Source organism: Leuciscus leuciscus (assembly GCF_965113295.1).
Source record: "Leuciscus leuciscus genome assembly, chromosome: 3".
NCBI lineage: Eukaryota > Metazoa > Chordata > Actinopteri > Cypriniformes > Leuciscidae > Leuciscus > Leuciscus leuciscus.
Genome location: NC_138727.1, coordinates 34,270,631 through 34,554,026, shown reverse-complemented (window position 1 = coordinate 34,554,026; position 283,396 = coordinate 34,270,631). Strand labels below are relative to the sequence as shown.

Here is a 283,396-nt window from a genome sequence, read left to right as displayed (position 1 = left end):
CCTTCAGGGGTTAAGGGGTTAACTAATGAACCTTATTGTAAAGCGTTACCATCTGTAGTTAATTTTCCACAGTTAGTTCATTAATACAAGTACATTTGTTACTCGGGTTAGGTACAGTTGAAACACTAATCTGTAATGCTTTAAAGTAGCCTTTTCAGCTAATTTCAAATGATACAATGTCATTAAAAATATAATTCTACAAAAAACAGCTCTTTATTTGATTCATGCTCTTTATTAAGTACAAATGATAATTTGCTAGAACATCTACAGTAAAAGGTATAGTTCACAGGTCATCGGAACAATTAATATTAAGAGTTAAAATTAAGAATAGTTCATCTTTAAAAACAAAAATGTTATATATAGTGAAAATATATACATAAATATAAATAATATTAAATAATAAATATAAACTTATATAAATAAACTTCATCTGTACAACTGTAAAAACATTTACTGTGTCAGTGAGTAACTTCACATACTCATTAATCAATATTAAGTTAATATGTGTTGGCAGTTATGGCCTCTATCAGTGCAGGTGTGATGCGTTGTGTTATGTGTCTACCCTATAATGTGCACAATTTCTGTAATTGTAATTGTACAATCAAAAACAATTATGTTCCATAAATGCAACATTGTGTAACGGTTGTTGTTCTCAATGTGACCTTTACACATCCCACACAACCATCACCAAATCGAAATGGACGACGCACACAGGACTCTGATTCTCTGTTATCTTTATTCTTTGCAGCAATGATGATCGTATCTGGTGAAAACACTGAAGAATACATCGAAATGTATCAATTTACTGGGTGAAAACACTGCAGACATAAATTACCGCAGCAGTGTCAGCCATTTCTGCTGAACTACGGATAACTTGTAACAATTCCACATTAACAGAACAATTAATACATTTGAAAATCACATACCTGAAGAATACATCGAAATGTATCAATTTACTGGGTGAAAACACTGCAGACATAAATTACAGAAATAAAGAAGAACATAAAAATCAACAACTCATTCTCATTGAGAGTAAATTAACTATTTAGCCATCCGGCGCTACATTAGCAGAAGCACATGTTAATTTCCTATATGAGACACGAGGCACAAAAATAACCACTCAACAAAGTTTCATTGAACATATAAACCCATCCAACGCAATGTATGTTTGTTGACAATCACTACAAACATTTACATCTCAAAGAACTCATATTAAATACACTTGTATCACATTTTTAAACCCAATAAACAGGAGAGAAGAGAAGCACGCTCACCCGCAGCAGTGTCAGCAATTTCTGCTGAACTACGGTGCGCAATTGCGGACAAAATAACAAACGTCTGCAGTATAATAACCACTAGGGGGCACTAAAACACCATTTAATTTAGCTTCACTTCTAATTTCATGTAATTAGACAATATGAATTACATTAGAATTAATGTTCTTTTTTTTAACTCTGTTACATTCACCCCCACAGAATTACATGAAACTTAGGCAACACCAACGGTAAAACAAAACAAAATCACATAATAAGCATATCACATCAAAGAAGAACCTCCCATAAAAGGACAGTCAATATGAAAATTATCCCATAAGGATGAATCGATAAGAGAGTAGCGCTAAGCTCCCATATCAACAATCGACAGTAGAATGTCCACATACATTCTACAATATTCTTCCAAATTCTCGTATTCACTGAATACACCAAGAAATGGAAATGAAAAAAACAAAAAAACATTTGGGTGAATAAAGAGCCCCCCAACGGTCAACCAAAGGTACCCCTCATCCTCAGGTATATTCGAACATGAACCAAGGACCTTAAAACAGTCCAAACAAGATAAGAAAGAGAGAGAATAAAACACTTTTTTGAATGTTCCATAAAAGGAGAGTAACCTTCTTAATTTGCTAAAGCACGAAACATAGACCTGCAAACAGCCTCAACATTACGCTTTGCATCCTGAACCACAGCCTGTTTTGACATTGTCTGAATCAACCGGTCAACTGGCTTTATGACACGGCCAAAACGTGATCTGACCTGTCTGACGGAGCCAGAGTCAAATGGCACAGGAGTATTCGGAGTCACACCAGAAGGTGAAGTGGACTGTAAGTGAGCTCGTCCAGGTATAACAGTGCATTCAGATTCTATGCTTCCTGCATCAGAACGGCATTCATCAGTGACAGTCACATCAGCCGTTACATCATCTGACTCAGCAGATACACAGCCAAAAGACATTGCAGGAGCAGACTCTGGCGTCGGGTTAACTATGACATCACCAGAGACTACAGTCGAAGTAGGTTCTTGACTCACAACAGGTAAATGAGAAACCCAGCTCAATGTTCTATCAGAATTGTCATTCACTTGACTGGTCAGAGGAACATTCTCACAAGCAATGTCATCAACCATGTGTGTAGGTGAGGCACTCAACATGGCGGAGCAGTCTGTCAGACCAGACGATGAACTTGAAGGCATGTCACTGCAAGAGTCACTCACAAGGGGAACCGGACAATCTACAGAGATCACTTCAGGCACAGGTAGGAAGTCAACCAACAACAGGAGATTGCGATGAACCACTTTCTCTTGACCTGTGGCAGGGTTCAAAATCCTGTAAGTGTGAGTTTGAGGCTTGCAGTCCACCACAGTGTAAACCGTGGACTCCCACCGGTCCGCAACTTTTCTTTTTCCCCTCTCAGCCTTGTTCGCTAACAACACTTGGTCACCCACATTGATGGCGAGCCCCTTCACTCGACGGTTATACAAAGCTGCATGTCTCTTTTGTTCTTTGGTGGCATGCTGTTGTGCAATCACCATAGCCTCTTTCAGATCTTGAACAAGCATTTCAACAAACTTGCCGTAGCCAATCACATTCTGATCATTCAAGACAGAACGGAAAAGAACATCAACTGGAAGGCGTGGTACTCTTCCAAACATCAAATAAAAAGGTGCATAGCCTGTTGACTCATGTGTCGTGCAATTGTACAGGAACGTCAACGTTTGCAAACGTCTCGGCCAATCCCTCTTGACATCTGGAGATAAAGCACGGATCATGTTGCCCAGCGTCCTGTTAAAACGTTCCACAGTACCATTGCCCATAGGGTGGTAAGGTGTGGTGTGTGATTTCTCCACCCCTGATACCCTGAGAAGTTCTCTTATCAGCCGACTCTCAAAACTTGCACCTTGGTCACTGTGGATACGTTCCGGTAGGCCATATATACAAAAATATCTGTCCCACAGAACTCTGGCAACCTGCTTGGCAGATTGGTCTCGACACACAAATGCCTGAGCTAGCCTCGTGAAATGGTCGGTCACAACCAAGACGTCGATGGATTTATTCCTAGCATCTTCTGCAGACCAAAAATCAATACAGACCAGCTCCAGTGGTCTTGTAGACGTTATGTTCTCCAGAGGAGCTCTGCTGTTAGGGTCAGGACTTTTACTTATGATGCAGCGTTGACAGTGGCGTACATAATCACATACTTTATGTTCCATGTTTAGCCAGAAGAAACGCTGCTTCGCCAAACTAACACTCCTGAATTGACCTTGATGGCCACTATCATCATGAACACTTCTCAGAATTACATCCACCAACGAGTCTGGGACAACATACTGGAAACGCTTCGTCCTTGACGACCGGTTACGAGACACCCTGTAGAGAACACCATTCCTACAATCAACTTCCCCCAGTGTTTGAGGTAACGAAGCACCGCCGCTGGCTCTCCTGCTCTTTCCCGTCTTGTGGGTCTCTGACAACTCTCAACGTAAGACATGACTCTTGACAACACTCTGTCATTCATCTGCCTCTCACGCAGGTCCTCCGCAGAAAACGCTGGCAATGTATCCTGGCCCATAGGAACCAACTGAGGCAAGTGATCCACAATCGCCATAGCCCGTGTAACAGCACCGAGTTCCCAGTCCACATGTGAAGTCAAGACAGCAGAGACATCAGAGCTTGCAACAGTAAGATGATCCATGCTAAAATCATTATTGACTGAACATGACTGTCGTTGTTGGACAACACTCTCTTCCTGATTCTTGCCACAGGACCATCTGAAGGCATCCTGCACAGAGTTAGTTGACATCCCTCTCATATCAGTCAACATGGTGTCATAAGGCACTTGAAGTAGCCTTTGTGTCACCCCACTCTTAACAAAAGGAACTCTGCTGAGGGAATCAGCAATGACATTCTGCGGACCAGGCACGTACCTTATATCAAAGTCGTAGCTGGCTAGTTTTGCCACCCAGCGCTGTTCGCAACAGTCAAGCTTAGGCTTTGTGAGTATATGGGCAAGCGGATTGTTATCGGTCAAAACGGTGAAATTGTGCCCCTTCAGCCAATGGCTAAACTTTTCACAAATGGACCATTTCAGGGCCAGAAATTCCAATCGGTGCGCTGGATAGTTCCGCTGTGAACGTGATAGGGACTTGCTGGCGAAAGCAACTGGTCTCGCTCTGGCCTCTCCCTCTTGGACTTGTGACAAGACAGCTCCGATACCATCCAAGGAAGCATCTGTCGCCAAAATGAAGTGACGTGAGAAATCCGGGTGAGCTAAAACAACACTCTCAACCAGAGACAATTTCAGCTGTTCGACCGCATCATGCTGTGCTTGAGTCCAATCCTTAGGTCTCAACTTCCTGTTTTGGCACACATTCCCCGTCTTCTTCTTTCGTCCCCTGACCTTCTGGCCTTGGAGAAGATCGAAGAGCGGTTTTGCTTTGACAGAATAATTCGGAATGAAATGTTGATAATAGTTCACCATGCCTAAAAATGATCTGATTTTCTTCTGAGATGGTGTTTTCCCGTCCATGTCCATCAGGTCAGAACTGTTGAGCTTGGAAATGCACTCCACCTTATCAGGGTCAGTAGACACTCCGTCCTTATTTATTACATGCCCCAGAAACTTCACTGATGCTCTCAGGAGGTGACATTTCTTAGGAGCGAGTTTCAGGCCATGAGCTCGTAGCCTTCCGAACACCATCTCTAAGCGATCAAGTGCCACTTGCTCATTCGGTCCAAAGACGATCAGATCGTCAATATAACACAGAATGCTGAGGAAGTTTTGATCACCAAAAATACTGTTCATCATTCGCATAAAGCTGCCAGGGCTATTGCAAAGACCTTGTGGTAGCCTATTATACTCAAACAGGCCCATAGGCGTGGTAAAAGCAGTGAATTTACGATCGTCCTCATGCAGCGGCATATTGTAAAAACCTGACGTGAGGTCCATCGTACTGAATAGAGCGTTACCGCCAAGTGCCGCAAGGCAATCTGCCTGATGTGGAAGAGGGTGGGCATCCTTAAATGTTCTTCTGTTTAACCAACGGAAGTCAGTACAAACTCGAAGATCCCCATTCTTCTTCCACACCAAAACAAGTGGAGATGCATACTCACTGGTAGAACGACGGATGATATCTTTTTCCTCCATCTCCGTCAGGACCTGGCGCAGCTTGTGGTATTGACTAGGGCAGGGGTCGGCAACCCAAAATGTTTAAAGAGCCATATTGGACCCGAAAAAAAAAAAAAAATCTGTCTGGAGCCGCAAAAAATTAAAAGCCTTATATAAGCCTTATAATGAAGGCAACGCATGCTGTAAGTGTCTATATTAGCTTTATTAGCCCCCTAGTATCAAAATGATAAGTAGCCTACAAATACATAATGAGCATTCATGATTAAATGTTTATTTTCCCTGCAGCGCATCCTGGAGAGAATGACGCACCACGTGACTACTCTGCTGTACGATGGTGCTTTAAGTTTAACTTATAATTTTAATGTATTACGTTTTATTTATTTGTGTATTATTTTTACAACGTGGAAAAACTTTAAACCTTTCACACGTAAGTTTAAAATATTTTTAAAAGTTTTTCAAGGCGACCGTTATTTAGAATGTGTCACTTTATGGTTTCCAAGGTGACGCGTCATTTCGTGTCACGTGACACACCGCAGCAACAACAGAGCTGAATGAATGATGATCTGCTTTTATGTCATTTTTCCTTTTTTATTCAAAGTTTTCACAAATTTGTTAGATATGGCATGAAATATCTGATATTCCGATTGTCAAATATATGCAAGTGGAAGTGTTTTGTTGTTTAAACACCATAACGATCGCGTTAGTTGAGCTGTATGCGCGATGGCCGCAGACGCAGTTCAGAGAATCGGATCTGTTGGATTTACAACACGTGAATTCATCCACTTCTCCCGAAATACATCAAAGTAAGTGGCTGGTGAACTGGGAGAAGAATAGAGTAAACTTTAAAGTTACTTACACAATGTGTATCTGATATGAATAAAACGTGTCTAATTATAATGGAAAGGATTATTGCCTCTTCCTTTAACATCAGTGTGTATTTTACAAACTCTAAATGTATTGTTTTTTTAGTACTTAACGTTATATGTCTGAAACCTAAAACAAACATTATGTGGTTGAAAACACTGAAAAGTTGTGATATATGACAGCTCTGAGCGCGCCTGTCTCTGGCTCAGCGCCAGCCAACGTGCGAGAGCACATTTGAATTTAGCAGTTGATCACGTCATGCACTGACTGTTCTGATCACACCGATGCGATCGTACGTGCGAAAGGGTTAAGAATGTTTGTCATGTTTTTCCTCCTTCAGAAATTATATTAAAACAAATTTTTTTTTTTCCATTTTCATATTTTTGAAAAAGCTCCAGGGAGCCACTAGGGCGGCGCTTAAGAGCCGCATGCGGCTCTAGAGCCGCGGGTTGCCGACCCCTGGACTAGGGGCTACCCGCCTGAATGGAAGTCGAAACGGTCTGGGATCCGAAAGGTGGATTCTATGTACGAAGCCCGTAGCTTCTCCACAGTCAAGGTGATTTCTTGAAAAGATGTCTTCATAAGTCAAGATCAAACTGACTAATCGCTGCCTGTACTGGTCAGAGACATCACATGACTCTACATCAAGGTCCGACAGTCCCATGGATTTCAACCTTTCACTTGCAGATGTTGACTGGGCCCCGCAGTCGGACAAACCCATAGGGCAACTGACAAGAGGAGGTTTGACTGTATCCACACTATCGACGTCCTCAAGTGCGATGCAAGGATATAGATCAGCCAGTTTTGCATAACGTCTCAGCAGCACAAGCCTCCCTGACGTGTTGATCACCTTCAAAGGGACCCATCCGTCACTATGCAATGATGTGACAAGCCTGGCCACCATGACACCTCTGGGAATCGAATGAGAAGTGGTGGGCTCTGTCATGACAGCACTGCCTGGTGATAGAACAGCTGATTTGGATAGTCTCCCCCACACCAAATATTCACAACCAGGCTCGATAGAAACAGCCGAATTGCATCTCACTGTCCCAAGTTTCTCAGGCATGTCTTTTCCTCTCCAGCGATTTAGTCCGGCGAGCATGGACAAAAAGCTCTCACATTCAGGATCTTTTGATGGAGGGCCTGACATAGCTCTCCAAAAATCCTCACTCTGCTTAAAATGTCGTACAATATGTTTGATTACATTAGTTCCAATTATGAGTTCGTCATGTTGGCCGGGAACCACTAAGGTAGGTACAATCATTTTCAAGCCATAAACCTCCATGGTCAGATTTAAAACGGATTTAGGCTTGACACGAATTCCACCACAGCCCACAAGGACTACATCAGTGCTCAGCTCACTGCTTCCATCAACTACTCCTGCTTTTCTCAGCTTCATTTCAGCAGTGTCATTTAAGGTGCATGCCATTGATCCGCTGTCCAACATGGCTCCCATAGTCACTTTTCCTCCGATTTTCACAGGTGTATAAAAGAGGCTATCATGTCCCCCGACAACATGCGTGTTCTGATACACAATATTTAGTTCATCAACACTATTTTCAATCAATTGGCATACATCTTCACACTCTGTAATATCTTGGGAGATGCAAGAATGACCCGTACTGCCTCCCTCCAAATACGGGTCTACAAGTTTCCCTCCATATTGTCCTGGGCAGAAGAATGTTTGGGACAATCACGTTTCGCATGTCCAGGTGAGAAGCATTCAAAACACAACTTATCTGTCATGCAGTGCGTCACGGTGCTGTGCTTGCCGTCACCGCATACACGACAGTTATTTCTGCCAAAGCGCCGCTGGAACCTCGAGCTGCCTCTGTGAGCCGGAACTTCACGTGTCTGAACTCTATTCATCAGCTGCTCCAACATCTCCATCATACGTGAGAGTACTTGACTTTCAGGCTGCTGTGTATTCTGTGTCACAGTTTGGACTGCAGGCAGGTTTGGATCAGGACATGAACGACGTTGAACAGTACTGGGCTCCACTGAGATTTCTGGCTGCTCACCTTTATTTGCCATCAATGAAGAACTCAGTGCATCCTGAACAGCAGACTGTGGAAAGCTTACAAGGTGATCATGCACAGAACATTCCTTATTAAGCACTACTGAAGTATGGCTCTTTACATACGCACCAGCACGACCCATGTATTCTCTCTGATAGTCATCAATTCTGCTCTGTATGTCTTTAGCTCTCCACTCATGAATAGGTTTACATCTGAATACACTAGCCAAACCTGGCTCGGGACAGTGCTTGATGAACATCCGTGTCACCTCCTCACTCATATCAGCCAGTTGCTTTCCTTGTCTATGAAGGCCATCATTCGCCAGATCAGCAGCCTTGTTGATCCGAATCCAATAGTCTACAGGATTTTCTCCAGCTCTGGGAAGAGTAGCATAGAAATCTGCAAGGGGCAGGCATGATGAAGTCTCACTGAAATACTGTAGCAAAATATTGTAAATCAGCTCAGGGTTCTGCTGTACATCAAGCGTGCAATCACTACGCAGACTGATCTTAACAACATCTTTTGCTTTTCCAGCAAGCCTGCTCATGATTTCCTCAGCTTGCTCCGATATGGGACATTTCTGCTTTTTTATACAAGCTTTGGTTCTATCAACCCACTCGTTAATACAATACTTGTCAGATCTGTCACCACGGAACATGTCATGTTCTGACCCCATGTGTAACGACACTTGTGGTACTATCATTGGCATAGACTGTTCTGATCTCATCTGCAATCGAGTGTGGTCTATCGAATCGCTCTGGCGGTTGTTGCTTGTATTCACTAAACCTGCAGAAAGTAACCTTGAGACGATTGATTCTCCAATCTGTGAACCTAACTGGCCCACCATATCTGTGAGATGGCTTAGAGCATCTTTCTCAGCATTAGGTGTCGAAGTACAAGGGAACTCAGCTGTGGAACGCCCAACAGGGGAATAATTTGTTGTTAGATTTAAACCACGACCCCCACTGTGGTCAGTGTGAGACCTTGACTGACCCACCCCTCTACTGCTACTTTCATTGAAAACACCATTCCCAGAAGCACCAATGAGCCAACCACCCCTCCCTCTGGGAAAACCGGTGGCTTCCATGAATGACCTATCCATATCGGTATCACAATCAATTTTTTCAGTCATAACTCAGTCACTGTTACTTACAAGCAATAAAGAAAATGAGTATATATGTATTATAGACTTAAACAGTGAAAATGATGGGACACTGAAACACAAAGTTCAAGATGGTAATATCAGTATAAGTGTGCTCAAAAGTCCATATTCAAACTGTGTAAAGTGATTGTCAGTCACTCAGCTGTGTAGCAAGTGTATGCATTTACAGTCTTTATCCACGAAAAAGATCCAATCTGGGTACAACCAGAGCCGATGAGCAGCAACCACGGTCGATCTGCGTCAGGCTGATCAGGGCGATCCAAAGGGTCATGGCACCAGTGTAACGGTTGTTGTTCTCAATGTGACCTTTACACATCCCACACAACCATCACCAAATCGAAATGGACGACGCACACAGGACTCTGATTCTCTGTTATCTTTATTCTTTGCAGCATTGATGATCGTATCTGGTGAAAACACTGAAGAATACATCGAAATGTATCAATTTACTGGGTGAAAACACTGCAGACATAAATTACCGCAGCAGTGTCAGCCATTTCTGCTGAACTACGGATAACTTGTAACAATTCCAGATTAACAGAACAATTAATACATTTGAAAATCACATACCTGAAGAATACATCAAAATGTATCAATTTACTGGGTGAAACCACTGCAGACATAAATTACTGAAATAAAGAAGAACATAAAAATCAACAACTCATTCTCATTGAGAGTAAATGAACTATTTAGCCATCCGGCGCTACATTAGCAGAAGCACATGTTAATTTCCTATATGAGACACGAGGCACAAAAATAACCACTCAACAAAGTTTCATTGAACATATAACACCGGGGTGGTGGTGGCGCAATGGATAAGACACATGCCTTTGGTGTGAGAGACCCGGGTTCGAATCCACTGTGAGACACCAATGTATCCCTGAGCAAGACATTTAACCCCTAGTTGCTCCAGAGGCGTGCGACCTCTGACATATATAGCAATTGTAAGTCGCTTTGGATAAAAGCGTCAGCTAAATGAATAAATGTAAATATAAACCCATCCAACGCAATGTATGTTTGTTGACAATCACTACAAACATTTACATCTCAAAGAACTCATATTAAATACACTTGTATCACATTTTTAAACCCAATAAACAGGAGAGAAGAGAAGCACGCTCACCCGCAGCAGTGTCAGCCATTTCTGCTGAACTATGGTGCGCAATTGCGGACAAAATAACAAACGTCTGCAGTATAATAACCACTAGGGGGCACTAAAAAAACATTTAATGTAGCTTCACTTCTAATTTCATGTAATTAGACAATATGAATTACATTAGAATTAATGTTCTTTTTTTAACTCTGTTACAATTGCTCTTGGATTTATTTATTTGTCGGTTTTATTGTTTGTTTATTTATTTTGTGTGTGTGTGTGTGGGGGTGTGGGTGTGTGTGTGGGTGGGTGGGTGTAATAAAATGGCATGCAAATCATTATGCAGAAATAATGTAAAAATATCTTGTGCAAGAGTGACTTATAATAACACTGATGCGCACTCTTCAAAACAAAGGAATGCTGGATCTGTATACTGTGCCAATTTCAAGAAGTAACATAAGTCTGTGGTTTTGTCACTCAAAACACATACTAAACCCACTGCAGTGTTCCTACCACAGCAAGGTGCAAATATATGTGATTTTGCAATCCTCCCATTGAGCCAAATTAACACAGTAAAGGTTGGATGCTGGATGTTGAATAATGGTTTATCAAGTGAATGTCAGCCCTGTTTCCTGGTATTTATTTGCATCTTTTTTAAATCATGTTACACTTGAATTAAACCTGTACAAACTTAAGGTGTGTTGTGACTTAAGATTTACATTCATAGTCCTTGTATATATTTATTTTTTCAAATCAATTTGCAAATATCACACTCAATGTAAATCTGCAATGTAATGTAAATCTTTAGTTTCCCCATACTTTATAGACTTATATATTATATATAGATATATATAGACTTATATAGACTTAATATTACATAGACTTATATAGACTTAAGAAATATATAGACTTAATATTACATGTCTTATTATACACTGCAACCAGTTAGCTATGTTGTGCCATGAATGTTCATCAAATTGCTGTGAAGGCAGCTGTTTTTAGTCAAGGGCTTAAACAGAAATGCATGTTTGGGGGCACCTAAATATAAAAACAAATATATAAAAATATTAGCCATAAATATAAAAAAAATGGAATGCAAAGCTTATTCAGCTGTCAGATGATGTTTAAATCTCAATTTCTGACACATGTGACTGGTTTTGTGGTCCAGTCACAATTATTATTATGGTCACAATTCTCTCCTTTAAGGACATGGAGACGGTTATTCATGCATTTGTATCATCACGCATTGATTATTGTAATTCTTTATTTTTTCGTATCTCACAGGGTTAATTATCTCGTCTACAAATAGTGCAAAATGCTGCAGCCAGACTTTTGACTCGTACAAAGAAGAGAGAGAGAATAACTCCTGTTTTTATTTCTTTACACTACTGGCTGGTGGTAAAATTCAGAAAGTTGAGTTTAATGTTTTGTTGATGGTTTTTAAAGCGTTGCATGGTATTGCCCAAAAATATATTGTTGACCCTTTGATACCTTATCAAAACACCAGAAATATGAGATCTTCTAGTCAGATGATTCTACATGTTCCTAAAATTAAAATCAAAGGGTGATATGGCTTTCTCTGTGGCAGCCCCACACTTATGGAACCCTCTTCCAATGCATATTAAATCTTCCTCATCTGTGGATGCTTTTAAGTCTAGTTTGAAGTCTTATCTTTTTAGTATGGCAATTAGAACTGATTTAGTGAACAGGTTTTAATTTTGTGTGTTTGACTGTATGTAATTGCTTTTGTTTTATTGCTGGCAGTTGGCCAATGGCAGTTGGCCAATTGCAGTTGTTTTAAATGTGCTATAGAAATAAAATTTGTATTGTATTATTGTATAATCAGCTGAAAAAGACCCCAAACCCCTTTAAAACAAGCCAAAAGACTAGCCTGAGCAGGCTGGGACGTTAACTACCCAGCTAAGAGGGAACGTTCTCAGTAATTTGGCTAATGTTCTGGCAAAGTTCTCTCAAAGTTATGAACAAACATTCTTCCAGTAACCTTAATAGATGTTTGATAAAAGAAGTCATCTGTCTTTAATAACATTATCTGACATTTAATAACATATTAACATCTTTAATAACATACAAAATTTTCAGAAACATTTAGGATGCTATTTAATGTCTTCTAAACGTTACAATTGTTGTTGTTTTTTTGTTTTGTTTTTATGGTTCAGAGAACATTCAAAAGTAACTTTCCCATAATACTTGCAAAATGATAAAATATAGAACATCCTCTTAATGTTTTCTCTAAAACTCACACCAAGATTTTTTTTTTAAAACATAAAAAAACCGGGGCATTTTAAATGTTCTAAAAACATGCAGACGTAACATTTTCATAACTTAACGGGAACTCTAGCAAAACATTCTTAGGACATATTTTTGATAGCAGGGTAAGACCAGAAAACAGCATGAACTGGTTAAAGATGTAACTGGGGGAAAAAAACAAGTATTTCCAACACATGATGCTGCAGTTGTGCTCATTTGAATGTGTTTTGAATGAATTCACATTTTAACTATAGGTACTGGAGGATCAGTGGATATTAGCAAAGGAAACTCTGAAAGGTTTGTGCACTCCATGCAAGAACCACTAGAAATTATTCAGAGACATTCCTCTCCAAGCAATTCATCAAAGAAGAAATGGAAAACCTTTTTCTGTTTTTTCTTCTGATTATCCATGGTGGATCCTCAATAATCCCAAGAGTGCATATCCATGTGAACAAATGGAAAACCTGGAATGAAGCACAGTCTTATTGCAGGCAGAATTACATAGACCTTTCCACCGTTTCTAGCAATGAAGAAAACTTGTGTCTTCGAGGAATGTTGGAAACTAAAGAAAACCATGCTTGGATTGGGATGTACAGGAACCATACAAACATGGACCAGTTTATATGGTCTGATGGGGACTTACAAACAAACTTCATTAATTGGAAGTCAAATCAACCTGATGATAGAAACGCTGGTCAAAACTGTGTAGAAGTTGATGGAACAGGATGGGCTGATTTTGGTTGTGGTGAAACGTTGCCATTCTTTTGCTGTTCAATGACTTTGGAGAGAGATCAAAAGACATGGGAGGAAGCTATGGAGCACTGCAGAGATCACTACACCGAATTGGCCAGTCTGACCTCTAATCCGCAACTGCAACAGGCTGAAAGAAATCTAAAGGGAGAAACAAGTGTCTGGGTGGGTCTGCGCTTTGTCGCTGGACAATGGTACTGGTTGAACACAGAGCCTGCTGGGAACGATGTGTCACTGCCACGGTGCCCAGCTGTACCTTATGGTTGTGGAGCCCGCAATATAGAAACTAAGAAGTGGGAGAACAGAGACTGCAACGATAAGCTCAGCTTCCTATGTTCCTAGATTTGAGAATGAGTGACAGAGGTACACATACCAATTTTTTTAAAATTAATGTATTAATGATAATTAATAATGATCAATTAGTAATTATTAATGATTATTTTTAATAATGTACATTTATATTAAATTAATTCAATTATAAGTGCAATAAATTTAATATTATTCTGTTTTTGATAAATAATAAAATGTAATATTATTCTGTCAATTATGTGCAAAGTAAACTTGACCCAAAATAGGATTTTAATTTCTTTCCAAATGTTTTGAAACAATGAATGTTGTTTCTTAAAGAAACAGTGTGAATTTACATTAGTCTCCTGAGTAAATATGAATCTTATACTCTCTATCCTCTTTGTACAGTAGTGGCCAAAAGTTATTTCCAGCTTAGGAAAACTGACATCTTTACCCTTTATTCAAATATAAAAAATTTAAAAAAAAGTGTTAAAGATTTTGTAAGCATATTGCATTGTGCTTGGAGTCAGTTTTATTTGTGATAATGCAATGAAACATGCCAAATTGTGCAGACATAATTTTTGGCCAGGCTGCCAGACAGAAATCATGAACACATGCAAAATAATGAAATATTAATAACTGATTATGTTATATGCTTTTCCCTGTGAGCTTTTCATTTTTCTAAGCACTTTTTTCTTTTTTTTCTTTTTTTGCTAAATAAAGTATTTTGTTCTTCCCTCATATTTAAAATATTTGAAAAATAAAAAAAATATTTTCCTCATATTTTGATGGTTTAATCAAACTTGTATTATCATTAAAAACAAAATTCACCTCCGGACATCACTTTTAGCCAATACTGTATTTTAGTGTAAAATGAGTTATGAATGAGTTCAGCTATTATTATTCTTTTTCTTTTACAGATTCCTAGGACTCTCCAGCATCCAGAAGATTTCTATCACATTTCTATCTTCTTACTGTAGAATTGATGTAATAACCTTTTGTTTGCCAAGACTGGTTAGAGAGATCTTTAAAATCTTTTTTCCAAGTCTCCATATGTACCATAACTGTACTCTGAAAAAAAAAAATAATAATTCAAATAAACAGTAGTGAAATACATAAATTAACACTTTTTTTTTTTTTTTTACGTTTCACAATTGTAGTAATTTTGATTACTTTTTCAAGAAAATACTATTTCAGTCTTTATACTTCAACATTTCATGTTTTATTCAATGTGTTATTTGCCATTTATTTGTAATTAACTGTGAAATTTACAAACAATTTCTGATATATTTTTTTCTTTTCTTCAATGCACCGTAGAACTGCAGGTGGGGAGTTTGTAGTTTCCTAATTAGTTTGACAATGTTCTTTTTTTAAAGATCTGGGCCCGTATTCATAAAGATTCTAAGAATCCTCTCAGAAAACTCTTAATTTAGCTTAAAAACTTTTACGTAGGAGTCTTAGCTTAAGAGCAATTCGGGACCGATCTGAGAGCAACTCTGAGTAAGGAAAAGACAAAAACTTTCATCTTAGTGAGGAGGCGGGGTTGACCCCGTTGCTATGTATGACACAATCTTTTGAAGACTGTGATTGGTTGGTTGTCCAAAAAAAAAAAAAAAAAAAAAGTGATTTTAAGTATAGGGTCTATTCTAAGCCTTCACTTTGAAATTACATGTGTAATTTTTCCTATTTGACCGTTCTCACACACACACACACACACACACACACACACACACACACACACACACACACACACACACACACACACACACACACACACACACACACACACACACACACACTCACACACACATTATATATGTGTATATAAATCCTTTTTAGTTTTATTTACCATGGTATGGTAATAATGTATCATGCATGCTGTTAATTTCCTATAAGGTATTTGCTTGGCTTAGAATGATAAAAATTGTTCCACTCTTTCCAATTATTTTCCACTGATTGCTGGCATGTCTATTTAAGTGGTGGTTTGAATGTTGGTTTTAATGTATCAAACATGGAATTTTCCCAGCTGCCAAATATCGTAATGTAGTGATTACTTTCATTTCTGGCGCTATGGCATTTCTGTGCAGTGTTGGAGATATTAGCGTGTCTCTAATAAGATCAGTCACAAACATGATCCCTGCACGATCTAGCGTCTTATTAACTCACTATCATTCATTGTCTGCAACACATTTCTTCTCCCTCTTCGTCTTTCTGCCATTTTCTCCTCTGCTAAAGAAACTCTTAAGCCTCTTAAAAGTCCTCGTCCGTGCTCCTAACAATTTTGACCTTAAGACCTCTTTTAAGGGTTAAGATGCTTTCTGAATTACTTTTTTCTTTACTAGGATTTTTTCTTTAATTTTAAGAGTAAACGCCCACATTTCTAAGAATTTTCTTAGAATTGTGTCACTAGGAGCTACTTTTTGCATTAAGATTCTTTATGAATACGGGCCCTGCAGTATAGCTTTAACATTTTAATATTTGATTTGAAAATTACATATACTTTACATGTTTCAATAAAGATATTTGAATGATTTTACTGCTTTACTGCATTTTGTTTTAACTAAACATATACAGATAAAACCTTACTTTTAGTAAGGTCACAAACTGTCCCTCATCCTCAGTGCTTTATTTGACCAATTGCACAATTTTGTAAACCAAATACATTCATTTAGAATTCAGTATAAAGTTTTATTTTATTTTTTTTATTTTTTTGTACATATGCAAGGAATTTTGCCTTGATATAACTGCCCGTAAAACCATTTGTAGCAATGCCACTTGAAGGCCTACAACCATAGCTGTAAAAAGCGTGATGCCTGCTAACGCTGTGGTACGCAGGGAAGAGGACAAGAGGCTGTTTTTTTTTGTTTTTTTTAAATGGATGTCAATTGAGGAGAGGCTTCACTACACTGAATAAACTTATTTTGTGAAGAAATAGCTTATGAATCGACAGCCCATCGGCTAATATTCAATATGTTTGCCCTTAAACATTAGTTTTGGAATGATCTATTTTTAGAATGTACACAGAAAAAAAAAATGCTGTTTTCTAAGAGAAATCACAAACAATTGCGCAACAGGTATATGTTTCAGTTTACGGCACTTCTCATTCATTTCAATGAAATCCGCAAGCACACAACTCTGAATGAAATTCAGTGATGTCAAGGCTGTGATGTAATTGGTTATCAAGGCACACCTGATCCAAGTTAGCCGTTCATTTTTTTTCCAATGGTAGCACAATATTATATTCCTGCGATACCCGGAGGCTGCAGTTTCAGGACCACAGTTGTAGAACCCAAGTTTTTTTTTTTTTTTACTAGTGTGTGAGGCTTTCGGTGTCAGCAGTCCCCTGCTCCTTTTTAATTACAAAAAATACAGCAAGGTATATTTAACTCTACTTCTACAAGTACATGTGCCCTCGACTCGTGAATCGGATCTTTCCGAGTCTGATGTGTCCCACAAAATATGGCTAACTAATTGTACACACTATATGCACTCAATCAAACACCCTCCCTTTCTTGAACAATAAGCCTCACCTACAGATTACCATTGAATGTTAGAGTATAAGTAGATAAGGCATTTTTAGAAACAAGTTTTGATTAATTACAGAATCTATTTAATAGGCCTATATATAAACATAATCAGCAATACATTATTTTTGATGGTTCCCTTTAGACATTTTTTTTTTGACTAAGTAACATTGCACTTACATGTCAACCAACTCATTTTAGTAGAGTACTTAATATCAGTTAACACCTTATTGTGCTGGTTCCCAAAGAGACATTCTACTGACTATAAGTAAATTTGCAAGTACATGTCAACTTATTCTATTAACCTGAACCCCTTATTATACTAACCCTATAACCCTACTCCTAAGAGTGTACTAATAATCAACTAATACTCTAATGAGTTAATTGACAGGTGCAATACTAGGCAATAGTTCTTAGAACAACATCTTTGGAATGCTTTATGATGTTATTAATATTTTCTGACTGTTTTTGGAATGTTTGCATAAAGCATTGTGAGAACAATTTTAATCCTTGAAGTGTTTGTCAGTCAAATTATTTTTATTTTTTTTGTATAGTGCTTTTCACGACACACATTGTTTCAAAGAAGCTTTACAGAAAATCATGATGTTATAATCTTTATAATATCTTAATATATTCATGCCTTATAGTCACATTTAGCAGATTTCTGCTATTGTTCAGAACTTTGGCTAATGTTCTGGCATGGTCTCAAACTTATGAACAATACATTTTCTTCCAGTAAAGTTAATAGAGCTGGACTTTAAAAACGTACTTAAAAGTTAGCATAACAACGTTACTTATACATTGTTCATGGAACGTATTTGTTTTGAATTGTTTAGTTGGATGTAAATCTAACTCTTTTAAAAAAAAACTTTACTACTTGTTTGATCATTAAAGAAAATTGAAGATAAGAGAACAAGAACTCACAGGACACATGCATGAGGAACAAACAAGCAGGTATAATACACCGACTTCATAGAACAATTGCATTATTCGCAATCAGGGGCCGTATGTAAAGCCACTCAGAGTACATTTTTTTTGTCTCAAGTCAAGTGTGTCAAAATACTAAGATTAACGTAATTTTACTCTTATTCATAGACTTAAAGGAGAACTCTGTAACTCTAGCGAACTCTAGTCACTTCTTCGCTGATTTTCCCTTTTGTTGTCGCATGTTTTCCCCACGAGCTCCCCCTACAGCTGTGGGGGGGCGTATATTTCACAACACAGTCGTAAAAAACTCACTTGCGGCGGCCTCCTCCCCCTCTCTACCGCTGCTCATGTGCGTTTGTTTTGATCGGAGCAAGCCAACTGTATCGTGTGGAGCTATGTCTACCGAGGTGAGTAATCTGGTAATACATCATACATGCGTGTGTGTTTATGTCGAATTGCCGTAAAGCAATTTGTGTTTCGCGCTCGTTCTCGTTCTAGTTCTCGCTTCTCACGAGACTTCCAATTTCTATTTTGCCGGGACGGCAGTGCGCAAGTTGCAAGGTTGGTTTTCCGCCTGGGAACGCTGGGGGGAGCGGGGAAAGTCACCAATATCACCAGAACAGGTTGTTTAACCATCCAAATGATTTCTAGACAGTTTTATTAAGTTAAAAAAGTTACCAAGTTCTCCTTTCAGTGTGATTCATAAAGGTTCCCAAGTGTCAAGACTAGGTCTTAGCTCCTAAATTATTTAAGAGAGCTGGAGAGGTCTCCTAACCTAGTTAGGAGTAACAAGATGGCAGCAGAGAGGACACGGTCACACACTTTTCAACGGATATTATGTATTGGAGTTAAAAGATGACGGAGTTGATCAAACGATAAAAAGATTAATCATCAAGGTATTCTTTTTGTAACTTACCTTTAAGACATTTTACAGTAATGCAATTAAATGAAAGTAATAATTATATTTTTGGCGACCCAGGCCCTTCAGGCCACAGTAAGCAGGCTCTTATTGTGGAACTAACCACACCACATATACAGTAGTGGCCAAAAGTGATGTGTGGAGTTTTTTTTAACGTTTTTTTTTAATGACCCTACAAGTTTACTTAAACCATCAAATTATGAGGAAAATATTTGTATATTTATATTTTTCAAATATTTTAAAATATGAGGGAAGAACAAAACCCTAAACTTAGTGAAGGTATTTATCTGACAAAATTATTTCAAGTCATCTTTATTTCTACAGTGCTTTTTACAATATAGATTGTTTCAAAACAGCATTAACAGGAAAATAAAGCAACAAAGTTAGTCTTGGCTGTACAGCAGCTCTAGAAGAAAATAGTGTCATTGTCCAGCTTAAGTAAGTTCAGTGTTGATTCATTTCTACCAGAAAGACCCGGGAGGCAAAATACCGAAACAAGTATACAATTATTAACAGCCCAGCAAGCAAGTTTTGTGTTATAAAGTTCTTTGGCGTAGCAGTCCGTAGCTCGCAATCCGAGAGTAACGGAATCTGCATGTCCTGCCTTAAGACGAAGGCAGGGGCGCAGCCGACCCCCACGAGGTATGGGTTAGGGCTAGAGTTAGAGTGAGAGACCCCCGGGAGGTATGGACAGGGACCATCCTGGTGGTGGGGAGTATGGAGGGGACAGGGACCATCCTGGTGGTGGTGGGGAGGATGGAGGGGACAGGGACCATCCTGGTGGTGGTGGGGAGGATGGAGGGGACAGGGACCATCCTGGTGGTGGTGGTGGTGGTGGTGGTGGGGAGGATGGAGGGGAATGTAGGCGTCAGCATATGCAAACTCAGACATGTGTAAGTACCAATCTTTTATACTACAAGTTTTAGAACACGATTGGATAGAGAAGGTAATAAGTTACGTAACAATTGAGTCTTCCTGGCAGAACTATACGCTAAAGCTTTCATTTTCATTGTAAAAAATCATTAGTTATCTATTTAGTTCACTGATTTCTCCAGAGCAGCTGTATAAATAAATGATGTCATCGTCCAGCTCAGTTCAGTTCTCATATAATGGTGTCAATGCAGGCAGATCAGTAATATTGTTGAATATTAAGTGACAAAAAAGGGCAAATTACAGCTACAGGTTTTAGAAAAACTAAATAGCTCACAGGAGAAAAAAAAAATCATACATTGTCATTGTGTTATCACAAATAAACAACTGACTCCAGGCACAACTACACAATACGCTTACAAAACCTTTTTTAATACTATTTGAATAAAGGGTGAATCTGATAATTTTCCTTTGCATCACTTTTCCACAGGGGATTCCACAGCATCAATACTAATTTGTGATAATTTTGAAAATAAATAAATTTAAATAATAAAGTTTCAGTGTCTTAATTAAATTATTTTATTAATTACATTAAATAATTGGTGTCATGCTGCTGTGAGGCTCACTATCCGATTGTTAAGTCTGACGTCACACGTGACGTTTAGCCTTTTCCGGGTCCAAGCGCTCCTCTCGTCCAGAAATAACAACCTGGGCCCGTATTCATAAAGAATCTTAATGCAAAGAGTAGCCCCTAGTGACAAAATTCTAAGAAAATTCTTAGAAATGTGGGCGTTTACTCTTAAAATTAAAGAAAAATTCCTAGTAAAGAAAAAAGTAATTCAGAAAGCATCTTAACCCTTAAAAGAGGTCTTAAGGTCAAAATTGTTAGGAGCACGGACGAGGACTTTTAAGAGGCTTAAGAGTTTCTTTAGCAGAGGAGAAAATGGCAGAAAGACGAAGAGGGAGAAGAAATGTGTTGAAGACAATGAATAACAGTGAGTTAATAAGACGCTATAGATTAGATCGTGCAGGGATCATGTTTGTGACTGATCTTATTAGAGACACGCTAACATCTCCGAAACAGCACAGAAATGCCATAGCACCAGAAATGAAAGTAATCACTACATTACGATATTTGGCAACTGGGAAAATTCCATGTTTGATACATTAAAACCAACATTCAAACCAACATTAAAACCACCACTTAAATAGACATGCCAGCAGTGTAATTGGCTTAGAATGATAAAAATTGTTCCACTCTTTCCAATCAAATACCTTATAGGAAATTAACTGCATGGTAAATAAAAAAAAAAGGATTTATATACACATATATAATGTGTGTGTGTGTGTGTGTGTGTGTGTGTGTGTGTGTGTGTGTGTGTGTGTGTGTGTGTGTGTGTGTGTGTGTGTGTGTGTGTGTGTGTGAACGGTCAAATAAGAAAAAATTACACATGTAATTTCAAAGTGAAGGCTTAGAATAGACCCTATACTTAAAATCACTTTTTTTTTTTTTCTTCTTGGACAACCAACCAATCACAGTCTTCAAAAGATTGTGTCATACATAGCAACGGGGTCAACCCCGCCTCCTTACTAAGATGAAAGTTTTTGTCTTTTCCTTACTCAGAGTTGCTCTCAGATCGGTCCCGAATCGCTTTTAAGCTAAGACTCCTACGTAAAAGTTTTTAAGCTAAATTAAGAGTTTTCTTAGAGGATTCTTAGAATCTTTATGAATACGGGCCCAGGACTTTGGACCCGGAAAGAGTATTATCGGAGAGTGGTTACGTCACGACTTAACAACCGAATTGCCTGATTCAGAGGCTGAGGGCGGCCATTTTGGGTTGACATCATTGTAGTCCTTAGTTTACAACACTTAAAGTCCCACTTCAGTCAGCACTTAAGAATCAGTCTTATACTTTACTGAAAGTTGCTTTTAGCTTCTTTATAAAAGTCTCCTACTCTTAGACAAGTCCTACTTTTTATTAATAATTTTTTGACACTTAAGTCAATGCTTAAGACTATTCTTAAGAGCAATTCTTAAGAATAAGAGCAGTTTTAAACATACGGGCCCAGGACTTTCATATGGCGCCAGATTGGTCTCATTAATAATTCATGCAAAAAACATGATTGACATGTTGCGTGAAAAGTGCAAAAAAAAAAAAAAAAAATTATTCACATGAGCAAAATAAAACTATAGCCTATTCATAAAATACATTTCATTTCAAAAGTGTGTATACACACACACACACACACACACACACACACACACACACACACACACACACACACACACACACACACACACACACACACACACACACACACACACACACACACACACATACACAGACATGTATATGTATTTATATAAATGTATATACAGTATGTGTGTCTGTGTGTGTGTATGTAGGCCTATGTATGTAACAGAGGCAATAGTAAGTGCTGTATTTGTTCATTTTAATTTTAATTTTAATTTGTAAATAGCCTCCTTGTTAGCACGTCTGTCTTCCATGCTGAAGACCGTGGTTCGAATCCTGCTCGGAGTGGGTAGAGTAGGAAACTTTTATTTACTGCAGTCTTTTCTGCTGTCATTGTTTTCCTTGGATTTGCTTCTTGGTTCCATGCTATTTTAAGCTTTCCTTGATCCATTCCATTTTTTATAGGGAACAGATCATACAGAACACAATTTTGTGGTGTTTTATTTTTCTATTGTGGTGTTTTCCACATGTCTTGTAAGATTTTACTTGTGTGCTGTCTAGTTGTATGTTTGAGTTTTGTTTACTTTCCTGTTGTGTTTTTGGTTTAGAAAATCTTTGCTCTTTATAATTCCATGTTTTGGATGGTGTACTTCCCAGAGACTCTTACACAGTTTGGTGTACTATACTACAGTAAAATGTGAATCTTAAAGTAAAGTCTTATCTGTTATTTTTGTAATTCAAATATTGAATGCACTTAGAATTTTGTATACTCTGGAAAAATGTAAACACTCTAGAAACAGTTCTACTTAACACTCTACTTACAACAGTTTTTTGTACTTAAAAACTTTAATTTGTGTTTATTCCACACATGTAGCTGTAACAAATTAAATGCATAAATAAACATACATGTAAGCAGGCTATAGCTCAGTGGGTAGCACTGTCACCTCACAGCAAGAAGGTCCCTGGTTCGAGTCCCGGCTGAGCCAGGAGTTTGCAGGTTCTCTTTGTGTCAATGTGGGTTAGCTCCAGTTTCCCCCAAAAAATCTAAAACATGCAGCATAGGTAAATGAACTGGCCAATCCATGCTGTTTCCCCTGTGGCAACTTTGCGACCCTAGAAGGGATGAGCTTTGTAAAGAATGGATGGATGAAAAGAAGCATGGGGAATGTTTGGAGGATTTTTGTATAGAAAGTTAAAAAAAAATTATGAAATAAAAAAATCTTAAAACATTTTAAAAAATAGATGTTTTGAACATTCGACATTTAGAAATAAGGGTTTCATAACATTTTCAAAATTATAGAATGGGGAATGTTCCTCTAACGTTCAAATAAACCACGAAAAAAAACATTCAGAAATAACGTTTTCGTAGCTTAATGGTAATGTTAGCAAAACATTCTAAGAACATATTTTTGTTAGCTGGGACCATCAAAACAAAGGGTAATTAAATAATCTTTATGCCTTCAAGCTTTTTGTATCTGCTTTATGGTATTTTATATTTATACATTTTATTGACAGATATAGTCAGATATATAGTATTTTTTTTATGTAAAAACATGTATGTTCGCAATAAGTGCATTGTATCAAATTATTAATTTAAATGTTACATAGTAAGACACTTAATATTAAGCAGGACCAATACAGCTGATAAAGACGCTGTGGCTCTGAAACCTCAGATAGTGGTTCTGAGTGAATGAGGAATCAAAGATAAAAGAGCAACCTCTGGTGGAGCTCAAAATACAAAACACCTGAGAGAAGCTTAACTTCCTCTACAGAAAATAAAGTTAGTACTGAAGATACATATTTGCATGTCTTTTAAATAAGCTTAAATTGATGTGTCACTGAGCACTGGGAAGTGCACTTTGAAGGCATGGAAGATTTGCATGCTTCATGCAAGCACAAACTTGACAGACACATGACTCATCATCATCCTGACACAGTGTTGCGAAGACTAAGACAGCCTTTGGTCTCATGATTATCCTTCGTAAAATAGCTCTTCTTTGCCAATGCTAAAATCCAGGTCAATCAAGGAAAACAATAATCTATGGAAGTTGCTTGAGACCCAGGTCCAGATTAACCAATTGGTGCAAAAAGATTAAATGGGCTCTGGGTATTTATTTGCATGTATTTAAAATTATTTTTCAGTTTACATTGTACACAGAAAATACTGTCCCTGAGAAAAGTTTACATATTTTCCGATCTCCTTAATAGCCATACTTTATATCAAACAATAATGTGGTTTATTTTATATTGGGAGAAGAAGAAAGAAGAGTTAAGAGGGGATACAAGTTTGGAAATATCTCATTTAATGTTTAAAAGCACTGAACAGTGAACGGAACCGCGCTGAACTGAACCATTCTCTTTTTGACATGGCAACAATAACAACAACACAGGAAAACACTGCATCTGAAACACCTTTTAAACACAAAGACAGTGCCATTCGCATCTCCGATAAATTATTCGGATGAATTATGATAAAGCAACCTGCATAGAGATCTTATACGAACAAGGGTCAGTCAGGAGAAATTTAGCGGACATTTATGATATTAGTTTTTTCAGGTAAAATAAAAATGACTTTTTTTACTGCTTATACTACAAACATTACACATATTTCATTCACAAGAAAAGCACTTGTATCATCATCTCTCACAATGTGATAAAGACATTAATAAATTCTCATCAGATTTATTTAACAATAGGCTATCCAATTGTTTCACTGGATTATACTTGAAATAATTTCTCTCATTTATATATCAAACTTTTCTCTTCTTCACTTCCAATCCCTATTAACATTCTTTACTGATAGTACTGAAAACCAAACTGAATCTGTCAGTGTTTTTAAAGGTTTTAAGTACATCTGAGTGAAATCAAGTGTAGTGTTAGTTCTGGCAGGTCACGTCAAGCTCGCATCAGCTGACAGCTGATCCACGTCGTCTACTTATAGGAATACGACACCTATAACTGTAGTACAGGAGGAGGAGGAGGAGGAGGAGGAGGAGGAGGAAGGGCAAGAAGACAAGCAGTCTCAGATGAAATTCAAGTCACTAGTTGCCCATGTCTTTGTCAATGGTATGACTATGAGGGAGGCTGGGCTACGAGTAAGGCCAAATTTGAGTCGCTTTACATCGCCTCGAGAACCTTCAGGGAGGTGTGGTGGCAAACAAAATTCTATCACTGAATAAAAGACAAACATTTCCAATAGTCTTTGATGAGGTGTATTTTTTTGCAAGAAAAGGCCAGCAGTCGTACAGTCACACAGAGTGACACAGAGTGGCTGCAGAGTGTGACAGTGAAGGGACGGCATCCTTTCTCCTTTATAGTCTTGACTCCCAGAATGTAATCTTTATAGGCCAATGATGGTATTTCAATATGTGGAACATTCTTAGACGTGTTCATCATATTGTCTCCTTGAGTGGAGGCCCTCCTGTCAGCCTAGGCTCTGAGATATGCACACAAAAACAATTGGTTTCACCAACCACTCAAAACCCAAACAAATAGTGTTCCAACCAATCACCGACAGGGGGAGGGTGTTGTGAGGTTTTGAGCCAGCTTCTTCTTCAGCTCCGACTTCGCGTGCAGCCGTGCATGAGCACAAAACCTCACAACACCCTCCCCCTGTCGGTGATTGGTTGGAACACTATTTGTTTTGGTTTTGAGTGGTTGGTGAAACCAATTGTTTTTGTGTGCAGATCTCAGAGCCTAGGCTGCCTACAGAGACGCGTTTTTTGACGGCATGCTTATGGGGCGGGCAGCTAGCGGATCGTAAGGAAAGATTAGATGAATGTGATATTTTTTTTTGGGCCTGAAATCACTGATACAACCTTTAAGACAATTTTTTTACTCTGAGTGGCTTTATACATACGGCCCCTGATCTCTGGATGTCACTGTAGATACGTTGGAGGGATGTAAATGCAATCCTGCAAATAACTTCTATATTCTATTTGGACTCAAAACACAGTTAAGGCTAGGTGTAAATAGTGATCTTATATCTTCAAGGTGACCTGGAAAAATGTTTAATAACAAAGCTGGACTGCTGAAAGCAAGCACTCATTTGAACTTGTATAATTTGTGTTCCAAAAAAAACCTAAGCATGTCTAATACTTCATACTTAATATGCTAATATGACCGTATGACCAGTTTTCTTTTGTTTTACTGAGGACACTACAAAAACTTCCTACTTTAAGACTAGGTCAATGTTTTGCTATTAACATAACCCTCCAAAGAGCCTCTTTCTCCATTGATGGCCATTCAAAAGTAACCATGTATTCAGACATTTATTTTGCTTGTTTGTTTGCAAGCAACATTTAAATCAGAAATATTTCATTATATAATTAGGGCTATTAATAAACTGAAAAATAGCCTTCTTCTTCCCCACCTGCCTGGTGTCTTTCATATCATAGCTCTTTATAGTCACTAGGGTTGAGACTGTGAGTACACAGTATGGTGTCATCAGCCAATATGTGTTGTCATTACATAATTTCCCTGTACAGTACCTTCAAAGTAATTAAGCACATGGTATTTATAGCTCATGTGACTGGCTCAAAACAACCTGCCTGCTAAATTTCCAAGCACCCATGAGCAAAGAGAGCAGATTTCTAACTGTATACTTCCGAGGAGTCCTGCTTCAGTCAAGCAACTGATATTGAAATAAATGGCAATGCTAACAAATAGCTTTACTGTATGCATGTATTTAGACCTCCATGGAAAGAACATATAATAAGCAAGTAGATCTAGTTGGTGCTGATGTTCAGTCATAATCCACAAGGAGGTGTCATTGAGCTCATTTGAAATCAATGTCTTTCTGTTCACTTTTTCTCTTCAACATTTGCATGAAGGTTCAACCAACATGGACAAGGTTCACACAACCTGAAACCACTACAAACACACTAGATGAGGTTTGAAACTCTCAATGACGAAAGAAGGAAAACCAAGAACAAACAAGAGATACAGAGGCAGACACAAAGTCAACTAACAAATACAAAGAAATGCTAAGAAACAAGGTGAAAAGCACGTATAATCCAAGGAGGAGAAGATACAAGTAAAGAAGTACAAGAGAGGAGAAACAGAGATGGTGAGAGACGTCATAGAGGAACTTACATCTTAAAGCACACTTCCACTTCACTCTTAGTCTTTCCAATACACACAGTCACACATGCACTCATGACAAACAATGTGCACAGCTCTCATTTTGGACATTAGTTTTTAAACACGTTGTCAAAAACCTTCAATAATGGGCTACTGTGTCTTCCAGATCATCTGTAACCTTGCCGTTTCTCTCCTACTGCTATCGCTTAGTGTCAGCGGCACCACAAACCGTAAGTATTAAGATCTGCTCTATGATGCCCTATTAATGAATGATGTCAGTATACATATTGTTCACACAGTACAGTATACAGATTTCTAGGGAACATTGTGGTATGTGTATGGTTTTGTGAGTAAAGAACAGCTGCTATTTAACCTTTCACCTGACAGTTATTTGACCTACTAGCTGTTTTTCTTTTCAGTAATACCAAACACATTTAATGTCATGCTTGGTATGTCTTGGTTCGGCTTATATGAGACAAACAATCATTGTGTCATTTAATAGAATTTGATTTAAAAATATATATAATAATTTGATAGTCAATTGAATTCTGTTTTAATTCACACTGCACCAACGCGACGGGCGCTGACCAACAGCAACAGACTTGTTTGTTGGGTTTTGTCGGATCAGTGTGTTACCCTGTCAGCGTCTGTTGCAGTTGATCAGAACTTCTTTTTGCCGATTGAACATGTTCAATCACCTTTGTCCGGTCATGGGATGTCTGAGAAGTAACGTACCGTAATATGGTGATTGCTTGTATTGGTCAGCGTCTTATTTGTCATAGTAGTAAAGAATCAGCAATGTTTTATCGTAATTATAATGCAATATCATGTAGTAATATTAAAATATATAATATAGTATAATATACAATATAATATGCTAATATTATATAGTAGCTGGCAAATATTAGGACTTGAATTTTAGAATTTTTGATTTTTATACTTATATCTTACCTATCTTAGACAATATCATTTGTTTTTCCAATTTCATCAAAATCCTTTGACTTAGTCTTTATACCAATATCAACAGGTAGAAGTAATGAATGAAACACCTTCTTCTTATTTTTATTTTTTTAGAGTTTATGCTCTGCATTAATCTTAGGGATCGGGGTCGGGTGCCTGGTTAAAGAATAGTTCATCTTATTCTAACTGATATGAAAAAAAAAATAGATGAACTAATTATTCAGAATTATTATGTATATATTTATATTATCTTTTATATTTATAAGCACACAAGGTTGAAAATTTGTCCTGCAAAATGTCCTAGTAGTTTACACCAGTAAACATTTGGTAACCCTTTAGAATACTGTTCCGTCATTAATGAATTTCAACAGAGGAACAAATGAGTAATGCAATAATAACATTGTAGTAACTACCATTAACTAACAAGAAACTCTGATTAACGAATCAGTAAGTAATAGCACTCAGCTGAATGCGGTAGTTCACTACTAGCTAATCAGTAACTAGCAGCCTACTATTTTTTCATACCTCTTGGAGGAATAATATCTATATACAGGTTCATAATTATTGTGAGTAATGCATAATGTATAATTAATTCTAGAGTGAAGATCACTGTATTTCACTAGTAGTGACTCAAGTATTACCAAGTCTTTCAAGAAAAGACTATTATTTGGAACAGTTTTCTAAAGTGAAATGTATGATAACTCCATAGTAATGACTGAAGTCATTGTAAAATTTTGAGGTTTTGGTTAGTAATTACTACATCCTTCTAATGGAATCACTAATTATTTGGAACAGTATTCTAAAGAGAAGATAATGGTCACTCACTAGTGATGACTCAAGTGTTACCAAATCTGTCAGAAGTAATTACTGACCAAAACCTTACAAAAACCTCAGATGCTTGCAATGACTTCAGTCAATATTAGGGTTATTATGCTTTTCGCTTTAAAATACTGTTCCGAATAATTAGTATTTCCTTCTGAAGGACTTGAGTCATAACTAGTGGATTACCATTACTTCCATTTTAGAATTCATTATACATTATGCATTATTCACATTAAGTATGAACCCATATATAGTAGTCCTCTGCGAAGTATGAAAAAAAAAAATAGTAGTTGCCGATTAGCTAATAGTGAATTACCACATTCAACTGAGCACTATTCCTTGCTAACTCATTAATCAGAGTTTCTTGTTAGTAGTTTACTCATTTGTTTCTGTGCAGTTATTCATTAATGACGGGACAGTATTCGAAAGTCTTACCAAAAACTCGTATTACTTTGGGTTAGAAAACAGTTTTAATTAATCTAAAACTCTGTATTGAACTCCCCGCCCTTTTCCCCCTTTACTCTTGTAGAGTCCGAGGAGCTGCAATGTGTCCAAAGTATCAAAGTGCCACGAAACACAATGTTTAGAGCTCGTGTTATGACAGAGTTGAAGATAAACTGTACTTTTACTCAACATGGATGTCACAGGAGCCCACGAGTCTTATGGTGCAAAATCTATGGAAATCACTGTAAAGCTTTTAATCACTCAGTTTACATCAAAACTGAGTGGAAGAATATGACAGAGCATGAAGGGATGGCTTTCCTGATTTTCCTGAACATCTCAATGGACGATGCAGGTTTATACAGATGTAAAGAAGGTGACAGCTCTATTAGCCATGCTATTAATGTCACTGTAACAGGTAAGTTATGTTATTAGTAGAATGTAAACATTCAGTGGTAACACTTTATTTTGATGGCCCCTTTTAACATTCCGTTGACTATAAGTAACTTTATAACTACGTCAACTAACTCTCATTACAGTATTAGTAGACTGTCTGCTTAATATCTGCTAACTCTTTATTGTGATGGTCCTCCAACAGACATTCTAATGACTATAAGTAACTTTACAAGTGCATGTCAACTTATTCGAACCCTGACCCTACCAGTCTACTAATAGTCTACTAACACTCTAATGAGAACTAGTAGACATGTTGGTGCAATGTTACTTAGTCAACAGAATGTGTTAAAGGGACCATCAAAATAAAGTGAAACCCATTTGGTTGAATATACTGTAAATATAATAAAAGTGTATTTTAAATATTTTCAGTAAATAAGGAGGATGAGGTTTCACCCAATCAAAACAACACAAGTAAGGGCATGACCATTACCACACATGATATTAGTCAACTTTATGTTTGGCAATTAGTTTCTATTCTAATGGTTTTCTAAAGTCAAAGTGCATTAAAGTGCATGCCTGATAATACAGCAGGTATTAAATATTCTAATGCCTACAATAATAGGTGATATGAATACAACTCCGAATGATGATCTGCAGTGGCTCTGGCCATATGTGTACATCTGCACTGGAATAGCGGGGCTGGTATTCATAGTTATGGCTGTTACATTACTTTTCATCAGATGCCAAGGTGAGTAGTTTGGGAATTTGCAATACGATCTGAAAATTTACAATAACCTGTTCCATTAGTTTTTGTGTCCTTTGGCTGATTCTGTGAAATTTTCCATAGGGACAAAATCAAGAAGAAAAGATATGGCATATACAAATCAGGTATCTTTTGTTTTCATTTCAGTCTGTAGAACTGTTTATTGTATCCACTGAAAATAAATTTATTAAATGCTCTGTTTTCACTTACATTTCACTTATACAGTACATGGAAACACAAAGAAGTGACCTGCCTCCTCCTCCTCCTCATTCCCATCACAAAACCCGTCCCCCCTCAGACCAGCCGACCTCTGCTTTATATCGTGTCTGTGAAACTCTACCTGTCAGAGGAGCATCTCCAGCTGGAAGAGTTTCAGGTAGACACAACACCGTTGGTACAGCAAGAGGAGAAGAAGAGAATGCTCTTGTGTATGCTTCTTTGAATCACCAGGCTATGCCCAGAGTGCCAAAAAGAACAGCACGACAAGAACCAGAACCTTCAGAATATGCTGCAATCCGGTTCCGGTGATTCAGTGAATCCTTTACTGAGACACTTTAAAAAAGAATACTGAGAAATGACCCATGAAAAAGTATCACTCATTTGCTATTATGTATTAAGAAATTATTTTAAAAAATCTCTCTATGAGGAGCGAGAATCTGAGCTTGACATGTAGGATGGCAACTGCAACTGCCTGCTGTTATCTCAAAGGTCTGGCATGCAGAGTTAAGGCCTATTTATACTCCTGCATCGGACCTACACCGGAGCCTCTACGCTGTAGGCTACGCGTTGGTTTTAATTTATACTTCTGCGCTGTTGTCCGCGTTGACGCACAATCACACATGCAGAGGGAGCATGTGAAACCCGAGGGAGGGGTTCTAGCAGACCAATCACAGCGCTTGCGTCCGCGTAGAATTGACGCGTTGTTACATTTTTGGAGAAGTGCGCGTCAGGGTACGCCGAAGGGTACACGCGCTAAACACAGCCTACGCCGTAGCTACAGCGTAAGTTCGACGCAGAAGAATAAATAGGCCTTTAGACGCACTCCTGGGTCAACAAATTTTGTTGATCCTGGAACAACATTCCTGTCCGAAAATTTAATCCTAACTATATACCCTTAAATCTAGCACCTAGCATCTAGCATCAAATCTAAATCTGCTCTTGGTGAAATCAGGTTCGGTGGGATGTTGCACCTTGTGGCAGGAAATTAACCACACAGTAAAATACAATGGTTTCTACACTGAACGATCCTGTTAATGTGCTATTTCATTAAATGTAAGAAGAGGTTTTGCCAAATGACTAAATGCCTGTTCACACCAAGACAATAAATATTTTAATTTGAATGCAGCTGTTAATGTGTCTCTTTAGACCGACAGTCACACTAGCAAGTGTTTTTTGCTAGTTTCAGCCTGACGCAGTTATCGTTTTCACGTCCTGAACCATGTTGTTTAAATAGCAAATGCATTTGCGTCCATTTGTGCACCCATGAGCATGCTGGGCTGAAAACGAGGTGTGTTAGAGCCCTAACATTTGCACGCCATCAATGGCCATCTGTCTGTTTTTCGAGCACCCATGGAAATGACTGAGCACTCACAGAAAAACACAATATATTCTCATTTTAACCAGTCAAATTGAGATTCAGGAACCCTCTCTGATTGGTGGATCTCACATCAGGTTATATTTAGCGTTATAACAACCTGATACAAAAGCTTGTGCTTCTGTTTTTGCACAATTATAAATTGCATTTTAAGTAGGCTAAATAATTCCAAAATCATAAGGTATATCAACGAGATAGTGACTCATGGAAAAATATGTGTTTTAGTTTGGTTGGTAATGTATTAGCAGTCCGCGGGCCTCTACTAGCGAGACATGAATAACCTTTGTGTAATTAATTCATCAAGGTCACCATCGCACGGAGAAAAAGACAGGACTCTTGAAAAACGAACACCATTAATTAATAAGTAATGAGCATGTTAAAATGATTTAAGGGGAATTTGTTACATATGTGTATGTGCTTAGCCTAGTTATCATTTGATTCATGGAAACAGGCGCCTATGGCTTTAAGGCCTGTTCACATCAAGAATAATAACTATAAAGTTAACTTTAACAATAACTATATTAGCACACACACTAACGGACAATAATGTTCTGTTTATTATAAGCTCGACTAATTCATAGAATTAGAAGGATTATTAAAACAAATATATTTTTCTGCATCAAAGTTGTCTGATTTGTCGAGTTTGTACGCAGAGTACAAAACTGAGAAGCCCACAAGAGCAAAAGCATGCAAACACATTTCCTGTATGAGCAGGGGGGAGACTGCAACTTACCAGATATGATGGTGGGATTCTTTACCTCCCACAATGAAGAATAGTACATACAGCCTACTTTTTTATTCACTAAAGGTCAAAGAGTTACATTCTGCCTTCTAATTATACTGTCCACCCACAATGAAGAAAAGTATGAATTAAAGGTCAATGAGTAACATACTCCTATCTATTTATACTGTACATACTGTGTGTGTGTGTGTGTGTGTGTGTGTGTGTTTGTGTGTGTGTGTGTGTGTGTGTGTGTGTGTTTGTATGAATGAGTAAATTAATCCAATAGTAAATTAAACTCATCAAGTTCAAAGCTTATTTGCAATTGTATAAATCAGTTTGCTGCTGTACTCGTTGTGTTGGTGTGTCTAGACCGGTTTCACCTAAGACTGTGACTCATTCCTTTAAAGGGGACTTCCATAAAAAAGTTCCTTATTTAATCTCAACATTGTATTTACCTTGACATGATTCAGTTAGAGAGGTGTTTTTCTTGGAATAAGTACTAGATGTACAGTTTCAGAATGTATGAGCAAGACTCTCCTCTTATAAGTAAAAAAGTCTCTTTTACTCTCAGGAGTAAAAAAAAGTATGGAATAAATGTGAATATGTTTGTTGTATTGTTGCCTGTGAATCACTTTTTATTAAATAGACTGGTATAATCATTAAAAGTAATTCAAGGAACCATTTTTAATTAATTTTAATTGCTTACTTTTCATCATGAATTCAACATAAAACCTCAAGAAAAGACATTTAATTCGCACTTTAAAAGTGTAATGGCATTGTATCTGATACAAATATCAAAATGGTATCTGCAAACATATGAGGTTTTCTTCACTTTTCTGCACTGCCTTTTAACTGTCAAAGTGATGTTTCGCGGATGTATGGAGATGAGTTCAGAGTAACCACAGGTGTAGTTCACCATATTAAAATATACAAACACTTTGTACTGGTTTTTCAACCAAAAAAAACTATAAATCTGTTATTTTATAATTTAATAGAAATGTAACATTGTAACATGTCTGGCCTTTCCTGTGTTTTCATTGTGTTTTTAGTTCTGCCCTCTGTGACCTAGTTTTCCCTGTTGCTGATTAGTTCATTTGTCTCCACCTGTGTTCATTAATTATCTAGTTTGTCTCACCCAGTCGCTGTCTATCCTCGTTTGTGAATGTGTTTGGTTGTGTTTATTCTTTGTTGTTCTTCAAGTTTGCTATTAAATATTACTCCAGTTCATTCTCCTTCGTTGTGTGCTTTGTTACATCAATCGAACCGTTACAAACATATGTATACAATGAGCAGTCATAACATTAAAACCACCTGCCTAATATCATGTGTTGAGGAATGGACTCCACAAGACCTCTGAATGTGTCCTGTGGTATCTGGAACCAAAGACAAGAGATGTCAAAAAGTGAAATAAAATCAAATGCTTTTACTGAAAAAAAGTGGCAAACGTTTCGGTCACATGTAACCTTTCTCAATGTAAGCTTGGCATTGTTGCTCTGACCCAAATAGTTCTGACCCATCTAGCCATCACTATTTGGATAACACTATAAAAATAAGGTTTCATTAGTTAACATTAGTAAATTACTTTAAAGGAACACGCCAACTTTTTGGGACTTCAGCTTATTCACCGTATCCCCCAGAGTTAGATAAGTCCATACATACCCTTTTCATCTCCGTGTGTGCTGTAACTCTGTCTGACGCACCCACTGCTAGCCTAGCTTAGCACAAAGACTGGAGGTAAACGGCTCCAGCTGGCATACTGCTCCCAATAAGTGACAAAATAACGCAAACATTTTCCTATTTACATGTTGTGATTTGTATAGTCACAGTGTGTACAAATAACAAGGCCACATGAGACACAGCCATCTTCTAACCGTATACATACTGGGAACTATATTCTCAGAAGGCGAAGCACTGCTACTTGGGCGGAGTGATTTACTCCAACTCTGAGCGAACTCTCTGCTCCTCACCACGGGGCTTCTCAGGCGCTGTGAGCAAATCACTCCACCCAAGTAGCAGTGCTTCCCTTGTCAAAGTCACTCAGATCTTTTCGCTTTCCCATTTTTCTGGCTTCCAACACATGAAATTAACTTACTGACTGTTCACTTGCTGCCTTATATACCCGACGCGTTCGCATGTGTTATTGTAATGATATAATCAATGTTATTCACCTGTCAGTGGTTTTAATGTTGTAGCTGATCACTGTAAACACAGTGTGTGCGTTTGTAGGGCCTATATAAAAGAAGTAGCTCTTGCATTGTAAAATACATCCATAATACATCAATATACTACTTTCTGGGGCCACTGTTTGCCTTTTCCAGTTCTGTTAACGATGGTCCATGAGAAAGCAGAAATCTTTTCTCAGTTCCCTGTAACAGGTTTTATTTCACATGGCTTGGATTGTCCTGAGGATCTTTCACTAGCAAAAATGTATGTTTGCTTCTCTCTCTTCTGCTTTTCCAAATAACACTGCAACAGGTTATAGAGAATTGAGAATACAGCATGCATGACACCACTTTTAAAACTAGTCTAAAGGTTATGATTCACGGGGCAACTTTTTGAACAATGTTGCTGGGCAATGTTGCCGTCAACGAGCAACCAGGTGAGACCCAGGGCCCATGACCGATCTAAATTATCCAGATAGAAATTTGTTGCCCATTCTCAATGGGAAAGTGCCGAAGCAACATCACTCGGCAACATTGCCCAGCAACATTACTCAAAAAGTACTTACCTTAACTAATGACACATTGCTACTGCAGTACCATCATTTTGATTATGTTTTTGGGGTAAGGGGGAGGCTTTTAAATATTTATATTGACAGTGAATTTTATCAGGGTAGGGTGATAGGTTGACAGACAAATTTGAGAAAACTACCCCCATGGCGTAAGGATATAACCTGAAGAAAAGTTCAGTGATTTTTTTTTTTTTGTGAACTCAAAATTCTCACTTCTTGCACGCAACACCAACACAGACTATTTGCCTTACACAAAAATGGAAGCGAGCATTCAAAAGTGTGTTCTTCATTTAGTGTTGGCACACTTCTGATTTAAGCCTTTTAAATCAAACCAGTCTGATTTTTGCAGATCTAGATAATTCGATTGTAAAAGAGATAAGAGTAAAGATTTATAACAATATTTTAAAGGAAATAATGACATGTGCAACTACCTTTTGCATGATAAAAACAAAAGGCCTATATATATATAAAAAAACATTGAATGTCACTGAAGACCAGGTGAAGTAACTGCGGTTTTTTTCAAATTATTATTTCCTTTATGAGTGGGTGGAGGAAAACAGTGCATACCACTCACTCAAAATCAATTAATGTTTGTTTTTCAGAAAACAATGCAAACAGAACTCATATCATGTGACTAACAATGTCACACAGTTTGATTAAAGTGCATGTTTGCTTTATTATTCTAGATAACTTTATTCCAAACACATCAAAGAACATGGAGGTGTGAAAGTGAAGGGGGTGACTCATTTTAGAATGACACAGGTGGGCTAAATGTTTAGGTGCACTTCTTCAGTTAAGAAGTTACAAACAGCACAAAGAGGAAATTGATGTTACGTACAAAATTACACTGTATCAAAAGTGGCTAGCAGCAAAGAAAGAGATCACAGAAATCACAACAATCTGTCACATTGCATTTCCGCCATCTAACACACAGTTACGACAAAAGTCTCAAGAGGAATTATGGGTGCGTTTGTAGCCTGGGTCTCTTCTCTGGTCCAACCACCACCAACAGCCATGCATGAAGAAAAGGAAACAGCAGCAACAACCGAAACAAAAAAATTTAATAAAACAACATTGCATCATGGGCGGAACATTATTGACTTTTTAAAAAGTTCCAGAATCCAGATAATACAAGTCTGCTTACATTTAGGGCTCTTTAAGGTCTATGACAGATTAGTTTGGCTATAAGCAAAAATCTTTACTAAAATATTATTGTCATCCTTTTGTCTCAAAAGACAATGGAATCTGCATCTCTAGACGTTTTTTGAGTTGCAGTGCCTACTGTAGTGCCCGATTCTTCAAAGATATTGCAACTTTTATATATTAAACATTCCATTTGCAAGATTTTTTACATATGTTTTCATAGCAAACAAATGGCTGATTCATTTATTCTGGTTAAATGTAAAGATAATTATTGATATATAATAATACAAGAGTAAAATAAATGATTCCTATTTAAATTATTCACCCCCATGACTAAAGAATTTGCTAACGTGGTGATTTAGACGTGAAATGAGTGACAGAACGAAATTACAAAAATAATGTTTTCCAAAACACTCTTACTGCCTGGGTCATTCATACACAGTATCATTTCATGTCTTAATATAATGGATAAAACAATAAACTCAGTTTTAATGATGGACGTCATATTAGTGCCTATTATTACCAATAGCTATTTAGGTATTGTTTAGCATTGTTTTATCTTGCATTTGGTCTTGCTTCCTTCTATGTAATGTCCACTTTCATGATCCAGTCAGTTCTTGATAAATAAAATGTCCTGTCCTACATCTTATCTTGTTGTTGGCATCACTCAAATGGGTAACATCATGAAAGTATAATGGGTGGTAAATGACAGTTCACAATTGGCTTTAAGTGATTTGTCACACCAAGTGAATGTACTTATTTGTAGATGCACTATATTGAAGTGATTTATGATATGGTGTCTTTAAATAATGATTTCCTGTTTCCAATAGCAACTAAAAAGACATCAGTCATGGTATAAGGTGAGTTTAGAAGGGCTTCTTGCAAGATACAGGAAGTGGTAACTCCTTAGACTTCCTGTGGTTCTGTACTTAAACAGGGCTATGTAAAACATACCTCACAATTGGCTTTGGTTGCACAAGATATTTTGCTATACTTTAAGCATACATATTATAATCTCATTACTGCTCATAGATTTTCATACACAAAGTTTACACATTAATTTTTGTTTGTGCGCATATATGCTCAAATTTACAATATGGATGTTCTGGCATCATAAACAATGTAAACATATTTACATAAACAGCCACAGAAAATAAAAATCCTCACAAATCCTATTTTATTTTATTTTTTTGTACTTTGTATTTTATTAAATATTGTTTTATTGCCTTTATCTTGTGTGTTTAAGCAATACAATCCGTGACAGAAGACCCGACCTAAAAACTCGTCTAGCGGCGAATGTTTTGTTTTTTCCTTTTTATGTGTTTTTTTGGACTTTTTGATTTTTTTTCTCTCACCATGGATCTCCCTGCAGTTCACCTCCTGTGCCTTGAGCAGGGAGAACGCTCCCTCGAGGAACACTTAGAGGAGTTTCTCGAAATGGCCCATCAGACAACCTTCCCGGACAATTGCCTGTGCTCGTTCCTAAACGCCGGCCTGCACACCCTCAGCCACTCCAGCCGCCAAGTCATCACCATCCCCCATCAGTCACTCAGTTCCTCCAGCCTCTGAGTGCTCCGCTCTATCTGGACCTGTCGCCCTGGCTCCTGTGTCTGTGCTCCTTCCTCCCTCAAATCCAGCATCGGACATTCAGCCTCGCCAGGCTCTATCGGACCATTGGCTCCACCTTGCTCCACCTCAGCCCTCTGGACCCCCACTTCCATCTCGTGGGGTCGTCACTGCAGCTCAATCGCGGCCGCCTGGGTCTTCGCTGTCACTTCACTTCCTCAGCTCTCTGCCTGCGCGTTGGGCTCCAACTCCATCATCATCATCGCCTCCGATCATCCCCATGCTGGCATCTAGCATCGTCGCCCCATGGCTCTTCCCTCTAGCGACATTGTAATGGTTCGCAGTCCTGGCTGTGGCCTGGGTCTCTTCCATCTTGCTCGCCTCTGCTCAAGGCCATTCCCTGGATCACATCACCCTGGACTTTCTGTTCAATCCCTCTCCCAGACTCTTGTCCTCCACCTGAGCCTCCTTCTCCATTCTCCTGCCGGCGTGAGGTCGCGCCTTTCCAGGAGGGGGCGTAATGTCACTGTTTCACTCAGTTTGGACTTTGTTTTCATTAGCCGGTTTCTCCCAGTCTAGTTTATTGTCAGTTCAGGTGTGTCTGATTAATTTTAGTTTGCATGTATAATAAGTTTCTATCTTTCTGTTCATCACTGTCGGGTCTTGTCTATGTTTGGATGTATTGTATGCTACTCTCATTGTGTGGATTTGCCTGTGGATTTATTAAAGACTGCATTATTGCCTTCATCTTTGTGTTTGTGTGTGTTCTAGCAACACAATCTGTGTGTACATTATCAATATGTTTGTGTAGTTACAGTTTAATATTATATAGATATTGCTGTGTCCCTTACACCGTCCCTACCCTAAACTTTTTTTTTAATGCAGCTGTATAACAGAAACAGCAGGAATAGAGTTTCTACAGAGTGCAAATACCATCAATAACAATGACCATCTTACACTTGCCTACTTGTTACACATCTAGTTATGAACATAATCTGAACAGTATTTTCTATCATAGACAGAATGTGCTACTTGAAAGGTAATTTTAGAAACAAGTCACAGCATTTATGATTGAGGTCTTGATAAGATTGATAGGTTTGATAGATTTGTTTGACCTACTTGACAGAAGAATGATTTCCATTTGGATCATAATGATTTATGATACAAAAAAGGTTTTGTAGTCTAAATAATGTACTAATTTTTTTTAATTACATTTTTTGTCAATCAGTCATTTTTGCTCAGTGAGTTGTAAAGTATATCATTGCACTCTGTGTGATCTATCTGATGAAGAACTTAGGCCTTCATTAAACTTTAAAAGTCATTAACTCAAGTCTTAGTCAAATCATAGTAATTGCAACAATCAGTCAACGCTGAATCTCAAGAATTTGCATTAATAGTATTCAAAATAGTGACTTGATGTGCTCATAACTTTTTCAAGGCAGAAAATGGTTTGAATCAACACGTCTTGAAAAGAACAGACAGTAAGCAAGTACACTAAGTTTACTGACTGTGCTGGTGTTCGTTCATTATCCACAAGGAGGTGTCACTGAGTTAAAGTCACCCTCTTTCTTTTTCTTCATCTTTTTTCTCTTCAACATTTGTATGAAGGTTCAACCAACCTGGACACGGTTCACACAACCTGAAACCGCTACAAACACACTAGATGAGGATTGAAATTTTTCAACTTTTAATAATGAAATTACTAACTTTGTTAATGACCAACGTCATACCAATGCAACGATCACAGATACAGTGTTTCAGAGATACCTGAGAAAAGATACAGGGTAAAGAAAATATTTAATTTCAGTAATGTGCACATATAGTAAGAAATAACATTAATCTATCCAGTTGTCCAGTGTTGCTTTTACAGTAGGCTATTAGATGTTTGTTTTTAAACAACTTGAAACAATCATGACAATACCCAATTGTCCCCTTCTGGCCAGGTGTGTAATGTGGGTGTGATCTTTGATGCTCAGCTGACTTTTAATTCTCATTTTAATAACATAAGGAAGGTTGCTTTTTTTTCAGCTGAGGAACATTGCTCGTATTAGACCCTTTTACTCTAGGCCTGATGTAGAGAGGATCCATGCCTTCATCATGTCAAAGCTTGATTATTGTAATTCTCGCTTTGCGGGTTTACCAGCAAATTTTAATAAGAGGTTGCAATATGTACACAGAGGTGTAAAGTCCAGGTTCAGAAAGTAAGTCCTCCTCAGTATTTTGTTCCATTCACCTGGATTTTGCTAATTTGCACAGTTTTTTTCAGCCAGGAGATAGAACTAATAACTATAATAATTAGTGAAATCAGTTGACTGAGCTCATGGGTGGAATAAACATGGCAGGACTTTTACTTTCTTACCCCTGGACTTTACACCTCTGCCGCACATGTTTTGACTTATACATCTTCATGCCATCACATTACCTCCGTACTCCAGCAACTGCATTGGCTTCCAGTTCAGCCACGTATTGATTTTAAAATTCAGATTTGAACCTATAAAGCAGTGCACGGGTTGGCTCCAGATTACATCTGTGACTTGGTTACTCCATCCATTCCCGCCCACTTTCTCCACTCTGCTGGCTCTCTCTCTCTCTCTCTCTCTCTCTGTGTCAGCCTCGTTGTAAATTAAAAACCATGGGCCTTTTCCTATAACACGCCTAAGTTATGGAACACATTACCTGCATCTATTATGGATGCTGCTTCTGTGGATTGTTTTAAGAAAATTCTTAAGACACATCTTTTTAATCAAGCTTTTAATTTATAATTTATAGCTGTGTATTTTTTTTTTCATGTTTGATTATTTTGTTCTGTACATGCTTAAGCGCTTTGAGTCTGAGAAAGGCGCATTACAAATAAAATGTATTATTATTATTGTTATTATGACTATGCAAACATTGCAATGAGTCCGCTATCAGAGAACAGATGTAGGTTACAAAATAACATGTAAAATAAATGCTTTAGTTTTCCTTATATAAAGTAAGCATGTATGATAATATAATATTACAGATAAATTAATTTTCCTAAATTGATTTGTGTTAGGCCAATCTGTAAGATTATACAGCAGATTTGTTTGTTTTGTTATCAATTTGTTTTGTGTTATGTGTCAAGTACACAGATGCAGAAAAGTGCCATGTGTTCTTCACTGCTCATTATCACACAATACAAGATCACTGAAATGAACTTGAAATTACTTTATTTCACGTGTAGAGATTGCAGAGTGATACATGACCCAGTAAAAATGACTTCCAATAATCCTGAAAATAGTTTAAAGTGTTAGTTCACCCTCATGTTGCTCCAAATTTAGGGTTTCTTTCTTCTGTTGAACACAAAAGATGATATTTTGGTTTCGGTGCCCATTAACTTGAAAAAACCTGAGAAATTTCTCAGAATATCTTTTTTTATGTTCAAAAGAAGAAAGTCATATTTGTAACGACATGAGGGTGAGTAAATGATGACAGAACTATACCTTTAAGATAAATGTTAAAGTGTACCCCCTAAAAGCAGAAGTGGCCCCTGCCTGGCCCTCCCAGTTACAGTGGTCTAGAACCGCCAATGACAGAGACAGACACAAAGCCGACTAACAAGTATAAAAAGAAATGCAGAGAAACAACAGGTGAAAAGCACTTATGATCCAAGGAGGAGAAGACATAATAATCAAGAAATACAAGAAAATAGACGATGGTGAGAGACGTACAGCACATACTTTTGTATATTAACTTTTAAATACACGTTTTGTGATAAGAGATGTTCAACAATGCATGGGATACTGTGTCTTCCAGATCATCTGCAACCTTCTTGCTTCTCTTCTACTGCTATCGCTTAGTGTCAGCAGCACCACAAACCGTAAGTATTAAGATCTGCTCTGACTGATGCTGTTAAATGTGATGTTTGGGAGGCATTATATGTGTTAATTATAATGTTATGAGTGCAATGCTGTTTGTTGCAGTGGGAAAAAATAACAGACAATCAGACAATGGCATGTAATATTATCATATATATAATTATTATATAAAATTATCGTTTTATTTATAATGTATACATGCTGGTAAATATTTGGTTATAAGACTTGAGTAGTAGCATTTTTGTTTATATTTTAGATATCTCTGTATGCACACAAATAAATAACTAACCCCTCTTAGATAAAACATTTATATGAAGAACCTATGACTTAGAATGAATAATACCCAACATAACCAATAAGCCAAAATAAAGCCTCTTTTAGATATTAATGCACTGCATTACGCTAATGGACGTGGTGGGTGAGGGTCTGTGATAAATACCAGTTTTAAATCCACCTGTATGAAAAAAGATCACACTTAAGGTCCAATTCTGACTAATAATAACGAACTTTGACTTTAGCCTCAATAAACTCTTAATTACTGTTTATTAATAAGGTAGTTGTTAAGTTTAGATATTGAGTATGAATTGGGTAGGATTAAGGGATGTAGAATGCAGAATAAGGTATTAATATGTGCTTTATAAGTACTAATAAACAGCCAATATCATAGTAATATGCATGCTAATAGCAACTAGTTAAAAGTGAGAATTGGACCCTAAACGAAAGTGCTATACCAAAAAAATCTAAACAATTCACTATCGGTAGAACCATCACTGAACTTACTTAAACTGGACTATGACGTTATTTTCTTCTAGACCTGAAACAGACTTTGTTGCATTATTTTCCTGTTATCATTGTAAAGCTGCTTTGAAACAATCTGTATTGTAAAAAGCGCTATATAAATAAATGTGACTTGACTTGACTAGAGCGTTTCACCATTTGTAGAAACACGCAAGGTTGAAAATGTGTCCAGTAAAGTTTTCCTGCTAACACCAGTAAACATTCTTAATAGTTGAAATGTTTTAATTGTACAGAAATTTTGTAAGGATTGTGTAAAAATTCCTCTTATCTTACACAGTTTTCTTTAGTGAAGGATGTCAATTCAGATAGTAACACTTTATAATAACTTTCATTAATAAATTATTAAACATATAATGCTTAACAGATCGTTAAATTCACATAGCTAGAAATATGATATGCTTGTTAATGTTTACTAGAACTTATTAAACAGTTCATTAATTAACATCATTATTTAATGTAAATTATAATGTTTACAAATTACGTTAAACTTTAAATTTATATGACCATGCAATTCTTGAAAATCTACAAAATGTCATTAAATTTCAGTTCATATAGCATATTACCTAATGCACTTTTTTACATTTACAAATGTACAAATACAAAAAAGTGTTATCTTTATATATATATATATATATATATATACTGTATATATATAGGTATAGCTATAGGGATCCGGATGTTCAAGAGAAAATTTAACAATAATGACTGGTCCCAGTTTATATTAGGGATCATTACTATGTACTTACGTCAGAAAAATGTATGACCAAATGTATGACCTTTACAGACTGTGTTTATGACTTAATGAATAATATGTTAACATGAATAGTGTGTGAAGTGCTTAAAATTACTAATTAAACTATTTTTATATGAATTGAAGTTTAATGAGCATTTATTTACATTAAATAATTATCTGTTAATCATTATGTAATATCTAATAAGTTTATTTAAACATTAACAAGTTATTTCAGCTATTTGAATATATATTAATGATCCGTTAAGCATTATATAATGTCTGTAAATGATTTATTAATTAAAGCTTTTAATCATTGTAAGCCATCTGTCAAAATCATTATCCTATGAATTGAAATTTTATGACATTTATAAGCATTTCGATTTACATTAAATAATGATCTGTTAATCATTATGTAATGTCTAATAAGTTCATTAGTAAACATTAAGAAGCACAATCATTATCTTAAATTGCTATCTATGTGGATATTATAACTAATGTCTTCCTCTGTTTGATCTTCATCTCCAGTATGCTTTTTTTTTTCCTGTTTTCCTTTACTCTTGTAGAGTCCGAGGAGCTGCAATGTGTCCAAAGTGTCAAAGTGCCACGAAACACAGTGTTTAGAGCTCGTGTTATGAAAGAGTTGAAGATAAACTGTACCCTTACTCAACATGGATGTCACAGGAGCCCAAGAGTCTCATGGTGCAAAATTGGTGGAAATCACTGTAAAGCTTTTAATCACTCAGTTTACATAAAAACTGAGTGGAAGAATATGGCAGAGCATGAAGGGATGGCTTTCCTGATTTTCCTGAACATCTCAATGGAAGATGCAGGTTTATACAGATGTAAAGAAGGTGACAACTCTGTTAGCCATGCTATTAATGTCACTGTAACAGGTAAGCGATGTTATCTTTTATTGGGTAAATGTAAACATACAGACATTTTGTTGTTTGTAAATTTTAAAGTATTATTTAGTGTCTTTACATTTTTATAATTTTTAGCAGATAATAATCTACTAATATTTTTAGCAGATACAAATGATGAGTTTTCAACCACTCCCAGCAACATAAGTATGGCCATTACAACACATGATATTATCTTAATAATATTAATATCATAATATTATCATTATATTAACTTCAATGCATACAGTAATAGGTGATATGAATACAACTCCAAAGAATGATCTGCAGTGGCTCTGGCCATATGTGTACTTCTGCATTGGAATATCAGGGCTGGTGTTAGTTATGGCTATAACATTACTTTATGTTATTAGACGCCAAGGTGAGTGGTTTGAGTGTTTTAACTAATATTTACAGTTGCTTTAAAACCATACATTTTCTTTTGATCATATGATTTAAAAAAAAACTACACTTTTTTTTTTAGGGAGAAAATCGACAGGAAAAGACATGGCAAGTAAAAATCAGGTATCAAATGTTTTAATTTTATTCAGTGGAAATCTTTATATCTGTTGAATAATACATGAATAAATGCCCTGTTTCCAATTCCACAGTGCATAAAAACACAAAAAAGTGACCTGCTTCTTCCTCCTCATCTCTGTCTGAACTCAGACCTGCTGACCTCTGTCATATATCGTGTCTAGGAAACTATACCTGCAGCATCAGAAGAAGAGAATGCTTTTTTGAATTCTTCTGAATCTTCAGGCAATGTAATATGGCCTTTGAAACAACTTTTATTTGTGATCTGACCATAAATACTTCAGAAATTCAGTTCATGCAGAAATGCAGTTCCGATTGCTTGTAGTAGTAATAATGGCATACCGTGGAAGATATTACTCCACAATTGCTTCAGATATGTTGTATTGTTGTTATTTGCGAATCACTGATTGTTATAAACTTGTTCTTTAATAAATTCCATATAAAACCATGAAGAAAAGATTGTTTAACCTATACACAAACACAAACATGCATCCCTGGGAGCACTATGACCATTATTTACTAAGAGCAAGTGGACTACAGCTACGCCTTGGCTCTGATGCTACAGTACAATGTTTGCTTTTAGATGATTAAGATATAAATCTCCCATCCACAAAAAGATAAAACGTATATCATGGGTATATCAAGACCAGTGTGTTCAGAAAGAGATAAGAGTTAAGATACATAATATAATTTTTAAGAAAAATATAACTTGTGCAAATACACTACATTTTGCAAAACTTTATTATGAACTTTGCTGTAGACCAGGTAAGGTTTTATTTATTATTATTTCCTTTATGTTAAGAGGGTGAATGAAAACTCTACATCTGAATCACCTATTTTTTGTCTTTACCAAAGCAAACTTAAATACAGTTTATTCTGACCGACAGTGACACACAGTTTGATTAACAAAGTGCATGTTTACTTTATTATTTCAAAGATTTCAGAGAACTTTATACAAAACACATGGAGGTCTAAATAGAAATGGGAATGGGAATGGAAATATTCAGAATCATTTCAGAATGACACGGGTTGTAAACTATGAGAGTACTTCCCTAGTGGGAAAATATTTGTAATACTATTAATCTCTATAATCCAAACATCAAGACAATAACTTCGCATCTTAAGCCAAAAGGGTGCTCATGTCTAAAAGAGTGTTTCCCCTGATAAAAATGTGTTATTTTTATTACACACATCAAAACATCTGTAAATCTAACAATAACATTGTGTCTGTTTATTGAATTTATGGTTACAGAATATCAGCTTTCAGAAAGTCATCTTAGATTTAGTTAAGTTGTAAGAGTATGATTTAGTACAGCTTGGCTAAGAAAAAACATGCTTTACTAAAATATACAGTCTATAATAAATAAGGCATTTAGTGTTGAAGGAGTTGTGATTAAATGTTTATTTGTATACTGTTAGACTGAATATCAGTTATATCAGAAGACGTTGACTCAGAATCGTCTGTGATTCAGAAAGAGGCCACACAGTTGTTTGGTCAGGACGAACATCTGAACATAGCAGCATTTCTTTTCATTTCAGTCAGGCTAAAGAAAAAAAAGAAGAAACAATTTGACAAGTGTTAATATCCTAGAATTACACAGCCAAAAGCCCTTGCTGTGTTCAACCTAACCCCACAAATAAAGCTACAGCTAAACTCCTACAGCTAATGTTTCACTCACTGCTCTCCATCTCAAGTTGATACAGGGTTGGGTTTACTGATCTAATCACAAAATTATTTTATTGTTCCAGTTGAGCCTTTTCCCGGTCTCCCATGAGATTACATCAATACTGAAAAAGAATGAAAAATAAACTACTTTTGAGGTGGATAACATGGTAGTTTGTCATAATGATTTTATGAGCATGAAGAATCATTTTTTTAAAAATCACTCATTTGGTTTAAGCAAATGAGTTTCCCCAGGTGCTACTTCTAAAATGAAAATTAGCTTCTTTTTTTTAATATTACTGGTGTAAAATATTTTCTTATCTAATCAAAATAATAAAAAATAAATTAAAAAAATGGTGTTGAATTTCACTTTCCATCTCTTTGTACAAACTAGTAAAATCTCTACTATTACAAATAGTCCAGCTCAAACTGATGCTACTGATAGAGCCAGAGGTTTACCGCTCAAACAAGCAGAGCAGCATTTTGAACACACCACAGAGCCACAGTGTTTCCACTGTTCAGAGAAGTCAATGGATGAACAGCTCTGCAAAATACACTGCTATAGGAGGTTTTACACACAATACATTTACAAGACTGATCAAATTAAACAAAATTTAGTTTCAAAGAAACATTTATTGCCTAATGCCCAACAAGTCGAAGGTGGCAAGGAAAAAGCTCAAAGATGTTTACATGATGAGAGAGGAAACTTTTGGGAGGAACCAGGCTCAACTGGGGGAGCCCATTCTCCTCTGGAAACTTCAGGCAAATTATATGACACTAATGTTTCAGGAGCAGCAACACATAGTTTTGGGCCATATGGATTGTAGCTTTTAGATCAGAGTGCAAATGCTTTAAAAGTCAACATTAAATCACATTACAAGTCTTATTGTGAATGATTCATCAGAGCATGTTATTCCAAAGGGGGGAAAAGTTTTATTCATGATCTTTAATCAAAATATAATAGCCAAATAGCTACTCAGACATCCACTCTCACCCACCTTTAACACCAACTTTTCATGATTCAATCAAATCCCATTGGATAAAATGATCTCCAGTCACTCTCTTCCCCTCTCTTGTTTGTCACAAATCATTTTCAATTTCTTTGACTCTGTAGAAGCACTTTAAGTAACTAAAGAGGGAGATGATATGATGCTTTTAAACAATTATTTCCTGTTTCTGATGGCAACTCAAAAGACATCAATCATAGAATGAGGTGAGGCTGAGAGGGCTTCTTGCAAAAAGACAGGAAGTGGTAACTCATAAGACTTCCTGTGGTTCTGTAGATAAACGTGGCTCTGTAAAACATACTTTGCCCTTGGCTTTGGTTTCACTATTAATCTTTGTTGCTTTGCTTGTACATGTTATCTGAAAACAAAATATATTTTAGTGCAACTTTCATGAATTCACTGTCTCTCTTTCTGCCCGTATGTCAGTGTGTGTGTGTGTGTGTGTGAGGGTGATTGCCAATCACCTTATTTATCAGCACCAGCAGTTGTCTATCAGCTGCGCCTATATATGTTCATTGCTTGGTGTCTTGTGTTGTCAGTATTCCTGGTGTCCTGTCCTGCTTCCTGTGTTCCTTGCTACCTTGCCTGTATTGTTTTTTCGTTCCTGTTGTTCTGCATTCTGCCCTTGGATTACTGCTCATCTGGAGTTATTAACTGTTGTTACTTGCATCTTGTGTCCTCAATCTATTACCATGACAGATGTAGACTTTACGTATGTCTGCTCTTGAGTTTCTGTTCTCCCTAGAGCCAGTGTGAATGTAGAAATATAAAACAAATATGATATTTTTTCTTTCTACCTTCTCGGGTGACCTGCAGATTCTAAGAGAGGAAAGTGGAAGAGAATGAAGCAGGAAGGAAAACTTGGGACAGATTGTGTGGAGTGAGAGGTTAGTGAGTCACTCTGGTGTCTGTCTCTCTCTCTCTCTATTTCCGACAATACATTTCTCCATTAGCTTCTGTTTTCATTGTCTCCTTTGTAAAAGGTTTCTGAGGGATTTTGTTTACAATAGTGCAGCCTTTAACACTAGAAGTGCCATGGCGGTCATTTTGACCGTTTTGAATTTTATATCTGCAATAACTTTGTTGAAAAAATAAATAAAATCCTGCTGGTACCTGACTTTTCCTAAAAGTGTCTGTATTTTCATTTAAAATGTTTTTCATATAAATTGCACATAATGCAAAAAAAACAAATGAACATATTTACCTATTTCGGCCATAGACGGTCATATTGACCGCACTGAATTTCGCGGTATTATTATAGGCTATACCATTATACACAACAATAAAATGTGGTAAAAATACACAAAACATATTCAACAACAAATAATTTAAATGTAATGATATTCAGAACAGAACAAGAATGAAAAAATAACTATAAACAAGCCAAAATGAAATACTTTATAAGCGAAAGTGAAAGTAAGCGGCGTTAGGCTCACGTAATTCTCTAATTAGAATCAAAATGTTTCAACATTTGCGATGTATTTGGATGGTAAACTATTTTAAACTAAACTACTTTATTATAGGCTTTGTACTTCACTCACGTTCAGAGGTGGGTAGTAACGAAGTACATTTACTTCGTTACATTTACTTGAGTATTTTTTGGGAAAAATTGTACTTTTAAGAGTAGATTTGAATGTGGGTACTTATTACTTTTACTCGAGTACATTTCTAATGAAAAAACTGTACTTTTACTTCGTTACGTTGGGCGACTTCCTTCTCGTTACTTTATTTTAATGCAATGTGTTGTTAAATGCGTAGTTTATTCCAAGCGCGATGTATCTTTTTTTCTGGGCTTGAGCGATGCTCAATTCACAAATGAATCACTCTTTTGAGTCGATTCTGTTCAAAGACTTCATCAAACAAGTTGGCAGATCTGTCTAAATCGGTTCGCGAATCAGTTTGAATGATTCAGTTCCTGATTCTGTTCAGTTCCTGCACGCACTGAATCGTCTGAAGCGATTGCAATTCACACTGGACTCGGAGTCGTAACAGGAAGATTTAAGGACATCAAGAGCGTTGGATGAAGTGGCCGTGGACCTACAGTACAGTAAAGTGAGAGCAAATCTTCAAATGCATCATATATTTGCCAGCGATGAAGATCTTTATTAGTTGAACATCTTCGTTTGCTGTCTGTGAATGAATGATTCCACAGGACGATACATTCGATTTCATTTAACTCAGGTAATACATTTTACAACCAAACAGATTATTATGCCATGATAGCACTACTAGAAAGGATGACATTACCCGTTTTTTGGACATAATACATTCATTTCTACATTAAATAAGCTACCATTGTTCACAGTTTATGAACACCCGCCATCCTGCGGTAGTTTGTGTGTATTGTTGCGCAGTGGCGTACGAACTCGACTTGAAAACGAATGCCTTTGCCTGCCGTACACACAGTTAACCAGTTTAAACATGCTTGCAGAAATATACATTTGATTATATTTTGGAGAACAGACAGAAAAAGATCCGTCGATGTACTTGTGTTTGTTTTTGTGTGTTCAGATGTTCAGTAGTCATGAGCGCGAGCACATGTGAAGAGTTTTAACTCTTTCTTCTCTGTGTCAATTACATGCCTTTGAATGCAACACTCTGCAGATTCACTTTATTTCGACATTTTCTAATAATCCAAATGTAGTTGTATAAGTTACTATTATACAAACCAAAGGACAGGCAATGATTTTCGGGCTACAGATGGCAGAAATAATGTTTTTTGTTGCAAAGAGAGCCAATCTACTTATGAAAATAATAGTCATTTAAATAAAAAAAATCTAAATAATATTATTTTATATATATATGACGACTTCAGATGCAAAAGCCTCTAAGTACCATCTGAAATTTTCTTCTTAAAGAGCATTTTTATCAAGTTTGTATGTTTATGTTCAGTTATTTCACTTAAATGGCAATGAAAAGTACCTATTAATTGTCATTAAAGTGAAATTACTGAACTTAAATATACAAGCTTGATAAAAATGCTTGTTTTAGAAGAAAGTTTCAGATGGCACTCAGAGGCTTTTGCATCTGAAGTCTTCATATATATATACTGTATATATATATATATATATATATATATATATGAAATATAAATGAATATATATATATATATATATATGTATGTATGTATGTATGTATGTATGTATGTATGTATATATATATATATATATATATATATATATATATATATATATATATATATATATAAAAATAGAGGCCTATATGATCCGAAGTAAGTTACTCGCTACTTGAGTAGTTTTTTCATTGGATACTTTTTTACTCTTACTCAAGTAACTATTAAGATTATTACTTTTACTTTTACTTTGAGTAAATATTTCTATAAGTACTTGTACTTTTACTTGAGTACAGTTTTTGGGTACTCTACCCACCTCTGCTCACGTTCCAATATCGACGGAAAAAATCATCCTCTTCACACGTGCAAAATGGTACGAATTGTACGAGGCTATACTGACTATATAAACAGAGCAGTGGAATTTTTATATAGGTTGACTATTTTATTATGGCTATAATGAACAGGCTGCAATGTCAAGACTGCAATGCTGTAATATGGTGTGTGTGTGTGTGTGTGTGTGTGTGTGTGTGTGTGTGTGTGTGTGTGTGTGTGTCGGCGGGCGCGATCGAACAGTGGAAACATGAAAACATAGGCTACTCCGTTATTTTGTTCAGGACATCTACAGATATTATTTATAAATGTATAATTAAACTCGTTTAAATGTACAGTTTGGTGTTGTTTTGTTTTTTAAATATATCCTAATACAATAAATGCATTAATCTCTCAATTGGGTATGTATCATTAAAGATATAGAGTTTGGAATCTAGCGGTCAAAATGACCGCTCGCGGCAGTTCTAGTAGTTATGGAATTCTGCCACTTCTAGTGTTAACTGGATAGGATGGACTGACAATATATATTTGTAAAAAAAATAAAAAGTATTTACATATTATATTATGAATATATTTGTATACACATTTTACTATTATATAGATATTTTGAACATGCATTAAATGGTCGCCTAAATTACTTTCCTTAAAAGTGACTCTTAACAATAAATATAAATCTTGATTTTACTTGTACCAGTCACCAGCTTTTGGTAATGTTCCTGTGATCATAACATTTCAAAGCTACATTTATTCTGAAGTTGTTGCTTAACCCCATGTCAAAAAACGTTAGTGTCAAAAGCCAAGTAAAAAAAAAAACAAAAAAAAAAAACATTGATCCAAGATACCAGATTGATCCAAAGTAAACACAGGATATCTTCTTCCTGTGCTTATTCTTGCATGTGACCTACTACATTCTTATGTGTTCACCCTTACATTCTTTATTTTATATATATATATATATATATATATATATAGGCCTATATATTATATATTCTGGGATTAAAAACATTAAAGTTGGCATGAAACAAGTTGTGAAAGTCATGTCTTTCCTTATATTGTGAGATATATCCATGTCAAATGGTAAGATGGGACTTGATTTTGTCCATCAAGAATTGATTGGATTTGATTGCTTTTGCTGTGATTTCATGTGAGTGGCAGGTATGCCCGCCCTCATGTCAGTAAACAAGTCATCAGAGAAGAGAAGATGGAGAGGAAGTTATTTTGATTAATATGATGGAATATAAATGTTTTTTTTTTTAAATAATGATGTGCACGGATAAATCATTTATAATAAATACTGCATTATTCCATTAAAAAAATTACTTTCAATTTTGGTGTGAAACACGATTTTAAAGTGGACAGACATTTTTGTGTTGCTGTACTGACCATATCAGCAGGTGAAGTTAGCACCTCTTCAGGCAGATGCACAGACATATGAGCAGCACAAGGGCCACACAGCTGGCTGAAATGAGAATGACATGGGCGTTCCTAGCTGTGAAAAAAAACAAAAAAAAACATTAACCAAATAAATCTAATATTCCCAACCGTCTAGAACAGGGGTCACCAAACACGGTCCTGGAGGGACGCTGTCCTGCAGAGTTTAGCTCCAACCAACTCCAACACACCTGCTTGAAAGTTTCTAGTATGCCTAGTGAGATTTTGATTAGCTGGTTCATTGTGTTTAACTGGGGTTGAAGCTAAACTCTGCAGGACAGCGGCCCTCCAGGACTGAGTTTGGTGACCCCTGGTCTATAAAAAAAAACAGACAAAAATAAGAAGAATGTAATATAGTATAGCCCTAAACAGTCGAGTAAGTTTCACTCACGTTTATTCAGAGACACATAGATGGCAGACCCAAGGCCCAGATGATGAACTTCACACTTCACAGGTTCATCGTCCAGTAGTTCAGTCTGCAGTTGAATGGAACTGACCACCATTGTGGTTCCGTCCCCTAGCTGGTAAAATGATGTCACGGCAGGGCCCAGGGTTTGATTATGTCCCTCCACGTTCCAAGAGATCTCTGCAGCAGGACGTGACACGGCTGAGCAGTTCGCCTCAACAATGCCCTGCGATACGGTGACGTAACTGGCCTCAGGTTTGGGTAGGACTAGGAAAATGACATGAAGTTCATTACATATTTAAGTAAGACACTAACATTATAATCTTTTAAACAGTGTTAAGAAAAAGCCCCCAAATTAATTCAAAGACATTACATAGCTGTGGTAAATGAAAACATTGAGCATTATGTGGCTATATATCTATCTTTAACTTGTTTTTTCTCCATTTTCAAAATTAGTATTTTGCAGAGACATTTTTTAAATGTCTGTTGATTCCACTTGCATCAATAATTCTTGTTAAATTTACAGTCCTAATTTAATTATTATTATTATCTTTTTTTTTTATATTCAGACTTAAAATCTGTAGAGATATTTTATGAACTTTTGGTTGGATCTATCCTTTTTAGCTGGGAACCCTTACAACAGTCCAAAGTGTGCCAAATATGTCCAGTACAAATACTGTATTGGTCTTGTTGACTTTTTTGTTGTTGTATTGTAAGTGGTAGCTTCATTCAGAAGACAAAAGAAAGCACTTGTGTTGTTATGCTGATTACAAGCCGTCAGACGTTGGTCATGTCTGCGGCAGACTCCATCAAAGAGGGACTCTGTGACATAAGTCAGATAAAAGAGAAAGAGACAAACCATGACAAGATGAGGGGAAAGTGAGGCTCTGTCCATTTTATTTTTGTGGCTGTGAGAGCTTTTTGGTGACAACAGCCAGACTGTTTGGGGAATATCAACAGAGAGAAAGCAAACACAGTGGAGCTCTGTTCTAGAGGAACAGAGACACAGTAATCGCACTGGCCCTCATCCCAAACTATTCCCTAAACTACAGTCACAGCCCAGCATTAAACTAGTGTCAGCTCCTGATTGTGAGCTTTCTTCCGAAGCAGAATTTACTTTGCAATGAAAAGAATGTTGTCAACAGAGAAACATCCCTTTCCGCAAACATCGCCATAGTAAAAAAGTTGCATGAGATAAAGAATGTTTAATCTGTTATTTATTGTGATACTGCATTGAAACAGGAAACGCTACTGAGCAAAAGTTATCTCTGTAGAAATCTAGTATTATTGGAGTAAACAAGGAACTAATCCATCAAATTAAAGAAACAGCTGACCCAACATTTTGGGTCATTGGTCATTTACCCAAAGTGTCATACAAAGCATCACAAATGTGGTCCATATGAATTCTCACAACCTCTGCCCTGACTCTCTTTGACGTGCTCACCAAGAGAGAGGTAGGCTGCGACCCAATTCGCCAACTTATACTAAAAGTATGTACTCTTTTTGTGAAGAAAAAAGTACATACTTTTGAGTGTGTAGCAAAAGAGTAGACAAGCTTTGGGATATACTACTCCGTCATCTTTAACGGACCGCTCTTTCGCTTAGTTATGTGCATCCTGTAACCGTAAACTGCTCTGTCAATCATCTTGTCACAGTTAAAATCCTCCATTCATTATAACTTAATTTCCTACCGTTTCGGAGAGAAATGTTCACAAAAGTTCACAATGCTGCTGCAGATGAACTATAATGTGGACAACATTGAATAAATACATTTACGTCAGGTTAGATAATGAATCACTCAAACCCCTTTATTTAAACCTCTCTACATAACCGCCGGACTCACTTTTTACTCGTGTTTGTATTTCTAATCGAATCCTCGTCCAACGCGCAATGGGTTGTGGGCAATATTAGCCGTTAGAGTGTGCATCGATCTGCACTTTGGATTCTGACCGGAAATAGTAGACCATCTGGGTATCTTTGGAATACTCATTTCAACATACTATGATTTGGAACGTACTAATTCTTTTGTCCAATACTATTTAGTAGTATTATATAGTCTATAGTATGCGAATTTGGGATTCACCAGTTGTGTCCAAATTGTATCTTTTTGATTTATCATTTAATTATGTTCATAAAAGAGGTTGGTCACACTTTTAGGGTCCAGTTCTCACTATTTTCTAACTATTAAAGGTGCAGTATGTTACAAAATAATGCTTCACGGAAATTGAAGTGAAGATAATGAACAAACGACAAGGAAGCACAAAAAAATTACATAAATACACAACAGTAAATACAAACAAGAGTTTGTTGTTAGTTGCCAACAGCACAGCAGCTCCATACAAACAATGACACTCAAAAATTCAAAGCAACCTCAGTTTTCAGGCCTTTCCACTTAGCACTCTCCAGTGCTGAAAAGCTTCTATAATAACGCGGGTCCTTAAGCTCTTTCCTGATCATAACCCTTCATATTCCAGTGATATTTTTATGAGCTTTTCTCTTTTGTAATGTCTCTCAGCCATCTATCTTTCTACAGTCTTTCTTCAAATCACCCTCTTGCTCGTCTCTCTCCTCCACCGTCATACGCCCCCTAATGCTGATTGGCAACACGTTTGTTGTTGTGTCTGGTTGTGTCGGCCCGACCGACTTTCAAACAGCGTTTTTCAAATACCGCTTACCCCACCTTTAAATATGACTTTTGCATCAGTAGACTCCTAACAGCGAGTTAAGGTAGTTGTTAAGTTTAGATATTGAGTAGGAATTGGGTAGGATTAAGGGATGTATAATATGGTCATGCAGAATAAGGTATTAATATGTGCTTTATTTGTACTAATAAACAGCCAATATCCTAGTAATATGCATGCAATAAGCAACTTGTCTGGGTTATGTTTCGTTTTGTCTTTGTTTTCATTGTGTTCAGTTTCTGTTTGCCTGTTTTCATTTGACCCAGTTTTCCCATGTGTTTCATTGATTAATCCTATTCACCTGTCCCTCGTTAATTAACTAGTCAGCCTTGTTGTTTGCCCTGTGTATTTAAACCCTCGGTTTCAGTTAGTTATTTGTCCTGTATTGTTTAACTTCAATGTGTGCGTGGTTGTGTTTTAACCGAGTAATTCTCCTGTTTATTGTTTTTATTGGTAGATTAAAATTCTATTTGAGTATCTTCATCGTCATGTGCTTACATTACAGCTACCAACCATGACAGAATACAGGACCAAAGACAAGGACTCAAATATGGATTTGCCAGCAGTACAATTGCTCTGCTTAAAACAGCAAGGCAGAACCCTCGAGGACCACACAAGGGATTTTTTACAACTGAAGTTTCTGAGTCCGTTCCAGTGAGAGAAGTTCCCGAGTCTGTTCCAGTGAGAGAAATTTCAGAGTCCATTCAGGTGAGAGAAATTTCCGAGTTCGTTACAGTGAGTAAAGTTGCCGAGCCTGCTCTTGAGAGGGAAATTCCAGCGCACAGCCAAGAGAGCATTGTACTCTCCATAATGGCTCCAGCCCCTAAGTAGTCCAGTGCCAGCTACAGCCACTGAGTCCGCTCCAGTGTTGGCTCCAGCCACTGAGTCCGCTCCAGTGTCGGCTCCAGTCCCTGAGTCTGCTCCAGTTTCGGCTCCAGCCCCTGAGTCTGCTTCAGTGTCAACTCTGGTCCCTGAGCCCACACCAGAGTCCGCTCCAGCGCATGAGCTGGCTCAGGAGTATGATCCAGCCCATAAAGGCGGGCATACACTGTGCGATTTTCGTCCGATTTTGAGCCGAATTCTGACTCGTGCGACTCTTTTTCGGGTCGGGTTTTCAGCTTTGTTGTGTGTCGTTTGTCGTGCAGTGTTCGTGCAGTGTACAGGGAGAAACGAGAGGCTATTAACCTCTCCTGACCAGCAATCGGATGGTCGGATGAATTTCTGGCATGTTAGAAATTTTGGTCGCTCCTCGTGACTATATCGCACAGTTGAAGCAAAGCTACGAACCGATTGCCCTAAACTCAGTGTTTTTTCCCTCAGTGCGCCTGCGCGAAAACAGAAGTTTAACCATTTCATCTGCAGCAAAAAAACTAAACGAAAATGAAAAGAGGGAGATCTTTAAGTATTGTAGTTCAAACTAGCTACAAATTACTGTTGCTTACCTCCAGTTCGTGTTGCAAAATGGATTAACCATTACCCACGTCTTCCAAACCACCTGTGATGTATCTACACCGTGCCTCTTTTATTAATTTGTTAAACAATGTTTTTGAAATAAAGCTGTTTTTAATTTTCATTGATGACTAATTATTGCAGTGTTCGGACATATTATAGACTGTTAATAATGAATTGTATGCCTATAATTCATTGTAATCGACCTAAATGTTTTAGACAATTTTCAATGAGGAGTAGCTAAGCTTCTATGTAATATTTTATTATCCTCACAGCGCGTTGGTTATGCGGTGATGAGCTATGAAATTATTGCGTGGCAAATGAATTATAATAGCCTATCAATTTAATAATAAAAGTAGCCAAGGCCTTCCCTAATAATAATAATACAATAATACTAATAATATTTTAATACATAAATTGGAAATGCTAAATCATCTTGATATTGATAGCTGATGCTTGTTTTGACAATATCTCTGGATACATGATATCGTCTATAGGCGCAACCCGGCACGGGGGTTTATCGCGCTGATTCGCGCATATTTCACACGTATAGTGTGAGCAGTTAAGTCGCAGCTCGGCGTTCGGACCGTATAGTGTAAGCACATAAATCCTGAGCTTTGGCTTTACATCGCATGCAATCTACTCGTTCAGTGTGAGTAGGTATCTTGCTGAAATCGCACAGACATTGCACAGTGTATGCCCGCAAGCCAGCTCAAGAGTCTGCTCCAGCCCATTGGCCTGCCCCGGAGAGTCCCCAGCCATAGTGGCCAAGCCAAGCTCCCGGGTCTTAGTGCCATTGCCTCCAGTGTTCCCTGAACTACCGGTACCTCCCTGGTCTACTATACTACCAGTACCATCCTGGAGGCTACCTAGCTTGCCCTCATTCCTCTGGTTACCTGCCACGATTCCAGGACGCCCCCCTCCCTCCCTGGTTGTACACTTTTTTGGCGCGAGGTCGTGCTTTCCAGGAGGGGTGAGTAATGTCAGTGTCATGTTCTGTTTTGTCTTTGTCTTCATTGTGTTCAGTGTCTGTTTGCCTGTTTTCCTTTAATGTATTTTTCCCATGAGTTTCATTGATTCATCCTTTTCACCTCTCCCTCATTAATTAACTCGTCAGCTCCTTTGTTTATCCTGTGTATTTAAGCCCTCCTGTTTATTGTTTTGATTCTTGGATTAAACTTCTATTTGAGTATCTTCATCATCGTGCACTTACATTGCAGCCACCAACCGTGATACAACTAGTTAATAGTGAGAACTGGACTAAAGTAAAACTAAAGTGTTACCAAGAGGTTTGAATGATTTATTCACAAATTGGACGGATCTGATAACTTGATTCAGTCACAGTGGTTATAAAGTAAAAAAAACAAAAACATTTTGGTATGTTTGACACACAAAGCTATCCCATGGCTTCTGACCTTGCAATATAGACCTTGAGAAGCATGAACTACATTTATAATACTTTTATGGCTCTTTTGCATCCTTTTTGAAGCTTGAAGTCTTCAGTCCTTATACATCGTGATGGCATGGAAAAGAGCGACCAAGACAGTCTTCAAAATTTCACAGGTTGGTATGTTGGTATGTGGTATTAACACTTCTTACTTAAAAAATTGTTTCTAGGCTTGTCACTGACTTGTATTGTTCATTTTTAATTTGTCTTTTATATTTAGTATGCTTCTTTATTAGTTGATTTCAGGTTTTACCTTTGTAGGAACATTTGGTCACAACAATGTAGGCAAAATGTGAACGACACGCACACAAACACATTATCTTCCTTCCTCACTTGCACTTTGTCTCTCCACTTCTTACACATACACCCACTCAGAGATACACTTAAAAACCTGTGTATGACCCTGAAGACAGACAAAAGGGGCTGTGAAATACCCAAACAACCCTTGCGGAAAAAAGCACATTGATTTTCCATTTGCACACGTGTTCACATATTGTGCATACGTGTGAAAATGTTCCAAACCCACACGTGTGATTTAGTGAAATGTGAAATGTATGTGCCTTTAATAGCTGTAACGGCTTAATTCTGTGGCACTGTTATTTAGAAACATCCTTGTGGATAACATATCAAAATGTATACTGATTCAGAATTTTAAAACATTTATCATAGAAGAGGTATATTCAATCTATTTTATGAATTGCATTTTTAGTGTGCTTTTTATTTGAACTAATTAATAGATCATGACAAAAAATGCCATTGACTCTTATACAGAAATACATGAATTTGTTTCAGGGGTGCTCAATCCGGTTCCTGGAGATCTAACCGCATTCAGCCCAAATAAATCACACCTGAACCTTATAATCAAGGATTTGGGTTAATTAAAAAATTACGGACAGGTGTGTTTGAGCATTCCTGATTTATTCCAAACATATTAGAGACTACCCAAATACATTTCCTTTATTTTAAAGCAAATAAAGGTCACACATTATATTGAGTGTCTTTAACTAGTATGTGTTTACATTATTTTTATTTATTTTTTTTAAGTTTCTTATTTATTTATTTTATTGTGTTTGTGTTGTTTTGCAAAACACGTTTGCTGATATTGAGGTGGGACAGGTTTTGTGGTATGGGTGAGTTAAGGTGTAAGGGAAGGGTCAACAGTCTAATTATAGATGTAATTTCAGAAAATAATTACAGATGTAATTATATGAAGATATTTGTTAAATATAAGTACAATGTAAAAGCATGTATGTACACAATGAGTGCATTTTATGAAATTATTACACAGTAGTTAAGGACACTTAACATAAAGTGGTACCCAAACAAATGTGTCTATAAGCTATGTTATTATACTGCCATTTGCACTTACCATAAACAGACAAGCAAGCTGTTGCACTCTTGATGCCATCTGGATACGAGTGGAACTCGCAGGTGTAACAGCCCTCATCTTCTGTCTGAGCCTGGTGTATGGAGAGCTTGGACTGCCCAAGTGAGGGATTTAGAGTTACCCGACCATTGAAAGGGGTCTCAACGATGGGTCTGTCATTCTTGACATAAGAAGCAACAGTGGCGGTGTCCCCTTGCTCAGCTGTTTTTTTCCATAAAACCTGCTGGACTCGCTTACTGAGAATGTACTTGCACAAAAGAGAAACCGGCTTTCCACTCACAACTGTTTTATTGTCCATCAGTTCCACAGTTGCTGGAAGGAATAAAAAAAAATAAAAAAAAATCATAAAGTGAAGAGACTTTACATGCTCAAATCTGTCATAATTTACTCAATGTCATTTCAAAGCTGTATGACACAAAAGAAGTGTTGATATTTTATTATTTATTATTTGAGATTATTTTTTCAAAACATTTTGATGACAAAATTTTCATTTTTGGGTGAACTATTTCTATAAGACCATGTTGCAGTGAATACTTGTACTATGCATGACATTAGTGTCAGGATTATGCACCTGTCTAGTTAACTTATGAGTTTTGGTTAAGTCCTCATTGTTTTCTGTTTCTCCTTGCCTTGTATGTTTCTATAGTCATTAATTGAGTTACTCAGGTCTTGTGTGTTACGTTAAAGATCTCTGTGAGTATTTAACCCCTCAGTTTTCTCAGTGATGTGTTCCGTGGTGTCTTCCGTGGTGTCTATGTAATGTGGTTGTGTTTTCCCCTGAGCTTCTCCTGTGTTCATCTGTGGATTATATTAAAGACTGTTTCCTTTTGAGCTACTCGTCTTAGTGTGCTATTTTTACTATAGCCATGTGTGACAGTTAGCATACACCCATTGCTTTCATTTTAAACCACACTCAGGCTGATAAAATGTAACAAATATCAAACCCTATGGCAGCTTTTATCTGATCAAGACTCTTGTGGTTTTCATGATAGTTTTTTGTCAGTAAAGAAGGCCAGGCAGAAAAGTGGTTCTCACCACTTCCTGCTTGGGCATTATTTACAACAATTCTTCAATGTCTTGCGAGCGCAATGTGACAAAAACCAATAACAGTTATTCATTATGAAACCATCTTAGTGCAGGTCTAGAAAATAGCATTTCCTCTGTTTGATGACACTTTGATGAGTGATATTTCCTTTTAAATTCATATTTTTTTATTATATACTGCATATAATATATATCGTTGATATTTAAAAAAAAAAAAAGTTTGAAAGAGATTACCAAACCTCACCCATTAGTGAAAGACATGTCCTTCCTCTCTGCTGCCCGGTTGGGTACACATCAAAAAGACACTGGTAGCAGCCCTCGTTGGCTGGCCCGGCTCTTCCAATGGTGATGACACTGGCGTGAGCTTGACCTACTGTATGCTGTGAAAGCTTGACTCCATCTTTGAGGATGTTGTCATACTTATCAGGCTCGTAGTGAACTATAGTTTTATTTGTCATGTCCATCCACAGAACTTGTTTTAAAGCCTCCCCTGTCTCCATTGTAATATTGCAGGCCAGCATGAAGGGAAGTCCAGTCATCGCCTGCAGATGAGATGGTGCAAGCACCTTACCTAGGACATATCGACAAAACTGATATCATTTAAAATGTTTAAATAATTAAGTAATAATATGCTATCTAATAAATGCATCTACCTCTTCTTTAATGAGCAATTTTTAACATTTTGAATTCAACTTTATTTTGTTATTTTAAGGGGGTATAATGTATAAAATGTCAGGGTGATATAACTGTCCTAATATCACAATGAAGAAAAATACCTATTAAAATAATTACATTAGAAAAATAAAATAAAACTAAGTATTTTGGCATAATCTTTTACTTTATTTATATATTTATATATAAAAAACTATATGAAGAGTTCAGATGCAAAAGCCTCTAAATGCCATCTGAAATTTTCTTATAGAATGATCATTTTTATCAAGCTTGTATATTTAAGTTCAGTAATTTCACTTAAAAGACAATTAATAGGTTTATTATTAAGCCATTTAAGTGAAATTATTGAATTTAAATATACGAGCTTGATAAAAATGATCATTATATAAGAAAATTTCAGATGGCATTTAGAGGCTTTTGCATCTGAACTCTTCATATATATATATATATATATATATATATATATATATATATATATATATATATATATATAATTTATATAAATTGTCTGCCAAGTGGTGCAATCAACATGCAGAAAAAAAAAAAAAAACATTAAAAAGTACATTTATGTCATAAAGGACTCCTGCAGACCATCTCATCATGACTTTGTTTCAAGGTTGTAAAATGTCAAGTGGCGAAGCTCTCCAAAATTGTAAAAATAATGATTAGGATGTGTACACTCACATGTAAAGAAGGCGTAAGGTAAACATGTTATAAATTTTTATTTAATGTTTACACAACATGATATAAAGTCACTAAATAGATTTTTTTTCTTAAAGCTGCAGTCCGCAGTTTTTCCTCTTTGTCGCCATCTCTGTTCGAAATCTGCAATTGCAGCTATTCGCAGAATTATCAACTTTATGTGGGTTGTGCATCGGCACGGCACAGCGCGGATGAATCCAATGTTTTGAGGAGAATGTGCGACTGTCAGTCACCGCGCTGGTGGTGTTGATAGTGCCATTCGCAATCACAGATCCTACTTTTTGGAAATATGAACAACATAAGAATTTTCACCGGAAAATGTCGTCTAAACAAGTAAGTAACATCCACTTTTGTTCTGACCAACTAAGGGGAAAAAAGCATTGCAGTAAATCACGCCGATTAAATCTAACGATCACTTATCATATCACGTCAAACCGTGCAAATTATACTTTGTGTAATTGTTAATGTTAACAACATCAGCATTGCGTGACTACATTTAATGCCCTTCCGATATTTGTCCTTGTTTTCGCATGGGCCGGTTGCAGTTTCTTTATTTCTGTAGCTACTCCGAAGTGTGAAGTATTTTGCGTTTTACAACGGGTGAATCTCCAGTTGTCACTGGTGATTGTCGTTTGAACCTTTCTGGATCCGCCATCAAATTGATGTCTAATTATATCAAGTGCTGTGAGAAAAGGCTATAAATCTCCACCTCCAACACCCTCACACGCAATATAGCCTACAAGCTGAGACACCTTCTTTATGTGGACAGATGTGACGTAATGATGCAAAGACATGCTCGAATTTCCCGCGGAAATCCACCAGTACGACTGGAATTAAAAACATTATTACAAGCTTACCATTTTGAATCAAGCTACGGCAAGCAGATAGTTTTGAACACTGGTTGGTTATGTACTTGCTCAAAAAAATTATTTTGGATAATTTTTAACCCAAAAAAAAGCTACGGACTGCAGCTTTTAAAAATGGCATAATTTGATCTAACCTATACAAAACCAGCATTCTTAAGAACCCACGTTTTAAACTACAGCAGGCAACATTTGAAGTGGATCAAAACCTTTCATCAAAGTTATACATGAATTTTGAACAATACCAGTTCTTGTTTTAGGACAACTTTGATGAACTTTTTTTGATCCACTTCAAATGTTGACTACTGTAGATGTTAAAAGATTTTCCTGTTCTTTATCATGGACAGAGCTCATATATTCTAATGCTCAGAAAGGAGACTGGACAGGCACCTTGTAGCCGAGAGAGCAACATCAGTGTCACCCAGACTTGCAGGGATATTGCAGACATAGATCCACTCATCTTGACCTGCAGGAAGATCGTTTTTACTGTGGTCAATGAAGTAATGGGCCAAACAAATATTTAAGTAAGACAAAGAGTGTTTAACCAAACAGATTTCCAGAATACTGTCTGTATTAGCCATGTGCATTAAAGCAGACTCTACATAAACAAATTTCACAACGGCATAGTTAATTACAACAAATAATCAAGCCAGTACCGCATTAATGAGTATTGCTACATTCTGAAAAATGTCTTAGCAAATCTAAAAAAATAAATGGCATACTTACAGCCACAGGTTTGTAAAGAGCAGACAATCCACACATCAGCAGTTCAGCTCCTCAACAGCCATTGCTTTATAGAGAAATGAAAGATAAAAAAAAATAAAAAAAGATAACTTCTGATGTCAAACAAATAAGAAGTTCTGGTTCTGTTGAACAGATATATTTCTATTTGGTAAGGGAAGTCATCTAGCATATAGCTCAAGTCTAAATCAGACTTTAAGGAAAATATTTGTCCTAGAAGTCTGGTCTGTTTTGGAATTTGAGGATTCAGTGCACTATTTATGGCACTCTCAGGGGCCGCGGTGCAATTCAGCATTTTTGGATTATTTTGAAATTTGATTACTGTTTGCCAGGTTTATTTATGGCATGAAAAGGAAAATCTCTAACCATCTGCATCCTGTCAAGGTTTATTACCTTTATAGCGCTTTAACAACAGTTTGGGTAACAAACTCACACTTTGTTGTCTAGACTAACATTAACTTGAGAAAATAGCGTCTCTTGCTTTTTACACAAACTATATGATTAAAATCACTTGTGGCTAAACACTGCCAGTAAACAGACATAAAGAGTGGTGCTGGCAGATGATTTCTGGGCCACAGGCAAATACTTCCAGGCAGCCACACGCCCCTACTGACCTCAAATGAAAGATCGGTTGAGCCATTTTTTTATATACTGTATATATATATATATATATATATATATATATATATATATATATATATATATATTGCAGTCTTTTGTTTTGTTTTTTGTTTTGTTAGAAACCCATTTGAAAAAAAGAAACTAGCTTAGCTTTATTTTATTTTTGCTTTAAATGGTAAACAACTGACTTTACACTGTTTGTTTTACAACTGATAAATTATATATAACATTTTATAATATCATCCATTAACCATCTTTTAACAAACATTATATAGATAAATTAAATAGATCTGTAGTTGGATCGATCTATAGTTTATATCAGGCAAAATGATTTGAATGAAAGTCTGTGATATACAAAATATTACTCAAGACTATAATGCTTTCTGGCTCTTTCACTATAATAGAAAATATCATTAAAAGTTCCTTAACTAGAGTAATTTAGAGGAAGAACGAGCAGACTGCATAAGTAGACCTGAAACAACCTAGAATTTATGCATGGGTCTACAAGTAGGCTAGTCACATTTTGATTATTATTCCTGTAATTTAAAAAAGAAAATTAAATGATTGCAAACAGTTGTATTAAATAAAACTAATAAACTATATAAATCTATTTTTAATACAGTAGGCTACAATGTTTAAAATATGCGACTCACCTTGCAAAGCATGGCCGCGTTCTTTCGTGTTGGTAAATCCTTTGCCTCGGAGTTATTCTGGCATGTGTGTTATTCGGGATACGAATGGAAGTGGAAGTGAGGAAGTTTGGCCATCCAATCGTGGGATGCATAGCAATCAGTGTTTAGAAAGGCCCAGTGACGTTCAGTGGATGGAAGCATGCAATTACTAATTACCGAGTTAACAGCGACATCTAGTGGTGTGAGCCATCTGTACAAAAACATCTTTATAATTATTTTCAATAAACATGACAATAATCACTTACATATCAAAATACAGTAACACTTTATTAAAGAATATACAACAAATAGAAAAAAAATGGTAACACTTTACAATAAGGTTCCATTTGTCAACATTATACAAGATGTAATTATGAAAAAACAACAACTTCTAAGGCATTTATTAATCTTAGCTAATGTTAATCTCAACGTTTATTAATACATTATTCAAATCAAAAGTTGTATCTGTTAATATTATTTAATGGACCTGAGCAGACATGAACTTACAAAGATTAATAAATATTGCAACACGTATTGCTCATAGTTGATGTTGGTTAATGCATTAGCCAATGTTAACTAATGGGCCTTATTATTAAAGTGTTACAGAGGACAGTGATCAGAGGACTCAAAAGCAGAAAGTTAGTGAGAACAGAGTTTATTTGCACACTTCGGCATAAAAACCTTGTGAAGTGACACACGTGAACACATAACGAAGAGTGTGGGAACTCCAGGGGCCTGTTGCACAAAACTAGGATAAGGGATTAAGCCAGGATATCTTGGTGATCCTGGCTCAATTGATCCATAATCCGGTTGCACTAAAGCTGGATAGGGGGCAGGAGGATATGTTATGGTATAAATTACCATGGAGATTTATTCTGTGGAGCTAGCCTGCTCCAGACCAGGCTAAATTCCAGGATCTATTTAATCTCATCCCTAATGTCAGTCAGCAGTCACCACAAATGGAAACCAATAGTTATTTCACTGCTCACTATACATTGTTATCACATATAACTAGACCCACTGTCATTATTTAAACGTTTGTGATCATTAATTTCAATCATTTTGGATAAATAATGATTTTTAGATGATGTTGCTATCATTAGATAATTTACAGTTTCCCATAGACTATAAGGCTATATATAAAATGATAGAATATTAGGGCCACAGAGGGAAAAAAAAGACAAGTCATAATATTGTAACCAGTTGTTTTAAAGGAGGACAGTTGTTAAAATGACAGATGTGGGGCATTTCGTGAAATTGTACTTCAGTATGGTTTCATAAACAAAGACATGCCGATGTGCCAGAATATTAAGTATCACATTGTCATAAGTATCAAAACTGTAAAAAGAATATAGCTTTTCTGCAGAAAGAACCAGCCTCATAAATGTATGACTTTATCCTTTTTCCTCAGTGTGGCCCTAGTACTCTGTCATATAAACAAATACACAAATACACATTCCATATGAATATAAAAACACAATGTGTAACATTATGTTCCTTTATTGAATAAGGACAAAACAAAGCAGGTAAACCATCAGCTCCTTTCGAAACTGAAGTCACAGTGACTCTACAAGATGGAAAGCACAGAATCAAAGCATATTATACAAAATGATACATACACATTCAAAGGTCTGTATATAACACACCCTGCATGTCTGCACACTAAAATAAATGCAGGACAAATCCATACACATCAACTGAACAGACAAATGAATGGATGCAGTAGCCTCCCTGCAGCCTTGTATTACACACATACCGCACAAACATCATAAGAGGCCAAATTCGTAAAAAAACAAACCCCAAAAAAAACCAAATTCCTCTGCCACCGCAGGACATATTTAACCAAAATTGAAAGCACACATACTAACTAAAATACAACACATATTGGTCCCTCAGCAGCCGACCACTGTCGTCATCAGGGAAGATTGCCGGATTGTCCCAGTCCATGGCTGGTGGCACTCTGGGGGCCCTCTCCTTCCTCAGGCAGGCCACATTGTGGAGGACAGCACAAGCCACAGTAATATCACATGCCCTAACAGGGCTGACCCTTTGTATTTTCTTGATTTGCTAAATGACCTAGCAAAATAAGTATAGTTTAGACAAAAAATATAAACTTTAAGTAAATGTGTGCTTAAAACAAGCAAAAAAATTAAAAATCTGTCAATATAATAAGAAAAATTCTCTTGAAATAAGTTTACTTTTTCCATAAACACTTAATTTTAGAAAAGTTCTCGTTTCACTGGCAGATTTTTTTGCTTATTTTCCTAGGTAATTTTGCTCAAGAAAATATTTAAGTTTTTTTTTAGATATTTTTTTTTTCTGAAAACAAGACAAAAATACTAAGTAAGAAAGACATTTTTGCAGTGCAGTGAGCAACCGACCTTGGGTCCTTTGAAAGGCGCTATATAAATTAAAGTGATTATTATTATAGCTCATCTATTTATTCAATTAAATTTTATTTATATAGCCCTTTTCACAATTGTTTCATTCTGTCAAAGCAGCTTTACATTAATAAAAGCAGGAGAAACACACAAAAAAAAAAAAAACGGTGGACAACATAAGAAGCAGAGTACAACGGCTAAAGGCCAATTTATACTTCTGCGTCGAGTGTACGCCGTAGTGTACGTCGTAGGCTACGCACGTAGGCGACGCCGTCGTGAGCATTTATACTTCTGCGAATGTCTGTGTTGCTCTGCAGTTACACCGCCGAAACGCTAGTTGGCGCGGGTGGGTTTTAATGTTCCAGTTCCACTGTGTTTACATTCCTCGCGGCTATTTTGAGTTTAGGTTTCTACGAGCAATGGCGACTGAAGGAGTCATACAGATGGCTGTATTTCCGCACTTCTTCAAGCAATCTCTCGGTCAGTTGGTCTATTGGCTCTTCACTGATCTTCGGAATTTAAAAATGGCGGGCGGGCGGTGCAGAGTGCAGAAGATCATTCCGGAAATGCGTAGGAGGAAACGCGATGCTATCCAGCCGACCAATCACAGATCTTGCGGTCCGCGTCGCCGCGACGCGTAGTTACATTTTTGAGGAGGTGCGCGTCAGGGTACGGCGAAGGGTACGACGTATGGTACACGTCAATGCGTATGCTACGCCGTACCTTCTACGCGAACCCGACGCAGAAGTATAATTTGGCCTTAAGATTAAACCGTACTGAGCGTAGTAACGTTAAATAATAATGTAAGGCTTTAATAATAATTTATCATAGCTTTATACAGTGTGATGGAGTTACTTTACACAATTTCACTCATATCTGCAGTGCATTTCAATTAAAAATTTAACAGTTTCATAATTACAGTACAACTGCGTTTTTGGAGATATGAATTAAATATTTGAATTGTAATTGTGATGTTTCAGCGGAGCGGTGAGTGTGTAATTGTGCACTACTTACGCATTCAGGCGGTCTGCAATACTTTGCCACGCTTTTTCTCTTTGCTTTATCACTGTGGCGGTGTTGCCTTTCTTCTTAATTATATCTTTTACCTCCTCGTATGCCTCCATGAGGATTTGTGCTTCCGACGGGGAAAAGTACGCGGCTCTAGTTGCCATGGTAAATCAGTTAATCTGTGATCTGTGGCGGGGTCTATTTGAGTGAGCCGTGAGCGCGCACCTATCCAGGATTGGTTTCACCTGGCTTAATGAATCCGTGTCTGCTCATCCTGGCTTGGTCTTTGTGCAACCAATTAAGCCTGGACGCACATGTTTTGGCTTCATTGAGCTCAGCTGAGTCATTTATCCCGGATGTCTTAATTCTACTTTTGTGCAACAGGCCTCAGAGCTTACCATACAGCCAACAACAGACACACTGGCTGAGGAGACTGAGATGAGACAGAGGAACAGTGAGAGAGCGAGAACAACGTTTACGTGAGGGAAGTTTGAGAGGGATGTCCTGGGAGATAACCAGACCTTCTGACAACACAACGCTACGTATGGCAACGTACACAGTGACGTAATGACGTCGTTCGCTGGGCTCTCTAGTCAGTGGAAAAACAAACAGGTTCTGAGAAGGTTCGCAAGTTGAACCAACTTTGAACCAGCACCAGTTCCGAACCAGTTATTTTTTGGTGGAAAAGGGGTAACACAGAGGCGTCTCTGAATAAATGCATGTGCGAATGGAACAACGACGTCAGATTCTTGGGAGAGGAATAACGTTGGCTGGTAGACTAAACAGCACTGGAAGGGAGACAAACCCATAGACGAGACCAGGAGGGAGTTATGCAAGTACTCGAACCTGGTTAATTTGGAACTAAAAAGATGACGGTTCCGCAGATGCCACACAGTGCAAGACCCTCTCAAGATCTTGGTTAGCATGTTCGGCCTGACCGTTCGCAGTCGCCCAGAGCTGTCGACAGAACTCTGTCCAAAACTTAGGCTACGTCTACATTAATCCGGATACATTTGAAAACGGCGTTTTCGTTTATAAACGCTCTCCGTCCACACTAGCGGTTTCAGGCGTTTTCGGACGTTTCAGTGTGGATGAGAAACTTTTGAAAAACGCCTGAAAACGCTAAATTCACCTTTACTGCGCATGCGTAAAACCCCACAAAAGATCACTGATATGATTCAGATGGAAAAATAAATAATGAAGTTATCGCGCAATTCTTCTGACAGGATCATTTTATTTAGTAAAATATCTCACCATTCACTGATGTGGTCCAGGTCGTACGCAGTCACCAGATGTTTGGTCTAAAACGCAACTGCTCTCATGTATTGCTGCAGGACAGCAAATGTGAGTAAATTCTGTCATCTTTTCAGGACTGTGATATGAAGAGTGTGCAATGTAGAATATTTTTAGCAGCAGTGTGAAAGTGAATAGCACATAACAGGCACAATGAATCTATTGGTACAATATGCGTCACATGAATAAATTTACGTCATCGCTTTTAAATACCACCGGTTTCACAGTCCACACTACAACGCGAAAACGGCGTTTTCAAATGTATCCACTTTGGAGAGCGTTTTCAAAAAAGCTTCGTTTTCATTAATAAAAACGCTGTCTCAGTGTGGACGGAAGGTGGAGAAAAATATACGTTTTCAAACGAGAACGTATTAGTGTGGACATGGCCTTAGACACAAACTGGGGACCCCTGTCAGAGACCATATTCATGAATGCGGAAAACATGATCTTAGACAACAGTCGCTGTCTCCCTCGCTGAAGGCAATTTGGGGAGGGGAATAAAATGGGCCGCCTTCGAGAACCTGTCCACCTCTCCTGAAGAAGTCCACAGCTATGTTTGACTAGGGCCTCGAAGGGACAGGCATCGGTTGGAGTATCCCTGCCCTAGTCGATAGGAGCCTTTGCACGCAGCAGAAACCGGACAGGCCAACGCCAACTGAAGAGTGTCTTGCACATGGACGGCCACCAAAACCGCAAACTTGATTAAACTGCAAGTACCAGTCGCTCCGGGGTGGCAAGCTAGTTCGGATGACACTGTAGTCACTGTAGGACGCTAGTTCGGACCGATTCAGGCACAAACAACAGGCTCTCAGGGGCACTCTGCAGGAACCGTGACGTTGCGCAGAGCAGTGCGGACTCTGGACTCCACCCCCAAGATGACCACCGCTAACACCTGATCGGGAGGCAGAATGGTCACAGGAAGGGTGGGTCTAGCCTCAGCGAGCCTGTCATGAAATTAGTCATTTAACGGTGTGGATGTATTCTTAGGGTACTGAAGGGGATGGATTTTGGAATCCATTGCTGCTAAAAATATATATCTAATGAGTGATTATAATCAAGGTATTAATCAATATTTTTCCTTCTAAGTATCACATGAGTTGAATGACTTCTCTAGGCTTATGAGATTTTACTTTGTTATAGAAGTTACCAGTGTGATTACTGAAATGCTCTTTTCATGTATTCTCTAATGTCTGTATTTGATACCTGAATTCAGTAACAGTGCTTGCTTATTTAGCCCGGCTTCCAGAAATGAATTATGGATTTCTTTAACATGTCAATACATTTATCTGCTTTTCTAGGGTACCCTGACAACTATGGTCATTGAAGTCTATAGTTTAAGGGACCATTTCTCAGTTAAAGCCTTACTTTCCAGTTATATTAAAGTGTCCTCTCCTTGAGAGAAAGAACGCATTATCTTGATGTTTTGAGACGACTCTCCTGTTTATAGTTAGAGCCTGGCCAGAACCAACCTTGAAGAAGCTGTGTGTCGGTGTGTGTGTTAGTCTTCATGGTTACAAGTTAAGGAACAACTGACATTATTGGAGATTGACTCCATTGTAATGACGTAGCTTAGACCTTGGTGAAGGGTATAATTGCTGTGATCTTTGTAACTGTAAGTGGAGCGGCCTACAAACTCCTTGGGAGTCTTGAAGCTGACTTCTGCTGATGAAACGGCAAACTATCTTAAGTAAAACTTTTCTTTATTTTATTATAATTCTGACTCTTGTCATTTCTGGTTCTGGGTATTTGACTGTAAATCCCTGAAAAAAAAAAAAAAAAGTGCTAAAAACGGAAAAGTTTTTTCTTTGTACAGATGACAACGTTATCAAATCCCCATTCACAAGGATCCGCGAAAACGACAAAAAATGCTATTCACAAGTTCACACTTAGAAATAAGTCAGATAGAATAAATGCGTATTTGGCGTGCTGTCTGAGGAGAGGGCTCCGGGCTCGGTATTCGGCCCGAACCCAGAGTACTCCCCCCGTATTCCTGGCTGTGAAGAAAGAGCCAAGCGTGAGGAGTCGGGGTGGTGGAGGGATGCTGGAAAACTGTCAAGGAATGTTAGGTGAGTTGACAGAGTGGATATATATATATATATATACTTCTTGTCATGCTGATTAGGGTAGACGTAATTGTTTGATGACAAGTAGACTTGGATTGATTATCTGAACGTGCTCCTCCCGAACTTTGTTTATAAAACATCATTTATTCATGCCAGACAAGTAGTTGGCGATGTCACTTTGTAAAGAAAGATGCGCATGTGTACATACGCATTCTTTTACTACAGTGCACTTTACAAGCTGAACGCACATGCCTCTCTTTTTTTTGGTCCGATTTTCAGTCTAAGGATGTTAATCTTGATAATTAGGGCCCGAGCCCCGATGGTGTGAGGACCCTCTTGGAATTGCTCTGTTTATTTTACTGTATTATTACTTTGTCTTCTGGGTAAATTTCATCTTCACAAAGCCAGAAACATTCACTGTTATCCCAATTTTAGAATGTTATCCTCTAATATAAAATCCCCTTTTTACTTCCTTTAAGAAAATGTCAAAACCTTTGAACACACTTTGAAAACATTATCCTTGAGTCTGTTGTAAGTAACCTTTAATTTTTCATGATGACAAAATGTTATATTGTGTTAATTTGTGTAATTCTTATAACCACTTGTGATGATGTCCGTATGGGTCTGAGCCTGTGGCGACCCACATAAATGTTTTCGAGTGGAGGAGAGATCAGTCAGAGGAAGGGCTACCTGGCTAGAATTCCCAATTAACACCCTGTAAAAAATTGGCGAACCCCAGAAATCGCTGGGCCGCTCTACGACTATCTGGGGTGGGACAATCAGCAACTGTTTTTACCTTAGCGAGATCCATTCAGATACTCTCTGGTGAAAGAATGAATCCCATGAACGGAACCGACCGTGCATGAAAGTCGCACTTCTCCACCTTGGCGAATAAGTGATTCTCAAGTAGCCGCTGGAGCACAGACATCGCTTGATGTGCAGGACATGGTCGCGCTCGTTCTGCCAGACGATCATGATGTCGTCGAGGTAAACAAATACAAAGTGGTTGACCATGTCTCTGAGCATGTCATTGATGAGTGCCTGGAAAAGGCATGACCAAATATTCAAGGTACCCTGTGGGGGTGTTAAAGGCAGTCTTCCATTCGTCCCCGAACTAGGTGATAAGAATTGCTGGGGTCCAACTTGTCCAAAAATGTCCAAAGGTCCAAAAATGGTCTCCCCCTGCAAGAGTTCGAAGGGCGATGACATCAACGGCAAAGAATTGCGATTCTTCACCAAGATGTCATTCAACCCCCAATAATCTATACAGGGGTGCAGCGATCCAGCTTTCCTCTCCATGAAGAACCCTGCCCCAGCTGGAGAGGAAGAGGTTCAAATGATGCCAGCTACCTGAGAATCATGAATATACTTCTCCATGGCCTTCCTCTCAGGCCTGGAATGAGAGTAAAGGCACACCCTAGGAGGAGAAGTGCCAGACAACAGATCTATCGCACAGTCGTATGGGCGGTGCGGAGGAAGAGATGAAGCTCGGAACTTACTGAAAAACTCTCTTAAATCATGGTAAGCCTCCAGTACATTCGTCAGGCTCCTCCTGGAACACAGAACAAGACAGTACAGGGGAAAACGCAGAAACCAAACATTTTGATAAGCAGAAGGGCTCCATGCCAACACAGAATTAAGAGCAAGGTCAATGTGAGGGTTATGTAAAGAAGGACTACACGCCTGCACACATATATATTCAAATGCGCATACCTTTGGACTGAACACGTAATGCGCATGTGCGCGATGTCTGCGATTTCGCGGGTTTGCGTTTTTGAGGTTTGCGCAGATATAACGGATAATCGTTTGCACCTTCGAACCTATTTCAGGGAGTGCGTTCTCGAGACAGCAGGTACAGTTTTGTGTGGCTGGGCGGCCGGAACACGTTAAGGGTTTTCATGTTAGAAAGGTGTTGTGTTAGCAGCCCCTAAGTTAATAACTAATGATCTTCGCAACGGAAGTGAATCAATCAATCAAAACTAACTTTAGCTGGACAATAACTTTATCCTAGAGCTTTTGTAAAGCCTAAAGAATCTGTTACGGTTATTTCCTATTATTTCTGTAAAGCTGCTTTGAAACAATCCATATTGTTAAAAGCATTATATAAATGAAGGTGATTTGACTTGACTTGACTTATGCTTGACCAGTCAGGTGTGTCCAAAAACCACTGGAGTGGAGGGAGAGTGAATGAGGAGAAGGAAAATCTCCTCAGCATGATTGCCTGAGAGGATGAGAGTATAATAAGCTTGGTGGAATGAGTAATCCTAGTGAGATGGGTGCCGCAGAGGATCCTGGCAGAAATAGGCTCGGCCAGAGGAATAGGCGAAACACCAATGCATGCATCCAGCCCGGTGTCCATGAAGTGAGTAACCCCATTAAACTGGAACGACCACCAGAGGGCAGCCGAGTATCAGTGACGCTTACCGTGCTCCATCCCTTGAACGGTAAGCTCCGCTCATTCACTGGACACGAGGCTGTAAAGACATAGGTTGTTGGCAAGACTATAACCCCGTTCCATGACAGTCAACCGGGCTCTCCTGACCTGAATTTACTTGTGTCACCCCCTGCTCCTGAGGCAGCGTGAGTGAAAAAATTGGAGACACGCCCCTTTGAGGCAGGGAACGGAGAGCTATTCGGTTGTCAACACAGATAGTGAGATTGATTAATCCGTCAAGACTGGGGGCAACTTCAGTGAATAAATCTCATCCTTGATGTACTCGGCTCTGTGAAGGAAATTATCCCATTGGGCCTTGGCATTCCATTCACAAGCGTGCGGAATTCAATAAAGAAATCTGAAACAGACCGACCTCCCTTTTGCAGTAGTGACAATGCCCGCGCTGCATCGGTTCCCAGAGTGGATCGGACGAAAACCTTGCGAAATTCCTCAGAAAAATCATTGAATGAGGTACATGTCCATTGTCCCACATGGCCGTTCCCCATTCTCTCGCTTGGCCGACCAGGAGCATGATGGTGAATGCCACTTTAGATTGCTCCATGGGAAAACAGGAGGGCTGGAGTGAAAAAGTCAGAGAGCATTGTGACAAAAAGGACCGACATGAATTAGGCTCACCGTAGTAAGGAGCAGGTGAATTCAGGTGAGGTTCGGCACGATGCAGAATGGCCACATCGGGGTCGGGAGGAGGCGGAACAATAGGAGCCACAGGAGGGTTGGTCTGCAACTGCTCAAGCCGTTCCGTGAGCAGGTTTAGCTAGAGAGATGTTTCAGAGAGGGCACGGCGAGATTCTATCCAAATATGCGGTGAACAGAGGACTCAAAAGCAGAGAGTTAGTGAGAACAGAGTTTATTTGCACACTTCGGGCAATACAACCTCCAAAGTGAAGTGACACATGTGAACACATAACAAAGAGTGTGGGGACTCCAGAGCTGTCCGTGCAGCCAACAAAGGACACACATGCTGAGGAGAGCCACTCATGTTGCGTCTAACGGGTTGAGACAGGGGAACGAGATAAGACAGAGGAACAGCAAGAGAACAACCAGATGTCACTCCTCATCAAAGTGTCCTGGGCACAGCAGCAAACACAGGAAATGCACAGATGAAACATAGAACAGTACCAAGAACACAAGCCAAAGCATGAATTATCAACTGACAACAAGTGGCAAGCTACAGGTGAGGGAAATCAGCTTGTGATCTGTGTGCACCAGCGCTTCAACAAGTGCTGATTGCCCAGGTCACGAGCTGCTGACAGGACAAACACAGACAAGGGGGGAAGCCGATGATGTACCCTGAACCGTGACAAAAAATTAAAATAAATAAAATAAAACCATCTAGTTTGGCTCAACGCGCTGCAACTGAAGAAAACACATGCAAATAGAAAAATACCCGCAAATTAAGAAAACATCTTCATCAGTTTTACAACACATGTGTGCTCCAAATACTCACAACACAACCAAATACAGAAACGCGCTGCAAACATTCACAACACAACCAAATACAGAAAAACGCTGCAAAAGTTCACAACACGTAACCAAATACAGAAACGCGTTTTTAAAAAAAAGTTACAAAAATTAAATTAAATAAAAAGTAGACTGAGCTATAAGCGTGTCCCAGCCGGGTTCGTCACTTATTGGGGTCCCCTGAAAACATTTCCTTTGTGGTCTGCAGTGCGTTTCTGTATTTGGTTGTGTTGTGAACTTTTGCAGCACATTTCCTTATTTGGTTGTGTTGTAAGTATTTGGAGCACACATGTGTTGTAAAACTGATTTACTGGTGTTTTTTTCTATTTGCATGTGTTTTCTTCAGTTGCAGCTTGTTGAGCTCTCTCGGCCACCGTACATATGATCATCATACAAATAACTCAAAAGCTTCACATGAGTTTCTGCTTTATGCTGTTGTTTTCTCTCCACTATGCCATTAAAACATACACACACACACACACAAAAATAAAATACAATTATTGCCAGTTATATACAGTTACAATTACAATCAGTGTTGCGTAAGTTACTCTAAAAATGTAATTAATTTCTAGCAGCTAATTACATCTTCAACATTGTAATTAGATTACTGTACTAATTACTCTCTCTGAAAAGTAATGTATTGCCCTATACTTCATCCCATATCAACCTCGACCAGTTGAACAATACAAGGATATATATGAATATAAATCAAATAAATAAAAATTGCATAAATTATTCTTGAACTGACCAAAGTATTTAAAGTGAGAAGGTTAGAATAAAACATACTGTCACAAATCCATCCAATCCCTCAGCGCTAGTCTAGACTCCTCAGCTCCTCTCGCTCGTGTTCCAGGAATATCCCCACTTTGTGATCATCTTCCTAGATGACATCTAATCTGATCTATTCCCAGAATGAGGCCGACCATTGTCTCCACACTGCGCAGATCCTCCAAAGGCTGAGAGAGAACCACCTCAATTTAAAACTATATGTGAGATTCATCAATCATCTATCCAGTTTTTGGGCTACATCATTGATGCGTCTGGAGTCAAGATGGACCAGGGGAAGGTAAAAGCAGTCCAGAATTTGCCACTTCCATCTTCTGTGAAAATCTGCAGAGATTCTTGGGATTCGCAAACTTTTACTGTGTTGATTCATTGCAGTTTTCAGCAAGATCTCCTCACCACCATGCTTTGCCCAAGTCAATAAGCCCAAGTCTCTGTCCTGGACACCCGCTGCTACATCTGCATTCCATCAACTCAAGGAAGCCCCCACACTGATACATCCAGATGCCCTTCATGGTTGAGGTTGACGCCTCCACATCTGGTGTGAGGGCAGTGTTGTCTCAGTCGCTGACTCGCTGGGGAATCCACTAAAGCTTCATCCATGTGCCTTCTTTTCAAGGAATTTATCCCCGGTGGAGCAGAACTATGACATCGGCAACAGAGTTGCTAGCCATCAAACTGGCCCTCAAGGAGTGGCGACATTGGCTAGAGGGAGCCAAAACATCCCTTTGAGGTCATCACGGACCACCACAACCTAGAATACCTCCGGGAAGCCCATCGCCTTATCCCCTGATCGCCAAGGCCACTCACTCTGAGCCTGCTCCACCGGGAGGTCCTGAGGGTACGGTTTATGTTCCATCAGCTACGCCTTCCCCTCATAGACTCTGTACATTCATCCTTAGGCCCAGGACACCCAGGCAGTCAGCAAACCCTCTCACTCCTCTGCAACCAGTACTCGTCCCATTTGACCCAGGAAGTTTAGCGCTATGTGCAAAGATGCCCCACCTGTGCCGTCTCCAAATCTCCTCATCACTTACCCGAAGGTAAATTGCATCCACTTCCCATACCTCGACGACCCTGGTCACACCTAGGAGTAGTTTTCATCATGGACCCATACACTACAGTACTAACTTCAATCTACAGTGAAAACATTGAAAATCATTTCTTTATACTTCCGTCATATATTTTTTTTATAGAGAAAGAAAAATATAAATGAAATGCCTGGTATATTTCTTAATAAACTGCCAGTTTTTCATGTTAGAATTTAGTGCATATAGGCCTAGCCTCCAGAACAAAAAATGTCCAAAAATTATGTAGCAAAAAGTCCCACTCAAACCTAGTGAAATGATATAAGATATAAAATAATAATAATAATAACTAATATAATATAATCTTTACATCAGACATGTCATAATTTATATAATACTACTGAGACATAAAAGGCAGGGGGACATGACCAGGGAAGTATGATGATGGAAAAGTAACCTACTGCATAACATGAATGATCCAAATGCTTATATGTCACATATGTCTTGCTGTTTTAACACTATAACAATTTTTATATTTCCCTGGAATTGTAATTATCCAATATCTAAAATAGTTATCCCGTTCAGTGGGAACCAATTTAGAGAAGAGTTTAGGAATCTCGCAATACCTGTGTGGAGTGATTTCATGTTAACCCGTTAGAGGGCGCCCGTGTTTCTCAGCGCATATATAAGATGCTCAATCCACGCGCCGGCCTTTTCAGCTGAGTCCGCGATCAGGTCACAGCCAGCGCTGTTTGCCTCCTGACACCCTCAAACACAATCCGACAAAATGATCATCTACAAGGACATCATCACCGGTAAGAATAGCGTCTAACACAACGTAGCATACCGAAATGTTACGATTTTACCTATATTTTTGGCGTCAAATGTTGTTGAAGTGTTTTAAAGGGCCGGTCTTTCCCGGCTCGTCGCGGCCTAACTTTGTTGAATGCTGTTAGCTTAGTGGCTAACCAAGCTGTGAACTATAAAGACGTTTGCTTCATTGCTGCGGTTTTAAATGTTACTCTTTTGTTTACCTTACCATTGCGAATTAATTTTACTCAAACTATTTCAGGTTATAAACGTGTTTGGTTATATTTAAACAAAGTTTGTCGATAAATGGGAGTGTTAGCAGCTGAGTTAAAACGCCGGTCGGCCAGTTTGGTGCTGGGTAACAGAAGTTGTGATGTTAACGTTAGTGGTTTTAATACTCATGCTCCTCTAAATCAGTCTGTTTTGGAAAATAATGTCTCTAGTGAATTTGACGACGGAAACGGCTCATTTTGAAAATCCAAGTAGCCTTTTTTTTCTCGTTTTCACAGCCAATTATGAGATGATGAAATGAGCGCTAAACAGGGCGTGTTACTAGTCCAGGCCAGTTCACTTTAACGTTACTCGTCACTCACTTCTGAGAGCCTTTAAAGGGAAAGTTCTTTCATATTTGATAATTATCGACCTTTTCTTAAGCCCCGTGACGGTTTGCGCAATTATGGGTGAGTAACATCCGTTGAACTCCAAACAGATACTGACAATAAACCTGTTTAAAGGGTCGATGCATGGGTGTAATAAGCGATTGCAAAAGCTGGATACAATAAGGCGACATTCTTTTCACCCCTCAAAAGTCGAACACCATAAGAAGATTTAAATAAGTTACTTTTAGAAGATTATGAATTGCCCCAAAAGTTCAATGTAGTCTTTCCGCAGCAACATTGCGGGCGTGTTAAATAGGTAGTAATGTTTAGTCTGTAATATAACGTTCATGTTGCGTCAAGAAAAATGTTCCGTCATCTTGAACTGATGATAAGTGCTTTACGTCATCTTGCCCGAAAACAAATATTGTATATCTCTGCTTTGGAAACTTTCCAGTAAACAAACTGTTTGAGATTAGATGTGAAAATGGGTAGAGAACTAACTTGCGCTTTAAAAATGACGATTATTTTTCAAAGAAATGATTGTACTATAATTTAGTTAAATGTTTATTTAATATTTTTTAACGTTATGGGATTGATACTGAATTATATTTATGCAGTAGTTAAAATCAATTTATTCACTTTGAGCATTTACCTGAAAATGATATTTCCACTGAAATGTCATTCATTTTGAATGCTTTGGAGCACAGCCTGTTTGGTCACTTTTTAGAGATGACATGGCACATTATTGCTGAAGTGAAAAGAGTTGAAAGTTTAAAGAGGTGAGCTTGGGAAAAAAAAGCTATACAATTGTACACTTTTTGTAATGAAAAATGCACATTAAATTATGTAATGTATATTTTCCAAAACACTTTTTACTCTAAAACTGAAAATCAAAGCCATAGATTTGAGGTTTAAGCTTTTAGTAGCATCTTGTTTGGCCGCAGTACAAAATGTTTCCAATAGATGAAATTTGCCTCCCATTCATTTACAATGTGATTATTTTGGACCATGAACAATACTTGTTGTTTAACTTTTATTATACCGGACTGTTTAACCTTTTTGAATCGTCCATGTTTTTTTGTGTTCACATAGCGAGTGCTAAAACCTTTAAGTTTCATACCATTCCGATTGAGTAAATTCAAAAAAATAAATAAAAATAGATTTGTCAAAATTGACAGAACAGCAGCAGAGGGTTAAAGCAGTAGTGTGAAAAACCAGGCAGGAAGTGAGAGATTCTTAGTGCATTCCAGTGAATATTCATGGGAGTTAATTAAATCGGACCACAAGAGTGCAATAAGCTATCTGTTGTCTACCACTTAGTGACAGTGGAAAAGAGAAATCAAAGAATCAGAAGTAACTAAACACATTGGACTGAGAATCTAACTTTTCTTTGTTTTCTTTCACAGGGGACGAGATGTTCTCCGACATCTACAAAATCAAAGAGTCTGAGAATGGAATGATGATTGAAGTGGAGGGAAAGGTATGCAGGTTCATTTTAACCAAACTGCTTTTTAAAATTGTGTGGCAGCCCTCCCATGGACGTACAATGACGACAACTTAGGACACCTTTGAAGGTTATGACCTATGAAACCACCATATTCTGAGTACGATCTCTGATGGGCTATAGCAAAATAAAAATTGTGTGTCCCGCATTTGAGTCAGTTAACACTTTTTCTTATCAGTTCTGCAGATATAAGCATTGGTTGTACTACTCCCGATCAATATGCTTGTGATGTGATATCAGCTACAGTCATTGACTCTTGTTTTTGCAGATGATCAGCAGGGCAGAGGGAGACATAGATGACGCACTGATTGGTGGCAATGCGTCAGCAGAAGTTCAGGATGAGGGCTGTGAGACTGCCACTGTCAGCGGTGTGGATATTGTTCTGAACCACAAGCTTCAGGAGACCTCCTTTGACAAGAAGTCTTACACAGCCCACATCAAGGACTACATGAAGGCGTAAGTTTTACGTTATGAGGCATGTTTTACCTTGCAACAGGCTCGGTTAACTGGAAATATCATGGTTCACATTATTTTCCTGTGGTATTATTTGTTTTTGCATCATTGACAGCTCAGAGAGTCTTGCATTGTGGCCACCTGGGTTTTAAAATATTGAGATGCAAAATTAAAGGTCCCTGCGCTTTCTGCCTGCCCAGTGAGTGGCATGTAAGATTGAATTGGGGACTACAGAATTTTGATTTGAAACCACTGTGCTTGGCAGTTTGTGATGCTAAATGAAACTGAAATATTTTGGTAATATTTGCTCCCCCCCATTGTGACAGAGTGAAAGCCAAGTTACAGGAACTTGCACCTGACAGGGTAGACCCCTTCATGGCTAATGCACCGGCTGAGGTCAAGAAAATTCTAGGCAACATCAAAAACTATCAGGTAGGCTGCAGTAACTGCTGATTTTGTCATTTTGCTGAATTTGTATAAACAACCGTTCAAAAGTTTGGGGTTGGTGAGATTCTTTTAGTGTTTTTGAAAAATATGTAATCAATCAGTAATGTTGACATTATAATTATAAATAGCTTTTCTATTTTAATGTATTTTAAACAGGGATGCAAACAGCGCGCTTTTCGGCGCCTCCCGCTTTTTTCACGTCAGTTTGGGTGACAAATTCATCTGAAGCCTATTTCATAGCTTAATGTGAGGGACAGAAGTCTATTTACATCATAAAGTTTACGAAAACTCGTTTCCATTCAGTATTCAAACAGCGCGCGCGCCTCTTCCGGTTACGGCAGCATACATGCACGGTAAAACTCTCTCCAATATGATATTCACATTATAATGCTTGATCTGTAGAGAAAAGGCTGTGGATTTGCATAAAATGACTATTTTGTTGGAGTTGGTTGCTGTTTTTAAACGACTCGCTACCGTGTGCCTGTTAGATCACACACATCACAAGGACTATGAATCGGAATCAAACGCACAATAACAGGAATTTAAAACTGAAGAAACAAATGATCAATAAACTGTTGGACAGATATACACTAGGATTTGTGCGCTCGACATTTCTTCGCTTTGTGCCGTGAACTTTTAAATGCGCACTGTGACTCCATGTTGCTTTGAGCACATCATTCTGCGCCCGCGATGCGCATACGTGCTTTGTGCCGCTCTGTTTTGAAGCGTTTCATATTGTCATGGTTTTGCGCACTGAAAGATTATTAAAAGCCTATATTTTTGTATACCTAGCCTGCACAATACATTTAAAATAAGCATTATTTAATTGTTATTTCTGTGTAGTGTAGGCTATATAAATATACACACTTCTGAATTCTTGACATTCATATATAAATATAAAATTGTGAAATGTATGATTGCCTGATTGAATTTTATAAGAATACTAATAGTCATTTGTTTTTATTAACATGTTTAGATTTGATAAAATTACTGTGCAGATTTTTTCAAGAATTACTTTTTGTTGCTGATTTATACACTCACTAAGTTTAATAAATGCATAATACATTTATGTAATATTTAAAGGTGTTAACTGTAATCTTACACTGCAAAATGATAACTTACAAAGGATTAAAATCATCACAATTATGTAGGCCTAAGTATCTGGATATTTGCCGCGGGGCGAGGGCTTCGATAACCTCTCTTTTTTGACCATACATGTGTTTGCATCCCTGTTTAAAGTGATTATTCCTGTGCTGGCAAAGCTGAATTCAGCAACATTACTCCAGTCTTCAGTGTCACATGATCCTTCAGAAATCATTCTAATATGCTGATTTGGTGTTCGAGAAACATTTATCAATTTTCAAAACGGTTGTGCTGCTAAATATTTTTGTAGAAAATGATGATTTTTTTTGGATCTTTTGAAGAATAGAAAGTCCAAAAGAACAGCCTTTAATGCGTTCTTTCTGAATTAAAGTATTTCTTTTTGAAGTCTTGCTGACACCATATTTTTTTAACGGTTGTGTATTATGTTCTGCCTTGGCTGTATTGAAACTAAAGTTGAGTCTGCAGTAGGGATGCTAACGATTAATCAAAGATCGATTAACCTGTCGATAATTTAATCGATGGTCGATTTAGCAAGGTAATATTAGAGCCCTTGGTGTGCGGCTCATGTGTGAAATCCAAGACCTATCAATTTGAACAACCAATCCAAGCGAGCTTACCCACTATACTCAACCACCACACACAAGATCCTGTTTCCAGTGGTTGAACTTTCAAATGACGTTAGAAAGCGGGCATAGTTGCGACGCGATCGGATCCTGGATGTCCTATAGCTTTAGCCAAGCAGCATGTCACTCCGTGATCATTGTTGTGTTTGGACTTCAGACCAACTGCTCTAAAGATATGCGATCTACTATGACTTGCTAATGTTTTGTGAAGTTAGAAACAGCACAGCACAAAATAATCGCATGTATGTTTTTACACGTGCGTCAGTGGGGATCCCAGTACTTTTGTCTTGGGTTACGAAACGCCTTTGTGATCTGCTTACTGACTTTCTCAATCTTACAGTTTTTCACTGGCGAATCCATGAACCCGGACGGTATAATTGGTCTCCTTGACTTCCGTGAGGATGGAGTCACACCATTCATGCTCTTTTTCAAGGATGGTCTGGAGATTGAGAAATGCGTAAGTTTATGAAGTCATTTTGATGGTTTTTTTTACATTAAGTGTTATGTTTCTGTAGAGATGTATATGAATTTCCCAAGTTCTCGAATTATTGCGTAGCATCCACTGATAGGCCTGTTGCCATAATCAGTGACTTCTGGGCTTGCACAAGGATGCAACAGTAATTTCCTCATGATATCTGGCCATCTGAATGTTGGCTGGAAAGGATTAAATGGAGGAGGATAGGATAATTGCATTAGCATGAAGATCTGAAGAAAAAACAACTTGTTGCATGATGATGGTTTGCTTGTTTTTGTTGTTTTTGCCAGTGCTGAAGTGTTTGGGTCTTGACAGTATTAACTTGAAACAAAATTTATCTCTTTGTTTCTCTTTCTCGCCATAGTAAACTTCCCAGATGTCTTCAAGTTACCCCTCCAACTCTGGCTTCTGCTGGTGGATTTGACCCATGGATTAAACCAGTCATTCCCCCTCATTCTTTCCACCAGGACCAGAGGCTCTTTTAACATTACGAGGCCGCCGTTTTCGTTTCTTGATTGGCTTACGTCTACGAACTATCCATTCAAAGGAAATTAAAAACAGGACTTTTAGCAAGCCAAACTGCAATGTAAAAAGATTGTGGTAAAGAAACTGAGTAATTTGGGGGTTCTCTTTTATTTCTTTATCATGGAGGTGAAGTTGACTTGCTGGCTTCTCATTTGCTGTGCATGTCAGCTTCTAGTTTCAGCAGATGTACAGTTGTAATTTACTCCCCCGTTCCCATTGATTCACAGGATTGTATAGGATTTCTTGGCACCGTTATTGAATAAAATCAAGCTGCTGGCTAATTAAAGTTTGTTTTCTTGTTAATTCTGCCTAACTTGTCTTGCAAGTTGAATCACAACCAGTTTTTTTTTTTTTTTTTATATATATATACAATTAGCTTTTGCTCAACTGCCATTGATTAAAAATAAGTAAATAAATTCCAGGGTAAAGATGAACCTCCTTTAAAGATAAGTTGGAAGCTCTACAGAGGTTGTTCACTTTTCTCAAAACAAGTGTTATACCATGATTAATTAATGAAGAGATGTACTTAAAGTTTTGACTTATTCTAGTCATTTCAATGCAAATAATTTTGAACAAAGAAAAGATTTAAATGACATGGTTTGGGCTCTTGTTCCTTATACAATGAACAGCTGCATCTAATTTTTGAACCAGCAGTCAGAACAAAAAAGCAACTGGGGGATGTCTTGATACTGTATCTTATGCAGAAGTTGTAGACTCGATAGGAAATGTTAATATAGGCTCAATTCAGGATAAATGGTACATTTCCCCAGTCATCTCAATGGCAAAAAGTGTCCCAGTTTACCTGAATTTACCCTAGAGAACTTAATGTGTGAAGGGGAAAAATATAGTAGTTTATATAGTTGTACAGGACTTAGTGAGTGAGGATCAAATCTCAAGCCTCAACAAAATACAAGAAAAGGTCCTTGACACTTTTTTTAAAAGTGAAATTATTTATTCCATCAAAACAGTGAAAAATGTGCTGTAAATATGTGGACTCTGTGCTATTAAATAAAAGCAAAGCAGTGATCAACTCCACAACAGAAAATTCCTGACATATCCTGTAATTTATCTGATGGGAAAGAAGCATTTGTTTTAGTACTTAAATTGTTCTTTATAATGCTTGGATATTACTATTCTTACATTTCTGCTCAACCTCCAAAATAAAGTTAAACATGCCACAATTATAAATTAAAACGAAGTTATGCTAAATTATAGGTAGTGATAAAAGTGAATTTGGCTTTCCCAGATGCGTATTGGAAACACAAATGCTTGCTTTTTTGAAAGAGGGGTGCGTTTTACATGAGAAAGCAATGAGGTGAATTGTCCTTAAAGCCCTTGTTAAGCATATGAAAGAGTCTTTAGCATCAGTATAGAGAATGCTAAACAATACTGTAATTCTCCACCCAGAAATCGGCTGATCTTTAACTTTAGACATTCTACTAACTATAAACTTAGCAACTATATGTGAGATAACTCTCATTAGGATTGTATACTTTAGGGTTAGTTGGTAGGGTTAGTAGAATAAGTTGACATGTAGTTGCAAAGTTACTTAGTAGAATGTCTGTCGGGGACCACGGAAATGAACTTAGCAGATATTAAGCAGACAGTCTACTAATACAGTTAGTTGACATGTAGTTGCAAAATGTTGAATGTTTAAAGTGGAACATCGGAGTAGTGTTGTTACCCTAGATTTTGTGTCATGTGCCCACCTGTAACCTTACCTAGGAACATTGTGTGTAAAAGTAGATTAGCTAGTGTGCTCAATATCATTGTCCAAGCCTGATATTTGTGTGTAGTGTAATGGTATAAAATGGAGTTCATTAATGAATTCACTTTAAGATCCTTGGGTCTTGTGGCTGCTAAGAAAGCCCAAATAATGACCAAGGTCAAATAATGACCTTGTTTTTGGTAATGAGCTACTTTGTTTCTTGATGCCTTATCACCCCTTTCATGACCACAGTGACATACATTTTGCTTTCAAAATGCTCACTCTTTGAATTAAATATATTTCTAATTCCTATGACAGAAATTATCCTGTATATACATGGTAAGGGATCATGTAGAAACCTCATGGTTCATTTGCACTCTGTGATTTCTTGAGGATAAAGGACATTAACATTACAGATTCTGGTGATTTCACAAGTATATCACTATATTATTTTTCTTTGCATGACTGGACCTTTATATAATTTATAGTGGCTTATTTTACTGTTAGAAGAACATAGAATATAAAACAGGATTTTCAAATACAAATTTAATAAAAAAAAATGGTGGTTATCAAATCAATGTTTTTTAAAACTTAATTTTGTTAATTAATCTTTTAAAATGTAATCAAATGACATTTTAATAATTCCTTTTTTCCCGGCAAGTTTACGGTTTAAATTAAAACATGAAAACTTGTGTGATATTCCCTTTTACATTAAGTACATTCTACTGTGCAATAGTAATATGTTTCTTTCATAATTTCATCAAGTTAGACCAAATGTTTATTTTTGAGTGTTCTAATGAAGAACTTTCATGACCACAGATTTTGACCATATGTTGTATTATGAAATAATCACAATTAAATATAAATGATTAACTTTGATTATTTGAACATTTATCCCAGTCCTGCTGTGTGAATCATAAAAAGTGTCTCACAATGTGTGCAGAGATACAACATGGAAAAACGATTTTGTACAAAAACCTTTATTTCAAGAAATTAAAGTGAAATACTATATAAAATAAGTGTTTCAATCAGAAAACTAAATCTGAATAAAACAACTGTTTACAATTAATCTATCAATACGTTTTCTTAAAAAACGTCAACATCTACTTTTTATACACAACAAGTGATGAGGATTGGAAGTTCTTTTCATCTCAGTCTGACGACTGAAGATCTGAACTGAATAATTCTATTTCTAGTTTCTCAAGGGAATTCCTCAATATAACAAGCATAATAAAACAGCTTAGCATTGTAAAACGCCACAGGTTTCTGATACACCTTTAAAAAGAACAACAATTATTCTTAAAAAAAAATATCCAGAAATAACATTTTGAACTTTTTGGGGATGTTTGTTTTTTCATAACCACAAAGAGTCCAATGGTGCAAATGGTCAGTCGCTCTTCTCTTCGCCCTGGTAGTGTCTGTACTCTGGTTTGAGCTCCCAGGTGTTCTTGTGGGTGCCTTTGACATTGTATATGCCAATGTCCCGAAGAATCTCCTTCAAGTAAGTCTGTAGAGAATGAAAAAAGGGAGTTTTTATAGGTAGCCTTGTAGCATACCCTACCATTCAAAAGCTTGGGGTCAGTAAGAATAAAGTAGAGCAAAGTAATGTTTTGAAAGAAATTACTACTTTTAATCAGCAAGGATGCTTTAAATTGATGTTAAACATTCATGTATATATAGTGTAACTCACCACAGGCTGTTTTGTGATGTCCACCAGATCCTTAATGTTATAATACTGATGCTTTTCAAAGGCGGAGAACAGCATGTCCAGCACCTGATGTTTATCTGCACGTGCCCTCTTCCCTTCTTCTTTCTTCCTCTTTTCATAATTCAGCTGAGAAAAACAGGAACAGAGAGTGCATCAACAATCAATTGTATAATTCTTACGACATCTGTTTGAGGACACAAAAGCTTGACCTACATTATAGGCGTGATTAGCCACAGGTTTGTAGTTGGTGGTGACGGCTTTGTCGAGCTGTTGAGAGAACCGGAGCGGTTTAGATAACTCCTCCATCTGCAGTCTGCAACAAAACACAACAATTTTTTTTCTCATTTTAAAAATGTTAGCATAAAGAAAAAGTCATGCTATCTATTTTTGAAATGCATGTTATAGTTTTTTTTTCTGAACAACTTACTGTAAATGTGTCATAAAAAAAATACATTGTGATGTTTAATCAAACCTACATTTATGTAATATAACTGATTTTTTTTTCTCTTTCGATAATCCATTACACTCAGATGCACGTTACAATATGGATGAAAAAAAATCTGTTGCTACTTCTGTTTCATTGACTTTAAGGTTTAGAATTAAGGTTTGTTTAGAGTTAGTGCTCACTTGAGCTGCCTGTGGAGACAGCATTTTAAGGCATCACCTTATTTTACCACAATTTGGCCAAATTCATCTCATGTATCCTTCATGGAAAAGATATTCCCAGAATACATTGCAAAACATTTGGTGAAAAAAATGCCAGAAAAATGTGAAAAATGTTTATGCTGCACATTTTTTTTTCATTAATTACAAAAAAGGACAGCTAAAACAGTCAGTGATATAAATTGAATTTACACAATATTTGTGAGCATGTTGTTATTCAAATGCTTATTACAGAATCCTGTTGTTAGCTTAGCAACATACTTGCTGACAAAAAATATATATATTTTGTGCATTGATAGTTTATATAGCAAATAGCCTGTGTTGGACAATTCTTAAATGATTTATTCTAATAGGTTTTATTACAACATTTGGAAACATTTATTTTACAGTGTCCTTATTACACATGTACTTACTGTAAATTATGCATAACTACACGTAACTAACCCTAAACCAAACCATATTCCTAACCATAACCCTGTCATGTTAGGTCTGTGATAATGCGTATACTGCAATATTGCAACTCTATTTGGTCTAAGAGTTTGTCTGTTATGCTAAAAACAAAGTTGTTTAATCAATTAAAAATCTTGACAAAGATTGTAGGTCAGCCTCTTGAGAAGCTTTATGATTCAGCTTATTATAACAGTTAGCTAAGGCTGGCTAATAATATGGTTTCTAACCCTATTCATATCCTGCATAAGGAGTTCGAATTCCTTCCAAGTTCCAAGATTCAACAAAGCGAGGCTGAAACACTCTTTTGTGCATCAGGCTATCTTAGCGTTGAACAAAACACTTAATCAGAAATCAAGAGTATTGTGAAGGTGTTGTAGTTGTATAAGTGTAGTATTGAATGTATAATGTGGGAGGTTTAAGTGTACGTCAGTGTTTAATGTATGTTGGTTGTTGTAAACACAGACACTGTTATGCAAGAAAAAAATCAGACTTGTCTGACAATAAAGTATAAAGTATTATTAAGTATTATGTTAATTACTATTATAAATTCAGTTCCTCACCTTCAAGTTGTTCCAAACCTGTATGAATTTCTTTCTTCTGCTGAACACAAATGAATATATTTTGAAGAATATGGGTAACCAAACGGTTTATGGACCCAAATGACTTTCATAATATAATTTTTTCCATACTATGAAAGATCCATCAACTGTTTGGTTACCCATATTCTTTAAAATATCATCTTTTATGTTTAGCAGAAGGAATAAATTCATACAGGTCTGGAACAACTTGACGGTGAGTAAATGATGACAGAATTACAATTTTTGGGTGAACTATCCCTTTAAATGTATAATTACACTGCAACAAGGACACCTTAAAATAAAGTGTAACCCAACATTTATGCAAAATAACGATTTTGTGTTTAAAATAAATGTTGCATGCAGATTGTTGGTGTACACACAGTACACCAAATATTGGTCGGGATTAACTCAATTCTTTAAAATTCATTCATTGAAATCAATTGCAAGTTGAGGCTATTAGAGTGGTATGCAGAACGTCTGCCATAAAGAGCTTTTGGCTCATACTTATGAGTTTCTATGATGATTATAATTTACTATAAACTATAAAGTTTCAATAATAAAAGTTTTGTAATTCCATGAGAATAGAGAAGTCCACACAGCAACTATAATGACACAGAGGAACGATATCGTTGGAATCTGAATAAATTGCTAAAGTAACAATAAAAGCATTGACTGTGTTTAAACATTTAAAGCGGTGGACAACATAACTACAGCACATGCTTTAATAAACTAAATGTTATTGTGCATTTGTTACGGTTATAGTTATCATTCTTGGAGTGAACTGGCCTCAATAGCAGTTCAACAGGTTTTGTAACAGAGCTAGTGTGTATATATGAACATACTTCTTCAGCCTCATGTAGTTTTCACTGACAGCCGGTCTGCATTCAGCTCTCTGCACCACCAATCCTTCCAGTGCAATTTTATCTTTGTGAGAGAAGAGACATTAATACTCAGTGACAGTTGTATCGAAGCAATCTCTGCTGCAACACACAGCCTATTACTGCTCAGTCATTACATCAGCAGAGAGACGCAACTGTACGTTCTGTACAGTCTCTCATCCAGACAGTGAAAATTTCAATACTTTAAATTAGGCCATACAAAGGAATATTTATAACTGCTGTTTTGTTGGATGATTGTCAAGTCAAAGGCCATCAGACCATTATAAACAGAACAAGGCCTGACTAGGTCCTTCTTGGACCTCCACTCAAGCAGGGGGCGACGGTGAGCACTCACCTGGGCCTGTACCTGTACCTGAGCCGCTGGCCTCGGCATCTGACTGCCCTACAAGAGGGATGGCAACATGAGAACGAGGGGGGGTACATGCCAAAGTAATCACGGCAGGCCAAGCCTCACGCCAGCTTCTTACACAGCAGTCAGCGAAAGCAAACGCACAAATAGACACAAACCAACAAGCCACACAGAACCTCTGATCAATCAGAAACCAATGAGGAAATTGATCCAAATTAATCCAAAAATCACACACCACAGGTCCCTACCCTATCTTCAGGGCTTTGTAGATTTATATTATAGATTTATATCTATGACGATATTAGAATAGTCCTAAACAGTACATTTTAGGGGTGTGACGATAGACGTTAATTGGGTTCACTAGAATGAGATTACATTTTAACATTATTTTTAAGAAATCTTCAGTGATACATTATATGACTGGAAAAATAAAATGCACAAATATGCAGCTGCATTTTGAAATGTTTTAACTAATCTAGGGCTAATGATTATTTTGGCAGTCGAGTAATCGATCAATTAATTTGGCGATTACTTGGATTTTTTCTTGGTGGTAATATAAATAGACCTAAGTGAACAATAGTCTTAGAAATGACTTAAATACATATATAATAACAATGAGGCAATAATCAAAAGTAAGTATTTACGATAGAAATGCAGTAATTTCTTTTTGACATCAAAACGTGTAAACTCTGAGCAAGGGTTTAAACTTGTATTTTGAAAAATAACTATGAACAACAATTCATATTTAGAAACATACTGATGTATTCTCCTGTGTTGGCGTAGGTTTAAGAATGATTTACGTTGCAAATCCGGTGAAATGGTGCACACTGTATTCCCAGATAAACATTATAAGCAACCCAAACTCACAACATATGCAGAGATGGAATTTGTAACCAAACTGCTGAGACACGCTACATGCATGTAAATAAAAACAGTGAAAGACTTTGCATGAAACACAAAGTGCACCAGACTTTATGCATTCCCAAATGCATGCATGTTATTAACCCAAACATACAGCAAATGCAGAGACTGAGGCCCCGTCCACACTACTGCGTTTTCGTTTAAAAACGGAGACCTTTTGCTACATTTGCACCTCCCGTCCACACTAAAACGGCAAAAACGGAGAAGTTTAGAAACGCTGCCGACCCGTTTTTCGTTTTGAATCTCCGGAGTGCGTTTTAGTCTGGACGGGTCAAAACGGAGGACTTTAGAAACGATGACGTAGTAGAAGCTCACGCTCGGCTCTATTGGCGCTTTTCCACTGCATGGTACGGTACGGCTCGGTTCAGTACGGCTCACTTATGACGCATTTCCACTGCATGGTACGGTACGGTACGGCTCGCTTTAAATGGTACCACCTCTGTTGAGGTTCCAAGCGTACCGTACCGATACTAAAATGTGACGTGAAAACACTGCAGATCACTGATTGGTCAGACAGAATCATCACTACCAGCGTCATTGTATTTACAACACGAGACACTAAACCCGCTAGATTTAAATAGCCAGTAGACAACAGCCAACGCTGTAGCGCCTGTTTTAAAAGTATTTGCTAAAAAAAAAATAAAAAAAAAGAGTATAAACTTAAAAAAAGAAATGGCTGAATCGTGGTCAGTGGACGAGGTGCAGACGTTCCTCTTGTTGGTTGCCGAGGAGCGGATGGGGAAACCCGGAATGAAAAATTTGCATTTAATATGATGATGTCATGGCAGTAGAGACGGCAACTATAACGATCAGTCACACCCACTTTGAAGCGGTACTAACTGCAGTGGAAAAGCAACCGAGCTAAAGCGAACCGAACCGTGCCGTACCGAGCCGAGTCGTACCACGCAGTGGAAAAGCGAAGCGATCCGAACCATTCCGTGCCGAGTCGAACCGTACCATGCAGTGGAAAAGCGAAGCGAGCCGAACCGTTCCGTGCCGAGTCGAACCGTACCGAGCCGTACCATGCAGTGGAAAAGCGCCATATGATTGGGTGTCATCAGACATGGCGTATATCTTTGCTAGCAGCTGTGTTGTGCAAGTAAATTCTGCATTTTACAATGCTATAACTGCCTAAATGCGCCGGAGGCAAGCTATTATTCGAGCGATCTGTGATAATTCCCGTGTGCAGCGGCGGTATCGACCGTACATGGAGCGTCGGTTTTGGGTTAACCCGGGAAGAACCAGCGCATGGTGGGATAATTTTATCAATAAAAGTTGTGTTTACACCGGCACGCTCATGCCCAGTGTTGGTGAATGGTCACGTGATCCGCGTTTTCAGTCGTTTTAATGTGGACGGAGATCAATTCTAATACGCAGCTAAAACGCTGGTGTGGACAGAGATCGTATTCGTTTTAATTCTCCGTTTCTAAAATAAAACGCAGTAGTGTGGACGGGGCCTGAGTTCGAGTGGAGCAGCATTTACTGTGAATGGAGCCCTTCTAAAACACATATGTAAATATTAAAGCGCTGCACTTCACTCAAAAACCTGCAGCGCATTTATTTATTTAATTGTCATATGCAGTAAAAGACAGAACAATACAATGTAAGCACTGTAAAAGGTTTTGCCACAAACTCAAACCCCATCATGCTGATATCGCGAGACAGCTTTTTAACCTCGACAAGAAATATATCGTCACGTTTTAATATTGTGGTACGAGATCTCGTTTCTCGTCACACCCCTAGTACATTTACAGTTGAGCTAGCAATTAAAAAAAATAAACTGATCTCATTCATCCCTGAAAAACAATTTTTTTAAGAAATAGTCCCAGGTAGAGAAGTGAAGTGACCAGGCAATTTGGCACTCAAGCACATATAACAACTAAAGAAATCATCCGATTCAACACTTGCAATATATATATAAAATAAATAAAAAAGTGAATTAGGATGGCAACTAGTCACTCATGCACACACAACACCCAAGCTATACACAAAACAAATCAACGTTAATCAAAGAATAAAGGCAATGAGTAGATTTGGCTTCCAAAACCAGCGATATTTGAAGGCCCATTCTAACATCTTCTACCATCAAAACACACACACACACACACTCACACACACATGATTGAGAGGCAAAGGTCAGCAACTGCAAAAGCTTAAGAGACCAGATGAAAGCTATTACAACCTAATTTCTGATTCATCTCAGAACAGACTGAGTAGAGAAAGTAACTGAAAAGAACTGGAGGAAGAGAGAGAGAGGCAACTGAAGTATGTACAGGAAATCCCAGAGATCGCACAACATGACTTACCGAATAAACTGTTTGAAAGCAAAAGTTTGGTTAACAAAAAACAGTGATACTATAATACTTTCATTAATAAGTAATTAACAACCATTACATAGCCTAATTCTTAACATGTCTTTGTACACAAATATTAAAAATGTATCAATACATGCAACTATATTATTTAAAGTATCATATAACTTTTTAGGTGCAATAGTTCTGATTTTACATTGGACATAAAATTGTGCCCCAAAGTACAAAAACTAGTCGTAAAAAAATGTATGTCATTAAAAATGTGTCATTATTTTGATTGATGACTCAATAATGAAAGTTATTATCACTATGTATTACTGAAAATGATAATCTGATTAACCCATTTTACTTTAGATTTGTAATACATGAGCATTATCATCAATTAATGACAAATGGTGTACTTTAACTGCACATTGTTTTAAATGCATTTGTTTCAGTTTTTCTGATTTCACAGACAGGGCTTAGACTAAACCTGGATTAGGCTTTAGTTCAATTATGGCATTTAAGTAGCTTTTACAAACGTCCCATAGAAAAAAAGAAAAAAGAAAGAAAACACTGGTGTGCATCTCTTGACACAAAACAATGGCACTGACATATTTTAAGATTATCAGTGAAAGTTGTTTTCAGTTAAACCAGCTCAAACATGCATTTTAGTCAGAGACTAAGCTTAAACCTTGTCTGTGAAACCAGGGGTAAGATTTTTTTATTTGAGATTCAGCACAGTAATTCACAGCACTGTAAGATCCTGGGTCTCACCTGAAGAGTTTTCAGTAAAAACAGCCAGAGTCTGTCCACCGACGGTCTGCAAAGTGAACGGATGCTCTCTAGGGGCTCGTACCATAGAAGGCTTCTCCCCAATGGTGTCTATGGTGGTCAGCTCCTCATTGAGTGTGAATGACACCTGTCAATCAATCAATCAATCAGAAAAACACTGATTCCACCCAAACACACAAGCCCAAATATAAAAGAATCAGGCCTGGTTTCACAGACCAGGCTAAACCAGGATTAGGCCTTAGTTCAATGAGGGCATTTAAATAGCTTTTATTTAAACTTTATGAACATTTCGGTTCTTGAAACAAAACAATGGCACGGACATATTTTAAGATATATCAGTGCAAGTTGCTTTCAGTAAAAACAGCTCAAACATGCATTTTACTCTGAGAGTATCAGGCTTAATCCTTGTCTGTGAAACCGGGGGTTAAGTTAATGTTTAAAGACATGCTAGTTACCTCCGCTTTGCCTTGATTCCTGTACGAACAAGAACAATTATGTGAATACAAATGTTAAATGTTTAATATAAACGTCGTGTTTGTAGTACTCGATAACATTAAGTTTTGTTACATACTTGCAAATTCGGAGCTTTCCAACTTCACCTCTCCCTGTTGCTTTGGCCCATTGATGTGACAAATACTTTGGGACCTTTAAAAAGTTTAAACACCAACAATGGCGTTAAAACAATGTAATCATCGCACTGCAACGCATACACCACATTGCAATCGTGGTATCTGTAAGTTAGATGCTAAAACCATATTAATAAAACCTGAAACATTAGCCGTAGCAGTTCATCATCGTCAAAACACTTACTTTGACCAGCCATACACCAGTGTTTTGTTTTGCCCCAGTCAGATCCACCTCTCCTTTGTCTGACATGATTGTTAATAGTTTAAAACTGTATATTGTAATTATTTCATGTGGATTTAATACACCTCTTCCACGCGATACGCACTTTTGCTAATACATCACCAACAACAGATTCGGTTGTACGGTGGCCAGATAGGACAAAAAACGGAAGCGCTACACAGATCACAGTTATTTAGGCTGCCACCTAATGGCTGCCACATAGTTGCATTTTCTATTTGTTAGATTAACCAGTGAGATTTAAAGGAGATTTTCGACATCGCTTTGTCATTTTATTTAGTCAAATGCAGTAAATGCAACTGACTTATATTTAGTGAACATGTTTTTTGAGAAGAACTTATTCAAAGGAAATCTCACACCTTACCTTTACAATATCATAATAACAGACAACAAACGATTCAGATAAGCCTATATAGGCCTACTTATAAATTACTTATATCCTTTGTCTTCATAGGGAAAATTTTAGGAAAGCATAAAAAACAAAAAAACAAAGAGTAAAATATTACATGGTTCATCAAAAAAAAAAAGAAAAAAAAAGAAGTTTTTTGTTGATCTTTGTGATTGTTTGCATCGCAACAACTATAAATGAATGATTTTCATTACTGTAATATAATAATATTGCAATGTTACAGTAAAAATGCAATGGTTTTAAATGGAAAATGGTTTTAAATCTGCATAAATGAAACGCAGTGCAACAAAAACTACAGTGACAATTTTTTACAATTACATTTTGGCATTCAGTAATGAGAATATTTTTTTTGCATTAAGGTCACGATAGTTTGGGGTGAAAACTGTATAATGAGACTATGAAATAATGAGACAAAAATAATGACAATACAAAAAGATTTAATGGTCTAAGGTAGTCATCATTTCCTTTAAGCTAAATATAAAATCTTTCTTTCTTTTTAATTTTAGGGTGAAATATGACCTGAACTCGACATGTTCTAAACATTTATGAAAATACACGCCGGTGAACAATACTTACTATTACCATTATTCAGAAAAATTATAGGATTACCTGAATATGAACACCAATACTAAAGTACTCATTACTTTAATAAAAAAAAAGGTGGCCTAAAAACTTTTATAAGCCACAAATCAAAGTTTTTTTTTTTAATGCATTATCTCTGACAATTAAACATTGGTGTAAAAAAGGAAAATTGAGGAGCAACAGTCAGTCCTCCAAATTTTTACATATAATTATCAACATGGTTCATAATGTTTTGATGATGTTTTGAGGATTCCAAATCAGTACAACGTCCTTGACAACATCAGATAAATGCGTTTGATGTCCCTCATAGGAACATGCGGTCTTTGCTGTGTGAAAAGCGGGTGTTGAGCTCTTGTGACTTCTTGAGCAAAGCTTTTTTCTGAGCCTCATCAAAGCGATTGACTTGGAGGTCCATGTCTCTGTCGAAGGGTTTTCTCTCCACAGGCTTGTTAGCATCCTCCTTAGCTTTTTTCTTCATCTTCTTAGTGTGCAGACTGATGAGAGATTCACCACGCTTGGACTCCTAAAAAGAGATGGGCAATTGAAATTTTTTTTTTACATTCAAGCAGTAACAATTGCATCTGGCAGACTAAAGGTGTAGTCCATTCAAAAGGCCCATTAGAGTGAGCAGCTACATTTCCCCAACATCCCTGGTTCTCAAACAAGTGTTACTTTTGTTTCATTTAGATACGATTATGGTTTTTATTCATTTTTTGAAATTTTTTCTTGTTTTATTTTGGTTAAAGTTTTAGTAATTTTTTTTTATTCATTTTTATTTTTGTTTTAGTGTATACATGCATACATATTATATATATACACACACAATTAATGAATAATACTTTTATTATTTTTAAAATATTTAGCAATTGTTTTTTATAAAAAATTATCAAGATTAATTTTTCCCCTTAATAACTAGTGTTTTTATTGAAGTTTTGGAATCCCAAAATGGACAGCTTGGTTAATTTACCTATCTGTTATTAATATACTATTTATAATAAATAAATACACACATAATGATTTTTATACTGTGCAAACAGTATATTAAATTCCCTAACCCTAAACCTACCCATCACAGAAAACTTTTAGCGTTTTCAAACATCATCTACAATGATTTATAAGCTGTTTTCTACATGGGAACCAAAAAATGTCCCCACAAGGACAAGGATTTCAGATATTGCCATCTTTGTGGTTTTTCCACATAACGAAGGGTTTACCTGAACGAACACACACACACACACACACACACACACACACACACACACACACACACACACACACACACACACACACACACACACACACACTTTGTAATACACTTTAAAGCTATATTTAAGTAAAAAAATAACGTACATTATATTTTGAAACTTTTTCAGCCATCTCAAGCTCTTTCTGAGGCAGACGTGGCCCATCATCCTTGGCAGTTTCACCTTTTTCCTTAGCCTCTTGTCGCTCCTAAGAAAGACAAACAAGAAGGGAATTTTCAAACAATCCCTCTTTTCCAAAACCCAATGTAAAAAAGCTTGTTTCATCTCTAAATTTAAATCACAAACGATATCATTGGTAAATCCACAGTGAGTCTCCATAACAATCTCCACATTTCATATTTGAACTCAATCTCTAACTCACCCTAGCTTTTCGCTCACGTTCAGCGGGAGTGTCAGTCCAGATTGAGCGGTCTTTGTTTTCAGGGCCTGATCTTTTCTTAAAGGTCCGTGCTTCCAAGCCCACATGCTGCAACTCAGGAGGCAACTCTGTCATCCAGCTCTCTCTGGAAACCACCTCTGGGCCAGTCTAACAACAGAAGATTCACAGATTGTATTGATGTTGTATGAAGAATAGCATAATTATTTCTGTCTTTCACTGTTGTTCAATCATATTTAAACAGAGGGTATATACAAAAAAATAAAAAAATAAAGACAAAATCATGTAACAAAAATACAAAAAAAGTACAAAAATTTAAAAGAAAACTGAAAGTATAAAACTAATAGCTAATTCAAAATATTGCTAAAATAGTATATAAATAACACTGACTACTACTACTACTAATAAATATTATGATTATTATTATTATACATATATTCAGCTCTACTACAGTAGCTGAATTAATGGGACAAAAACTACATAAAATGCACTTACATCCACTCCTGTAAGTTTGTCTTTCATTTTTTGAGCTCTTCTTTCAAAGTCCAATGCCACAGAGTCCTGGGACGGTCCTTTTGATGGCATGGGTCCAATGACATAATCTTCTTCTTCTTCTTCTTCTTCTTCTTCTTCACTGCTTGACAATTCTGGAGTATAACCTGGTGGTAGAGCTGGTCCTAAATATCCACTGGTATCTTCATTTCCTCCCTTTTCATCTTCATCTTGTCTTTTAAAGCCTGGAGGTAGAGCAGGTCCTACCACAGGTGGCCTGCTGGAAAAGCCAAAAAAACAAAAATGGATTCAATCAACATTTACATTTGGATGTAAAATTAGAATACCAACTCTACACAGCAAAATGTGAAGATATGTCTGCTATGTTTGTTTAATTCCTGTTACCGTTCAGGAGATTTGTCTTGCTTTCGATATTCTGAGGGTAGAGCTGGTCCTGAAAACCCCCTGGTATCGTCTTTTGCACCATCTTCATCTTCATCTTGTTTTTTGAATCCTGGAGGGAGTGCAGGTCCAAGTAAAGGTGGTCTGGGGATGCAAAATGTAGTTCATCCAAGACTTAGATTGAGATGCTGAAATTGCTATGTACATGACCATGTGTGGTACTATTAAGTATTATTTTATGTTTATTACTCTTCTGGTGACTTGTCTCGCTTTTGATATCCTGGGGGAAGTGCTGGACCAAAGAAACCATCCTCCTCCTCCTCATCATCATCATGCTTATCAGTTTGCTTTATATCCATCTCAGCTTTCATGATGCCTCTGTTGCTGTTAAAGAATCACATGAAAAAGTGAGAGCAAATTATTTTTTCCTGAAAGACAAGGATGACCCAGTAAAGCCTGAAAAATTATCTAATAGTCAGATTTTTCGAAACAGTTTATTGAAACTTTAGACAAAATATAAAAGAAAATGTATTTTATTTTATGTTTTGTATCATATTTGATACATCAGGTTAAGGCCCATATAGTATCCACACTTGAGATACAACATTTCTGTATCATACTTTACAAGTACAAAACAAGTATCATACTTTAAAGAAGGCCGGTTCCCAGATGATGAGTATTTGGCTCTCTTGAACACAACCTCCTCTTGATCACTGTCCTCACATGAACTTGAGGAATCTGAAGCTTTATACAGTGGAGGCAAGGCTGGACCTATGACTGGAGACAATATTTATTATTTATTGTGTAATTATTTGCACTCAGATCTAATCTAAAGAATTAAATGACCTAACCGTTTTTTCAAAAGAAAATTTACAGGAAAAAAAAACAAAAAAACATCTAAAGGCTGCCAGCCTTGTTATGCATTTGCAAAATTTAAAATAAATAAATTGTAGTTCACAAAGCAGCTACTACAACCAACGTGCATGTGTAAACATACTTGCGTCTTCTTCATCTGAATCATCATTTTTGCTTTTTCCCATCGACGGTGGCAAAGCTGGTCCAGTTATGTTTTGATTAGACATAGCAAAATGATCGTGCTAGAAAAATAATAAAAACAGACATTTATTTGTTCACAAACCCAGAAATGTGCTACGACAGAATAAACACATTCCCTTATTTCCGGTTTTGAATTTGGTGTGAATTTCAAAATAAGAGTTCTGTTCAGGCGGAATCCTACAGGTGGCGCGTTATTTTTTAACACAAGCGTTTTCTAAAAAGACGCTCTTTAACGCAATCTTCACTTCTCTTCTCTGTTGTCATCCGTTGTTGTTTCTATGGGCGGCGGGACGCTTAAACAGTCGGTATGATAAATAATCATAAAATAGTTTTCCCAACTTCCACATAATTTTTCACGTTGTCGTGTTTTTCTTGTCATGAGGCTACAAAAGTCAGGTAACGTTAGTTAACCTAAAAATAACCGAACTGTCATCGCTTAGTGAATAGCCTCTTATCTGTTAATTCTTTCCTTGAGCTTCTGAGCCCCTGTCCTGGCGCTTGACTACTAATAATCCACATTTCCCAGTTTTAAAACCAGCTTTGAGGAACATTCTTCTTTTCTGACACGACAGATCGGTAAGGACGCGTTGACTGGATCTTTGTCGATATGCCTCCCAAGAAGCCAAAGGGCGCAACGGCAAACATCTCCAGCTCCATCGAGTCTGAGGACATCAGTCTGGAGACAACAGTCCCCACAGAGGACATATCGTCTTCGGATGAGAAAGATGGCGCAGGGAAGGTCACAAAACAGCTTCTAGAAAGAAAAGAGCTGCTTCATAACCTCCAAAAACTAAAGATAGATCTGTCACAGAAAAATCTGCTTATAGACAATCTTAAAGTGGACCACCTTACCAAGGTAATGGTTGATTAATAGAAAACTGCTGTCTACATTAAATTGAGAAGCAGTTTGAAGAATAGTTAACACTTGTTTGTTTGCCTGTGAGTGTTAAAATTATTATTTTCATATTTATTTTAGATAGAAGAGCTGGAGGAAAGGCTGAACGATGCTCTCCATCAAAAACAGGTGCTCGCCCTGCGTCTGGACAGCCAGCTCAAACTCCAGCAGGATGAAAACAGGTGCATTTACATACTGTTAAGAAAAATATCAATATATCAGTCGTCGTATTGGTATTGGCCGATAAATGTGCCTTTTGATAAGGCTGAAATATTTAAGCCCGCATCCATATCACCCTGTAGCCCAAGACCGGCTGCCCACTGAATAAAACCAGGTTGCTGCTTGAAGAGGTGTTAGTGAGGCCAGCAGGGGGCGCTCACCCTGTGGTCTGTGTGGGTCCTAACGCCCCAGTAATAGTGACGGGGACACTATACTGTAACAAGCACCGTCCTTCGGATGAGATGTTAAACCGAGGTCCTGACTCTCTGTGGTCATTACAAATCCCATGGCACTTCTCGTAAATAGTAGGGGTGTAACCCCGGTGTCCTTGCCAAATTCCATCCAATGGCCCTTGCCAATCATGGCCTCCTAATAATTCCCTTCCATTGAATTGGCTCTGTCACTCTCTCTCCTCTCCACCTATAGCTGGTGTGTGGTGAGCGCACTGGCGCCGTTGTTCTGTGGCTGCCGTCGCATCATCCAAGTGGATGCTGAACACTGGTGGTTGAGGAGAGATCCCCTGATATGATTGTAAAGTGCTTTGGGTGTACAGAAGTACATATGAAAGCACTATATAAATGCCTCATTCATTCATTCATTCATTCATTCATTAGCTTATAAATTATAGCCTCTTCTTCTAGTCATGTCTAGTTGGGCTATTTATTGTTAAGCACACACAAAATGAAATGTTTATATATATTCCACTATGAATTTTGTTTAAAGTTTAAAGTAAAATTCAGCCGTTAATTGGAGACAAAACATAAATGAAGAGTTTTGTACACCTCTTTGAGTTGAGAGGTGTACAAATAAACATTCCTCAAAAGCCTGTTGTATCACACATCGTCAACATTTTAACACACACACAAAAAAAATTATGTATGGAGGATAATTACATAAATCTAAGTTGCTACAGTCAAGTAAATGTACATTCAAAGAAGCAAGAAAAGATGAGCATAACCGATGTCCATATGCAGATTGATATATATATATATATATAAAAAAAGTTTTCTTCTTCTCACTAACATTTAGATATTAAAATCAAATAAAACGGCAACAGTAAAAGAACTAGCTAGATTAGCTGATTATCTCTTTGCCATCAGTTGTCGTTAACACTTTCACCGACAAGCAGATGCAATGAGACCTGTTTTCCTCTTTGTTCATGTGACGTTGATTCAGCATAAAGCCTATTTGGCTTCTGCTTATGCAGGAAGCAGCAAGCCCTGAGGAAGCAGGAGATGGACACCATCATGCTGAGACAGAAGCAGCTGGAAGAGACGAACCATCAGCTGTGTGATCGAGCAGGTGATCTCCGCAGGAGCCTGAGGGACCTGGAGCTGTCTGAGGAGAAGTACATTGAGCTGAAGGAACTGCCTGAGGACAAACTCACCATCCCTGAATATGTGGCGGTGAGTTATAAACTGGAGTTGGAAATGAAGATTTTCAGATATATCTGTTGGTTCCTCCCACTAACAAACTTGTGGAGCGAGGAGATTTAAAAGCTATACTGTAAGTGTGTGTGTTTCTTCATATAGATTCGGTTCTATGAGGTCGTGAACCCTCTGAGGGCTCTTGCGACTGAGCTGCAGGTGAAAAAGGCTAACCTGAGCGAGGATCTGGACAGTCACCGCAACCAAGTTAGATCACTAATGGAGGTGTGGAAATTTTTTTTTTTTCCTTTTTGGGTACCATTTTTACTACGGTCTTCAAAGTCAAAATTAAATCTATCTATTTTCTAAATGCATATAGATCTTATTGTGAGCGATTCATCTATGCAGTGTTTCCCCTACCATTATATAAGGGGGGCGCCCCCCCCCCCCCCTCCCTAATGGCTCGCCCCCCACCCCTGAAGGTCAAGTAAATTTGATTTGATTTTCTTTATAGCGCCAGATTACAATTTGTTATTTTATTAAACAAACTAAATAGTCCTTAAGTAATATGTTATTTATCTTATTTCCATGATGGCATGTCTTTTCTGTCTGTGTTTGTGCATTTACAATTATCCCAATGAGTGCGCACGCAGTCACATGCACACGCACACTTATTTTCTATCCTGTTTTTGAACTCTTTCGAACACGTGATGCATTCAAGACTTGCAAGTAAACGCCCACTGCTATGATTTGGTAAAAGTTTTGCATATTAAAATAAGTAAGTACTTGGAGTTACCACAGTCATAATTGACAAAGGATGATTTACGGTGTTTTGTGTAAAAATAATTATGAATGAATGTACCATTGTTTGTCACACTGCCGTGTGACCCCATAAATGCCGAAGCACAACTATTCAGTTTGACTGCGGCGCTACAGTATAAATACTATCATACGATCTGTAACAGGCAAATCCAACGCATCCAACATGAGGGAAATGCCCTCGCTCAGTTGTCAAATTATCCTATGTAGATCGCAAGGCAATGTACTGGCATTAGCTGTTGGATGTATGTTTTGAAACCAGCGGAAATTACAGGTTAGTGTAGAACCGCTACTATTCAGGAAATTCTTTAAAAATGTATTTTTTTTTTATGATTTTTTTATGATTTGTCTTGTTGTCAAAGTTAGTATTGTGGCTTTATGTATGGTTAGACACTTGCGTGTGTTGTTATATTATTAACATTTTTCCAAAATCAAGCTCAAATGGAGTTCCGAGGTTTTTCACCAGCGAATGTCAGAGATTTGTGTTTTGTCCGTCACTAGAATGGTCACATCTGAAGCAGTAAGTGTGTCGCAAGTTTTGATCAACTTACAGGTTATAAAGGTTATTGTAGCTATGTGGGCGCTCCGTTTTTACTGTTGTTTACTATATTTGGCAAAAAGCTTGTGTTATAATTGTAAATTGACAAAAGTGTAAAATTAAGTCATAAAACATTAGCCTTTACGCACATCGTTTTGAATAAAGAAAATGCTGCACTTAACCAGTTTTGTATTTACCTTTGCACTGCAAAGAAGCAGAGAAAGTCTCTAGAATGTGTGCAGGACTTCATTCAAGATTGAGGCGGGTGGAGCTACTATGTAAGGTTTTGCCGAAAGTTTGAGGATCCACCTGAGTTACAAGGTTTAGTCACAAGCTCTTAGTATAAAGTTAAATTCAAGCTCTGGTAAAAAGTATAGGCAAATTCTTTTAAAAAAATTATCTTATCAACTGGTATTTTTTTCGAATCAAACCGTTTTCGAAACAATAATGTTACTGAAGGAATGCATGACCAGAAATGTTAAAATACTGATTCTTCTTGGAGTACACTGATTACATTTTTTTGTCCATTTTTAAGCCCTGCACTTGTGTGTTGCGATATTACTGTCTCATCCAAGTTGGCATTGCATCATCTTTTCTTTCAGTCTCTCTGAAAAGCCTGCGTGGAACTGCGTCTAGTTTAAAACGGATCCCCAGTAAAATGAAGCGTACAAACGAACAGTGTCTTACTGACGTGATCTGACTGGAACTGGCGAATCGGTGGGCAGGCTAAAGAGGCAATGGTCTAGAAGTTGATCTTCTGCAGAGGCGGTCTTTTGTCGCACTATAAAGTAATAATGTGATAAAATCTGAAACGAGTGAGGCCGTTTTTAGTTCTGAAACTTACAGGATATTTTTATAGTTCAATGACCTCTTATTAGGAATTGAACGACTTCAGATTTTTTAAGTTGACATTAAGCTGTTTAAAACGTGCATTTACCCTATCAATCTGAACATCCAGATGGTATATTCAAACATATCTTGTGAAGTGCTCTCGGAGTATGCATTTATTTGTCATTTTAAATGTTGGAAACGGATTGTAAAAGTGGACGTTCTTATCCTGTTGCACCCTCTGTAGGCCATGATCAGCGACTAGTCGACGTCAAATTCAATCTTAAAGCGTCTTGGCAGAGCATTGCAGTCGAGTAGTCTGTGCAACTCCTACCTCTTATATGATTTCTCAATTCATGACCCCAATTCCAGACAGCTGTGAAATAATTTTAATTATTGGCATTACTTTAATTTCTTATTGACATTCATCACTTCTTTTTCTCATATCCCAACCAGAGTTATGAGGAAGAGAGGAGAGTGCGCTCCGAGCTGGAGATCCGCTGTCAGAGACTCACGCTAGAACTTGCTGACAGCAAGCAGCTTATTCAGGAAGGAGACTACAAACGAGAGAACTATGACAAAATCAAACGGTGAGTGGAATGTCCTGCGTTGTCTTTTGAAGTCCACATTCAGCTCAGCAAGAAATGTTTCTTGAGCAACAAACACATTCAAATGATTACTGAAGGATCATGTGACACTGAAGACTGGAGTAATGATGCTGAAAATTCAGCTTTGACATCACAGGAAAAAAATTGAAAACAGTTATTTTAAATTGTAATAATATTTCACAATATTCTTGTTTTTACTGTATTTTCGATTAAAAAAAATTAAGCCGTGATGAAGATTAAGAGACTTCTTTCAAAAACATAAAAAAAAAAAAAATCGTACTGATCTCAAATGGTAGTTTACTGGTTAATGGTTTTGTTACAAAAAACAAAGAGATATTAGTTGAAAATGTTTTTCTTTGGGAGTCAACATTATGGCCAACATTATAGTCAACTGACTAGTATAAACGTTTTTTTATGTATAAATTGTTCAAATTCAGTCCTTTAAAATATGGTGGTTGTGTCTGCGTATTTTGGTCCACAGAGAGAGAGATGGGAATGAAACTGAGGTGAGAGAGTTGAGGAAGAAGTTCGAAATTCTGGACCTCACACACACTGCCATGACAAAAGAGAGGAATGAGCTACATAAAGAGGTAATGTGGGATGAACACACACATACGATTACTAACAGATCGGCATGTCAGTTAGGTCAATTAATTAATTAGCTGATTGTTTAAATTATAGACATCTGACACTGACAGTCTTGTTAATGGATAATAAACAATTTTCAGTTTGTTTTCAGTTTTTCTTCTTTTTGGTTAAATTATATATAAAGAGCAAGGTACAATACCTATAATATGGTATTGAATACAAAGTATTTTAAAACAGCAAATGTGCATTATCCATTATCAAGTTTACACATTTTGTAACCAGCACACTTCTGCAAACTAGCAAAGCGGGCAACTTATCAGCTGATGTCTATAATCTCAACCTATAAATCTGTTTATCATAAAGGTTCTTCTTCTGTTGCTTACGTTTCCTCTTTCTCGCCACCTTTTTTTTTTTTTTCATCTGCAGGTAGCCACTCTGCAGCAGTCTGTAACATTGATGCAGAAGGATAAGGAATATCTAAATAAGCAGAACATGGAGCTTAATGTGCGCTGTGCTCATCAAGAAGACCGTCTGGACAGACTGCAGAGCCAGCTTGAGGACACAAAGAAGGCCAGGGAAGATGCCTATGAAAAATATGTTGCTTCTAGGTATGTGTGATAAATAATGTACAACAGATGGTGCTTCCTACCTACTTTTTTCCCGCTCCTAACTAAATTTTTTCAGTTTATTCAGTTCAGTTTTATGAACAATATAAAATTGGTCTGTAGTAAGATGGTTGCGTAATATGAAGAAGTGGGCCAGGTCCGATCTGGTATCAGGTATTACGTTACCTTTCGAGAATCTTAATATACTTGGATTTACAGCAGAAATCCAAGATCCATTCTTCTCATTTCTTTATAATGTATTGTCATTATGCCATTATAATGTAACAGTTGTACTGTTTGCATCCCTCCACCAGAGATCACTATAAGACAGAGTATGAAAACAAACTGCGTGATGAACTGGAGCGCATTCGAATGAAGACCAGTCATGAGATCGAGAGCCTGCAGAGGGCATCTAAAGAGATGTATGAGAGAGAGAACAGGTGAGAGCAAGCCTTCATGTCTCAGTTTGGACAAATCCTATTCTTTCTATCCTTGTTTACCATGGAATATCTGGAAATGTGAGGGAATTTTAAAACCTTAAATCTCTATAAAATAATTTTTATTCATTTCTTTAATGGATTTGGTTTTTACAGCGCTGAATCATATTTTCGAATAGGGCTGCTCGATTATTGCAAGAAACTAATTACAAACAAAAATGGACAAATAAATACAACAGAACAAAAATACAAATTAAAGGCAGGGTATGTAGGTTTTTTCAAAAAAACGTTTTCCTAAATTTGTTTAAACTGTCTTTATATACCAATACATAATTAAAATGTAAGTACTCTGAAAAAGAGAGTATAAAAATCGTGTGTCTGTAATCTTCGCAGGACTGCAATAAACACAGCTACTTATTCCATTCACTCCCACCCCCTCCCTTCTGGGCTCCTTCCAAAGCCACGCCCCCAAAACACATGAACGCGCGATGCCGACCGCTCAGCTGGAGGACGCTGTAACAAAATTCAAATTCAAGGAAGGAAGAGGACAGGGTCGGCTTGCGGAGCTGTGGGCGTGTTTATTTATAAATGAAAAAAAAAAAACAACAACAAAAAGTCGCGCACACAGCGCTATAGCAGCAAAGAGCAAAGTCCAATGTAACCAGCAATCCTCGCGCTTCCTGCACTCGCACTCGCACTCGCACTATCAGCCCACAGATCTCCGCGTGTCTCTCTCCATGAATGAGGTTTCCCCGTCCCTTATGTGCGATCTCTCCACGCCAATCACTGAAACAAGACACAGGTGTTTGTCATTTGCACTTGACCCACTTACGCCGCACCTGTCTCCCGATCCTCTCTCCCGTCCCAGACTTCGCTAGATTGGTATTGGTATTCATGGGTTTCATCAGGTCCCTTTCCACAGGTGTATTAATCAAGCACAATGCAGTCTGCATTCATAATCTAGGTGCTTGATTTTATACACCTGTGGAAAGGGACCTGATGAAACCCATGAATATAAAGACTGTTTAAACAAATTTGGGGAAAAGTTTTTTTGAAAAAACCTGCCTACCCCACCTTTAAATAAACAGGGCTAGGCAGTAGCCTACTACAGCAGAAAGTAATCAAATGTAAAATAACTTATGCAGGGCTCCTGACTAACTTTTTGCCTTGGTTGCACTGGTGCGCCTAACTTTTTTATTTAGGTGCACCAGCACAAAATTTGGGTGCACTGAAAATTTTTCTCGGCTCGCGTCACCTTTAACGCCACAATTCCAAGGTCACCTTTTTATCACGCTCTATATACATTCATATTATGTAAATGATTTTAAACAAGAATAAGGTGTAGGTAAATAAATAAAAATAAATAAATACATTTTTTAAAGTGCTTCACTGAGCTGCCAAACTAACTATTTTGAGTCTCTAGCTCAGGCGCGGTATAGGCTCTACCTCCGTCTCTGAGTCGGATGCCATCTCCGACGAAAGACCAGGGCTTGGCATCTTACCAGGGACTGGGGAGAATGGTGGCTGAAGTAGCTTCATGTCTGGGCTGTTGTCGGAGCATTGACCGGGGAGTAAAGGGTTTTAACGGTATTCCTACTCTTACCGATACTGCTTATCGATCCGGTACTTTAACTGTATTCTTATCGGTTCTTTTTGTTTTTATATATATATATATATATTAGTCTAAAAAGAAATCTAATAAAGTAATCAAATGTAAAATAACACTGCATAATTTTTCATAAATAGATTAATGCTTAATAAAGCTGAAGTTATTCTTTCAAGAGCTTTGTAGTGATTTTTCTCTTGTTGTTTGATTCGCAGTAATGGCGCAATCGTCCGCATGTTTAATAGACTGCGGCCCCTTTAAGACCGAGTGCAGATCTGCTATTGATCTGATGCACCATATTCTCCCAACTATTTCCATAACTACGTCCATTTAAGACATAAACTGTTTTTAGTGAATCTCCAAGCCGGTCATTTTGACATACTTTTGTGTACATTTGATCGTTTAGACACGCACATTAAACCCAAAGTAGGCTATAATTTGCTTGTCTTGGTTTCGGTTTCGGAGCGCGTGCCGCCTTGCGAACAACATCTCTTGCGCAGATTTTGTGCTTTTAATAGCTCTTTTAATTATTTAACGCGTCTCGCAAGTTAGCAACAGTAGCTAGACTGCATTTTACAACAATCACCGATCGTGCTGATTCTGTCGTTAGGTTTGAGTTTTAGGGAGAAATGACAGTGTAATGCTGCGAAGAGAAGAAGTTGCACTAGATAGAATGCGGCTATAGTTTTTAATGGTTTTACCTCAATATATTATTTTTTATAATCTTTGGAAGCCGAAATCTAAAATAAAATCAGACTAATATCACAGACCTTAAGTGTAACCAGGCTACGTTTGAATGTTTAATTCTGTCCTCCGTCATCACTCATTAAGCGTGAGAGAAGAGTGTGAGTTCCGTCAAAGGAGAACAAACACTTAGTTCGTGGAGAGGCAGCGGATGCGAGGACGTTAGGTGCACCGGTGCGACCTAGGAACAATTTTAGTCGCACCCTTACAAAATTTGGTCGCATGTGCGCCCAAATTGGTCGCACTCTAGAGCCCTGTTATGCACATTCCGCTCCATCTCAGAGCGCACGCACAGAAAGCCGCCTGGGGAACAGTGTCTCTTTCGCGGCTTAATGTACTTTTAATTGCACTGTTTATTATCAAACACGTCTCCCAGTTTAGCAACAGTAGACTACATTTTACAGCCCTAACTTATTCGGCTGATTTGGATGTTAAGTTTGGCTTAGGGAGGAACGAAAGCACACCGCTGAATGTGGCAGCGGTACAATTATAGTTTTACCTCGATTGTCTTGTATTCATAATCTTTGGAAGCCAAAATCGAAATCAATTACGATTAATCACACAGGCCTATTTTCTAATCAACTAAGCATAGGTGAAGTAAGAGGGGTCCCAGGACAGACACTGCTATCCAAGTGGCCATAGCCCAAATAGTTTTATCATTGAAAACATGAATAAAAAAAAAATAATTGTATTAATGCAAGAATAGTAGTTAAACAATATCTGATTGCAGTCTAAGAAAACGGCATGCTTGCATACATTTTTTGCTTTTGCTCTAAAGTCTTGCACTGCTGCACTATCACTGTCTGTTCACACAGAGCAACATTATACTTTTCTGTTGCTATTAATTGGCGTCTCTTGTTTTGTGTCAGTTCATCTGTGCAAAAGACTGACCCTCAACATTTGAGTGTGTGACGCATTAGCTTCGTTTACATGGAACCTAATTATCCGATTGTAATCGGACTAGTAGCACAGTCGGAATAAAAGTCACATGTAACCATGTCGATCTGGATTAATTGGCCTAACCTGATTCAAATTTAATTCGGATTGTAAGGGGAGGTTTTAGGGCTGGGCGGTATGACGGTATATATTTGTTACCGCGGTAGAAAATGTCAACCGTAACAGATTTTTTTATTCCGTGATACCGCGACATGTAAATAAGTGGGCGTGGTTAACTCACATTCAGCGTGCGTGAGACTGAGACACTGAGATTTGTCAAAGAAACATGGAGAAAGCAGATCAAGAGGATCCACAAAGGAATTACGTTTTCTAAAGGTTTGTTGTTAACGTGATATTTTCGGAGGGAAAGGCGCAGCAGTCAACTAGAGCAGTGCGTCACCCGTAGGCTACAGTTTAGAGGAGTGCACGATCGCAACGGGGAAAGCATGAAAGCTGGACAACAACAGCTCATATATCAATATCGTAACGAATAGAAATAACCTTAAATAATGTATAGTTATCTTATAGGCATCTTTCCGTCTATTATGTATAGTTACTTTTTAAACACGAAACTCGCATTCAGCATGACACGCGAGCGGTTGCCGTGGTAATGAACAACCTGCTTGTTAAAGCAAATGTATAATCCTGTATCTGAGGCAAAATTACTAAATATGCAGCGCGAGTTATATTTCTAACTCCAAACAATTGGCCACTGAAACAGCTGATAAAATCTTCCTTTGATTCAATGCGTGATTACAACTTGTCACTCAAATGAACTGATGCAAAAGACACGCGCGTCCACACGCACTGAGAGGGAGCGCGGTGGTGTGTCGGTGTTCACCGGGCTATGTAAAATAATGGCGCAGTTACAAGGTGTGTATAATTTACACTACTTAGTCAACACTAACAGTAGCTGCTGTTCGGTTTTCATACTGCTGTTCTCCTAGTCACTTATGAACTTGACACTTCTGAACATCTCTTGATTAAAGCTTTAGGTGACGGGTTGCCAGATATCACAAAAAGAGCAAAATGTTTTGCAAGCCCTTTAAAACGCAGTAGGCTATAATAAGCAGACATGGCAAATAATGTACCGGGAAAACATTTAAACATAACTAGTATTTACTAATATCCTACCAAATTAACAGGAAGTAACACATTTTTTATGAATAGAATAGGCTAGTTTAATAAAAAAAAAGTTCAGATATTATAAACTGATGGATGAAGTAAAGCAATAGCATGAGATTGAAAAATTATTCAGCAACACTTTATTTAAAGTTTGAGTTGTATTTAATATCAATCAGTTGGGGGCAGTTCATCTAAAAGTTGATGAGAGTGCTTTGTTTACTATATTTAGCTATTAAAAACAGTTTACCAAATAAAAGAAAATTCAAACAAAGTGAAGTACTTTACATTTCTAAAGTATTTCGGTTTATTTATTATACAAAGCCCTTTTTGTTGATTTTTCGAGAATAACTATATAAATATATAACTATATCGTGAAATATATCGTTACCGTGAAATAAAATTAGTCATACCGTGAAACAGAATTTTGGTCATACCGCCCACCCCTAGGAGGTTTATTCCTTTTCTAATCCGATCGAGAAGACATGTAAACTCTTGATCAAATTGAAATCCGAAACTGGAAAACACTGCGCATGTGAAATGTTGTAGAAATGGCATAATAACGTATGACGCCTGAAACAGATTTTTGTTGTTGTTGAATGAAGTGTCATAAATGACTGTCGTGTCATTCTAAAATTCTCTTTCCTCTCATCTCTTTGAAATGGACCAGGACAACGTCCCAGCAGTCCTTGTTTCACACTCTCATCCACAGAAGCCTTGTTTTGGGCACGGGAAGGGCCGTTTTTGCTGCTTGATAAATATAAGCAGCGCAGCACAGCACAACAGTTCATGTGCTCGTCGTCTCCTAATCAGAATCCAAAATAACTGTAAGCCTGCGCTCAATCAGCCCAATGGAGGCATCCGGTCAGCGGGGAAGGTCTCTGCGTGTTACTGTCCTTTCTCGTGGCAGAGTATTTTTGATTAAATGCAATACATTTTCTCATATGTATTTTCTCGTTATTTCATCTGACCCCATTAATGAAAAGGTTTTAATGTGCATCATTAAATGTGAGCGAATGTTTGACTATTCTTTTTACTCTTTACTGAAAATAATGCCAGAGTCTGTTAGAATAAAATCAATGGTTACAATTTATTATGTCAGGTATATATATCATGCCAATTTCATAATCAGTTCAAAGATAATCAAGACAAAACATCAAATGCTCTGGAATAAAGAAAAGAGATACAAACCCGACATTAGGAAATACATGATGCTGAGAGTCCCGGCAACTCTCAGCATTCACGGGCTGATCTGAGGTACAGAATCGCGCTGATCCTCTCGTTGCATTTCATTATATAGACAGAAACTTTTTTCACATGGAAACTTCTGCTAACAATGGGAATTTACATTCAGAGTTAACACCTTTTGGGAGTAGGAGACCATTTGTCTAGAGACACACCCTCCTTTGTGTGCCAGTTATCTCTAAACTCTTAAAGACCTTATTACCTTTTGTTTTACTTCTTTGGGAATGAGATTGTACCAGTCACACTGAGAAATTTCAAGTGATACCAAACATGATGATAAATATTCACATTAAACCATATAGATTATTGGGTGAATTTTGGTGATCTCAGCATGAGGGAGGAGGAGGGATGTGGGAAGAGGGGAAGAAATGTAGATTAGGATTGCTTAGGCAAGAGGTGCTAGTTTCACAAGAGAGAGTTCAAATGTTAATTTCCAGAAAGGTCCTTTGTCTTTTCGAGGAGTGGTCGTTCCTCCACCAGTTATTCCAGTTTCTCCAGTTTACAGATACATATTAAGTCTGCTCTTCAAAACAAAGAAAAGAAGGAATTTAGGAGAATGTTAGTATGGAATGAATTAATTCCGATTAAAATAAAAGAGGTCCATGTAAACATACAGTCGTGCTCAGAATTAATCATACCCCTGGTAAATATGATCAAAAATGGCTGTAAAAAATAAATCTGCATCGTTTATTGTTTTGATCTTTCATTCAAAAAATTGGCAAAAATCTAAACTTTCATTGAAGTAAAAGAATTGAAAGTGGGGGGGAAATCACATTATATACATAACATAACACGTGTTTTGGAGAAAAACATTTATTTCATAATGTGATCCCCCCCCCACACAATTATTGATACCCCTAGAATTTTTTATGAATAAAATATCTCTGAAGTATATTCCCATTAATATTTACCTTTTTTTTTTTAGCACACCAGGGTGACTAGGAACATGAAATTGTCCAGCTATGACTTCTTGTTTCAAACTTCTTGAGTTTAAATATGAGGAAACACAAAGGCCAAATTCAATTTTTGATAAAAAAAATCAATAAAAAAAAATCAAACAACCCCTACATCCCCACATGTTGTTTGGGAGGTTTTCAAGAAAAATGCTCCTCGCTCCTCCAAGAACAAACTCCAGCATATTCAGTTCTCAGACACGACTGGAACTTCAAACGGCACAGGGTTCTGTGGTCAGATGAAACTAAAAAAAGAGCTTTTTGGCAGCAAACACGCTAGATGGGTTTGGTGCACACAAGAATAAAAAGTACCCCATGTGTACAATTTAATATACCATTGGATCTTTAATGTTGTGGGCATATTTTTCTGCTGGAGGTCCTGGACTTCTTATTCAGACACATGGCATCGTGGATTCTATCAAATATCAACAGATAAAAAATCTAAACCTGACGCCTTCTGCTAGAAATCTTATAATGGGCCGTGGTTGGATCTTCCATCAGGACAACGATCCAAAACAAACATCAAAATCAACACAAAAATGTGTTAGGGAGCACAAAATGAAGCTTCTGCCATGACCGTCCCAGTTCCCTGACCTGATGAGTGGAGTGAACTGAAGAGAAGAAGTGCCAACATGGATCTGGGAATCTGAAGGATCTGGAGAGATTCTGTATGAAGGAATGGTCTCTGATCTCTTGTCAGGTGTTCTCCAAACTCATCAGGCATTATAGGAGAAGACTGAGAGCTGGTATCTTGGCAAAAGGAGATTGCAAAAAGGTATTTAATAAAAGGGTATGAATAATTGTGGAGAAAAACATTTATTTCATAATGTGACCCCCCCCCCACTTTCAATTATTTTACTTAAATGAAAGGTTAGATTTTTGCCAATTTTTTCAATGAAAGATCAAAAGGATAAACGATGCAGATTTATTTTTACAGCCATTTTTGATCAAATTTACCAGGGGTATGATTAATTCTGAGCACGACTGTAGCTATTGTTTCCCCACTATTGTGGGACTATAATTTCTGCTTTATGCTACTTCTCAGCATCAAAATGTTGGTGTAGTCAGATTTATCTGTGATGTATCACTGCAATCTGACCTCTCTTTTATACAGAAATTATGCAGAAAAAAAGTGGCAGTGGAAACACTGTATTGTATTATATGTAATAATGCAGGTAATGAAAGTTCATGATTTATATTGTTTCAAATGGCAAGGCTGTAAAACACACTTAACTTAATCCTGTGCTGCATAATGTACAGTATTGTTTCAGGAAATGTGTTTGTTAATCTTTCAGAAACCTTCGTGAAACCCGAGATAATGCTGTCATTGAGAAAGACAGAGCATTGAATGCAGAAAGAGATTCCCAAGCCAAATATGATCAACTTTTAGACCAGTAAGTTCTTACAAACCTCTCACATATGCGTGACAGTCTGTAGCTGTCATCATTTTCTTTCTGACACTTATTGAGCGTTTGAAAAACTATTGAGCAAATGCATGTACAGAAATTCTTGCCAAATCATAATTCAGTGGAAAGAAGCATGATGGCCGAATGAGTGTGAATCGATGAATGAGTGAATGAGTTTTCGTAAATTAGTGACACCAGATGCAATGATGCGGTAGCCATCTGGGCATTTTGAAATCAGGATTTCAGATGTTATTTAAAATTAGGCCTAGGCATTGACAACCATTTCCGCTATATTAATACTTGATATGTCCCAATATGATGTCAAAGTAAACTACCGTGCAAAAGTTTAGGGTCAGTAAGATTTTTTTTTTAAAGAAATTGTATTAAATTGATAAAACATGACTGAAAAGACATTTCTGATGTTACAAATGCAGACCCTTTCCAAAAAATTTGAATATCATGGAAAAGTTTATTTATTTCCATAATTCCATTCAAAACGTTAAACTTCCATAGACTATAGATTCAGGGCCCACAACTTAAACGATTTCAAGTATTTAGTTGTTTATTTGTACATAATTTGGGCTTCTAGCTCATAAAACCCACGAAAACAGGATTTCAAAAAATTTGAATATTATATGAAATCACACAGTAATTACACAGTGATACCATGGTCATTGAACCAGGTTTTGGTTCTTTTGGCAGTGTGGGCAGGTGCAAATCCTGCTGGAAAATGAAGTCAGCATCTCCATAAAGCTTGTCTGCTGAAGGAAGCATGAAGTGCTCTGAAAATGTCCTGGTAGACGGCTGCGTTGAGTGGACAGCACAGTGGACCAACACCAGCCGATGACATGGCTCCCCAAACCAACACAGACTGTGGAAACTTCACACTGGACTTCAAGCATCTTGGATTGTGTGCCTCTCCATTCTTCCTCCAGACTCTGGGACTTTGGTTTCCAAATGAGATGCAAAATTTGCTCTCATCAGAAAAGAGGACTTTGGTCCACTGTGCTTTATTAAATCCAGAGTCAACGCAGCCGTCTACCAGGACATTTTCAGAGCACTTCATGCTTCCTTCATTTTCCAGCAGGATTTGCACCTGCCCACACTGCCAAAATAACCAAAACCTGGTTCAATGACCATGGTATCACTGTGTAATTACTGTGTGATTTCATGTAATATTCAAATTTTTTGAAATCCTGTTTTCGTGGGTTTTATGAGCTGGAAGCCCAAATTATGTACAAATAAACAACTAAATACTTGAAATCGTTTAAGTTGTGGGCCCTGAATCTATAATCTATGGAAGTTTAACGTTTTGAATGGAATTATGGAAATAAATAAACTTTTCCATGATATTCACATTTTTTGGAAAGGGTCTGTATTTCTATACCTAACAAATGCTGTTCTTTTGAACTTTCTATTAATTAAAAAAATCCTGAAAAAAACGGTTTCACAGTTTCCACAAAAATATTAAGCAGCAAAACCATTTTCAACGTTGATAATAATAAGTGTTTCTTGAGCGTCAAATCAGCATATTAGAATGATTTCTGAATGATCATGTGACTCTGAAGACTGGAGTAATGATGTTGAAAATTCAGCTTTGCGTCACAGGAACATTTTAAAACACATTATTATAACATGTTTACTGTTAACTATAACTGAAAATTAAAATTTCTGTTTTTACTGTATGGTTGATGAAATAAATGCAGTCTTGGTGAGATTTCTTTCAAAAATCTTCCCAAACCCAAACCTTTGAACTGCATTGTAAATTTAATCATTTAATTAAAATATTTTTTTTATTTAAAAATACTTAAATAATATTACCGGGTAACTTTAAAATGACTAAATTACTAACTTAACTTTACAATAATAAGCACACAACAGTGATGGGTGGCGGCTTTAACACTGTTCTAGCCTTTGCATGCACTTTGTAAATCTGTGAAAAGGACATTTCTTTAGGACTTTTTTTTATGTTATTTGTTTTTTCTTGGTGTCAAACATTTCAAGCTTGACTGGAATCCTCCAAGGCCAAATCAAGTAATCTTGAACTGATGACAGATATGACCATTTTTTGTCACTGTAAGTAAAAGTGGGTGTAGTCATGTTTGTCTTATAGTGTGTGTGAGGATCATCTACTAATAAGTAATAAGCACTGTGTATGACTTCTAAAGTTGCAGGGAGACCTCAAATATTTAACCTCTGTTACTGCCTCCAGAAAAAATAAAAGTGTTATTCTCTGCCTGTCTGACGACAAGTAAACAATCGAAGCCAAGATTTTAAAATATGCAGATTGTTTTGCTCCTGGTTATGATAGATGTAATTATTTTTGGAGCCTGTGTTCTTGAGGAGGAATTTCTTGTACAGTCATGTTCCCACGGTTGTAGAGCCAGTGTGACAGAGTTGCTGAACATGCCTTTGTTAAGCTTTCCATTGTGATGAAACGCAGTTGAATCCGTGTTTCTACACTGTGGTGATCAGGGCCTGCACTTGAAGGAAAGCAGTATCAGATTCTGGACACTGGGCTGTGGTAGATGACTGTGAAAATAGATGATCTAAAACAAGAACATGTGGCTAGTTAAGACAAGACTAGAATTATAGTTAGACAAGTAGAAGAAAATAAGCAGCGAGTCGCCACAGCTCAGTGAAACCTCTCTGACAGGCTAATTTAACATGTGAGCTTTGGTTTTAACATCATTGGTAAATGTCATGAGTGAGAAAACATGCTAAACTGGCTAGAAAAGATGGGTATTTCCATTGTGGTACACTCTGCTTGTGCATGTCTGCAGCCAAAACATAGAAAGGGTTGAAAAACTACTTGAAATGTAGAGCTAGTGTAGGCATACACTAATGGAAAAAGTTTGGGGTCAGTAAGATTCTTTTAAGGTTTTTGAAAGAAGTATTTTATACTCACCACAGCTCCATTTATTTGATCAGAATACAGTCAAAATAGTAATATTGTGAAATAATATTATTACAATTTAAAAAGACTACTTTCTATTTTAATATATTTTAAAATGTAATTTATTCCTGTGATGTTAAAGCTGAATTTTCCACATCATTACTCCAGTCTTCAGGGTCACATGATCCTTCAGAAATCATTCTAATGTGATGATTTAGTGCTCGAGAAACAGTTGTTAGTGTTATTGCTGTTGAAAATGGTTGTGCTGCTTAATATTTTTGTGAAAAAAATAAATAAAAATGTAGGATTATTTGATGAATAGAAAGTTCAAAAGAACGGCATTTATTTGAAATAGAATGTTTTTTGTAACAATGTAAATGTCTTTTTCATGTAAATAAATCACTATTGTTAAATTTCTATATAAATGCAGTAATTTCTTTCAAACCAAAAAAATCATGACTTGACTAAAATAAAATACTAAAGAGAAATTACACAGAATCCTCAGAATATATGATGTAGAATTTTTTTTTTTAATCTGAAAACTGGTAATGGTAAGTGGTTAACTTTTTTTGATAAGTGGGGTTTGATATTTATTATATTTTTACCTGTGTTTTCACCATGAAAATAGCCATAAAGATGGAATAGTGTTAAATCACAGACAAACAAACAATATTCATATAATGCAATTTAATGCTTGCATTACACAAATTAAAATTCACAAAAATATTTGAAAATGGGCTTGGTGGGGCACAGTTTGTCAAAATGACAAAATATCTTGCGATTATTTAAATGATTCTTTCTCTTTGTTTTTTGCCACTAACAATTTTTTCCTCTCTTTTGCTGTTATCTGTATTTTTTAAATTTATTATATTATCTCTACATTTTAGTGTGCATCTTTTTTTCTTTTTTTTTAAAGTCCCTGTGAACCGGAAGTTGCAACCGACGTCACTTCAGTGTCGTGACTTATTTCCAAGTGAAATGGAATATTGAATAGCGCTGCACGATTAATCGAAATGAAACCACACACGATTTGTCAAAGACTGCGATTATTTTCTGCGCAGCTTGTCAGTGCAGCGCGGCTTATCGGTAGTAAATGCTGCTCAATCTGAAAGCCAGAGGGCGCTCTCACACAGACACGCCAAATATGCCCTGCCACCATAGACAGTATATAAACTGGACACAGCGACCCTATGGGCATCATCACTGTAGCTGAATAAACAGAATATTAAAATGCTTTGATTGATTTATTAAATGTTGTCTTTTGTTGGACAAGAGGTTCATAAATGCTTCTCATGTTTGGAAAGATGTTTGACACGTGTTGCTTTTTCAAATGCACGTTATAAGCGACTCAAACTCACAGTGCTTTCAGATGGAGCAGCATTTACTACGGATCACAGAGCCGTACGTCACTGACAAGCTGCGCTTTAAAAATAATCGCAGCCTTTGCGATTTCATAATCGCAATAATACAAATCGGTTAAGCGTGATTTCCATGTTAATTGCGCTTAATCATGCAACCCTAGAATAGAGGGCAAGGTTTTATTTTAGCACACCTCCTCTCCATCCCTCGCTCATAGCAGACTGACGGTTAGAGGGGAGTGGTTATAGATATTCTACTCAAGCCGTCAAACTGACGTCATCAGAGAGGGAACGCCATTCTAGAGCGGAAGCAAATTTTCTAATTTTGATTAAAGATTATCACGACAAACTAATTTTTTCTGTGTATTAACTTGCACGGATTAATTGTTCACCGCAAGACTAGTAATGTGCTCTAACGAAATAAATAGGGTCAATTTTGTTTTCATGACGACTTTAAATGAGGTGGTTGATAAGGGTATCTAGAAGTGCAGGTTGTTGCCCCTCCCCTTTCTCCTGAGTGGTCAGCCCTTATTTGCCCATGTGAGAAGCTTACGGTGTCACTGAGCTCCAGGCACATGCCTTGCATACCAGCAGATACTCTGCACACAGTTGTTGGGCATACCCCACGTTTTTCAGCCCCGGGGAACGGATTGCTCGCATTCACAGAGAAGCTCGATTGAGGGCAAAAACGACACATGCTCCTTTACCCTGCTCTTGAGAGGTCAAGTCTACGGTCCGTGAACATGTTGTCCAGTTACTCTATTTTGGGCTGACAATTTTAAGGTGGGGGAGGGAGAATAGAAATGAGTGTTGCATTGCATTGTGTCATGCTGAGAAAAATAATTCTTTTTTTTTTCAGTTGTGTCGAATGCATTTGCACATAAATGAATCATAAAATATTTGAATAAGACAACCACTCCTTACAACATAGTGTTCCGACAGCGTCCTCACCCTCTCTTTTTTTCCCCCTGAATTTACGTAAATAAACAACTCTAATATACTTTAAGCCAATAAATAGCTTAACAATATTCAGCCTTACTCCCTAATGTATGAAAGGAGTGGTCCAATTACGCACAATTTGTCACAATTATTTCTATAGGTGTTGGTCATCGTGATGATATTATTTCCTTTGTGTTCTTTACCCAAATCTGTCTGCCTGCATTTGTCTGAATGTTAGTGGCAACGCACAAACAAAAGAAAAATCTTGACCTGCCAGTTTGGCCCCTTCATAGGTGTGGTTATGGTTTCAACCAAAACCCCCTGGAGCTCTCTGACATTCAATAAAAATGGTTTAATCACTCAAAGACATGGCTGTTAATGTTGGAGGATGCAAACAGATACTTAATCTGTTTGGGCATGTTGAGATTCGGTGTTTCTTTTGAATTTCAGTAACTTTTTGCCCTAGGAAATACACTTAGCATGTCAGAGGCTATCGCATCTAAGCTTTGCATCACCTTTAATTTAGCAATCGCTTAGCTTAGCCTAAGGTGAGCTACAGCAGACATTATAACCATCATGGTTTTTTTTCCTTCCATTGTGTTTAAATCACAATTTGAGCGACAGTAAAGACTATTTGAATTAAATACTTAAAAAAAAAATTATAATTCTATTAATCAAAGAATCCTGAAGAAAATGCATTGCGTTTCCACATAAATATGGAGCACAACTGCTTTTAACACTGATAATAATAAGAAATGTTTTTTGAGCAGCAAATCAGCATACTAGAATGATTTCTGAAGGATCATGTGACACTGAAGACTGGAGTAATGCTGAAAATTTAGCTTTACCATCACAGGAATAAATACAATTTTAAAACATTAAAATAGAGAGTAGTCCTTATAAATTGCAATAATATTTCACAACATTACTGTTTTTAGTTTATTAATTTTTTTATCAAATGAATGCTGCATTGGTGAGCATAAGAGATTTCAGAGAAATCTAAGTAAGAGTAAGAGAAATCTTACTGAACATTTTTTTTTTAATTATATGTGTCATATTTTTTTCAAAATAACTTTGCATGGGATAATTTTGCAGAATAATTTCTCTATCTGTTTTCACTGATGGTCAGCGTGTAGAATGCACTTATATCCTCTGTTTGTGCCTGTGTCCAGGTTCAGGCAGCTGCAGCTGGGTTCAGACAGCAGGGTGGCAGAACTGCTTAACCAGGTGAAGCTGAAAAAGTTTGAGTTGGAGCGTTCCCAGATGGTCCAGGAGGAGACCGCCAGGAACCTCAGCCTTTGTCAAATTGAGTGTGAGAAACACCAGAAAAAACTGGAGGCAAGGCTCTATAAAATAAATAAATGTTTCATTTTTGTTAAATCTGTATGGCAAAGATGCCATGTACATGAAACCTCAATAAAGTGATTTCTTTTAGCATCACTGCAAGTTAAAACCTGTCAATTGCTTAGTAGTTAAAGCTGTTAATTCCTTAAAGGAATATTTTAACATTTCTGTCATCTTCTACAACACCATCATGTCATTTCTAACCTGCATGACTTTCATTTTTCCAAGGAACACAAAAAGAGAATTTATTGACCACTCTTTACTATATAGTGAAGTAAATGGGATCTGGGCTGTCAAGCTCCAAAATGATGAATGAAAAGCTGCATGAAAGAATCATAAATGTACCATAAAAGAGGTCCATATGACTGATGTCAAATTTTCCTAACTCTTCTTAAGCTATACATCTATTAATCAGCTTCAGTCGATATTAGACATTTAATTGTCTAAATATTTTTTTAACAAAAAAATTGGTTAAAATGTTAATATTTTGCAATTTTTTTCCACATAAAGATTACCTTTGTTGTTATCTTACTCATAGTTATTCTTTAAAAAACAATTCTTTAAAAATAATCTTTGGCAATTAAATCTCAACATGAATATCCGTATTTTATACTGTACATTTAAAATCAAAAAGAAAGAGATATTCCTTTGTATTTTTTTTGGGATTAATTTTTTTGAATTTTTGCCTTTATTCTGATAATGCAGTTATCAGATATCTTACAGAGAGAAGATAGGAAGCGATGTGGGAGAGAGAGAGAGTGGGGTGGGATCGGGAAAGGAGCCGGGACTCGAACTTGGCTCGCCCGAAGCGCAACCATACATGTCGAAGGGAGGCCTTCATTGGCTCTGACTAGAGAGCTATATACATTTTAAAATGCCTGAGTTAACTTGTAACATTGAAAACAAATTTTTTTTTTTTTTGGTGCTTTTTAGTGATTTATTTCTCTGATCTCTGATTTATTTTTAATTTTATATAAAATATTATAAAATTTGAATATTGTGAAATCCATGAATGGCATTTGCATTAAGCCATTAACAAGTCATATGGACTTATGGAGAGAAGAAAGTATTTAGAATGACATGAGCGTAAATGATAATATAATAACATTTTTTGGGTGATCACTTCATAAATATTACAGTATTCTTTAATTATTACCTATGATTTGATTGAATGACTCTCAACTCATTCGGAGACCAGGCAAGGGTTGAACCCCATACCAGCCTCATAAAATAAGGATTGCACATATTGTTCAGCATCATAAAGCCTATTTGAACATGATATGACACCACCCTTGTTACTCAAGTTCTGTCGTTATATCTTTGTCCTTCTCTTGATCTGTTTATGCAGGTTCTAACAAAAGAGTTTTACGGGCTTCAGACATCATCAGACAAACGCATCACAGAACTGCAAGCCCAGAATTCTGAAAGGCAAGCACGACTGGAGACATACGAGCGATTGGAAAAGGAGCTGGACGATGTTACCATGCAGGCGGCAGAGAGTAAGAAAGGAGACTGATTCAGTCATTGATATTGAAGATCAAAGATAAGATAAGACCAGAACATCAGCAAGGTTGCACACTGAAATTAAATGGTCTTTGAGGCCAAATTTTTCTTAAAGGCCCACTGAAGTGCCTTGGAACGTGCCGCTTCGTATGATGCGTTGATGTAATTTCCACTGAAACAGGAAGCTAAGGCGTAACATATTGAATGGCTCCTCCCCCTTTTCAAATAGCCAATAGCGTTTAGTTTTCCTCACAGACTGCACGTCGTACTTGACAGCACCATGGAAGCGAATCCGAGCGCTGATGATATGTTGGATTCAATAGTAGAGGTGTGAATAAATTCTAGCCATTTCATTCTTAAACAACGTACAGTTGGAAAACAGAATAAAACTCGAGCGTTTGAGCAACCGAACACACATCTCCAACCCATATTGCTCTGTGACGTGTCAACGATCGCTTTGACCAGGTGGTATTTATAGCATAGGGGGCGGGACGCTTTAGATTCTAGAAAGCATTTGATTGGACAGAAGATGTGATGAGAAGCTGAAGTCCACGGTGATGTCATAAAAATCTGTGGTCCGTTTTAGCAGAAGTGAGAGACTGTAAGTTTTGAATGCTTATATCTCCTAAATGTGAATTTTGTCATTGTTTTGGAACACACCAGCTTATCCATATCCTTAAGGCTAACATATTCATACTAAAAGATAAAAAAAAACTTACATTTTAATTTCAAGGGGCCTTTAAATTCTGACATGAGGTTCTTATTTCTGCAAATATGGTCATATATTCTGCACATACAGTATATTCTGCATATACATGTTGATTTAAAGAAATCAAAGCTGTGGTTAAATTAGTGCTGGCGAAGATTCTGTTTTACGACTACTTGTGAAACGGTTCTGCTGCAAAAAACAGTAGTAGTTAAAAGAAAATTGAAACACGCTGTATGTCTTTTTTTCCATTGGTTTTTTGCATGTTCAACATGCCATACTACATCACACCTGATGGTGGTTTGATAAAATGGCCTTAGGGCCTTGTCCTTAAACAACCCTCTTCTAAACGTCAGTGAATATGCTGACACTGAGCTGAGGTGATGTGAAAGGCTGGCCTAGCCAGGTTTTTAACTCCAAGTTAAAAACAGGTTTTTAACATCAAGTCTGCATAGATCAAACTTAAAAAATAATGCCTAGTGCAAGGAATGCCGGATCATTGCCGGATGATACCGCAAGTTGATGCAGTTACTTATTACTGTGATGTTGTTGTCAAGTTAAACTTATCTATCTGCCTTTTTGAATTAATTTTTGATTTTAACGAACTTTTGATATTCGCTTTAACTATTTTTTTATATTCTCTACCGTTCCTGAGAAATACCTCTCATAATTTGACATGCCTGTGTTTGCTGTCTTATTTTACTTAGCTTAGCTTGCTAATTGGTTAACATGCCAGTTACTATACTTTCTAATGTGGCTCTTCAGCTATCAGGTTAACCATAAGCTTCATTAGCAGTTCAGTTAGCTTAGTATGCTAATCGTTTAAAATGCTAAGTAACGCTTCTGTGAACTCATTCTTGCCTTGGAAACTCTCTTCAGCAGCTTGTTGAACGTGCGTCAACCAGTGGCGCACCTATATAAGCAACAAGCACCGAACCTTTCAGGTTGTGGGTTCAACTCCCGTGTGGAACATGCTCAGACCGCAAGAGGTAGTACTGTGGCCTGAAATGGTGCAAAAGTTGATTCTCTTCAAGACATTGTGTCTTTCTGAGAATTATCTAATCTGAATTTAATAAATCTAACGTGATGCATTTAGATAGAAAATCTTCATTTTGAGTTAATTGTCTACTGAACTACTGAAGCTTGTCTTCCAAATGGTACACTGCAATAAGCAACAATCATGTGATCTAAATATTGTGGGGTTGATTCCTGCCTGGTACAACATTATAAGAGTGTGTAATGTTGTGTCACTGCAATTCCCTTATTATCTGGGAAAGCATTGTACTAATTTTCTTCCTCTTGGATTATAAATATGTTTTTCTTCATTCTGTGTTCATTTTCATCTTAACTTCTAAATCGCACACACATTGTAAGAAAAGATAGAAAACTGTTTATAGTCCTATTAGTGCTCTCCCTTCTGGCAATGATGCTTTTTGGGTGGTCTAGACATACTTGCTCTTAAACATACTTTTTTCCTCCTTTTTTGTAGTTGAAAATGAAGATGAGGCAGAGAGGGTGCTGTTTTCATATGGTTATGGTGCAAACATTCCAACAACTGCTAAGAGAAGACTGAAGCAAAGGTGAAGTCTGAGGAGGTCACTCGTCTTTGAAAACCAGAAGCTCATCTTTGTGTTTACTGACTGTTTTTATGTCTGCGTGACTCTAATCATAGGTTTCTGAATGTGTGTGTGTGTAGTGTTCACTTGGCACGTAGGGTTCTGCAGCTGGAGAAACAGAATACGCTGCTTAGAAGAGACCTGGAAAGACATACGGCGCACAGCAGCCAGATCTCTGAAGAGGTGCTGCATTTCACTCTTTTGACAAGAATGCATAGACACATGTACACATACAGTACCATGGGAGTAAAAAATTTGGCAGTAAAAAGCATTTTTTGTGTGTATATATATAAATATTTAAATGGTTTTAATGTACAGCGTATGGAACCACCCGACGCGAAACTGAGTGCATTCAAATATTTGAATGCACAACTAGCCATGGATTATCCCACTTATACCATGGTCATTTGCCATTAGAAAGTGGTTACTGATGTTTGCAGTGCAATATTTGACCGTAAGGGTAATTTTTATTTATTTTTGTCAGTTACAGCTCATTAGATCTTGCATTCTGCCCACTTTGAATCAGACACAGAGATAAAGTAGTGCGAGAGCGAGAGAGATGCACGTGAATGAATTATGGGCAAAAACAATGAGCTCGATAAAGCAATTATTACAAGTTGTGATCATAATGATTACAATATTGGGAAAATTTGTTGGGAAAATATGTTGATTCAGAGTTGACTTCATCTGAAGTCCTTGTAAGAGGCTGGATCCAAACCGGAGCTGGGGTAATCTCTTGTTACCTCAGAATGGGCATACCAAGGTAGAAAAAAAAATTAGCATAGTTGCTGCTATTCATAACACACACATGTGATTGCTTGGCTAAAGAGATCTCTTTAATCTAGATTTAAACTGGGAGAGTGTGTCTGAGCCCCAATCATTATCAGAAAGGCTACCTTTAGCTTTAGTGACGTGTAGCCAATTGTGGTGTCCCATACTCTAAATTTGTGCTCTGCACTTCACACATCCAAGTGCACACACACAGCAGTGAGTATTGAACACCCACAAAAATGCACCCGGAGCAATGGGCAGAATTTCTTTTTTTTTTTTTTTGCTGGTACCTCTCTCAAGGGCTCCTCAGTAATGAGAGTGGAAGAGAGCGCTACCTACATTTCCTGACGGTACTGAGACTCAAACCCGCGACATTCGGGTCACAAGTCTGACTCTCTGGACTTAAGTATCCTAAGCACTACCAGAGTTTTGTGACCTTAAAGGTAAAGTCAAATTTTGTCATCACTTACTCACCCTCAAGTTGTTCCAAACCGGTATGAGTTTCACAAAAGAAGATATTTTAAAGAATGTTGGTAATCTAACAGTTGACGATATCCGTTAAAAATACTCTGGAAATCAATGGCTACTGTCAACTGTTTGGTTACCAATTTTTATTTATTTATTTTTTAACATCTTCTTTTGTGTTAAACAGAAGAAAGAAACACATTGTTTGGAACAACATGAGGGTGAGTAAATTTTTGGGTGAACTATCCCTTTAAAGAGCATGATGGATTCTAGGGCGAAAGAAGATTAGTTAAATACACAGGAGCTAAACCACTGTCGTTTTTGGTCCAATAAGTAATACCTCAGTCTTATCCGAATTTAATAGAAGAAAATTACTGGTCATCCAATATTTCATATCTTTAACACACACTGTCAACTTGGAGAATTTTGAGATTTTATCTGGTCATGATAAAATTAATAACTGAGTATCATCAGCATAACAGTGGAAACTAATTCCATGTTTTTTAATAATATTTCCAAGGGCATGTACATTGAAAATAGCAGAGGGCCTAAAACAGACCCATGCGGCACTCCATAATTTACTGACGTTAGTTTGAATAATTCCCTGTTTAAATAAACTAAATCGCAATAGTCAGATAGGTGCGATCTAAAACACCTTAATGCCTGTCACTGAATACCAGTATAATTTTGTAATTGATCTATGAGTATGTCATGATCAATAGTGTTGAACACAGCACTAAGATATCAAGGCTTGATTTTTAACACTAGTTTTACTTGATCTTAGTGCTGTGTTCAACACTATTGATCATGACATACTCATAGATATTCATAGGTGTTCAGTGACAGGCATTAAGGTGTTTTAGATCGTACCTATCTGACCATTACGATTTTGTTTATATAAACAAGGAATTATTAAAACTAACGTCAGTAAATTATGGAGTGCCGCGTGGGTCTGTTTTAGGCCCTCTGCTATTTTCAATGTACATGCCCTTAGTAATATTATAAAAAAAAAACATGGAATTAGTTTCCACTGTTATACTAATGGTACTCGACCGGTAGCCTGGCTAACGTCAGAACTTTTTCTCATTGAAACGTGGTTCAGAAACCACGTTCATTTTCTCGTATTTGAGGCGTGGTTTACGAATGCCCAGAGCCGTTTATTGGCTGCTACGAATGTCTATCAAATGCGCCTGTACGTAGCTCAATAAAATCGCGCTACGCCCAAGGCAGCATGGGGAAACCCAGGCTACACGACCGGATAAAATCTCAAAATTATCCAAGTTGACACAGTGTGTACTTACTATAGAGTTACGGTTAGGGTTTGGTTTTAGGGTTAGTTGTAATTATGCATAATTTACTGTTATTACTATAGTAAGTACATGTAGTAATGTATCTGTGTCACATTAAAATAAAGTGTTATCTATTTTTTGCAAGAATGAGCACAATTGAATGGACACAACTTTTTCTAGTATTTTAGACATAAATGGAAGATTTGAAATGGGTCTGTAATTTGCCAATTTATTTTGGATTTAGTTGCGGTTACTTAATGAGAGGCTTAATAACGGCCAGCTTGAAGGGTCTTGGAACATGACCCAGAGATAGAGACGGGTTAATAATATTGAGAAGATTTTCAGTTTTTTAGTGGGTATTGGATTCTGGTACTGGTTCAGATGCAATGACAAGTTTATTCTTCCTGTCCTATAGTTGTTATGCATTGCAATTGTTCATGAGGAGTGAAAATTGAGGCTGAATCATAAAACGCTGTTAAACTGTTAAACAATTGTATTTCTGATGCTTTCAATTTTCTCAGGGAAGAAATTCATAAAGTCATTACTACTGTGATGGAATATTCATGCCAGGTGACGTCTGTTTATTTGTTAATATAGCCACTGTACTAAATCAAAACTTTGGATTGTTTTGGTTATGAGTTTGCGGAGATGCTCGGCCCTGGCCTGGAGCTTTTTTATAGCGGGATATACTGTCTTTCCATGCTATTCTAAAGACCTGTAGATAAGTTTGTTTCCATTTGCGCTCTAGATTGCGAGTCTCTCCTTGATAGCATGAGTAATACTGCTGTACCATGGTGCAGTACTTTTCTCTCTAATCTTTTTTTAATCTGAGGGGTGCAACAGTTTCTAATGTACTAGAGAAGATAGAGCCCATACTACTAGTCATTTTATCAAGTTCATTTGTATTTATGGATACACTGAGCAGCTGAGACAGATCAGGGAGGTAATTTGTGAATCTAACTTTTGTGGTTGGTATAATTGTTCTACCTGGTCGATAACGCAGAGTGATATGACAAATATTAGCAGTACGCAGTATGCACGTTACAAGGCAGTGATCAGTGACATCATCTCTTTGCGGTAGAATATTTATATCAGTAAGATCAGTTCTATGCGATATAAATAAATCTAGTTTATGATTAAATGATGAGTGAGTATGGTGATGTTTTTCTTGACCCTAAAGCAATTCTTGAATGTTCAGCTGACAATCAGCACTTTATTGACCTTGACCAATAAGTCTGAGAGAAACATAGGGCACTGGAGATCTATACACAGAAGCCAGAGCAAGAGGTAGCAGGTATTTTTTTCTGATATATAAAAATGTAACATTGAGCACAAGCACTTCAAATAAATTAAACCTGTGTCCTGTTTTCTGAGTAACATTAAGAATATCTTTATAGATTGTTGCAACATCACCACCACGACCAGTCAGATGGGGATTTTAACAGTAGCCTGGTGGAGACTGATATAGTCATTTGGTTTAAGCCAGGTTTCAGTCTGACAGAGTACATCAGTACTATTATCTGTGATCATTTAATTTACAATAACCACCTTAGGCGTGAGCGATCTAATGTTTGGGAGCCCAAGCTTTATAAATTGGTTTTATTCACTCATTTTGTGTTTTTCTGGTTTAATCATGATTCGATTTTGTTTTTGTAGATCTTGTAGTAAATGTATTATTTGACCTCATTATTCGCGGAACAGACACAGTCTCTATAAAATGGACTTCATACTAGGCTTGCTGCGAAAGTCAGTGTTACTGGTGTTACAAAGTTTTTTACCCCCACCGTTATTTAGACTTTTTTTTATAGTAATACAATACAAATCATGTAGTTCAGTTAGAGAACAGACACTAGAGTTAAAATGTCTGCTCAATGCAACGTGAGGCGAACAAGAGTCGCAGCAAATATCAGCAGCAGGAGACAGATTTCATTTAAGACGTGACAAGAGTCACTTGCTGACTTACAAGACGATGGTGGAAGATTTTGTTTCAAATCGAAATTTAAAAGCTGCCATTTGGAAATATTTTGGATTTAAACTCAATGCTAATAAGGAACCTGCAAGGGGTTGGTTGTGTTTTTCTAGTTATTGTTTTTCATTAAGAATAATTCATTAACCCACCATTCAAGCAGTTGCCGCCCCCGAATTGCCGCTAATGTGCACGGGCATTCATAAAGGTCTGCATCCACTGGCGCGAAGCAGAGCGAGCATTTTCAGTTCATTCCTATGGAAGTTGAGCTTCACCGTGCGCATTTTACTTTTGCGTCTCCCAGCCCCCCATCCATCCCCAGTCATACCGGTATTACCGATGTTGTCACACGTCGCTTAACCGGTGGGGACATTTCATCACCATCACATCTCTACTACATGCACACTTCTATCAATTGAGTAGCACAACAAAGACTATGATTTGAGGTTTGACTTGCCCTGAGAACACATTATATCCTATATTAAGATGGCAAAATCAAAAGCTTGAACTGTAGCACCACAGTATAACCTTGCTTTTGTTCATGTTGGTATAAATAATTGTTTGCTTTTGTCTGAGAGGTCACTAAGTGTGTTTCAATAATGTGTTCAGTAATGCTACAAAAGCAAGGGCAAACCTGATCCAGCAGCAGGAGTCACTCATGTACATTTTTTAAAGTCTGTCGGCCAGTCCACCCCAGTGAAATACCAAGTACAGGAGAATGTGCACAAAATAACCATGGCTTTGGATTTCATCCATCCATATGTGCATACACCTAGATCATGTTGTGCAAAACCCATATAACACAAAAAGAGAAATCTAAAAAAATTTGCATCAGTACAGGAATACTTGAATGAATGGGAACTGATGCTGTCAAGCTTGAAAAAGGATTCAAAAGCGCCATAAAAGTATCAGGAAATGTTGTACATTCACCTAGTTTTCTTTGACGTGTTCATGAGAGAAGTCTGATTTGTGAAGAGCTTGTTTATTTTGGGTTGGATCTTTTCAGTCATTGTTCATTTAGTTAATGGGCATGACTTGTTCATTGATATTATTTGTTTATGAATAATTATAACTAATCTATTTACTCAGTGATCCATTCGTAGTGATTAACAGCTCACTGGAGGGGAATATTATCGATGACATGATCTTAAATTTCTCACACAAAAATATTGTAAAATATTTTTATATAAGTCTTTTTGCAATTTTTTAAGCTTTAAAGCCTGTCCCCATTCATTGTAATTGCATTGCAAAAAAAAATATTTGTAGAATTCTTCAAAGTTATTTTTGTGTTTCCTTTTGTGTTCCATGGAGGAATGCATTTGGAAAAAACATGATAATTCAATGATAACAGAATTTAGTTTTGGGTGAAATTCAGAATCTATAGTAATAACTCCAAACCGTGGTACAGAAAGTGTGTTCTAGTCCTGACTGCCTTTCAGATTTCTGTTTCTATTCTATTTGCATTTGTCTTTATAGTAAGCTCAGGGTCAGAGCTCAAACAAAACCACAATCAACCATCTTTGCTTAAAATGGCGATAGAAAAATCTCCCTATAGTTTGAGAAACATTTTGAAATATTGAACCAGTTAGAATAGAAATAGAAAAGAGAACAGCATTTACATTTAACTTGGCGCAATGTCTGTTTTCTGTTTTTAAGTTCTCTCTTTAAATCATCATTGTATTATGTTTGCTTTTACAGATATTCAGTAACAGCAGTATTTGAGTAAGTTCACGAGGTCAGTAATGTGGTTTCAAAAATAGCAGAAAGTACTACAGACTGTAACAGAAACATTCAAGGATCAGCTTTCATCTAAAATAGTGCTTTGGAAAGCCCAACTTCATGCTTTACATGCATACATGCACAGACTCTGCTGTGGGTAAGATAAGAGTTGTTGACAGTTAAAAAAAAAGAAAAAAAAAGTAGATGTTATCACATATTTTTTGGCCTCCTGAATATGCCTTAAAATCAAAGTGCAATAAGATCTCTATAAAATGATATAAATTGATTATGAATATTAAGTATAATATAAAAAGATGCATCACCCTTAAAATGATTTGGAAGGCCCAATTTGTAAAACAGTATTGTGTTAACTTGCACATTGAAAAACATTGTCATTTGACATCTTTGCAGATTCTATAGCCTGATGAGACCATAAGTGAGCTTTTTGGCCATTATTGAACTGGAAGGGCTTATAAACAACATCTTAAAGTCTTAGAGTGTCTATAGCAGATCTCAATTAATGGGTGGACTTTGAAAGGACTCTCCACTAGCTACGTGTTTCCTTGCAACTGGCCTGAGTTTGGAGATACAGAAAAATCAGGTCCATTATAGAGACCAAATGAATGCACAATTACAGCAGAAGCAGGTGCATCTGCTAAATACCGATTTGAATGATTATGCAACGAATGAACTATTACTTTGTCTTTAATAACTGTACAAAAATGAAATTGACTGATTTGTAGCTATTTATTTTCACTTTAATATTAAAGAATATTTTTCTGATCAAAATTGCCAAATTAAATCCTCAACGGTTTACAGTATATTGTAAAACAATAAACAAAGGGGAGGAAGTATATTTTTTTAGTAGTTACTGTTAATTAAATAAAACTCTATGCATGTCTCTTTAAAATGTACAGAAGCTGCTAAAAAGTCCAACCCTTGCACTTTTGAGCTGTTAGTCATCAATTAGTCAGCACGTAATTGGTTTCACTAGGTGATTTAAAGCATATCAGCTGCTAATAACTTAGATAGAATACATAGCATATGATAGTGCTTCGTGAACAGTTATCAATGTATATTACATGTGATAATATGAACAGTATTCACTGGAACATAAGTTAACAACAGACTTACTGCGATAGCACAATCTTTTTTTATATTTTTTTTAGGCTAATCCAAACCTATTCGATTGTATTGTCAACAAGGAATCTCTTTCCTAATTGTTGTTCAGTCCTAGGTTGCAATAAAAAAAAATGCAATCAAGATGACCCTATGTTCTTGCACTGAATTACACTGTTTACAATGGAAAATGCTAGGAAGATCTTATTTATTATACATTAAGACATTTAACACTTTAGCCTGTTTACGTTTATACAACTACAGCATAAAAATAAATCAAATCACAAGAACTGACAAATATACACCAAAATGGGGCATACAGAATGATGTAGTTTAGAATAGCTACTGTATTGTTATATACTGTAAAGTAAATATGGTATTTAGAAGGAAAATGTATCTGGTCCTGATGTTCTTGATGTTCTCTGGTGCACTTTAAGAGTTCAAAATTAAGAGCTCCAACCCATATTCAGTGTGCAAATTGAACAAAGAAATAGTCAGTGCATTGACTTCTGCCTGAACCTTAAAGGAGACTCAAACCGCTTTTAGTTGTAATATAGTGTCTCAGTCTACATTACACTGCATACTACTACTACTACTACTACTACTACTACTACTACTACTACTAATACTACTACTACTTCTACTACTACTACTAATAATAATAATAATAATAAAAGCAACAATAATGTTATAATCGTATTACTATGACAGTAATAGCAATATATTGTAAAACAAATGCACTGACAAATAAATAAAACTTTCATAATTAGTTTTGTCCTAATTTCTATACATGCAAGAGATAAACTTGTGAGCTTTTATTTTGACGGAAACAGTCAAGCTTTTATTTTGGTGGAAAACAAGTTTACAAACGCGTCTCATTACAAATCTAGTGAAATGCTGTAATCGTCAACTATGCAAATGTGGAAATAATGCATAACTATGTTACATCGCATGAGTGCGCACTTCTCTCTTTGCGCAGCGCAGTCAGACAGTCTTTTATGATTATGAAAACTATTTTAGTTTGTTTGACAGCAATGGTGCAAACGCGACATTACAGACCTTTTATGTTATTATGAGAAGTTTAAATATATTTTCCGGCCGCCACAGTCTAGTTGCTGAATGGGAAGCACTGAGATCTATTTGTGGCTGTCAATGTTAATATTGTGGAGAGCTGCCACAAATAAATCAATGTATGGGAAACACTGCTAGCGATACGTAGCTATTCATTTATGAAATCCACATTCCAATTAGAATGACATGGTTAATTTCCAGCAATGCTATACCTTTTTTTTGGGGCAATTAGTAGTTAAATTACTGTTAATTGTAGTGGGTATCTCTCCAGTGGGGTTAGTGACGTTACCCAGAAGACAGGTCTCTGGTTCTTGGAAAGACAATTCCTTGAATTTAGTCTTGTACCCGAGCATATGAACATTATTATTTCAGTGAATAATTCCAAAAGACTTGAATCAGTTACTGAATCCATATCTGACTCTCTTACTGAACATCTTACTGTGACTCATTACTTTGGTGTAAATGTCTCAAAATGAATGTACTTCATCTTTGTGAAAATTAAATCAGTATCATTACTTAACCAGAATTTAATCTCCACTGGGTTTTGGGTTAACCTTCAGAAGGTCTTGTTCGTTGTACAATGGCATTAAAAAACCTCATTACATTAATTATAATTTGGTTTATGCTGCTCAAATAGTGAACCCCCATCCTTATTGCAGTGTTCAAAACAATTATTTGATCTGCCCATATTTTGACATTTCTATTATGTAAAAAAAAAAAAAGCATGGCCAATCTGTTTTCCCATAACGGTGTTATGTACATCAGCTGAAGTCTTCTCCACATATTAATAATCAAGAAAATGCAAAAATAATTTTCTCTAGGTTTTCAATATTTTGCCATGATAATAGAGTGTCACTTACACTTTCACATGCTGAAATTTTTTTTTTGCCATCAGAGGAATACAATGTATTATAAACTATTTTGAAATAGAAAACCGTTATTTTAAATGGTAATAATGTTTCACAATATTAGTGTTTTACATGCAGCCTTTGTGAGCATAATAAAAAATTAAAAAAATCCAAATATTTGATGTGGTGTACAGTGGTGTACATCTGCACCATATACAGTATCTAGTTTGGGCTGCCTAATCATGCTTATTTAAATTGGGAAGTCTTAGACAAATTTCCTAGGGATTTTACAATAGCCCCTTCACAGCATTCCCGGTAAATTGCCGTAAAATGCAGAGAATTACTTTACTGGTAAATACACAAAAATGCTGTTCACACAAGCAATGGCATTCCCGCTTTTTACCGGTAAGAGACAATTCTCACATCAGCTCCAAAATACAGGTAAATTCTGTGATGTCAGTCATCGGAAGTGATCTTTAAACGCTGCGCCGTTGTCTTCATCCGCCCGCATGTGAAGAAGCGCTTTTGTTTCACTATCTGTTCAATTTAACAAAAACGTCTGAGTGAAAGGCATAAGGGGATGATCAAACAGAATGCGCTTAAAAACACGAGACGTGCATAAAAGTATCCAACTGCGGAGCCGCACCGCTGATGAGTGGAAACGAAGGCTGGGTCTCAAGCGCGACACCTTAAAAAAGCTGTGAGATGTGGCGCATCGGTCAAAGATGATCATCTAGCGTATATTTAAATAGAAAAACTATTAAAAAGTTTACTGTAAACAGTGCTGAGTAATCACATCACCTCTATAAGAACTTTATGATTGGCCCAAAGCAGACTTCTTTCATCAGCGTGTTCTTAACTCGTATGTGATCATACCGGTCATCTTCATTCTGTGTTCACACAGAGCACATTACCAGTTATTTACCTATCTGGTAAATTGCCTGAACCAGTTTACCGGTCATTTTGAAAAGGTCCTGTTCACACATAATCTCTTATCGGTAATTTACCAGTAAAGACTGTATGTGTGAAAGGGGCTAATCGACACATCAGTGCCCCGAAAGACAAAGAATCATAAACTGAATAACAAAATCACAAAAAATAATTTTTTTTTTTTTATTCGGTGCGCTTCCATCAAGTTGTTAGAGCGGATGACAGTGGTATTGGTAACCTAGTAACCAACAGTAAATAAAACACTATCAGTGGAAACAGACTATTAGTCACGTGGGTTTAATGTTTGCTACGTCAGCATTAATTCGGCTAATGGGTTTCCATCTCCCACTATTCGCATTAACTCTTTTTCGCACAAGACAAAAACCACGTCAAGCGAGCGTAAAAACTTTTTGTGATTTTATTTTATTTTTCTCTTTGTTTTTTTGTTTTTTGTTTTTTTTGGCGATTACTTCAAAATGTGCTTAAAAATAGGGTGATGGAAACATAGCTACTGGTACTTTTTGTAGAAACTGAACACATATAGGATATTTATTTTGATTACATTCAATTGTACTGGATCCAGAGATATATAAATACATATAAAATATTATATATACAGTAAATCCTGTAAATGAGAGACACAGTCGTCCGGATTAGTTTGAATCAGCTTTTAATAATAAAGAGGCATCACAAGTCTATACTTGTTCCTTTCTGCCCTTTTACACCACATTGTAACCCTGGTACATGCTGTTCTTGGCCCAAAGTAAAAAGATTCATGAATTAATGAATAGATCTACTCTTTTAACAAGGGGTAATAATATATTGTCACCAAAGTAATTATCATTGTCTTATTGGGAGGGTGCTGAGATAAAAAGTACGGAACGGTGTTGTTACCTGATCAGTTGGTCTGGCGCACCAGGCTAATTAGGAATGGCCGGAGGGAGGAAAGCTTAATTGCATCTTTCAAAACTACCCAAGAAAAAAAATAACTTTATATAAATGACTTGTTCCTCAGACATAACATCTGAGCTTTTCCTTTCATTGACGTTTAAAGCTGTCATTACAAGATCATAGCAGACCGTAACTGTCATGCTTGGTGTTCTCACAAAGCACCTGAAACATCAATGTGTTGATGTACTGTATTTGGCCCGTACGCGTATGCCGTGTTTACATTCATCACGTTTCTTAGTCACGTGTTTCATCCCTTGCAGGAATAAAGTGATCGCCCTTTTCCTTTGCCCTATGAGACACACTCCGGCTTATCCTCAGCCAATTGGAAGAGCCGTTGAGCATTGTTAATGAGTTTACCGTGAACCTGGCCTCCGCTTTTAGCAAACAGACCTTTATATGTCAGACATGACTGATTGGCACTTGAATGTCTTTGTTATTCACTGAGGAAGAAAACCAAGTTTTCTTTACAAAATTCCTTTAGATTGCTCACTTAGCCACCCACACAGCAGCAGCCTCACATTGCATGCAGACTTTTACCAACCCCACCCTGCTACAAAAGCCAAGAGATAGCAGAGATCTTACCTGTGAACTGGTCCACAAGCCAATCTTCTGTTTCACGCTCTCTATCTTATCATTCTTCACAGTCACTGACTGATGGCTTGACATAATGTAATGCCAGACAGGATTGTAACTGATCGGTTAAAGGACTGCACTTTAGATACTGTATGTCCTTTTGATAAGTATAACCAGCTCATGTATTCCTAAAATAAGGTGTTTTGCTATATCCTATTAGCAAAAGTATTTACTACAAAGTAATAAATCCCCTAGACAGTCTTTATAATACACTTCCATTCAAAAGTTTGGGTTTGGTAATATTTTTCAATGTTTTGGAAGAAGTCTCTTATGCTCACCAATGCTGAATTTTTTTATCAAACATATAGTGATATAATATAACCAGTATCATTGTGAAATATTATTTCAATTTAAAACAACTGTTTTCTACATTAATACATACAATTTTTAAATGTATTTCTCTGATGGAAAAACTGACTTTTCAGTAGCCATAAGCTGTGTCTGAAACCGCTCACTCGTTCACTCATTCACTAATCCCTACATAGTGAATGGCAGTTGAGTGCACTACATCAGCAAAGAGTGAACGAAAATGAGTGAGCGAATTCGGACGCTGACATAATTATCACGCGCCAGAGAGCTCGGACAATTTCGTCATAAACATTACTTACCCATCTTTGATATTTCCTTTTTTGGCTGTATGAATTGTATGTATGTATTTTTCACATTTATTGCGTTATTTGATTAAAAAAAAAGACTTGCTTGTCATATTTATTTACTTTTTACATTTATATGTGAAAATAAAAGAGAACAAAACACTACACAACACATTTGTTTATTCAAATATAGATATAACGGTATATATATATATATAAATACATAAAACTGTCCAAAAAAAACCCCCTCCGTTATTTAAACATTACTTTCATTACTTTCGCGGGGTTTCCAGTCAGTCAAATGATTGTTAAGTGTCCTTCAAATGATTGTTTTCTATCTCGCGTGCGCCGTTGCCATGGTGACATTGTTGCCGTCCGTCATATTTATTTTTCATTCGCGCTCTATCGCCTTATCGTGTTGGATTGTGGGAAATAGTGTCTCAGCAAGTGTACATCGGATGTACACTCGAATTCAGAGAGGATTGTGGGTAAAAGTAGTGAACGAATGTAGGGAATGATGTCGTTCACTCAGAATTCGGACACCACTACAAAATGGCCGACACCCTAAATAGTGCACTATATAGTGGATAGGGAGCGATTTCAGACACAGCTATAGTCTTCAGTGTCACATGATCCTTCAGAAATCATTCTAAATGCTGATTTGGTGGCCAAGAAACATTTATTATCATTATCACCTTTTAAAAAGGGTTGTGACACTTAATAATTTTTGTGGAAAATCATGATGCATTTTTTCAGGATTCCTTGATTAATAGAAAGTTTAAAAGAACGGCATTTATTTGAAGTATTTACTGTCACATTCAGTCAATTTAATGCATCCTTGTTGAATATATGTGTTAAATTGTAAAAAAAAAAAAAATGTATACTGACTATTAAATGGTATGTATGCGTGTGTACATATTTTATATATTAAAAGTAAAAATGCTACATGTAAATTCAAGCATTAAATATGGATATTCATGTTGAGATCATTGACGTTTGGAAAAATATGTTAAAAAGTATTATTAAAATATATACCATTAAATTAGATGTCTAGTATTGGCCTACAATATATGGAATAGAAGCCAAAAACCAGTAAGCTACTATCATACATCCCTATAAGAAATTATGTGAAATATTATATATATAAATTTTTTTTGTTTTACTTTCTTTCAGTTGGAGGCAGCCAACCAGCTTCTTCAGCAGGCCCAGCAGCCACACAGCTACCTGATTGAGACCGTACGGCAGAGAGACACCCAGATCCACACACTGAAAGACCGTCTCACGCGGTTAGAAGAGGAAGTGAGGTAAAGGAGAAGTAAATAAGCACCACAGATTTACCGATACATCCTTTTTTTATATAACAGCACCATATGAAATCTTTACAAAGCTTTTATTTTGAAAGGATATAGGTGGAGTCTTAATAGAACCATTGCCTTTGTTTTGTAACAATGGTCGCAACGGTTTTTGATTGCTAATTTGTTCCAAAGTATGCAGTTGTATTGACTGAGGAAAGATATCTAAATACATTCCACTTCATTGAGGAGCAAAGGTAATGCACATGCTCACCTGACAGCTTCTTAGTTGGAGTATACGTGCGTGCATTCAAGGGGAGCTGGAATGGATGCCTTTTTTTATTTTTATAACTTTTTCTTGGCTGTGTCACATATCAATGACAGATATAATTACTTACCTCGATATGCAAAGCAGGTTTTCGATGTACTCATGGGGTTAATGTGAAAAATATGCAAATTGCTCATCAAAATTTCAGCATCTATCAGCTTTTATTAGAAGGCTACTTGTGGCCAGGGGGACTGTTTTTTCATAGGCACATGACGGCATCAAATTTGCATATAACGATCATTGCTGAAGCTTTGGTCACAGCGTGTTGAATTATGGCTGCATTTCTGCGGTTCCATCAGTGCCATCTACGCTGCATCTGAAATCCAATACTTCCCTATTATATAGTATGCGAATAAACAGTAGTATGCCCGAATGCATAGTGTTCGGAAAAACAGTACATTTTTTAAGTAAAGTATTTTTAAAAGGCATTTCAAAAAATCTAAATATCTCATATTAAGTAATTATTAATGGTATTTTGAAGTCCGTACGATAACAATATTGTGCATGTTCATTATCGCAATATGTCGTGTTACTGTCTATTCTTGCTAAGGAAAATGTCCAAACTTTACCTCTCTACTGAACTGATGGCGAGATTAGTCTTTGGTGAATGTTGCCTGTCCTGTGGAAACAGGTGCTGTGCAGTCAGTGAGGTGTATGAAATTCATTTATTGCCCGTTTGATTTCACATTACTTTTATTTGAAGAGGTTTTTTCTTAACTGCTTCTGATAAGCCCTACAGGTTGTGTTTGTTTACAGCTCAGTGGTTAATTCTGTACAAATGGACTCTCAGATATAAATTCCTTCAACTCACTGTGTTTGTCACCACTCATTACTCACGCGATATGTATGACAGAGGTATTTCTGTTGAAAAACAGTTTTTGTCATGTAGGACCTTCAGTGCTGCATTTCACACGAGGCACTGGTGACTTTTAAACGCATGTAGGTTGATTAAAAGACACTAGTTATGTTTCCATCCAAAGTTGTGAATTTGACTTGTGCAAAATTGAAATATCGCATAAATCAATGGAATAAAGATCCAGCGAGTCAAAGAGAACAAAATTGTCACTTTCTGATAAACTGGTGCCAAATATCACCATGAAAAATGTAAGTTCCTGCAGTAGGAGAAGCTACTGTGGGTCTTTTTTCGTATATAATAATAAATGACTTGCGCCTCAAAGCGCTCAGACGAAACACAATAAACACGGTAATGTTATCTTGCTTTCGGAGGTTTGGGAACAGTCATGCAAGACAGTTTTGTGAGGTAATTTATACCGAACCATTTTGATGAAAGTCACATGACTTTTTTAAATGCGCATCAAGGAATTTATTAAGTAAATGTGTTTCCATAGTAGTTTATGTGCATGATTTCTTATCAGATAAAAAAGTATCCTCCTTAATTGAGCGCAGATGTGTTTTATACACATTTGTAGAATTTATGCACGCCATTCCCATTCATCATTTTTTTTAATGCAACATCCCCAAATCTGCATAAAAATAGATAGATGGAAACATATGTCTCATGTGTTTGTATTGAATTGTTTGCAGTTATTTACATTTCACTTACAGTATCTGCTGTAACTTCTTAATTTCATATTGTTTATTGAAACAAAAAAATTGTTCACATAAATATGATTTAATATTTGTTACTGCACATATTTCTGTATATGGATAGGACACACACACACACATATATATATTATATAGTTAAAAATAATTGATTGGTAGAGACTTCAATGGGTTAAGTAAGTCAGGAAAAAAAATGTGATAGATGTCAAAATATTTTATGAATTACTAATCAGACTTGTCAGGGTTCAAGACCATTTCTCTTACAGTCGTTTTGAATTTTCACAGTGCGCTGCGGAAAGAGAAGAATGCACTTCTGCAGGTGAAAAACAACATGGCTGCTGATTTGGAGAGACTCCTGAACCACAGAGAGGTAATTTCTGTGTCAGCTGATTAAAAAGAATTTAGAGTTTTAAGTTTTTTCAAGAAGAAATACAATTTAAATTAGAAAGAACAGAATTTAAATCAGGTAGTTTTTTATTAAGTATTATTCCTTTTACGATTTCCTTGCTTATTGTTGTAAATTATACCAAACCCAACATTTAGATTTGGGTGTGTTAGTTTGGCCAGATCAGTGTATTCCACAATACAAATAAATAAATAAGTGACATTTTGTCTTGGGTGGACAGTTTTACACGATTAAGTTGCAACATTGTGAGTCATACATGAAGTACTGTGCTGTATTTAATTATGTTTTTTATATGCTTTAATGACAGTATATTAATCTATAATTTTACAATTGCAGTGGCATTTCCATCCAAAATGGAATTCATCAATGTTAAGGCCTGTCTTGATTTATTGATTTATTTAGTTTATCATTTCACACAAGGTCTAAATCAAAGGAGGACCTTAAAAAGATTTTATTTTATTTTTATTTTATTTGACTGACTGGCTTTTGTGTCCGTGGCGTTACATTATTACAGTAAACAGATCTTAGTAGCCACTAACCACTGACTAACTTCATGAGAAAGTTACATTTCATGATGAAGGCAAGTATTATAGTATTATAAAATACAGAAGTGGTTTGATGAAGAACCTATTATAACTGGCATCATGGGGTGACACTACTGACAGTTCAAAATGACCATTCAAAAACCCTGAAACTGTAACATATTGTAAATACAGAATAACATTACTGATTGTTCAGTCAGAATCTCCCACATTACCTTTTTTTCTGTTTTCCATGAGTAATTGCATTTTTTTTTCTATTCAAATTCATTCTACATTTTAATAGTTTTAGTCTGTCAAATAAAATCTTTTTTGCTTGATTCATATCTTTTTAAAGTGGAAAGTGGTCCACTTTGTTCCATTTTAAAGCAGTTTCATGCATATTTGGATGCTTTTAGAGAGTTCAGTAGAGAAGTAGTCAATAAGTATTAATAAAATAATACTACTCCAAGGTACTTAATTAAAACCAGCTTTTGTGTGCAACATTATCATACATTGTCCATTAAAAGTGTCCACACGTGACCATGTAAGAGAGACGTTCCCACATACACTAGCACACAGTCTAGTCTAGGTGTGTCCTCTTCAATTGTCATCCAGCCTGCCATTCCAAATAGTGGTTACACTGCGTACCTAACATTTACTCTCTTAAGATCTCTTGCTCTCTCATATCTTCATCTGAAAGCATCTTATGCAAATTCGGACGCTTCAGGTCCAGTAATTGATTGACGGATGCCTCAGTTTTGTATGTGTTGGATGCCTTAAGTACAGCTCAGTTCAGTTGTGACAACAACTTTCCAAGAGGTTTCTGAGATGCACTCAGTAACTAGAAAATCCAGTCTCTCGGGTCAACTGTTTCCCATGCTCAAGTCATTAGACTAGTAATAACCTTGCAACTTGTGGTTGTTTTTGATGACATACCGCTAATAGATTGCCTCATTGAGGGAAACTGATGTGTCACGCCATAATCTACTTGACCAATGGGTTCTGAATTTAGTTTTTTGAAAGACGCGGTAGGAAACGAAGAACGAGAAGTCAGTGCATGGTATACATTTTTGTGAAAAATGTCCTTTGGTTTGGTTGACTAATTTACTAATTTCCAATAGCATTTATATTAAATGAATGGAGTGATCTTGAATCTGCTCTATTGAAAGGCGCATGAAGGTACACTACACCTCTTCTGACATTCTGAACTCTCTGAATATTAAGGGCAGGGTGTAACTGATTAAGCACCAGTGCAATATGGAGCTATTTTCAACCAAATACTGCTGGCACACACTGTGCCGACTTCACAACTTCCAGTGGCATGTTGGCAGAAAGCATGCAATCCTCACAGACAGCTGCTCCTCACTGGTGCTTTTTGGCATGCCAGCGCATATGGTCGTGCAGTGATAAATAGAAATATTGAATGACTCTTGCGCATCGGGCTGATCTCCATTCGCCGCTGAAGCGGGTGGTCATGTGCTAGCAGGGGATGTTTTACATTGCCGTCGTACGCTAGAATAGTAACCGTTCACGAATAATAACAGGTTTTTTTTTTTTTTTTTTTTTTTTTTGCTAAGTTACATTTCTTTCAGCAGTCTTTTCTGTACATTTTTGTAAAACATTCCTGTTGCGTAATATGGAATGTCTGTCTCGTTTTCCCCCATTGTATTTTAAGACTGAAAGCATTGTGCTCTTAGGTCAAGTATGCACGTTTTTTTTTGTGCAAAATACTGTACCTTTAACAGACTATTCTATATCTGTCACCAGTGCTTTTCTGTACGAAAATCTTTTTGGCATCTGTGATTGGCATCGGCGTGTTGGAACACGAGCGTGCACAGCAACTCCCAACGTGATCTAACATCAGAGAGTCGTTTTCTTTAAACATTTTAATTTATTCACACAAGTCAAGTAAAAACATGAAGGTTTTTTATGTCAATGCAGCCACAAATTGCTGATAAGTTGTAGCTGAGACAAGACTGTGGTTGAACGCAAGAATCATAAACATATATTAACTCGCTCATTAATACAGTTGTCAGCAAGTATTTGTTTTTGTTATAACCCTATAGTACAAAACCAATTGGTCAGATCTTCATAATATTTATTTTATTGTGGGGTTTTTTTTTCTCTTGTTTTATTTTTTTATCTTTTAATACATATGAAGAAAATTGTTGTTTGTTTTGTTTTATTTTTTGTTTGTTTTGTTCATAACCTTTTACAATAAGGCCCCATTAGTTAATGCATTAACTAACATTTAACTAACAATAAGTGATACTTTTGTTTAAATATTTATTATTCTTTATTTACGTTCGTTAATAAAAGTGCAACTGTTCATTTGTTAGTTCATGTCAGCTCAGGTCCATTAAATAATATTAACTGATACAACTTTTGATTTTTATAACGTGTTAGTAAATGCTGAAATGGTTAATATATGCTTTAGAAGTATTTTTCATTGTTTCATTAACAATTTCATTGTTAATTTGTGTTAACTAATGCTAACAAATGGAACCTTATTGTAAAGTGTTAGCGTATTTTTGTTGTTGCTCCTGTTGTTTTATCATTTTATATGATTTTATGTTAAAAAAAAATAGGGAAAATATGGAAAGTGGAATTGCAGCTTCGCTGTTTCTAAACAACATTTAATCATCGTTCACTTTCAAAATATGAGATATTGGGTAATTATTTTCTTTACTCTCTCTTTTAATGACATGTATGCAGAAACGTTTTTCAGCAGACCTGTATCCGTTCTCAGAACTGTATTACGCTGAGGACTTCAGAGTAATGAAAGAGTGCTGTGTTGTTTGAGGGCGTTTCCTTCAATTGATTCAGAACTATTTACTCTAAAGCAGGACTTCTCCTGTGCTTTGTAGAGGTGCTCTCAGGGCACCCCTTGATGAAGATATGCCTCCAATTACCATTGCACCTTTGAATGTTTACATGAACCCCCAGGCTGTTCCAGCCATGTTTATGTGGTGTATCGTGAGCCACTTTCGATTAAAAGAGGAGAAAGAAAAAAAGTGTCTGCAAATAACTAATTATGCATAAAGCGGATTGCTTTACCTTATTCTATAACATTAGAGCGGGTGTGGCCATTGTAACTTGAATGTGTTGAGGCTTCCAGTTATTTTTAGCTATACAAAAACTGTCCGTTATGCTGCTTGTTATTCCTCAAGTTATTTACCCTATAGCAGCAAATGAATCGGAAATCTCCGCACATCCGCACAAAATAACTTACTTCCGCGTTGAAAAATAAGGTGGATAGTTAACCCAAAAAGTATATTTTATTATTTATTATTTTATAAATCAAAGTTACTTATTATTCTCGCTCATGTCATTCCAAAGAGAGAGTTTTTGTAGGAGCTCCTTTCCATACAATGACACTGACCATGTCTGTCATGCTCCAGTAAGGAAAAAATGTGCCATAAAAGGACTATATACTGTTAGTAGTCTGTAATGTATTGAGGCCGGTTCACACTAAGAACCATAACGATAAAGATATAGTTCTAAAAATCGTTTTAAATATAAAAGAAGCAGTCCACACCACAACTATAATGATGACGGCACAGTGAAACAATATGTCGGAATCACTTTCAGAACAATTTTTCCAGCAGATGAACGCTAAAAACATTAACACTGAATGCATCCCGCTTTAAAGAGCTCATGCATTTAAAGCGGCATACGACGAAACTGCAGCGCGAGCTTATAGTACAGAACAATATAGTCCGCTGGTGTGTTCGCTAATGTAGTTATCGTTATTGTTATCTTTATAGTTATTGTTCTTTGTGTGAATGGCCCTTTACTCTTAATATCTGTCAATCTCCAAAAAAAACAAATAAAATAAAATAACAAATAATCTATAAAAGTACCCTAAATGTAGCCCAAGCAATTTCTGCACTATATTTAAAGTCTGTTTTTGTGTACTATATTTATGTTTATATATATATATATTTATTTATATATATATATATATTTACACTTGTAAGGGGTAGTTAAATTTCAGGACTTCGGCAGAGGGGAAGATTTTCAGTCAATGGTGACTCAAATTTCTATTTATGATACATTTTTAAATTGTTATATCGCTTCAGAAGACTTGTGCACAGGTTGCTTGGGCTACTTTTATGGGGTTTTGTTTTGTTTGTCCTCTTTTGGAGTTTTACAGATATTATTATTACTATAAACTGTTGTATGGGGGGGGGGAGGTAAGTAGAGATTCAAATTTTTCCTTTTGTGAAAACATATGAGTGAAAAACAGTGTTTTGAATGACATGAGGATGTGGATGTTATGGAATGTCGATATCCAGCATCAGGACACTTTGGATGTTTGTGTTAGCGGTTTTAGTTTTAATTGCCCTTACATAAGGGCAATAGCACTGCTGGCACAACAAGACTCCTGTCAAAAGCTGCTGGTTCTTTCTTGCCTGTTATGAAGGGGAAGCAAACTGACAATATTCTGGGAAGGAGCTCTTTAACCTTCAGGCTTCCACTGATTTGTTCTTATCCTGTTGCAGGAACTTTCCGTCATGAAGCAAGTCCTTATTAGCATGCGCTCACAGCAGCACGGTGGACATCTGCCTCTCGGGACCGATGGTACGGGGACCGCAGTTCACAGACCCAAACCTTTAAAAAGCACAGATGAGGAGCAATACAACTATGGGCCCAAACCCACAGTGTTTGTAAGTTTTACTTGTCTATCCACGAAGAGAGCCTTTCAAACAGCATTTAAGGACAAATAGTAGCTTCTCTGGGAACCAAAAAGGGACACATTTTAAAGTTATTTTGAACAGCTGATACCTTTTGTTTGATTGAGCCTGCTATGTGGGCTGATATTTACTTTCACATTGACTTTTACAAGTTTAATAAAATGTTTTACTCAAAGCAAAGTCCAAAGAAATGGTCAATGATATTTAACACTGGTGTTTTTTTTCTTTTCTTTTAACAGACCAATAAAGAAGTCCCAGAATGGTATAGAAAACCCAAACGGAAAACCAAGTAGGGACTTGTTCAACTCGTTTAAGAGTTTAAGGATGCTCCATGTCATGCAATCACTGATACAAGTCTGTTTAAGTTTAAGACCTATTACATAACTAGTTACACAGGTTTGTTGTGTAGTCATTGTGAACCTAAAACTATGATTTTTTTTTTTTAATGGTAATAAATAATTTGATGTTGTCCAATAGGTGTGTGAATGTTTTTATTGAATTTTATTTTAATTTTAAAAAGTATATCAGGTTGTTTAAACAACAGTATCTGCATATAAGCATTTTTTTATTCTCTATACCCTGTAAAATAGCTCAGTAGAATGTATTATTTGATGGTTATAAATCTGTATCCTTCTGTTTTGATTCGTAAAACGCGAGACACTGTTGATAAAAATAGAGGAGCGCGTGCATACCTTAATCGCAGCAGCATTGCACACTTATTTGTGTCATCTTAATGTTACGCACCACAGGCTCGAATGTCCAACAAGAACAGCAGTAGCAGTGAGCTGCATGTTATTGATGCATTTCATTGATTCAGTCAGCTTGAGATGGATATTTTTATTTGCCGTGTTGTTAAATTTGAAATTATGGTAAACATTGATGTACTTAGGGATCATATACTGTTTGTAAATAAGCCTTGTTTCCCAGCTTTATAAACAGGAAGCGCTGTGCAGACACATCTTGGTAGCATTTGTACCTTGTTCAGGATTCCAGTTATTTTAGTGCTTTAGCATTTGAAGAAAAGAAAAAAATCTTATTGCATATACCTTAACAGTCGTTTGCTAAATAATGAGATCTTTTCATATTAACTAGCCAGATATTGGCTTATTAAATCAGAAATAAATGTAACAGTTCCTCCACAAAATAGAGAAACTTATTAGAGATGACATAATGTCGCCGAATGTGGACCTGGATGCATTAATAAAAATACAAAACAAGTCAAAATGTGAAAACATGAATTCATTCATTTTCGTTGAATAGTTCTTATTATAGAAAATGTTATAAAAGTGGCCTATCTATAAATAGACGTCATCTAAGTACAACATAATGATATTTGTGTTCTTTACGCGAGTAACTGATTCACAAATCCAGTAAGATTTTCGGAAGTATTTTGATTCACTAAAAGAACCGGCTCATAAGATTCGGGAATCAGACTACACTGACCACGATGCATGTTGTTGAATCACTTAAAAGAACCGGTTCACAAGAGTCATTCGTTCGTGAATTGACTGAATAAGAAGCGTTTTACTTGCTATGAACTCTTCACTGGCTTCTATGTTATAGTTTTTAACAGAACTAAGTAAAAAAATGTTTTCATCACAAAATGAAGTTTGAATTAACTTGTAAAAATAATAAATAGGCTAGCCGACAATTCGAACACATTGTCGCTGTTAGTCAGTAGGCTAGGCTACTAGTGAGTTTAATATTAGCCTTATTCTGCACTACAGTCATTATTTAAATGCTAAGGGGCAATACGTAGGGCTGGACATATTTAACTCCGGCTGTTTTGACGGGCTTGTTCCGCTGTTACAGTATCAGCAGTAGTAAAGGTGTAGCCGTCTCACTTTCTCAGTCCCTGACAGAGTCCGGCCCCGCCCTTTCAGCGATTATAGGCTACATATATCCCGGAGCTCCAGGAACGGAGCGAAGCAAAACGGGATATTACTACCGAAAGCGCGCGCACACATACACGCACGGGTGTCATTCCATGCACCATACACTCACTTCCCCTTCCTCGACGTCTATCAAAACACATTTTGCGGACGTTCTCTCCGTCACATCCACGGGTTTATTGCCGCTATACGCTTCTAACGATGAGCGCTGCGCTCGCACCGGGACAAGATGACTTTCTCTCGCTTCTCAAACCCTCACTATCCGACGGCTTTCAGGAGGACTCCTCTCTGTTTTCCTTTGAAGCCAAGAATCCCGATACGGAAAGGGGCTTATCAAACGACTATTGTCAGGTAAATTGTTTCTATCAGTTCTCTGAATGGTGCTCTCGAAGACTGTATGATTCAATAAATTAAAGATCATATGCCTCAGTTGTGTGAAAGGTGGGCCATTGTAGATGATGCGGCATGCTGCACGCCTGCAGTCCCATCAGCATCATGCCCCATTAAATGCGTTCAGCGATGTGCGATCCTTTCATTTAAAGGAACTTTTCTGTTCCATAGGTAGGCTACATTTAAAAAAATAATATATATATATATATATAGATGTAAATAGACGTTAAGTTATGTTTAACGATAGCTGAAATGTTGGATTTTCAGATGCTTAGAAATGAATCATTTTAATTTTGTCCCTCATCTAGATTTTTTAAACCTCACATCCTTCAATACACGCAGGACAATTTTACTTTGCACTTTACCATGAGAACTTAAACATATGTTAAAGTTGCTGCCTTAAATGTGTAGCCTACCATCAACTTGGACGTTTAAGTCATTTACACTACATTATGTTAACTTAAATTACATTAAACTGTTTTTGTTTTTTTAAATAAAAAATAGTCGAACCTGATATAACATAAAAAAGTTGAAAATTGCTCAACTTATTTTGATGAGTTAAAGCAATGTAAAAAAAAAAAAAAACGTTGTCATAAATTATTGATCATATAATTTTTCAGTGTAATAGAATGTTGTTGTTTTTTCTCTCCTAAATGCTTTATTATATACACCATATCAGGCAGATAAGTTAACGTTACAATTTTAAGATGTTTTAAAAACATGTTCTGCGTTGAGCTTTGTCATTTCCAAAGTAGGCTAATGTTGTTATTTGAAAGTTGGTTGACTTCTAGATAACTTCGCGAGTTCAGTGCTTAGCTTATCCCGTGTTCTCCAAATAGTAGCCTAAAAAACAAACAAATTAAAAACATTACCCTAGCCGTCATTACTGTCACACATAGCATAAGTCTAGTTTGAAGAATCGTCGTTGTTCAAGATTTCAAATCCAAAGCGTCCTCAATTGTATAATCTGTCATTATGCACTTCAAATGGATTTGGTGGTGTTTTTGGGGGGGTTTCCCCGTGTCTGTAATGCAGGGGAGAGTCTGGGCTGGGTCGGATAGCGCACAGGCTCATGTCAGTTGCTTGCAGTTGGTTTCTTGGCTACCGAACCGTCAACAACTGACTCCCCTCCCTCCTTCCTCACCCACGCGCGCTGCTCTCGCGCTCCGAACTCAAACTTCCCAGCAACGCCGAGCCTCAATCTGAAAACTTGTGAAAGAGATACATGTCCGGCGAACAGCTGGAAGATCTAAATCCAGAAATAGCTATGCGTAGCAGCCGCGTAAAGAGCACTTAAAGAGCTCTGGCATTCCGAGTATATGTATGTAGTATGTGTGAGTGTTTTTTTTTATTTTCCCTCGTGTTTATTCCTCTAGTGACTCTATAGATGTTACATTCAGGAGGGAGTAATGAATGAGTCGTAATTGATTATTTTGTGCTGATTACGGTTTTATGATAATTGGTTGGCATTTATTTGGAAAGGCTGAGCAATCTCTCCAGCATGCTTTCCACCTGTCAGCAAAGTCTGTTTTGAGCTTGTGGTATGAGCGCTGTTTTACAGTCTTAGGTGGAATGTAGCAGAGACATATCGAAGAAGACTTGATAAATGCTTTACCTCTGACTGCTCCATACAGCAACACAATCGCTTTGTGCTCTCAATATATACTTGATCAAAGATCAGGTGTTAAAACATCAAGTCCTGATTTTTAGATTTCACATCTTCAGACAAAGATTTTGCGGGTAAAGTATATCTATACCTGCAAAATTTCTAAAATTGGTGGTTGGCCTATCTCATGATGTAGGTAATGTTGTTATAGCCTATAAACATAATACAATGGTAATTTAGATGAATTGAGGTTTTACACCAAATTTACTTAAAATTTGCACACAAAAAAAAAATGTAAATGTAAATGATTTATTATTAATTGATAAGATTTAAAGAAAAGGAAAAGTGACCTGTTAATCGGCCAGCAGACATCGTTATCGGTTACCTCAAAATATCAAATACAAATTATAAATTGGTTCATCACTTGATGCACATGACGTATTTCGCTTTACCTGATCCAACATGCTTGCCTGTTCACATAACATATTGATATTCATATTCCTAAATAATTTTAGGTCTTTTTATTATTATACATTCTAGACTAATTGACTGTTAGCTAACTTGTTGTGTTAGCAAGTCCAATGCTTATCCCGTTTTCTCAACAAAAAAAAAAAGTCATTACTCATTACATAACATATTAAAGAATCATCATTGTTCAAGATTTCAAGTAGTCTAACTGTCCTCAATTGAAGAGGAAGAAAATAAATATCCATCAAAAACTCCGCCTGGCCAATAAATTGGTTTGTCGGTTTATTTTTACTTGTTCCAACATGCTTTTCTATTCATATGAGGGACAATTATATATTTCATAACACCGATTAGCAAATAATCACATGTGTACTGGAGAATAAATGCTAAAATGTGTTTTCTATTATTTTGCTTAATATATTTATATTGTAAGTAAATATTGAGTAGTCCATATATTTTTACTCCAAGCCAACTTGTCGTAGCTGAGTAAGCAGGCAGGTTGGCCATTGTTATAAGAGTAAGTGAATATTTGCATTCTTGCAAGCTTTTCTAAAATGTTATGTATACTGTCTGTGTTTGTGCTCCACCAACACAAGCAGTCCCAGGAGATGCTGCCAGCATTGCTGACAGAAGCAGCGTATGCAGTATTCCAGTAGTTATTATTCTGAAATCTGTTTACCTTGTTTGCATTTAATGGCCCTTACAACTGCATTTACAATTTTATGCTTCTCTCTTTTGCTCTCTAGGCTAAATTAGAGATGGATAAATACCTGTCTCCACAACCTATGGCTCTCCCCGACTTAAAGAAGTCAAGACGAGAGAGTATCTCTGTAATGGACCAGTTTTTCGGAGACGACCACTGTTCCCCCTACAGCATCAACATGAATGTCTTCCTGCCCGACATTGCGTATCTAAGAACGGGCTTGTGCCGGCCGGCACGGCCTTCGGTCCCCAGCCAGGTCAAAACTGAACCTGTAGTGACACGTTTCTCTCATCCAGAGTGTCCAGTGAGCGCGACCGGCCCTCCATCCACGTTACCAGATTTCACCAGCATCTTTAACGCAAATTCCACTTCAGGCTCTGGAATGGACACCATGGACGATAACACCGGGGTCTTTGTCAAGCAGGAGATGCAAGGCTTTGACATCCCTCAGGATGGGCCACTCTTCCAGCTCCTCAACTCAGAGCTGGACGTCCCCCATCAAGCCGATTCTCACGCTCACTCTGTGCCCTCACAGATGCCTACTTTCCACGACCTGCACTTAGCGACGCAACAGACTGCTTCCAAACCATACTGTGGCATGTCCTCTGCCGGGTACCATCTCGGCCCAGGTCACTTCGTCCATCCTCAGGGTCAGGCTCACTCGCAGCTCAAAATGCCCTATCTTCCCCCTACGCCTCCCACTTCAGAACCTGGCAGTCCTGACAGACAGAAGGAACTGCTTCACAATCTGACACCACCACCATCTTACGCCGCCACTATCGCCTCCAAAATGGCTGTCCATGCGCCCAGTCACCCAACCCCCACCCCCACACGACCTTCCGCGACCAACGGGTCCATGCCTGTCCGTTACAACCGAAGGACAAACCCAGACCTCGAGAAAAGACGGATACACCACTGTGATTTTCAAGGTAAAGAGAATAAACAAATTGTTTCAATTGAACTTAAATTAATCATGTTGAGCTAAAAAAGCATAACAGCCAAATTCACAAGATGTCCGGAGCACAACGCTGCTTTCTACTGTGCTTTCTTACTCACGCTTGAGTCCACTGTTAAATAATTCAGAGACGGGCAAAGCCTTTTAACCAGTGCTCAAAATGAATGCCAAAGAGTTGACGTCAGGCTAATTGTTATTGAATCCTGTTGCATCAAATTGACTGGGCAAATTGTAAAACAGACAAGCCTCACAGTGCCATTAATAGTGCATTTACACTAAGAAGCTGCATGTCTGATATGACGTGCTTCGCAATTAAGAACCCATCACTGCTTTTCTTCACTGAGTGGGGTTTTACTGCTAACGACATGAGATGGGCTTTGGATTCCTAATTGGAAAAGAAAGCATACTGAAACCAAAGAACAGGATGCTCTTGTTTGTGACTGTGGTGATGAGTGAACCAACTGATTTTGTGTTGGTGACTTAAAATATTAAATTGCTCTCTTGTTGTACTTCAAACATTAAAATGCCATTGTTTGGTTTATAATGTATAACTGAAATATTGAATCATTTTAATATTGTTTTAATGTTCTTTTTTTTTTTTTTTTTTAATAGCCTCCCAGCATTTTTATATCTCAAAACATTAAAACAATCTTGTCATACTGTTTATGCATCAAGCATAATAACTGCATTTTTTATTATATTTCCCCCGTTTTCACAGACAAGGTTTAAGCTTATAGTCTCAGTTTAAAATGCATGTTTGAGCTGTTTTAACTGAAAGCAACTTGTACTGACATATTTTAAGATATAAAAATCTTTGATTTTACCATTGTTTTGTCTCAAGATGCACAACAATAATGTTTTTTTTTTTTTCTAAGGCACATTTATAAAAGCTACTTAAATGCCATAATTAAACTAAGGCATAATCCTGGCTTAATCTAAACCCTGTCTGTGAAACCAGGCCTTGATCATTTTAATTGTTTTAATAACATTACATTTTTTTCATCATAAATAGCCTCCCAACATTTTTTTTTTTTTCAACAAAATGAAAGCACTCTTTTCGTACCGTTTATGCATCAAGCATAACAGTACATCGTTTTTTTTTAATACTTATAATTTAAATATTTAACAATTTATAAAAAAAATTTATCAATAGCCTCCCAAGATTTTTATCACTCAAAAGATCAATGCAATGAAAATCATTGCATTGCTTTTTAATACTTATAAATTATCGTTTAAATATTTAATGTATAATTATTTTCATAATGAATAATATTTTTATTAATAGCCTCACGACCATTTTTTACAGTCTTTAAAAGGATTAAAATACTCCTGTCATACTGTATATGCATCAGATATAATAATTGCATTATAAGTTATTTAAATATTTAATCATTTATAATTATTTTATAAATACTCAACACACAAATGCTTTATACTGTTGTGAGTAACAAAAGCTGTTGTATGTTTTTAGGTTGTAAGAAAGTTTACACCAAGTCGTCCCACCTGAAAGCTCACTTGAGGACACACACTGGTAAGAGTTCTCCAATTAAAAATGGTTTTATTTATGCTCGATAAAGCTGCCCTCCTATTTTGGCACTTTACTGTCATGTTGCTGGGCAGAAGTGCGTTGTTGGCATGCACATGCGTTCATTCTTGCACGATGCCTGAAAGCTATCCTGCGCCGCTTCCTAATATGAGATTGCACCAAAACCATGCCCAAATACATCAGCAGGAACAGCCTTTTCTACTTCCTTTTCCATATTAAATTTTAACGTCCAATATTTGAATGACCTCCTGGCAACATTTGAATATATCAGTAGTACATTTAAAAATGTCATTGTTAAGCATTGCTCTCTCTCTCTATAAAAATATATTTGGAGATACACATTTAGTATCCGGATGGAAGTAAACAAGAGCAGACCTCATTTGACCCAGAGGAGTGAATCTGAATATTCATGCATTCCAGAACGTGGCCTTTGGCATGTGAACTTAATAAACTGATAAAGTATACTTATCAGGCCATCAAAAGTTTGTAGATTTTTCCAGCTATAGATTTACTTTTTATGTCACCAAGTCCTGAGCTTAATTACTTGCTCTTACTGCCTGTAAAGCACTATTACGATAAGATAACAACACCCACTCTTTTCTATAAGTCTTGACATGGCATGATTTAGTCTTTTGACAATGTTGCTGTATTCGAATAAACAACATGTCAAAATGAGATTTACAATTACAGTGCAGGTGCTACTTTCAAATTCATAATGATATTTTTATAGATAATAGGCGGGTCAGTTTAACAATGCCTACATTTTCTGTACACAATATATGCAATATTGCTTAAAACAAATACACACACACACAATAAAAAGAAAATACAACATTTATTAAATAAAATAGAAGTTTACCAAATTCAATGGAAATTTTTCACACTTACAATACTGTTTTAAAGTTTGCAGTCTATAAGATTTAAACAAATAAGTCTCTTATACTCACAAAGGCTGCATTTATATGTTTAAAAATACAGTAAAAACAGTAATATAATGTATTAGTAAATGTGGAAATTAACATTAACTATGATTAATAAATGATTTAGAAGTATTTTTCATTGTTAGGTCATGTTACCGAAAACGTTTGTATCAATATAAATGTCTTTACTGTCACTTTTGTTCAATTGAATGCATCCTTGTTGAATAAAAGTATTAATTTGTTAAAAAAACACACACACAAAAAACACCATGTACAGATAACAACTCAAGATACAACCCAATCCAACCAGTCCCTGGAGAGAAGAGATGGGCCTCAGGCAGACAACGCATGAGATGCCCAAACCAAACATGTCATTACAGGATCCCTGTTCAGGGCTCTCCTCACAAACGTTAAAGCTCAAGACAGGCACATGTCCTGACGTTTTGCTAGTTAATTGTTTTTGAGCGCCACACCTACTGAATGAGTTTGACACAGCTGAACTCGCAGTATCACTCTTTATAGTTCTTCGGCTCCCATTTTCTATTACTTAAAAGGCTATAGCCCAGATGAATGAAAACATTGTGATGAAGTTTTCAGTGTGTTATCATTTGCACTGATATTTCAAATAATCTAACAATCATTTCATTACTTAAAGCACTTAATATTTACAATGCACAACTCCAAAACTAAATCTCAAAACAAATAATTGTCATAATTTATTCAGCGTCATGACTTTCCGAACCAGTATGCAGTTTTTTTTGTGTAACACAAATACGTTTTTTTTTATTTTTTAAATGTTTATTTTTTGTCTGTCAATGTGGTCCAATGTTGTTTTGGACCCCATTGACTTTCATTGTATGGACAAAAAAAAGTTGAACATTCTTCAAAATATTTTCTTTTGTGTTCCGTAGAATAAAGTAAGTCAAGGTTTGGAACAACATGAGGATGAGTAATTGATCACAAAATGTTCATTATCTTATGCAAGGACACAAAATAAAGTCTTTAAATCTCACGTCATTCTTTAAGTCGTCTAAATATAAGATTCGCATTTCTTTTTTACCATCTGTCATCGACTATCCGAATTTCAAGCTTTGAAAGGGTTGTAATGCATGTGTTGAGCTGGCAGGATTTTCCGAAGGGATTAACAAACCGACTTGATTTCAGGAGGAAGAAATAACCTTGTCGTCTTTTGAAAAACACACTTTAAACCCGAGTTCTAGAAAGGCAAACATTGCGCTGCTATTTATGGCCGACTATGAGTTTAGTCTTGTCAACCTCCACGAACATACCAAAATTCTGAAATACTTTAATCTTAGAGATCGAGTTAAGTGAAGTTTATTAGGTAGCTCCACACCTCTCAGTATATGTTTGTTATGGTTACTAGCAATGACATACAGAGAAACGCTACCCACACAGATTACTCATTTAGGATTACTAATGTATTCGTGAAAAGAAACCAGTTTTTTACTGTGAATGAGTTTCTTCCGTGTTCTAGTGGTGACTCCATGTGCTTAACGTTAACTTAACTTGATGTACATTGTGTTCAGGTGAGAAGCCGTACAGGTGCACGTGGGAAGGCTGCGACTGGCGGTTCGCACGTTCTGATGAGCTGACGCGTCACTTCAGGAAGCACACCGGAGCCAAACCCTTCCAGTGCGCCGTGTGCAGCCGCAGCTTCTCTCGCTCCGATCATCTCGCCCTGCATATGAAGAGGCACCAGAATTAGACACAAACACACACTCACTGAAACAGACACATATGCTTATTATTATGCACATGAAGTGATAACAGAACAACTTATTTCTTTCTCTACGCCGCGACGAACCTTATAATGTTTAGGGTAATCTTCTCTCTCTGACCTGTCGAGAGTGTTGAGCTGTCGACTGTAAACTGAAAAAAAAAAACGTTTGATATTGCCATGAAAGCCAATTTCTTGTGGTACCTTCAGATATAACGCCCCGTTCCTTTTTCATCTCTCTTTCGGATGTATAGATCAAATTTCCTTTAAGACCCTCATTCTTGTACATGAGATCCTCTAATTGGATGATGAAACGTTTTTTAAACGTAATGAAATGGAACTGTCAAATATACAGGATTCGTTCTTGTACATCTGCAAAGCACTAAGACTAAAACTCCCATTTTACTTTGCACTTGAATTAGACTGGAAATATGAATATCTATGTATGATAAATACTTTTAATATATATATATCACTGGAATAGTTACTGCTCATACTGTGGATTCAAGTACACAGCCTATACTGCGATTCCCTCTTTTTAGTTGCTGAAGTATTTATAGCTTTGGATGATAATGTGCTGCTACTGAACAGCAATTATTTCATGAATTATTAAACAATGGTATAGAAAAGCAATGAGAAGTGGAAAAGGGCTTTAGACAGCTGTGTGATTTGTACAGTCCCCTTTATACACACAGAAGCATGCCGACCGTTTGTTTTCCCACTGTCATTGATGCATAAGCTCATATGAATGTACGAGACCACAGTGACTGTTCTTTTGAAATAATGCCTTTGGATCACATTTCATCTTAAAGTGCCTTTTCATGTTTGTTTTTATCAGCAGCACATGCTATGACTTCTTGATCATAAAAAAAAAACAGTCAGTAAAAACTCAGCAGGTTACCATTATTTCACTATTACCACAATTCGGCTGCCTTTCGTGATTTAAAGACAGGGTTAAAGTATCATCTGGTTCATACTTGTAAAATCAATGTATTTATTGCATTGGCTTTGTGAAGTGGAATTTGACAAGTTTTGTGTAATTGAAATGCCTTAATGTAAATACTATGACATTTTATTGTAAATATTATTTTGATTTATTTTCTTTTTTTGTTGTTGTTGAAAAAGTAGGGCATCATATTGCTCTGGATTTTGGCTGTGTGACTATTTTTGTTTCTTTGAATTTTTTATATTTCACTTAAACTTATTTTGTAGATTATATTTCTAAATTGGTTGTCCTCATGACAAACATTTTATGTCTACTGATTGAAATGAATTCTAATAAAATCAACTTCATAGTTTTTAATGGTTTTTACAAACTGAACTTCTCTTACACATTTTTTTTCTGTGTTAAATTTCTACGAAACTATAATAATGTGTCCAGGTGAGTTATTATTTATAGAGCCCCTAAAGGGACCTTTGCAAAAAAATGATAATAATTATACACAGACTTTTGTGTGCGCACAAGAAACATTTGTGTTCATCTCATAATTACCGTAATAACTTTGAACTGTAAAACGCCTTCACGTGCTCGTAGAACTTGTACAGCGTGTAAACTGGTAATTTTCTGAGAGCTACGACTTGTACCACCTGACCACTGCAGATTTAAGATGTGTTCGACTTTAAGCAGCGCTTTCCCGTTAGCATGCAAAAAGTTTTTAATTTTTTTATGTTTGCAGTCACTTTAGGGCCTCCATTACTACACTGGTGGAATAAAAAGTAATGAATCATCCTCCCTTAAAGCAGATAAACTGCATTTCTATAGTTTACACTGGTGTATGCCTAGGGTTTCCTGTTCACTCCCTTTAGAGTCACCATAAACTAGTTGACCAATTTCTATTTGTTGATGTGGTTCAAGAAAAATACTACAAAGAAGTAAAGATAAAACTATCATCAAAGCAGAATTTTATGTTTCAAAGATCACTTGGACCCATGCCAAACACTTTGAATGTGCTCTTATCTGATAGTTGACATCGTAAAGGAACGATTTTCACAAATCAAACAAACCTTCAAGCTCTGAAAAAGAAAATTAATGGGAATTCCTTTTTATGTCAACAAATGTCAAAAATGAGAGTGATGTTGACGGCGCAATACCTCAGTGTTATTTTTATATTGTCCAGTGCAACCCATTTAGAATTTTACATCTTTTTTGTGTGTTCCAAAGAATAAAGAAACTGGTTTGGACCAACACGAGTGTGAATAAATGATGACAGAATTTTCATTTTTGGGTCAACACACTATATATTAATTTATATTTTAATGTTATTCAGAGATTATAGATGGCATTAGTGACCTTAACAGTAATTTGATAGGAGAATTTGGTTGTAATTCAAGATTTCTATATTTAATATGGGCAAGACTGTTACTTAATAGCTGACGTGCAGCTCATGTTCAGGACAGATCCCACAAACATCACAAACTCCACATTACAGCCTTTCAAAATCAATCTTATCACTGGAATCTTAATGGTGTCGCTGCCGGAACAGATTATTGCTTTGCTCACAGGCTCATAGATCCCATGCAGAGTCCACTGTGACCACTGAAAACGTCCTATATCACTCAAATTGAACCTCCTCACAATAATTCTGGAATTAGTATGATTCCTAGAATGATAAATTTAATCTGATTCTCAACTGGTATTTGGTATAAAAAAGTATCTGTAATGTTCACAATCTCAGGCCCTGAAACTATCAGTGTGGAATGGATGGACATTTGTTGAACGCACTGTTTACTCTAAGAGGCATCGGCAGTTTCTTGGGGTGCAACCGAATTACAAGCTGCCAAAACGTTGGGGACCCCTGTGAGCAAAGAAACAATACAGCTTTTGATATGAGATCAGGAAACACCACTAAGGAAAATAAATGCTTTCATTGCTTTTAAAGAGAAGGGGATTTTCTCCCTCTCTTCTACATATGTTCTTAGTTTGATTCCTCGGACAAACCTCAGGCCCTGGACATAATGAACTTCAGATGTCAAAGACAGGCAAACAATGGAAGCTCCACTGGACCCAATCAGGAGGTTCTTCAGGGTTCCTCCTGAGAGTTGTTACTCCTACAAGTCCTCTTCTCTCCTCCACTCTTTCTTCCTCTCCTGCCTCCCCCTTTCCGTAGCCTACATGGAGGTTTTAAACCCCCAGGGTGAACATTATTTCTCTAATGCATAGGGCCCCTAGTTTTTCTTCACTTTCAGCCCTCAAAACATCATAAGCTGCACTTTCTCATAACCTGTCCGGTCCAGATCAATACAAATGAGTCTCCCTTTGCTGTAAACAAACAAAAGTGCCAAAGACAAAGGAAACAGCTTTATTTCTCACAGATTTGTACATTATGATATGGATAGTGCCAGACAGGGATAACATGGACTGGCATCGACCTTCAAAATAAAGGTTATTTGTTGGAATTGATGGTTCCATGAATAACTTTTAACATTCATTGAGCCTTTCCATTGCACAAAAGGTTTATAGAGGGAAAAGGTTCTTCAGATTATTAAAATGTTATTTAAACTAAGGAAAACTGTTCACTGGAATGTTCTTTGGGGAACCAAAAATAGTTCAGTAACACTTTAGTTTATAGGGTCCAATTCTCACTATTAACTAGTTGCTTATTAGCATGCATATTACTAGGATTTTGGCTGTTTATTCATTCTTATAAAGCACATATTAATGCCTTATGCTGCAATATTCTACATACCATAATCCTACCCAATACCTAAACTTAACAACTACCTTACTGACTATTAATAAGCAGTAATTAGGAATTTATTGAGGCAAAAGTCGTAGTTGATTGTGAGAATTTGACTATAATCTAAAATGTGACCAATGGTTCTTCTTTTACTACGAAAACCCCCTTTTGGAGCTTTTATTTTTGAGAGTGTATAATCAAGTTAGCATAATATATCCCAACAATAAGCCTTGATAGGTTTGTAGTTATTCGGATTGGGAAAGGTCAAAGGCATGTTAAAGACATTCAGCTTAACTTTAGACCAATCAAGCAAAAGTGATGATTATATGAGCCTTTTATGTAAGCCAGTAAAGTTCAAGCAGTCAAGGTGTCAGTTTTTGGGCAGAAATGCCAGTCTGATTTACGGCACTCCACATATCAGCCGACTTTTATCTTCCCTCAAGCACTACTCATGCAGCTGGATGGTCAGGGTAAATGTTCAGCAAGCAAAACTACACTGAATGTTCAGAGGGAGTTTCCTGGACACACAGTCTTTGGATAAATTACTAAGGGTATGTTTACACGACAACGATGTACTAAACACTTAAACGTTTTTCTTTGCTTTTTACGCTTAAAGACGACAATGTTGTCAGAATGATCCCGTTCAAAAGGATCTGCTAAAATGACCAAAAACGCTGTATTATGCATGCCAGGCCAGTAGTTGGCGATGTCACTTTGTAAAGAAAAACTACAGGCCTATATATAGACCTTATGCAACAGAGAAACAAACGCACAGTCATCTTTAGTATTTTGTCTTTGAACTTCTGTTTTTGCAGCTCTGTTTATTCAATGCTATCTCACAACCAATTCATACGAATTCGTACGAGTGAGTAAAAGGTGGCTAATTCGTACGACCTCACTCTAATTTGTCTAAACTCATGTGATGGGTAGGTTTAGGGGCGGGGTCAGGTGTAGGTCATTTGCACGAATTCATACGAATTGGGCAACTCGTAAAATATGTACGATTTAGCAAAACTCGTACAAATTCATTCGCGTGAGGTTTAGCCACCTCGTAAAATTCGTATCATATATTTCTATGGCATTGCTGTCGAAGAGTAATTAGTTGGTGAAGTAGATTTACTTATTGTAGAGTTAACGAAAGTTATCATGAGACTTGTAATGTTTGAAGCGGATGTCATAACAAATGTCAGTAGCCCGGGAAGATTTTAAAATGAGCGGTTCATTCACCTTACCTTCATGCTGTGAAAATACAAACCGTAAGACAGAAGACAACAAGCGCAGCGCTGAAAAGGGGTGGGGCCACATAGACTTAGCATGTAATATTATACGCATGCGCATGATGTCACGTTTTCACAAATTAGCATTTTTGTAGTTTACACAGAGATAAAGTATCGTTTCCAAAAACTTGCTTTGATTCCCGTTTTCATAAGTTTGCGTTTTCAGGCGGCCAAAACGGCATTGTTGTGTAAATGAGCGGCCAAAATGCATAAGAAGTTTCCTGTTGTTAGTTGAAAATGATGCCATGCAAATGACCCCTAAACGAAAGGTGATTCTTCTTTAAATACATCTGCAATTGCATGAAAATCCTAAATTACAGAATTCTTCTTTTTGGTCAAATGAATAATGAGAGAACGATAGTCAGTGTTCAAAGTTAACACTGCTTTGGCGAGTAAACTCAGTTAGGCTATTCACCAGTTGGCCGGTAACTTTATTATAAGAGCCAAACAAGCCAAAATTCATTATTCTACTCTCACACACATACATTCTCCCTTCACATACATATTTCTACTGTCACACTCATACATTCTCCTTTCACATATATACAATTTACTCTTATGCAAATGTATTCAAAGTATACATTTAATATTATAAATATTAAATGTATGTAAGAAGAAAATGTATGTATGTCTGAAAAAATATTTGTATGTAAGAAAATAATGTATGTGTGTGAGAGAGTATAGTGGAAACGGAAGGCGTATAATGGAAACGGAAGGCAGGTCTGGCGCGATCGGGTTATCGGATATTATACCATGCGCATGATGTCACGTTTTCACAAATTTGCAAATTCACCGGACTGTGGTCAAGTCAGCCGCGGTTTGAAAATACACGGTCAAGCCAGACGCCAAAAAAATGGGTGTGCGCCTATTAGCCTACTATGATTACGCTAAATTCAGAAAAAAGCAGCGAGAGAAATGTCCGCGGCCGTGCTGTCGGATGTCGTGCGGGAGATCGCGACTTGACAATGTTTAAAAGAGATTAATTTTCAGTGCACACAATGTTTTTGTAAAGAGAGTTTACAGTTTTAAAGTTAAATAGCTACGTAAAGTGCTTGTATAGAGTTGGTGTATGTTAATTGAGCTTTATAGTCTGATTACTGAAATGTTTATGTCAGTATTGTCTTTATTTGGTGGAATACACTGTTTCATTTTCTGTGACCATACAGTATCAGATAATATGTAATGTGAGTTTATTGAAAGAGCGTTTAACTTTTTGACACGAAGTTACGCTGCCAGCTATTTCAACACTATGAAACAAAAAAAACTAGCCTAATTTATTATTGTCTTTGTTGAATTTGCAGATTGTACAGTAGGCCTATGTGACAGCCTATTCTGTGTGTGCAACAGGACATAACTGGTCTCAGACCTGATTCTTTGTCTGGATCCATAAGCAGTCCGCACTACATTTAGACATCCATATAAGGACTCCAATGTATTTACTGCTGCTATATTTCTTGAATCCTCAACAAATCTTGAGACTGAAAGAAATCCTCATAAGGTTTGAATGTGATCATAAAGTTCTCAATGCAGCCTATCATGCACACAATAATCTGTTTCTCTTTGCATTTGCTCAATACATTCCAGCACATTATTAAAAAATTGTCTGATTTCATGTCCATTGCTACTTACTCCAAAAAGTAAAAACTGTAAAAAAAACCAAAAAAAAAACAGGATTACTTTGAATAGCATCATTGTAAAGTTGCGATGAAGAGGTGAGCACATATTGCATGTATTTCCAGGTGTGACTTCCTGCTTAAAGAGGAAGTAATGGATAAAAAAAAAAAGAAAAAAAAAGAAAGAAATGTGAAAGGAGAATGTATGTGTGTGAGAGAGCAGAAATGTATGTATGTGAAAGGAGAATGTATTTGTGTATAGAAATGTATGTATGTGAAAGGAGAAAGTAGGTGTATGTGAGAGTAGAAATGTATGTGAAAGGAGAATGAATGTGAATGTGAGAGTAGAAATGTATGTGAAAAGGGGAATGTATGAGTGTGACATTAGAAATGTATATATGTGAAAGGAGAATATATGAGTGTGACAGTAGAAGAATGGATTTTGACTTGTACGGCCCCTCATATTATTACGAATAATATACACATTATTACACATTCAAATCAAACACATGCAAACTGTCTATCTCAAACAACTCAAACTTGTACCTTAGTAGAAGGTTTATCCTCAGATGTTTGTCTAGGCTGCCTAAAGTTGTCTTCTCTAGAGCTCCATGTGGTCCTCACCTTAAGCTACCAGAATGATGTCACAATGTATTCTGAAGAAACAGCATTTTTCTTTTCTCTTGTGATGCTCCTCATTTGTAATTCACTTTAGATAAAAGCGTTAATGAATAAATGCAACTATGTTTGTGACAAATGTAAAAGAAAAACAAATCAAATCTGACTAAATATATTTTAAATAAACTAAATTCAGTTTCTTGGCTGATGGGATATATTTACATTTTCTCAATTTAATTGCTATAGTTGTGTAAAAAAGTCAAATTTGGTCCTGATAGAGCTCACAGGTATTTTTTTTCTTTCTTTTTTTTTTTCTTTTTTTTCTCGAAAGCAGCAATTCATGTGTCCGGTTAACTTATTTGTTGAATTACTCACAAAACATTATAGATATTGTATATTATCACATTCAAACAGGAAGATTAACACAGTCACAATAATTTAATCCAAAAAACTAAACCAAACTTCTAATCTTCTAAAGTTAAATAATAGCATGTCAATTTGGACCATGAGCACAGCTGAGCAGTCTTTACTTGAAAGCAGAAAGTCATGTAACCATCTGGTTGAATTACTTTGAAGATTTTTGCATTTCCTGTTCATCTTTATGGAACTTAAATATGAAGTTATATTGTTTAACTGACAAGTGCATCTTATATTTACCGAGTGTGATAAGGACTACTGGCTCATCGAGCAGATTAAAAACAATTAATGTCACATCTGGGCTTCTGGCCGCAGGCCGGTACAACATGCTGCTTTTAGTGCAATTTTTCCAGTGTTGCTTTACAGACCACCCACACAGAAAGGAGGACCTGTTCCCAACACACTGTGGAAACATAATAAGCATTGAATGAACACATGGGAGCATGAGCTTATGGTTCTAATCATGTTCTTAATACCTTAATGGACAGTGGTTTCAAATGGGTACTTTCCCCTCTTAAACATCAACAGTGCTGCTCCTGAAGGGGGTTTAGGGGCTGTGGGTTACTCATGGCTAATCTTGACATTTGTTTGCCATAGCTGAAGACAAACTTAAGCTTCCAGAAGACAGCTTGGACGCTGGTACGCATCTATGTGTTAAACAGAGGGTGATTCAGTGGCCTGCAGGGTCCGTTTCCGTGATTCAGTCTCTCGGTACTCTCACACCTCAGCGTGAGGAAAACAAAATGGCAGACGGCGAACCATGAAACACTGCGAGTTTGAGAGGCAATCTCATGAGCTGATGTACTAAAACAGCTGCGGCATGGGAACGCTTCAGACTGAGCCTCAGTTGTTTGATTGTGTCATGGCGGAAACACGTTCTCATGTGGTGACCGCTTTTTCAATTCTGACCCTTTGTTTATTAAGTAGCCTACACTTAAATTAGTCGTCTGTGTAGGAATGAGCAGGATCTTATTCAAGAGCCATCGACGTCACGTAGAGACGGTCCAAAACAGATTATTTATAGATGGTTTGATTGACAAATGAAGTGCTTTGTTTGAGGCTGATTCAGCATAAAGAAAAATAATGAAATGAGACTCAAAATTAACATTCAGAACCACAAACGATAGGGAATCATTCACATTAAATGTAATGCCTCCATAAAGCAACAACGGCTATGAGAAAACCTCACAAGGGTTATATTTCAACTGGGTTTGCAGGCTTATGTGGAGAGGTATGTTATCTGCTTTTATTGAGCACCCCTAAAATGTCAATTAGCATTATATATAACCCACATATAATTTATTATCATTTTTTATTAGGCAAAATTAGACAGATAAACAGTCAAGATAATTTAGTTCAAAATCAAAACAACAAAACCATAAACGTTTATTATTCTTAAGCCATATAATAACTAGTTCAGAGTTTAGTGTCATTGACACAATATTATAGTTTTTATTAATAGTTAGAATTTTTAGTTTGAATGATTTATATTTGTATTATTATTATTTTTAAAAAAGTGAATATTATTTTGAAAATGAGAAATATTTCCTTGGCAACTTGCTGAAATAATATGTTGCGCAATATGTTACATATAAACCTGTATATGTTATAATAATACCTATTATATATAATTATATATAATATTTTATGTTTATTTTTTTTTTTCAATTTATGGTTTTAGTTTTTTAGTTTTAGTTCACTATAACATCCCTGCTGTAGTAAAAGAAGATTGAAACAAACAAACAAACAAACAAACAAACAAACAAATAAAATATGAATGCAGTACAATAGTGATGTTTGGTGCAAGAGAGTAATTACATTTTGTGTGTTCTACAAAACAAATTGCACAGAATGGTGTAGCAAAAAAATCTGTCTGTAAAAGCCTAAACTGGTTTGATATTTCTCTGTATTCCTTTTTGTGTTTTGGCTGTTTCGCTGTACATACAAGTAAATGAAAGCCTACTATATAAGATGTTGTTTTAGCAGATTCCCATTGTGACAACTTACCTCCTATAGTTATTGCTCACCGAAAGTTATTACATGTCAGCACCCATATATTGTGCACTTTGTTGAGGTTATAGTGGGTGACATCATTTTTCATCCAAAACTCCATTAATAATTATTCAACCATCATTCTACATTGATTTATATTGGTTTTTGCTCAAAGTACACTCTAATAAGTCACCATTTTATCTGTTAATGTTTATGTAAATATAAAACTAGGTGAAGACCCTCTTGAGTGTTCTTAAGAAAAAAACAAAAAAACATTGGCTGCAAACACTCTGCACACAGAAAATCAAGACATGAATAAGAGCATTTATTGATTTACTATCCTCTGTCTCACACACATAGCCACACATATGCCATAAACCTGACGGATTTTCTCAATGAGCACTTATCAAATGTAGAACAGGGAGTCACAGAGAACAGGAGACCTCCTCCTTCTGTAAACAGCACACTCACTACCTGCAGCATACATAAATGATTAATGATTGTGATTCAGATATTAGATTAGTTTGAGGTAAAAGGGTAGTTTATGCCATTTCATAACTGAGGGCTTTCAATAGCTCTTTGTTGGATAAAGCACTCCCCTTTCTCAAGGCTTCATATGTCAAAAAGAAACTTTCTGGTTCCCATGCAACCGCCTGCATCTCCTATATGATGAACAGGCCTGAATGCAACCCACACATTTTACGGTTTACAGATGGCAGTACATTCATTCTTCAGTATGTCTAAATGTTTTGCAGATTTCATTTGTTAAAGCATACAATCACAAGGGGTTACAGTATAGGCACTCATTCTCTGCACTGTAATATATATATATATATATATATATATATATATATATATATATATATATATATATATTTATTTATTTATTTATTTATTTATTTATTTATTTATTATTTGTTATCACAACATTTTTTCTTTTGTCCAAATCAACTTAGATCATTTATGTGGTTCAGATAACATAACATTTGGAGTTTCTGTTGATTAAACAAATCTCCTTTTTTAATTTCAATGAACTTACATTTTTAAATGAACTTCAAAGGTAACTTACTTTTTTAAGTTAAACCAACAATATATTTTGTACAGTGTGGGTATTAAGTAATGAGTAAAAAAAGAAAAAGAAAAAAAGAACAGCAAGCAAAGACAGTTTAAAATGCACAATCATGCACAATCATGCACAATAGACAAGCAAATGGCAAGAAAATGTCACATAAATATGAGGAAACTTCACATGATGTGTCACACTTGACGCATTAGTTCAACCAGTCCATCCTTCTTGCTTAAAAAAATAATAATAAAAAATTCTGAATTCTATTAAGGGGTCTTCCTTATTATGATTGGCAGCAGCCCAGCTTCCATGGCAACAGATTATTGAAGCTAATGGGTTCTCATTATGATTTTATTCACTCTGTGTGTAATCTATGTTAGGTGAGCACCCTTACTATCGGCTAGTGACCACACACCTGCCATAAAGCATGCACACACACGCACGCACACACACACGCACGCACGCACGCACGCACGCACGCACACACACACACACACACACACACGCACACGCTCACAGCAAAGGTGAAAAGTGTTGATTCCTATTAAAGGTTTAAACATTTGTGGAATGCCACAAACAAGTTCTCTGCTTCACAATCTTTTTGTTTATATAAAACAGATGCTCCAGGTGTCTCTGACAAAAAATAGGTTAGATGTCTTGTTAATAGATATTTGCAGAGTGAAATGGACGCTACTGGATGTCAGTGACCCTGAGGGCAGCAGAGAAGCTCCTTCTTCAGATTCTTCCCTGTATTTACTCAACCTGAAAAGAAACAGACCTGAGTGTAGCTATTTATAAGAATCTGGATTTTTTTTTCCTGTATATACATACATATATATTTGAAGAGTTCAGATGCAAAAGCCTCTCCAAGTGCTATCTGAAATTTTCTTCTAGGATGATAATTTTTATCAAGCTCGTATATTTATAGGCAATTTTCATTGCCATTTAAGTGAAATTACTGAACTTAAATATACAAGCTTGATAAAAATTATCATTCTAGAAGAAAATTTGTGATGGCACTTAGAGGCTTTTGCATCTGAACTCTTCATACATACATATATATATATATATATATATATATATATATATATATATATATATACACTTCTCACATATTTCACTTCTCTGGGGCATGTTTTGGAATAAATTTTCCTGATTATAATATATATAAAATAATAATGTAAAATAATATTAGATATTAATTATTTTAACATTTTAAATACATTAAATACATTATCAAACAATTATCGATGTTATACCATTAATTAACATGAAATGCAAAAGTAGCAGTAAATAATAGGCCTACATAAGACAAAACTCACACAAAAATAATTTAAATTTTATTTCATTTTTGCTCAAAGATCTGATTTCTGATGTGTACTATAAGGAGGTTGAATATAAAATATATAACATTAACCATATAACATTAAACCAATCAAGTTGTGAAATAAATTTTGATGGATTGACAAGGCATAAACAACATGATTGAAGCCCTAAAACCATCTTTCCATCTTTAAACTGTAAACAATTATATAATCAATAAGTTATGACAACATTTGTTTTTACACTGCTTTAAATCATCAAAATAAGTTAAGCAAATAACTTTTTTATTTTGTTTTTATAAAATTCAAGCTATACAAGATTCAACAATTTTTTTTGAAGTCAGTTTAATGTATTTTAAGTTGAACGATTTAAACATCCAAGTTGATTGTACTGAAACATTTAAGGCATGCAGCAACTTTTTTTTTTTTACAGTGTATAAATTAAAAAATAAAATGATATTCCAATGTTCACTTTATCCAACCGGAACTCCAGCAAGCTGGGCTTGTGTGGGTGGTAGGGATGTAAGAAGGGTCTGTTTGACCTTCAAAGTCCCAAGACATTTCTTTTCTGTTAGTTTATGGTACGCATATATGTCTCAAAGGTGGCGAGGCAATTTGTGTGCGCGGGCGGACAGCCATTTCAAAACTTTCAGAGTGAATTCCTCTTCCCCCTCACTCTTCTCCTGGGGGCTCCCAAATATGAACTGACCGCTCTCGTTTTCCCATGCTCTTGGAAGCTCTCGTTTTTAATGCACACGCACACACACGATACACACGTGGATGAGAAGTCTTCAACACACAAATGGAGTCTGCTGTCTTGATGGATCAGACGGCTGCAAATTTCTCCTATTCTCTTTCGCTCCCTTTTGCACACAGCTGTCGCTTTTTCACTGTCCACATTGTATCCAGTGTTGATGGAAAACAGTCTCTATAAACTCCCTTTTCTAATGGCACATTAGGGACCTTAAACACAATAGCATAAAAAACACTAAACAGAATTCTGCTACCAACCCCTGAACCTTTACCTCCCACCCTCACACACACATTCACTGACTTACTGACCTGAGTGGGATGAAGCTCCTTAGCTCATTCCACAGAAAAAGACTGCAGATGTTCCTCAATCACTTCCATCAGGATCACTGGCCAGATCAGGCTTAACGTCACGATTCCCAGACATCCTAGAATGCCCTTATGGTCCGTCACAGCTGAACAGGCATATCTGACATATCTTAATCCATATCTGTCCTCTTGCATGGGCATTATGCCTCATGGTAAATGATAGCTACATGTTGTTCAGCATGTATTTTGAGTTTGATGAACATATGCAGGGTTCAGAATCAACATGCAAGTAAAAAGTTTCGTACTTTTTTCAACAACATAATATATGATTTACACTTTCGTTTACAAGTTTGGAGCGTTTTTGAAAGTAGTATCTTATGCTCACCAAGGCAGTATTTATTTGATCAATAAATACAGTAATATTGAGATTCTATTTTAATATATTTACATACATATTTAATATTATTCTATGTGAATATATTTTCAAATGCAATTTATTCCTGTGATGGCAAAGCTGAATTTTCAGCATCATTACTCCTTCAGTAATGCTTCCTTCAGAAATAATTATAATATGCTGTTATGATGCACAAGAAACATGTCTTATTATTACAATGCCAAAGTTGTTTTGTTTATTTTTCAGGATTCTTTTATCAACAAAAAGATATATATATATTAAATATATATATATAAAATTTTTTTTATTGAAATATTTCAACATTATTAACCCTTAAATGCAAACCTCGCATCTTTAGTAAACTGGGGCATCATTTACTACATAATTTCCCATATATTTTTTAAAAATTAGACATCAACCTTCTCCTTAGTATTTCTCTATCAATTCATAACTAGAAAATATAAATGAATGCTGCTTTCCCATGAATTTTTTTGTAAAAATTAATACGGTCGCTAACGACCCGAGGTCTGTAACAGTGCAAGCATATTTTTCCTGCACAACAATAATTGAATCTTTGATGACTGAATTAGTGCAATTCACCTTTTTCCCAAGGTGCTAATGCCTGATACACAATGATGAAGTGACGTTTCACTCATAGTTACCGCAGGCAGAAAACAAAAGAATAGGAAGTATCATCAGCAAAACTTGAAATGGCTCAGCGATTTACTGCAGAGCAAGTACTGAACACAATCAGATATTAGTGTCACTGTCACTTGATGGTGGATCTGGTGAAGAAGCTGTCAGTGATCAAAATATTGATTTTGAAGATGTTGAAAATGATAGTTTTGAGAATATGTTTAAGGTCGTGAATATGAGCCAGATGCTGAATATACTGGGAAATGAGCTCTGATGAGGACAGTGATGATGGTATAACATATCTGCTCAAACGGAACCCTTCCAAGCTCCAAAAGTAACAAAATATGATTTATTTTATTCTTAATTGTTACTCTAATATCAGGAGATATATTACAATAAAAACATTATTTCTGTGTTTTTGTGATATTGTGTTTACTTGCAAATCTCCTACATGATTTTGCAGGAATCACAATTACTTGTGTTATTTGTAAGAAATATTAAAGCCAAAACAACAACAACCCACATAAATATTTTTATAATACAATTAAAAATAAATATAAATACAATATGCAAATATAATATTTTATATTATTTGATCATAATATTTCAACATATTAAAATATTTGTTATTGAATTTAATTTAAAAAAAAGGCCAGTATGAACAGTTTAATGGCGAATGGTGAATTCACCCACCTTTTTCCAGCGTGGTAAAAAGTTTGTTTAGGATTGTGGTCGTAAGTCTTTAGCTGAATAGCATGGAATAACCTGCTTATCTAGAAAAGGCAGCATGGAGGTGGATGAGTCAACACAAATGATGCCTGCATACATAGGAAAGAAAGCAGGGATATGTGGCATCTCACTGTAGACAGACACTTTCTGTCCTGGGCAAGATCACAGGGATTCCCTCACTTCCGTGGGAACATTCATGACTCAATAAGGAAAGTAAAAAAAAAGAAGAGTCATGAAAAGAGGAAGAAAAAAAAAACAGTACCCAGATGCAATCACCCCTCTCATTTCCTCACCTAGTCACTACCATTTGCTGTGGATCATTTCACCTGTGGCGTTACAAAATCCCACTGTGGCAAATCTGAACACATTACAAAAAAAAGAGCCATACAATGATTAATAACAGCAGCTTCCTCTGATATAACTATATTATCAGCCTTGTTCCTGACACAAAGAGGAATCGCCAAATATTTACCAGAACTCCCATCCCCCAAGGTCAATTATCTGTATTATAAATGCAGTCGCAGAGCTGCCTGTAATGGAGAAAATGGGAAGTAAACAATTATTAAGTGACTGCATTCGGTTACCCAGAAGACAGTGTCTTTGGAACATTATGTGACCCTGGACCACAAAACCAGTCACATGGTTACATTTTTTTAAATTGAGATTTATATTAATCATATCAAAGCTTTACATTGATGTATGGTTTGTTAGGATAGGACAATATTTGGCCAAGATACAGCTATTTGAAGATCTGGAATCTGAGGGTGCAAAAAAATCGAAACTGAGAAAATCGCCTTTAAAGTTTTCCATTTATCTTCGCAATTGTGCTGCATTCATTCACAAAAATAATTTTTTTATATATTTATGGTAAGAAATTTACAAAATATCTTCATTGAACATGATCTTTACTTAATATCCTAATGATTTTTGGCATAAAAGAAAAATCGATAATTTTGACCCATACAGTGTTATTATTGCCAGAAATATACCCGTGCGACTTGTGACTGGTTTTGTGATCCAGGGTCACATATCACAATCATTCTGTTTCTGCTTATGCATGATTTCATTCAAACTTTTACGATGTGGTTTTCAGCCATCAGTTACAGGGAGGGTTTTACGAATCCCAGAGAAAAGAACTGCTTGTGACACTGCAGTTAAAAATTGCATTATGTCCTCATGTGTCATTTCTCCAGTGTTTAGTCAACTCACTGTAAACTAGCGTGCAGGCTTGATTCACGAGACTTCATACACTATTGTGTAGAATATGGATCTAAAGGCCTTTTGATAGTGCAGAAAACTTCAGAATATGATATAACTGACTTCAAAAACATTCTTTGAGGCACCATGCAAACATCGCCAAACATTTACACACTCACTCACTCTCTCTCTCTCTCTCTCTCGATAAAACCTTCATGTTTGTTCATGCACCAGCATTGTGCATAACAAAGAATGACTCATAGGGTGGTTATAAAAAGCACACCTTTACAATTATCAGTTTAGCCTTTGAACCTGTAATTTTGCTATAATGGCACCAGTATAATTGTGACTAAAACATGACAGAGACTTTGTGGAGTCTGGCAGCCAGCAGTGCAAGTACTGCAATTGGCACTCTCTCTCCTAATGCCCTGGGGTCTGTTGTGAAACCTGTAGCGTTGCACCAGAGATTTGTATGGACACCTGATTCTTGCTCAAACCTGCAAACGCTTCATTAAACCTCACACGTTTGCTTCTGCGTGTCATATGGCGTTGGCTTCGGTTATTTGTTGTGATGTGACTTACGTAAGTGCGCCTTTTGATCACTGTTGCACAAACTTTAAAAGGCATAGTCATAGACAATGTCTTCAAAGGTTCAGAGTTGGAATTTGAGTTTTGAATCATTTGTCAAGAGCCAAAATTATAACTAGGCCTACTCCTTTTTTCTCTCTGAAGAGATAAAGCAGAAAAAAGAAAGAGCAAAAGAAAGACAAGTGAGCAAAGCCCGTGCCAACTAAAATACGAACATCCTGCCTCCCCATTCTCTCTCTCTCTCTTTTCTCCACACACACATGCTCAATCTCTCTCTCTTTCTGTTTTGAAGAGTGCTCAGCGGTTGTGTTATGACAGAGATTCTTTTGTTTGGATTATGAGGCAGAGGAAAGGGGAACAACAAGCCTTACTGCTGTTTTTACTGTCAGATAAACAATATTTTCATAAGGTGTTTCTCGTCCTCTCAGATCAGAGAGAGATGACTGATTGAGACATGCAGGATCTGTTTCCAACTAACACAAACACACTCAGTGTGTCCAGCTCTCCTCCTGACGGTTGTGGAAGTGTGTGACACTCTATGGCTCTTATTGCTTGATGTAAAACAGCATTATGAAGCTTCAGCTATGAAATGGCCTTTGCTTTTATTATGTGTTGCACTCATTAATATACATATAAGAAAGAGACAACATCATTTGTTTGAGTTAACAAAATGCTACATAACAGGAACATCATTTTCATTCAAATCATGACAAAATCTGAGAAACCGGTTTTAGTCCGGTCTTAACATTTAAAGGTCATCCCTAACATACCAGACAAACAGGTTTTTTTTCTAAATAAAGATTATATACTTTTATTATAATAGCCTACATTTTGGATGTGATTTTGAGGTATATTTATTTTTAAATTACATTTTAATCATTCTATCAGATAAAGAAAGTCATATTAAAAGTATTAATACGTTGCACTGTGCCATTTTAAGCAAATTTTTCATTTAGGCCTATATTTTGGATACCAGAATCAAACAAATAATAAGGTAGAGACACTTTTAAGGAGTATAAGGTCTAGTTATGATGGTCTTTTTAATATAGCATAAATGTCGACTTAAATCTAAAAATAGGCAATAGATTATTTTTATTTAATTGATTTTATTAATCGACCCATTTCATATTTATTTAATAATTGAGCACTTTTATCGTCGAGGACATTCAAGGAAGTTTTATTCATATATTTAGAAAATTTGAAGAGTGACATGCGCAAACAAAACCTGAAACATTTTTGCATCTCTAATTGAAAATAATTTGAGCCAATGTGCAAACATAAAGCACTGGTTGAATCTGTCAATCATCATGTTGTCTTATTAATGTTAAGAGCCAGCCGCAGATAATTGTGGTCACGAAGAGAGAACATAAAGACTTTTAGGCAGGGTGTTTTATGTTTAAAACATAAAGGCAGGGTGATTTAACCCACGCACCCGCACTAATAACAAGGCACGATAGTAACGAAAGGTATTTCATCATCACTTAACCTAGACTGACAACACCCAAGAAAAACGGGTGGCATTTTTTCGTCAAAATGTTCGTCATGGTGAGGGTAAAGATGGGTTTAAAGGTTATATCGTGAGTCACGAACTGACCTGCATGATGAGGTCCAGTTTAGGACAGCTGTCTGAAAAGATGCCTGAGAATCTGTTAACACTGGTGTTCTGCTGCACCCTTGTGGCCAATTTGAAGAAGTACATATAGGCCTAGCTATATATAAAATGTACCTGGTCAAATGTAGGAAAACATGGACATGTATATAAAATGTATATAAAACACAAATAATATTTTATATTATCATAAAATATCAAAGTGTAAGATATTACACATTCAGTGGATCCGGCGGGGGTGTCTAAGGAAGTCTATAGGTATAGGCTAATACCTGAGGAAAGGTTAGCATTCTCATTAGTAGCTGCTCGGCTGGCTTTTAAAGTATGTGACTAGCCAGTCATGGTGTAAAGTATGTGACTAGCCAGTCATGGTGTAAAGTATGTGACTAGCCAGTCATGGTGTAAAGTATGTGACTAGACACTCATGACCACAACTGACTTCAAAAGCTGAAAAATGCTACCTCGGACTTAACAGGCACTGGCAGTATACTGAGGTAAGGTAACAAGCCCATTTCAAGCTTTTGCGATCCCTTCAAAAAAGTTGTTATTGACAAAACATCTACTATAACATATTAAAATATGTGCAATTTATATATTGCTTGCAAAAATAAAATTCGGTTGCACTTTATTTTACAGTAGTCTACGTGTAGGCTACTTACAGTGTAGGCTACTTACCTTAGAAAGCTTTGGGTAAAATGAGGTAACTTGACCCCTAAACCTACCCACCACACACACACACACACACACACACACACACACACACACACACACACACACACACACACACACACACACACACACACACACACACACACACACACACACACACACACACACACACACACACACACACTCAACCCCTAAACCTACCCATCAGTTAGTTACATGGGTTAAGGTTAGGTTTAGGCCAGGGTACGTTAGTTACATGGGTTAAGGTTAGGATTAGGCCAGGGTACGTTAGTATCTAGTTATTGCAATTACTATAAAAAGTACATAATATGTACACGGAGAACATGACTGTAAAATAAAGAGCTACCTAAAATTATTTTGGAATACACAGTTACTTCTGAATGGCTGATTATAAAGAAATAGAACAGTGCAGTTCTGGGATCTACCAGCAGAGGCTAGTAAAATTCCATTAAAAAATCTGCACACTTTTTTTTTGACATTTTAAATAAATAGATAAATAAACAAAACATGTATAGTTTTCTATATCCTTGTAGTGTTTTTGTAAAATCAAATTCTAAAAATCCATCCATGTTCTGTTCGATCCGTTATCATCATTCTATTCTATTCAACAAGCTGTTTATTAGTTTTAAAACTCATAAGGGACATCTGTTTGGGCTTATGTCTTAAAAAAAAAAAAACACACAAGTCTTTTCTCTACATACAAATCGGTGCTTTTATTCATGCCTTTTTCTAACATATACTGTATTTATATATAAATTCACAGTTAGATCCATATAAAACTGAAATGTTTACCATAACATCATGTACAGATACATCATTGTAGAAGAGAAAAAATAAAAGGAATGCCCATTTGACGTTCATTTACACACATGATTTTTAGTCAGTGGGTTCCCTGTAAAATACTATAAATTTTGGCATCACATATTTATGGACAGAAGGGTGCAAATCTCAGAATACAGAACAAATATATGACATACAATACAAACAAACAAAAATTAGATACCACATGGTAAAGACTATAAAATATACAGACATCTGCTACACTAGTTTTGTGCACAAATGATGCAAGGAAAGTTTAAAAAGGTGTGAGAGAACGTCTCTCTCATATGACGAGTCCTGAGAGGACATAACACTACATTAATGGTACGACCGTCTCCTCACATTCAGTTATATATATATATAAAAACAACAACAACAACAACTTCAGATTTCATAATAAAGTGATAACTGGAGCCCATGCAGAGTTTGAAGCTAAAATGTGAACTTGCAGTAAATGCATTGTTATAATGTCATTATGTTTGTTTGTCTAATGTGTTTGTGCCATTATTGCCATGCCATTGTTACACTGCAAATTGTAAATTAAATGTCTTTTTTTTTTTTTTCAAAGTGACTTTTATTTGCAAAATGCAAAACCAAATCTTGCACAGAATGGACTTAGGCTACTCTGCAATGCTTTTTAGACAAAAATAAGTATTACAAAAGGAATTCTAAATATGTTTGAGACTTTTGTGAAATGAAAAACTGCAATTCCATGAGGCTTCCAATGAGTAAACCTGAAGGCAAACCTGAAGGTTTGGAGAATCAAATACATTTAACAGCAAATGGCTTTTAATAGTTCATTAGTAAAAGACTCCTTCATGAATAAACCTCACATAAAAGTGCAGAAGATAAACAATATGAGGGAAGGCAGATCTCCTAACTCCCATGTCTTTCACCTCATTATTGTTGTGCGGGGGAATCATTTCAGACCTTCTGCATGCGACACTGGCAGATAGAGACCCGCTCCGTCTGCTTATTGTCCATCAAGTGTCTTTTTCACACTATGCATGTCTGTGGGACGTGTCTGCGGCGGTGGAGGGCGAGGTGGTCCGAGCGGGAGAAGCTGCGGTCACAGTCGCTGCACTTGAATGGTTTAACACCGGTGTGTTTGCGGTAATGCCGTGTCAGCTCGTCAGAGCGAGCGAACTTCCATGTGCAGTTATCCCACGTGCACTTGTATGGCTTTTCACCTGAGAGAGAACATTTCGGAAATATTAATAAAAGACCAGACTTTTTATGGAACAGGATTCACGTTTTTAAAAACATGATAGGCTCACCCGTGTGTGTACGTCTGTGGGCTTTAAGATGAGAGCTCTTGGTGTAAACCTTATTACAGCCCTCAAACTCACACCTGTGAATGCGTCTTCTCTTTGAGTCGGGCGACTCTGAAGGCCTGGGCCTCCGAAGACTCTCAATACTGAACGGCAACAGGGAACTGCAATGACAGCATATGATTTCTAACGTTATTAAAAGCAATTAAGAATTTTCTTTTGAAGACAATTTTGTTAAGCATGAAAATGGTAGTCTGTTGTAGTTTTTAATGCAGGATGACAGGGAGAAATAATACATTATTCATAAATAAATTACAATACTTTACAATTAGTTATTTAAGTCGGTCCCACTTTATATTAAGTGTCTTTCCCCCGGTTTCACAGACAAGGCTTAAACCTAGTCCCAGACTAAACTACATGTTTGAACTATTTTAACTGAAAGCATCCTGCACTGACATATCTTAAAATATGTCAGTGCCATTGTTTTGTCTTAAGATGCACACCAGTGATGTTTTTTTCTAAGTCATGTTTAAAAAAAAAAAAAGCTACTTAAATGTCCTCCTAATTAAACTAAGGCCTAATCCTGGCTTAATCTAAGCCCTGTCTTTAATACAATGCATTTACTGTGTACATACATGTTTTTACATTGTACTTACATTTAAAAAATACCTGCATGTAATTACAGCTGTAATTCATTACTGAAATAGCATCTATAATGACACTGTTGACCCTTCCTTTACACCTTAAGTTGAGAGCTGTAGCTCAGACCTCACAACTTTGCAATGCTGTTTGTGAATGTTCGTTGGAACTGTGGTTTGGGGAAACACTGACTCGTTGAACTATTTGAAATTGCAACCATAGTTTGCTAACAATGCTTTTCGGAAACACACCCCTGAAAAGTCTTTAACCATAAATGTAAGGCTTTAAATGGCCACTTGAGGGAGCTATAAAGGAATCAATGGACGGCAAATGGACAACATCAGACATTTTCGAAATGTCTATTTAACGTCTGACAGGAAACCTCCTGGTGACGTATTGCAGATGAGCAAACACAAAAAAGTACATCTTACAGATGTGAACATCTCTGAGATGTACGTGTGCTATCAGGGTGGTTTACAGGAGAGATGTTTCATTTTTTCAATGTTAAATGATTTCTCAGTTCCCAGCTTAATATGTTCAGTTTGGTGGCACTAGTGGTTTAGAAATGACACTATTATTATTTACATTATAATATTTTCTCAGTTAATGATTAAAGGAGAATATTAATTGTTTATTTGATGAAAACCAATGCTTTTACTGTGTTAATATATTAAGTGTCAGGGAAATCTACCTGTTCTCATCCCATCTTGAAATTGATTTAAATATATATATATATATATATATATATATATATATATATATATATATATATATATGTGGCAGCAGAGGCATTTTCACCCCCCACAGAGCCACTTCCTGTTTCTTTTGGGCTACAGGAGTGTAGTGTGTGTGTGTGTGTGTGTGCATATTCATGTGCAGGATGGGGGGCATTGGGGGGGCACCTGTAGCCTTTGGCACACTCCATCACTTTTGGGGCCCCAAAGAGGAAAAGAAAGAAAGAAAACATCCTAGATCTTTTCTCCTCCATTAAACAATATCTAAATTTTTTCAAACACTGTCACTATTTTCCACATTCCATCGTGTGGAATTTGTAGTCGTCCGAGGAACTCCATCTAGAGTGTTTTACAGTAAGAATCAACTGTTAGATTGTTGTCAGTGAGAGAAGCAGGGAGGGAAACAGCAGCTGCCATCAGAATAAACTCAGCACAGCCATTTATGTTCCGTCTTTTGTTTGGATGTTTCCCAGTGGAGAACACCAGAGGGGCTTTCCAGTGGCAGTGACGTGCAGGCCAGCATCGCTATCTGGGGATCAGTTTATCAGAAAAATAAAGGTAAGAATGAAGTCCATTCATTATTGACTAGCTGACCACGGGTCAAGGAATATATAAACCTGCATCGACTCCTGCACCTGTGTCCACAACACGTTCGCATGCACTCCCTCTGAGACTGAGATCACTTCCTGAAGCTCAACTGGTTAAACAAGGTCATGTGTATGATTTTCAGGGAACGCAAGATGGCAAAATGTTTACCCTGAATACGCCATCTGACAAATATACTGTAAAAAGTTGTGTTTTTTTTTAAGTTAAGTCAACTGATCACTTTTTACAGTGTACATAAATTTAAATATTTAAACCTAATTATAATAACAAAATTAATATCACAATAATTAAGGGGAAAACATTAGCGGATTTATTTATGAATAGTTTTTCCCAATTCAATGTGTCTTAAGATATCTCCAGGGTGTTTTTTGTCAGATTTCAAATTTTGGCAACAAACTGTCTAGAAACTATATATACAAACACTACATGAATCACTGGATCAAATTCGTATTGATTGAAGAACCAACAGGTCAAATCAGCAACTCTCTCTCACACATTCTCTTTCACAATAATATTCACTCCTGCACCTTGCTATAAATCATACTGGCACCTTTGTCCTTCCCAGACACATTTAGACAATCCAGCCTTTTTGCCTCTGTCCCTACTTGCAGTCACAGGGAGAAGTTACTTTTAGATAAGCTATATATTTTTGTAGCTATAGCTCGCAAACAAATAAAGTATAGGTGCCACATACAACTCTCTGTTCAATTCTTAATTAAAGTGCCCCAATTATGGTATTTTATAGGTTCCTAATTTTGTTTGGGAGGTCTCCTATAATAGGTTAACATGCACCCAAGAAAAAAGAAAAAAAACACTTTAATTGTTATCATAATATACATTGCAGCATCACCTCTTTTCTCACAATGTCTGAAACGGTTTGATAATGGATCCTTTCTGAGAGCCTACTCTGCTCTGATTGGTCAGATGGCCCAGTCTGTTGTGGTCATGGTGTACAATAACAAACTGTACTTAAGTACCATTTATACTATACGTTAAAGAGAAAATGTATACTTTTACTCCTTTCGTTACATTTGCAGCTTCAAAGTGGAAAAAAATTATGGAAAGCAATCTTGGCTGATCGGTCATAGCAATATCCAGTTCACAAATTAATCTTTGATCAGTTCGGTTCCTTTGAATTTGACGAACTGATTCGCAAAGAGAAGTGAATGATTAGTTTTGCAAATCTTTTGGGAGACAATAACTCTATTTGTCATGTACTTTGATCTTTGAAACTCTGCAGATCTTTTACATTCACAAACAGCTATATAAACCACTATATTCAAACACAATATCTATGTCTATATATACACTCACCTAAAGGATTATTAGGAACACCTGTTCAATTTATCATTAATGCAATTAGAAAGGTAAAGATAAAATAAAGAAAGGTGATTTAAGCAATTTTGAGCGTGGCATGCTTGTTGGTGCCAGACGGGCCGGTCTGAGTATTTCACAATCTGCTCAGTTACTGGGATTTTCACGCACAACCATTTCTAGGGTTTACAAAGAATGGTGTGAAAAGGGAAAAACATCCAGTATGCGGCAGTCCTGTGGGCGAAAATGCCTTGTTGATGCTAGAGGTCAGAGGAGAATGGGCCGACTGATTCAAGCTGATAGAAGAGCAACTTTGACTGAAATAACCACTCATTACAACCGAGGTATGCAGCAAAGCATTTGTGAAGCCACAACATGCACAACCTCGAGGCGGATGGGCTACAACAGCAGAAGACCCCACCGGGTACCACTCATCTCCACTACAAATAGGAAAAAGAGGCTACAATTTGCACGAGCTCACCAAAATTGGACAGTTGAAGACTGGAAAAATGTTGCCTGGTCTGATGAGTCTCGATTTCTGTTGAGACATTCAGATGGTAGAGTCAGAATTTGGTGTAAACAGAATGAGAACATGGATCCATCATGCCTTGTTACCACTTTACAGGCTGGTGGTGGTGGTGTAATGGTGTGGGGGATGTTTTCTTGGCACACTTTAGGCCCCTTAGTGCCAATTGGGCATCGTTTAAATGCCATGGCTTCTGACCATGTCCATCCCTTTATGACCACCATGTACCCATCCTCTGATGGCTACTTCCAGCAGGATAATGCACCATGTCACAAAGCTCGAATCATTTCAAATTGGTTTCTTGAACATGACAATGAGTTCACTGTACTAAAATGGCCCCCACAGTCACCAGATCTCAACCCAATAGAGCATCTTTGGGATGTGGTGGAACGGGAGCTTCGTGCCCTGGATGTGCATCCCACAAATCTCCATCAACTGCAAGATGCTATCCTATCAATATGGGCCAACATTTCTAAAGAATGCTTTCAGCACCTTGTTGAATCAATGCCACGTAGAATTAAGGAAGTTCAGAAGGCGAAAGGGGGTCAAACACAGTATGGTGTTCCTAATAATCCTTTAGGTGAGTGTATATATATATATATATATATATATATATATATATATATATATATATATATTTATATATATATATATGTGTGTGTGTATATAATGAAAGATAGGTAGGTTGTAGACTGGATTATAAATACTGCTGATTAATAAAAATGGTGTCTTTACTCTTGGACAGCGCGGGTGATCGTCAGGGCACTGGATCCTGTTTCATTCACACTCTCCAAGGTCACGTTGGGCAGGTCATCATCCTCGCTGTCACTCAAAGATCGCCGTGGTGACAGTCCATCTGCGATTCGGTGTGTGACTGGATAAAAACAGAAGTTTGGTGCAGTTGAATTTACAGTATGCACATATGATTAAATAATTCCACAACTTACAATCAGGATACTGCAGTCCAAACAAACCCAGTGTTGATTTTCTGTACTTGATTCAGAGTTTGTACATGGATTACTGTAGCATAATTCATACTGCATGTGACCTCTGAAATGCTGGTGTTTGATGAGAAATGATTCAGTTGTGTGGACACTGACTCTACAGTTTGATTCTATGGCTGTAGCACAATAGACCAATAGACACAATAAACCAAACTAAGATTCTAATTTAATGGCACTTCAATTAATGTTTGAATAAAAGCTTTGATAGACAGCAGAGAATTTCCTTAAAGGATGGACACAGCCTAGAAATCTAGACGCACCCTAGCGGCAGCAAAGCAGGGTGGTCTAGCAACTCTCCGTTGGCTTGCGAGCTGGAAAAACCAAACTCTAGTCAGGCCAATCACATCGTGTATAGAGTCGGTGGGCGGGCTTAACATGATGACGGCAGAGTCGCGACGGTTCTGCGTGATGGCTGCCGCTGCTGGCGAATCGGCTTTGGCCTCGACTCTGGAGGACTTGGAGTTAAGCTTTTCTTTGAGAAAAGAACAAAGAACGGCACTGAAGTCATTATTAAAAAAGGAAGACGTGTTCAGAGTTTTGCTGACCGGATAGGGCAAAAGTTTAATCTATCAACTAGCTCCGCTGGTGGGAAAACGCTCTGGTTGGTTGTAGCGCTATCCTATTGCTTGCAGAGGGAATTTGAAAGACAACCGTTTATCCCGCCCCTCGGACTGAGCCCTGCCAATGGTGAGTTCCCAGACCCAACATCTTGATGTGGGTCTGGCTTGCCAGGCTAGGATGGACAGTGTTTTTAAAGAAACTTTGCAGATTTTTTTCATAGAGACCAATAAAATCACCATTAAAGTAGTACATGTGAAGTTATCTGTAGTCATAAAATACCTTTGTGTGATAAACAGATCAAAATTTAAGTTTAAAATTAAAAAGTGAATTTAATTGACATTTGAATTTAATTTGTATTGTAAACTAAAACTATAAAAAAAATGTGTTAATTGAAATATAGCTGAAATGTGACATTTAAGTTTAAATTTAATTGACATCAGTGTAGGTATTTTAAACTAAAACTATCCAAAATAATTTTTTATTAATTGAAATAAAGCTGAAATATAAATATTAGATAAAAAACTTAAACACAAATTATGTTGCCTTGACAACTAACTGAAATAAAATAAGTTGAAGTACTAAAAATGACTAAAACTGAAATAAAAAAGAAAGCTAAATGGAAAAAAAAAGACTAAAGCACAACAAAATTAATACAAATTATAATGAGAACAAAAAATATTATAAAATTAATAAAAAATATTATTAATAGTATATAAGAATGGTAAAATAACATTGATTTACATTTGATTACCCACTGATAATATCAACATCTGCTGTGTAACCTGAGCAGGTTTGATGTTTTGATGTTCAGTAATGAGAATCTCAAGAACGTGATGTCCACTTTGCCATGTGAAACGACATGCACATGAGTAAATAATGACAACATTGTACTTTTTGATTGAACTCAACTGTTCCAAGCACAACCGAATGACAGTATAGTTCACTCTATTCCTATAATAAGAGAGCTGGGCATGTTTGTATTGTTTTTGTTTGGTTGTAATAGCAATTCCAAAGGTCTCTGTTGTCTTCGTGTCATTCCATGTCCTGTCTTGTTGCCATGGATACTTCATGAGAGACTGCAGAGCATAAGGGCACGGACCCTCAAGATAGGGGGCTGGTCTCTGTGTGGGAATCGTGAATGTTTTTAATGAACTGAAATTGGATCATCAAAGTGTGAACTGCACAGGCCTAATTATGTGTCAACCTGCTTGTTTGCACACACACTGTGGGCTTCTGATGTAGATAAATGCCCTTCTCTGACTGGTCAGTATATAGCAAAAAGTGCTCTGAGACACAACACGCACACAAAAATGTATACGGAGACTTATATGACATAGGACATCTCCAACCTCTATCTATGCCTCCGCCCCAGAGGAAAACAGGATGAAAAAAAAGAGAAGAAAGAATGAATGGAAATACTTCCTAGCCACAGAGCCCATTAAAAACAGCTTTGTTGCCCAGAGGCAAGCTTTCCTAGAAAAAGGGTTTGAGTATGAGCTTGTGTGTGTGTGTGTGTGTGTGAGAGAGAGAGAGAGAGAGAGAGAGAGAGAGAGAGAGAGATAGCTGGGAGTATTTAAGTGACTTACCTTATAATTAATCAAACTAATATTCAATTTAGAACATATTGCAAATATATATATATATGTATATTTTCTAATATATATTCTTTTGTGTGTGTGTGTCTTTATTGCAGATGCTATTGTGTTTCCGCATACGCTTTGTCACTAATAAACCCAAGTGCCCTCGTTTAGCTAAGCAAAGTTTTTCCCATCGCATCTACTTCCTGCGGGGATTTAGCGGCCGCCTGTTTTGAGGAATATAAAGAGCCGAGCACAATGGAGCTGCACTCAAAAGAGCTGAGCCTGTCTAACACACAGCCGGGCTCTGGCTTCTGTCACTGACCCTGCCAGCAACATGGAAACTCGAAGAGAGGCTTTTAAACGCAGTGCTTTGCACCTACGGAGGAGGAGAGAGGAAAGTGGTGAAAGGAGGAGAATGAATGTCTTTGCAGAAGGATGGATTTCTTAACCTCACCCACCGCTTTTCTATGTCTGTCAAATACATGAGGTCAAGGGTCGGGTTGCTTGCTGGTGTACCTGATGAGTTTTGGATAAATAACTTCAAATGCAGTTTAAAAACAATAAAAAGAAAGCACAGGCTTTTGTATCGGGTTGTTATGTTTAAACACTAAATAAAATGGTTGAATATGAAAAAAAGTAGTGAAATTACAAGTGGAAGTCAGAAATTCGACGTCATTAATATTGACATTAACACAAAGGAAAAATGTGTTATGGATGATTTCTGCAGATATTGTGATTTTTTGTGTTTTTCTTAAAAGAAACTTTGGCTGCATGTTGTCTGTATTTAACAGAAAAAAATATATTAAAAAATCACAGAAGTGTACAATGAACAAAGGTCTATTTCATAAAGACCGACAAGCACTATTTGAATACTTCTTTCACCTTTCTTAAAACATCCACTTTGCTGTATTCTACTATTCCTTTTGTTTGTTTCCAACCTAGATGTTTTGCTTTTAGACGATCTTTCAAAACATAATTTTGTACATGCGGTTTACAGCAGAGATTGATCCGACTCAAAGTGTTATTTTAGTATCATTGAGATACTGTTGTGGGTTTTATTAATATTTTGAATTGGTTATTATTTTTGAGTTTTCCTTTTTCATTTTAAATTTGTTAAAAGTTTTAGTCATTTTGTTGTGCTTTTTGTAATCTTTATGTCTAGTTTTTATACATTTTTATTTTAGTTATTTTAGTACATCAGGTTAAACTAAATAAAAATGAGAAACACCTTTTTTTTTCATATGCTGGGAATTTCCCAAAATAGGAGGTTCGTGTCACAGACAGTTCAGTAAGTTTGACAGACAAATTGATGTAACAACAGGGGACTTTTCAGCTCAGTAATTTAATTGGCTAACAGCTTGAGGCTGCCTACATGTCTGCGACAAAGCGACAGTTGCAAATCCATTTGTTCTTCATGCCTGATTTTGCCATGTTGTGTCGCACCTCGTTGCATCCAACGTAGACAGCATCACTGATTATAATGGGTTCTATGCAGGGTTTGAAATTAACTTTTTCACTCATCGGCCAATTTGGCTACTAAATTTGTAAGTTACCGGCCATTCAGAACTTCTACTAGCCAAAAAAAAAAAAGAAAAAAGAAGAAATAAACCAGATTAACTGCGTCACAGCAATATATATATATATATATATATATATATGCAAACAAAATTATGTCATCCAGCCTTTCCTCCCTTCCTCTTTTATTTCATCCTCGTCACCATAAATGTAATTTAGGTGGACAGATCAATACAGGATGTTGGAAAATAAAATGTATTTTCTGTTAACCAAATGCTTTTTTAATCTTCGCTATTGCTTCAATGCAAATGAACAAGCGTGCCGTTATTTGTTGTATAGTGACGTGCATGTTCAAGTAAGCCAGATATGCGCAGATTACGTAATACGCTGTATTCAATATATCATGATGACTCACGAGTTGAGTATTTGCGCTAAATCTGCACAGATTTGGCTTACACGAACTTCCCCAGCAAAGTGAGTAACAATATAATAAGTAACACGCCAAATTGGCAAGTGATTTGACAGCGTTACCCGCATTTGGCGGGTTGGTGGGTGTTAATTTCAAACCCTGGTTCTATGTGCCTTTGTCTTTTGGTGTAGACATGGTGTAAGACATTCAAGTAGCGCTTAGATGCTTATCTATGTCTCACCTTTCCTGTGCATCCTGTTTTCCTCTAGCAGCGGCATCATGAGCCTGCTGTTGCCCAGCGATCTCACCCCAGTGTAGATCAGTGGCATGGGCTGCATCACCACCGGCACCCGTCGTGGGTGGAGGTGGACCGGGCTGGAGCAAGGAGGCATCAGCTGGGGTATGTGCAAAAACGACTGCCCCCGGAGACTCCTGGATGGGGGAGATGCCACCACTGGGCCAGAGCAGGACGGAGACATCTTCAAACGAGGAACCGGGGTTATCACTGAAGTGGAGGAAGATGAAGGCATGGATAATGATGACGGTGATGAAGATGACAGAGACTTGCTGGAAGGAGGGGACCGTGGACAGAATCGTATTGATGATGAGGACGAGGACGAGGGAGACGAGGATAAAGATGACGGTGCTGAAAGTGACGGGGAGGTTCTGGCTCTGTTGGTGGACAGGTCCACTGGCTCTGTTTGCGTCTGGAAGGGGTCGCACAGGAATCGTCTGTCGTCTGACTGTGTCCGAAATCTGCGGTTCAACACCAGCACGCCCATCTCTGTATAGTCATGGATCACAGGAGACTGAGAGGAAAGAGACAGACTGTTAATTGCTTTCGAAACAGGAGCATCCTAGGATTTCAGAAAATTGAGCTCATGTGTTTTAGAGGAATATTTAAAGCTTTAAAGAAATTCATTTAAAAATGAAAACTTTGCCATCATTTACTCATCCTGATGTCATTCCAAACATGTATGACACAACATAACAATCTATTGTGTTCCAAAGAAGAAAGTCATAGGTTTAGGATGACATTAGAGTGATTAAGTGAAGACTACTAAAAAACATTTAGCAGACGCTTTTATCCAAAGTGACTTATTTATGAGGAGAGCAATAGAAACGATCAAACCAACAATAGGGCAACAATATGCAAGTGCTGTGACCAGTCCCAGTAAGTCTAGCACAGTACACATTGCAAGGATATAGATATATAGAATAGTATGTGTTAGCATTAATGGGCCAAGTGTTGATGAAAAAGATACATCTTCAGCCGTTTCTTGTAAATGGCTGAAGACTCAGCAGCTTGAGTTAGGCAGTCCAGGTAAAGGTCAATGATGTGTATTCAGCAAGGGGACATTAAACTGATTATTACATTTATAATGTTACAAAATATTTCTATTTCAAATAAACTCTGTTCTTTTGAACTCTCTATTCATCAAATAATTCAGGAAAACACTTCATCACAGTGTATCAGCACAACTTTTTTCAACATTGATAACAATAAGAAATGTTGCTGAGCACCAAATCAAAGAATCAAGTGATAACCAGGTGTGTCACTGACTAGAGGGAAGGATTATACTTAATGTACAACATTTTTAATAACTGGTAAGGGGAGATTCTGAGTGAAATAACCTCAGATCGCTAACTTTATGGGGGCTAATGCTTCATAAACAGGGACTAGCAAAACATACAGTATGTATTGAGAGTATTTATATTGAGCCCACTGCTCCGGGTGCGTGTTCACGGTGGGTTTGTGTTCAATACTCACTGCTGTGTGTGTGCATTTGGATGGATGAAATGCAGAGCACAAATTCTGAGTATGGGACACCATACTTGGCTTATTTGTTTATTATATGAGAGGAAAACACATCACAAACATTTTTTTTTTGAAGAAAAAGCCATCTTTCAGGCATTTACTGACTCGGTTGTTATCCTAAATTAACACCAGCAAATCGCCAAAACACTCCAGTCAAACATCTCAGAAGCACTCACTCAGACTCAATGAAATCATGGACAAAAAGTGGTCTGCTGGCAGCATTATTTCTAGCCCAAAAATGTCCCTTCTGTTTTTTACTGCGGTTGACTTGGAGGCTGTTCAGCCGAAATGGAACATGTTTTGAAACTTCATCTCTCCCCCATTTCTCTCTCTCTCGACTCATGCTTCACCTTTCCCACCTTCCTATCCCTCCCCTCCTGCACGGCCCACATCCAACCCCTCGAATGGGGGGCTACCAGTCATTATGGCTAATTTTCCGAATCCGAATAGCTTCTGGTGAGGACGGCTTTAATAGTGGGGAGCAATGCATTTCCAAGAAAAGGGGCTTGGCGTTGAGCCCACTTAAACAAGAAGCACGTTTAGGCATCTGCGCCGCCTGTTGATTTAACACACTTCAAAGATGAGCTGTGTGGCCCACGCACATCCTGCACTCGACCCGAACAACGGCACGACAATGACAACTGTAAAAACGGGTAAAACAGGGTGCAAAATGTTATGTGTGTGGGTTTAGCTGTGCATGAAAATGGAGAGAGAGCATAGGACACGGGGAGTAGGGGAAACACGTGTAAATGCTTATTTGGTCAGGCCTGAAAATCTGGCATGTATCCTGAAGACTCCAAGCATGAGACACCTTAATCTAAACCACTAGAGTAGACAAGCAATACACAGTGTGTTAAAGGCAAAGTAAAGCACAGTTACTTGGTGCAAGAAAAAGTCCTGGTATTTCACTCCAATATATATATATATATATATATATAAAAATAAGGAATTACATTTTGCATAAAGATAATGAGGCCTATTTTTAGGGAGGACCATAAAGATTCTTGCATTGTAACATTTCATTTCATTACAAGTAGGCACATTTGCCCCCCATAATACCAACATATTAATATCTCCGCAATGCCATAAACGATTGTCATTGTCATGTTCTCATTACTGTAATGATATATTAAATATAATATATATTGTATAACATTCAACCTAATTCATTTGTGAGACAGTCAAACAGTAGGGTGGCCAAAACCAGTGAAATATAAACTGATTTGATAAGTTCTTGTCATATTTTCTTACCATTTTCTAAACTATAGCGAATAAACTGTGATAATGTGAGAAATGTTGAGGGTGTCTGAATACATTTTGGTTGGACTGTATTGCGTGTGGGTGTAAATAATTAGGAAAGTAATTGTCCTGAAATATCACATCTCAATAAAAATGTACTTCCAAGTCATCAATGTAGCCTTACTTGATCAATTAAAGCCTTAATTTATTTAGGACTAAGACATTGTCTTTACAGGCTTTGTGACATTCACCCACCAGAATATGTATAACAGTTAGTTTCGGTCCTCAAATTTGATTGGTCAAGTGGAGTTTCAAGAATGCAGATATCCTATAACAGCACTGGTTTGCATCACTCTGTTTGCCTGCGTTCGCAGTGATCCAAACTGTGTGACTATGATATTGAGTGTTGGAATCCTCTGACTACACCTGTGTGGCATCGCTTTGACCTCTTACCCGTCTCTGTGACTCTGCAGGATCGATTTTAACTGGCAGGCCTGGCATCCCATCCAGCATCAACATCCTGATAGCACTGTTCCTGTGAGGCATAGCAGAAAAACAACGTTAGGTTTCAATAACTTGAAGTGTTATATCACACCGTGTTGTTCTGCAGACATTCGGCCATAGTGAGGAACAGAGAAATCAAATATGTTTGCTATAACTGTGATGACACGTCTTCTCAACCTTAGATTTGTCTCAGATTATATAGGAGCTGTGCTTGGTGACAGTCCAACAGATAAACTGTGAGGATAATAACAGTAAACATATGTGAGAGAGCAAGCCAAATGGTTTTAATAAGCATTCATATATCATTCTTAGAAGTGTTTACTGCTGCTTGAGGTATTTTACAGTCATGTTTATCAGAAACGCTGTTTCATTTCACTGTATACATGCAGTATAGAGCTGAAATGATAATAACGTCACTCTGACTCTACTGACTCTGATCAAGATCTGGGGTCTCATTTATAAAACTGTGCGTAGGATCCTTACTAAAAGTGTATGTGTTCCCGAAAGCCAAAAATGACATACGCCAAAAATTATTCAGACTTATAAATCCGTTCGTACGCCAGAACCTGCGCAGAATTCACTTTATAAATCCCAGTCAGCAAGATTGTGCGCACATGCGTCTCCACCCCGAAATAACCATATATGGAGCTTACAACGCCTACAGATCCTCATCTGCATATCATTTGCATATGATTATTCATCCACGTGATAACGTTTAACGGTACAAGACATTAGGAAAATATGAAATACGGATGTGCCGTCACAGTACATTTATAAAAATCATGTAGTAGCCTATCCTTGCCTTGTTTTTGAATACATAAATCAAATAGTGTAAAATACATTTCAGAGAAAGTTTTTCTCAATCTTTTCCACTGGCCAAAATTGTATTTTTAATTGATTTATATTTTTAATGGAAACAGATAGGCCTTGTGCATTATTTGCACGAAACTATTTTCTCAGACAATCTGGTCTTATCATGATAAGCAATTATCTCTGTAGTTAAAACATTAAAACACAGCATGCCAGAGGAAAAGTGTTCAAAAACCTCGCATATTTCTATTGATTGAATATAAAAAAATTTGTAACTTCTCAGTAATGATTTCATGTTTAAGTGTTTAACTTCATTAATTTGAATGACGTATTTAATCTAAATGTTTATTTCAGAAGTAAAACAGCTTAAATCAGCTGTTATTTGCGTCAGTTTCACTAAACGGCCCAACGCGCTCGCTGGCGCGGACATTTAAGAAGGGATGGATATTTGGAAGTGATAGTGAAATTATATTTGGTATTATCTTTCTGTATATGTATAATTTTCTTTAGATTTTCTGTCTAAAAGTGAACAAAAATACATTTAACTCCAACATCGGTGTTGCCAAACTGCTCCATCTCCAAAACTTCGTACACACGGGTCAGAGTTTGCGTGCAGGTGCGCAAATTTTCCGTCAAGTTTGTTTTTATAAATCACAATCACATGCGTCGGAAGTGGCGTACGCCTGTTTTGTGCGTACGCAACAGTTATAAATGAGGCCCCTGAACAGATGCTTTGACTTCTGAAAAATTCTATTTCTATAGAATTCTATGACATTTCTATTTACATCTCTTCTTGTGAGCACAGCAGCTTAAAAACAATTGCCTCAAATTTGGCTATTTTAGATTATTTTAAAGTAACAGTCCTGAATTATAACATCTGGGTAGCCATTAGTTACTCAATAAGGAATGTTCTAATACATAACTTTGTACTGACATTGCCCATGTTGTCACATTCAGTTAAGATGCCATTAAACATGGGTAGTTTCAGCAAGGAAAGAAGCATTATACAGCAGTGTTTACAGCAGTGGGTTTACATACATTTAGTGTGTTCATGATTTAACGTGGTGTGTGTATTTGTGTGATTTGTGTGAACCTTGCACACACTTTTTAAATGAAAAAGTGAACTGTTCATGTACTAAATGTCAACAAATAGCTTCCAATTTCCAGACAGCAGGAAATGAGAGGTGAGAAAAATTTACACTTGCACAAATGACTAGAATTCAAATGGACAAGCTGTTACTTTCACTACTAGAGAATCACCCTCTGCTAGCAAATATTAGCTCCCTGCTTCAGTAATGCCATTATAAATCTAACTGGAAGGCAATGGGCCAATTACATGATACTAATTTTTCCCGGATCCATTGATTAAAATCTTCAATACAACTAATTCAATGAGGGTGATTTTTAACTTCTGAATTAAAATGAATTTGTTAATGTCAAAAAATGTCATGGCGATACAACTTTCCTAGTATCATACTGAAGAAAAAAATAAAAGAAAGAATACAATTCTTAAAATAAATCCATAAAGCAGTTTGGCACAATCACTTATTAATATATCTTATGTTTTAACAAAACCACTTCACTGCTTATTAATATTCAAGTCAAGTCATGTGGTGAAACCAACATGGAGAAAAAAAAAAAGAGTAATTATCAGTAATATCAAAGAGGACCCTTATGACAAGTCTCTTCAAATAGTTGATCATTTGACTTTTTTATGACAAAACAAGGTAAGTTTGTAAGTCAGGTTGTAAAATGTCAAATTGTGAGACCCTCAAAAAACTATAATTAATGATATTTGTTTAAAGGGCACCTATTATGTAAAATTCACTTTTACATGGTGTTTGAACATAAATGTGTGTTGGCAGTGTGTGTATACAACCACCACGCTATAATGATAAAAATCCACCCAGTGCTTTTTCTTTAATCCCCATAAATAATTTGCAGTGTCTCAGAACAACCCGTTCTCAGATTCAGGGCAATGTGTCGTACTTTTGCACAAGCCCCTCCCACAACTGTTGACCGACACTGCCGTATTAGCATAGACCCGCCCTGAGTGAGCTGTACACAGTCCGCCATTGTTTCGACGCCGGAGCAGCTGTACACAAGAATGTCTCCTAAGGGATTGAGGTGTTTTGTTGTTGGATGTAAGAATGAACATAGCAGTCTTCATTTACTCTCGTTGTTACTCGAGGATGGATCTGTACTACCAACTGTTTGTGATCCAGCTAACAGTCTCCGGAGCGATAGGCCTAACGTTACTGATCACTTTATTACAGTTCATCGAGTCGTTTTACGGATATAAAGTTTACCAGTTTATTAAGCACCCACTGAAAAGGTGTGTATATATTTGTTTACTGTTAGTTGTATCGAGTGTTTTGTGTAATTCGCTGTGTAATCACCTCTATGTACTCACTGTAAGAGAGAGAGAGTTTATGGATAAGACTTCAATGCACACTTCTTGTACTGTGTTTATTCCGCTCTTACAGTGATTCTCTGGAGTAAAATTAACACTTCATCTTTTGTGTGAAGTACAATAAACTTCATTGAACTCATCAGTATATTTTTGACCATCATTCGGACAGGGTCCGCTACAGCACGCTTGTACTAATAGTTGATAAAAGCAAGATGAAAAACAAGTTATAACCATAATTAAGCTAAACTATACATGTTCTATCTCCATACAGCATATATTATCTGGCTCTGTGGACATTATTGTCCGACCCGGGTCGAAATGAACACTGCTACTGAGAGTTTCTGTTTTGATATTATCAGATGAGATTGTCGTACCACTGAGCGCAAGCTCGTGAGGCTCTGCCCTCTGTGCCGGGAGCAGCAGCTCATTTGCATTTAAAGGGATACACACTAAAACGGTGCGTTTTAGCCCCAAAAAGTAACAATTTAAACATGCTGTAAAAAATTATCTGTTGGGTATTTTGAGCTAAAACTTCACATACACACTCTGGGGACATCAGAGACTTATTTTACATCTTGTAAAAAGGGGCATAATAAGTGCCCTTTAAAACAATCTTTTACCTTTGAAAAAATATTTTTACTCAATGGTTCATTCAGTTTCAAATGTTCATAAAATTTCATTTCAGTGTACATTTTAAGAACTTGGCGCATCGTGAACACTTTTATTTGTCATTTACCTTTCTCACATTTGAGCAAAATCTTAAAATAATTTGGATCCTACTGGTTATTATTCCAATTTTATGATTTATTTTTTTTATTTTATTTTTTTACTAAAACGTACACTGAAGAATAGGCAGCAATGGTGCATTTGGAAATGTTGCATAAGTCTGAATCCTCCCTTGGTTATTGGAGGTCATGATGTTAGTCCTGTCTCATAACTCTGCAACACTGATAAATTAAGGATTATATCTGGAAATCACCTGATTTCTTCCTGTTACTGCAGTGCTTGCAGATTCATTAGAGAGACTGGAAACTGCTGACTGTTTTGGCTTCTGTTGACCTGGTTAGTTTAGACCTGCCTCTCTCTGTGTGTGTGTGTGTGTGTGTGTGTGTGTGTGTGTGTGTGTGTGTGTGTGTGTGTGTGTGTGTGTGTGTGTGTGTGTGTGTGTGTGTGTGTGTGTGTGTGTGCGTGTGTGCGAGCGCGCCATAATCCTTGGCAGACAGGAAACGGGTGGGGTCCGAAAGGCTGTGCCCACTTAAAATCCCTACTTCCAAATGCTGTGTATATCCATGTGTGCCTGGGTTTTCAAGACAGAGAACACCCAAACCCACATTAATTGCACCAATCTGAGGACACTTCACTTCCCCATGAGTGCTCTTACCAGAGAATCTCGATTTTAAAGCATTGGTGCACACCACACCCAGGTGCTGATTGACAGCACCCCACGTCACGTGTGCATGTACAGTAACACCTCATACAACATCTTTAAGGCTTCTACGAGTTCTCGGGTACAGCCATAAGAAGTGTTTGGTTGTTTGGTGCTGGTTGGACATTGTGGTATTTTATATTTCCTTTAAACTGTTCTGAGACTTGGTCTGAATTATAAGGTAAATCTGTAATGGATGCCATTACACAAAGCTTAGTGAGCTCCCTACCTAGACAGCTTTAATGGGATTAGACTGAAGGTGCACTCTCGACACAGCAACTGTACAACCAGCTGAACACCAGTTTGGCCAGGATGGGAGGCCAGCTTGACCAGCTTAAACCAGCTAAGACCAGCCAACAAGTTTATAAATATATTTCATTCAGTACTGAAAAGTAGTTTTAACTAATGACAAATTTGTGGGTGTTATTAAAGTATTACGTCATTAGCTTAGCAACATGCTAACCTCAAAATTGAAAACGAGATCTAACAAAGCAAATCATCGTTGGTACATTTCACTCAGAAAGAAAGCAGTGACTCAACATTTTTTGTGGGGAAGTTGGCAAGTATCATCAGAATGTGACCTTGGGTCGGAGCTGCTTCCTGCCCACTGCCATGCTACTGATAACCAGGCTCAAATCTCACCAACAATGTCTCCTGTACAAACATCTTCCTCATCTCCACTCTTCCCTTTTCTCCTTCCTCCCCTGGAAAGATAACAGACACAACTGGGTCACTTTACTCACAAAACTTTGAGATACTGCTCCAAGATCAGACCTCTCCTTTTTAAAATTGATCTTATTAACTATGAGCTGAAGAATTGAGCACACTGCTCTGGATCCGTCCCCAAGATGCAGACTTCTTCTGGATTCTCCTGCTTTGCGTAATTGTCTTTTGCCAAAAAGCCCTGAGTGACTTCAGACTTTCCATTTCAACAGAGCTCATTTTCCTTGGCAGGACAACTTCTGTCGGATAGAGCCAGGACATTGTCAAACCTCCAAGAGAGAAGTGAAGGAGAGAAGAAGAGTGTGTGAGGAACTGCTGGGGAGAGGTGTGCTATTACACTATTTGAATCAACTGTGAATGCACAGCAAATTATTGGCCAGACCCTTGAAGTAAAACAATGCCAGGAACAGATGTGGCCACTAATATAAACATTCCAGTCTTCTGTACTGACTCCTCTTGTTCAGCAGATCTCTGAACAATTTCATCTGAACTTGTGATGCCACTAAATATGCTCATAAATAATATTCTCTCATTCTTGGTTCCTGTTAGAATATTCTCGTTTTGTCCCTATCCATGTCTCGGTATTGAGGAGATCTACTCCATCAGAGATTGAACTGTGGTAAATGTGGTCCCCAAGTGGGAAATTTCTATAGATAGATAGATAGATAGATAGATAGAAATATAATTGTCTTTATGAGTGAGTAACTGAAAAATAATAATAAAAAAAACATGGATTCAACACCACTGTGTTCCTCACGATCTCTCAAATTCTACTGTCTAATTTTGTGTCTAAAATGACACATTTGTGTAAAATTGACATGTTGATTTGACCTTAAATTGTTTCAAAATCTAACTTTTTTATTATATTAAAAATGTATTATGCTAAGGATCTTTCAAAACAAATGATCTGACAACGAGACGAAAACTACAACAATATTATTGTAAAATGAATCATGACAACTTCTGAGGTTATTTTCAGAGAGCATGTCCACAATGTAATAAAAGAGACGACCAAGTAGCACTGGTTTCAGTTACGCTGATGAGTGTTCTGATATGTGTGCGCTTATCAAAAAATATCAGACTGCTGAATGGCGAAATCGACCAATCAGAATCAAGTCGTCCAGAGAGCTGTGTAATAAAATAGGCAATTGCATTCTCACGATTGTGCTATTGTTTAGAATATCAGCAAGGCTGTGATTACATGTTTAACTATATATTTATATGGTTTTACTTCTGATCTATCAAGCTTGAACAGGTATATGTTGCGGACAGTCCATTAACTAGCACTACGAGAGTTGAATCTGTTAAAGTTTTTTTTAGCAATTCTTAAAAGAAAAGTCAAAGGTGGCCCAAAAACTTTGATAAAACACTACACTAAATGATAGTTGGAGGATTTATTGAGTCAGTGATCGTTCAGGGACTCTTGATCAAACTGACTGACCTCTTGGCGGCCCATTTTACGCACCTAGTGGTGATCAGTAGTTGTAAAGAGATTTTGGCATTATGGCTACAATAATAAACATTCTAGACATGATGTTGATATATGAAATCCTTGAATGCTCTTCATGGATGAAATGGCCTTCTCTCTCAGCCTCACAATCGATGCTTTGTATGAAGATTCATCTGCTCCTCGCAGTCTTTAAAGTAAATAAACACTACAGAACGTCTCCTGCAGATTCCTCAGATTTAGTTAAAAAAAAATCAGGCTTCTGCATATTCCACTTGCCTTCAGAGAGAACTAGGAGTGAACACGCTCACTTACACATCTGCTATTGATTTGAGGGGAGCCTGGAACCCCTCCGTTTAAATCTGTCAGTGTTAGGAGCGCATAGGTTAGTATTTACTGACCTCATGTGGGACCTACTTGCCTCTTGCCATACAGGTGACAGCGTCTGTGAGTGAATGGAAAGTCTGTCAAATGTCGATCAGGCCATCTATCAGGTATATGGGAAATGAATATAATCCAACCATGTCTTTTCTGTCTCACAGAAGACTAAGTCGATGAAAGTAACAGTGCGCTCTGAAGAGTGAAAGTGTCAACAAATGTTTTTCCTGTTTCGCAAACAACTCGACTAAACCTCAAGATGCAGTCTACTTTTTTTTTTTCTCCCATCTTGTCTGTAATATCTTCCTCATCTGCACAGTGTGTTGTAAGAAGTTCTTGCAGGTTCGAGATCAGCTTTACAATGGTGACGATCAAGACCTTACTAAGCAAGCCTGTTCCCAGATCAGGCCAAAAAAGATGACAAATGGCCTCTCGGTCACAGCTTGGACTGGTTTGCTGTGCTCTCTTCCATGAAGACAGCGGGCCAGAAACATCTGAAGCTCTCTCTCTGGTGTTCCGCTGGACAGGGTGAGACAGATGTGTGCAATTTGACTTGAACTATTGAACCGCATGCCGTCAAACTGTTTATTATCAGAGGTCTGGCACACACCAGGTTGCGCAATATCTGAAGGCCATGTTATTAGGCAATATTGTGCAATGTGTGGCGTCAACCGTGAAGAGTTTAAGAAAAATGTGTTCCTTGAAAATAAGAGCTTGAATAATAGGGGCAACCAACAAATGATTTTAACATTCCCTAATGCAGGTCAGTTGACTCACACTAATCATAGAGTGACTGTGTGGACTTCCTGTTTTTTATTAAGAGGCAGCCTCTGAGAGAAACATTTTGGGATATTGTCTGATCTCAATCGTAATTAATGAGCACAGCTCTAGTTGAGCTAGAGTTAATTGTGCTCAGCTGAGCAATCCATTTTGCACTTTGTACGGCGTTACATCTTGCTGTCTTCACACCTCTGATTGCTCTCAAATTTGTCAAGTACAGTATATTATACAGAAGGGAATTACATTTTCAACTGTTTTGGAGAGGACAAGCATTTTCTATATGCTGTGCTTGCATGGCTAGGACTGGACGGGCGGTATAGCTAAAAATATATATCTAGATAGTTTTATGTTATATATTTTTGTTTTAGATTTCAAATAATGCTTGTATATATATTGATATTTATTAAATTACTCTGAAAATATTTTATTGTAACCAATTAGATATAAAATCAAAACAGGAAACTAAATACAGTAAAAAAAAAGTACTTTAAAATAATCAAGGCATGTTCTCCAATGTTTTTCACTAAATTAACACACAAAAGAATGCTGGTTAATATATAAAATAAAATTAATAAACAACAATGTGTATATGAATACTTCCATGCCATTTATTTATTTATTTATTTATTTTAGTTTAATTTTACCTTTATTTATGGTATTGTTCCGTATAAGACCATAAAAAGCAACAGAAAGGTAAGGGTGAATGGGACTGGGATTTGATTCAGGCTGGATTCTGTTTTGTTTATATTTTATCAGTGTACACACACACACACACACACACACACACACACACACACACACACACACACACACACACACACACACAAACATTTTAATCCAATTGAATAAAGAATCAATTAAATGATTAATGCAAAATAACTGAACCAATTAAACTATTTAAATTGTGAGACAAGGAGAGGTCACAAAATGAACATAAAGACAAACTTTTTAGTAAATTTCATAGCCAAAATTAAAATCACAATACAATATTGGTTAGTTCTACATCACCAGAAAAGAATTGCAAATATATGGTGAATATCCAATATGTCACACTGCGGTCCAAACAACCACCCACTAAGGTGTTTGAAAGTCTTGCCTGTTTCACAGCTGGAAGAGATCTGCCCGCATTCCCAGTAGGCTGTGCGGACTCAGGGGGCAGCGATAGCCCTTCCCAGCTGTCCTCGGCATTGTGGGAAAGCCTGAGCCTCTTCTAGAACAGTGCCAGAAAAGATTCGGCCCCTAAAGCGCAGCGTGAGTGCCAGTAACCAAGCATGCTAACTAGCGTGACTGCTAACCACCCAGAGACCAAACCTCATACAAAGAGTAAACTTACAGAAAAGAAGCGAAGAGAGAAAGGAAGCAGAAGGAAAGGAGGACAGGAAAGGATGTGATCGCTAGAGATTACGCAGCCCTTCCAAAACAGATAATGACCACAAAGCACTCTTTTTTCTATCTCACAAGGCATGAGTTTTTACCCCTTGAACAATATTAGCCCTCTTCCCTGAGTGTTATGATGCCCCTGCTCGTAACGAGCAAGGCAGCTGTGTTTGTTTTCCAGCAGTGCATGCTCACACAGGGCTGGGTAAGAATTGTTTTTCCTTCTCTGCCCTCGGTGAGGCTGGAAAACTCACAGCTGCAACTAAAGAAAAAAGTGGAGAAAGTGAACAAGAACCAACAACTGCAGGTGAAAACCAAAGAAGAGACTGAAAGGAGAGAGAGAGAGAGAGAGAGAGAGAGAGAGAGAGAGAGAGAGAGAGAGAGAGAGAGAGAGAGAGAGAGAGAGAGAGAGAGAGAGAGAGAGAGAGAGAGAGAGAGAGAGAGAGAGTAAGACGTAAAGAGGTTGAGAAAAAGTACAGCTTTTAGCTCTTCTGAAATAATTTGCCCTGACAGCAGCTGTGGAGCTGAAGACAACTGTCTGGCTTTGACAGATTTCTAACCAGGAACAGATCACACATGAAACTCTCTCTCCCTCTTCCTCTTGCGTTTTGGAGGTCAGGTCCCTCCAGGAGTGGTTGTGGGGTCAGAGGTCAAAGTTCAGTCAAAGTGTTCACAGGAAGTGTATCCGGTACAGGCTCTGGTTGGAGCCCTTTTGCAGAGCTCTGTTTAATGGGCCAGGCGGTCACTGGGGAGATCTGCTGTTTCCCCGTACTGTACAGGAACCACCCTGCCACTTCACTCTTTGTAGGCTGGTGACTCACAAAGGAGATTTAGTTCCTCTGATTTGTGTTGTATGTGCACATATGTGTAGGAGCATGTCTGTGTGAAAGCATCTGGGTTTCTATACCAAGAAAAGCTGCAGTTCACTGAAAATCATTTTGAAAGCGAAAGCTTCAGTACTCCAATTCAAATGTCCATTAACTGTTGAACGTCCCATGCTGACTAGGGATGATAATCTAAAAGAAATCAAAAGTAGCAATACTAGTCTTTCTGTATTGTCACAGAGCACTAAGTTTGGTACCCGAGTGTTGTCTCTGTGAAGAACGTTCACATTTCGCAGCTGCTGCAATTGTGAATGAACAAATGTACTTCTTAGCTAAAAAGCTTAAGCTCTTATCTGGCTTGAGTTATTAATGTAACACAGTCAGTGAGTGTAAAACGGTAAGACAAAAAAAAAAGAAGGGATGTGTGTCAAAATATCAGATTTGTGCATTAGGTCTGGCACTGTATTTTACTGTATTTTATTATACACTATCCAAAATACAGGAGGAGCTGTAACAGAGGTGAAAGGTACTACTATACCATTTAAGTAATAATATGTACCTTTATTGTATATTGCACGCACTCTTTAGGGGTAAATAAAATGTACAACAATACAACAATATTGACAATAATGATAAAAATACTCACTGCTCTTTATTAGTTTTGTTTTTCTTTATTACTATTTACATAGTAAATAAATAAAAATAATTAATACTTCAAAAACTTCAAAACTATGTTTTAACTATTGATTCATTGATTTATTTCAGTTTTTTAATCAAAGGTCAGTTCAGTTTACTTTTTTGTTCTTTATTAATTGCATTGTAAATAAATAATAAATACTTAAAAAACAACAACACATTTTTTATTTAATTTATTTTAATTGTATTTTATTCATTTATTTTGTTTCAAAATTGAAACCAAATATCAAGAATTGAAATTTCACTATAGTATCGAATACTAAAGTTTTAGTCATGAAAACCCTAATACAAATAACTGAATAAACATGTATTTACAATCCACAATACTTTTAGATAGATACGGACCAACTAAACTACAGTTTTAAGTAAAAATAAAATCTAAAAACTTCCTATCCATCCATTTTTCAAACTGCATGTCCTGCAGGGCCACAAGGATGCTGGAGCCTATCCCAGTGTCTCGGATCGTTGGCAGAGAAACATCCTGTATGGATGGCCAGTCCATTACAGGGATTCTACAAACGTACAACACACAAACTCTTTCCACACCTGATTCACACCCCCTCAAACTATTGATTCAAATCATGTTTGCACGAAACCCACACATTCACCCTTTAGCTGCCTCTCACGCCCACATTGTGTTCCTAAAGACCACATCTACAACAACAACCACCCAGAGGTGAACCTGCCAGAACTACTGCTGACTCACTGGGTCATTCAAGCGCCATAGTGAGAGGAAACTTTGCTTATTTTATTGATGTTTCAGGTGAAGAAATGCTTCCAAAAACACAAGACCTAGTGACCCCCGAACTTCCTCACCATGCAACTGCAGCACAAAGCTCATCCGGTGTAGACGCGACAGACACCAGACAGCAATAGACACTCTGGAGGAACTCTCAGGTGCGGTTTCAGTTCTGTGGTGCAGACGATGCTGTATATTTATAGCTACTTAAATTGTATTTAACACAAATTGTGCTGTGGTTTTCTTGAATGAAGTCTAATTATTATTCAAAGCTTTGAAGGTCTGATTGACTTGGCTAGGAAAACCATGTCACATACTTGAGAGGGAAACCACTGGCAGATGGAGAGACACAAAATCATCCATGCCAAATCAGACCAACAGATGCATCGCTCTAGTTCTTTACTGGACTACAACAAAGCTATACTGTTCTTCTGTGCAGGTCTTATGTACACCATATACTGCATTTATCATGAAGCCTAATGTTAATTTGTCGGTATTTGAAGCAGTAGGAGAGAGAGAGAGAGAGAGAGAGAGAGAGAGAGAGAGAGAGAGAGAGAGAGAGAGAGAGAGAGAGAGAATCAGAGAAGTCAACTGAATGCAATCCTGGAGTCTTTCATAAGTACCCACAAAAAAAAACCAAAAAAAAAACAATCATATAGCATTTATATAACATTCATAAATGTGCAGAGAACTATTTATATAGCTGAAACTGCCTGAGCAGCCATGAAACATATAGGAAGAGAGAACCAAACCTCAAAACCAAACTCAAGACAGCAAAACTGTAAACACATATGTATGCTCTTAAATAATATTAAGAATTAGGCTATAGATTTACTAAGAATTCTGCCCATCTATTCAGGTCATAAAGTCAGGAGTCACAAATTATACAATTACACAAATATGTCAACAGCAATAAAAGTGAAAAAGAACCCCCAAATAAAACATCTGCAACATTAATAATAACTCTTATGCTATTAAAATGAGAAGTATTACTGACGAATGGACAGTTATGTTAACATTGAAAGTCTAATCGTTTTTTTTTTCGTTTTTTTTTTATTTTTATTTATTTTTTATAAAAAAATAAAGGTATTGATGAGCTCTTATTTACAGTGACGATTGTAACTGTCAGTTAAATGACAGCTGACAGGAGGTCTACAGTCTAACAAACTAACAGACTAAGAAGTGGTAAACTGAAAGGAAAAACATCGGACAGTACTGACCTTGTTTATTAACCTCAGTAACTGAGAGCGAGAACCACTATCCTTAGAGCGTCCTTTTGTCTCCCTCTTTTCTGTCTTGTCTTCCTCTGTCGCACTTTCTGATGTGACCCCCTCTCTCTCTCTCTCTCTCTCTCTCTCTCTCTCTCTCTCTCTCTCTCTCTCTCTCTCTCTCTCTCTCTCTCTCTCTCTCTCTCTTCCCTCCTCCGCCGTGTGTTTCTCAGGAGGAAATGAATGGATGGCTCACACGGTGCTGTTCTACTCACAGAGCTTGAGTCACATGACCAGACTGAATGAAGGGAGGGGGTGGACCCTCGGGCTGCCAGGCGAGAGGACAAGCAGTGTGTGTGTGTGTGTGTGTGTGTGTGTGTGTGTGTGTGTGTGTGTGTGTGTGTGTGTTTTGTGTCACATATAAGAGACAGAAAGTGCCAGACTATGAACATGTTGTGGGTGTTTATCTATGTATTTATGTGTTGCTTTATGTTAACTTTCTGCAGGAGAGAAAGATCTCAAATGATTCTCAGAAGTCAGAAATTTGAATATGAACTAAACATTTCTCATCAGCTACACATTAATGTTATAGCGCTCTTAATTCCCCCCCAAATCTTTCCAAAGCACAAAAGGTTCTTTATAGTGGAAAAAAGTTATTCTGATTATCAAAATGTTCTTCACACAAAAAAATGCTTCTTCTAAAGTAAGGTTCTTTGGGGACTCAAAAGTGGTTAATCTGTGGCAAACCCCTTTTTGGAACCTTTAGCCTACTTTTAGGAGTGATATTTTAGGAGAAACATCTCAGAGAAAGTTGATACTTAAATTACATGAACCAAATATCTCCATTAAGTCTCCTGAGCAATGAAATACTGACCTTTGAGCAATAAAATATTCCTCTGGGAATAAAGAAAAGTAAATAAACCAACTCTTGTTGATTTTTATTGCTCTTTAACAGCTCAATAGGATTAACAGAGATCTAAACACATCTTAATGACGAAGAAATGCCTGGATAGTGGCGAACACACCATGCTGTCTAGCTAGGAAGTTGGAGCATTATATTTTGGTCTTTAAGCTCTGTTGCTTACATGGCAAAACTGATCCGCCACAGTAAACCACCACTGGGCCAGTGGTACAATGCCCCAGAATGTCAATGACCTGCACAATGAAATGGTATGTGTTCATCATTCCCAAGTGGATACAGGATTGTGGGACCTCAGATGTATGAGGAGGCTGCACATATAAGATATGCAGCGAAATATAGTGAATAAAGAAGACAGGGTTAAAAAAAAAACATATTGTAAATATGAGAAATAATGTTAGAAACAATCCAGAAATAAACTGCTTTCACCCTGTGTTAATGAGCAACCAAAATGTCCATTCAGAGCAAGCACTGTAGCCCTCCCTAACATGTGTGTGTGTGTGTGTGTGTGTGTGTGTGTGTGTGTGTGTGCAGCTAATTGAGGAAGTCTGGGGGATGTGCGTGACTCTCCTTGGAGGCCACTCGTCAGTTGCCATAGCGACCTGCTCTCCCACCTTGTGTCGGTCCTGTGCTTTTGTGGAGGTGTGAGAGGAGGTGGAGGACTCGCTTTAGTTTTTTCTCTCTTTCCACCCCCTCTCACTGCGATACTGTCTCTCAAAGCTGTTGGAAGCATCCTTTCCATTCTAACTATTCGGTTGGCTCAGTTAAAGTGAACAGGAAGTTGACTGTGATGAGAAATTGTTTTTTCACAGGTAAAGAACTGCTGTTAACTGTAAAACTGTGGGCAAAGACACAGTAGAAACAGTCAAACTGTATTTGGCATCTGTTTAGCTGCTTCAGTGCCACTGCAATTTGAAAAGAAAACAAAAGTTTTGCATGGAAGTTTAGTGGTTTCACCAGACATGCAATGGTCGTCCATCACACAATCTGACAGAAATGTTGTTCTTGTATTTCTGAAAGGTAATTGGCTAGACTGACAGGACTTTATCTGCTGTTGGTGCAGGCGTTGAAATGTTCATTTTACATCAGTCAAAATGATGATTGGACTGTTGACTTTGGCTTGGTCTTTTCCAGCGCTTAAAATGGATTTCCAAGGGTTTGTGTTTGCTTAGCTCTGTGATATGAAGAGAGAAATGAAAAAGAATAGTGTGGAGAATATCAGTAATCTTTGATTATTGTCTTGGATTACTAAGATTCTGCAGAAGCTAGAATGGCTTGTAAAAAATAAAATTGCCTGTTTGTCTTATAGTTAATTCACTGAAGTGGTGTCAGTCAAGTCATACTGAGGGAATTGTTTGAAATTATCATTTGATATATTATTACATACTTTCCAAGACTGAGATATAAACTAAGAGAGGTTTAGAGAGGTTGGCAGTCACTGTGTATGTAAGTGCTAGCCAGGATGCTAAAAAAGCCAGTGGAGCATGACGCTAATGTGAAGCCCAAGGCAAGCGTATGCCTGACTGCTCTAACACCTGCTTTCAACCCGTGTACATGACTCTAATAAAAAAAGAAAATACCTTAACATCCTAGCTAAGGTGTGTTTACCTGAGGATAACATGGATGTTTTAAGAGAAGATCATTAAAGTAGAGAAACTAGACCTTGAAGGAGAGTCTAATCTGTAACTGTCACCTGCCCGTATACGGGCAACCTAAATTTACTTCACTATATTACTATTAAATCCTAATCTAGTCATGACAAACTATATATCGTTGGAAAGGTCTAAGACTCCTTAATAGATATTTCAGCACTGTTTTTTGTTACAATTTATGCCGGAACAGTAATAGATGAATTTATGACAAGAGTGCACCTCAAAAAATCGACATCATAACAGGCGTTTCTGCCGTTTGTCACAAAAAGTCGACGCACACACTTTTAATAATTTAAACTTTGGTTTTCATGCTAAAAGTTCATAATAAAACATTTAATATAGTATTTGTCAATAAAAAATATTTATAAAATAATATTATCCTCTAAAAAGTATAATATACATATTATCCTCTAAAATATAATATTATCTTTTTTATTGCCTTTTTTATTACATCACATATTTTAGTAGTTATCATAAATTAGGTATCATTTGAAAGCTTACGATCTCAGAATTCATCCTGTGAAACTGTTTTGAAATTGGACATTGTGTTACCATAGAAACGGTACTCTAAATTATTATATCAGGCTCCTCCCCTTTTGGGCGTCGTCATGTTTCATAATTTATGATCAAAATATTTTCTAATCTTGACAAAACACATATTGTCAGAAAGGTCTGAGTCTCAAGGTTGCATATTTTGTGACAGAAGTGATATTTGGACAGAAATTTATTAATTTGTTATGGTAGAATGCATACAGTTAAATTCAATGGAATTCAATGACACCCGGTGGCTATTTTTGGTAATACGCCTAAACAAAATCTCATGGGAACTTAAATTTTTGTGATATCAACTTCAAATTTGGAACACAACTTGGTTAGATATATGGCTTTGATTTTATAGTAATTTTTTTGTAAAACATATTTTGTACAATATATATTTTATATAAAAGAAAAATATTAAATAAATTATATTTTATTTAATGTAAATTTAAACTTCTATAACTTTTTCATACTTTAATTTTTTTGAAGTGCTTTCACCTCAGTAATAATCTGCATTTCCCCCCCTTTAAAACAAGACCAAACTTGGGTCTATACTCCAAAGCATTCTTGAATTACAACCATTTAAGCTTGAATAGTGCATTTTAATGTCCATTCTCAAAAAGGGGGGTGACAGCTAAGGGGTTAATCAGCATCTACTGTATGTGAACCTTTACCATCCATTAGACCTTTCCATTGAACAAAAGGTTTATTAATAGTGGAATAATAATGTTATTAGTTTCCTTTCAAAACTGTTCACTGAAAGTTTCTGTATGACCCAAAATTGTTCTTCTATGGCATTGCTGCAAATAAAGATCCCTTCTTTTACATGCACTTTAAAAGTTTAAGTAAGACTGATTATTTTAATTAAATATTTGCACGGTCGATAACATGATAATTTGATTGTAGCTTGGCTTCTTTCAGAATGTATTTGTGTTAATCGGACTACAATTGACATTGTATGCTTGTGCCAAAAGACAAAAGTGACGTGCGACTGCGATGTGTATTTAAGCATACAAATATTCGTTTACAGACAGATGAAGATGAAGTTTGACGAAACAAAAACCCAGTGAAGCTAGATTGCAATGTGCGTAAACTTAATATCTGTGGATTTGATTGGCCCAGACCTTGCTATAAAGGATGACTGAGTAGCTGGCATGAAATGAACCCTGTCAGCTAACACACACACATCACACACACTGACTGACACACACACACACACACACACACACACACACACACACACACACACACACACACACACACACACACACACACACACACACACACACACACACACACACACACACACACACACACACACACACACACACACACACACACACCTAAACAAACTTTTATATTGTTTCAGCTGAAGAGCCCTGCAATCTTCAATCAAGTACACTGGACCAGACTGTGAGAAAGAAAAACAAGGTAGACCATGGTCACCGAAACATACAGGACAGAGTGAGTGCTCAAAACTCCAATTATTGTCCAAAAATATTATTAACCGCTTGAATTAGATAGCAATTAAATTACAGTTGTCAACGCTTAGAAATGGAAAAATAAGTAAATAAAATACCAAAGAATAGTTAAAAAATCTCGGTGTTAAAGATGGTGTTTTTTTTATTTTAATAGTTTCATTTAAATTTTAGTCATTTTGTTGTGTGCTTTTGCATTAGTTAAAAAATATATATTTATCTTTTTTATTTATTTATTTATAATACTTTGGTACTTAAACTTCTTTCAATTAGTCGCGAAGTTTAATTTTTAATAAAAAAAAGAATAATTATAATTTCACTTACGGAAAACAAACAGTTTTAATTGAGGTTAACAATAACATCACTGATTAAAGAATGACAATCATTAAACCGTTTTATCTTTTGTGAGCGAGTTATATCAGAGACTGATGAAGAAATGGCGCTGTAAATAGGATGTGTTGTAATTTGGTGAAATTTCGCTCAGTGTCTCCAACGTACAAGGGTTGCTATTGTAATTTAGGAGGTATGTTTGTGTTTGTTACTGAAGCTTGATTACCCCCAGGTTGACACTTTTCTATTTTACCAGCAACACTCACAAATACAAACAGCATGGACACATTGTGCAGCATTATGGGTAATTGATTGCACTGGTAATATGATGTAACATATCGTGACAGAGGAGACACTTTCAAATCTAACAAAATGTGATTCAGTTCTGAGCAAACTATACTACTACTATTCAGTTTAACAGCTCTCATGTGAATAACGTTCACTAAACCAGTGAACGACTCTCTCAGAACAAAATCAATTGCTTTGATTTTGACCGTTCCTTAGTTTACCTTAAAACTGAGAAGCATAACCTTGGACATCTTGTTCCTTTCGGTCTTATGTTCACTTAAGGGTTTCATTGTGGTTTTGCCGTCCAATATTTTTCAAGTCTGGTGCTTTTTTAAAAACCCTAGATAATGTATTTCTCAGTGCTGTACGACTCCTTCAGACTCTCGCTGCCAAAATCAGCCCGACTGACCACCCCCCACACAGTCTGCAGGGGGCCAGGGAGTGTGTGTGTGTGTGTGTGTGTGCGAGCGTCGGAATGTGTGTGTGCGCGAGAGAGTAAATGTGTGTGTGTTTGAGGGAAGTACTTCCTCCTTGCCAGTATTCCCACAGCCTCCATTTTCCTGTTGTGCTCAAAGTGTCCTTTAACAATGCATCGGAGCAAACACACACCTTTAAGAGGTGCAAGTTAGAGAAGAAAGCTTTATAAAGGCAAAATATAACCGCACACTCACTTCAGCATTTTTTTTTTTAAACATTTCGCCAACAAGCCTTTGTTAAGGTACCTTGACAAAGGCTTGTTGCAAAAACGTCGGAAAATGATTAAATGCTGAAGTAAGTGTGCAGTTATATTTTGCCTTTGTAGTCAGACACACACAAATAATCACAATCATATTCGTTTGACTTTATCCTGTGTGAACTGCCTTTCTTCCCATTCCTTCCATGTCTGTCTGTTAGTTTATCCCCCCGTAACCTCGCCGATGGTTATTGAAATTGCATGGTTGGTATCAGTGAAATTCCTCTCTAAACTGATGTAGCTGTTGATGAATTACTGGCAGCCCTGGTAATTCATTCCAGAGACCGTAGTGGACAGAAATCATTTATGGGAAATGTGAACGAATCCCATCGTATTCATTTGACTGTCCTCATAGGGTGTGTGGTTATGCTGGTCGGCGTATAGACGCACACACTCTGCCACGTCGTTTGGGGTCCGCACCCCCGGCCCCCCTTTAAAGCCCCCAGTGCAGACCAGAGCGCAGTGGGAAAATGAGAGACAGCTTTTCGGCGTGGTGGAGGGAATGCTCGGACGATGAGAACATGTAGTGGAGTGAAGTCAATAAGGAGGGGGAGCTGCTGACTGGCCTGTGGAAAAAGAGAGCAAAAGGAAAGGAGAGAAAGAGAGAGAGAGAGAGAGAGAGAGCAATATGTCATGATTCAGAGGAAAAATAGTTTGTTTTACAACCGTGTTCACATTTCAAGGGTCTTTCATATAGATCAGTCCATGTTAAACAAGACAAGGAATCAATTTCACGCCCGGTTTGTATGTTACATGTGGTGTAATTGGTGACATCAATTGTCGGGCAGCCTGAGGGTTGGTTTTTCCAAAAATGAAAACTCTGTGGTCATTTACTGTTGTAACCAATACGACTTTTGAAACAGACTTAATGAAACCTGTGTGATTTCTGTCCCTCCATTGAAAGCCCATTCCAACGAAACGTTGATGCTTCAGAAAGTTCATAAAGGCATCGTAAAATTAATCCAAATGAATCAAGCAGTTCTTCTGCGGAGACATGATCACTTGGGATGATGAACAGATTTTTAGGAAAATGTAGGCTTTAAATCACATATAAACACATATAAACAACATACAGCACATAAGAAGCTCACATGCTTGCTTGACACACAAGAACAAGCCTCATTGGTTCTTATGCATCAAGCAAACACATTTGATCTATAGTTTACCATATTTGATGTGCTCTATACTATATGTGTATCGATCAATGTTTACAATGAAATAAAACCATAAATTAAATGTGTGTCTCTTCAGAAGACTTGGATTAAACCATTCCATCCATTTACAAGTTTTGGCGGTGAACTAAGCCTTAATATAGGGATAGTTTATCCAAGTATTGGACCCCATTGTCTTTCATTGTATGGAAAAAAACAAACAAACACAGAGACATTTTTTATAATACCTCCTTATGTGTTGTACAGAAGAAAGAAAGTCGACAAGTTGAATCGACATGAGGGTGAGTAAATGGTGACAGAATTGTCATTTTTTGGGTGAACTACCCCTTTAAATGTCAGTACAGAATGTGAGTACTACTATAAACATTTGTCTGACTCATTTACTAGTGGTGCACACAAACTAGACCCATATGGCACCAAGCCGTGATGCCTATTGCATTGCATCACAGGAAATAACCTTACGGGAAGCGTCTTTTGATAAACAGAACCTGCGCTGATAAAATTCATTACGGAATGTTTTTTAAAAATGGATTTAGAGACAAGTTGCGGGGGTTACAGTTGAGAAGTGGAAATAAAGAAGAAGAGTAAAGGGGGAGGACAGTAGGGTGAAAGAGACGAGAGGGACGAGAGAAGCCAACAATGTGACACAGAAATGAAAATGATAGAGTGCCTGCGAAGAAGTAAAGGATGAGTGAGAGAGAGCATAAATAAGAGGTTATTTTGAAGTGAGTGCCTCAGTAGGAAGACAAAAGAGAGGGGGCGAGAGAGAAGAGTGGTTGGCAAGGTCTGGAGGCCCTGGCTTAGCTCTGAGTCTGTCTCCTAATGGGCTCAGGGCTCCCTGATTTTCAAAACCAGAGGGAAACATGAGCGCAGACTCCAACCTCAGCATTCCAACAAACACACACACACACACACACACACACACACACACACACACACACACACACACACACACACACACACACACACACACACACACACACACACACACACTCAGACCAACCTCGATCTCTCGCTCTCTTTCTGTTTCCCATCTCCCCATCTTACAACAAACACTCTCATCCTTGCGTTCCCTCTCAATCCAACCTCAGCCTTATCCAACACACTTTCCCTCTCGAACCCACTTAACCCTTAATGGAACAGTTCAGCCAAAAATAGAAATTCTGTCATCATTTACTCACCCCTCATATCCATCTAAACCAGTGTGACTTTCTTTCTTCCATGGAACACAAAATGAGAATTTTTAAGTTTTTATTTTTTTTATTTCCCCCATGCAGTTGCAATTAATAGAGGTGCTGCAGGGATGAAGTATTTTTGTCACTCTGGAAGTTAGCATTACCCTGGATTTAAAAAAAAAAAAAAAGAGAGAGAATAGGATTATTTGATTGACTTTTGTATTATTGCAGTAAATAAGCTCAAAAGTTAAAGATTATTTTTGTTGATCAAGATAATCTTCACAAGTGAACATGTTCATTTTAAGGCAATCGCTAGAAGTAAAAAGCTAAACTTTGGCTATAAACAAACTACATCACAGTCGCATGGCAAGTGCACAGTATATAAAGTTATTGTCTCTCAAAAGTAAGAGTCGACTCTGAGTCAATTAAATGAATCATTTTTAAAACGAATCCTAAGCAGTTTCGTTTTGACGGCAAGACGAAGCATTAACACAATTGCCCGCCCACTTATTACACTTATTACAGACACCAGGGAAAACTTGAACTCCCTCAAACACTGCAGCTGATTCCTGTGGATACTGGATAGCATCGTGTCCAGAAGACGCTGTGCTCTACAATGTGAAGCTAAAGCCATTTTTTGCCCAAGCATGAGCATGTGAAGAATCAGTGGTTAAAAATCATCTTTACAACGATACCAAAGCAGTATAATCCTAAACTTTTGCTGTGTTCCCTTCATTTTACTGATGACTATTTCTCAAATCTCGGAGTTCAATGCAGGATTAGCAAAACGCTTGCTCTTGAAAGACCGGTCAGAACCCAGTTAATTTGGACTAACTTTCTCCTCAGAATCACAATCTGTAAGTATGAATAATTATATATATTTTCTAAATGGGTACGTAGACCAGGGTTTCTCAAACTCGGTCCTGGAGGGCCACTGTCCTGCACAGTTTAGCTCCAACCCTGATCAAACACACCTGAGCAAGCTAATCAATGTCTTCAGGATCACTAGAAACTCACAGCTGTGTTTGATCAGGGTTGGAGCTAAACTGTGCAGGACAGTGGCCCTCCAGGACCGAGTTTGAGAAACCCTGACTAACCATGTTCCGTACAACAACTATGTACAGATGTACAACGATGTACAGATTAACTTTTACCGCAGATCGCTGAATAAATACTTCCAGGTCATACACAAAATATATGTGTCATGTTCATTTCTCCCTCTTTCATCCCCGATCAAGACAGAGACACCCCAGCTGTTTGTTCCAGTGCGATTTCAGTAAGTTTGCTAGGTGCGCCCACTGCGCTTGAAAATGGCCGGTGGGCAAGCTACACTTGTAACCCAACAGCTGCTTGGGTGGGGAGACAACTAGAGCAGCGGAAATTTACATTTTGATTTAATTTATGCTTTTCACAGTATTACAGTCTTTATGAAATGAATATTATGTTATCACAAATTGTTAAATATATTACGTTTTTGTTGACTAAATGCTTTGAAATGGGAATTTTTAAACGATTGCGGGCGTTGACCGTTTGGCGCCACTCTCAGGCAGCAGAAAGGCACTGTTTACCCATCATCCTGCGTGCATGTATGATGTTTATTCATAAAGGGTCAATTAAATTAATGTTAACGTAACTTGTTACATGAATTGAATATTTTAACATTATTTAACATTATTTAACAAATTAAACATTAACTATAACTCAATTGACTGTGATGTTATCTGTACGGAACACTATTGTAAGCCTGTACGGAACATCTTTAACCCTTATCATCTTCCGTACACAGGCGCTTTTTACACCCACTTTTCTCAAAAACGATTGGTCCAAAAGACATCAATCAAAGTGTGGACCATACAATGGGTATTCCCCCAGGGAATGATCACACAAACATGCTTATAATGCTCTCAGCGGTCGCTGGCGTGCGGTGAAAGGTGAAAAGTGTACGGAACATGGTTCGTATACGTTAGTGTATCACTGAGAAACGTCCCGCTCAAGTCGTCCTTGCGATGGAGGTTCGGGTTGAATAATAGATTTTCCAGTGTTTCATCATCAGACTCACGCTCGGATTGATTGGTAAAATCGACGTCATCGTTCGTTACTGTCTTTATAGTTTACGGTGTACAATCCCTGAGCTGACGTTTTCATGGCAATGGCAGTTTTTGTTTTCGACATGCGCGCTGTAGTACGCATAGACAGTAAAAGAAATGGACACAGTGACCCTATTGGATTCAACCGAGAAAAGTGAAGTCAATTAGAAGCAATCACGTCCTGATGGCTGAGCGTACTGCGCAGACTCAAACTGAGCTTGACGACGTAGATGTGACGTGAGCAACCTGTCTGTCTTCTAGTAGCTGTGCCAAGAGAAATCTGAATCATTCCCTTCCGAAACTTGCAGAGAAGGACAGTGTGAGTAGGAGCTGTCCATGAGCGAGGAGCAGGAGCAACTTTTGCTAAGTATTCTGATTAATTATTTTGTCATTTTGCCTCCACGTCCCCCCAATTGCCCGCGAGCTTCTCCTCCTGTCTTTACTGTAATTTCTCTACTGTGCGACAGAGAGTCGCGTGGTTACGACGCAATCTTTAGCCTATTTTTACAAAAACTGCTTCTACGGGGCCATAACGTTAGATAAAAGGTAATGGAGCTTTTTATACATTTTTATGTTTCTTTAGAAATAAATAATGGACAAATGGAGTCTTTAAACGCCTCAGATGTAAAGTTATTCGCTGTCAAAGTGACGCCAAAATGAATGGGAGTCAATGGAATGCTAACAGCAGGTGATGGTCTGCTAATCAATGGCGGCTCCCGGGGAAGCTTCAGTTTCCGGCTGAAAGATTACCCCCTTGGCTGTACATGGTGGTAGACCAATCACAACAGACTGAGCTGTCTGGCCAATCAGAGAAGAGCGGAGTCGTTTGAGAATCATTGAAAAATGATGTGCAAGGTAGAAAATGAAACATGATGCATGTAAACATGTTGTAGGAGACTCCAAAACAACATTAGGAAACGTTAAAATAGCATAATAGGGGCACTTGTCATTCTTACTTACGCTAAACTGACCTAAAACATGAGTTGAATCTTGTTTAACTTATAAAAAAGTTAAATTGCTTAACTTATTTTTATGAGGTAAAGCAATGTAAAATCACATTTATTGATATATATAATTTATAATATATAATTTTTTACAGTGTACTTCTGTGGAACACAAAGGAAAATGATTTAAGATTATGTAAGACTGTCTGTTATATAGTTTAATATATTAGTTTAAACTATGGAATTGCTTTATTAGCATATGGAGTCATTGTTCCACTGATGCCTCATTATATGTATTGACCATTCAGCAAATGACAGCAGCAAACTCTCACTGACTCACGGGTGCTCTGACATGCAGCCCATGCTTTATTGTTGTACAACCACACGACTGCATGTTTTCTCTCTGCAGCTCTGCCTTCATAATGCTGTGAACTGTGAACAGACAACCGACTGCCTTCCGCTGCTTCACCACAACCTGTAATGCTTCTGTCTGACCAGCCTCAGCCTAACAACTGCCTCACTATTCTTCTGAGTCCCATCAAAGTGCCTCACTGGCTATATTGACTCAAGAGTGAGATTACAAATGATATCAAGTTTGTCTCTCTTATTACAGACATTGGAAGTTGATCAGTTGGTGTGTAAGTGAGCTCTCCTCCATCTGACACATCAGTTTGTTCTCACTCCTCTGACACCACAACGCATCACTATGGCAACTTCTCACTCTATCACCCTCCTTTGGTCCTGTTGAGAACACATGATATGGTAACGCGCACACACACACACACACACACACACACACACACACACACACACACACACACACACACACACACACACACACACACACACACACACACACACACACACACACACACACACACACACACACACACACACACACAAGATGACCTCACCACATCTATATTGTTCAATAGAGATTTGAAGTTATTGCACTGAAAATTGCTTGGCCAGGACATTTTAATTATTTGTGCTTGCTAATACAAGCATCATTATAGCTCTGTTCCAAAATCTAGTGGGCTGACTCACTACCTTTGAAGACCCCCTAACCATCATGGTGGAACCTCGAATAGCACTCTACACATGTATGTGTCATGAAATGGGAGCAAGGAATGCAGGAGAAGATGAGGATCTTTTTTCCCCCCTTTCCTTTTTCAATGCCACGCCAGCTTTTATGGCTATGTTCGTGGCTAGGGCCAGGTTTAATTATTAAGAAAAAAAAAAAAAAAGATGTTTACGATTATTTTTATTAATTATTTTTGTTAAATATCCACACAAACATCCATGAGAGGACAACAACCTACAAATAACATAGGAAACACAGGGGTATATAAGGGGTAATGAGACAAGACACACTTGGAAACAATCGGGGAACTAATCAACATGAAAAACTACAACAGACTAAAAACAGGGCACTCGGGACAGGACGTAGAGTGCAACTGGGGTAAAAGCATAGCTGGGGGGGGGGGGGGGGTTATGTTGACAAGATTATGTTGACATAAACAAGATTTATGTTTTTTATTTTTTTTTCAATAAAAAAAATTATTGCATCACAATAAGTGTATTGTGATTGTCAAAACATTTTAGTAACTAAACTGAATTTTATTAGGTTTAGCGACAACATGTTACAATGTTTACATGGTTCAATTTCTGGTAAGCTACGCTTTTTTATTATTTCAATTCAATTCAGTTATTGTGATTTGATTTAATATTGACTCATTTGGATAAATATTAGGTAGGCTACACAAGATAGGCATTCATTTTTCTCAAGAAAAAAACAACTCACCTAATGCTGTAAACATACAGAGAGCCCTATCAGCTGGCAGTATTATTTAAGGTTAAAAAATAACACAAATGAAATATAATGCGTTTTTTTTATTATAATAACAACTTTATTTAATGATATAAGTAAAAATATAATAAATATGCAATATAGTACACATATTTAGCCAAATACTCTCTATAGCTCTTTTTTTCTAGGCAACTAACGTGCTATAGCCTATATTATGGTCATTAAATGGCTTTCCTGAGGTAAATGTTATGTGACATGATTGTTCTCCAGCTGTTTTATTGACACCTTTGTTTGATTGATTGGTCGATATTATGTATGAGGAATATACATTTCGGTAAGTTGTACTGTATCTTTCAACAGTGTTCATTCGTGTTTAAAGTTATTTACTATCAGCTAGAGATGATCACGTGCCGCTAGGGATCTGTCGCGTCACATTTACAAGCGCCAAAACGGTATTTATTGTCTGAATTTCGTAATAAAAGTGACAGAATCTGAGAGCTGAGATTTTTTTTATATCATAAGTAACCTGCTCTGTCTAGTCTGTCGGTCTCCGTGTCCTCTTTGCTTCGCGATTTTTCTGTGCGTGAGAAAATGGATGTGTGGCGTGAGCGCGTGTGAAGAGTGTCAATTGCGTGAGTCTCACGGTGAATGCGTGAGAGTTGGCAGCTATGGGTAAAAGGCACATTTGACTTTATTCTCCTTCAAACCACATGGCACAAACATTCATCTCAGTACTTAACCACGTTTGACTATGCACATGGAAATTAGGCAGATCCTTGACAGGATTGTGAACAGCTACGCAAAGTTGATCTAATGTTTAATGTTTTTCAAAATGTTGTAGATTATTGATGTAATATCTGATTCATTTCCGTGAATCGGTTCTTTACAACAATTCGTTTCAATGAACTGGTTCGAAAACCCCCGGATTATTTGGTTCCTTATGCCATCAATCAATAATGTCACTACGCAATGCTTTTCTGACAACTCTGTGTAAAGTTATATATCAGGAGAGTCGTGTTGTTATATGTCCCCCATGTCTTGTCAGGCTTTTGTTATAGGGTACAACAGGTCAAAAGGCACACCTAGAAAAATGCTTTTCACTACTCCCATATTGCAGAATATATATATATATATTTTGTTAGCACCCTATAACAAAAGTCCTGACAAGACATGAAGAACATATAAGAATATGACTCACAACTATTTGATTTCAATAGAGTTTGCTATTAGCATGTTGCTAAGCTAATGCCAAGTTTAATTAGCATAAATAAATAAAAATATTTGGTAAAATAATACGTCTTTTTAATCACATCGGCGATTTTTATTACTGCCTTGCAGTATTACATAGGACATACATTTGCTGATAATCTGTGGTCCTATCATAGCAAACACAGAATGCTTCTCTAACATTAGCATAAGGTTCCCATTTGATTGTTTTTGGGAATTAAGTAAATTGTTAGCCGTGATCATTGAGACTTGAGGGTATAGGCTCCTTTGAACAAAGCCAGTAAGCAACCAACTAGCAATCAACCTTTTTAATTCCAAGATTCCCCGTTGTTCACAACAATATTCAAAGGCCCCACAACTTTTACAATGTTTGTGTTTATATATATATATATATTTTTTTTTTTTGCACCCAATAAAGTATTTTAGAGCTTGGCATATCTAGAACAATGCATATTCATCATTCCAGTTTTACAATTATGCTGCCTCACATATCCCAGTTCTTCAAGACATTGGGAATCCTGGTTCTTCAACAAAAAATTAATAAATTTGAACGGGTGAGTAAAATAAGAAATATCTAGATTTTAGTCATTTCGACTTAATTTAATACTTGTTTTATCTTATTTTAAATAACCTTTCATTTAAGTTATCTTGACACCCTCTTGGAAGTTTGTTGAGGCCTCCTAGTGGGCTCCGGTCCCCTGGTTCAGAACCACTGACATAGACCATGAACTGAACATCATACAGCAGAACATAGAAGAACATTATAGCAACCTTCTATCCCCCACCTCATCTGAGCACAAAAGCATCGCTTATTTTGTTACATTTAAAAATCTATTCAATAAATTGTATGTTATTAATGTGCAAAAAAGGATGATGTAACCATTTTTGTTAATTCTGATTCAAACAGTTTTGACTTTGTCATCAAATATTTGCTGAACCTTGTAATGGGTGTGGGTCTGGATGGTAGTGGTTTAAGATGTGTGTGAACAGGAGTTAAATGTGCCCTTGGCTGGACTAACACATCTGGACGCCCACCATCCCTCTTCTCATGTGTCTGCTGGGCAATGGCAGATCAGGACAAAGCTACAGTGTTCAGGGAACTGTACTGCTGTTCCAGCTGTGCAGCTCCAGGTGAAATAGACCACCAGTCAGTGGGCAGGGACAAAAGAAGCACACTGTATATAATATATACACACACGCACACCCTGAGGCTCTACAGCAACTCTAAATGAGGCATTGCAGAGGGTGGACCTCAGAAAAAAAACTAAATCTAAAAATCTTTGCTCAAAAAAAGAATATTGTTACAAGAGGATGATATGTCAGACTTTCAGAAAGGTTTCAATTCATTATGTAGCTGAAAACAATAAAACAGATGAGAGAAAAACATCTCTCAGTGACCTTTGTGAATTGTTGCGCTGGCTCTAGTTAGATGTTTGTTTTAGAACCAAACTTCATTGTTGACTGAAAGAAAATGCCTTTCTAGCAAATGTTCCTTGCCAAACCAACATTCATTTATGTATTCATTTCTGGTACACTTTGTCATATGTGTATCCAGCATATATCCAGTAAATAAGAATAAGAGTTTGAACAAGAGAAACAACATATCACCTCTAATATATATGTGGTCAAGCTCATAGCCACTCCAAACTGTAAACAAATTTACTTTGTATGTTTTTAGTTTAGTTCATTCCATCCAGTGGCTTTAGAAACCAAGAATTACAATCAAAAACACACATTTCAAGAACAGAATGGAATAGAATTCTAGGCCGAAGGATGTGCAAAAGATTATTAGATCTACTTTTGTTTGCTAAAAATTCTAGAACTTTTAGCATGTTTACTTAAACTCTGCTCTGTTGGCTGTGCTTAAACTAACTTTAAATACCAGTTAGGTGAACACACTGAGAAATCCTCTGATTTTGTACAACTTTTATTCAACTTTTAGTCTGAATATGTGCACGTATACATTACAATTACTAGACTCTCAGGTCAGGTGTCTTCACATAGTGCTTTCACTGTTAGAAGTAATGGGAAGACAGGGGGGTCATTCTCAAAATATGATCTCTCATCTTTCATCATGTGGCTGTTCTCTGCAATTTAAGAATATGAGACTCCTCTCCTGTGGCATCATGGGATGATAAAGTGTCCATCGGATGCGCATTTCAGTTCACTTTGCAAGTCAGAAAGTCTATAGGTATAGGTATGGATATATATAAATATTTTTTTTTGCTCTATAGCTATTAGATCCCTTTAATAAACATAGAAAATGCTAATTGATCCTATCTATACCTTCATACATTTAGCCTTTCACGCAGAGGAATTTACGAGAGCACGAGTTGTGGAACATGTCAACGGAAATAATTAACAAGGTCAAGTTAGATCATTTTTGACAATTAGAGACCCATATCTTCCCTTAATATAGAAAATGTTAGGCTACAGTACAGCCAACTTATAAAACAGTATAAAAAAAAATAAAAAAAAGTGCATTTAAGATTTCATTAGCCTACTTAGTTTTATCATAGTAATAAATAGGCTACCTCAAAGCTTATAGATCTACAGCAACACCTTCCACAAACATCCTGTGCAGAGCTGCCAGCATGCTTTAAAACCTATACTGTTGTCTTTAGGTTCATCAAATGACAACAACAGTGTGATAAAGTGTTGTGTGTCTGACAGCAGACTAGTCACACAGGAAACCAGTGGGCAGACAGGCTTGTACATTGCTCCAGCTTTGGTTAACACTTCCTGTCGCTGGATGAAGCACTTCCTGTTTTAGTTCCAGCTGTTGAAAGCACCTCTCAGTCTTGCATCTTACCCTACTTCTGGTTTATCATGTCTTTAATAATCCTTATACACTGTTTTCAAATAATAATAATAATTATTATATTGCAATTATATTCTATATGATATTCATACCTCATCTAAGAGTTAACCCTCTGGAGCTTTTGGTTTTTTTTACGTAAAATATTAGTTTTTTTTCTTTCTTTTTTCTTGTAATGGTATGAAACTTGCTAAAGGTTTTGGCACTTGCTATTCGACCAGACACACACACACACACACACACACACACACACACACACACACACACACACACACACACACACACACACACACACACACACACACACACAAAAATTACCACACTGAAAATGAATGGTAAACCATTTTCATCTAGTGGAAACATTGGTACTTTACTGAAAGCCTTTTTTTTCTGAGACATCAAGCTCAAATTCGGAACACCACTAGATTTATGACTTAGATTTTCTTGCAGTTTTAGAGAAAAATATGTTTTGGAAAACATACATTCCACATAAATATTGAAAGTAGTATTTAAAATGTTTCATAAATTCTGCAACTTTTTTAAAGTTCACTTTTTAAAACAAAAAACAAAAATTAACTTTTTCACTTTAGCAATAATCTGCCTGGCGTTGTCTTTAAAAAGAGACCACACTTAAAGCTTTTTGCCGCTAGAGGCCGCTAATCTCTTGCTATAACTAAGGCGTAGGTTGATGACGCATAAGCGGAATTATGGAACTTGTCGTCATGCCGAAGGATCTAATAATGTTTATGGATGAGTGAATACATTGATGTTTTTAACATGACTGTGGTATGAAGCAGGTCGCAATTGCTAATAAGAGACGGATATCAGCTCCACACACGAGTCCCGTGGATATAAAGGAATGAGGACATTTCATTCTACCGAACTACGCGCAAGTGCTTAATTAATACTCACACAGGTCAGTTTATTAGACGAATTAAACTTGTGAGGTAACGCAGCACTGTTTCACTTGGTCTAACTTTACACTATCACACTAATCTGCATTTGAGTGTGTTGAAAGTTATAATGTTATTCTATGTGTTAGTTTGTCTGTATGAGACTAGCAGTGAGCTAGATCAACATTAGAATAACATACTGATCATATTCTAACATTTCATCATGTTGAGCTATATAACATTGATTCGTTTTATGTACATTTGCTCACCTCTACATTTGCGGGTCTCTGTCAAGTCAAACTTTGTCACGGACGTGGAGCTCTCGGCATCTCGAAAACGCCACGCCGATATTGATCCTCGTTTTAGCTCTCCTTTTGTCCCAAAGTCTGCTTGCCATGGTCCATAATGTTTGAACAAAACAACAACAGCGTGAGCGTGCCGCTAGACGTAACGCAGTTGTCCACGTCTGTCGCCATGTTACTAGTACAAGCGGAAACCAGGGATAACGCGGATATTACGTCATTGACAGACGACAAGTGAACTGGGACGAGCCATAATTTAAAATGGTAATTTCTCTGAAATTAAAAATCTTTGGGAACTTTTGGGATATTGTAAGTACACAACTGCAGGAAATACAGTGGGGAGAACAAGTATTTGATACACTGCCGATTTTGCAGGTTTTCCCACTTACAAAGCACGTAGAAGTCTGTAATTTTTATCATAGGTACTCTTCAACTGTGAGTGACGGAATCTAAAACACAAATCCAGAAAATCACATTGTATGATTTTTAAATAATTAATTTGCATTTTATTGCATGACATAAGTATTTGAGCACCTACCAACCAGTAAGAATTCCGGCTCTCACAGACCTGTTAGTTTTTCTGTAAGAAGCCCTCCTGTTCTCCAATCATTACCTGTATTAACAGCACCTGTTTGAACTCGTTACCTGTATAAAAGACACCTGTCCACACACTCAATCAAACAGACTCCAACCTCTCCACAATGGCCAAGACCAGAGAGCTGTGTAAGGACATCAGGGATAAAATTGTAGACCTGCACAAGGCTTGGATGGGCTACAGGACAATAGGCAAGCAGCTTGGGCAAGGCAGCAACTGTTGGCGCAATTATTAGAAAATGGAAGAAGTTCAAGATGACGGTCAATCTCCCTCGGTCTGGGGAACCATGCAAGATCTCACCTCGTGGGGCATCAATGATCATGAGGAAGGTGAGGGATCAGCCCAGAACTACACGGCAGGACCTGGTCAATGACCTGAAGAGAGCTGGGACCACAGTCTCAAAGAAAGCCATTAGTAACACACTACGCCGTCATGGATTAAAATCCTGCAGCGCACGCAAGGTCCCCCTGCTCAAGCCAGCGCATTTCCAGGCCCATCTGAAGTTTGCCAATGACCATCTGGATGATCCAGAGGAGGAATGGCAGAAGGTCATGTGGTCTGATGAGACAAAAATAGAGCTTTTTGGTCTAAACTCCACTCGCCGTGTTTAGAGGAAGAAGAAGGATGAGTACAACCCCAAGAACACCATCCCAACCGTGAAGCATGGAGGTGGAAACATCATTCTTTGGGGATGCTTTTCTGCAAAGGGGACAGGACGACTGCACCATATTGAGGGGAGGATGGATGGGGCCATGTATCGCGAGATCTTGGCCAACAACCTCCTTCCCTCAGTAAGAGCATTGAAGATGGGTCGTGGCTGGGTCTTCCAGCATGACAACGACCCGAAACACACAGCCAGGGCAAATAAGGAGTGGCTCCGTAAGAAGCATCTCAAGGTCCTGGACAGGCCTAGCTGAAAGTCCGTATTGCCCAGCGACAGCCCCGAAACCTGAAGGATCTGGAGAAGGTCTGTATGGAGGAGTGGGCCAAAATCCCTGCTGCAGTGTGTGCAAACCTGGTCAAGAACTGTAGGATATGTATGATCTCTGTAATTGCAAACAAAGGTTTCTGTACCAAATATTAAGTTCTGCGTTTCTGATGTATCAAATACTTATGTCATGCAATAAAATGCAAATTAATTACTTAAAAATCATACAATGTGATTTTCTGGATTTTTGTTTTAGATTCCGTCACTCACAGTATAAGAGTACCTATGATAAAAATGACAGACTTCTACATGCTTTGTAAGTGGGAAAACCTGCAAAATCGGCAGTGTATTAAATACTTGTTCTCCCCACTTGTATATCACACTGTGCAAGTGATTTTTGTATACTTTATTACTAAATTCTTAAATACCTTTAAGTCTGTGCTCCAAAGCATTCAAAGCAAAAAGATTTATGACAGTTTAAGTTGGAAATGTCATTTTCAGGTCCATGCTCAAAAAGTGAATAAATGGTTTATAACTACTGCATAAATATAATTTAGTACCACAAATTCGCTAAAAATACAAAATATAATTATTTTTTTAAATTAAAATATAGTACATTAATTTCTTTGAAATAAAAATATTCAGCCATTTTTGACCATCACACATTATTGAGCACCAGAGGGTTTAAAGCACTTGTCAGTGCAGACCAGAGTCCATATCAAGACCTAACATATATAAGTTAAAGTCACCAGGAAATCAAAATGGACACGTTTTAAATGAAATTTTGCAGTATTTATTATAAATGATTTATCCGTGCACATCATTTATTTATTTATTTTAAATCACTTGCCCTTTCTTGATTATCTTTATTTAAAATAACTTCTCCTTCCTCTGATGATGACATATTCACTGGCGCGAGGGCGGGACAAACTGTCACTCACATGACATTATGTTTGAGATGCGCCTCGCCTCACCTGAAATGTAGGCGAGAGTAGGCGGCTGTAGTGAGGGGAGGAGTTAAAAAAGAGCAGGCAAGACGGCATACTTCTTGTGATTAGACACCTACGAGATCAAAGGCGGGGGATTCACACTCATGCGCCATGTTGATAATAAACTGGATGTCATTTAAGTTCTGTTGCTTTTATATGAAAATAAATATAATGAACAAGACACCCAAACTAGGCAACTGTTATTTATTTCTATCCGAAATACGTGTTTATCAATAATTTTTTACTTTAATTACAGACATGTTTTTATATATAGGCTTTTTTTTTTTTTTTTTTTTGACAACAGCAATCAAATAACCCATATAGAGATCGCACTGTCAGAGAGTTTGGGAATATTCACACATAATTTATTCACATAAAAAGTGGAGAGCCGCACAGTCGGTGGAGCAACTGCGACCGACTACAGAATCCGATAGGCCTAAGTCCGCCTTGCCATCGCGAGAGTTTTTTGACATACGTCAGCATGACATCAGAGCAAGGCGGACCACACTCGGACACTTCTAACCGGCATGAATCTTCGCAGTGATCACCGGTGATCGGTTCTGCGCAGATTTTGCTAATCTCAAACAAGCCTACTGTGGCATAGCAAATGATCCAATCAATTCCCCTTGGAAAAAGATACTTCAGTTTCATGGTGACTTTAATGCCTTTTCTGGCCATAGATTAGCCAGACTAATGTTCCCCAAACATAAATCCGCTTCAGCGTTCGTATCCAAATATAATCTAAAATGGTAAAAAGCTATGATTTCCATAGTAAAGTTTATCAAAACATATTTATTAGCTGATTCATCAGTCAATTTGATAAAAAAAAATATTAAAAAAATGGTTGAGCCTTAAAATAATTTAATTGAATACCCTTGACTGTGTTAGCATAAAAACACACAGTATTAAAGCGCTATTTTTAACATAAAAATGTTATAATTCAAGTGCTAAGTATAGTGAAATGGCCCTTATAGCGTTCAACAGCATGACAACGTTGTTGAAGTGATTCTTAGTCGCCATCTGCTGGTCGTTGTTGACATAGCTCGCGAACTCATGTCATCACTTCTTATCAAGAGGCAGAAGGGGGCGTGGCATATATTTAAACAACTCATCATAATCATTTGCCTCTGCAAACACGCAGCTGTCCTGTGCACTTATCGCCCCTGTATTCACTGAACGGCGACATATCTGTTCCTGCTCGCAACAAGCAAGCTCGGTGGTAGGAGAGCTGCTGGGGGTTCAAGGTGTCAATTTGTAGCGGAATGTTTGCAACAGATTAAAAGAGTTGTGTTGGAGGCACGCGCGCGGGTAGCGGGAAAAACACCTTGCGCTTTCGAGTCGACATCTGGGAAGTGAAATTTAAGAGTAGTTTCAGGAAATCAGAAAACATAATTAAAACAGGGGCTTGCAGGTAAGTTAAGTTTGGGACGGGGATTTTTGCAGGGTGCCACATGTGCACAGTGCTATTATGAGTCATAGCATATTTTGGGGTTGTTATATAGTATTTGGGGAGTTAATTTTAACCCGTTCAGAGTCACTCCAGTGGAGGTCACTTTTCTCTGGTGTATTTGTGCTTTGGTACACCCAAATAGCAAATGATTATTAGATTAGACACTGGTAATTGGTTTTTGCACTAAATGTTATTTAAAAACTACACCAATAATAGTTAGACTGTTGAAATTAAATTGTAGGGGTAACATTAAAAAGACAAGTCATAATATCGTGTTTTTATTGCTTTTTTTGAAGATCTACTATACTGCAAAACTGCTAATGTGATTTCAGTTATAATTATCCTACAAAATTTGCACCAAAATTGATTGTGTGTGATATGTTATTTACATGTTTACAGTTAATATTAAGCTATAGCTTTATATGCTTCCAACACTGAAACTCAAAAGCAGTGTTGAATGCCAGCTATATATATATATATATATATATATATATATATATATATATATATATGTATACCAATATTTACATTTATATTATTTAATCTTTTTATATTATGTATGTATATAGATTAATATTTTTGTGTCCTTGCATATAATCTGGGTATGAATGTGAAATGCACACAGGTGTGATTTGGAGTGGGGATGGAGTGGCGTCAGCAGTCTGCAGTCAGCTGTGAGCTCGCGTTCCAGGAAGCACAAAGATGGCTCGAGGTAATGACATCATCATCTAATATGCAGGTCTTTTCACCCTCATGTTCTGTTGAGAAGATTGACCATGTTCTATGGGCACCCAGAAACGCCAGTGCTATTAATGTGTAAACTATTAGTCAAGTTTACCTGACATATATTATTGAAGCTTTACCCCTTCGTGTATATTACGCAAGCATTTTTTCAGAATGCAAAGAACGTGTGTGTGCTTTATATTCCTGAACTTTATTTAGGAGGTCCAATTAAATGGAAACTAGACTAGATTACATTCATCATGATGTTTTCAAAGCAGCTTTAGATAGCCTCTACCATTTGTGGTTGTCTTACTTTATCAGTTCTGAACCATTTGCAAAGTAGCCAAGTGCCATCAGCTCCATAAAATCCTAGATACCATGTGTCTTTTATTCAACTATTGACTGTTTTGAATAATGATGTAATGCTTTGTTTGTTTTTCATCATGGTGGTTTTATTAGTTCACAGCAAGACATTACTTTGAGCAATAAAATGTGTACCGTGGTGCCCTTATAATAAAGTACCATCACAGTTAGCACAGATCAGTGATTGTATCAGATGCTTGATGTTATAGTATTTATTTAGTTAGTTCCATAATATAAATTTAAGTACTATGGTATTTATATGAAACTTCAAAGAAAGTTTTTTTTTTATTTTTTTTTTTTATTGGAACTATCGTTCAAAAGTTTGGGGTGGGAAATATATTTTTTAAAATATTTTTGATTGAAATCTCTTATGTTTACCAAGGCTGCATTTATTTGATAAATACATTAAAACAGTAATATTGTGAAATATTACAATTTAAATTAACTGTTTATGTGTGTAAACAAACTAAATAATAATATAAAATATTCCTGTGATTGCACATCTGAATTTTCATCATCATTACTTCATTACATCACAGTCTTCAGTGTCACATGATCCTTTAGAAATCTGATTTGATGCTCAAGAAACATTTCTTATTGTTACAAATAATAAAGTTTTGCTGCTTAATTTTTATGGAAGCGGTGATACTTTTTTCAGGATAGATTTATGAATAGAACGTTCAAATTATTATAATTTTTTTTTTTTTTTTTAGCGATGTAAAAAGTCTTTACTGTCACTAGTAACCAATTGAATGCATCCTTGCTAAATAAAAGTTGTAATTACTTTAAAAATAATTCTGACTGACCAGGGAGACAAACTTTTGAATGGTAGTGTATGTCCAGAAAACATGGTAGTACATTGGTACTTTTTTGTTAGTGTTTAGCTTTGCATGGTGAATGTGTTCTTGTTTTCAACAGCCTGCATTGAAGTCTTACCTCTCAGTTCTAACCACCATTTCCTGAAGACCTGTCGCTCTGCCATCTAGAATGCTGTTGCTTTTTTTTATGCTTGCATTTTGTTGCATGCGTTTCAAACGTAAAAATATATTTGCAAATGTATAAACTGGGATAGAATAATAGAATTGTGAGTAGTTGTTAGATCTCGCAGGTTCTGCTTTGGCTCTCTCAGGTCTCTTCTGATGTAGACCTTACACAAGCAGCTATTGATGGGGTACATTCCATGTGCCCAAACAAGCTGATGATCAGGATGCAGGCACCAGGGCAAGCATGGATGCTTCAGTGCATCTCAATCTGATTCTGAACACAAAGGACCCCTGAGCTGTTTGCAACATTCTGCGTGCCAAATGGCCACTCCACCACATTACTTGTACAGTCAGGAGCCTGCTTGCTTGGGCACCTCAGTCTCCAAACATGATGCACTGTGTGGGAGGGTCTGAGGCCCTGTTTGAGTGCACTATTGCTGTATGTGTGGATGGTAAGACCTATTTGAATGGAACAGATACAACATGAGATGAGACAAAAAGTGTGGTTTTGGTTACAGAGCTGCCTAACTTTAAGGCAGTGATGGCATGGATTGATTTGTGACTGATGTTGGAGGTTAGCAGTGGAGATATTGGTTTATTTTCTTCTTCTTGTAAGTCATAGGACTCTTGTTGAATTTGCTCACAGTTTGTTTCGCTTGCTTAATGGCAGTAAAAGCAATTATTTGGTGTGCTATTGTATTGCATGTGATGAGTGAAGATCATACTCTGGTTGGAATATATTTGGTTGGAGTGGAAATAGCATGATGTGTTTTTGAGAGGGCCTGTGGTTTCCTGTCTCAGGACATTCACTCATTCATACATGTGTATATATATATATTCCTCCGAGAGTGGGGCAAAAAAACCTTTTGACCATTGTTAGATGTTATTGTATGTTAGTTTCCGCATGACGTGAGGTTCTTTCTTATTTTCATTTAAAATAAAATGCTACAGTAATACATTTTTCCTTTGTAATCGCGATTAATTTGATTCTTAGAATTTTAAATCGACCGAAACAAATGATTCATGATTCTAAAATCCATGTTTCAAGATCGATGCATATGCATCATCAGGATTTGTAATCCATGCATCAAGAAAGCGAGTGAATGGTTACACACCTTGTGTGTATGTATATATGTGTGTTGTATTGTTCTTGTTCTTGTTTATTTATATAGCACTGTTAAAACACAACCACGGTTGAACCAAAGTGCTTTACATAAAAAATAAAATAAAAAAATGATATATATATCATATATAACCAGCTAATAAAGCATTACAGTAATCTAGTCTCGAGGTCATGAATGCATGAACTAACTTTTCTGCATCCGAAACTGATAGCATATTACGTAGCTTAGCAATGTTTCTAAGGTGGAAAAAGGCCGTTTTTGTAACATATGAAATATGATTTTCAAAAGACAGGTTGCAATCGAGTATAACACCCAGGTCTTTTACTGTAGAGGATAAAGTAACAGGACATCCTATGATGTTAAAGTTGTATTGTGCGAGGTTTTGTGGGCGGTTTTTTGAACCGATAAGTATTACCTTGTCTTGTCTGGATTTAATAAAAGAAAATTACGCGTCATCCAATCTTTTATATCTTTAACACACTCTGTCAATTTGGAACATTTCACGTTTTCATCCGGCCGTGATGAAATATATATTTGAGTGTCATCAGCATAACAATGGAAACTAATTCCATGTTTCCTTATAATATTTCCAAGTGGCATCATGTATATTGAGAATAACAGAGGGCCTAACACAGATCCCTGCGGCACTCCATAGTTTACTGGAGTTATGATCGATTTTTCTCCATTTAAATAGACAAAATGGTAGTGGTCAGATAGGTATGATTTTAACCAGCGTAATGCTTTTCCTTGAACACCAGTATAATTTTGTAGTCGATCTAAGAGTATTGTGATCTATAGTATCGAACGCAGCACTAAGATCAAGTAAAACTAGTATTGAGATACAGCCTTGGTCAGAAGCTAAAAGTAAATCATTTGTGATTTTAACGAGCGCAGTTTCAGTGCTATGATGCGGTCTGAATCCAGACTGAAACTTTTCATAGATATCATTTTGTTGCAAGAAAGAGCCCAGTTGAGCGGACACCACTTTTTCTAATATTTTAGACATAAATGGAAGATTTGAAATGGGTCTATAATTTGCTAGGTTATTATGATCTAATTGTGGTTTCTTAATTAGAGGTTTTATAACTGCCAGTTTAAATGTTCTTGGAACATGACCTAAAGATAAAGATGAGTTAATAATATTGAGGAGAGGCTCTTCCACTACAGGTAACACTTCTTTCAATAGTTTAGTTGGTATAGGATCTAATAAACATGTTGTTGTTCTAGATGAAGTGATAAGTTTATTTAACTCTCTTTGTTCTATAGTTGTAAAGCACTGTAATTGTTCTTGCGGGGTGATAATTGAAGCTGAATTATAAGGCGCAATTGAAGATTGAACGTTTACAATTGTGGTTCTGATGCTTTCTATTTTCTCAGTGAAGAAGTTCATGAAATCATTACTACTGAACTGTAACGGGATATTTTGTTCGGGTGACGTCTGTTTATTTGTTAGTCTAGCCACGGTGTTAAATAAAAACCTTGGATTGTTTTGGTTGTTTTCTATTAGTTTGCGGAGGTGCTCAGCCCTGGCCGCTTTTAGGGCCTTTTTATAACGTGACATACTGTCTTTCCACGCGATTCTAAAGACCTCTAAATTAGTTTGTTTCCATTTACGCTCTAAAATACGGGTTTCTCTCTTTAAAACATGCGTAGTATTGTTATACCATGGTGCTTTAATTTTCTCTCTGACCTTTTTTTATTTAATAGGTGCAACCACAGCCAATGTTCTAGAGAGAATGGTGCTCATAGTGCTAGTTAGTTCTTCTAGTTCATCTGTTTGTTTGGGTTCAGGCAGCAGCTGAGACAGATTAGATAAGCAATTTGAGAAATTATCTATGGTGGATGGGAGGATTGTTCTGCCTGGTTGATAACGCGACGCCGCATGACATATTACAGCAGTACGTAATATGCAAGTTACCATGTAGTGATCAGTGACATCATCACTTTGTGGAATGATATCTATATCGGTTGGATCGGTTCCATGTGATATAATTAAATCGAGTGTATGATTAAGACGATGTGTTGGTCCGGTGACGTTTTGCTTGACCCCAAATGAATTTAATAAATCTGTAAACGCAGCCCCTAACGCATCATTTGGATTATCTACGTGTATGTTAAAATCTCCGACAATTAATGCTTTATCGACATTGACTAATAGGTCTGAGAGAAAATCTGCAAACTCTTTTAGGAAATCAGCGTAAGGCCCTGGCGGTCTATATACGGTAGCCAAGGCTAGAGATAATAGGGATGTTTTTCTAACATCTAAGAGCGTAACATTTAGTACAGGGATGGGCAACTTCGGTCCTGGAGGGCCACTGTCCTACAGAGTTTAGCTCCAACCCTGAAAAAATCACCTGCCTGTAGTTTTCTAGTAATCCTGAGGACCTTGATTAGCTTGTTCAGGTGTGTTTGATTAGGGTTGAAGCTAAACTCTGTAGGACAGTGGCCCTCCAGGACCGAAGTTGCCCATCCCTGATTTAGTACAAGTACTTCAAATGAAATAAACGTATAACCCGTTTTCTGAGTAACATCTATATACTCAGATGTTAGGTGCGCTTTCAACAAATTCTTAAACATTGACAGCGATTTGGCAGACCTGATGGGTAGCGGCAGCTCATTCCACTGTCTCTGCCCTATTGCAGTAGCAAAGGTCCGGTCGCCTTTACATAGGCGATTTGTTCTAGGCACTATAAGAAATTTTTGATCCTCTGATGTCCTGTATATTGTCCTGATTTGTGCCTGTGATCTGTTTGGGTTCTTTCCTTAACAGGAAGTGACCAACAAGCGTTTTGGAAGCAAAACCTTTCGAGTGGCCTTGGAGGATGGAGTCCTTCTGTGCGAGTAAGTGCTTTTTCTATGATTTTTATTTCTTTGAACATAGCAATGGGGCATTTAGCAAAATTTCAAGGTTTATCTAAAATAAGCAACTTTATACATTTTTTATTTTATTTTTTATATTCCTTCTATTTTCAGTCTGATCAACAAACTGAAGCCAGGCATCATCAAACGACTTAACAGGCTGTCCACCCCTATTGCAGGCTTGGTGAGCATATTTTAAATGACATCAAAAATAGATTTATTTAGTTATAGAATTAAGATTTAGTCACCCATTTAGTCTCCAATGAAACAATAGTTTTTTTCATCAAACAGTTCAGATATACTTGTCTAACGTTGTGCATATGCCAAGACATTTTTCCCATGAGTCCTGAGGATTCCATTTATAAATGCCGTGAGTGTTGGACAGCACCTTACAACTGTCTCCTTCAGTTCCCACCCCTTTTCTGTTCAACTTGTCAGTCTCTTGTACTAGTCAATTCTCAGTGGAGCTTCATCATCCAAGCTTCCCTACTTTGTAGCATATTTTATTTTATTTTACTGGTTGCTTAATATTTGAGTATGACGTTTAACTTTTCGTTTACCCTAACTGCAATAGTCATTGCTGGTTTCTCTTCAGGATAACGTGAATGTGTTTCTCAAGGCTTGTGAGAAACTAGGGCTCAATGAAGCACAGCTCTTCCATCCTGGAGACCTGCAAGATGTGTCCACGCGTGTGACTGTCAGGTGAGCAGAGAGAAGTGAAAGTGTAAATTCTTATTTCTGGTTTGTTTGTTGCGTTTCATTGCAATGTAAGACCTGTAACTGTTATGAACAGAGATGGCTGGATTTGCTGCCTGTGCCTTTTAATGTCTCTCTTGCATTATATTTGCATAATTCAATTATCCATAAATATCTGATGCAAACCTATCTGTATTTAAACGTTATTACTGCCTTTGCGGTTTGTGTGAGTATAAAGAAATAAGTAAGTCTTCCATGTGAATGCAGGAAGAGGGTTCATTTGAATAGTGTTTGCAGTCTGATTACATTTCCATACCAAATGAAAGGCTGGATGAGTCCTGTCACACATCAAACAATGATATCTGACCAACCAAGACCCATGTTTTAGTCAAGCTGCTTTATGAAAATGTATTTTGAATGATGACATTTAAATGGGGGAACAGGCAGACATGACATTTTTGACTGATGATCTGTCACTAATAAATGTCTCACCCAAAAATGGAATTCTGTCATTTATTCAATTACTGTCGTTCCAAAGACTTTAGCCACTTTAATCGCAAATTAAGATATTTTTAATGAAACCTGAGAGGTTTCTGTTCTTCCACTGAAACTTAAAAGATCCAAAAAGGTCATAAAGGTATTGTAAAAGGAGCAAGTCTTGTGAAGAGATAGATATGATTGTAAAGATTTAATTTAGTCTTATTTACATCTAAACAATGAGTGGCGCACCGAACACATCACATTTGGTAAACACAGTGGCTTAAAAATGCATGTGTGAGTTTACCAAATGTGATGCGCTTTATGTATGTGCGGTTTTATGTGAATGCAAAATTTAGAAGATTAAATAAAGGCTTATGGATTTGGAATGACACGAGGCAGAGTAAATGACATATTTTCATTTTTGGGTGATCCATCCCTTTAAGATCAGGGCTTGATAAAATATACATGGAGCATGAACTTTACAGCCAACATGAGATGTTCATAGCTTATTTCACTTTTGATTAAATTGCGATTGAGCTTATTGAAATGTGAAAATGGTCTTTGTATGACAGGTGGTTGAAGAGAAGGGGTTCACAACTATTCCTTCTTTTTCTTGTCCTCTCTCTGCCATAGTGCTTCTCATCCATTTTGACTCGAATGCCTTCTATATGGGAGAAATAGGGTTGTAGTTCACATCTTGATGGTATTTTTTCATCAATGGAATTTGGATTTAGATTATATTATTATAATTTATTAACAATAATTTTTATTTAAATACTGTTAAATCATGAGGCCCTGGCACCAAACTGCTTTACTATCGCTATCAATACAAAAAGGTATTTTCAAGCTATTGAAAGGTATTTCCAATAACTAATTTAATTCCCAACTCTTGAGCTGTGCATTTCATCACACAGCCTAATTCTTTTTAGGTTCTGACCCTAGCCCTGAACAATAAATCTTGTCGTCCACCCTGCTGAGAGCTTCATGTCCCCACTGTTGGTCTTGTGGAGGGACGAGGGGCAAGAGAGGGTGGAGATGAGGCATGGCGACCTCTAAATTTAGCCCCAAATGACTGTCCCTTCAAACCAAATGCTATGGTGAAGCTATAGTGGATCTGACTGCTATTTTTAACTTGCATGCTTTCTCGCGGTCATGTTGTTTTAGGGCTTAAGTGAAAGTGTTTCTGTTATTTCATTAATAACCTCAGATCAAGTGCTGTTTCTTATAGCTCGTCTGACTTATTTTTAAGATAACGCAACACGGTGTAATGAGCATCGGGTGTTTAGGTGCATTCCTCTGCAAATGCATGTTTGCTAGTCCATAGTGACAAACAGATGGCTCACATGTCCAGTGTCAGCACGCTGTGGGAACAAGTATGTTCCACTGTCGGATAGGTTACCGGTTCTTTCGAGCACTTGCTGATTGTCTTCATTGTACATAATGGTTATTGTAAATAAAAATCAAGTGTACATGATTAGTGACTTAAAGTAAAGCTTATGCGGTATGTAGTTGAGGTCCATTTATAGCAGTGACTTATACCCAAGTTTTATTGGAGGGTATGGGGTGGATTTAGTTGCTGGTACTGTTAGTGTAAGCTGGAACTGATCTGTGTGTCTGACCGTGAACGCTCATTGCATTTAACCTCCTTCTCTCCTGCTTAGACGTGAAGAGACGAGCAGGAGACTGAAAAACGTAAGTGTTTTTTTCTTTTCTTTTTCTCCTGCTATTAAAAGCTTGGTATTAACCGCGAAGTAAACGGTGAATCAAGTGTCTATGGCTTGTTTGATGTGGACTGAATGTGTCCTTTGACTCTTTAGTTTGCATACCAAACAAGTTGATTTGTAATTTTATCTCATTACAGTCTTCTGTGGTATTCTCAATGCGGTATCATTTAAAAGTGGACATTTAAAGCCACATATACTGCTTTGCATGCACTAACTATTTGGATTAGGGATTGCTGACTAACATTTGAAATATGAAGTGTCTTCATTTGTTTAAGTTGATACTGATGACAATAATGCATGTAAGATATTGGAACTGGGGGTACCAATCTGCTCTGCATCTTTATTTTATTGGTAATATATTATGCGCAGACAGACATATTTCAAATATTGAAAATGATCTTGTATTTGATTCCTTATTAGAATAGTTCTAATGATCTTAGAGATCCAACAGGCACTACAGAGCCCACTGTTGTCTTCATTGTCTGGTACGTGTGCCACATTCCTACCCTGTTGCCACCCTGTGTTTGTGTGTGTGCGCGCAAACGGTCATGGTTTTCTAGATGGGAACAGCAATGAAACTGGGACACACAAGCCATTCATGCCACACGCAAGCATGCACAACACTAAATTCCCAGAGGCTTTGCTTTGGGCTCGTATCATGTTTACTTAAGTTGTGAAAACTGATATAATATATATATATATATATATATATATATATATATATATATATATATATATATATATATGCTATAAACTAATCTTTACATGTTAAAAAAACATGTTTTAAAATATTATTTTGTCCTCATTTCTCTCACTCTCACTCTCACTCTCTCACTCGCTCTCTCTCACTCTTTCATACTCTTTCTACATACAGGTTTTGATCACTATATACTGGTTGGGGAGGAAGGCCCAGTCTGATCCGTTTTACACTGGACCACAGTTGAACCTAAAAGCCTTTGAAGGTTTGCTGGGCATAGCATTATCTAAGGTATTTCCGTTTACTTTTTTGCATATTTAATTTTTAATTTTCCTTTTTTCCCTTTTAAAGGAAGTGCAATGTAAGTTTGAGAGTTGTTGCATGATATAAATAAAAAATGTGCAGAGCGCCTAAAGGGACATGGTGGTGGAAACAAAATATGAGATGGGAGGAAAAATTTATATATATTTTATAGACATAAACTATTAGGCTACAAGGGCCATTTTTTTAAATATATATATATATATATATATACACACACACACACACACACACACACACACACACACACACACACACACACACACACACACACACACACACACACACACACACATACACAGACAGAGCAAAACAGTTTGGTTACCAACATTCTTAGAAATGCTATCTATTCTTTTATGTTCCGTAAAAGAAAAACTCTAGAGTAAATGTAAATAGACAGAATTTTCAGTTTAAAGCAAACTATTCCCAAAATATATATTTGCATGTATTTTTTTTAATGAAGTGATACTCTTAAGTAAGACATTAAAATTGCCAGTAGTTGGCAGAAAATGTCTAAAGTAAATTGAGTAATTCGTTCGATTCGTTCAAATGGCTGATTCATTCAGGAATGCAGTAAATAGCTGTGTTCGGCTTGAAGCAGTTGGGCGGATCGATCGGTGTATGACATCAGAGTAGAGAGCGCTCGATGGTGTTTTAAGCCCCCAATGGCTCCTTAGAGGCAGCTAACCCTACCCTCAACCTTAAACCTACCCATCCCCTCGCTGCCTGGAAGGCGCCGTTGGGGGCTTAAAACACCAAGTGCCGTAGAGAGCGATTCGAAAGCCTACAGAGTCGTCTGCTCTCGCTGTACTTTGATGTCATACACCAATCAGTCTGCTCAGCGCTGCTCTAAGTAATACACACCTAATGGCTCTCTTTATGAATGGGCCATTGAATCATTGGTTCACCCAATTGATTCGCTCAAAACGCTGATTCATCCAGGAAAAAAATACCGCTGTGTCTTGCTCTGAGACGCACAACAGTTCTGCTCTGGCTTTATAGGTAATTTCATGCTAAATTGACAGCCCTAATTATTATACAACATATTTATAAAATAAACAAGGATGTACTGCAAGTCTGAGAGTTGTTGTGCAAACGATAAATTGTCAATTTGATTTGTATAGAGCTTAAAATGCCTCTTGTTTAATTAAAACATTTCACATAGTTTTTACAATTTCGACTCTATCAAGTGTTTGCATCGAATCAAATCCTATCAAGTGTTTATGCATTGTAACAAATCCATAAGTCAAATAAGCCCCTCTGTAGTCAGATTCATTACATTACTCATATAGTTACATTTGAGTCTCATGTGTTTTGTGTTCTCACTAAGGACGTGATGCAGGTCCAGAACTCCCCATGTATTTTGGCCGCTGATAAAATGATTCACTCAGGCGTAAGTCTGTGTTGTCGGTCCTCGCGTAACAATTATCAGAGCACTGACTGACATATTGCTCAGTGTCTAGGTAATTTCTTCAGTCAGCGAAATGAAAAAACTTCTGTAAAAGTCCACTGGAGCTCAAGTCTATTCACTAAAACTCACTTATTTGCCTTTCCACCCCTCTCTGAAGTTTTCTGCTCTTTGTTCACCTTCTACCAGGCTCTGGAGGAGTCTGTGCAGTCCAAGTCGAGTGTGAGGGACAGTGGGTACGTGGAGGGCTGGTTTTCTGACAGGGAGGATCTGTTAAGTCTGAAGCAGTCGGGCTACAGGAGGGAGGACTCAGTCGAGAGCCTGGACTCAGTGGAGTTTCGCACACTCAGTGTGGCTTCAGACTACACCATCAGAGCCGGCAGTGAAGGTAAGACTGGGCAGTATGTGTCTGTCTGTTAAATGAATCATTCTTCTTGAAACCAATTACAATTGTTTTTTTGAGAGAAACTTTGTGGATATGTAATTAATGATATCTTTAAGGATATTTAATTATTACATTTGTGACCCAGGACCACAAAACCAGTCACATGGTTATTTAAAAAAAAAAAAATGAGTTAGGATAGGACAAATTTGTTAGGATAGGACAATATTTGGCCAAGATACAACTATTCTGGAATCTGAGGGTGCAAAAAAATCTAAACATTTGAGAAAATCGCCTTTAAAGTTGTCCATTTATGTTCGCCATTGTGCTGCATTCACTCACAAAAATAAATGTTTTATATATTTATGGTAGGCAATTTACAAAATGTATTCATGGAATATGATCTTTACTTAATATCCTCCAGATTTTTGGCATAAAAGTAAAATCGATAATTTTGACCCATAACAATGTATTGTCGGCTATTGCCACTAATATACCCCTGCGACATGTGACTTGTTTTGTGATCCAGGGTTACATTTGTGTAATGTCCTTTTTATTGTACTAGTGTGCTCTTTTTAATCTGGTCATCACAGTGAGAACTTTGCAGAACTTGTATGTTTAACGTCATTACTGAGTAACGTCATTCCGAATGAATCCAATCACGTTTCAGGTTCTGAAAGTAAAGTTTATGCACTCGATTTAAAAACTAAATCAAAAACACCTAGATTTATTTTATTCAGCAAGGATGAATTCAATTGATTAAAAGTAACGGTAAATACTTAAAAAAAAGTTTAACTTTCAAAGAATCCTGAAATAAAACTGAACAGTTTCCACAAAAAATATTAAGTAGCACAACTGCTTTCAACATTGATGCTCAAGAAACATTTCTTATCAAATCAGCATATTAGAATGATTTCTGAAGGATCATGTGACACTGAAGACTGGAGTAATGATGACACGTGAATAAATTACATTTTAAAATATATTAAAATAGAAAACAGTTATTTTAGACAATAATATTTAACTTTTTTTTACTGTTTTATTTTGATCAAATAAATGCAGACTTGGTAAACATAAGACCAATCGTATCAACCCACAACTTTTGAACGGTAGTTCAAAACTTTGTGCACCCTAAACTTTGCGATCTAATTTAAAAAGGTTGTTTGTGGCTATTACATCCATTTCAAATAAAATTTCTGTGCATATGTAGTCCATCAGTCAAAAACAGCTAACGTCTGAGAATTTCACTGGAACTAACTGCAATATCTAAAATAAAATCAGACATGCCTTTTAGCAATTTTTTGCACAAATTTAGTCTCTTCCACTGACCGTTTCATAAGATGTAGGAAAATAAATAAACGTGAACATTCACATGACATTAATGTACACCATGACACTGAATTTGAGAGAGTAGTTGGAGTCAGAGGTTTGCATAGCTAATATTTTCATATTTAACTAATTATTTAAGATCTACTCAACCAGTTTTAATCTGATGGGAATTCCATTCGGATCGAGCTCAGTTGGATTGATTGAGGTGTTTACATGAAGGCTTTTCAGTCCGACTGAGCAATCAATCCGATTATTAACAGATTATTAGGTTGCATGCAAATTTAGCCATGGTTTCTTAATCTCAAATGAGCAAAATAATCAAACATTTACTTCAGGGCATGATGTTACATACAGTTGCTTAAATATTTCCAAATTTGATCACCAAAATCACAATGTCTTGTTTACTTTGTGACTTCGATATTGCATCTCTCAAATACTTGGTAATGAAAGTTCAGTGCCTAGACCTTGTCCCTTCGCCCCATCCATTCACGTAAGTGTGACATTCCCAAACGTTCCACACCCATTTGGTAATGCACAGAGCTGCTGCCAAATGAAAGCAGGCTTGTGCCTGAGAGACTGCATTACTGCATGGAAGGCTGTTTGGTGCTCTAGCGCTGACATGATGATAATGTCAGTGGATCGCAATAGCCGTGAAATTTCACAGTGCATAATATCACAATGCATAATTTCACAGTTGATACTAATATCGGTACCACAGCAAAACTAATATGCTATTTAACACACTTTTATTTGAAAAAGATGTTTAATATTAACACATTCAATTAAGATAGTGGCATCATAGCCTGCAAGTATTTCTCACATTAGTAAACAAATAAAATAAAGAGCTAAACAAGCATAATTAAACATTTGGAAAGTTACTTAAAAGTTAAAAATGTAAAGTTCTCTGAGGTCCACTTATAATGTAAGATTTTTATATTAAAAGGAGTCATAAATGGCTATTTATTTCTTAAATTTCTACCTTGATTTTGATCCCCTGGTTTGAACACAAGCCGCATTTCCATTACCCTTCAAATTGCGCAAATGGAAATTCGAATTGAAAATACGCCCAATGGAATCCTTTTTTCTTTTTTGCTCTGGTCTTCACCCAGGTTGCTTTAGTGACGCAGAAGCGGAACATTGCTTCAGGATGGCGGAAGGCAGTAAAAGTGATGTCCCCATCAGAGGAAGGGTGCATGTCCCATCTGCCCTGAGGAAGAAAAGACCGGAATACCAGCAGGGAGACAGGAGTTATGCAGTCCACCTCACCAGGTATGATACTCTATTCTGGCTCACTTTCGCTTCAGAAACTGACTCTGCATAATAATGTTGGATGACAAATTTTTGCTAAGCTTATAACAGATATTCAACAGGGTGTCAGTGGCTTCTTAAGTTTAAAAATATTCTAAATTCACTTATCTAAATTTCCAAAAAGGCTGTAAAGAATCTTAAATATCTTGCATAATTTAACCATTTTTGTTGTTGTTGTTGTTGCTAATATGTAAAAACTGAAATACATTCCTATTCATTTAATCATCAGAACATTGAATATCATTTAAAAGACTTTAATATAACTTTTTTTTTTAACTTCAATTGACTTGACTTTAATTTTCAACAATGCTTACTGCACCTTTTAAAATGGCCTGAATTTAAAATGTATTTCCATTAAACATTTGCTATAATAATTAAATTGTGCATATAAGATTCTTTTCTTCAGTTAATTGTAAAAGGTTTTGACTAGCACACCTTTTCTCCGTGTAATTCGAGGTGGTTTTCTTAGTCTCTCCACCTCATGTTTTGGCTGTAGCGAAAGTGGGCGGGGCTTAGGCCACAACCTCCCACCTGCTTCTGCCTTCCTCCAATGGGCAAGCAGTTACCAGAGTGACAGTGACTCTGACACGGACCACCCTGAACCAGACCTTGTGCAGGACGACCTAGCGAGTCGCAGATTTCGCTCTGTAACCTCTATGGCCCCCGTGAACTTTGCAATCCCTTCAAAGCCCTCGGGCCCCAGGGTGGCCACTATGGTGACCCCGAGTGCTAGGAAGTCATGGCTTACCTTTTCAGATGCTTCACGGCTAGCTGCAGTGCCACCACACAAATCAAACCAGAGGTCAGAGTTTAGAGAGTGTTTCGTATATACAGTGTGTCTGCAGTGGTGCCCTAATATTTGTGCTTATGTACATCCAACTGGTCCTAACCACTTTGTTTTGCTCATGAAAAGCAATTATGTCTTGATTGCGAATAAATAGGCTTATTAATTTAGAAGATGTGCTTAGTTTTTCCTAAACTTGTGTTCAACTCTGATGGAGCTTGTTTGGAAGCATTATTGCTTTGCCTGATCCTTCGATTTCAAGAACCATGTTGGCATTGTGTGGGTCTTCACTAATTAGCCGATCATTCATCTCATTACCAGAACTAATTGTGGTTTGATGTTGCTGTGCATTCCACTTACTAGCACTAAAAACAAAGGTGCGGTTAACAGTTCTGAGGCCTGTTGCATGAAGCTGGTTTCAGTTCCTACAAAGGTAAGTTTGAGATTAGTTTGTGTAAACTCTGGTTTTTTGGGATCAAGAAGGTGGATTGGTTTTTAGAGGTGTTCATCGACATTATAACTTGCGTTACGTGGCTAACCTGTTCCAGAGGGCTGTGAAATCACAAACCAAACCTGGACCAATCAGCTGCAGCAAAGCGACATATAGTATCTGATGCATTAAAGCCACTCCCACTGTATCTCTAACTCCAAATTAAAGCAGTTCATAGTGAAAATAAATTAGAGACAAAATTACCCATTTTGTGCTTCAAATAATTTTTTTATTATTATACATTTTATGTTATATGAATTATAATTCACACAGTCAAATAATTATTATATGAATTGATAATTGATAATAAAATGTGCATATATAAAAATACACATATAAATGCAAGCTTTAATATATATGTTAAGCGTTTGAGCTCTTTGTGAACCTATATAAATTATTTAACACTAGAACTGCCAGGGGTTGTTGTATACCTAACCTCCAGCAGGTAAAATGTGCCTATGCCCATGACTACTGTTTGGATATGGCAAAAAAAACGTATTATGCCACGTTCTTCACAACGTAATTTTTAGTCATCAACTATGTTTTTGTCCTGTTGTTTTATGTTCAAGGCTATTTTAAGCAGGCAACACTGCAGGCTGATTTAGCCTATATTGATGATGAGAATTAGAAGGAAATAAATACATATTTGGATGGTGTAATATTATAATAAAATGGCATTAATCACATATTAAGAAAACCCATGTTATTTAAATTTCTAAAATACCCTAAATAGACAATAATGTGCAATAATAATTCAATGCACTGCATAAGATATATGATGCAACGACTAATTCAAGCGCAGTTTCACCTAATTAATTTGCCTTCATTAATTTTAGTTGTATCATTTATAATTTGAATGAGAACAACACCAATAAACTTGGGGTAATCATAAAAATTGTTTTATTCATTACATCATAGATCAGAATTTTTTTTTCAGGAAACTGGCAGACTTGAATAAATGGCAACATGGTAACGAATACACAATACAAATTGCAAAAAGTCAATAAATAATTTGAGCATTTATGAGTAGGCTAAAACATCTTTGTTTGAACGTGCTTTGTGTGACTATGTAAATTTGACCTGCTGGCGGTTTTAGGTATAAATGCCCCGTTTTTAATCTGGTGTAAATAACACAATTTTGGTAAAAGTCAATGACTGATAGACTTGGATATTTTATTTCAAATCTGTTATGAACATTTGAAAAACAGCCATGGGTAAATTTTACCAATCTCTTAATCTTCAGCAGAGAAGTGAATTGCGTGACTCTCTCGCGAGAAGTGAATCAGTCTGATGCTCTCCATGTTCCATGTGATTGGCTGTTCGCTACACGTGTCACACTTTCAGGAGCACACGCTCCAGAGTTAATCACAAACTCTAGATCAAACCTGAGTTGACAGAGAACGTTTATACTGAGTGCTGTGAGGCAACTGAACCTGATCTAAACCAGGTTTGATGTGCATGGGTTTATCAAATCCAATCCTTCAGAAACTCAGGTTGTTCAGCTAGCTTCATGCAACAGGCCACTGCATGCGTGTCCATGCATGTGCTTCTTGGAGACATTTTTGCTCTCATCTCATGTGGATGGCTCTTTCTTGGGAAGCAGTGTGTCCTCCATTCCTTCTGAAAATGGATCCCCAGAATGTGAATCTGCTACTTTGGAGGAAGAGTTTCTTCAGCGATCCCTGAACAATGGGATGAGTGACTCCGATGAGGACAGAGGTTATGCCGATCCAGTGCTGGACGATCTTTACACACGTCGGGTGCTCATCTCCGAGCATCAGACCTCCATCAATGCTGATTCAGACAGGTTCCTGCCCAAATATTGGACCCCTGAGGAAGCTCTACATGTGAAAAAGATCAGGCTAGGGTCCCAGCGCAGGCCATGGTATAAGAAGATGCAGGGCTTCAGGTTTGTCTTATAATAGAGAGAAAGAGGGTCTTTTTTTTAATAGAGCTTTATAGAACCAGTTGGAAATCTGGAAAAGAATACCAAATAATTAAAAAAAAATTTTTTACTGATCAAAATTAAACATGTTTTAGATGTGCTCTAGGTAGTGCCTGAAATTAAATCTATAAAATATCATAATTGCTGTTCAATACAAAATTTGATCATATATGCTTGTTTTTCAAATTATTTCTTCACAATTTCCATGTCTAAACCCTTATAGAGCCACTGTATCAAGTTGGCAACCCTTGTTTTTCAGTAAATATTGGTTAAAAAGTACATAACAGCAGCTTACTTTTATGAAAAGTATTGCTGACTTTTATGGATTAGATTTATCTATTTTTAGAGAATTGTCCTTGCATTTTTGTCTTAAATTGCAACACTTGTTAACCCCCCCACCCCAACCACCTCCGCCACCACACACACGATAACCTTTTATATATGTGATGATCCTATGGTCTTTCTTTTTATTGTTTAAAATGTCCCTGTCTTTTCTTTTTCCTCTGCTTTTGCTTTCTCCTTTTTTTTTCTCACTCTGTCTCTCCTTTCTGTAGCCGAAAGATGTCTGGTTCCTCTGAGGACGACACTGATTTTGACATCACTCCTTGGCTAGCTGCACCTGCTCCAAACTTTTTTCATGATCCCAAATCCCCCCACACCTTTTGAGCAATTCTTGTGCTTTTATTTTCTTGTGCAGTAGTGCATTGGATAATTAACTCAAGCATATATATTTGGAGAAGGATGTTGTAATAATAATTAAATGCAGATAATGTTTGTATTAAAATGTACTTCGTAAATAATTAGTGTAATATTGAAAGCTTTGCTTAATTTTGTTAAAACATTGGTTTGCAATATTGATGTAGCAAAGTTTTAGCAAGCACAAGCAGTTTATACAGCAGATACTATGTATGTTTGTATCAAAACTTTGCTTCCTTTTTAATGAAGCTTGATTTTAAGGCTAATGTAGCAGTTGTGGCCATCTTGAGACTGTAGCAAGTTGTAGCTAATTTGGTAATATCCATTAAATATTGGATTGTAATTTCAGTGTTAGACTCATTTATTTATAGGTGTGAGATGACTTGGCCCAAGCATGGATAAAGAGTAGTCCATCTAGCACATTTAGATAAATAATTGCCAAAGAATGCAAGCACATGTCCTGTGTGAACAGTCCCTCAGACTGCATTTGTGCAGTAGCCTCTTATAAGACCCAATTGAAATGAAACCTAGAACACTGTGAAACCGTTAGTGATTGTCTTGCTGTGGTTCACATTTTAAAGGTAGGGTAGGCAATTTTCAGAGCGGCTAGTAATGGCAAGTTAGCTTTAAAAGAGTGAGATCCCACCCTCCCTTCAGAGCGTCTCCAGAGCCACATCTCCTTCAAAACACATGATACTGTTGCACAGCAGAGTTTGCAAAGCATCATGAGACCATAATTGGTGTTAAACTACTTCATTTCTCAAAGCACATAACTATACAATAATAATAATGAACATAAAAAAACAGAGCACTGATTTGTACCACTTGACTGCTACAGTTTAATTTCGGCATTGATAGTTAAATTCGAGTAATTAACCGCTCTGAGTATAACGTCACAGGTTTCCATCTCTTCCAAATTACAGTAGTTATGGCGTGTGAACGCAGCATAAGCTCATTGTTTTGGTTCAGGAGGAACTGTAAAAGGTGGCTGCAGTTTCAGTTGTGGTGCTCTGTGCCTGAGATCTGTCTAACTCTGCATGTGATGTCTAAACAAGCAGGGTGTGCAGGGGTATGGAAATACATACTTTGACAGGCAGGTACGCCTTCCACAGACGATATATATACATATAAATATATTTAGACCGCTTAACTTCCTACGATCAACCAACCTAACAAAAAAGGTTTATGGAACAAATCGCCTACCCTGCCTTTAAATCAAGGGCTTTATATGAAAAATCTCTAATTATACGTCTGTGGCCGTTCCTTGCACGTTACTTGCTGAATTAGTCTTACAGAAGATAGTTAAAAAGGTACTTTTTTGGTACTTTCTGATATGCTAGAGTCTGAAGTCAAGCAACTTGCACACAAAAAAAAGTCAAATCAACTTGTTACATTTTGTAGGCCAATAAAAAAAAAAAAAACAGCTCAGTAACGTGTCATTCGTGTGAATTTTTGCAACTTATCTCTGAGACTATTATTTGCATTCACTTTTGTATATTATGTACTTAACATTTAATGGAATAGTTCACTCTAAAATGAACATTTGAAAGCCTGTCTTCATTGTAATTACATGGGAAAACAGGAACTGGTACCATTGTCTAAATTTTTCCTTTGGTCTTACACAAAATAACAAAGTTTCATATAGTGGGTGGGTAAATAAATTAATTTGTGGGTGAACTATTATTTTTAAGTGATCTTCCGTGGGGAGAAAAAAACACATATATATATCCATCTCTACTATTAAGAGAAATTTACAATCAAATATTTCCATGGTTTCCCAGATTTCCCGTCAGACACTCTCGGTACATTGGGTGAGTTCAGCATTTTTAATGTTGCTTCAGTAGTGGTGTCCTCTTGTGCTAGCAAACGCCAGATATCTTTTGCATTTGTGTTTTCATTTTGCAGCCTGCTTTTTTCTGTTTAAATGTGTGCTTTTTTTTTTCTTTCTTAAATTACTTGTCCTTCAAGTAATTTGATCATAACAAAACATTTTAGAAAGTGATGCGTGCTATAGCAATGCCATGCGTTTGTCTCTGCAATACTGTAGATAAGCTTATCTTTGTTTTATGGTGTAAGCTTTAATGCATACGCTTGTTATATATTGTATCATAGTGTTATACTGATTATTTTTCCTTCATTGTTGGGTCTTTGTGAGCTTTAAGCAAATGGGGACTATATATGCAGTATATATAGTATCTTATGTATGTACAGTATCTTAGTTGTATGTGTGAGTTTCTGCTCATCTCTTTATTTACTTTATGCTGCTAATGGCATTATGGCAGTCTTTGATGCAGCTTGAATGGAGACACAGAACTGTATCAGGTCTTATTTAACCTCTAGATGTCAGTATATCCATCTGTACTATTAAGAGGAATTTACAATCAAATATTTCCATGTATTTCTGCAAAAACATTGCAACCTTTTGGTAGTTTGAATGGAGATTAGCATTTAAATGACCATGTCCATCTCCACTCAACAGAAGCAAATCCATGGGTGACATCCCATTGGAGCCCATACCCCAGGAATCTGACAACTGCTCCAGCTTTGACCCACTGGGGTCACGCCACGTTCACCAGAGGTTTGTTGGAGAGCTGACCCTTGAACCCTCAGCCATAAAGAGAGTTCAACAAGAGCAGTTACAGAACATGAGGGCCAGAATGAAGGAAAGTGAGGCCAAGTGGCACGAAGTGAGTGATCTTTAGTTATTTGAGTAACACATTCTATGTCACGGTGGTGGAACTACTGAACACAACGATTATAATAGCCAAGATGTTTAAAGTCCTTCTGTGGTGAAAATCAAGCTTTTAATGTTTATGTCTGTGTGGTGTGTCAGAATATACTACTGGGTTTCTACTGATACAAACTTAATGCTAATCGGTGAAGTATCCCTTTAAAAATAGCAATGTTTTCACTCATCCATAAACATTATTAGATCCATCGGCATGACGACAATTTCCATATTTCCGCTTATGCGTCATCGACCTACACCTTTGTTATTGTAAGAGCTTAGCGACCCCTAGCGGCGAAAAAAAATTACATATTGTAGCTTTAAGCATCTTTTAAGTTTTCTCCATGATGTTGCTACTTCTGGATTGGCACTGTGGGGGGCCTCAGCGAGCCAAATAATAGCAGAAATGTTTTCGACTGGCCTTGGAGAAAACTGTTACCCATCTTCGATCATTTACACATCACGCTGATGTTATTGTCTGACAGGTGTTTTTTTTCTTTTTTTTTCTCTCACCATATTTTCTCATTTATCACTCAATTTTCACCTCTGTCATTGCAGGATCTGAGCAAGTGGAAGAGTCGGCGGCGGAGCACAAACTCTGACCTCCACAAAAAGCGTGAGGAGAGGGAGCAGATTGATTTTATTAGTGGGGAAGGGACCAGTGCCATCAGGACTGCACAGCTCACCGGGGGGCCGGAGGAGAGGTGTTTTATACTATAATGTATTTTACTCGCACAGTAATGCACTGAATGTATACATTTATTTAATAAAATGCATCAATTTATTTTATAAAAGATCAATTTTTTCATAATAAAATGTGCTTTTTCAAAAAGCCGTTTTTCATAATATGCTCAATTAAGGATTGACGGCTGTTTGACGAATCATGTATTTCCAAAGCATGATTTCCCCCCAAAATGTTATTTGCCAAAGTTGACCAATGCCAATCATCATGCAACAAGACTGCTTGGTGCTAATTTGCTAATCCTTTCAGATACTTGAGTCTGATGAGTGGCATGGTGAATTGAACGTTTTTTTGCTCATAATTTGCTAATATGCTAATTCAGTGCTATATAAAATATGTGCAATAAATAAATAGCATTACGATGTCCGGAAATCAATTACAATTAGTACACTGAGTGTAATGTATCGACATGTATTGACTTGATGTTCAATGTGATAGGTTCATTCTTACGTCTACTATAATACAATATATTGTTAGTCCCGAGATTCTTCACGTTAGTGCATAAATGCATAGATCTGTATTTATCATTCGTGTTCCCTAATGGTCTGGTGGTACAAATTTTAAGCGTGTCAGAGGTTCCAGGTTCTAATCCGGCCTTGTACTGTTTTTTTTTATTTTTATTTTTTTATTTGTTTTTTTTAAATCAAATATGTTTATCAATGATTGTATATCATGAGCAGGGAAACATTTGTGTGCATTTTGTTAGTGATTTTGCTGGAATAGAGAGTCCGCAATGGCATTAAGCAATAGGTTGACGCCAAAAGAGAACACTGTATCCGTGCCACTGATAACAGCGGCAACAAACAGCATGATTTCAAAAACATCCAGCGCCAGATCACCTCTTATTTAAGACAAATTAACGTCAACATGTTTCATTTGCATTAGGTATATCTGTGCAACGACATTTTTTCAAAAAAATTGTAGTGGTTACAATAGAGTCTGGCGAAAAGTGGTGGGGACATGTCCCACCTGTCCCACCCGCAAATTACACTTATAAGTAGATTCAATCCGGAGATATGTGAAAGATATTGTCTCATTTAGATGGATTTGTCATGTCTGCCCTCTTCAACTTTAAAACAATTAGCGCCAAGCAGCGCCCACTGTCTGTTGATTGGCATTTGTGAAATGTCCTCTATTATGAAAAATCTTTGGGAAAATCGTGATTTGGAAATACATGATTCATCAAATGGGTATCATTTGTAAATTCAGCTTATTATTATTATTATTATTATTATTATGAAAAGCACATTTTATTATGAATTTTTATATATATTTAAACAGTAATAGTGTGTGAAAGAGGATATTGTGAAAATATTCAATGTTTTTTTTTTTATGGAATTTTACAAAAGAAATACATTTAATAATTAAATTAGTTATTTAATTATTTCAGAATTAACTGGTGCATTTAATTGTTTTATTGAATTCATTTTTTAATTTTTTAATTTATTTTGGTTTTCCATACAAACTTTGCTAAGGTAATTATTTTGAACAAGTATTAAAGACAATGTTAAAAACATATTATTTGATATTATATTATTTTATAGTATTATTTTATAGTATTTGGATAAGTAATGTGTGCCTTTTTGTCCCATGCTGGTGAGCCATTTATCTCGTGTATGGGGTAAAAGGCCCACCTTGCCACCTCATACATTTATAAGATTTTTCACAATACTCAAGTGTCTTACAATACGAACTAAAAGTTCAAGTGAAAATCTTTTTTGATAGCCGTGGTCACATTTACTGTCATCATATATATAAAAAAAAATATAAAAAAACAGATTCGTCATTCTGCTTAACTCCTTTTCTGTTCATGATCGAAAGAAAGTCATGTGGGTTTTGAAAGTCATGATGATGATAGATGATAACAGAATTATTATTTTTGTGAATTTATGTGCCAGATTTACATAGGAGGCATGTTTTTGTGCACAAAGGAATACAAGTAGAATTTGTACTGACATACCACATGCAAAAAAGTTCAACTGTTTAGTGAATTTCCTTAGTCTGTAACACTTCACAATAAGGTCTTAGTTATTATTATGTATGTATATAGTTGTATTAGTTACTACCAGGGTTTCTGCAGGTCTTAAATTCTTAATTTCCCTTGCAAAAACCCTGTAGTCCATTATTAATCTGAATGATAATTTCTACTTATACATTTCAAGTTCCATTTAATATAAACAATAGTGTATTAATAAATTAACAGATTAAAGGGCAATTCCATAGTTCTTTAGCTAGCATTAGCATCGCTGTTCATGTATTTTTAAGTATCGTTCCCCCAATGCTGTTTAATGCTGGGGCCGGTTGCGTAAACCACTAAGACTAGTTTTACAAGTTAGTTAAGGATTTTTTTTTTTCTTTTAAGACTGTTCATAACTTTTTGGAGTCAGTTAAATAAAATGAAGATTGGTTTAATTTGATCCCAAAAAGTAACTGCTAGTGGGTCATAGATCTTAAGACACTGGCTTAACATAATGGCTCCTTGTATCTGTCTAACAGAAAGAAGCTACCTTGGCATTATTACTCAGAATGTTCTGTCATCAGCTTGTTTTTTTTTTTGTCGGTCTTTGTCTTCTGCCTTCAGATCTGCACCACATATATACATTTTATTTTATTTTATCGAGAACTATTACAGAACAGCCTTCATCTTATTTTGAGTGTACGCCATTCACATGGCTCTTCATAAAATCAATACATTTTTTAACATGTACAATTAAAAAAAAAAATTAGCATCAAACTACTGAACGCACCTTTAAGAACGAAGAATAATATATTTGTATATTAGCATCCATCTAGATTAAAACAATACTATAAAAAATGTTCATTTATTTAATTATTCCTAATGCATTAAGTGATGTTCTCTAAAGTGCTACCACTTGTTCACGTGTGGCTAATAGAGACATTTGATAGTTACACCTGTCCTCCAAGCCCTCTCCACCCCCACTCCCCTTCCATTACCAGCCATGTGCTTTCAGTAGTCCTGTCACAACCTTAAACTCCTACCCTGGGATCAGATCAGACATTCATTCCTGTTGGTTCACTCTCTTCCAGCTCCAACATGCCTGGACCCATGAGTGATGCAGGGTCCAGTGTCAGCAGTGCTAGGGTAACTGGATGGTCAACCACCTCGGCTTCACCCTTCACGAACGGGACATCATCTTCTCTGGCCAGAGGCACTGACATAGAGACGCCTGACTCAGCCCAAATGTGCACCGGTGAATTCTTTACCCCTCCAGCAGCTGTTGTGTCCGAACCCTACGAGCAGCAGGGTCCAGACTTCAGCCGCCGCGATAGTTTCCTAGAGAGCTTCTATGCAGGGGGAGCACGCATATCTGCCACTCTACCGAGGGGTTTCAGAAGGTCAGAAGGTTGCTCGCGACTCTCCACAGGCCTCACACCACGTCTATTTGGAGCTAAACCCTCCAAAATGTCCTCACTACCCAAAGTGTATTCCGTAAGTGGCCATTCTCAGCCTTACATGTTGCTCTATAGATCATGTGTGCTTTATTCATAAAAAAAGTCAGATCTGAATGTCAAGTCTTGATTATGATTCTCAAGGTGGAGGCTTTTGATTCTGATTAATGTGGGGTTTTTTTTGTGTCCATTTCACTTGGTATTTAGTATCCCTCTGTCTGATTTATTATGCAACAACTACTACACTTTCTCTTGCTTTTTTCCTTTTATATAGTGCAGTTTTATAGCCTTGATGCCAGCCGAACTTAGCCCCGCCCACAACATTTGAGGTCGGGAAGTTCTGGACTTGATCCGTTGTGGAGCAACTATGCTCGAACCAGAGCTGTTCGGACTAATCAAATTGTCAGGGCGGGCTTTATACGATGATGGACAGATGATCAACAGTAAAGTAATCATCCGCGTCACCAAAGAGCGCATGGGTTGAATTCGTTTACAACAAAGACGGCTGCCGCTGGAGAATTGAGATGTGTAGATTCCGCCATCGCGTCTGTTATAGAAGATATCGACCGCGCATTGATTTTAAAAGAGGAACCGAGAACCGCGATCAAGGCATTTGTCGATCAGAAAGATGAATGAAGAACATGCGTCACTTACTCTGTTGCTCTGATTGGTTGTAGGTCTATCCAATTGAGTGCAGAGGCATTTTCTTTCCTGGTTCGGTTGAAACGCGCCCCTTAATCACAGCCCAATGGAGCAGTATCAGACTCATATTCTGACTAGAATCTGAGTATGACAACGTCAGGCTAGCAGTTTTATTTTTCTGTTCCCTGAATTTTCCACTCCGCCAGAACCATGATCTCGTACAAAAAAAGCTTATTTCATGCTTAAAAGGTTTGACCTTTTGAACATGTATAGAGGTTTTCTGTAAATGGGGATGTGCTCGAGTACCCGATTAATCGAAAGTGACAGCAATGATCTTAAAAACATATGTAGATTGGTTTTGGTGGCATATGGTCAGTACCTTGAGGTCTGATTAGTTTTGTGACCGCATGCCATCCAGTGGCCAGTTGCATAAATGTTAAGACACTATGTTAAACGTACAGTATGGGATTTTTTCTCCACTAGGGGTCGCTAACCTATTTACAATAACAAAGGCGTAGATTGATGACGCAACATTTGCTATGAATTATGGATTTTGTCGTCAACGTCAAGCCGACCGATCTAATAATGTATATGGATTACTGAATACATCGATGCTTTTATCATGACTGTGATATGAAGCAGTTCGGGATTGCTAAGAGACAGCTATCAGCTCCAAACGCGATGCGAGTCCCGTGGATATAAAAGGAATATGGACATTTCATTCTACCGAACTACACGCAGAATTACTACTCACAGGTCAGTTTATTAGACAAATTAAACTTGAGAGGTAACGCAGCGCTGTTTCACTTGGTCTAACATTACACTATCACTCTAAACTGCATTTGAATGTGTTGAAATGTATGTGTTAACGTTAGTTTGTCTGTATGAGACTAGCAGTAAGCTAGATCAACATTAGAATAACATACAGATCATATTCTAACATTTTATCATTGTTGAACTATATAACCTTGATTAGTTTTATGTAAATGTGCTCACCTGTTTAATAAAGTACATGTAGGAGTTGTCGAAGTCTCGGACGTGGAGCTCTCGTTTATATAGTGTCCATGGGAGCTCTAGGCATCTCGAAAACACCGCGCTGATATTGATTCTCAGTTTAGTTCTCCTTTTTTTATCCAAAGTCTGCTTGCCATGGTCCATAATGTTTGAACGAAACAACAACAGCGTGCAAATAGACATTGCGAACTACACAGTTGTCCGCGTCAGTTTGGTTACTATCAGAGGGCTCTGGTTCATAGCTCTGGTTGCCATGGCAGCACGAGCGGAAACCAGAGACAACACGGATATGACGGCATTGACGGCGACAAAACGGAAATAAAGACACGGTCCGTGTCTTTGAATTAAAATATTAATTTCTCTGGATTTAGAAGTTAATTGGAACTGTCGGGATAATGTAAATACACAACTTTAAAAAATATATAACATAGATAGTGATTTTTTATATTTTTAAATAAAAAAAAATACATATTGTGCCTTTAAGACTGTGCCTAATCTGACCAATTAGCAGTTAGCCCAAGTGGTAATCAGTCTTACTTTTCAGATTCAAATTAGATCAATTTACAGTTTTATTTAAAGGACTTAGATGACAATAGACTTAGATGACATCTAAAAACAATAGATGACTAACTTGTAAGACTAGTCTAAGCAGTTTATGCAACTGGCCACAGATCAGAAAACTAAAGTGAAACTCTTCCAAAAGCGCAAAGTGATGAGTGTGCTGTGGTCACTGGTAGAGCTGGGTGATACAGCTTAAAAAAAATGATGATGATGATAATAATAATAATTGCAGAACTAGTGTAATGTCATGGTCTTTAGGAAACAAAACTGCCAATTAAAAAGATCCACTTAAATTTTATATCCATGTCGTTTTGTTTTTGTTTTTTTAGATCAGAAGTAACTTCATGTATAATGAAAATATTAAATCTATATTGGCCAGCATTATTCTTCAATGACAATTTGTTCCACCTGACCTTGACCTACAGTAATTGTTAGTTTCTAAATAGTACCTAGTGTCTCTCTCTGTGATAAAGGAGTGGGGGATGAGGAAGAGTGGTAGTTTGTGCAGTGTTGTGTGAAGTTTAGTGTTTCTCTTCATCACTTGATCATCTAGCGGCTGGCTTATGAATAATGAATCAAGCCACTACTACTGCTGTGCACTCTGGGTGCTTCGTGAAACCCAAGCTAAGACTTCGGTGTGCCTTGTGTGTGCTTTTCCATGACGGGCTTCTCAACCATGTGTGGACACCCGCACTGTTTGGCCACTGTGTCTCAAACAAAAGCAATTATGTTGCCTCTGTATATTGTACTGTGTGTGTTTTAATAATAATGTGACTTTATATATTTGAATTTAAGATTAAAGTAAACAAGAAATTGCGCATGAAAGTTTTTCAGAGATGGACCAAGTTTTCCACGTTTTTATTTTTTTCATTCATGGGCTTGTTAAAACTAATTTGAGGCATATTCTAATTTTCAGTGCCCTAATACACAGTCCTAAATTGAACAGAATTCATGGTTGTAGAAGTTTTTGTTAAAGAAATTGGCCACTTTATTTGGTTTTATCTTGTGTTTCTACAGATTGATGACTCTCATAAAAGCCTGATCAGTGGACACAGAGACTATTCAATCATCCCCTCTTTCGTCAGCGGTCAAGGAAAGGTCACAGCCTCTGCCGAGACAGGTCACTTTCGTTCAATCACTCATCCAATCAACCCTAAGAAAGCGGATGAAGACTGGAGAGATGGAAGGTCATCAGCACCTCCCATGAACTCTTTCGTCACTAAAGTGACCATGGCCGCTTCCATGATACAAACATCTCCTCCTGTTTTCTCAAAAATACGAGAAATTAAGGTAGGCTCCTTGATGATCTGAACCAATCCAACCATGACCTCCAGGACATCCCTGACCTACCTGGAACACTTTTCACTGGAATATTATATCATATTTTATTAATAATGCACTATAAAAATGTGTATAAAATTACTTAAATGGACTAAGCATATACAGTTTAAGACAAATTATTTATTTATTTTTCTTTTATGCAGGTATGTGTGATAGTGGACACAGTTTGTGTTGTACTGACTGAAGCAGATTTCTTGAGGAAGAAGGTGTCATGGGATCCTCAGGTGTCACATTCTCTCTCTGTATCTCTCCCTCTCTCTCTCAGGTGGGTCAAAGTGAAATGCGAGTCTGTTTGAATCAGAAGCCTAACAGCGGGAGAGACTTTGGATTCAAGGCTCACTGGGACTCAACTGGTGCTTGTGTGAAATCAGTTCAAGCAGGTAAGACTTATAATTCATAATGGTTCAAAACGGCAAACTGTTGAACTAGAATAACTGCTCCTTTTAAATGCATCTGGGCTTTGCAATTTCACTTTATAAGAGTGAAATGTGAACCAGCTGTAAATCAGTCAGGTTAGATGCCTATTTCTACCATACAGAATCTGTTTAGAGATATAGGGTGAAACTTTGGTGTGTTTTTATGGATGAATGGGGGTAATGGAGATGATAACTGTGAGTACAAATTACATTTCAGAAAATGAAAGAAATCCTAAATACAGAGTTTGAGTTTGTGGATCTTTATTGTGTATCACACCGTGCGCTTGACAGTTATTTTTGTAGTTTATTTGGTGTTTGAGAATGCAAGGAGTGTTTGCATTGCCATGTACGTTTACGTTCAGTCATAGTGTGTAATTCTCAGGATTGTGGAGTGAGACTGAGATGAATGATTTATAGAGAACAGTGAAGGTGTGTTTTACTGTGCATTAGTCTGATTGGTTAAACTGAAGAAGTCTTGGAACCCGTCCTGAAGGGAGTCTGGTCCTGAGCTTAGTATATATCATCATGAATGAGAGGAGAGGCAGCATTCATCTGTGACCTGTGCATTTACAAAAGTAGGTTAGGGTGGCCATGCATGTAGGAAATATAGTCTAAAGCACATCTCCATTATATCAGCTCTCATCTGTATTGTTGTATAGAAGATATGGAGAGCGGTTGGTTCTGACTCCTGGCATTCTTTAATCAGATGTATTGTGTTAACGGAGTTAACAGACAGGCTGAGGTAGAAGGCTTGGGTTGATCTCCTTCCCAGAATTCCATTAAACACACTAACCTACATTTACTGCCTCATCGATGATGTATGAACCTGTTGTGTTCTTTTCTATTTAGGGCTGTCAGTCAGTTAATATATCACGATTAATTAAATATGTTGTAATGATGATTATTATTATTATTATTATTTATTATTATTATTTTTATTTTTTATTTTTTTATGCATGCATGTTTAATGCATTTTTATACTGTACTTGTGTGTGTGTGTGTGTGTGTGTGTGTGTGTGTGTGTGTGTGGAAAAAATGCTCATGTTGGTTTCAGTACTGAAATTCAGGGTAAATTATATGTGCATTATAAATGAATAAATTAGACACCAGGCAAAGTCTGCAACAGTATTTTTGTCTAACTTGCACAAAAATCACAGATTATATATCTGAAATAATTTAATAACTTTTCATTCCCTTTGTGGACTTGCATGTGTAAATGTTTTTTGGCCACTGACAAGCTGTGATATTACATTATAATAAATGCATTTATTTATTCATTGGTGTAAAGTAAATTAAGTAAAAACAAATAAGCAGAAAGAGAATATTATTCCATGACATACATAGAAGACTATGTACAATGAAATATGAAATTATACAATGTTAAATGTACAAAAAAGTAAATGGAAAAACTACCAGGAACAGAATCAATATACAGAGTAATATACAGCATTTTGCTCTATATACAGTAATTCAAGTTGAATAAGATTGAAGAGCTGATGTCCTGTTTGCACTTCATCAGATCATCTCAGTAAATGAAATGACCTACTAGAACTTTTTTATTTTTTTTATGAATATCCTATTGGTCTATATCAAGAAGTAAAGTTGATTCTGTACTCACAAACTTTCTCAGTTTAGCTTCAAGGCACAGCCTTGACCTGCTTCATCTCTGTACCTGCATCACACAGGCAGCCCAGCAGAGTTGTGTGGTCTGCTGATGGGGGATGAGATCGTGGCGTTGGGTGGATGCAGGGTTGCCGAAATGAATTATGAGCAGTTTAAGGGCAGCATGGACTCGGCACAGCAAAAAGGCACTTTACTGATGGACATCCGGCGACATGGCCAAAATGGTGAGGGTGTGGAAACTGTAAGAATCAGCCCTCTCTGTGTAAACTGAGCATCATTTCACCAAAATAATTTTGTACTACCAACAAGGGAATGTGTGAAAATAAATCAAATAGAAATATATTTTAAGTTCTTAAATCACACTTTGGGGTTTTTGCCTCTTTAATGACACTGTTCATATTTAGAGTATAATATTGCAAATCTGTGGAATTGGCATATAAATTATTTCTAGAAACAGCTGTTGCAATTTGATTTTGGGTATTTCATCTTTATATTTTCTGGCACGGTTCCTTCTGCTTTTGAGCTGAGAAAATGAAGGCGCCATTCCAGAATCAGATGCTTTATCTTTTGCTTTCTGTCACTGTGGGAAGGTGGTCTATCTGTCTGTCTGTCAGTCATTCTCACTGTCCGGTCTGATAAAGACTCTATTGCATCAGTAATCTTTGCTTCAATATTATCAAAGGGAATAATTAATAAAGCACCCTTTAATTTCATTTAATGCTCACTTTTATATTAAACCGTATAATTTTACCCACTTAAAATTCCCCTGTCACAAATTACATCTAATTCTGATTTAAATAATTGGTCTAAATCACTAACAAGTTCGCAAACGTGATCTGGCATTTCTGAATTGCTCATGTATGTTTTGGGTACTGGACAGACTGGGGCAGTGGCCACCCTTCCCTACCGTACAAGAGCCATAAGACCATCAATTTGACCAGTGCCAATTCAACACTTATAGGGCGGCCCGAGCACTATGTCTCGATCAGCACAACCTCAAACTCTCCAGTGGAGACTGTGGTGAAGACACAGGTCAACGGACAGCCTGCTAATGTGAGTCAGGACAGGAATATAATGAATGTGGTGGACTGTGGGAAATCAGTGAGTTTAACTGTTGTTGTTGTTTAAATTTGTTCATTTTTAGTACTTGACCTCAAGTTGGTAATTCATGTGCTTGTTTGTACAGTGATTGTTTAAGGGTACACCATTGGTCAAATATATATATATATTTTTAAGAAATTAATACTTTTATATTCAGCAAGGATGCATTAAAATGATCAAAAGTGTCACTGAAAACTTTTACATTGTCGTGTAAACGTATCCTTAGTTGAAACCGAAATTGTAACAATGATATGCTTAAAACGGAAAGTTTTTCCTTTGAGTTTTCTGCGTACAGACGACACAACGGGCAAAACGACAAAAAACGCTGTATTCTGCTGCCAGGCCGTTAGATGGCAATGAAACACTATATAGACTGAACACGTACTGTAATACGTGTGTGCATGTGCTCAATTCGTTTTCAAAAGTTTGCGTTTTCAGACACCCAAAATGCCGTTGTCGTGTAAATAGACGGCCAAAACGCATAAAATGTTACGTTTTTAGTGGAAAACGGTGTTGTGTAAACAGCCCCTAAATTTATGTCATGAATTCTGAAGAATCATGTGACACTGAAGACTGGTAATGGCTGCTGAATATTCAGCTTTGAAATCACAAAATTATGTAAGTTATATAAAGAAATTACATTTTAAATCATATTAAAATAGAAAAGTTATTTTAAATGATTATAGTATTTAACATTACTGTTTTTATTATTATTATTAATAAATTCAACTTTGGTGTGCATAAGAGACCTGAAAAGCATGTTAAAAATCTTACCGACCTCAAACTGTTTAATGGTAGTGTACGTTCTAATTTAATCATAATTCTTTTTATGTATTTATTTACTTATTTTTACTTCACATTTTTCAGAAAGTACTATCTAAAACGGTGAATGGACGAATCCAGGACAATCCAGTTGCTCTAAGAAACAAAGGTGGGTGCTTTAATACCAGTTTAGCAATCAAACCTTTGTCCTTGTTCAGAGTTGAACCTAACAATTTCCACGTAAAAAAAAAAAAAAAAAGAGACCAAGAGATGTGGATGATAAAATTCCTTTTGCAATGTTCTCTCCCCACCTGTGTTGTAGACTATGAGAACATAGCTTTGAAAATTCATAGAAGAAAGTTAGAATTTTTCATGCAAAAAGGTAACCGCATTCGCTCCGGCTGTAGCAGTTTAATGCTTTATGGCTAATTGATCACTGCAGCTTATTCATTTAATTATGCTGTGACTGATTGTGATCAAGCACACTCTTAATGGAGTGTATTGGTGAGGTCTGTTCTGTTGAATATTAATATCTGAATTCACTTAAAAACAGATGGGTTTGCTTATTCTGCATTCTAAGGGCCTGACTAACTAAAGCATTTAGTACATACGGTTACATCTGTCACCCAGTTATGTTAATATAATTTTTTTACACGTTCTTTTCTAACTACTGTGTGTACCAAAAGCTTTTATTAGTTAAGCTCTAGGTCTGAGCATAAAGATCTGAAATCGCTCCATGGGTTTCTTATGCTTTCCATTTTTCTAAAAGCTAATGCTCTGTCCATCAGGTGCCACTGTCAGCTCCTGGGTCTATCTCTGTGGTAAATAAAGATGGTGTGCTTTCAATGTGCATGTGATACACTGTAATAACTGAAATATGAAGACTGTTGTTTCTTTATTTCTGTTTCTGTCTGTCTGTAATTGGTTGTGTGTGATTCCTGTCTTATTGCAGAACAGTTTACAAAGAAAACCTTGTGTTAGTTAGTCTCTAATAATTTAGTTTTCCAACCAATCAGATTCCTCTGCAATTCACTGTTATTGAACAGACAATTTTAAAGACATTGCTCTGAGATGTTTTTTGCACATTCATTGTTTACCTCTGTCTTGCGTGTTGTTTAAAGCCTGCGTACCAGCATGTGAGTGTGAATTTGTTGTGCGCTCGCTCGACCGTGGTGGCTTTGGTTACAGTTTTGTCATATGAGCAGGGGGTGTGTGTGTGTGTGTGTGTGTGTGTGTGTGTGTGTGTGTGTGTGTGTGTCAGAATCACTGAGCAGCATAAATCAACAGGTTACAGGCTTGGGAAACTCATGGCTATGTGTGGGCTCTGTTATGCTATTTAAACGGATAATCTTTGTTTCCACCTCTTTTACTAGGTGGCTCAGAGTCTGCCATCTCTGATGTGAGTCACTACTGTCATTCACATTTAGTCTTTATCAATATAAAAGCCTGATTCTGATTTATTAAAAGCCTTATTCTAAATTTCTTTTTGGTTAATTTATTCATATTGTTACTCTCTGGCATCAGCTCCAGGTTCCCTCCATCAGTTCCACCTCCTCTCGCTGGTCCTGGGATCACGAGGAGGAGAGGCGGAGGCAGGAGAAATGGCAGATGGAACAAGAGCGCCTCCTGCAGGTACCACCAAATCACACATTCTTTCTTAACCATAACCAGATCTTGAATGTGAGATGTTTCAGAATAGTTTTTATGGTGACATGAAGTAATGATTAATTTCATATATTTTAGTTTAAGTTTTAGTTAGTATAGTTAAAATAGCAATTTGTTTATTAAGAATGTTAAAAGTTAAAAGAAGTGTGAATGTTTATGCATGTATGTATGTGTGTGTGTGTGTATGTGTGTATGTGTATGTGTATGTGTATGTGTGTATATATAATATAATATAATATAATATAATATAATATAATATAATATAATATAATATAATATATATTTCAATTCCAATCTGGTGTAAAATCTTTGATAGTGTAATTCAGCCCATTGCGCTGTATGGAAGTGAGGTTTGGGGTCCACTCAGTGATCAGAGCTACACTAGATGGGACAGAAGCCCTACACACAGAATTCTGCAAACTCGTTCTAAAACTACAAAGGAAAACACCCAATAATGCATATAGGGCAGAATTAGGCCGATTCCCATTGATTGATAATCTGCAAAAAAGATCCCTCAAATTTTGGATGCATCTAAAATCAAGTCCCACATTATCGCTACATTTTAAGCATTACAAACCCAAGAACTGAACCCTGAAAAAAGTCCCCTCAGTCAGCTGGTTCTGAGACTTAATAACCTGACTAACACTAACCAGTCTCAGACCAGAACTGCTTCTCACACAAACATCAAAACAAAACAAATTATCAAACAGTCTAAAAATACATATCTGGAACATTGGGACACACTGGAACACAACACAAACTAAATCGCTGAGTAAATTACAATTCTATCGAACTCTGAAATTAAATGATGAATTGGAAGAATATCTCCTGAGTGTGAGAGACACAAAGCAGAGACGGATCCTGAGCAAGTACAGGCTCAGTGAACAGTCTAGAGCCATCGAGACCGGCAGACACAGAAAGAGCTGGTTACCCAGAGAGCAAAGGGTGTGTTAACTGTAGGACAGGAGACATCAAGACAGAGACGCACTTCCTCCTTCACTGTCATAAATACAGTTCAATCAGAGACCTCTACTTAAACAAATTCACTAACTTAAATAAAGAACTTTGCAGCCATGACTGAAATAGAACAGATAAAGATAATATTAGGAGAGGGACAGACAGCAGCACTGGCTGCTAGATACGTGTGGATGTGCCACAGCCTGAGAAACAGCAGGTCAATGTGTGTGTTAAGTGTATGTCTGACCTCAGTGTGTTTCCCTACTGTCCACCACGGTGACCCTCAGTAGTGTGTGTGTGTGTGTGTGTGTGTGTGTGTGTGTGTGTGTGTGTGTGTGTGTGTGTGTGTGTGTGTGTGTGTGTGTGTGTGTGTGTGTGTGTGTGTGTGTGTGTGTGTGTGTGTGTGTGTGTGTGTGTGTGTGTGTGTGTGTGTGTGTGTGTGTGTGTGTGTGTGTGTGTGTGTGTGTGTGTGTGTGTATATTAAAACACTGGTATCAAATGTTCACATGTTCTAATTTGTTACACTGTTTATTTAAAGGCACACTATGCAAGATTTGTACCTTAATATAACAGCTTCGAAATAATTTCGATGGTAAACTAACTCGTAGTAGGGCGAATCATCCTGATTTATCATCAGAATCATCCAGCATTGCAAGTTAGAGAGGTGGCGCCCCGACAAATCTCGCGAGAATCACGACTTGCTTCACGGCACGACGTCACATTCATCAACAACATTTGAAGCAGCCTCTATGGAAAACACTAGAACACATTTCAGACGTGAATCATGGCAGAGTCGATGAAGAAAGCGCGGTTCTGAAGAGTGCAGAGACGGCTCTGTGTGAGTGGTATTTACGACAGTAACGTTAAATACAAATACTCCACAGCGACTCTAGGGGTGGCTGTTTGAGAAAAATGGAAACTGTATAGTGTGCCTTTTAAATTTAAGTTAAGTTATAATATTTTCTTCTATTATTTTGATTTATTATTATTATTATTATTATTAGTAGTAGTAGTAGTATGTATTCCAAGCTTTGGCAATATTTACAGTCATGCCAATAACGCAATTTTGAATATATACACATACACTGATGGAGGGAATTTGTTTTGCTGATAAAATTATTTGTAATAAACTGTTACATTAAAAAATGTTTGTCTGCGCTGGTTTCAGGAAAAGTATCGACGTGATCAGGAGAAGTTAGAGGAGGAGTGGAGAAGAGCTCAGGAGGAATTTTATGGAGAGGGGCACGGTGGTCCTGAGGTCAGAGGATTGTAGTATTGTTGTATAAAGTGTTTGCATTACGTTGCTCTGCGATACTCTACTCTACAGTCATTATAAAATGGGGAATAGTGAACACTGTTATTATTTACTTTCTGCCGGTAATAGGAGCAGAAATGCCTTGCTGTGCTGTCCAATGGAAATACTACCTCTCATATTCAACCTCCCATTGCTACCACTTCAGTGGCATCCAGTCAGATTGCAGAGAAGGAGGGAGCAGAACAGAACAGACAGGCCGCTGTGCAAATAGCAGCTGGACACCAGTCACTTAAGACAGAAGTGGAGTGCGATTCAACCACAAAGAGTCAGTGGTAAGAAATATGCCAAGCACAAGGTGAAAAATAAGTTGTAGTAGTTTTATGTTGTTCATGCCGATAACATATTAGGATTTTGCATTTCCCTAAATATTAGGCAAGTCTGGCAAAGCATTAATGCATATAATTTCAAAAGACAAGCCCACAAAATGAAGATGATTCGGTAATTTAATTAAAGACATTCAATAAAAGACATAACATCATTGTAGCAGAGAAGTCTTAATATATAGTATTCAACAGAATTCATTGTTTGTTTTATTTCCATATCATTGAACATATCACTGGCGCCGGTACAGTCCACAGGAATCCATTTGAGTTTGCCAGCCAGTCTGAGGAAGTAGGCCGTTCACACAGGACATATTTTTAGGATGTTTTTTAGCTGATGTTGAATCCAGTTGTGTTTTTCAGCTATGAGCACGTTTTTAACAAGGCAAAAATTAATAGCATTAGTTAGTTTTATTAGTAAAATTATTTCAATTATTTATTTATTTTTATATAAAAAAAAAAATCACACTAAATTACCATGTTATATTGACAGCCCTAATTAATATGTATTGTGAATTTCTGAAGTAGTAGTGAAATATTCTTGTATTGAGTGCAGTGTGGAGTTGCATGTATATGTATTATGTTGCTGTTGCTTTGGTCATTGCTTGCATGTCTCTCTATGTGCTGCTTCTGCTCTGTCCTGCTTCAGCTCAGAGGAGTCCTATGGGTTTGCCAAGCTTACAGTTTCCGACAGGTCAGTTTGCTTTTGTCGCTATATTTGCGTCTTTTAATGGCTTTTGTGGCATAAGGAAAGATGTGATGTAGTAAATCTGGCAGCACTTATTTCTGTGCTGAAAGATTTTCCACTGTCTTAAAGGGAACGTGTTCCATTATTAAAATACTTTCTCACTTTAATGGGAATTAAAAAGTGTTATTTTCCATGAGAAATGTAAGCAAGAGAATGTTAACAATTCTGTTAACAAACGTTAATTCTGATTACAATTCCATTTAGTAATGTTTCACATTGCCCTATCTTTCTCATCACATTCAGTTCTGTCCTCATTGCCAGATATTTTGCAGGCATTTATTGTTGGTGATGCAAAAATAGCACACTTCACATTTAAAGTTAGGCTTGCAGTGGTCATGTGTTTTTTTTTTTTTTTTATGTACTTATTTTGCCTAGGACAAAGTCAAAATCTACCCCTGCACTTGAAAGCCTTCACAAACAAGATGCTAAAGGTCTGATTACTTTTCATTTTGATTAATCTTATGCGAGTTGTGAGTTATACAATATTATACAATGTTCCTCTTCTCTGGCTTGTCCCTTCATTAGCTGCAGGGAGCGGTAAAAAGAAGGGACAGCTGTCACAGGCAGAAAAGGAACGTCTGCAGATCCTGGAGGAGATGAGGAAGAAAACGCCGCTCCTCACAGACGGCAGTTGGATCCGTCAGCGAAATGCCAGCATCAACAAAGAGTCCATCACTGCGGGAACGTCAATCAAGAGGTCCCAATGAATAAACTGAAGAAACATTTTCCCTTATACTGTTTAGCACAGATTCTCTTTGTCAGCTTGTACTACTGTGACGCACTGAAAATTTAGCTTTGCCATCGCAGGAACTTTTTTTAATATGTTAATAGTTAAAATATATTAAAATAGAAAACAGTTTGTTTAAATTATATTATTTCACAATATTACTGTTTTTACTAGTGGTTGACCAATATTGTGTGTGTGTGTCTGTGTGTGTGTATATATATATATATATATATATATATATATATGTATGTATATGTTTCAAAATCTTCAAAATATGTTTATACTTTAGATGGCAACTTCTTGATTCTTCAATCCTATTACAGTATTTTTCACAAAGAAAGTAATTGTTTAAAAATATATGAATAAAAAGGAAGTAAACTGTAATGGGATTCAGTAAGCTGGTAAGTTTGTGCGCACTGGGAATCATATTTTGTCAAATAAAGACAAGGTAACACTAATTTTACATACAGCACACAGTCAAAATTGCATTAAATTGGATATAGCGCTGCATATTTTTAAATCAAAGGTTTATAGTTTGTCGATCGTGCGTCTCCAGTGAAGCTGAACTCTCCTGTCTGCATTTAATTCACACGGGCCGAACGTCACGCACAGAGTAACACGTTTATGCAGGCTACAAATGCGCACTTCAGAAAAGTTTGCAAGGTTTGTGAAATTAAATGTTTATTAGATATTCAGAGATTAATTTATATTTGTTTAAATTATATAAATGCGTATTTGCTGAATGCTGACAGTAAATGAGGAAGTATAATAGTGTTTGCCTTTGTTACTAATAATATAAAAGCAAACGCTATACTTTTTTTTGCATACCGTACTTTTTTAACAGTTCTATCTAATAACGTATTAAATATGACTGTTAAACAAAGACCGTAAACGCTTCTAACGCATCGGCCAATTAGAAAAACCAGTAAGAAAAACTATACTTTTGATTAAATACTGTAAAATGCTGTTTTGAGCAACTGAGCATAAGAGGCTTCTTTCCAAAACACACAAAAAAAAATCTTACTGACCGCAAACTTTTGAATAATAGTGTACTTTTTGTCAACCAGGAATGCATCATTTCCAGTCTGTCTTTAACATCTCAATCTCTTTGCAGATATGAATCGCTGGAGAACCTCCACTCGACCAGCTCCTGGTCCAGGCAGTCCTACACTTCAGGCATCACAAACAGACCCCATTCTGTTGTGGGAAGCACTGGCTCTTACAGTAGAGGACGCAGCAGCTTGGGCCCTGGCTCAGCGATCTTCTCTACTGGTCTTAAACAGAGCTCCTTGTCAGCCTCCAACTTTCACACTCCACCAATCACAACTACGCCTGAGCCCTCGGCCCCTGAGTCCCGTTCAAACTCTCAGCAGAGTGGCAGGTATGAACTAGTCAAAGCAACCAAAGCATTGCTTTATGCAAAATGCATATTCAGTTTAAACACCTTTAAGCCAATTTTAAGTGCAGCTCTTTTTTTCTTAAGGATCTCACTCTACCTGACCTTTAACCCCAGGTATTTTAGCAATCAGTGACTATGGTCGGAATGGTATACTCGTGTACTGCATATTACAGCATATGACGTGGCGTACACTATCGTTCAAAAGTTTGGGAGCAGTACAATTGTAAGAAAAATAAAATAAAATGAATCCTTGTATTCAGCAAGGATGGAATTATCTTCTTTTGAACTTTCTATCCATCGAATCCTGAAAAAAAATGTATCTTAAGTATCTTATCTTATTATCTTAATATTTAGCAGCTCAACTGTTCAACATTATGAGAAATGTTTCTTCAGTACAAAATCAGCATATAAGAATAATTGATCTGAAGGATCTTGTGACACTGAAAACTGGAGCAATGATGCTGAAAATTCAGCTTTGTCATCACAGGAATACATGTATAACTTTTAAAATGTATTAACATAGAAAACAGTCATTTTAAACTAAAAAAGAAAAAAAAATCTACATATTACTGTTTCTACTGTATTTTATCAGTCTTGGTGAGCATAAGAGACTTCTTTCAAAAACGAATCTTACCGACCCCAAACATTTAAACGGTACTGTACAAAATATGCTGCATTGTCTAATGTATTGCATACAATGTTTGAAAAACAGTATGTGAAAGAGTATGCAATATTTCTTGTAAATGGTTGTATGCTACAAAACCTCACAACGTTCCAGGCTAAATCAACCATTTGTAGTCTAGTTCATCTTGGGAAATACTGTTCATTTGTAATCTAATTTTGTGTAAAACTTTTTGCTGTTTTATAAATATGCAGTCAAAGAATGTAAAATGTGAAAATTATTATTGCTTCCAGTCCATTTGTTACACTGAAAGCTCAAGTGTAGAGTATTGCATTGTTGGAAGCAGTATCCCACACAGTGTGCATTTTGACAATTTAGGTATTCCATGGAACACTGTGCATGCTGTGTGAATGTGTACAGTATACATGCAGCGTAGTATGCTATTCCGAACCTTTCAGTACTCTGCCGCCAACCTCTTCTGTTAAATGCAGTCAAATCAGGGAAAGGGCAGAGCAAATGCTGTCTTGTTTCTGACATTGACACTGACTCTGACACTGGCATGTGGTGCCTGTAGGCTGCTCAGTGGCAGGCGGATGTGCTCGAGGTGCGAGCAGCCTCTAGGGAAGGGAGCCGCCATGGTCATCGATTCCCTGGAGCTCTGCTTTCACATTGGTTGCTTCAAGGTGAGACTAGAGGTCACCTGAAACTAAGAGCGAGCGGGCCCTTCCGTGGATCTGTTGCACCTAGCCTGGGTTTTTAACCTTCAGCATTTGGGGCAACAGGAGATCATTAGCCACCTAACATCAATAAATTCTTCTATTTTGCTGTAGGCAATCAGATTACAAGCATGCAAAACAAATTAGAAATGGTGTATATTTCTATCCTAATTCATACTTTGATTCAAACCTGGGATTTATGTAAGAAAATACATCCCTAAATCATTCCAGAACTCTTATCTGAACGTGTTTTAATTCGAAGTTAAAACATTTTTTGTTGAATTGGAAGACATCGGAAGTCCAGCCTGTTTTCTGATTGCCTTATTGCCAATTAACTTGACAAAGTAAACACTCCTTCTGGCTAACCTCTGCACAGCCTGACCAGAACCCTGCCAGTCACTGAACACACAGGCTTTTCTAAACACAAAACTATACCGCATTTTCCGGAATTTATTTATTTTTTGTAATCTAAAACACGCTGAGATTTATATTCCAAAATGACGCATGTAATGATTTGTTGTTAAGTGAGGGGAACCAAAATATGTATTTATAGTGTTAATAATGGTTTTAAAAGCTTTGTTTTATTTATATGTACATCACATTATTTCTGAATGTAATAATGAAATGTGACGTACACCCATTAAAAAATACAAAAATTATATCAACAAATTATATTGTGACTTTTATAGTCGGGTGCGATTTATTTTCCGGAAAATAAGGTATTTGCTTTGATCTTTGGTCTCTTGCGTTCCTTCTAATGATGTTTGTCCCTTTTAGATTCCTGTATGTGGTTGCAGGGGTTATTTTGTTTATGGTAACCGGTAACTGCTTGTTTCTTCACTGCAGCACAGGACCGTTACATCACTGCTTCAACAGCTTTGACTAAAAAAAAAAATCACCTTTTCAAATCTAGCTATGGTGGAGGATCTGCTCACACTGACCCAATTATTAGCATTTCTGATTTGGGAGGCTTTGACTTTCTGCATGGAGTCATGGGAAGAAAAGGGTTCTATCCTCTCATCTTGATGTGTATCCGGACTCACTGTTTCTTGTTGATCTTGCAGTGTGTCAGCTGCAGGACTGACCTTGGGAGAGGGGTTGAGTCCGGAGCTCAGGTCAGAGTCAGACACAGACAGCTCTTCTGTAACAACTGCTACAGCAGAATCAGAGGTAAGCAGCAACCAACATGCCATTATATAAACGTATACAATTCAGCGGTTGCTTTGAGTATCCATACTAGGAGGATCATTGTCAAGAATGCTATTCCTTGATTAAATGACACTGCTAACACTGCAAATAGTTACAAACTACTGCTTCATTCTATCCAAATGATTCTAGATCACTTGCCCTCACATATCATATATTATATTTTATTCAACACTTTACAATAAGGCTTCATTAGTTAACATTTGTTAACAACTTTAGTTAACAGACTAAGAATGAACAACACTTCTACATAATTTATTAATCTAAGTTAATGTTAATTTCAACATTTACTAATACATCAAAAGTTGAGCATCTTGGAGCTACAATTAAAGGGAATGAAGCTGAATTTGACAATTTATGGTCCCCTTTTATAGTAGTCTCCCTCAAAATGTATCACAGGTTTTTGAACGAGGTCGACTACATCTGAATTGGAAATATGAATGCGCCTCTATAAGCCGCTGTAAGGTATAATCTGTATTATGTTATGTGTATTATGTTATGTGTATGTCTCTCTCAGTTATATGAGGGATTGAGTTCCCCCCATTGAGTTTTTGTTTGAAAATTCCTTTATCGTTTTGATCCTTATCTCAGTTACATTCATAAATGGAGGGCTCTCAGTGAAACCTGCTTCAGTTTAAGAGCAGCTCAATGCTAACTGAAAGACTCTATGCATTTTCTCTTAGTCTGTCCCTCCTTCTCCAAGTGACCAGAATGCCTTGCAACAGATTGAAGAGGAGTGTACCACAGAAACGGCATCAGGAATCACAACTATTAGTCAAATCTAAACACTTTATCTGCTTTATCCACTGCTTACTTTCACAGCTTTGACAATCAATACATTGAGACTGATATTTCTGTGATTGTTCTCATAGCGTGACAGCTACGTAGTGAAGAGTTAGAACATGTTATTGTGATCACTGGTGAAACCCCTGAGGTTGTTTCTGTACTGGCTGACATCCGTGGTGAGATGTAGTAAGATGTCATGCTGAACATTTATACATTCCTTGTGGCAAGTAATAACATGTCTAATCTGTCTCATGACTTCCTAAGAACTGTTTTATATAATTTTTTTGATGCAAGTCCTTGTTGCGAACTAATATGTTTAGCATATATGTTATTCTTATGTCTTTAATATAAGCTTTCCTCTCATAATTATTTAATAAATGTTCTAGCACACTTTATTTGGTAATGAATCACTCTTTTCCCCCTCTCATTGGTAGAAATCACATAGTGGTGATGGTGGAGGGAACGGGATGTAAAGGTTAAGTCACTGTTCTGTATCAATTAAGAGGAATCTTATGCTAAAGTTTTTAACAAGCTGCTTAACCAATAGGTGGTAATAATGTACAATTTATTTTATTTTGAAATGTTCTCCAGTAGGTGGCACTCTGGGTATAACTGGCATAAATCTGTTATTTCCATTTAATAGATGCTAGGTTCTGCCAATCAGATGGCTTGCTAATAGAGGTTCTATTGCATATAATTGTAAGATCAAATTACCTGGGATGGTTCTTTCCGTGCCCCTATGCTGGACGCTTTTATTGGAAATTGACGTTGGTTTTCAGTCTCTCTCCCTGTATGTCATAGCCTAGTTAAAACTGGCTAAACTAATAAGTGTTGCCATGGAAATAAAGCTTAATTTTAAATACAAAATGATGGACTGAAACTGTTTTCACTGAAACACTAAACCCCCTTATTTCTTTTAAAAACATCTGACTGCAGCTCGTTTTGTCTGTATCATTATCTCTTCATATCCTGAAACAGATACATACTTCAGTCCTAAATTGGGTAATTTAAGAGTGGCTGTAGAGCATCACCAGACTTTTCTGCTTCCTGTCATTAACTTGCTCCCACAGTTATATCCATTCCCACCACTGTAAACTCATTCTCTATGGCTCTACAGTGCAGTACTTAATTGCCCTCTGGAGTGTTGGCATAACAACAGCTTCCTGCGTTGCTTTTTGCGTAATTTACTGTTTTTTATTGATTTATTTGTATTAAAAACTCGCACGACTAAGCGCTTCAATTGGTTTTGGTGGAAAAACAACCCAACGAGGAACACCATCTGCAATGGCGGGAATGCGGCTTTGTTTTTCTGGTGTTTTTATCTTGACATATCCAGTTGATTAGCATACCAGTGTAAATTGTGCACATCTGCCACCTACTGGCCTGGAGAGGGAAGCACTGGATTTTTGGGTGAATGGTTCCTTTAAAAAGGGGTTTATGGCTTTAATTGACCCAGAAATCAAAATTGTATCTTTTTAGTCAACCTCATGTCTTTACAAACTAGTAGGACTTTCTTTTAACCATGCCACACAAAAGACAAAGGTTTGATGAATATCCTGGGATCTTTTTATTTTTTTATAATATACTATTTGTATAATTACATGTGGACTGGTGCACTGTGGGGAAAAAAAAAAACTAAATCTGGCCAGGATGCTACAGACATGCACACCAATCTTCGGCATGCTTTCATTTAGTTTCCAAATGGATGGTATCCTACGAAAACATAACATAAAATCAATAAATGGAGCCAAATCGCAGAAACTGCAAAGACTGCCCATTTTCATCAGTGTCAGGTAAGAGAAAGATACTAAGATTTCTCTGCTTATGTAGGCCTATGTTTGTTATAAACAGCCACTGCAATACACTCATGAAGTTAGCTAAAATGGGGTTTATTATAATCAATTAAAATTATATTAATGTAGGCTATAACAAATTAAGACATAGCCTACGTCATACGTGATGCACAGCACATGCCCTTCTGTAACGCATTTCTGTAATAAACACGGAGATGTTAGTCCCTTCCGAATCGGTACATGAAATCACAGACGTTGAGTGATAAGAATTGTAACTCAAACATCGTTTAGAAAACTAGTCCCGTCCGAATAGGGCAAATGGCTGCATCCGAAATCGCATAGGCCTACTCGAGATATACTTGTCTTGAATAAGTAATTACTCCACGGCCGCTAAAAAAAAGTAGCCTATGTTCTATGAATGTGTGTAGTATAAATGTATGAAATACAACATATCTTCTGAATTTCTCCCTCTTTTTTTGTAATATGAAATAGTAAATCATATTGGTTTGGAAAAATGAGAATAGGCTATTTTATATTTGCACAACTGTGATAAGAAAATGCTGTTTTGATGAACACATATGGTGCTCTTCCTTCCCTCTCAATACAAACCGCTATATCTTCCCTCAGTAGCCTGTTCTTCCCAGAATTGTTGTGGAAGTTATGACCTCAGTGCACTAGCCGCAAGGGTTCACATCACCCATAAAGCACAGCATTCCGCTCATGCGTGCAACCAAGTCTCAGATGTGTCCTTGCTTAGTTAGCCAGTGACGCTCGGTTCGTGCAATCTGAGCTTTATATCTGCTAGCTGAGGTCAACAGATTCCCTCTTGAGAGACCAAGAGACAATTGGTATCATTCTTCAACTGATTTAAATATATCCAAATAACTCTGGAATTGAATTTTGTATATGGGGGATATAAAAGCCAGCCTGGGTCAGATGATGCTAAACAAAAGAAGGCCACTCAAATCGAATAAAATAAATTGTACCATCTTACAATGGTGCCTGCCACGGATTGTTTTTATTTGTCCTCTGTCTGCAAAAGTCTCCCTATTTAATTAGCATAAGCTATTTTAGCCCTTTTTATTTATTCACGTTGACATTTAATCTCTCTATCTGTTGTGCTCAAGACCTGTATATTTTTACCAGTCCCTTTAGCCATTTCATAAACACATGGCCTTTTTTAAGGGCACAGTAGCACTTCTGTAACTTTATATGGGAGTGCAGCGAGTTTTAATTTATTTATCTTATTCTTTGCCTGCATGGCAGATCTAGGGCTTTCCCACTAAACCCCTAAAGCAGCATAAGGGTTCTCAGCCAAATGTAGGATGTTTTGCTTTACCTTGCAAAGCATATCCGCAAACAAGAAGCCGCCCGGGATAGCTTGGGAACAGCGTTTGAGAAAATATAGGATGGTTTGGAAAATACCTCCCACAAGTCTGTGCATATTGTGGTCTTTCTGCGTATCCTCCGATATGGTATCTCAGACTATCTATTACAGGAAAGTCTGAATCCACATGAAATTGTAGATTACTGTACCACAGAGCAGTGAAATGTTGAATTGAAGGAATGAATCGGTCTCTGCGATCACTTTCCTGTTACTGTTTTGGTGCCTTTTGTGAAGTGTAGGCAATTCCTGGAAATCCATGTAAACTGCATTGTCTATGTGGAAAATGCACATTACTGAATTTCCCATAGGAATGAATGGAAATTCAGGACACTATCCTTAAACTAAACATGTGCAGTTACAAATGATTAATGACTTGTAATGTCCTGTGGGTTAAACGCCATTTAAATGACAGTCTCTCTCTCTCTCTCTCTCTCTCTCTCTCTCTCTCTCTCTCTCTCTCTCTCTCTCTCTCTCTCTCTCTCTCTCTCTCTCTCTCTCTCTCTCTCTCTCTCTCTCTCTCTCTCGAGCTTAGATAAGCAGTCCTGGATTGGGTCTCGGCCTTGGCTGCTGGACAGACCACAGTCTTACAATCCTACATTATTTCCAGAACTTTGCTTAAGTTCATATTAATAAAAGTAATTTTTTTAAAGGAATAGTTTAACCACTCTTTCAACAACTGAAATCACATATTCTCTGAGTAGGTACTTGTTTTAAATAAAATAATGTAAAATAATGAGACCATTAGAAAAGCATTTTCTATATGATTGTTATCTGGATTTATTACATCCATGACGTCATGTTCTCATTGTCATGTGACCTACCAGCATCAGTTTCATCTCTTCACTACCGTTCACAACTCCTGTTCCATGCCGTGGCCTCATGGGATAGTAAAGCGCTTCAGAACCGCACTGGTAGTAGTAGTCCATCTGGGTACTTTAGCAGGCTTTATACATACTGTGAATTTAGACATAGGCCTACTACTATTTTCACAGTCGGGTTTTCACCTGTATTTCTCTATAGTAGGGAATGTAGCCTTTTCAATGTAGCCTATGAGTTTTTTTTTTTTCTCTCTCTCTCTCTCTCTACCATGAAACACAAAATGTGTAATTTATAGCAGAATGTCCAAGCTGCGTTTTTCCATACAATGACAGCTCTGTCAACTCTGGCTTCCTGTTGTGAAGCAATATATCATGTATACTAATTTGGGCACTGGTGAGGACAGTAAGTGGATCACTACACATTGGGACACTGATGACTCAATTTCTGGTGACATGACAATGTCCTCATTGTACAACATCACTACTGGTATTTATGAACCGATATCTTTACATAACATAAATTATATAATAAAGTACATTATGATAAATACTTTGCCTTTTTTAAACATATGTGCAACATTGTTTTACCTGTCTAGTGATGTATGTTTATGCTGACATTAAATAATGGTTTGTATTTAAAAAAGAAAAAAATCTTTTGCATTGGCTCTCAAGATTTGTTTTGTGCTTCAGAAATTCTATTAAGAGAACCTGGTTTTCCTGTTGCATTGTAGGACTTTTTAGCAAGCAAATGTTTCACTGCACCAATTTTGCAATTGAGACAGCCCTTAAAATCTAATAAGATTTAATTTGATTGGCTGACTTCTGCTAATAAGGGCACACAGATGTTGTTTCAGTCCATCTGAAAACATGTCATACCTGGATGCTTTCGAGGATGAAATAAGTTGCCAGGTTAGTAACATATTCTGTTTTGTTTTCTGAGTTATGGATGTATGTGTGAAATAGTTAGTAATTTTCTGTCTGATGTTGTATTATAATAATAGCTCAGATAACCTCTCACATAAATGGCAAGTTTGAGCAAAACTAACAGATTAATGGGTTCACATGTTATTTGGACATCTTTTCCTGTCTAAGTTGCAGTATATGTCTTTGTTGTCTTTAAAGTTTGGGTTACACAAGACTATATTATAAATGTCTTTTGTCCTAATAAATGCTCTCTATTGAGCGGTTTCAAGGGTTATTTCTGTCTTCTCAGTTTTGGGATATATTCCCATTATATACATTTTTTTTTAGGTTTTGCAGAAAGTAATGCTCTGCTAAAATGTTTTAGCTGTTTGAAATTGAATCAGTTTATCAGTTGAAGAGGGCTTTTGGGACAAGCTCTCATTTTAGAGTTAAATCTCTTGGTGAAAGAAGGAAAGCAGAAACAAAATTAGAAAAAAATAAGATGGGAGAATGAGAGAAACAAAATCCATTAAATGTAGGACAGTGAAAAAAAAAAAATGTTGGAAAATTGAAAGGTTGCAGACTCTTTACCGAAAGTACAATGTAGAATTGATCTATAGGGAGATTCATAAAAAGAGTTTGTGAGCTTGTTTCGGAGAACTGTTTGCATTCTCATGTTTGTGGTCTGAAGTCATTCCCATTAGCATTTTCCTTTCATTAATTTTCCCTCAATGTTTTTGCATAAATTCTCTAGTGTATTTGTGACCATGTTTGACCCTCTTTGTTTGCGCACTTGGCTAATATCCATTCAAGAACATGAACTGGTTCATGTTTCGGTTCTATGCTTCAGTATTCTCCCATCTCAGAGGCTGATAAAGGTCCATGTCTAAATTGCGGGTACTTGACTACAGTAACCAACCTGTATGGTATTGTACTGTATAACACCTGCTCTGTACGGAGTGTAGGAGGGCCATTCTGCCTCAAAATAGGCTTTATTATAAAATTACTCCATAATAATAGACCAGCTGTTCATTTCATGACATAGACAGGTGTGTGGTAGAGAATACAGAACTTTTCTGGAAAGAGACAGTGGTTGTCATATCCTGCACTAAAATAGTCAGAGGACACAATGGATTGACTGTTCAACTTACACTGCTTACACTGACCATATCCAGTTATACAAATCTAATATAAACACTGCACGCTCTAGTTACTACTCTACTATTATTAATAATGCATCCTCTCGACCTAAAACACTGTTTCCTGTAGTTAATAAACTCACCAACCCTCCTGCACCTGTCAGAAGTAACTCAGCAGACATCTGTGAGTCATTCCTGCATTTCTTTCAAAAATAAACTTGATAGCATTCATAATCATTTCCATGATCTCTCCTGTCTCCACACACGACTTCCCCACTGCTTTTGCACCTGGTGCTCTCACTGATTTTGAGAATCAATTTATAATAATCCCCCCCCCCCATAATCAACAAAGCAAACGCATCTTCCTGTCATCTTGATCCCGCTCCTACTACTTTACTTAAAAAATGTGCACCTATTATTTTACTGCCGATTTCACTTATCTCCCAACTACTAAGTACTGGTGCTGTTCCTCTGGAATTAAAAACTGCTGTTGTCACTCCTGTCCTAAATAAACCTGGCCTCAACCCCTCTGACATGGCCAACTACAGACCAATCTCAAATCTACCATTCCTTTCAAAACTGCTTGAGAAAGTGGTCACTGCTCAATTTCAAACACATTTGTCATCTAACAACCACTATGAATGTTTTCAATCCGGTTTTCACACCCTCCACAGCACTGAGACAGCACTTCTTAGGGTTGTCAGTGATCTCCTTATGGCCACTGACTGAAAGGCTCCACCAGTATTCTAATTCTTCTAGATATGTCCTCTGCATTTGACACAATCTCTCACAGTATTCTAATCTCACGACTCTCTGCTCTTGGTATTTCTTGAACTGCCCTATCCTGGTTCACCTCCTGCCTGTCTGGTCGCCAGCATTACATCTCTATCCTCCAGGCTAAGTCCACTACTGCCTCTGTCCCACACGGTGTTCCCCAGGGTTCTGTTCTTGGGCCTCTTCTCTTCATCATCTACATGCTCCCATTAGGTAACATCATCCGTCATCATGGCTTTATATTCCATTGCTACGCAGATGACACCCAAGTTATACATCCATTCTCAACGCAATGCTCCTTTCCCAAAAAATTCCATATCAGCTTGTATTGATGATATAAATGCTTGGATGACCAGTAATTTTCTCAAACTCAACACTGATAAAAACAGATCTACTTCTTATTGGTTCACCTCAAATTACATCCCGTTTCTGTTTTGACAATGTTAATATTACTGGAGTTTGGTTTAACCTTCCACCACTGTCAAAAACCTTGGTATAATCTTTGATTCCTCTCTTTCCTTCCTTCCACACATCTCCTCGCTCAGTAAGTCTGTCTTCTTTCACCTTTGTAATATCGCGCGCTTGTGTCCATTTCTGAATATCAGCGATACTGAGACCCTAGTTCACGCTTTCATCACTTCACGGCTTGACTACTGCAATTCTCTTTTCTATGGCTTACCCAATTCATCAATAAATAAGATCCAATATATTCAGAATTCTGCAGCTAGGGTCCTCACATATAAAGAAATCTTCCCACATTACTCCGATTTAATATAATACCTGGGCATCATAATTGATGACACCTTACATTTTAATTCACACATTCATTCCTTGAAACAAAAATGAAAGAAGCTAGGATTTTATTTTAGAAAAGTCTTGCTTTTCATTTAATGCAAGGAAGAAGCTTGTGACTGCGACTTTCTTACCGATTCTTGACTATGGGGATGTAGTGTATCAGCATGCTCCTTATATTCTTGCCTCCCTGGATGCTGTGTATCATGGTGCCTTAAGTTTTATTATGGATTGTAAATTTTCTACACATCATTGTGCATTATACAATAGAGTTGCTTGGTCTTCTCTTGCTGTTCGAAGGAAAATGCATTGGTACTTGCATTTGTTTTGTTTTTACCACCTTACCTCTGTTGTATGATTCAACTAAAAGCAGTTGGTAACTAACTATTCATTGCGCTCAGTCTTATTACAATCTCCATGTACCTCCAGCTAGAACTAATCTAGGTAAAACAGATTTTAATTATGCTGTACCTTCAGAATGGAACTCTCTCCAAATGAAATTGAGGCTAAATCATTTGGTGTCTTTCAGCAATTTTAAAACACTTATGCATGCTCTAGAAAAAGATTTAGTGATTTGCAAATGCTTCTAAGATTGTACTTTTAATGATATCTTATTGTGTGTTGTATTGTTTTATTGTTGTATGTGTATTTGTATAACTGGGCCGCCTATCTTGGCCAGGACACTCCTGTAAAATATTTAAATCTCAGTGAGGTTCTCTCCTGGTTAAATAAAGGTTAAATTAAAGGTTAAAAAAATAAAATAATAATAATAATAATAATAAAAACCTTTGGTTTTAATTATTAGATATAACCTTTTTCTATTTTAACTGGCAAAATATAAAAATGGCCCATACTTTTCTTAAGAGATAAACCGTGCACCCCAGTATGTTTTCTCAGTCCCAAGGCCTTCTACATGTATGTGCCATACATGTATAGGTGTCTAAATGTAAAAAAATAAATAAAAAAAGCCTGATAAAACATTTGATCTAACCTTTTTTTATATTCATATCCAGTTTTTTGGTAAATTTTGGTAACTATTATTTTATTTTTTCCGTTTAAAATGTCTTACACTAGCTCTTTGGAGCTCAAGATTCCCATCTTTGGTGACTAATTTAAGTGTTTAGGATTTTTTTTTTTTTTTTACAATGTACTGTGGATGCCATGATGGAAATGTATAACTGTTCCAAAAAAGAAAATATATTGACCGGACCTCTTGAAACTTTACCCCTGACTTGGAGAATTCATTAAAAAAAAGGATCATTGGACCTGGTTTTGAGAGTTGACTCTTTTGAGATGGCTTTATAAAATAAAATAAAAATTTAAAATCTACAATTTAATGTAATAATGAACAATTCTAAAAGTAATAGGTTTGGACAGTGAATAGACATTTAGATGCCACTACAGCAAGCACCCACATCTATTATACATGTGATTTTTTTTTTTTTTTTTTTTTTTTTTTTCTCTTCAACTTAGACTACAGTCACTTTGCCATTAAGGGACAATATTATTCCCCTTAAATTGATTTTCAGGTGCATTTTTACTTAATGTTGCAACAAGGCAAAGCTTTTCTAACCCTATTAAATGTATTTCATGTTTTATGTCAAATTCTTAAAATTCAGCTAATCAAATTAATACAATAATTAAAGCAATAAATTAAACTAAATAAAAAAAAAATCTGTCAAATATTCATTGGAAAATTTCATTTTAAAATCGATTGGTTCACTAACGAAACACTGCTGTGTGTTGCTTGAAGATGCACAACAGCTCTAATGTGGCTTTCGTTTGAGCTATTATAGAGCTGAATTGCAAAATAGAGCTGACAATATTGTGTTTAAATGTACATCACTTAATTTTACAATTTAGTTTTTTGAACTGTTGCATAAAAGCAGTGCCACATTTGCAATCTTGTGGATATTCAGCATTTTTGCTCATGTTCTGACTGAAAAAGATGAGGTAATTTGATTGGATGTCATGTACATATATGGCCTTTTACGGCACTAATATTTTCCTGTTTTTACACTAAAAGCAGCATTTTGCATGACAGAAATACAGTACATGCTCTCTTTTAATGTTATTTTAAGGTGGGATACAATTAAGTGAACGGCAAAATTCTGCTTTTTGTTCGCGTACCCCCTTCTCTCACCTCACGTACCCCAGTTTGGGAACCACTGCCTTAAAATCCCGGAATCAACTGAGAAAGGTTCAATTATGTAACAAATCTGGAAGATATTAAAATACCAGAAGACTTGTGGTATTTCCCTTTGGTCAGTGTTTATTGGTTTTGTGAAGTTAGTGGGAGTGATGCATGAATAAAACACAAAGGCGATTTTCATTGTTGTGTAATGTTCCAGTTTTGAAAACTGCAGCATGAGCTAGTTTTATCACACTACAGATAATCAATTGAAATATACATGCACAAGAAATGGAAGAATGGAGTGGCTCCATAACCATGTAGGCTATATTTACGTGAATGTGTTTTGTGTGCATTGAAATGGCTGTGTTAAGCAGGTCAAGTGCTCTGCCATTTCGTAAAGGTCACAAGTTAGCATTATGGATCATTGTCTTCTGTTGACCTGAGATTGTTTTTCTCACTAAGTCACTGATATTTAGAATGAGAGTGCCACAGCTTCAGCCACGATTGGTTCTCATTTACTCTTTTGTGTGTGTGTGTGTGTGTGTGTGTGTGTGTGTGTGTGATCAGTGTGCATCAACCCACACAGAGCTCATTTCACACGTTCTTGCAGTGTGGAGGGTTCACAGTGCAGTGCGGCAAGACATTCCAGCCCTCTCTGGTATCTTTAATTGCTCATTTATTTTCTCTCATTGCTCTAAAATATTCCCTGCTATATCTCTTGATTTTAAAAGGTGCTTTTTAATAGGGCTGCACTGAGGACTCCATTAACACACTGTGTTCTCCTCTTATCCGTTTTGAGAGAGAAAATAAGAGAAGGGCCATGCCAAGGGCTGGAGGAGGAGATAACACTTTTATACAGTGACCTCCATTAGAAGAAGAATTACTTGTGCCCAGAGTCAAGACACTGCGATGCTTGGTTAGATGGTTTATTGACAAAAAGTAAGAGAAGAAAATTATCCAAAGAGGAAAGAAATTCAGAAGCTCAAAATATGCAAAACATTACATGCCCAAACGTGATAGAATGCATTAGTGTGCACTTAATTGTGTTACTTGTGCTTAAGTTGCACTTACAGTGAGCATTAGGATTGCATGGCTTTTAGTGCTCTGCCCATAGCGCAGCATTGGGAACGTATACTGTGCAGTTAACTTTCTCAATTCATTAGGCTGTATTGTTGCTTTCCATTCACTCCTAATGCTCTCCATGAATGGGCCCTGTGTACCATTGCGGTAAGTTGTTAAACAAGGTCAGTTTTTTCACACTGGTTAATTACTCAATCATTAGTCTCAGCCTAAGATGTCACGTCTACAGACCGTTGGCTGAACGTCTGATGCATAAGGCACCCAAAATTGGAACGACACTCTTACAAAGTCATCTTGACTTGCGAATAAACTACAATGGAATCACATTTACCGAATAAATCCCTCGATGCGCAACAGAAACTCACGTGACTTTGCCTCAACAGTGGATTGGTGATTGGATGACAGGACTAATCAGTGGGCCAGTGTCATTGCACAGCATCTGAAATGGAGATTTGATTTGAATGCCTGAGCCAAAGTCTGTCATCAGAATGATTTGGTATAATGACCTTCCAGAAGTGTCTCGCATGATTGGATTCCCAAACACCAGGCATCCGAAACGCAAGCTAACATGACAGCATTTATTGCGTTTTGTCTGCGCGCTCTGAGATGGAAGTCATTTATGATGTAAAAAAAAAAAAAAAAAAGAACCACAGTGGCTTCCCCTGAATGCAGCAACTTCCATTTTTGTTACAGATATTTTGCGCCAATTTTCCAGGAAGTGACTATCTTGTTCTCTTGGACACATGGGATGGAAACACTAATGAGAAACCTAGCTAATGAGCGCTTATCAGGATCAACTAAACGCTGGATTTTCGAAAGTATGTAAAGTTCACATCGTAGACTCTTTAAAAGACATCCAAGAGTTTTGCTCGAGACACTGTTAGGGACATTGACTTTACATTTTCTTTCCTCTCGACATGACGCTGAACAAAACAAAAGTTTTCATTTTCATTTGTTTTTGTAGGCTAATTTTATGTGCTGTTATCATTTTTATTTATTTTTCTCGTATATGTATTAATTGTGTTAATTTAGTACTTTAACTTCATCTTATTTTATTTCAGAAAGTTGCCATGGCTAAATTTCTCATTTTCATTAAAGTTTTTAAGTGTAAAATGTTATTTTATTTGAGCTTTATTTCAGTTAACAAAAACAATGTTATAATAGATTTAGTTTTAGTCAACAATGACTAAATCTTAATCACTTCCACCCTGAACTAGGTAGCCTACTGTACATTCAATTGCTATTTGTATGTGGATTCCCATTTCTAATGAACAGGTTTGGCTATATTTCTGCAGTTTCTGTCAGGACACATGTTGCTATGTCATACATTGACATTCTAAAATACTGTGGAGGGCATTTTTTTAATTATTATGTTTTTTTTTTTTTTTTTTTTTTTGTGCATGATTGTGTGCAAAAAGCAAGGCCAGTATGTATAGAAACAGTTTACTGGGTCTTGTGTAGAAGGACATAACAGAAGCCAGATCTGGGATTGTAAAGTGCCACATTCTACCATTGGAGCCGTTTACATGTCCCTGTTTTAAATAAAAATGGAAAACTTTGATGTGTTTTGGCCGGTCATTTACACGACAACGGCTTTTTGCGGGCCTGAAAATGCACATTTCTGTAAACGGGTTACAACGTGCAAGTTTTTGAAAAAGATACCATTATTGTATGTCTAAACTACAAAAATCAGAGATGTCATGGGCATATACGTATTACGTGTTCAGTCTGTAAGCCTGTAGGTTTTCTTTACAAAGTGACCTTGCCAACTACTGGCCTGGCATGCATAATACAGCATTTTTAGTCGGTTTCGCAGATCCATTTGAACGGGGATCATTTTGACAACGTTGTCATCTGTACGTGTAAAACGCAAAGGAAAAATCTTTTTGTCGTGTTTATACAGTACAAACGGGTGTTCAAGGTGTTTGCTACATCTGGAAAGCACTGCTTTCTATTGTAGCCATCTTGGTATACATATACAAACATGGATTCATAAACATGTTGTGAATATTGCTGGTAATCATTCTATCATTTGACACAGGGGTTTCAGTGATATATTGAGCCGGAGCTCAAAAAAATCACATTGTCCAAATAAAAATAAAACCACAGGGTTTGTGGGTTTGGAGCAGGGGATTCAAGTAGCCTGAAGGAATTGAACTAAAAAACAAAACACGTTTTGACATTGGTTGTGACCTTGAACCTCTTTGATAAGAGACAATGGTGCAATAAACATCTATCACATCTACGATCACTTTTATGGACTTTTTAAATTTATTTATAACTAATAGATTTCAACTTTGGGTTATATGAAGATCACATTATGACTGTCGTAGAAACTTTTGACCTTGCCTTTATTGTCTTTTCCATCACAACAAACAATTGAGTAATAAAGATTTATCACTGTACTTTGAGGAGACAAAGGTGTCAATGAAAAAAGATTGAGGAGAAAATAATGTGAAGAAAAATGCTCATTGTTGCATTAACTATACGTTACCTGATTGAACCTTATTGTAGTGTTGCCAAAAATCTCTATTCCTTGTGATATTTGTAAAGTATTGTCATTCACTCTAAAAAATGCAAATATGGACAAACCCAACCATTGGGTTAAAAATGTAATTTAGAAATGTAACCCAACGACTAGGTTTGTCCATATTTGACCCAAATTTGGGTTGAAACAACCCAGAATTTTTTAGAGTGTATAACAAATGGTATTTTACTGAATACACATTTTGCTGAAATATTGCTGTCAAATTCTTTGAACATTTATTTTCACTTTATATGACTCGTACATGATTATCATTTGTTAATATATACAGTGCGTGCAGAATTATTAGGCACGTTGATTTTCTGATCATATTTTTTTCTCTGAGACCCTGACACCTTGCACTTCTGGAGACTCCAGGTAGGTTGCAGTTCTGGAAAATAGTGGCGCTGGAGACTAAAGGGTTCCTGATGATTTCACACTTAATGCTTCACCTTAATTATTTTGCAGTTAACATGTGTCTTTTCTTCTCTGTTTTTGTCTGACCCTGCTGACCCAATGAGTATTTCACTTTCCAATGGTCATGCCTTAGCTGCAATTTCTAGTATTGCATTAGTATTGCATCCTTCTCATGGGGATTTAATAATTGTTGAATTTTAAGTCTGAGTTAAATCTCTTTTTTGGCTTATTTTATCTGTAAAAGAAAATGTGCCTAATAATTATGCATGCGTTTTTTCACATTATGAAATAAATGTTTTTCTCCAAAACACGTTGGCCACAATTATTGATACCCTTTTATTAAATACCTTTTTGCAATCTCCTTTTGCCAAGATAACTGCTCTGAGTCTTCTCCTATAATGCCTGATGAGTTTGGAGAACACCTGACAAGAGATCAGAGACCATTCCTTCATAATCTCTCCAGATCCTCCAGATTCCCAGATCCATGTTGGCACTTCTTCTCTTCAGTTCACTCCACTCATCAGGTCAGGGAACTGGGACGGTCATGGCAGAAGCTTCATTTTGTGCTCCCTAACACATTTTTGTGTTGATTTTGATGTTTGTTTTGGACCGTTGTCCTGATGGAAGATCCAACCACGGCCCATTATACGATTTCTAGCAGAAGGCGTCAGGTTTTGATTTTTTATCTGTTGATATTTGATAGAATCCACGATGCCATGTGTCTGAATAAGAAGTCCAGGACCTCCAGCAGAAAAATATGCCCACAACATTACAGATCCAATGGTATATTAAATTGTACACATGGGGTACTTTTTATTCTTGTGTGCACCAAATCCATCTAGCGTGTTTGCTGCCAAAAAGCTCTTTTTTTAGTTTCATCTGACCACAGAAGCCTGTGCCGTTTGAAGTTCCAGTCGTGTCTGACAACTGAATATGCTGGAGTTTGTTCTTGGAGGAGCGAGGAGCATTTTTC

The 283,396-nt window shown here is 37.1% G+C and overlaps 10 protein-coding genes and 3 long non-coding RNA genes across 35 annotated transcripts; 8 read left to right on the top strand and 5 right to left on the bottom strand.

The window, feature by feature from the left end:
* Window positions 1-27,138: 27,138 nt before the first annotated feature.
* btla (B and T lymphocyte associated) lies at window positions 27,139-34,288 on the top strand. 2 transcript variants are annotated; one of them, XM_082164057.1, is made up of 7 exons: window positions 27,139-27,347; window positions 27,528-27,591; window positions 29,673-30,002; window positions 30,410-30,451; window positions 30,603-30,728; window positions 30,828-30,868; window positions 30,969-34,288. In XM_082164057.1, the coding sequence occupies exons 1-7, from the start codon at window positions 27,345-27,347 to the stop codon at window positions 31,269-31,271; spliced, it is 909 nt and encodes a 302-aa protein (XP_082020183.1). In that variant the 5' UTR covers window positions 27,139-27,344; the 3' UTR covers window positions 31,272-34,288. The 2 variants fall into 2 exon arrangements, with proteins under 2 accessions (XP_082020183.1, XP_082020182.1); XM_082164056.1 differs by having other exon boundaries at window positions 27,140-27,591.
* A 7,083-nt stretch (window positions 34,289-41,371) lies between these two features.
* LOC309494630 (uncharacterized protein) lies at window positions 41,372-46,664 on the top strand. 3 transcript variants are annotated; one of them, XM_082164061.1, is made up of 7 exons: window positions 41,372-42,180; window positions 42,279-42,342; window positions 44,435-44,764; window positions 44,900-44,938; window positions 45,021-45,152; window positions 45,255-45,295; window positions 45,382-46,664. In XM_082164061.1, the coding sequence occupies exons 1-7, from the start codon at window positions 42,178-42,180 to the stop codon at window positions 45,469-45,471; spliced, it is 699 nt and encodes a 232-aa protein (XP_082020187.1). In that variant the 5' UTR covers window positions 41,372-42,177; the 3' UTR covers window positions 45,472-46,664. The 3 variants fall into 3 exon arrangements, with proteins under 3 accessions (XP_082020187.1, XP_082020188.1, XP_082020186.1); XM_082164062.1 differs by having other exon boundaries at window positions 41,373-42,180; window positions 45,027-45,152; XM_082164060.1 differs by having other exon boundaries at window positions 41,640-42,180; window positions 44,897-44,938.
* Window positions 46,482-65,616, bottom strand: LOC309494623 (nectin-3). The gene is made up of 8 exons (XM_082164049.1): window positions 65,478-65,616; window positions 64,189-64,252; window positions 63,853-63,928; window positions 61,470-61,796; window positions 60,164-60,493; window positions 53,203-53,484; window positions 52,764-52,869; window positions 46,482-46,851 (listed from the first exon to the last, which is right to left on the bottom strand). The coding sequence occupies exons 2-7, from the start codon at window positions 64,222-64,224 to the stop codon at window positions 52,781-52,783; spliced, it is 1,140 nt and encodes a 379-aa protein (XP_082020175.1). The 5' UTR covers window positions 64,225-64,252; window positions 65,478-65,616; the 3' UTR covers window positions 46,482-46,851; window positions 52,764-52,780.
* On the top strand, window positions 46,859-59,815 carry LOC309494645. The gene is made up of 2 exons (XR_014204419.1): window positions 46,859-48,864; window positions 56,404-59,815. It is a non-coding gene; the product is annotated as an uncharacterized lncRNA (long non-coding RNA).
* Window positions 65,617-78,634: 13,018 nt separating the features above from the next.
* Window positions 78,635-84,793, top strand: tpt1 (tumor protein, translationally-controlled 1). Its single transcript, XM_082164073.1, has 6 exons — window positions 78,635-78,782; window positions 80,783-80,856; window positions 81,149-81,336; window positions 81,660-81,765; window positions 83,848-83,964; window positions 84,347-84,793. The coding sequence occupies exons 1-6, from the start codon at window positions 78,755-78,757 to the stop codon at window positions 84,347-84,349; spliced, it is 516 nt and encodes a 171-aa protein (XP_082020199.1). The 5' UTR covers window positions 78,635-78,754; the 3' UTR covers window positions 84,350-84,793.
* Window positions 84,659-95,869, bottom strand: gtf2f2a (general transcription factor IIF, polypeptide 2a). 2 transcript variants are annotated; one of them, XM_082164058.1, is made up of 9 exons: window positions 95,680-95,869; window positions 95,441-95,514; window positions 95,325-95,343; window positions 94,852-94,996; window positions 90,848-90,895; window positions 90,457-90,538; window positions 88,137-88,236; window positions 87,906-88,049; window positions 84,659-87,722 (listed from the first exon to the last, which is right to left on the bottom strand). In XM_082164058.1, exons 1-9 carry the CDS (start codon window positions 95,743-95,745, stop codon window positions 87,603-87,605), a joined length of 798 nt encoding a protein of 265 aa, XP_082020184.1. In that variant the 5' UTR covers window positions 95,746-95,869; the 3' UTR covers window positions 84,659-87,602. The 2 variants fall into 2 exon arrangements, with proteins under 2 accessions (XP_082020184.1, XP_082020185.1); XM_082164059.1 differs by lacking the exon at window positions 90,848-90,895.
* Window positions 95,870-96,562: 693 nt separating this feature from the next.
* On the bottom strand, window positions 96,563-100,454 carry gpalpp1 (GPALPP motifs containing 1). Its single transcript, XM_082164034.1, has 8 exons — window positions 100,257-100,454; window positions 99,907-100,036; window positions 99,509-99,643; window positions 99,263-99,403; window positions 98,861-99,137; window positions 98,351-98,515; window positions 98,075-98,176; window positions 96,563-97,247 (listed from the first exon to the last, which is right to left on the bottom strand). Exons 1-8 carry the CDS (start codon window positions 100,339-100,341, stop codon window positions 97,029-97,031), a joined length of 1,254 nt encoding a protein of 417 aa, XP_082020160.1. The 5' UTR covers window positions 100,342-100,454; the 3' UTR covers window positions 96,563-97,028.
* A 34-nt stretch (window positions 100,455-100,488) lies between these two features.
* Window positions 100,489-148,462, top strand: pibf1 (progesterone immunomodulatory binding factor 1). 3 transcript variants are annotated; one of them, XM_082164021.1, is made up of 18 exons: window positions 100,489-100,620; window positions 100,888-101,171; window positions 101,292-101,392; window positions 102,637-102,835; window positions 102,962-103,081; window positions 105,438-105,571; window positions 106,071-106,179; window positions 106,604-106,785; window positions 107,097-107,222; window positions 115,121-115,219; window positions 121,597-121,762; window positions 123,117-123,267; window positions 125,467-125,557; window positions 125,674-125,776; window positions 139,122-139,252; window positions 141,420-141,504; window positions 146,567-146,731; window positions 146,998-148,462. In XM_082164021.1, exons 2-18 carry the CDS (start codon window positions 100,923-100,925, stop codon window positions 147,049-147,051), a joined length of 2,265 nt encoding a protein of 754 aa, XP_082020147.1. In that variant the 5' UTR covers window positions 100,489-100,620; window positions 100,888-100,922; the 3' UTR covers window positions 147,052-148,462. The 3 variants fall into 3 exon arrangements, with proteins under 3 accessions (XP_082020147.1, XP_082020146.1, XP_082020148.1); XM_082164022.1 differs by having other exon boundaries at window positions 100,570-100,711; XM_082164020.1 differs by having other exon boundaries at window positions 100,557-101,171.
* On the bottom strand, window positions 131,995-135,867 carry LOC309494655. The gene is made up of 2 exons (XR_014204430.1): window positions 133,604-135,867; window positions 131,995-133,508 (listed from the first exon to the last, which is right to left on the bottom strand). It is a non-coding gene; the product is annotated as an uncharacterized lncRNA (long non-coding RNA).
* A 255-nt stretch (window positions 148,463-148,717) lies between the features above and the next one.
* On the top strand, window positions 148,718-158,279 carry klf5a (Kruppel like factor 5a). The gene is made up of 4 exons (XM_082164033.1): window positions 148,718-149,001; window positions 151,861-152,746; window positions 154,244-154,303; window positions 156,786-158,279. Exons 1-4 carry the CDS (start codon window positions 148,852-148,854, stop codon window positions 156,962-156,964), a joined length of 1,275 nt encoding a protein of 424 aa, XP_082020159.1. The 5' UTR covers window positions 148,718-148,851; the 3' UTR covers window positions 156,965-158,279.
* Window positions 158,280-176,541: 18,262 nt separating this feature from the next.
* klf12a (Kruppel like factor 12a) lies at window positions 176,542-203,459 on the bottom strand. Of its 4 annotated transcripts, none has more exons than XM_082164042.1 (6): window positions 203,234-203,459; window positions 190,350-190,431; window positions 187,080-187,647; window positions 182,505-182,643; window positions 177,957-178,114; window positions 176,542-177,869 (listed from the first exon to the last, which is right to left on the bottom strand). In XM_082164042.1, exons 2-6 carry the CDS (start codon window positions 190,413-190,415, stop codon window positions 177,676-177,678), a joined length of 1,125 nt encoding a protein of 374 aa, XP_082020168.1. In that variant the 5' UTR covers window positions 190,416-190,431; window positions 203,234-203,459; the 3' UTR covers window positions 176,542-177,675. The 4 variants fall into 4 exon arrangements, with proteins under 4 accessions (XP_082020168.1, XP_082020170.1, XP_082020167.1 ...); XM_082164044.1 differs by lacking the exon at window positions 203,234-203,459 and adding an exon at window positions 199,474-200,105; XM_082164041.1 differs by lacking the exon at window positions 203,234-203,459 and adding an exon at window positions 197,621-199,142.
* Window positions 203,460-204,614: 1,155 nt separating this feature from the next.
* LOC309494648 lies at window positions 204,615-215,943 on the top strand. The gene is made up of 3 exons (XR_014204422.1): window positions 204,615-204,952; window positions 207,699-207,793; window positions 214,946-215,943. It is a non-coding gene; the product is annotated as an uncharacterized lncRNA (long non-coding RNA).
* Window positions 215,944-225,218: 9,275 nt separating this feature from the next.
* Window positions 225,219-269,529, top strand: lmo7b (LIM domain 7b). 14 transcript variants are annotated; one of them, XM_082163997.1, is made up of 30 exons: window positions 225,219-225,509; window positions 226,174-226,260; window positions 231,512-231,582; window positions 231,715-231,784; window positions 232,196-232,302; window positions 234,438-234,468; window positions 235,375-235,488; window positions 237,116-237,314; window positions 239,747-239,906; window positions 245,642-245,671; window positions 246,340-246,547; window positions 247,147-247,292; window positions 250,379-250,781; window positions 253,976-254,248; window positions 254,565-254,679; window positions 256,401-256,562; window positions 257,300-257,391; window positions 258,307-258,370; window positions 258,524-258,583; window positions 259,575-259,600; window positions 259,726-259,833; window positions 261,992-262,081; window positions 262,208-262,410; window positions 263,582-263,637; window positions 263,732-263,903; window positions 265,048-265,314; window positions 265,417-265,446; window positions 266,529-266,637; window positions 267,735-267,840; window positions 268,560-269,529. In XM_082163997.1, exons 2-30 carry the CDS (start codon window positions 226,192-226,194, stop codon window positions 268,580-268,582), a joined length of 3,564 nt encoding a protein of 1,187 aa, XP_082020123.1. In that variant the 5' UTR covers window positions 225,219-225,509; window positions 226,174-226,191; the 3' UTR covers window positions 268,583-269,529. The 14 variants fall into 14 exon arrangements, with proteins under 14 accessions (XP_082020123.1, XP_082020133.1, XP_082020130.1 ...); XM_082164007.1 differs by having other exon boundaries at window positions 257,300-257,439; XM_082164004.1 differs by having other exon boundaries at window positions 257,219-257,391.
* Window positions 269,530-283,396: the final 13,867 nt, after the last annotated feature.

Excerpts from the sequence above, each read along its gene's own strand:
- btla (XM_082164056.1), top strand. The coding sequence starts at position 27,507 with ATGGGCTACTGTGTCTTCCAGATCATCTGTAACCTTGCCGTTTCTCTC. Across the intron at positions 30,003-30,409 it reads TATTAATGTCACTGTAACAG|TAAATAAGGAGGATGAGGTT; the intron begins GTAAGTTATGTT and ends AAATATTTTCAG. Across the intron at positions 30,729-30,827 it reads ACTTTTCATCAGATGCCAAG|GGACAAAATCAAGAAGAAAA; the intron begins GTGAGTAGTTTG and ends AATTTTCCATAG.
- LOC309494630 (XM_082164060.1), top strand. Across the intron at positions 44,765-44,896 it reads TATTAATGTCACTGTAACAG|CAGATACAAATGATGAGTTT; the intron begins GTAAGCGATGTT and ends TAATATTTTTAG. Across the intron at positions 45,296-45,381 it reads ACATGGCAAGTAAAAATCAG|TGCATAAAAACACAAAAAAG; the intron begins GTATCAAATGTT and ends CCAATTCCACAG.
- LOC309494623 (XM_082164049.1), bottom strand. The coding sequence starts at position 64,224 with ATGTGTGGATTGTCTGCTCTTTACAAACCTGTGGCT. Across the intron at positions 63,929-64,188 it reads CTCTTTACAAACCTGTGGCT|GTCAAGATGAGTGGATCTAT; the intron begins GTAAGTATGCCA and ends ATCTTCCTGCAG. Across the intron at positions 53,485-60,163 it reads AGCTTGCTTGTCTGTTTATG|TCCTACCCAAACCTGAGGCC; the intron begins GTAAGTGCAAAT and ends TCATTTTCCTAG.
- tpt1 (XM_082164073.1), top strand. The coding sequence starts at position 78,755 with ATGATCATCTACAAGGACATCATCACCG. Across the intron at positions 78,783-80,782 it reads CTACAAGGACATCATCACCG|GGGACGAGATGTTCTCCGAC; the intron begins GTAAGAATAGCG and ends TTTCTTTCACAG. Across the intron at positions 81,337-81,659 it reads ATCAAGGACTACATGAAGGC|AGTGAAAGCCAAGTTACAGG; the intron begins GTAAGTTTTACG and ends CCATTGTGACAG.
- gtf2f2a (XM_082164058.1), bottom strand. The coding sequence starts at position 95,745 with ATGTCAGACAAAGGAGAGGTGGATCTGACTGGGGCAAAACAAAACACT. Across the intron at positions 88,237-90,456 it reads AACTACATGAGGCTGAAGAA|ACTGCAGATGGAGGAGTTAT; the intron begins GTATGTTCATAT and ends GTTTTGTTGCAG. Across the intron at positions 88,050-88,136 it reads TGGCTAATCACGCCTATAAT|CTGAATTATGAAAAGAGGAA; the intron begins GTAGGTCAAGCT and ends TGTTTTTCTCAG.
- gpalpp1 (XM_082164034.1), bottom strand. The coding sequence starts at position 100,341 with ATGTCTAATCAAAACATAACTGGACCAGCTTTGCCACCGTCGATGGGA. Across the intron at positions 99,138-99,262 it reads CAAGACAAATCTCCTGAACG|CAGGCCACCTGTGGTAGGAC; the intron begins GTAACAGGAATT and ends TGGCTTTTCCAG. Across the intron at positions 98,177-98,350 it reads AACGTGAGCGAAAAGCTAGG|GAGCGACAAGAGGCTAAGGA; the intron begins GTGAGTTAGAGA and ends TGTCTTTCTTAG.
- pibf1 (XM_082164021.1), top strand. The coding sequence starts at position 100,923 with ATGCCTCCCAAGAAGCCAAAGGGCGCAACGGCAAACATCTCCAGCTCC. Across the intron at positions 115,220-121,596 it reads TATGATCAACTTTTAGACCA|GTTCAGGCAGCTGCAGCTGG; the intron begins GTAAGTTCTTAC and ends GCCTGTGTCCAG. Across the intron at positions 146,732-146,997 it reads GGCCCAAACCCACAGTGTTT|ACCAATAAAGAAGTCCCAGA; the intron begins GTAAGTTTTACT and ends TTCTTTTAACAG.
- klf5a (XM_082164033.1), top strand. The coding sequence starts at position 148,852 with ATGAGCGCTGCGCTCGCACCGGGACAAGATGACTTTCTCTCGCTTCTC. Across the intron at positions 149,002-151,860 it reads TATCAAACGACTATTGTCAG|GCTAAATTAGAGATGGATAA; the intron begins GTAAATTGTTTC and ends TTTGCTCTCTAG. Across the intron at positions 152,747-154,243 it reads ACACCACTGTGATTTTCAAG|GTTGTAAGAAAGTTTACACC; the intron begins GTAAAGAGAATA and ends GTATGTTTTTAG.
- klf12a (XM_082164041.1), bottom strand. Across the intron at positions 182,644-187,079 it reads AAACAGGATGCACAGGAAAG|TCACACACCGAATCGCAGAT; the intron begins GTGAGACATAGA and ends GTTTTTATCCAG. Across the intron at positions 178,115-182,504 it reads ATCACCCGCGCTGTCCAAGA|TTCCCTGTTGCCGTTCAGTA; the intron begins GTAAAGACACCA and ends CTGTCATTGCAG.
- lmo7b (XM_082163998.1), top strand. The coding sequence starts at position 226,192 with ATGGAGTGGCGTCAGCAGTCTGCAGTCAGCTGTGAGCTCGCGTTCCAG. Across the intron at positions 262,082-262,207 it reads AGGGGCACGGTGGTCCTGAG|GAGCAGAAATGCCTTGCTGT; the intron begins GTCAGAGGATTG and ends TGCCGGTAATAG. Across the intron at positions 266,638-267,734 it reads TTCACATTGGTTGCTTCAAG|TGTGTCAGCTGCAGGACTGA; the intron begins GTGAGACTAGAG and ends TTGATCTTGCAG.